Source organism: Dipodomys merriami, unplaced genomic scaffold (genome assembly GCF_024711535.1).
Source record: "Dipodomys merriami isolate MVZ:Mamm:240054 unplaced genomic scaffold, mDipMer1.0.p SCAF_19, whole genome shotgun sequence".
Taxonomy (NCBI): Eukaryota; Metazoa; Chordata; class Mammalia; order Rodentia; family Heteromyidae; genus Dipodomys; species Dipodomys merriami.
In genome coordinates this window covers 12,894,347-13,171,968 of record NW_027203270.1, presented here as the reverse complement: position 1 = coordinate 13,171,968, position 277,622 = coordinate 12,894,347, and the positions used below count along the sequence as shown (strand labels likewise).

The 277,622-nt window shown below is 46.2% G+C and overlaps 13 protein-coding genes, 4 non-coding genes and 1 pseudogene across 37 annotated transcripts in view; 10 read left to right on the top strand and 8 right to left on the bottom strand.

Moving 5' to 3' along the window:
• Positions 1-46,605, top strand: part of Phf12 (PHD finger protein 12) — a 49,897-nt gene extending 3,292 nt beyond the window's left edge. The window contains exons 2-15 of one of the 2 annotated variants that reach the window (XM_070027332.1): positions 21,892-22,044; positions 22,148-22,220; positions 24,760-25,153; positions 26,869-26,989; positions 31,705-31,837; positions 34,772-34,936; positions 37,909-38,067; positions 38,843-39,638; positions 40,993-41,118; positions 41,863-42,006; positions 43,022-43,120; positions 43,644-43,726; positions 44,868-45,006; positions 45,347-46,605. In XM_070027332.1, the coding sequence (XP_069883433.1) occupies positions 22,170-22,220; positions 24,760-25,153; positions 26,869-26,989; positions 31,705-31,837; positions 34,772-34,936; positions 37,909-38,067; positions 38,843-39,638; positions 40,993-41,118; positions 41,863-42,006; positions 43,022-43,120; positions 43,644-43,726; positions 44,868-45,006; positions 45,347-45,681 (2,745 nt within the window). In that variant the 5' untranslated portion in view covers positions 21,892-22,044; positions 22,148-22,169 and the 3' untranslated portion in view covers positions 45,682-46,605. The remainder of the gene's footprint in view (positions 1-21,891; positions 22,045-22,147; positions 22,221-24,759; positions 25,154-26,868; positions 26,990-31,704; positions 31,838-34,771; positions 34,937-37,908; positions 38,068-38,842; positions 39,639-40,992; positions 41,119-41,862; positions 42,007-43,021; positions 43,121-43,643; positions 43,727-44,867; positions 45,007-45,346) is intronic. The other variant, XM_070027331.1, reaches the window with a different exon arrangement.
• Positions 46,606-48,680: 2,075 nt separating this feature from the next.
• Positions 48,681-53,278, top strand: Dhrs13 (dehydrogenase/reductase 13). Its single transcript, XM_070026761.1, has 5 exons — positions 48,681-48,858; positions 48,941-49,059; positions 50,698-50,821; positions 50,997-51,308; positions 52,196-53,278. Exons 1-5 carry the CDS (start codon positions 48,732-48,734, stop codon positions 52,636-52,638), a joined length of 1,125 nt encoding a protein of 374 aa, XP_069882862.1. The 5' UTR covers positions 48,681-48,731; the 3' UTR covers positions 52,639-53,278.
• Positions 53,279-53,384: 106 nt separating this feature from the next.
• On the top strand, positions 53,385-77,826 carry Flot2 (flotillin 2). Of its 4 annotated transcripts, none has more exons than XM_070027339.1 (11): positions 53,385-53,538; positions 67,399-67,480; positions 72,662-72,752; positions 73,694-73,817; positions 74,380-74,498; positions 74,602-74,715; positions 74,802-74,921; positions 75,004-75,218; positions 75,605-75,788; positions 76,300-76,449; positions 76,563-77,826. In XM_070027339.1, exons 1-11 carry the CDS (start codon positions 53,490-53,492, stop codon positions 76,599-76,601), a joined length of 1,287 nt encoding a protein of 428 aa, XP_069883440.1. In that variant the 5' UTR covers positions 53,385-53,489; the 3' UTR covers positions 76,602-77,826. The 4 variants fall into 4 exon arrangements, with proteins under 4 accessions (XP_069883440.1, XP_069883441.1, XP_069883442.1 ...); XM_070027340.1 differs by lacking the exon at positions 72,662-72,752 and adding an exon at positions 71,092-71,182; XM_070027341.1 differs by lacking the exon at positions 53,385-53,538 and adding an exon at positions 71,092-71,182.
• Positions 77,827-95,001: 17,175 nt separating this feature from the next.
• Positions 95,002-103,600, bottom strand: Eral1 (Era like 12S mitochondrial rRNA chaperone 1). Its single transcript, XM_070027330.1, has 10 exons — positions 103,309-103,600; positions 100,092-100,219; positions 99,894-99,971; positions 98,562-98,608; positions 98,150-98,211; positions 97,876-97,988; positions 97,540-97,788; positions 96,569-96,718; positions 96,376-96,456; positions 95,002-96,273 (listed from the first exon to the last, which is right to left on the bottom strand). Exons 1-10 carry the CDS (start codon positions 103,586-103,588, stop codon positions 96,151-96,153), a joined length of 1,311 nt encoding a protein of 436 aa, XP_069883431.1. The 5' UTR covers positions 103,589-103,600; the 3' UTR covers positions 95,002-96,150.
• Positions 103,601-112,412: 8,812 nt separating this feature from the next.
• On the top strand, positions 112,413-176,384 carry Fam222b (family with sequence similarity 222 member B). 3 transcript variants are annotated; one of them, XM_070027328.1, is made up of 4 exons: positions 112,422-112,496; positions 112,981-113,132; positions 163,033-163,148; positions 172,496-176,384. In XM_070027328.1, the coding sequence occupies exons 3-4, from the start codon at positions 163,067-163,069 to the stop codon at positions 174,100-174,102; spliced, it is 1,689 nt and encodes a 562-aa protein (XP_069883429.1). In that variant the 5' UTR covers positions 112,422-112,496; positions 112,981-113,132; positions 163,033-163,066; the 3' UTR covers positions 174,103-176,384. The 3 variants fall into 3 exon arrangements, with proteins under 3 accessions (XP_069883428.1, XP_069883429.1, XP_069883430.1); XM_070027327.1 differs by lacking the exon at positions 112,981-113,132 and having other exon boundaries at positions 112,413-112,496; XM_070027329.1 differs by lacking the exons at positions 112,422-112,496; positions 112,981-113,132 and adding an exon at positions 142,491-142,665.
• LOC138831226 (U6 spliceosomal RNA) lies at positions 131,657-131,763 on the top strand. Its single transcript, XR_011373173.1, has one exon. It is a non-coding gene; the product is annotated as a U6 spliceosomal RNA (small nuclear RNA).
• LOC138830382 (large ribosomal subunit protein eL37 pseudogene) lies at positions 157,372-158,271 on the top strand (annotated as a pseudogene).
• A 2,829-nt stretch (positions 176,385-179,213) lies between the features above and the next one.
• Traf4 (TNF receptor associated factor 4) lies at positions 179,214-185,090 on the bottom strand. The gene is made up of 7 exons (XM_070027323.1): positions 184,834-185,090; positions 182,025-182,076; positions 181,331-181,435; positions 181,091-181,252; positions 180,843-181,004; positions 180,609-180,764; positions 179,214-180,340 (listed from the first exon to the last, which is right to left on the bottom strand). Exons 1-7 carry the CDS (start codon positions 184,974-184,976, stop codon positions 179,708-179,710), a joined length of 1,413 nt encoding a protein of 470 aa, XP_069883424.1. The 5' UTR covers positions 184,977-185,090; the 3' UTR covers positions 179,214-179,707.
• A 569-nt stretch (positions 185,091-185,659) lies between these two features.
• Nek8 (NIMA related kinase 8) lies at positions 185,660-195,208 on the bottom strand. 3 transcript variants are annotated; one of them, XM_070027324.1, is made up of 15 exons: positions 195,108-195,208; positions 193,689-193,894; positions 193,230-193,462; positions 192,863-192,994; positions 192,231-192,439; positions 192,037-192,116; positions 191,771-191,952; positions 191,522-191,672; positions 191,063-191,139; positions 190,435-190,552; positions 187,989-188,139; positions 187,646-187,809; positions 187,382-187,543; positions 187,011-187,169; positions 185,660-186,650 (listed from the first exon to the last, which is right to left on the bottom strand). In XM_070027324.1, the coding sequence occupies exons 1-15, from the start codon at positions 195,152-195,154 to the stop codon at positions 186,622-186,624; spliced, it is 2,100 nt and encodes a 699-aa protein (XP_069883425.1). In that variant the 5' UTR covers positions 195,155-195,208; the 3' UTR covers positions 185,660-186,621. The 3 variants fall into 3 exon arrangements, with proteins under 3 accessions (XP_069883425.1, XP_069883426.1, XP_069883427.1); XM_070027325.1 differs by having other exon boundaries at positions 195,128-195,174; XM_070027326.1 differs by lacking the exon at positions 195,108-195,208 and having other exon boundaries at positions 193,280-193,462; positions 193,689-193,778.
• Positions 195,209-197,767: 2,559 nt separating this feature from the next.
• Positions 197,768-202,031, top strand: Tlcd1 (TLC domain containing 1). 2 transcript variants are annotated; one of them, XM_070027320.1, is made up of 4 exons: positions 197,768-198,106; positions 198,428-198,510; positions 198,614-198,696; positions 198,977-202,031. In XM_070027320.1, the coding sequence occupies exons 1-4, from the start codon at positions 197,913-197,915 to the stop codon at positions 199,358-199,360; spliced, it is 744 nt and encodes a 247-aa protein (XP_069883421.1). In that variant the 5' UTR covers positions 197,768-197,912; the 3' UTR covers positions 199,361-202,031. The 2 variants fall into 2 exon arrangements, with proteins under 2 accessions (XP_069883421.1, XP_069883420.1); XM_070027319.1 differs by having other exon boundaries at positions 198,599-198,696.
• Positions 199,965-203,018, bottom strand: Rpl23a (ribosomal protein L23a). The gene is made up of 5 exons (XM_070027321.1): positions 202,934-203,018; positions 202,133-202,316; positions 200,775-200,951; positions 200,354-200,423; positions 199,965-200,027 (listed from the first exon to the last, which is right to left on the bottom strand). The coding sequence occupies exons 1-5, from the start codon at positions 202,956-202,958 to the stop codon at positions 200,013-200,015; spliced, it is 471 nt and encodes a 156-aa protein (XP_069883422.1). The 5' UTR covers positions 202,959-203,018; the 3' UTR covers positions 199,965-200,012.
• LOC138831251 (small nucleolar RNA SNORD42) lies at positions 200,511-200,575 on the bottom strand. The gene has a single exon (XR_011373193.1). It is a non-coding gene; the product is annotated as a small nucleolar RNA SNORD42 (small nucleolar RNA).
• On the bottom strand, positions 201,034-201,106 carry LOC138831181 (small nucleolar RNA Z17). Its single transcript, XR_011373132.1, has one exon. It is a non-coding gene; the product is annotated as a small nucleolar RNA Z17 (small nucleolar RNA).
• Positions 202,411-202,478, bottom strand: LOC138831250 (small nucleolar RNA SNORD42). The gene has a single exon (XR_011373192.1). It is a non-coding gene; the product is annotated as a small nucleolar RNA SNORD42 (small nucleolar RNA).
• A 4,427-nt stretch (positions 203,019-207,445) lies between the features above and the next one.
• On the top strand, positions 207,446-215,154 carry Rab34 (RAB34, member RAS oncogene family). Of its 3 annotated transcripts, none has more exons than XM_070027317.1 (10): positions 207,446-207,586; positions 207,827-207,918; positions 212,700-212,765; positions 212,860-212,961; positions 213,057-213,121; positions 213,359-213,410; positions 214,216-214,297; positions 214,370-214,460; positions 214,550-214,657; positions 214,740-215,154. In XM_070027317.1, exons 1-10 carry the CDS (start codon positions 207,533-207,535, stop codon positions 214,805-214,807), a joined length of 780 nt encoding a protein of 259 aa, XP_069883418.1. In that variant the 5' UTR covers positions 207,446-207,532; the 3' UTR covers positions 214,808-215,154. The 3 variants fall into 3 exon arrangements, with proteins under 3 accessions (XP_069883418.1, XP_069883417.1, XP_069883419.1); XM_070027316.1 differs by having other exon boundaries at positions 212,697-212,765; XM_070027318.1 differs by lacking the exon at positions 214,550-214,657 and having other exon boundaries at positions 212,697-212,765.
• A 1,484-nt stretch (positions 215,155-216,638) lies between these two features.
• Proca1 (protein interacting with cyclin A1) lies at positions 216,639-226,675 on the top strand. 9 transcript variants are annotated; one of them, XM_070027310.1, is made up of 6 exons: positions 216,639-216,776; positions 223,003-223,089; positions 223,814-223,915; positions 225,271-225,403; positions 225,665-225,826; positions 225,938-226,675. In XM_070027310.1, the coding sequence occupies exons 1-6, from the start codon at positions 216,725-216,727 to the stop codon at positions 226,629-226,631; spliced, it is 1,230 nt and encodes a 409-aa protein (XP_069883411.1). In that variant the 5' UTR covers positions 216,639-216,724; the 3' UTR covers positions 226,632-226,675. The 9 variants fall into 9 exon arrangements, with proteins under 9 accessions (XP_069883411.1, XP_069883412.1, XP_069883410.1 ...); XM_070027311.1 differs by having other exon boundaries at positions 216,656-216,757; XM_070027309.1 differs by lacking the exon at positions 216,639-216,776 and adding an exon at positions 216,921-217,397.
• Positions 226,676-228,541: 1,866 nt separating this feature from the next.
• Positions 228,542-266,778, bottom strand: Supt6h (SPT6 homolog, histone chaperone and transcription elongation factor). Its single transcript, XM_070027303.1, has 37 exons — positions 266,568-266,778; positions 258,317-258,458; positions 257,408-257,563; positions 257,236-257,312; positions 256,683-256,875; positions 256,387-256,471; positions 255,558-255,831; positions 255,019-255,120; positions 253,934-254,050; positions 253,332-253,421; positions 253,011-253,153; positions 252,398-252,546; positions 252,144-252,242; positions 251,394-251,523; positions 251,158-251,308; positions 250,834-250,988; positions 250,453-250,648; positions 249,344-249,483; positions 249,107-249,224; positions 247,725-247,801; positions 247,350-247,485; positions 246,919-247,056; positions 246,674-246,841; positions 245,063-245,190; positions 243,598-243,805; positions 240,078-240,225; positions 238,837-238,979; positions 237,238-237,378; positions 235,868-236,063; positions 234,782-235,020; positions 233,401-233,514; positions 233,114-233,238; positions 231,011-231,123; positions 230,690-230,767; positions 230,439-230,605; positions 229,559-229,746; positions 228,542-229,306 (listed from the first exon to the last, which is right to left on the bottom strand). The coding sequence occupies exons 2-37, from the start codon at positions 258,423-258,425 to the stop codon at positions 229,120-229,122; spliced, it is 5,178 nt and encodes a 1,725-aa protein (XP_069883404.1). The 5' UTR covers positions 258,426-258,458; positions 266,568-266,778; the 3' UTR covers positions 228,542-229,119.
• A 139-nt stretch (positions 266,779-266,917) lies between these two features.
• Sdf2 (stromal cell derived factor 2) lies at positions 266,918-276,177 on the top strand. 2 transcript variants are annotated; one of them, XM_070027305.1, is made up of 4 exons: positions 266,918-267,171; positions 273,114-273,310; positions 275,511-275,541; positions 275,650-276,177. In XM_070027305.1, exons 1-4 carry the CDS (start codon positions 267,021-267,023, stop codon positions 275,796-275,798), a joined length of 528 nt encoding a protein of 175 aa, XP_069883406.1. In that variant the 5' UTR covers positions 266,918-267,020; the 3' UTR covers positions 275,799-276,177. The 2 variants fall into 2 exon arrangements, with proteins under 2 accessions (XP_069883406.1, XP_069883405.1); XM_070027304.1 differs by having other exon boundaries at positions 275,511-276,177.
• Positions 276,178-277,622: the final 1,445 nt, after the last annotated feature.

Sequence of the window (277,622 nt, the reverse complement as noted above, 5' to 3'; positions counted from 1 at the left end):
TGTGGCTTGAACTCAGGGCCTGGGCAGCATCCCTAAGCTTTTGTGCTCAAGACTGACACTACCACTTTAGCCACAGCAACACTTATGGCTTTTTTGATGGTATTGGAGATAAGAGTCTAAGGGAATTTATTTCCTGGGCTGGCTTTGATTCAGGAACCTCATATCTCAGTTTCTTGAGTATCTAGGTATAGGCAAGAGCCACCAGCCTTGGATGTCTAGGTTAATGTTTTATCCGTAGGATGACGTGCGTGTTAACCAAATGGTGACTCTTTTGTTGAGAGCATCTCATAAGCTCTATATTACCATTTTTGAATCTCATTTGTTTAATAATCCTGAAATTGTTTATTTGAAATCTGAGTATATGCTCTAGTTTGCCTGAGATTGGGCTTAAAAGCCTTTGTGTGTGTGTGTGTGTGTGTGTGTGTGTGTGTGCCAGTACTGGGGCTTGAATCAGGACCTGGGCACTGTCCCTGAGCTCTTTTTGCTCAAAACTAACACTACCACTAAGCCACAGCACCACTTCCTATTTTCTGGTGATTAATTGGAGATTAACTATGGACTTTCCTGCCTGGGCTACTTTGAACTTCAATCCTCAGATCTCAGCTTCCTGAGTACGTAGGATTACAGGTATGAGCCACCAGCACTCAACAGAGCTACAGTCTTGAGTAGAAAAAGCCAAATGATTGCTTCAGGGTCCTGAGTTCAAGCCCCAGTTACTGGCACCAAAAAAAAAAAAAAAAAAAAAAAAGGAAAGAGTCTGAAACTAAAACCTAACCTCTTAATCTTTTAATTAGATGAGTCTAAGTCTTGTAAGATTAAAAACAATTTCTGCTTTAGCTGGAAGGAGAAGAAAGGACTTTTTAGCTTTTGGTAAGACTCCGGCCCAAAATATATTTCATTGAATACTTTTTTTCTTTGTTTCTTTTTGAAACCATGAATGGGAACTGGTAATCAGATATTTGAGAAATAGTAGTGAATGAGGTAGGGTTTGTTTCATGTCTTCAGTTTTCCCTTTGAAGAGGCCAGTACTGAATGTACCATTGACAATCTGAGTAATATCTAAATCACAAAATATTTTAGGTTTTGGTGAAAAGGTTGTGAAGCTTGAACTCGGAGCCTGGACACTGTCCCTGAACACTTCTGCTCAAAGCTACTACTTTACCACTTTGAACCACAACACTACTTCCGGTTTTCTGGTGGTCAATTAGAGATAAGAGTCTGGAAGACTTTCCTGCCTAGACTGCCTTTGAACTGTGATCCTCAGGTCTCAGCCTCATGAGTAGCTAAGATTACAGGTATGAGCCACCAGCAACCAGCTGAGGAAGACTTTTAAATAAGAATTCACCAAGATGAGTTTCATTTAGTAAGGTTTATCACACATTCCTGCCTCTAACCTGTACTTTCCAGTGAAAATGAAGTACTTGCTGGACTCCAGTGGCTCACATCTAAAATCCTAGCTTCTCAGAAGGCTGAGATTAAAAAAGCACTGTTTGAAGCAAGCTGTCCAGTTAACCAGCAAAAAGCTGGAAGTGAGCTGTGTCTCAAGTGGTAGAGTGCCAGCTTTAAGCAAAATAGTTAAGGGATAGTGCCCAGGCCCTAAATTCAAGCTCCAGTACCAGTTACATCCCTCTCTTTCCTCTCCCCCACCCCCCAAGAAAGAGAGAGAGAAACTGGGCCTCCAGCGGCTTATGCCTGTTATCCTAGCTACTTAAGAGGTTGAGATCTGAGGATCACAGTTCAAAGCCAGACCAGGCAAAAAAGTCAATGAGACTTTTTTTTTTCTTTTTTTTGTCAGTTGGCTGGAACTTGGGGCCTGGGCACTGTACCAGAGCATTTTTGCTCAATGCTAGCTCTCTACCACTTTGAGCCACAGCTCCACTTCCTATTTTCTGGTGGTTAATTGAAAATAAGAATCTCACAGACTTTTTTGCCCAAGCTGGCTTTGAACTGTGATCCTCAGATCTCAGCTTCCTGAGTAGGTAGGATTACAGACGTGAGCTACTAGTGCCTAGCAGTCTATGAGATTCTTAATCTCCAGTTAATCACAGAAAAAGCTGGAAGTGGTGCTGTGGATCAGGTGGTAGAGTGTCAGCCTTGAGCAAAAGGAGCTCAGAGACAGTGCCCAGGCCCAGAGTTCCAGCCCCAGGACTGGCAGAGAGAGAGCATGAATATGAAGTACTTGGTTAACCAAACTAACCAGTGTTGTGAAATCAAGCTATTAATATCAGAGGCAATTTTGATTCCTCTGTACGTTTTTTATTAACTTTTTCTATGACTATTTACTTGTACCATATGGGAGTGAGAGTAAGGCTGTGTTTTCTCTTGCTTCCCTTTTGAACTGATTATTAGTTCAAAGCCAGCCTGGGCAGGAAAGTCTATGAGAATCTTGTCTCAAATTAACTACCAGAAAACGGGAAGTAGAGATGTGGTTCAGAGTGGTAGAGCACTCAGGTCCTGAGTTCAAGCCCCACAGTGAACAAAAAAAAGTGAATTATTTAGATGAGTATAAGGATGATAATATCACTTACATAGAGAATAAACTAGAGTAAAGTTGTAATTTTGCAAATCCTGTAGGTCATTATTGCAGTGTTGCTGTATTTCTCCATTTAAAGTTACATGAGACAAGGCCTTTCTCTAGCTTACCAGTCTGTCTCACAATGAACTGAATCTAGTAAAATGTTCCTAGGCAAACTTTACCTCCCAGGCTTAGTGACATAGCCATAAACCACAAGGGATTTTTCTAAAATAAACTACTGGAGGAAATGACTGGTCAAATAAGCTGTTTTAATTGTCCTGTGTATTCTCCTGGGCTGGTACACTGTTAGGAGAAGCATTCTTCTTCCCAATTAAATGAAGAACCCTATATCTTGGTTTTTTGTAACAATCAAAGCTTTTAGCTGGGTACCAGTGGCTCATGCCTGAAATCCTTAGTTAATCAGGAGGCTGAGATCGGAGAATCGTAGTTCAAAGCCAGCCCAGGCTGAAAAGTCAACATGAGACTCTTATCTCCAATCAACCACCAGAAAACCAAAAGTGGTGCTGTGGCTCAAAGTGGTAGAGTACTAGCCTTCAGCAAAAAAGCTCAGGGACAGTACCCAGGCCCTGAGTTCAAGCCCTATAACTGACTCCCCCCCCCCCAAAAAAAAAAAAAAAAGCTTGTAAGTGTTCCCTGGTTATCCTAACCTTTGTCCTAAATAAATAATTATAAGTCGAGCCTTTTCTAATTTTCCTGAATCTTTGTAGACTCACTGATGGATTATTGTCACTGATAGAGTTAATACCATAGAGTACCAGTAATGAGACTGACTGAAACCTGACTTTTTTTTTTATGGTTTTTACATGGCATTTTGCTCCAGACAGACAGGAACCATAATGGTCTGATTGAGAAGTGCATCTACCTCAGCAGACCTCAGCATGGTCCCTTCCTGTCAGACAGATTTCTGTAGCATTTGCCTCCGCATGTTATATTTGGAATTGTTGGCTGGCTTTCCTCTCTCTGGTGTTGGCAGCAAGATCCAAAATGAGGTTTTCGAAGAATGAGAGTAAAAAGGTCTCTGTGCACAGGCAAAACTAAGCTCAGCTTAGTGTTTTGCATATTTAATTTTCAGTGAGTCATAACAAAGGTTTCACATATAGAATAGATTCTAGAAAAGGTTTTCTGAAAATCTTTGCTGTTTGAACTTGTTTTTTTGAGACAGTCTTGCTATAGGCCAGGCTGGCCTGGAACTTACATGGAATTATTGGTCTGTGTCAGCAGGACTGGCTAGGTGACAGATTGTAACTTAAGACAAATTTTTGGTGGTATCATTGTAGGAATTTTTTCATTTGAGATGTGTCCTGAAATCCATTAGCATACTCAATAAAAGGTAGGATGCAGTTACAATCTCTTCAGTTCCCTGCTGCTGAAAACTGTCTAAGTACAAATGGGCTTCACTAATATATGAGGATAGCTTTTGTCCTTTACTTGTAAGTTGTGAATTTTTTTTAACTGTATTTTTTTTGTCTTTTTCTTTTTTGGTACTGGGGATGGAACCCAGGACGTTGCACTTGCTAGGCAAGCGCTTTGCCACTGAGCTACATCCCAGCCCGTGAATTTTTTTTGGGGGGGGGGGTTCGGTCGTGGGGCCTGAACTCTGGGCCTGGGCACTGTCGCTCAGCTCAAGGCTAGCGCTCTACCACTTGAGCCACAGTGCCACTTCGGCTTTTTTCTTTTTGCTTATGTGGTGCTGAGGAATCGAACCCAGGGCCTCATGCATGCAAGGCAAGCACTCTACCACTGAGCCACCTTCCCAGCACCCAGCCCGAGAATTTTTTTACAGACATAAAAGCTGTACTTAAGATTGCCTTCATTTGAATTTGGAGATGAATTTTTATTAGTCTATTGTAAATTCTTGGTCAAGTATGCCTTCAGTTGTGATTTATTTTTTTTAAACCACGTCAGAGGAATGTCCAAGAAATCACAAAAAGCTGGAGCTATGGCTGAAGTGATTGAGTGCCAGTCTTGAGTATAAAATCTCAGGGACGGTGCCCAGGCTCAGAGTTCAAGCTCTAGGATGGCGAGGGGTAGGGGTAGAAGGAATATACTCAAGGACAGTGCCCAGGCCCTATGACCAACACACACAAGCAAATCTCCAGGATGCCCACTTAGCACTCACCAGCCCAATAGAAAATTTGTGTATAGACATTTCTCACATTTAGAGGCCTGTGATTTTAAAAGGAAGATTTTAATTGCCTTGATTTGGTTGGTAACAGCTTGGGGTAAAACTAACTCCAGATCAGTTAGTGTGTTGTCTTTGAACCCAGTTAACAAGATCAAAACATTTTCTGCATACTCCAACATGCTTACCTTTATATAAACCTAGATAGTTAATAGGGAACCAGTGCAAAGAATATTTGCCTCAAGCTGGGCACAGGTGGCTCACGCATGTAATCCTAGCTACGCCAAGAGACTGAGATCTGAGGATCACCATTCAAAGCTAGCCAAGGCAGGAAAGTCCATGAAACTATCTCCAATTAACCACCAGAAAATGGGAAGTGGTGCTGTGTTTCTAGTAGTAGAGCACAAGCCTTGAGCTGAAGAGCTGAGGGTTAGCGCCCAGGCCCAGAGTTCAAGCCCCATGATTGACCAAAAAAAGGAATATTTGCCTGATGGTTTTATATAGATCCCTAAAAGTCTGCTCAATGCCCTTGAGGATTTTTGCTACCTAAAAATGAAGATATCCTTCTTAACCAAAATGAGTACATCTTTTCTCCTACAAGTGACAGAGTAGTAGAAAACAGATGAAACTGAATGTAATTGTTTTTTTTTGTTGTTGTTGTTGTTGTTGCTTGCTGGTCCTGGGGCTTAAACCCTGGGCCCGAGTGCTGTCCCTGAACTTCTTTTGCTAGAGGCATGTGCTCTACCAGTTGAGCCACAGCACCACTTCCAGCTTTTGAGTAGTTTATTGGAGATAAGAGTATCACAGACTTTCCTGCCTAGGCTGGCTTCAAACTATAATCCCCAGATCTCAGTCTCTTGGAGCATAAACCACCAGCACACAGCATAATATGGTTTTTTGTTGTTGTTACTCTTCTTCCTAATTTTTTTTGTCATTTTAAAGGTGATATATGGCAGGGTTTTTTTTTTTACTTATTTATTTTTTGGCCGGTCGTGGGGCTTGAACTCTGGGCTTGGGCACTGTCCCTGCACTCTTCAGCTCAAGGCCAGCCCTCTACCACTTGAGCTACAGTGCCACTTCCGGTTTTCTAGTGGTTTATTGGACTTTCCTGCCTGGGCTGGCTTTGAACCGAGATCCTCAGATCTTAGCCTCCAGAATAACTAGGATTACAGGTGTGAGCCACCGTACCCATCTCAGCAGGGTTATCTTTACATAAGTCATTTACATACATACATTTCCTTTTACATAGTGTTATATGTTCCCTCATTCTCTTTCATTCATCCCTCCTATCTCCATTCATGAGTTGCATAGTTCACTTTCATCAATGTCCAGTGCATACCACTGTTGCACTTTTTCACCCTTTTTCCTCTGATTCTGTACCTTCCCCATAATGTGGATTTTTGATTGTTGGTAAGAGTGTAGAAATCCATCACGGAACCTTCTTGTCCTATACCTAGCCTATGCACAATTCCTTGAGTGTGGTTAAATGGACTACCTGGTAGAAAATTGTTCGGGTTTCTGGTGACTTTTACTAGGTCAATGAAGCACAAGCTCCATTCTTGTTTTAAGATACTAGAGTTTTAAATCACCAACAGGAAAAAAAAATGTCTGATTCTCCCCCCCCCCCCCCCCACACACACACCTTTGCCAAATCCGAGGCCCCAGGGAGTACAACGTGGCCAGCTGCATCGCCATTCAACAAGTAACACTTATGAAAGCACCTCTGCATAATACTAGCCTCCCAAGAGACACAGGACAGGAGTACAGCTGTCCCCCTGCCAGTTTCCTGAAAGAGGAGGACATTGTATTCAGTACAAGTCCTAGACCAAATTTCAGAAAGGCACTTTGGTATTACGGATTTGATACCATGCCCAGGACGCATGCACAGGTCACTAGCTGACTACTTTTCCCATGACTGGAGAGCATTTAAGAAGAATGAGAAGATGACTCCTTTTTCTCCGTCATTTCCAAATATCTGAATCCTCATTGTTTAAACCTAAATCTAGGTCTCAACAAGTGAGAACAAAGATGAGGTTTTAGCACATTGGTATGATAGGAAAAATTTAGGATTAGAATAGATACTGATGAAAGAAGTCATTGATTTTTTTTTTTTTCCGGTCGGTCGTGGGGCTTGAACTCTGGGCCTGAGCGCTGTCCCTGCACTCTTCAGCTCAAGGTGAACACTCTACCGCTTAAGCCACAGCACCACCTCCGATTTTCGAGTGGTTTATTGGAGATAAAAGTCTCACGGACTTTCCTGCCCAGGCTGGCTTTGAACTGCGATCCTCAGATCTCAGCCTCCTGAGTAGTTAGGATTACAGGCATGAGTCACCAGCGCCCGGCTGATTTTTTTATTTTTGACCCATCACCTAGGAGGAACTTGACTATTATATAGAGCAGTTACTGAAATTGAAGTAAGCAAATCTCTTGAAGATGGATAATACTTGCTAAGCCAGGTGCTGTAGAATTACTCATATAATCCTAACAGCTCAGAGGCTGAGATCTGAGGATCTCAACCAGACTGGGTAGGAAAGTCCATGAGACTGGGATCTCCAATTACCCACTAGAAAAACCAGAAGTGGAGCTGTGGCTCAAAGTGCTAGAATGCTAATCTTGAGCAAAAGAGCTCAGAACAGCCCAGGCCCTGAGATCAAGCCCTATGACTAGCCAAAAAAAATGTTGATTTGTTCATTCAGAGCTTCTATTCCCTACCTTTTGCTGTAGCAATACTGAATAAATGTTCACCAAACTACTTGAAAGCTAGAGACTGTTCTTTTTCCTTCTTTCACTTCTATTTTTTTTATTTATTTTTTTTTTTATTTTATTTTTTTTTTTTATTTTTGTCAGTCGTGGGGCTTGAACTCTGGGCCTGGGCGCTGTCCCTCAGCTCTTCAGGTCAAGGCGAGTGCTCTACCACTTGAGCTACAGCGCCACTTCCGGTTTTCTGGTGGTTTTATTGGAGATAGGAGTCTCACGGTCTCTCCTGCCCGGGCTGGCTTTGAACTGCGATCCTCAGATCTCAGCCTCCTGAGTAGCTAGGATTACAGGCGTGAGCCACCAGCGCCCGGCTCCTTCTTTCACTTCTATATGATACCTATTACGATACTTATTATGATATTACAACTAAAAGACATGAAAAGGAATGGCAATGATATCTTTATTAATAAAAACATAAGATGACCATTCCTTTCTCTAGAATTATAGTTGCTTTCCTCTATGTTTGTAATTTTGGTGCTTTTAGTCATTTTGTGTAGAATATCTACCAGAAAATGTTTGCTAGTTTTGATAACAAAAAGACACATAGAATAAGGGATAGAGAAACTCCATAATCTAGCATGATTCTTTCCTGCTTATCTGTGCTCTGCATAAGGCTCTTTTTGAAATAAGCTTCTGTGATTAGAGGAGGCCTTTCCTTGGTTTGATTTTTAACCACAGCCCAAAGATATCAGTTCACCTCCAGGCCAGGCAGGGGAACCTCTCAGAATTACTAGCAAGATTGAGTTCCAAGTGAACCCTGTTTTTACTCACTTGTGACCTGCAGAAGGATATTGAATATTATTTTCTCTCTTGAAGCAAATGTAGTGTACAGAAGAACTTGGGAGTTTAGTTTTCATCTCTGCATTATAAAATCAGGCAACACACTTCACTATTTAGTTGGCTAAGTGTGAACTCCAGGCCTAAGCTCTATCCCTGAACATTTTTGCTAGAGGCTCTCATTTTACCACTTGAACCACAACTGTGTGTGTGTTTAATTGGAGATATGGAGATGAGAGTCTCATGGACTTTCCTGCCTGAGCTAGCTTCAAACCATGATTGTCAGGTCTCAACTTCCTGAGTAGCTAGGATTATAGGCCTGCTAAATTAGGTTCCTTAATTCCTAAATTCACTGAGTCGTCAGCTAAAATTCTGCTAATTTTTTGTTTTAACCAAGTTTTGGAAACATCAGAGGGAACCTTTATGGTGAATTTTTTCCATAGAAAGTCATTAGTTATTGTTTGGGGTGTATCCTGAAGATTATACTCCATGAATCTCTCTAAATAAAGGTGTGAAAAGGACCTCCTTTGTGGTCCTCGTGGTTTTGCCTGGCATAATCACTCTTAACTTGGCAAACTATTATACTCAAAGGAAACATCTAATTCTGTGATACTTGACATCTTTGCAGGCTTTGGTTTGTTGGTATTGAAGCAAACTGTAGCTTCAGAACATTGTTTAAATGTGGGAAGCAACTCATGCTCAAAGCTTATATGCTTGCTGCATTTTTATTTATTTATGTATGTATGTATATATTTATTTATTGCCAGTAATGGGACTTGAACTTGGGGCCTTGGGCACTGTCCCTGAGCTTTTTTTTTTTTTTTTTGGGTCTGGTCGTGGGGCCTTGAACTCTGGGCCTGCACACTGTCCCTCAGCTCTTCAGCTTAAGGTAGCGCTCTACCACTTGAGCCACAGTGCCACTTCTGGCTTTTTTCTTTTTGCTTATGTGGTGCTGAGGAATCGAACCCAGGGCCTCAGGCATGCAAGGCAAGCGCTCTACCACTGAGCCACCTTCCCAGCCCCATCCCTGAGCTTTTTTTGAGCCATAGCACCACTTCTAGATTTTTCTGTTTATGTGGTACTGAGGACTTGTACCCAGGGCTTCATGCATGCTAGGCAAGCACTCTACCACTGAGCCACATTCCCAGCCCCCATGCTTGCTGCATTTCTTAAAGGACCTTCCTAGAGGCAGACATCTAGGTGATCATTCTTTGGTTTAGGACCATCTGAGAGAAAAGTGGGCCAAAGGGAAAAAAATCATCGTGGCTCTCTATCTCTGAGAAGTATGTTCAACTCCTAAATAGGTCACTTGGGGTATAACTGGAAGGCTTTGGAAACACAAGTCAGCACTTAGCCGTGGCATCAAACCACGACAGCACGGTTTGACAGCATGCCCAGGAGATTACTTCAGTCCCAAAGGGTAGAGAGTTTTGAGGTTTATGAGAATTGGGGGATGGGAAAGGGATAAGAGAAGGATGGAATAAGTTCTGTGATGTTGCCCAAATAATATTGTCCCTTTTTTTGCTCTTATGACCTAAGAGAACACACACACATCTATGGTCTAGATGAAGTTGGGTTTTGTTTTGTTTCTTGTTTTGTCAGTTGTGGGACTTGAACTCAGAGCCTGAGCACTGTCCCTAGTTCTTTTGCTCAAGGCTAACTCTACCACTTTGAGCCATAGCTCCACTTCTCATTTTCTGGTGGCTAATTGGAGATATGGGTCTCACAGACTTTTTCTGCCTGGGCTGCCTTTGAACCATGATCCTCAGATCTCAGCCTTCTGAGTAGTTAGGATTATAGGTATGAGCCAGCAGCACCCCACCTGAAGTTGGGTTTTATTTTATTTTATTTTTTTTTGTCGGTCGTGGGGCTTGAACTCTGGGCCTGGGCGTTGTCCCTCAGCTCTTCAGCTCAAGGTGAGCGCTCTACCACTTGAGCTACAGCGCCACTTCCGGTTTTCTGGTTGTTTATTGGAGATAGGAGTCTCACGGTCTCTCCTGCCCGGGCTGGCTTTGAACCGTGATCCTCAGATCTCAGCCTCCTGAGTAGCTAGGATTACAGGCGTGAGCCACCAGCTCCCGGCTTTGAAGTTGGGTTTTAAATAAAGACATAATTAGTCTTAGTTTTCCAAGCCTTAATAGGATTTTAGGTACAGTACTGTAAACTGTCCTAGATTCCTAAAGTGTGTCTTCAAAAAGAATGTGGCCTGCCTATTTCCTTTTTCTTGGTAGTTCACTAAAATTTGGCAAAAGAACAGTACTTCTGAGGCTCTTCTGTAATACACAGTTGTAATTGTTGGTTCTTCTTCCCAATGGAATGTTCTCCAGTACTATTAGTAAATGACTATTGGGGCCAGAATGTGGACCTTGTTTCAAACTAGCTAATCTCCAGCATCTATCACAGGTGAATTAATGAAGCCCCCTTTCAAAATGTTTACAGCCAATCTATCTTTCATTATAAAGAAGCCAGGATTGTAAAAATAGCAATGCAGGCCAATAATAGGTAGCTAAGGCAGATACCTGCTACAACTTGTGCACTACCCTCCCTCTTCCTCCCTTCTTCCCCTGTAGTAACTTTTGAGGCTCTTCTCCAGGTGTCCTTTACTGGGAGTATGCCACAAGCCAGCTCTGCATAGAAGGCCATAAAACTTGGGGCATAGTCAGCTAGTTTGAAAGGATTGTATGCCTGTGGAAGTGACGCAACTAGCTAAGTTTCTCAATGGGGCATTTGTAGTAGCCTGGCACTTCATTGGTTTCCTTGTTAACACTGTCACTAAGGCTTTGCATGGAAAAAAAAAAAAAAGCAGCAGTCCTTGTACTTTCTTTTTTTCTTAGTCCTTGTACTTTTTAATGTACTTTATGGCATTAGTTGTGTTTGAGTGAGTGGCTGGGATGATAGAGAATAAAGGATAAAGGATTAAGATTCAGATACCCATGAACTTTCTGCTTCCATCTTTTAATATCTTTCAATTATGGCCATCTTCTTTACCTTGGAAACAAGGGATAATACTTTAAGATAAAAGCTGATGCCCACACAGGTGTCTAGAGGAAGCTTACTGTTTCTGACATTCAAATTACACTAAATTCCATTCCCTCGACATATACTGTTAAGTTTGGATATATAGTTTTTCAGTTTAATTATTTAAAAAAAAATAGCACACACCTGTAATCCTAGTATTCTGGAGACATAGGCAGGAAGATGATAAATTCAAAGTCAGCATGGACTGTGTAGTGAAAGTATCCCAAAAAAACCTTATGGTTAAATCTTAACTAGCACCTTTTAGCTTTCCTAAGACATAGATGATTTCAACTTACAAAGCTTTATTTATTTGTTTGTTTGTTTGTTTATTATGTATGCATATAACCAGGACTTGAACTTGCAGCTTCATACTCTTTTCTGCTCTATCACTTGAGCCATACCACCACTACCAGCTTTTTCTGGTAATAGGAGATGGAATCTTGCAGATTTGTCTGGCCAGGCTGGCTTCAAACTATAATATAATCCCCAGTCTCAGCCTCCTGAGTATCTAGGATTATAGGCTAGAGCTACCCATTCTTTATTTTTAAAGGACTCAGCGGTCCCTTTATAGGTCACAATGGCTGCCTGAAGGCTGATGCATAATTGTAGTCCTGATCACTTTCCTCCCCATCTTAGCTAGTGCCAGTAATATTTTCTGGGCTGGCTGAAGGCAGCAGGGCCAATCTGAAAGAGAGTAGACCTGCTGTAAGCATACATTGTCTCTGCAATGCCACTAAAATTGCTTGATTTTAATTTGTAGTGACCTCAGATGGAGGGATGAGAGAAGCATGAACTGTGAAATTAAAAATCATAATTGCTCAGTGCTACTATTTGCTTGATGAACACCTCTTTCCCCCATCAAAAGTGAGTGGAAGACATAGATAATGGTGGAAGCAGTTAAATCTTTCTAGTCTGATACTTTATTTTCACAGAAACTTCTATTAATGACTTGAGAACTTGATTTTTAGAATTCTACCAGTTCATGCAATGGACCTTTTAGAAAATAAGAATCTCTCGATATATGGTGTAAATCTAATGTTTGCATTGTGTTCCTGGTTTTTTGTTTTTGTGTGTGTGTGTGTTTTTTCCCCCTCCAGTCTTGGAGCTTGAACTCAGGGTCTGGGCACTTCCCTGAGTTTCTTCACTCCAGGCTAGCACTCTACCACTTAGAGCTCTACTTCCAGCTTTTTGTTGATTAATTGGAGATAAATCTCAGACTTTTCTGCTCTGGATGGCTTTGAATTGCCATCCTCAGATCTCAGCCTCCTGAGTAGCTAGGATTATAAGCATGAGCCACCAGCACCTGGCTTTGTTAATTATTTGTATCAAATGAAATGTTTTATGCTAAGGAAAATCTATTTAGTATCAATATCAAGAATTTCCATTCAGAAAAGTTTACCCAATTATTTATATTAAAGATTAAAATTAAAAGGATAAAAAATATTGCTCAGGTATCCTTTCAAACTGAAATGCTTTTTAATTGGCCTTCAGCAGGCTCTGGGTGAGTTCCTTGTTCATGTTGCCCAATGATATCCGATGACATTCCAGATGAAAAAAATATATATTATGGGAGACATTGGTCTGTTTTGTTGTTCTGAAGAGTTCCATGAAATAAGTTACAGGAGGTATTAAAGTCAAAGAATCTTTTGGCTGAATTTTAGGTTTTGCTTTTCTTTGATGCTCTTTTCCTAAAAATTAGAGAGCTACAATTAAATGTCTCTTAGGTCTTGAGACATTTTATAGATATAGTCATATAGTCTTACTACTTCCTATTTTGTTTACATAAGTAAAACATACTTTAAAAAATCAGATTAGTCGGCTGGGCGCTGGTGGCTCACGCCTGTAATCCTAGCTACTCAGGAGGCTGAGATCTAAGGATTGCGGTTCAAAGCCAGCCCAGGCAGGAGAGACCGTGAGACTCCTATCTCCAACAAACCACCAGAAAACCGGAAGTGGTGCTGTAGCTCAAGTGGTAGAGCGCTCGCCTTAAGCTGAAGAGCTGAGGGACAGCGCCCAGGCCCAGAGTTCAAGCCCCACGACTGACCAAAAAAAAAAAATCAGATTAGTAACTTACAGATGTTAAGTGCCAAAAATTTGTGGGGACCAGTACATGGTTTACCAATTTTTTTATTATGTTGATACTGATAAAAGAAAAATGCCAGTTATTTTATATGTGGTTTTGTAATAAATAAATGTATTTTAACCAAAGGGAAGTTTTAAAGCATTTTATATGCTTTTTCTCCAGCCTAGTATAGCAATTAGTTATTAAACAGCATGGAGGTATGACCTAAATATGACTTGCTCTGTTTTGTTTCATCAACAATGTCCCATCTATAAATGTCCCATGTATGCTTTCCATTGGTACGTTATACAATTTTATATGATTATCACATTGTCCTGTTGTCAGATTTTACATTGAATAAAATTAATTTATCATTAAAAAAAGAAATATTTTGTCAGTCCAGGGAAAGAAAATGGAGTATGTAATAATAATAATAGTAATAATAGGTCTAGAGCTCAAATGCTATTTTTTAATCTATATGTTGTAAAGCAAAAAATAGATCTCTGGACTAAAAGACCGGGCAATCTTTGTGTTTCACAATTCCCTCTACCATTCTCTTCTCCCTTTGTTCTCCCTCCCCTCCCACTTCCCCCAGTTCCATATTGAAAAACTGCTTGCACTGGATGGATAATTAACGGTGCTTTAAAACACCAGGTCCCATTGGCAGCCACTAAATCTGAAGTAAATGTTAATGTTGTTCAGCGAGAGGGATGAATAAGGTTAGATTCAGATCAGCCTTACTGGTTAAAGGACTTAAAATAGATGCACTTAATTAGAGAGCCTAGAACCATGATAACTATCATCGTCTTGCAGTGGTGAGATGTAGCCTCATTAGTGAATGAACGAAGCATTCTAAATTAAAATGGGATTCCTTCTGAGTTGGGATCATCTGACTTAAGGGCTTCGAATCTTTGACAGAGAAATCTGTCAGTGAGTCATTACAGTGACCAGTACAGTAAGTGTTTGTAGTTTTCTCCATGTGACTTCAAAAATAGTCTTAACCAGACACCCATCTAGAGATGGGCCATTTGCTTTTTTTTATGGGACTCTAGCTTTGTTAGAGTGATGATGCAGAGCTTGGATTTAGGAAGTTTCCGTTTTAGAAAGTTAATGTCCTTGGCCAGCATTCTAATTGGTTTATGTATAAATATATTTTGTTTGTATGCCCTCTCCAGATTTACAGAAAGCAACACCAAATTCTGAGAAACATATCCTTCAATTGTACATACAATCTCTGAAGATCTAGAGCTTCATTATTATGGACTATTTTATACCTAACAGTGTTATTAAGATTAGGTAGTGGTTAAAATAAACAGTGAATTGGAAAGCAATGAACAGTCCCTTTCTGGCCAAGAATTGCCAGTCAAAGCTTTTTAACAAATGGTCTGGAAGGAAAATTAACCACAACAGAGCTCTATTTTCAAAAGTCACTCTCTTTTCTGCCTGCGGAGAGAATGCCTGTCTCTGCACTGCAAACTGTTATTTCAAAGCCAGAAAATAATGTAAAGGTCTTTGTCTTAGCTGGACATCAGTAGCTCGTGACTATAATAATAGATACTCAGGATACTGAGAATATCAGTTCAAAGCCAGTTTGGGCAGATACATCCTTGCTTGAGACTATCTCTAACCAGCAAAAATTGAAGTTCTTGTAATAGAGTGCCATCGGTGCAAAACAGTTGTTTTGTTGGCTAAAGAGCTACCAGAGCTGGGTCCTGGTATCTCACAACCGTAATCCTATCTAATCAGGAGACTGAGGTTTTAGGATTGAGGTTCGAAACCAACCCAGACAGGAAAGTCTATGAGACTCTTACCTCCAACTAATCACCAAAAAAGCTGGAAGTGAAGCTATGGCTCAAGTGGTAGAGCACTAGCCTTAAGTAAAAAAAGCTCAGGAACAGTGCCCAGGCCTTGAGTTCAAGCCCAGGACTGGTACAAAAAGAAAAGAGCTACTAGATTTCTAAGGCAAACAGCTCTTATACAGTGGAAAACTATTCCAGGCTTCCCTTCATAGGGTGGGGACAGTGCTCCAAAGATAGTTAAAAGTTGAAACACTATTGTGCTGTGAATGGTGTGCTGTAAATGGATTTAAACATCCACTGCAGGAAAATGCTTCCACTCCTAGAACTTTCCCTTTTTCAGGTCATCATCAGAACGCAGAAATAAGGCCACTTTTGAAAGTTCATCCTGAACCCTTTGAGTTCCTTAACTTAGGTGCTAAAAGCTGAATAACCATTTGCTGAATAGCTCTTTAACAGAAAGAGTAGGGGAAAGGTTATGTCACCTTAGATACCAAATGACTTATGTGAGACTGTATATATCGGTTTGTAGTTAATTGTAGTGGTCTCACTGTTGATTTTGTTTTCCACTTTATCTCTTTATCACTTGATCCCTGAAAGCAAAGACCACATCTGAGATCCCAACACCTAAGATCATATTATCTAGCCTAAAATAAGTGTCCAAAAAAATGTCTGAGTGGATGAATGATTCTACCTGAGACTATATTCTTGAAGGTTAGATGATCACTTGTTTGTTTTGTATTTATCCTTCAGTGTGGTACCTAGGACATTACTTAATAAGCAGTGGGAATCCAATAAATGTTGACTGATCTAGAAGGAAATATTTGAGGAAGGCACACTGTTGATAGACCTCTGTGTTCCCTTAAAAGTAAGAGGACTACTAAAGGTTCTTTATACAGTTTGGTTTCAGATTTGAGTTTCAGTTCTCCTACTTACTGGCTCAACGTGGCTTTGGATGAGTCAGTTTCCTCACCTCAGTGATGGAAGTAAGAATTAATTATCTCACAGTGTAGTAAGTGAAGATCAAACAAGAGCATCTGTTAAAACACTGAACTGTAAGACACTACATATAAAATGAAGTTATCACTGTTATTTCTAGGTGTTGGTGATTGATGTCTTTAACAGGCAGCACTGGCTTGTTAAAGAGTTTTTGCAGGGTTTTCACTGCTGAGTAGTTAGAACTCTGAGAGAATAAGCTCAGCATTTCCTGACTTTTAACTTTTAAGTGATTTATTCTGTCTTCATTGCTATATGGAGATGAGAGGGAGCTGAGGCAGGAATGTGGCCTAGTGGTAGCGTGCTTGCCTAGCATGCATGAAGCCCTGGGTTCAATTCCTCCGTACCACGTAAACAGAAAAATGCAGAAGTAGCACTGTGGCTCAAGTGGTAGGGTGCTAACCCTGAGCCCAGAGAAGCTCAGTGACAGAGCCCAGGCCCTCAGTTCAAGCCCTAGGACAAGCAAAAAATAAAATAAAAATACTTTGCATATGTACGTGTTGGCCATTTAGCTGATGGGAGTGCTAGTCTTCAAAGGAGCTTTGTGCTTCTTCTTCTTTTTTCTGTTCTGTTTTCTTGTTTTCCTATACTATGAGTTTAAGGGGCTTTGAGATGGATAGCTGAGGTGAGGAATTCCTCAGAGTAAGTGCATAAGTACCCCAAGGCTGCCAAATCTTCCCTCTTGGAATCCTTTTCCTGTCAGCAGTATTTCAGACAGAGAGCAAATAGTTTCTTTGGGAATCATGAGACTCTTACTTCCATATAACTACCCAAAAAAGCCAGAAGTGGAGCTGTGGCTCAAATAGTAGAATGCTAGCCTTCAGCAAAAATCTCAGAGACAATAAAAGAAAAAAGAAAAAGGGGGGCTGGGAAGTTGGCTCAGTGGTAGAGTGCTTTCCTCGTATGCATGAGGCCCTGGGTCCAATTCGTTAGCACCACATAAACAGAAAAAAGCCAGAAGTGGCGCTGTGGCTCAAGTGGTAGGGTGCTAGCCTTGAGCTGAAGAGCTCAGGGACAGTGCCCAGGCTCAGAGTTCAGGCCCCACGACCAATAAAAAAAGAGAGAGAGAAGAAAAGAAAAAGGAATTGGATAGAGCTGACAGAAAACATGATGGGTGGGGGCTGGGAAGGTGGCTCAGTGGTAGAGTGCTTGCCTTGAAATGTATGAGGCCCTCAGTTTGATTCCTCAGCACCCATAAGCAGAAAAGGCCGGAAGTTAGGCTGAGGCTCAAGTGGTAGAGCACTAGCCTACAGCTGAAGAAGTGAGAAACAACACCCAAGCCCAGAGTTCAGGCCCCACGATCAACCAAAAAAAAAAAATTATGATGGGTGGAGTTGGGGAGCTTTTTGATGAGTGGTGCCTATGTTCTAGCCATGATCAATTTCTAGAAAATGTTGTCCTTCCGTATCCATTATTAACATAGTACTGCCTTCTTTCATGTATCACCTCAAAATTGTTGATTCAGGATGCTTGTTGAGCATTTTAATACAAGTTTTAAGCATTTTAACTGTTAGAAAAAGAGAAACAAGACTTTGTTTTTACTTAGATGCCTTTTCATTAATTTATGACCTTAAGGTTTTTTTATTGTGAAAATACTGTACAGAGGGGTTACAATTACATGAGCAAGGTAATGAGTACATTTCTTATCATTATTGCCTCCTCCTTTGTTTCCCCTTACCATCCCTGCCTTCTCATCCCCTCCCCCCAGTTTATGACTTTTTTGTTTGTCTGTTTTGGTTGGTAGTGGGGCTTGAACTCTGGGCCTGGGCACTGTCCTTAGCTCTTCAGCTCAAGGTGAGCACTCTACCACTTGAGCCACAGTGCCACTTCTGGTTTTCTCATGGTTAATTGGAGATAAGAGTCTCACAGACTTTCCTGCTTGGGCTGGCTTTGAACCATGATCCTCAGATCTCAGCCCTCCTGAGTAACTAAGATTACAGACATGAGCCACTGGGACCTGGCAATTTATGACTTTTAAACATAACCACTAAAATAAGTTTTTGTCCAATTGTATAGTTTTATGGGATTATACTCACTTCCTAGAAGCTTACACTTTTGTTAGTTCAATGATTTAAAGTTTTGTCGAATACCTACTACATGAATAGGTATTATGCAGAGTGAGATACCAAAGATAAATGAAGCATAGAGAAGAGGATTCAGGTGCAGTAAGAGTTTGGGGGGGGGGGGTTGGTGCTGGGAAAGTGGTTCAGTTGTAGAGTGCTTGCCTTGCATGCATGAGGCCCTGGGTTTGATTCCTTAGCACCACATAAGCAGAAAAAAAACAGAAGTGACACTGTGGCTCAAGTGGTAGCGTGCTAGCCTTGAGCTGAAGAGCTTGAGGGACAGTGCCCAGGCCCAGAGTTCAGGCCCCACAACCGACTAAAAAAAAGTTTGAGCAGCACAGAAGTGCTATGAGTAACAATAGCACTGTCATAGAAAGCCTGGAGAGAATCCTGATATGAGACAACTCAAGAGAGATAAGGAGTTTTCCAAGTGAAAGAGTTGGAGAAGACATGCATGATTGTAGAGTGTGGCACTGGAATGAGTGGAGACACAGAGGTGAGAGATGGTATCATCAGTGATAGGAGTCAGCAGATTGATGGAGCAAAGAGACAGGGTCCTGATTACAAGGCTGAAATATGAAGGAGCTTGAAATTTATCTTATAATGGATGGGGGGAAATGCCATTGAAGGATTTTTAAGCAGGAGAGTAATATGATTAGATGGAATTGGGGGGTTGAAACAGTCTTATATAGTACAAGATGGCCTGAAACTTTCTATCTCCTACCTTAGGCTACTGTACCTTGTTCCAGATTGTATTTTGTTTTGTTGGCAGTACTGGGGTTTGAGCTCAGGGTTTAATGCTTGCTAAGTAGGAACTCTACCACTTAAGTCTTGTTTTAACCCTTTTTGCTTTAGTTATTTTCTAGGTAGGATCTCACCTGTTCTCCCCCTCCCCCCAACCCCAATGGCTAGGGTGGCAGGTAAACACTATTATGCACAGCTTTTGTTGTTGTTGAAATGGGATCTTAACTGAGACCTTCCCATCTCCTCCTCCTGTATGTTAGATAAATCATTCTGCCAACAGTAATAGTGATAAAGGAAGAATAAAGAGTGATATAGTGATTGTTCACTTCTTGGTGAAAGATCTAAGCCCATATTGCCTTGCTTTCATATAATGTAGGCTATCCTGGTACAGTGCCAATGGGCAGATGAAAAGAAATGATGAAAAACAGAATCAGAAGTGACAGGGTTAATTTTAATATGACAGCTGCTGAAGCATAGCAGTCTTTAGGCCTTTGAAAATAAGATGCATGCATTTTATCAGTTAGTATGCAACCTGTTATAGAAATTCATTGGAGAAAACCAGGGAAGATTTTACAAGTAACACTCACCTGTGGTCCTCTAGGACTTGGAGACCTGTCCCAACAGACCACTGTATCTCCAGTTTCCTGTTTCCTGGTGAGCATCCTCTTGAGATTCCACTAAGGAAACAGAGGAAGGGAAGCAATGAACTGTGAAGATTTGGTGAGCATTTGACATTTATGCTCAGGGGTCTAGGGAAGCATGGCAGAGCAAGAAAAAGGAACATTTGTCAGACCAAGTATAGTTTTAGGTAAATAGTAAAATAGCATATCATTAAATCCTAAGACTTAAAGGCTAGTCCTATTTTAAAATGTGTGTGTGTATATACACACATGAATTCCTGCACTTTTCCTCTTCTTACTGTTTGAAGTACTGACCTCCCCCTTCAAGAACTTAAGCATAAATACAACCTTACATTATTACATTATTTGTACATTCTGTACATTATTTGTTTTCAGACTTTGATGCCCAACAGAATCATTTTAAGGGCTTGCTTATTAAGCAAAAATTGTTAAGCCTAAGTTCTAGAGTTTCTGGGTCAGTTGATCTGGCATGGCCTCAGAATTTGCATTTCTATTAAATTCTCAGGTGCTTCTACTACAGCTAAACTGAGGACATTTTGAAAACAAAGTGCCTGTTGTATAGGCAATGTAATTATAACCCTCTGAGGATTTAATAAAATAATAAAGTCTCATATAGCTCTTGATATAATTTTAATGTAAATCAATGGCCTAGAGGATCTGTAAGGCCCAGCCCTACACACCTCTGGTTTTGATTCATTCTTTGCTTCCTCAGTAACTACTGTGTACACAACTTATGTATTACAAAGATACAAAGAGGGAAGCAATGCAATAGTGTCTTCTAATAAAAAAGATGACTGTCATGCAAGGCAAAATATAAGTGCCAAAGGAAAACTAAACCAAATTCAACAACTGGCACAAGAGAAACTGATCATCTTTTGCTACATAACAAGTTACCCCAAAACTCAGTGTCTTGAAACAAGATAGTAGTTATTATCTGTCACAATTCTCAGGGTTAACTGGGCTCACCTGAGTAATTTTTTGTTCCACATGTTGGCTAGGACTACAGTTATTTGGAGGCTGGACTAAGCTGGGTATGTCCAAGATGACTGACTCACTCATCACAGTAAGTGGGGCAACTGCTTGGCTTGACAGTTCAGCAGCTGAAGCTGATGATTGGAGCCCCTCAAGTCTCCTCCATATGGCATCTTACAGCATCACAACAGGGCCCTGAGATGGAACATTCCAATCATATAAAGTATAATCTACGAAGTGGTGCTATGGCTCAAGTGGTAGAGCGCTCGCCTTGAGCTGAAGAGCTCAGGGACAGCGCCCAGGCCCAGAGTTCAAGCACCATGACTGACAAAAAAAAAAAAAAAAGTATCATCTACTGTTCTCTTAAGGCTTGGGCTTGGAAGTTGCAACATACCACATCTGCTGCATTCTTTTGGTCACAGCAAGTTAAAAGATGAGCCCAATTCAAGAGGAGAATGGACTACCTGTGAATAGGGAATGGAACAGACTTTGCAAACATTAAATATACCACAAGCTGAATGGAGCAAACCTCCCTAGCTTTTCTAGAGGAAGGGTATTCCAAAGAAAGAATTAACAAGTCTTTGATTTAACTAGGGAGAAGGCACCTGAAGGAGGCCTAGGAACATGGATGAGGCTTTGTGATAGGACTTCCAACAGTATGGAAGACCTCTTGGTGATTTTATTGGCATGGTACAGAAGAATGTGAGCATGACTGTTCAGCCTCCAAACTTGTGGGATTATATTGTTGTTTTGCGGGTGGTTATTGTTGTTTTGTTGTTGTTGTTGCCTGTTCTGGGGCTTGAACTCAGGATCTGGGCACTGTCCCTGAGTCTTTGGCTCAAGGTTAGCAGTCTACTACTTGAGCCACAGCCAGCTTTTTTTAAATAACCAGTCCTGTGGCTTGAACCTTGGGTATAAGCTCTGTCCCTGAACTTCTTTTGCTCAGGCTAATTCTCTACCACTTGGTCACAGCGCCACTTCCTGCTTTTTCTGAGTAGTTTATTGGAGATTAGAGTCTCATAGACTTTCTTGTCCAGGCTAGTTTCAAACTGCGATCCTCGGATCTCAGCCTCCTGAGTATGAGGCTAGGATTACAGGAGTGAGCCACCAGAGCCTGCCTTTTTTTTTTTTTTTTTTTTTTAAGTAGTTAAGATAGGAGCCTCATAGACTTTACTGCCCTGGCTAGCTTTGAACTGCAATCCTCAGATCTCAATCTCCTGATAAGCTAGGATTACAGGCATGAGTCACCAACACCAGTTCCAAACTAATTCCTTATGCCTTTTCCTATAAGCCCAGTTATAGATTTGGCTTCCCTTGCTGAACTGTGAGATGAATGCTCATTCCTTAGGGGATTATAAATGTTGCTTTTTTAAAAAGTGATTGTTTTATTATCTTCTTCTTTTTTAGGTAGAGTCTTGCTTTGTAACCCAGTCTGGCTTCAAACTCCTGCCTCAGCCTCCCAAGTACTGGGATTACCCACTGCTACCACGCCCTGAGTAGGCATTTTGAAGGATGACAGAACTCTAGCAGTGCTTCAATAGTTTCTAGCAACTAAAATAGGTTAGGGACATGCAGCTTATGCCAGACTTACCTAAACCCCAAACTTTTTCCTGTTGCCTCCAAGGGTTAGTTACTTAGTCTTGCCCTTGTCTTTTCCCCACAGTAACCCTCCACTGAGTGAAGAGATGTTGCCTCCTGGGGAGTGGATGTGTCACCGGTGCACTGTTCGCCGAAAGGTAATAATGCTGCTTTCAGCAGGCTTTGCTCGGGATGCTAGATCTTGAGTGCTGATATTCTAGAGCTAAGATGGCCTGGCCCTGAGGCATTTTATCCCTTCTTGTCTTTTCCAGCCCTGGAATCACCCTACTCTCCCAATGGTGACTGTTTGGAATCCAGTAGGGCCTAAAAATCCAAACATGGGCTACTGAAGAGGGCAGAAGAGGTGTGTTCATTTACCGAGCCATGTTTAGTCACTAGTGACAGGAATAGTCTGATCTTATTGACCTTGTAGTGGCCTGACTGTGGCAGCATTATCCATGGCTCGAAAGAATGATTTTTTTTTTTCTCACCCAAAAGCAAATAAGTCACTGGTCTCCAGAGGTTTGACCAGTTGTATTAGTGGATAGGATTTTTAATCCATTTGTACCCCAGCTGGCTAATCTCTTTAGCTCCTTTTCCCATAGCTTTGATAAATTCAGTACTGGCTGAATTATAAACATGGTTCATTATTTTCTACTCTGAAAATTTTTATGGGAAACCAGAACTAAATTCTCTTATCAAAAAAGGAAGTAAGTATGTTTCCACCCAGATTATATTTCCCCCAACTTTCAAATTATAGGCTAAGGAATCAAATTTGTCCATGAATTGTAAAACTATACCTTGCTCTACACACACACACACACACACACACACACACACACACACACGCACGCACGCACACGCACACATTAAACACCAGGCAACTTTATTTTGACATCATTGCTGTTTTCCTGGCCCTTGAACATGATGTCACAATGAATGATGACTTCCTTGATTGCAGAAACAGGATGAGGAGATGACTCAGAGATTGTGGTTTAGTGTGTATAACAGAGGCCTTTAAAAAGAAGGTAAACAATTTGGCAGACATTTTTCTGATATGGGTACTCATTAAAAAGCAACCCAGAGTCAAGTCAGCCACCTAACCACAGCTGTAGTTCAGTTTCTTCTAATGTCCATTAACTGGACTAATCTCTTATCCTGTGCACTAAGTTGCTTTCCTAGGCATCCCCAGTTTGATTAGAGTAGGACCAGACCTGTCATCCAAGAGTTCTTTCAGAAACTTGTCATATAAAGAAGGTAGGCCTAGGGACTAGGAAGGTGGCTCAGTGGTAGAGAGCTTGCCTTGCATGCAAGGCCCTGGGTTCGATTCCTCAGCACCACATAAGCAGAAAAAGCCAGAAGTGGCACTGTGGCTCAAGTGGTAGTGCGCTCGCCTTGAGCTGAAGAGCTGAGGGACTGCAGAGTTCAGGCTCCACAACCAACAAAAAAACAAAAAGGAAGGTGAGCCTAAAAGGATGATGAGCCCCTGAAGGAGGAGAGTTGAAAAAAGGAATTAACGTTATATTAGTATTGGGTCTCTATTTTAGCAAAGAAGAAACCAAGACTGAGAATGAGGAATAACTTTCTCAAAGATTCCAAGGAATTGAAGCAAATTCTATCTCATTCTCAAGCTCTGTTCTTTCTTCATTGGTTTTATAGAAACAGAACTACATGCTAAGAATTACAGTATACATTTTAAAACACAGGGTGATTCTGAAATGTTATTCTGACCTGCTTTCACATGGATCTCTTTGCCATATCTGCCTTTTCCATCTCTACCATACCACTCTTCTTTGGCCTCTTGTAATTTATTCAAAATGATACGCCCTCTGGGCCTCATCTACCTCTTATGATTAGGTCCTATGTATAATTTCTAGTGGAAGCTAGGTCTTAACACAGCTAAAAGCCATCCTTTCATATGTCAGACATGCTTTATCTCTACCATATATCTATCGGAGGAAGATTTTACTGGTCTCACTGTGTAGATAGAGAAATTTCTGTACCTTCAGCCTGAGTCACCCAAGGTCAAAGAAAATATTGGCAGAAGTGGGACAAAATCCCACATCTCCAACTGGGACCAGTGTTAAACTTCCCATAATCCCTCTATTTGAATTTGTGGAGTAAAATCTGTTTCCCACTTTTTAAGAAATGTTCCTTTCAGAGTTCTTAAGTAAAATGAAAACACTAGAAACCACAATTCTTAGACACTATGCTTGAAATACAATTGCCTTCCACAGTAACACTCAACCTCCCTGAAAAAAAGGAGGTCTACTGGCCTATTTCACCTTTCATCTTTGCTTGTAAACTTTTTTATTTTGAGCAAAAGTCAGGATGCTTCAAGACAATCTCACTTTGTTATTTTCACTGTTTGTTCTGTGTTCCTTTCTTAGCCTTTTGCCTGTACCATGTATCATGTCATATGATAAGTTAGAGTTAATGATGTAGAATTTGTATAACTGTTTCTAACTTTACGTGTTTTTGGTAATTCCCTACTGTAATAGTTTTCCCAGCTTTAATTAGTCTTACAGGTGTATCAACATTAATAGACCAGTGTCTCAGTTCCTAGGTAGATGATTCTGGGATACGGAAGAGATTTTTGTGATTTTGGTTAGTGATCTATCTAGCAGGACATTGTACACCCATCTCTTTCTGTTTTGTGGTACTTTTCATGATGGGCCCACCTATTCATTTGCACAGAAACGAGAGCAGAAAAAGGAGCTGGGTCATGTTAATGGACTGGTGGACAAATCTGGCAAACGGACTACATCCCCCAGCAGTGACACTGACTTGTTGGACAGATCAGCTAGCAAAACTGAACTCAAGGCCATTGCCCATGCCCGGATCCTGGAAAGGAGAGCCAGCCGGCCTGGCACCCCCACATCCAATGCCAGCACCGAGACCCCCACTTCTGAGCAGAACGACGTTGATGAGGACATCATTGACGTGGATGAGGAGCCAGTAGCAGCAGAGCCGGACTATGTGCAGCCTCAGCTGAGGCGGCCTTTTGAGCTGCTGATTGCTGCCGCCATGGAGCGGAACCCCACACAATTTCAGTTGCCCAATGAACTGACTTGTACCACTGCACTACCAGGTTAGCTACACCATCATCATATCTCCTCTCCCATCCCAGCCTCCCTAGGGGATTATTTTCTAGCAAAAGAGCAGTGTTGCCTGCAGAATAACTTGACTGTATAGCCATTGTCTTACCTCCCCATTTCTGGTTTTGACTGTAGAGGTCTTTGAAGGTTTTAACTATTGTAATAGGCACTCAATTTTACTCCATTTTCTGAATCTTGACTGCTCCCCTGCCCCTTCCCAATATTATCTCCTTTTTTAAAAATAGACATTACATCCACAGGGTTCAAAAACTTAAAATACAAGCTAGATGTAGTAATGCATGCCTGTTATCCAACTATTGAAGTACAAGGATTGAAAAGTTCAAGGCCAGTGTGGGCTACACAGCAAGCCCGTCTCATTTTTAAATTAATACTGTTAGCTGAATACATAGGAATATAGCTCAGTTGTAGAGTATTTACATGGCATGTGATTCACAAGGCCATGGGATTCCTTTCACTGGAGAAAAAAAGTAAAATACAAAGGCTTACAGCAAAAATTTTCTCTTTTATTCCCATGTCTCCCTTTCATACCTTTCGCAGATAACCATTGGTTGGTTCTTAAAATGGATCCTAGAGTTTTCTGTGCATGTATAAGCAAATACAGAAATATGCTTGTATTGTCCCTTAAATAACATACTAGATATACTGTTCTATACTTTTTTTTTAAAACTTAACAATATATTCTAGAGATCTTAAGATATTATTATAGAATTTCCTCAGTTTTGTTTTGTTTGGGTTCTATAGTAGTCCATTGTACAGGTGTGCCATCATTAATCTGGCCAGTTTCCTTTTCCTTTTAATTGACATTGAAGTTGTTCCTGGTTTTTTGTTATTGATGTAGTGCTTCAGCAAATAACTCTGTAAATACACCATTGTATATATTTGTAGATGTGTGGGAATATATGTAAGATTAATTCCTAATAGAATTTCTGAGTTAGAGTTCTTATTGGTAGATAATTATCAAATTGTCCTTTCTAAAGAAAAAAGAGTCATGGCTTCTATTTGGTACATAAAGGTTCTTGAGCTTAGTTTTTCTTCCAAGAAAACAAAGTTGGAGCTGGGCACTAGTGGCTAATGCCTGAAATGCTGGCTACACAGAAGGCTGAGAGCTGAGGACTGTGGTTTGAAGCCGGCATGGGCAGTAATGTCATTAATAATACTAGATAGAGTGTGGTAGAGTATCAGTTGTGAGCAAAAAAAGGTGAATGAGAGTTCAAGCTCTGGCACCAGAACAGGAAAAGGAAAGAAAATTGGAAGATACAGTTAAAAGATGCAGTTGAAATCAAGGCTTTTCTGATTTTTATTAAAATGTGGTAAAAAGACTTTTCCTCAGCTACTTCCACAGAATAATTCTTGACCCTTGGACTTGAGCATTTATATTTATTAGATTTCCAGGATTTAACCTAGGTTTCTAATCACTTCATGGTTGTGAAACAGTGTTTCTGCTACAAAACAGGTGATTTATGCTCATAGTTATCACTTATGTCAAACGTCTCCTTTTTTTCTCCCCCTCTTTCCTATTCTTTTTTTCTCACTTGCTATCAGCCCTGCAGGCCTCAGAAAGGATCCATCTCTGGGCCATGGCACATGTTTTTGCTAAGATCTGTTCCTTTCACTTATGTTATTTCCATATTCCAGGCAAGAAACTCTGAAGCCAGGGACAGTTCAGCACCACCAATCTCTTTTCTAGGTTCTAGCAAGAGAAGAAGAAAGGAGGAAACCACAGGGAAAAATGTTAAGAAGACACAGCATGAGTTAGATCACAATGGTCTGGTTCCCTTACCGGTCAAAGTCTGCTTCACATGTAACAGGTATTTTCTTCTCTACAAAGGGACTCTTCTATATTCAGCAAATGATACATTTTCTCTCTTTGGTTACCAGTTCCAAACCATATGTATTAAATGTGTACAATGCATATTCTGATAGTATGACTACAAAGAGACTAATTAATGGGTCCAAAACTTTTGTGTTAACAATTCCTTGAAGAATCACAGTGAGCAAAAAAAGCTGAGTAAGAGTTCAAGTCCTGTTGACTATGTTGATAGACTGGAATAAGAAGAATTGGACTTAAACAGAAGCATGAGGCCTTAAAGCTAGAAGAATTCTAGTCAGTAGTAACATAAGTCCTGAAAAAGGCAAAGTGTTTTTTGATAACTAAAGATGTTCTACAAGTAGTACAATTGCCTATGATAGCTAGTATAGATTGGACTGAGTAACTTCCAAAAACCCCCGGACTACCCTAATTTTATATTCCCTGAGACATTGATTTCCTTCAAATAGGACAGGGATCAGCTGCTTCAATTACAAAAGCTGGACTTGTTGCCTTGAGTTTATTAGGACTGTCTTATGGTCACAGCTGGATAGCAGGGGTAAATGGCTTTTTTTGGAGGGGGGGGTGCAGTCAGTCAGGGGGCTTGAACTCTGGGCCTGGGTGCTGTCCTTCAGCTCTTCAGCTCAAGGCTAGCGCTCTACCACTTGAGCCACAGCGCCACTTCCAGCTTTTTCTGTGGTGCTGAGAAATCGAACCCAGGGCCTCATGCAAACGAGGCAAGCACTCTACCACTCAGCCACCTTTCCAGCCTGTTAAATGTCTATTTAAAAAATAATAGCTGGGCCGGGCGCTGGTGGCTCACGCCTGTAATCCTAGCTGCTCAGGAGGCTGAGATCTGAGGATCGCGGTTCAAAGCCAGCCCGGGCAGGAGAAACCATGAGACTCCTATCTCCAATAAACCACCAGAAAACTGGAAGTGGCGCTGTAGCTCAAGTGGTAGAGCGCTCGCCTTGAGCTGAAGAGCTGAGGGACAGCGCCCAGGCCCAGAGTTCAAGCCCCACGACCGACAAAAAATAATAATAATAATAATAATAGCTGGGTGCCACTGGCTCACGCCTGTAATCCTAGCTACTCAAGGAGGCTGAGATCTTAGGATCACAGTTCAAAGCCAGCCTAGGCAGGAAAGCTCGTAAGACTCTTTATCTCCAATTAACCACCAGAAAACCAGAAGTGGCGCTGTGGCTCAAGTGATAGAGCACTTGCCTTGAGCTGAAGAGCTGAGGGACAGCGCCCAGGCCCAGAGTTCAAGCTCCACAACCAATGGGGGAAAAAAAGATAATAATTAAGCATTTCTACTGGGTGCAGGTGACTCACACCTGTAAGCTTTGGCTACTCAGTACGCTGAGATCTGAGAATCAAAGTTCAGAGCCATCCCAGGAAGGAAAATCCATGAGATCGTTAGCCCCAATTAACCACCAAAAAAGCCAGAAGTAGAACTGTGGGTCAAGTGGTAGGTAGAGTGCTAACCTTGAGTAAAAGAAGTTCAAGGATAGTGCCCAGGCCCTAAATTCAAGCCCCAGAAACAGCACAATTTTTTAAAAATGTATTCCAAAGCCAGATGCCGATGACTTACACTTATAATCCTAACTGTTCAAGAGGCTAAGATCTGGAGGGTCGTGTACTTTAAAGCCATCCCTAGCAGAAAATCTATGAGATACCATTTCCAAAATAAAAAGCAAAAAATAGAACTAGGAGGTATGGTTCAAGGGGTAGTACCCCAGCCAAGCAAACAAGCTGAGCAACTATGAGACCCTGAATCAAACTCTGGTACAAAAAAAGAAGTTCCACCAGGAACCAGTGGCTCATTCCTGAAATTCCTGTAATTCTAACTCCAGCTACTCAGGAGGCACACAGAGGGAAGATTGTAGAATGAGGCCAACCCAGGTAAAAAGTTAGTAAGACTATCATCTCAACCAATTGCTAGGCATATGCCTGTTGTCACAGCCATATGCAAGTCTGAGATTGAAAGGATCTTGGTCTTGAGGCCAGCCTAGGGGAACCGCCCCCTACACACATATCTTAGCTATGGTGGGAAGTATAAATAAGATTGCCATGCAGACCATCCAGGGCAAAAAGTGAGACCTTGTCTCAAAGATAACCAGAGCTAGCTGGGTGCCGGTGGCTCACGCCTGTAATCCTACCCAGGAGGCTGAGATCTGAGGATCACGGTTCAAAGCCAGCCTGGGCAAGGAAGTCCCTGAGACTTTTATCTCCAATAAACCACCAGAAAACCGGAAGTGGCATTGTGGCTCAAGTGGTAGAGCACTAGCCTTGAGCTGAAGAGCTGAGGGACAGTGCCCAGGCCCAGAGTTCAAGCCCCATGACCGACAAAAAAAAAGATACCAAGAGCTAAAAGGACTGGAGGAGTGGCTCAAGTGGCACATGACCTGCCTAACAAGTATGAAACCCTGAGTTCAAACCCCAGTACCACCAAAAAAAAAAGTTCCACAGCAAAAAACTTTTAGGAAACTAGAGAGTAGTGCATTAAAACTCAGTCATAAGCCACCATCAGTGGCTCAAGCCTATTGTCCTAGCCACTCAAGAGGCTGCGATTTGAACTCCAACTCCAGCCTAGGCAGAAAAATTCCCAAGACTATTATCTCCAGTTAACCAACACAAAGTCAGAAGTAAGGGTAGAATGCCCTCCTTGAGTGAAAAAACTTAAGCAAGAGGGTGAGGGCCTGAGTTCAAGCTTTAGTACTGGCATCCAGAATTTTAAAAAAGTCAAGACAAACTGTGGTTCTAGTGCATCTGAGGAACCTTAAGAATATTGTGTTTATGGGGCTGGGAAGGTGGCTCAGTGGTAGAGCGCTTGCCTTGCATGCATGAGGCCCTGGGTTCGATTCCTCAGCACCGCATAAGCAAAAAGAAAAAAAGCCGGAAGTGGTGCCGTAGCTCAAGTGGTAGAGTGCTAGCCTTGAGCTGAAGAGCTGAGGGACAGCGCCCAGGCCCAGACTAAAGGCCTCACAACCGGACCCAAAAAAAAAAAAAAGAATATTGTGTTTACAAATTATATTTAGAGCCAAGCACCAGAGGCTCACATCTGTAATCTAAGATACGCTGAGGATCCAACCTAGGCAGGAAAGTCTTTTAGACTCTGATCTCCAATTAATCACCAAAAGGCTGGATAGCTCCAGTGGTAGAGCGCTAGTCTTGACTAAAAAGGCTCAGAGAGGGGCTGGAAATGTGGCTTAGTGGTAGAGTACTTTCTAGCATGCAGGAATCCCTGGGATTCCTCAGAACCATATAAACAGAAAAGACCAAAAGTTGTACTGTGGCTCAAATGGTAGAGTGCTAGACTTGAGCATTAAAAAGAAGCTCAGGCACAGTGCCCAGGCCTTGAGTTCAAGCCCCAGGACTGAAGGCTCAGAGACAGCACACAGGTACTGAGTTCAAGCACCAAGACCAATACACACACACACACAATTGACATTTTGCTTAAGCCCCTTCCTTACATGAATACATAGCACAATCATTTTCTACATACCTCACCAGTTTTTAGTTCTGCCAACCAGTCGTGAAAGGTTTCAAAAAGGTTGCTAGTGGTTTTTTAATGAGGTAGGTGTTTTCTAGAAAGATCAGAGCAGAGTTGGCCGTCCGCCAGTAAGTATTATACATTGATCACTCTTGTTCTGACAGCCACTTTAAGCATACTCTAAATGAATGGTCACATCCCCACAAGACACATTCCTCTTAAAAGTGAAAGTAATGGAGAGCTTAATGATAGCCTTCTAATTTATCTGTCTTACTGATCAGGAATGTAACTAAACCATTGTGGGAAGGGTATGTGGAAGAATATTGTTAAGATTAAGCAGGAATTACTATTCTTCAGTGCAACCCTCTTGCTATATCTTGCCACAAAAATTACACACACACATACCCAGGGTTATATATTTATATGTAGTGGGGAGAGAGCTAAATAAGTGGTAGACTTGTTTAGCAAGCACAGGACTTAAGTTCAAACACCAGCACCACACACACAAAAATTAAGGTTAGGAATATGGCTTAGTGGTAGAGTGCTTGCTTAGCATGCATGAAGCCCTGGGTTCAAATACTCAGTACTGCATAAACAGAAAAAGCCAGAAATGGTGCTGTGACTCAAGTGATAAGTGCTAGGCTAGAGCAGTCTCAACATCAGAGCCCAGGCCTTGAGCTCATGCCCCAGATCTGGCTAAAATAAATAAATAAATAAATTTTAAAAATACAGTTTGTTGGGGCTGGGAAGGTGGCTCAGTGGTAGAGCGCTTGCCTTGCATGCATAAGGCCCTGGGTTCGATTCCTCAGCATCATATAAGCAAAAAGAAAAAAGCCGGAAGTGGCGCTGTGGCTCAAGTGGTAGAACGCTAGCCTTGAGCTGAAGAGCTGAGGGACAGCGCCCAGGCCCAGAGTTCTGGCCCCACAACCGGACCCAAAAAAAAAAAAAAAAATACAGTTTGTTGCCAGGCACTGGTGGCTCATGCCTGTAATCCTAGCTACTCAGGAGGCTGAGATCTAAGGGTCACAGTTCAAAACTGCCTAATGTCTGTGAGACTCTTATCTCCAGTTAACCACCAGAGAACCGAAAGTGGATCTATAGCTCAAAAGGGTAGAATACTATCCTTGAGCAAAAAAATCTCAGGGATAACACTCAGGCCGAGATCAAGCTCTATGACCAACAAAAAAGTACATAAATATATTTGTTTTATTTTTACACAGGAGTTGCCGAGTGGCCCCTCTCATCCAGTGTGACTATTGCCCGCTCCTGTTTCATATGGACTGCCTCGAGCCACCACTCACTGCCATGCCCCTGGGCAGATGGATGTGTCCAAATCACATTGAACATGTGGTGGTAAGCATAGCAGCATCCTATCAGTCCTTTACAGGCACAGCTGAGGTGTAGATGGACTGATTACAACATTGAAAGCATATGATGGTCTGCTTTATGCCATAGTTCACTCTGATCTCACAGATGCTGGTTTCATGCAGACCATTCTACTCAGTTCTGTTTTGACATGCCTCAGCTATGCATTTTGCCTTTTCCTACAGTATCTTGTTTTGTTTGCACATGCAGATTTAACCCACTAGTGCTTAGTTGTTTGAATTAAACAATTGATGTTACAGCCCTAAAGGGAATCAATCCAATTTTAAGGAAATAAATGGTTGGCTAGCTGGAATACACATGTCCTAAACAGCCAGTAAGTTAGGTTCTTCGCATCTATCTATCCTTTTTTCTTTTTTTTTTTAATCAGTTGTAGGGCTTGAACTCTGGGCCTGGGCGTTGTCCTTCAGCTCTTCAGCTCAAGGCTAGCGCTCTACCTCTTGAGCAGCAGTGCCACTTCTGGTTTTCTGCTGGTTTATTGGAGATAAGAGTCTCACAGATTTGCTGCCTCGGCTGGCTTTGAACTGTGATCCTCAGATCTCAGCCTCCTGAGTAGCTAGGATTACAGGCGTGAGCCACCGATGCCCCACTTACTTATCTATCCTTTTTTTTTTTTTTTTTTAATCTTGTCAGTACTGGAAATTGAATCAGAGCCTTAGAGTTTCTATGCAAGCACTCTACTCCTTAAGCCACATCCCTATCTCTTCTATTGTTTTTTAGTTCTGGAGATACAGTGTTATGAACTTGGCCCACCTGACCTTAAAATCAAGATCCTCCTGCTTTTGCCTCCCACTTAGCTGGATTACAGACATGTACCACAACACCTGACCTTTCCTTTCTCTGACTTTAATTCTTTATAGCTACCTATAATAGGTATTGAATAAGTAAGTTGTTGAATGAATGAATGAACAAAGAAACTAATATGGCCCAAGCCATATTAGGGAGAGCACAAGACCTTAAGTTCAAACTGCAGTACCAACACACACACACACACACACACACATCCAAAAAAAAAAAAAGAGGGCTGGGAAGGTGGCTCAGTGGTAGAGTGCTTGCCTCGCATACATGAGGCCCTGGGTTTGACTCCTTAGTACCACATAAACAGAAAAAGCCAGAAGTGGCGCTGTGGCTCAAGTAGTAGAGTGCTACCCTTTAGCTGATGAGCGCAAGGAGAATGCCCAGGCCCAGAATTAGCCCCATGAAGGAAAGGAAGGAAGGAAAGAAAGAAAGAAAGAAGGAAAGAGAGAAAGAAAGAGAGAAAGAAAAAAGGAAAGAAAGAGAGAGAGAAAGATAATGGGCCTGTGGCTCAAAGTAGTAGAGCACTAACCTTGAGCAAAAAGGCTCAAGGACAGCACTCAGGTCCTGAGTTCAAGCCCCACAACCAGCCATCCCATCCCTCCCACCCCCACCCCTCAAAAAAATGAGGCTTTTCCCTGTGCTGGTATCTCATGCCTGTAATCCTAGCTACTCAAGGAGGCTGAGATCTGAGGGTCTCAGTTCAAAGCCAACCCATATAGGAAAGTCTGTCTCTTTTCTCCAATTAACCACCAGAAAACCAGCAGTGGTGCTGTGGTTCAAAGTGGTAGAGTACTAGCCTTGAGTTTTTTGAAAAAGCACAGGAATAACACCCAGGTCCTGAGTTCAGGCCCCACGACCAACCAAAAAAAAAATGTAAGTAAAACTAATAAACTGCCTGAGTAGACCCTTTATTTTGAACCAAAGTGTGGGAGACCAGATAATCAAGAGCATAGTGGCAAAGTTATTTTGTTTTGTGTTGTTTTTGTCTATTTGCTTTCTGTAAGCCACTATTCTAAGTGGCCATCAAAGTTCTCCTTCCATGTAAGAAGATGTTAGTTCCTATAATGCCTTAGTACCCTGGAGGCAGGAATCAGGCAGGACACACAGGATTCTAACCCAACTAGACACAGCTCCTATGTAGAACAGTTTACTGCCTGTGAGAAAGTCCTTTTCTGGGAAGGGAGTCGGGTCTCTGGAGGACCTCGGTCTGTATCTCTAAAATATGTAGTACTCTGTCATCTGACAGAGTACTCTAAGCTGAAGTAGAAGAGAATTAGGCAGAATTCTGAATGGCACTTAGCAAATTCCATATTTGATACCTTCTTTATGCCTCACTGAGGGACATGAGTATACCAGGCAGGCACTGGGCCTGTGATCCTCATTATTCAGGAGCCTGAAATCTGAAAATCCTGGTTTGAAGCCAGCCTGGGCAGAAAAATCTCTGAGACTCTTAACTCTAATATACTAATTCTTCTCCACTGGACTAGGTGGGGCTAAGGGGAGAGTACCATCTGTGTTGCTTTGTCCCTTGCTAGAAATGTTGATATTCTGGGCTGGGAAGGTGGCTCAGTGGTAGAGCGCTTGCCTTGCATGCATGAGGGCCTGGGTTCAATTCCTCAGCACCACATAAGCAAAAAGAAAAAAGCCGGAAGTGGCACTGTGGCTCAAGTGGTAGAGTACTAGCCTTGAGCTGAAGAGCTGAGGGACAGCACCCAGGCCTATAGTTCAGGCCCCACAACCAGACCCCCCCAAAAAAAAAGAAATGTTGATATTCTGTCTCACTGAAGAAATCCCCTTACATAGTTGAGAACTTCTAGTTTTTTTGTTTTGTTTTGTTGCCAGTCCTGGGGCTTGAACTCAGGATCTGGGATCTGTCCCTGAGCCTCTCTATACTCAAGGCTAGCACTTCTACCACTTGAACCACAGTGCCACTTCTCGTTTTTTCCATTTATGTGGTACTGAGGATTTGAACCCAGGGTAGGCAAGCACTCTACCACTAAGCCACATTCCAAGCCCCATTTTGGGCTTTTTTTTTTTTTTAACCTTGAGCATGGAGTTAGCCAAAGGGGGCACCTAACTACATGATGGTTTCTGCTTTGTACCTAGCTGAACCAGAAGAATATGACTTTGAGCAATCGGTGCCAGGTGTTTGATCGTTTCCAGGACACAATTTCACAGCATGTTGTCAAAGTGGACTTCCTGAAACGAATCCACAAGAAGCATCCTCCTAACCGTCGTGTGCTCCAGTCGGTCAAAAGAAGAAGCTTGAAGGTAAGTAAGTCATAACCCAGTACTGGCAAGATGGCAAGCTCTGGTTGCCTTCGTGGAATAGACAGAAAGTCATTGTCCCAGTTTTACATACAGTAAGCTGAAGCCCCAGAAATTTGTTTTTGGTGTCTCAGGAAGTAATGAGTATGATCATGTTTGAAAATAGTGGTTTAGGGGCTGGGAAGGTGGCTCAGTGGTAGAGCGCTTGCCTTGCATGCATCAGGCCCTGGGTTCTATTCCTCAGCACCACATAAGCAAAAAGCCAGAAGTGGCACTGTGGCTCAAGTGGTAGAGCACTAGCCTTGAACTGAAGAGCTGAGGGACAGCGCCTAGGCCCAGAGTTCAGGCCCCACAACCGGACCCAAAAAAAAAAGAAGAAAGAAAGAAAATAGTGGTTTGGAATATGAGGAAAAAGTCCTGGTAGGATGCCATTCATCCTGTCTGTCTCCTGATGGCCCCTCTCTGAGTGTCATCTTGTAAGATGAAGGTACAAGTGATTAAGCAAATCAAACCAAAATAAGGAGCTGTTCCCAGCTTGAGGAACTTTAAGAGAAAAATATCTGAACAGAGACTTCAATCTGTATTTCCAGGCTAGTGTTCATTTATCACCAAGGCTTTAAATTGTAGTATTATAACAGTATCTAACATTTCTTTGTACTTGATAGTTGCTGACAGTGTCCACAAAGGTTGAAAGATTTTCTTGGTTGAAAAGCATGTGGTGTTTTTCATAAAGTATTCAATCACTTCTTGTACTTAATCTGGAGGTCCTAACACTATGTTCATAAATAAACTTGATCTCTTTGGAAAGAAACACAGCAAGCTATATGTGCCTATGGAAACCAGCAGTTCTCAAACATGGCCACTTGGTGGCAACCACACTTTAAACTCAATCACTGTTCTCCTCACCTCCAGTGGGTGTCAGCTAGCAAGATGCTAACTGCTGGAAATTTTTTTTTTTTTTTTTAAATTTTGGTCCAGTCGTGGGCCTGAACTCTGGGCCTGGACGCTGTCCCTCAGCTCTTCAGCTCAAGGCTAGCACTCTACTGCTTGAGCCACAGCGCCACTTCCGACTTTTTTCTTTTTGCTTATGTGGTACTGAGGAATCGAACCCAGGGCCTCAAGCATGCAAGGCAAGCACTCTACCACTGAGCCACCTTCCCAGCCCCATCTGTTGGAAATTGTATAACAAACTCTTAACTGGACAAATATTTATGCTTCAGTCGAAACACAGTTTTCTAAAATTAAATTAAGATGTTTTCCATTAGAAGGAAATAGTAGAAGTGATATCTGTCATACCTCAATTTCATGGATCTAAAAGTAATCTGAACTAATTTACCATGCAATTTGGAAGAGAGCCTAACTGATGAAATTAAGAGGTCAGGAGGTTTGAATGAATCCTATCATTGTATTGTTCTCCCTGCCCTTTAGAAATATACCCTTATTTGTTGAAGAGAAAATCAAGGTCATTGAATTGCCTGAAAGACATTTTGTTCTTGGACAGTTTAAGAGTGCAGTGAGTGAGGACTGTAGTACCTTAGGACAATATCTTCATCTTTGATTTTAGGAATGTAGGTAAAATCCGCTTGATATTGGCATTTGGAGTTTCTTCCCTGCCTACTTTTTCACTCTTACCCAGGATACAGCCTTCAACTAGCTACTGCTCCATCTCCTGTTCCTATTGCTGAGTGTCTCAGAAAGTCCATGGTACCTTCCAGGTGATAACGTCAAACCATGTTTCTTCCGTTTCTCCTCATATCCAAGTGAATATCCTGCCCAACCTATAGAAACCTCAGTCTTAACCTGACCAAAACCAAAAATCTTCTGCTGTTCTAAATCTACTCTACTCACATATTTCTTATTTCAGTTAGTGATAGTGGTCCCTACCCAGACCCTCTAGCCAAAATTCTGAAGCCATTTTCAAGTTCCTCTTTCCTTCTCCATAAGGACTTGGTCACAAATCTGTTGGTTTGTCAGGTACTTTCCAGTGTCTTTCTTACTATGTCTTTCATATCTCATGTTGCTCCCCTATCCTTATGTCCCTTTCATCTACTTAGAAGTTCCTTCTCAAATTCCAATTTGCTGTTCAAAATCTCCCTAATCTCAGCCAGACACCAGTGGTTCATGCCTATAATCCTAGCTACCCAGGAGGCTGAAATTTGAGGATCGCAGCTCAAAGCCAGCCCAGGCAGGAAAGTTCATGAGGCTTTTATCTCCAATAAACCACTAGAAAACTGGAGGTGGCATTGTGGCTCAATAGGTAGAGCACTAGCCTTGAGCTGAAGAGCTGAGGGACAGCATCTCCCTAATCTCAAGTACCTATCCATAAACTGGAATAAGCAGTGTTCCTATAGAACATGTGGTATGGTATGTGTGTGTATGCATGCATGCGTGCATATGTACATACATGGTAGATATGTGATAGTACCTTAAACATTCCTCTAGGATGCATTGCATTTTTTCATTCTTCTATGGCATGAGTCATTGAGACTTCTGTCTTTGTGCAACAAAGATGTCTAATTGTTTCATGAGTCATAAATGAATATATGACAAAAACTAACATTGGTCATTTTTATATTCATCAGGACTCATGCCAAGCATTTCCATTATGAATGTGACCTCATTTAACTTCTTCCTGTTCACTCATCTCACATACTTGACACCGGGTAATAAGAACCTAGAATACCACACAAACATTGTCTACTATCAGTCTTACAGGATTAAGACAAAGCAGAAGTAAGCATACAGTGATTTCTGGGTTCTGCAGGCCTTGGACATTGATGAAGAAATATGAGGACCATGCCTACTGTTTGTATTACTGTGCCTTTTCAGACTAGTGTGCTGTATCAAAGGGGTTACAGAACAATTGCAACACACTAAGCTTCTTTGTCTTCAGTGGCCCCAACAGCAGCATACCAAGAAAGAATCATCTGGGCATATTGGTACCATCTGTCTTTCCTTCCTTCTATTTTGAACAGGTTCCTGATGCTATAAAATCTCAGTATCGGTTTCCACCTCCTCTCATTGCACCCGCGGCCATTCGGGATGGGGAGCTGATCTGCAATGGGATCCCTGAGGAATCACAGACACACCTTTTGAACTCTGAGCACTTAGCCACCCAAGCAGAGCAGCAAGAGGTGAGTGGAGGCAAAGCTGGGATTCTGAACCCAAACTTCCTGCCATCTCACCAGAGCTTTTATTGGAAGCAGCCTCTGTGTCTGTTACTCCCATCTCCACCCCACTCTCACCCTAACCCCTCAAGAGTTGAGTATTTCACAGAAAACCTCTGGCTCAGATCCCAAAGACAAGTAAGAGAACAGAACAACAGTCAACCAGGCTGCTCCTCTCCATTGGTCCTCCAGTGCTGCAAGCTGGGCAGATCTATATTGTAGGAAGAGATGAGTAGACCTGGCCAGGTATTGTTGTACACACCTATAATCCCACCACTCAGTAGGCTAAGACAGAAGGATTGAGAGTTTAAGGCCACCTGGGCTATATAGTAGACCTTATCCCAAAAGAGAGGAGGGCGGGGAGAGAAACCAGTAAGAGACAGCCATAAATGCATGAGCTGAGTTAGACCCCCTAGAAAGGTTAGGTGATAGTGTTGTACACAAAACAGGTGCTGGGATACCTGCTGAATATTGGTCACAAGGTGAGCCTTATGGCAGAGCCAAAATGGGAATCCCAATCTCTTCTGACCATGGTGTTGCCTGCTGAGTATATCAACAAGTTTTGCTTGGAAAGAGAAATGGAATCCTACCAGGAGTCAAGCCTACCCTTTCTGGTCATTCACGATGGGACCTTGGAAACAGTGCTTGTTTGGCTCTGCTGTAGCCATGGCCGCAGTGGCAGGATGGACCAGCGCCTCCCAGGCCTCTCACCCTCCTCTCCTCTCCTCTCCTTCCATTGCAGTGGCTCTGTAGTGTTGTTGCGCTCCAGTGCAGCATATTGAAACATTTATCTGCTAAGCAGATGCCTTCGCATTGGGACTCTGAACAGACAGAGAAGGCTGATATTAAGCCTGTTATTATGACTGACAGCTCAATCGCCACCTCCCTGCAAACCGCTGACAAGGCACCTACACCTTCCCACTACCCCTTGTCCTGCCCCTCAGGGATTAACACCCAGAATTCCCTGAGCTGCTCTCCACCCCACCAGCCCTCAGCCCTAGAGGACATAAGTTGCAGTTCTTGTGCGGAAAAATCCAAGAGAGCCCCTTGTGGGACTGCCAACGGGCCAGTGAACATGGAGGTGAAAGCCAATGGCCCACACCTCTACAGCAGCTCCACTGATTCTACGGACCCCCGGCGACTTCCAGGCGCTAACACCCCCCTACCAGGCCTCTCACACCGGCAAGGCTGGCCCCGGCCCCTCACGCCACCGGCTGCTGGGGGGCTTCAGAACCACACCGTCGGCATTATTGTGAAGACAGAGAATGCCACTGGCCCCAGTTCTTGTCCCCAGAGGAGTTTGGTTTCTGTCCCAAGCCTGCCCCCTTCCATTCCCAGCTCTTGTGCCAGCATCGAGAACACCAGCACTTTGCAAAGAAAGACTGTCCAATCACAGATAGGACCTCCGTTGACAGATTCAAGGCCTCTGGGCTCACCCCCAAATGCCACCCGGGTGCTTACTCCCCCCCAAGCAGCAGGAGACAGTATCTTGGCCACAGGAGCCAACCAACGATTCTGCTCACCAGCTCCATCATCAGGTAAGTGCTCCTCAGCCTCAGTGATTTGGAATTATTTTATGTTCTTTCTAGTACATGGAAACTTAAAATTCTAAAATACTTATTTACTGTGAATGCCTCAGATGACTTCAATCTCTGTCTTTCTGTATTTCTATAATAGAAGAAAGGCATGTTAATCTGTCCTCATCTTGCAAATTTGGTTGCTTGGACTCTGAAAGCTTAATTGTTTTAAAAAAAATCTTTAAAAAGATGACCTACCAAGTCAATATCAGGACTAGAACTACAGCCTAGGTTTCCTTACTTCTCACCCTCCAAGCCTAGTTTTCTTTCTGTCTTGTTCTAGAAGAAGGCAGCATACTCTGGAACCATTGGGGTTGGCCTGAAGTTCTGGGTAACAGTCTCAGTGTTTTGTGATCCACATAATAAAGAGACTAAAGCAACACTTGATGCAGCCATTTGAGAAACTTCCATGTTGGGGAAGCAAGAACAGAAAGCCTTTCAGAATAGCTGCAGAGTGCAATATCCAAAGAGATGGTTCTGGCCCAGAAGCTTGCCCTTGGGCCATATGCCAAAGGGCAGTCCCTTAAGTCTCGCCAGTGTGGGCCTGTTCTCTCAGTTGTCCCCAGTTAACACTCAAGACCTTGAGATTGCTCACCCTAGCATCTGAACTGAATCTCACCCTAGCATCTGAACCGGGTTTCAGATGGTACTGGAACCCTCTGTCGTCTCTCCTGTCTGCACTGAAGCCAGCCTCTTAGTTAGGAGGCTTGGTAACCAGGTGACTGATTTCTCTGCATGGGAGCTCCCAGGTTGTGGGACTGTTTTTAGCCTATTTTATAATAGTATGGATAGATTTTGCACATTCTCTCATACTTCAGCAGGCACGAATGGTAGAAGCAAGTATTGTTTCTGTAAGAGTAGAGGAGCAGCTAGGCGCCAGTGGCTCACACCTATAATCCTACTCAGAAGGCTGAGATCTGAGAATCACAGTTCAAAGCTAGACCAGGCAGAAAAGTTTCATGAGACTCTGACTTCCAGTTAACCACTCAAAAACCAGAAATGGTGCTGTGGCTCAGCCTTGGTAGAGCACTAATTAAAGTCCAAGAAATGAAGCTACCTCATCATTTTGCCCAGAGAGTGGGTTACAGTTGTACTCAGTACTCTGGAGACTCCTGCATGCTCAGGTACATTGTTCCATCTGCCCATCCTCACCACACGTTTTTAGCTCTAGGAGTTCCAGAGCCTATGGGTTGAGAATCAAGAAGGGAACATCACCTGGGGTCCGAAATCCAGACCTGTCTCAGCAGTGGGGGATTGGACCGGTAGGTTTCCCTCGGGTGTTACGTAAGTAACAGTCTTCCTGCTCCATCCCCAGATGGCAAGGTCAGCCCCGGCACGTTATCCATAGGAAGCGCTTTAACCGTACCCTCTTTCCCAGCCAACTCTACTGCCATGGTGGACCTCACCAATTCACTTCGAGCATTTATGGATGTCAATGGAGGTGAGTGAGTGAGCAGCTATGGTGAATGTGGTGTCCCTGGGCAGCATTTGGCTCATTTTGAAGGAAGAAAATGGGCACTTAATTTCAGAGAGTTAGGGAGACTAAGGAGTATCTATCTATTTGGGTAGAATAGTGAGATAAGAAAGAGGGTTATGGGCTGGGAAGGTGGCTCAGGGTAGAGTGCTTGCCTTGCATGCATGAGGCCCTGGGTTCTATTCCTCAGCACCACATAAGCAGAAAAAGCCAGAAGTGGTGCTGTGGCTCAAGTGGTAGAGCGCTAGTCTTGAGCTGAAGAGCTGAGGAACAGCTCCCAAGTCCAGAGTTCAGGCCCCAGGACCAATAAAAGAGAGAGAGAGAGAGTTATCTCCTGCTTCTGTACATTGGCATAAATACATAATCAAAGGTGAAGGGTGAACCAGTAAGAAAGATAGAATCACTTTAGGCAGGTCATCTGGACTTGCTTCCAGAGAGAAGACCTCCTCTGTGGGGAAATCTAAAGTCAAGGATGACAGGAAAGGTCTTGATTGCTATTTAGAGGATGAGTAGAAAATGAAGACTTTGTTAGACATCTAAACCCTCCCCTATAGACAGGCAAGTTTCCTAAAACTAGTTTTCCCTCCTACAGGAGGCCCTCTGCACAGGTTTCACTGGGGCTCTCTGTTAGTGCAGATGACAAAACTAGCTGCCTAGCTCCATATTTTATTTTCATCTCAGCTTTTTAATCTTTTTCTCTTTGGTTAATAGAAATTGAGATAAATATGCTGGATGAGAAGCTGATCAAGTTTCTGGCCTTGCAGAGAATACATCAGCTTTTCCCTTCCCGGGTCCAAGCTTCACTGGGCAGTGTTGGGACGCATCCAACAGCTTCCGGAGGCCACCACACAGAAGGTTCGCATGCATATACGTGCCACCCCACCATCAGATCTTTCATCTGGTGTGTGTGAATGACCACCTTGCCTTCATGGAGAATCTCGGTAGCTTAGATCTTGTATGTCTTTGATAGGCTTAATTTTAAAAAAAAAAAAAAAAAAAAAAAGCACCATGTTTTTTTTCTCATCAGGAATGAGATGACAACATCAGCTTGCTATCAGACTCAAAGCAGTCTACTGTAACTCTTTGATACATGTCCACTGTGAGACACAGCAAAGCAGCCACCAGTGCTTTGGGATGTGTGGTGTGCTTTCTAAATATTTGTTTCTAATTGATCTAGAAGGGTTTCCCAAGAGAGAACTCTTGAAGTTCAAAATGAGAAATACGATAATAGTGGGGAAGATTTGTTTCTTCTTGTATTCTATTTGGTTTTCTCTGAGTAGTAACCCTTAAGAGCCTTGTTGCTTCAGAGTGTGGTAACCAGACCAGCAATAGCATCTCCTGAAAATTCCCCACACACAACTGAGTCAGAATTTGCTTCCTCTCCCCCCACCCCCGCCTACACACACAATACACAAACGCCTTTTGGGGGGCTGGGGATTGAACCCAGGGCTTTGTTTCTATTAGGTCTACCACTGAGCTATATACCCATCTCAGAATCTGCATTTTAACAAAATACATAGGTGATTCGTATGTACATTAAAGTTTGAGAAACACTGGTCTATGCCTTCTATTTTTCAATGTTTTCCCTTTAGAGTCACCTGGAATGTCCCTGGTAAGCTAATCTAGCAACCCAGGTACTTAAAGTACTAGTGCCCTTGAATTCTGTGACCATGTCCAAATAAAAGTTGGAAATGTGGTTGGGAGAGAAGGCCTCTCCCCAGAGCAGCTCAGTGTCAGTTGTTAGTTTGCAAACATGAGTCATCCATTAAGATTTTGTCCAGTCCAGGAGCCAAACGTCCAGGATTTGTTGATTTGTGATTGGGTCACAGGTTCTGAGTTTCTGAATGATCCTATTGTGTTTGTCTTGTAGTGCAAAGGAAGGAGGTACAGGCCCGAGCTGTGTTCTACCCCCTCTTAGGGTTGGGAGGAGCTGTGAACATGTGCTATCGAACCCTCTACATCGGGACAGGTGAGCCAGCCAGGAAACCAGGAGAAGCACTAGGCTTAAGAAGAGTGAGGCAAGCTCTTTCCAGAGTTGATTGGTTTAACCTAGAAAATATGCAATACAAAGGAGACTTAAGAAACAGGACAGTTCAGTGGAGTGGATCATTTGCTCTGTGTCATGAGACATAAATAACGGTCCATCTGGTTGCTGCTGGGAAGGCATCTGAAACAGAATAGAAAGACCCAGGCCTGTCACTGAAAAGGGACGTATTCATACATGCCCAACACTCACCTTCTGTACTCAGAAGTTGCCCATCCCCTTTAGTAACTCATGCTTCCCTCCAGGTAGCAACCACATGTTCTAAAGCAGATAAGCTACAAGGACAGCTGTTAGCAAGGGGGTTATTCAAAGATACATTCAAGGACCCTGAGCTACCTGCCCCTTGAGGTCTCTCTTAGCACCTATCCAGAAGCTAACTCCCTCACCTCCCCCACACATCCACCTTACAATCTGTTCTGCGTTCCTTTCCTCTCCTGCCACTCTGCAGGAGCTGACATGGATGTGTGCCTTACAAACTATGGTCACTGTAACTACGTGTCCGGGAAGCACGCCTGCATATTCTACGATGAGGTGAGGGATGGGGATGGGGAGGGAAGGAGCTTTCCCAACCTGAGACCTCTTCTTGGTACTAGAGCTGGGGTGATCTTTTCTTCCCTGTCTCAGTATGAAGGTTCCATGGCTACCTGTATCCAGAAGAAAGGCTTTTGGGGGGAGCTGTGGGGGTAGCTGAGGTTTAAACTCAAAGCTTCACACTTTGACTGAGCCATACCTGGAGCTCTTTTTTGATAGAGTCTTTAAGATAGAGTCTAGCTTTTTGGGGGGCGGGGGGGGGTCAGTTGTGTTCCTGGGCACAGTCCCTCAGCTCTTCAACTCAAGGCTAGTGCTGTACCACTTGAGCCACAGTGCCACTACCAGGCTTTTCTGCTTATGTGGTGCTGAGGAATCAAACTCAGGACCTCATGCATGCAAGGCAAGCACTCTACTACTGAGCCACCTTCCCAGCCCCTAGAGTCTAGCTTTTTGTCCAGGAATGTGCCTGGACACTGATCTGCCTGTTTTAAGTTTCCTACTGTAGCTGAGATGACAGGTGTATACCACCCCACCTATCATCTGTTTCACTTTGAGTCTCAGACTTTGCTATCAGATGGCCTGGAACCTCAATCCTCTTGATCTCAGCCTACCATGTTAACGTATGTAGATCCAGCTATTGGTTGAGGAAGGGTCACTCAAACTTTTTTTTTTTTTTTTAACCAAGCTGGTCTGAAACAACAGTCCTGATTTTGGCCTCCCACATAGCCTAGGTTTACAATATGAGCAACTGCATCTGGCTAGGGCTAGCTTTTCTGTTAAGACTGGTCAGAGAGACAGCAGTGGGAACCTACCCTAAAACCAGAGGAGTGGCCAGTATGGAAGGAAGCCAAATTATGTGGCTATATCCCTGTGAGTTTTGTCATTGTCATGTGCTAGTGAAGGTACCAGTGCTAAGGAGGCAGGGGAAAGGATGGGGGAGAGCAGAGGCTCTGGGCCACTAGAAAAGTAGGTTGTCACAAGAAGGGAATTCTTGAGCCCCATTCTGAAAGAGTGAGGCTGTGATTGAGGAAGAATATGAGAACTCCCTGGGACATAAGGAGCTGCCTTCTTGTGTCCTTTCTCCTTAACCCCAGGCCTCACACAGCAGACCACACATCTTATCTCCCCTCCTCCTCCTCAGAATACCAAACATTATGAGCTGTTAAACTACAGTGAGCATGGGACAACGGTGGACAATGTGCTGTATTCATGTGACTTCTCTGAGAAGACCCCGCCAACCCCCCCAAGCAGTATTGTTGCCAAAGTGCAGAGTGTCATCAGTAAGTTGGAGCAGAGTCCTGTGGCCACAAAGCTAAGACCACAGTCACAGTAGTGGTGCCATGCTGCCGATAACCTGTGCTCTCTTGCCTTCCCAGTCCCATTGGTCAAGTTCTCATTGCTGGTGGGCCCAGGGAAAGTCACTGAGAAGCAATGCTGAATATCCACGTGTATATCAGACTTATTTGCAGACTTCAGAATCCACCAGCCCTTTCTGAGCATCCCTCACCCCCTGGTTATGAGGCAGTTGGAATGGGGAGAGGTGGGGCCCACTTCTGGCAAACAACCTAGATAGGTCAACACTCGTTGTTCCTTTCCTATGACCATCCCCCTTTTTCCCAGGGCGTCGCCGGCACCAGAAACAAGATGAAGAGCCAAGTGAGGAGGCAGCCGTGATGAGTTCCCAGGCCCAGGGACCCCAGCGGAGACCCTGCAATTGCAAAGCCAGCAGCTCAAGCTTGATTGGGGGCAGTGGGGCCGGCTGGGAGGGAACAGCCTTACTGCACCATGGCAGCTACATCAAGCTGGGATGCCTGCAGTTTGTCTTCAGCATCACTGAGTTTGCGACCAAACAGCCCAAAGGCGATGCCAGTCTGCTGCAGGATGGGGTCTTGGCTGAGAAGCTATCTCTCAAGCCCCACCAGGGCCCTGTACTGCGCTCCAACTCCGTTCCCTAAGGCTAGTAGCTAGCAGCCACTGGCCTAGACACCCATCCAAGACTCCTGCAATGCAAAAATGTACACAAACCAAGCCCGGGTGTTTTCTATATCAGAAACCCTTCAACTACAATCTTTGCATGAAATGAAGAAAACCTTTTGACTTTTTTAAAACTCCTTTTTCTTTTCTCAAGTTTTAGGGGGCATTTGCACATATATTTGTACTCAACATTTCATGGGAAAGCGGCAGACCGAGCTGAGGAACAGTGTGGGCAGGGAGGGGAAGGCCCTGGTGTGGATACTTCCTCCAACACAAACCCTTCCCCCCACCACCCCCCTCCCCCTCGCCCGCCCACCCACCCACCCACCGTTGTAAAATAATCAGAAACTTGTTCTATTTTGTGGCAGTGACAATAGTTTTATATTAAAAGAAAAAATACAGTTTTCATACAGCAAAATCTATACAATATCATTGTTTTATTTAATATAAAGATCGCTACCCACCCTCCTTCCATGGCTCCCACCCTCCAAGTTATTTTCCCTTTCTGCAGCGGTTGCACTAAGGTAGCTACTGTGTATTATGGACAAATGAGATGAATTCTTTTTCTGGCTGTCCATCTATTTTATTTCAAATAAGGAAAAGTGTATTTGGATTTTGTGTAAATACATCTAGTGATGACCTTTTTTCAATGTTTTTAAAAACTGTGTACAGTACTACATGTGGTAGAGCGTTTTCTCAAATTGTCTATTGTAGCAAAAACGTTTTTGTCGTAAACCTGTTTTGTCTCTTTTTGTTCTCTTGCCACTTCTCTTCCTCCCACCCCTGGTTCCCTTTTCTCTTCCCTCACCCCCACAACTAGTACCAATGTACATAGTAATTGTAATGTTTTAGACTTTACAGAAACTTTCCTGTATTCTGTATATAAAAAACAAAAATACTCCAAATTATGTTTTCTGCCTGTCTGTCCTACCTGTCATCACCCTTGGAGGGGAACTACCCTGAGATCTGGATTTAAGGGGTGGCAGGAGGGGAACTCTTTGAACAGGTCTCTCAGTCACAAAGCAAAGCTGGGAGTGAGAAGAGATGTTAGATGAGTGAGCCTAAGCTGGGTAGAAAACAATGGAAGGGTGAATGCTGTTTTTCTGGAGAGCCCTAATATAGTAGGATCCAGGCAGAGAGTCTGGACCAATTCTAGATAGTGTGATTTGCAGTCCTAGCTAATCCACTGCTGTTTCATTCAGAAAACAAGTACTGCATTACCTCAGTTCTAAAGTTCTGGGTCCCCCTCATGAAGCCAAACTCCTTTTCCTCCTCCATACTTGAGTGAAAGGCATTCCTGGTTAGTTCTTTGTGAGGACAGTTTTCTTGCTAGAATCAGCACTATTGGAGTAAACAAACCCAGTTTGTGTATTAGGATTTTGCCTTGGGTTAGAAAATAATGCTGCATCCACAACCTTCTCCCACAGCACTATACATAATTGCACATCCACAGTGTGGTTAAGTAGGTAATGACCCCAGGACTCTACGATCTACCCGGGTTCCCATCTACCTATCTAGTTTTATCTCCACTATTGCTCCCTGCCAGTACCTGATGGGTTTCTCAACTCCTTAAAGGCAGAAGCTTTGGATTCTCAGTATAAACAAGGGCAAGTACTGCTGGGCAATTTTTTTTTTTGGTCGATCATGGGGATTGAACTCTGGGCTTGGGCACTGTCCCTCCGCTCTTCAGCTCAAGGCAAGCGCTCTACCGCTTGAGCCACAACACCACTTCCAGTTTTCTAGTGGCTTATTGGAGATAAGGGTCTCACGGATTTTCCTGACCGGGCTGGCTTTGAGCTGCGATCCTCAGATCTCAGCCTCCTGAGTAGCTAGGATTACAGGCATGAGCCACCGGTGCCTGTCTACTTCTGGCTTTTTCTGTTTATGTGGTGCTGAGGAATAGAATCCAGGGCCTCATGCATTGCAAGGCAAGCACTCTACCACTGAGCCATCTTCCCAACCCATTGCTGGGCAAATTTAAGTGCCAAAACAGGTGCTAAATCCCTGCAAAGTTCCTTAGCCAGGAGTGCCCTTACCCATGATTCTGTAACTGTCCTTACCCCACTCAAAACCATAGTAACTTCCATTGAGTAATGGAGCATCTTATTTCTACCACCCATTCCATGGGCAGTAACAGGTTTTTATTATCTTCACACTTCCCTCAGAAAGGGAGTGAGGCGGAGCACTGCTATAACTCAACAGACAGGAGAGTCAACTTGGACTGCATATATAATGAGTTTCGAGCCAGCCAGACTGGGCTACTTCAGAAAAACCCTGTCTCAAAATAAAAATTTAAGGATGGGGGGTAGGGGGGTCCTGAGATTGGGAGATAGAGAGGGCAGATTTAACTACTTATTCCACTTTTGAATACTGCCACCTCTCTAGTAAGTATGACCAGAACAGAAAAGCTACAAGTTGAGGGCTGGATGATGTCAGAATGAGAAATTGAAGGATTGGTTCGTTGAGGGAAAGACGTTTAAGAGGACTGAACTCTTAAACACAAGCCCATTCATGTACTCTCCTGAAAGGGGAGAGCCTTTACATTCTCACACCTAGAGTAAACAGATTATTCATTCAGGCACACGCGTTGGTGGAGACTACAGATGCCTGCACAGCTTGGCGGGACTCTGCCCAAAAAGGCACTGACACCTACGTGGTTCTTACCCAAAAGCAGGCTCACACCCTGAAGGGTGATCCGAAGGCCCCGCAGGCACCAACATACCTGTTAGTGACAGATGGACGAACACCCGAGGCAGGCATTTGGGAACACGCCTAGAGGGCGCACCCAGGGCCCTAATGCACACATGCCACCTGAAGCTGTCCGCACGCACAGGCATACGGCCAGACGCACGCCTAGGGGGCGCTCGCAGGGCCCACGCAAGCGCGCGCACGCGCGCACGCCCCCCTCCGCCTGGCCTCCCTTCCGCCCCCGTCCCCGCCCCCGCGAGGCCCTGTCGCGCGCGGCGCCCTTCCAGGCCTGAGCTGGGCGGGGCGGCGAGACCCGGGGCGGGAAACCCGCTGGGCAGCCGGCATGGAGGCGCTGCTGCTGGGCACGGGACTGCTGCTGGGAGCCTACGTGCTCATCTATTACAACCTGGTGAAGGCCCCGCCGTGCGGTGGCCTCGGTAGCCTGCGGGGCCGCACGGCCGTGGTCACGGGTGAGTGCAAGCGTGGGCAGGCGGCGGCCGGGCGGCGGGGCGGCGGGCCGCGTCCCGGCGCGCTCACCCGTCTCACCTGCAGGTGCCAACAGCGGCATCGGGAAGATGACGGCCCTGGAACTGGCGCGCCGCGGAGCGCGCGTGGTGCTGGCTTGCCGCAGCCGGGAGCGCGGGGAGGCGGCCGCCTTCGACCTCCGCCAGGTGAGGGAATGCGGGCACGGGTGGGACCACCAGTCAAGGACACATCGGGACACGGGGACCAGCCAAGCCGCGCGGGAACGCCAGTTCCAGAGAGAGCCGCGCGGTTCGTTAAGCTCCCGGAAGAGAGTGCACTGAGTGCTCTGGTCACACAGGGAAGGCGCTCCAGGGATCCTGAAGGAAGGCATTGCTAGTCCGAGATGTGTAAGGATCAGCCGGAGTTAAGTTAATGAAGAGCAACAAGGGAAGAGAGCAGCAGAGAGAACAGCATGTGCGAAGGCCAGGAGGATAGTCTAATTTGACACGCAGGGAGAGATTTAATGAGACTGAAATACAAGTTAGGAAGATGAGCGCCAGACTGAAGGTTCTGGAGGTCCTTATAGAGCCCAACGACGAGTTTGAACAGTAGAGCTCAGGGAAGGGTCCTTAACAGGACATGAATTGTCAGAATAGACTGGGGTCAGGCAGAGGGCAAGAGGAAACCAATCAAAAGTCTGTTATACTAGGTCATGGTGGCCCACATCTGTTCTCCCAGCACTAGGGAGGCTGAAGCAGGAGGATTGTTGAGTTCAAAACCTGCTTGGGCCATATAGTGAGTTGGAGGCATTGTCTTTGTTTTTGTTGGTTTGGTTTGTTTTTTTGTCTGTCATGGGGCTTGAACTCTGGGCTTGGGCGCTGTCCCTCAGCTCTTCAGCTCAAGACTAGCACTCTACCACTTGAGCCACAGCACCACTTCCGGCCTTTTCTGTTTATGTGGTGCTGAGAAATCAAACCCAGGGCCTCATGCATACAAGGCAAGCACTCTATCACTGAGCTACCTTCCCAGGCCCGGCATTGTCTTTAAAAAAAAAAAGTCTGAGCCAGGCACTGGTAACTAATACTAGCTATTCAGGAGACTGAGATCTGAGGATTATGGTTCAAAGCCAGCCTGAGCACCAATTAACTACCAGAAAACCAGAAATGGAGCTGTTGCTCAAAGTGGTAAAGCACTAACCTTGCACAAAAAGAGCTCAGGAACAGCACCCAAGCCCAGAGTTCAAGTCCCATGACTGACAAAAAAAAAGTCTGTTATAGATTTTAGGGTAATAGGAAGTGTGGCTCAAGTGGTAGAGTGTCAGCTGAGTAAGATTTTAGGGTAATAACACACACTCAGTACAGAATGCAAACTGATCATGGTATTTTACATTTAATACAGCAACAGTTAAAGATACATATTGCTATATTATTCTCCTTTTGTCCACTGCCAGTCCTGGGGCTTGAACTCAGGGCCTAGGCACTGTCCCTGAGCTTCTTTTGCTCAAGGCTAGCACTCTACCACTTCAGCCACAGCACTACTTCTAGCTTTTTCTGTATATGTGGTACTGAGGGATCAAACCCAGGGCTTCTTACATGGTAGGCAAGCACTCTACCGCTGAGCTACATTCCCATCCTATTATTCTCCTCTTATACAGTGAGATAACTGAGGTCCAGAGTGATTAAGGATTTTGCCCAAGGTCACATGATAATAAAAGACAATCTGTACAGTTATTCATTACATCCTAATGCATGGTGCAAAACTTAGTAATGACAGCAGAAGGTTCCAAGGGAGAGGGAATAGGAGGAAGGTTCTTGGTGACAATCCCAGCCCTTGCTGATCCACAGGAGAGTGGAAACAATGAGGTCATCTTCATGGCCTTGGACTTGGCCAGTCTGACCTCGGTGCGGGCCTTTGCCACTGCCTTCCTGAGCTCTGAGCCACGGCTGGACATCCTCATCCACAATGCCGGTGAGGGGTAAAAGGCCTTGCAGGGTGGGTGGTGGGTGGCCAGGGGCAGTCACCACCTCCAGCTGGGACCTGCTAGGGATCAGTAGACATTTGGGAAGGATACCCCCTAATGCTGTCTCACAAAGGGGGATGCTGGGGTCTGGGGGCTCCTTCTCACACCTAGCCTCTGCTCCAGGAATCAGTTCCTGTGGCCGGACCCGTGAAACCTTTAACCTGCTACTTCGTGTAAACCACATCGGTCCCTTCCTGCTGACACACCTGCTGCTACCCCACCTGAAGATGTGTGCCCCCAGCCGAGTGGTGGTGGTGTCCTCAGCTGCCCACAGACGTGGACACTTGGACTTCACACGCCTGGATCAACCGGTAGTAGGCTGGCAGCAGGAGCTGAGGGCATATGCTGACAGTAAGCTAGCCAATGTACTGTTTGCCAGAGAGCTTGCCACCCAGCTTGAGGGAACTGGTGTGACCTGCTATGCTGCCCATCCAGGTGAGGTGTGGCTCTGGAGCTGTCCTGATCCTCTTCTTTTTTTTTTTTTTTGGTTGTGGGGCTTGAACTCTGGGATTGGGGACTGTCCCTGAGCTCTTCAGCTCAAAGCAAGCACTCAACCACTTGAGCCACAGTGCCACTTCCAGTTTTCTGATGGTTAATTGGAGATAAGAGTCTCAGACTCTCCTGCCTGGGCTGGCTTTGAACCAGGATCCTCCTGTCTCAGCCTCTTGAGTAGCTAGGATTACAAGTGTGAGCCACTAGTGCTCAGCTCTTGTGATATTTGAGGGTCCATCTTAAGCATTTTAGCTTTTACTTGAGTGAGATAATTGATGAGTAGAATCATTCTTGCCTTTAAAGGGCAAAAGATTTATACAATATCATTAGAAACCAGAGTTTTCATACTTGCCTTTAGAGAATAGACTACCCCAGGAGAATGAGATCTACTTTGCCTATATTACTGTACTATGCTTTAGAATATCATTACCTAAGGCCATTAGCAATTATAGTAATAATAATAACCCAACTAATTTTTATTAAGCTTTTATTACAACTCCAGATCCCTAATGCCCAAAACAGTAGCTTGTACACAGAGGTACTTAATATACACTGCTAAGAAAGGAATGAGGCTCCAGCTAAAAGAAAAGATGGAGAGAGATTTAAGAGGCTGGAGAGACAGTGTGACCAAAATCTGAGAGAATAACTAATTTCGGGGGAAGAGAGGAGGCTTTTATTGTGAAGTGAGTGAAGTCACCTGTGGGGGCAGAGTTCTTGGTAGATATTGCCCTAGCTTCCCTGGAGCTAGATTCTGTCCAGTTCTAGCTCTATTCCTGCTGCTTATATCCGGTGCCTTCACCCATCTTCCTCCCCATCTTTTCTGCCCACAGGGCCTGTGAATTCAGAGCTGTTCCTGCGTCATGTTCCTGGATGGTTGCGCCCCCTTTTGCGCCCACTGGCTTGGCTAGTGCTCCGGACACCCAGAGGGGGTGCCCAGACACCCCTGTACTGTGCTCTTCAGGATGGCATTGAGCCCTTCAGTGGCAGATACTTTGCCAATTGCCATGTGGAGGAGGTGTCTCCAGCTGCCCGAGATGACCGGGCAGCCCACCGGCTATGGGAGGCCAGCAAGAGGCTGGCAGGCCTTGGGCCTGGGGAGGATGATGACCCCAATGAAGAGCCCCAGACTGAGGATTCAGCGGCCCCATCTTCTCTGAGCACCACCCACCCTGAGGAGCTTACAGTTTCTGAACTTTTCCCTGGTGCTCAGAGTTTACCAGACTTGTCTAAGTTGACACGCCGAATTCAGGTTAAAGCTGAGCCTGAGCCCTAAAGCTCCTAACTCCCAGGCTTAGATGCTTTCTGTAGCACTTTATGACCCCTAAAAACCTTAGCTGTGTGCTAGGCCATGCCCCTGGTACCCAGGGGTTGCCATTTTTACCTCTGTGATTACTTTGTGAGGTCTCTTGGTATGTCTCAGGCAGCTCTTTTACTGGTGAGAGAAATAATGGGTAACAACTCCTTCTTAAGAGAGACAGTAACCTCAAAAGTTAGGGTAAAGGGTAACACACCAGACACTGTACTGCTCAGGAATTTGAATTTCAGATTTCCAGGCCACACCTGGGTTGACTGTGATGAAAGCTCTGGAGCAGGGCCAGGGAGTTTGATTCAAAGCAGTGCCAACAATGAGCATCGCTGACCTGAGCCCTCTGCAACCATCCAGCCAGGTAGTTATATTACCCCCATTCCTCAGCGCTGGAGGGAAGGACTCACTCAGCCCCCGGGGTTCAGCTGGTAAGAAGAGCAGAGGACTGAGATTTGAGCCTAGGGGGGGTCTGATGCTAGGGCCCGCCCAAAGTGGGTGCTGGGAAGTAAGGCGGCTCAGGGCTGTTTCCGAGGATGCTGGGGCTCGGGGTGCCTTCCAGGGTGTTGGAGGGCTGGGACCCCCAGCAATAAAGCGCGTTGACTGCCAAGGCTCTGCCTCTCTACTTGCCAGCCCCGCCTTCCGCCGCCGCACTTCCGGCGGGGCTGCGACCACGGAGGGGCGCGCGCGGGCTAGCGGGCGGCCGCTGGGGGTGGCGGGATAGACTGGGCGCGGCTGGCGCTGCGGTCGGACCCGCCGCGGCTGCTGTTGCTGCTGCTGCCCAGTCCGTGCGGCCCGAGGGCCTGCGTCCCGCCAGCGACATGGGCAATTGCCACACGGTGGGCCCCAACGAGGCGCTGGTGGTTTCAGGTGAGGAGATCGGGGGAGGGGGTCCAGGGGGCGCGCGCTGGGCCGCACACCCCTTGGAGAAGAGAATCCCCCCCCAGGCGCACCGTACTCCGGAGCTCCCCCTCCCCACTGCGGCCTCGCGTGTTGGTTCCTTGCTTTCCCCGCCTCCTCCCTAGGCAGGGCCTCCTCCGTCCGCTCCACGGTGGGCTTGCGGGTGACCTGGGGGAGAAGGGGTGGGCCGCGTAGCTCTGGAGGGCAGGTGCGGGTATGGGGAGCGTCCGGGAGCCCCTGCCCAAATCCTCCAGGGCCTTTTTCCAGCCCTATGAGACCCGTTAATTCCAAGCGGGCTGGGGCTTGCTGGGGTTTACTGGCAATCCCCGCCCTGGAGATTGCGGGTGCGGCCTCTACAGGTTGGGAAACCCCAACCCCGGATTGCAAAAGGCCGCTAGTTCTAGAATTTCTATCAAGGTGAGGCTTGGAAAGTGCTTTAAGGTTGCAGCTGTTGGCATTGGATATGTGCAATGTTTTAGCAGGTAGCTGAAGCCATTTAAACCACCAGGTTGCTCTGGCTGGGCTGAGGGCCTGTTGCATGACAGCTTAGCTTGCAGCAGTCGGCTGCAGTAGGGCTGGCTAGCTAGCTACCAAGGAGAGGGGAGGACTTCAGCTAGGGCTTATAGCTGCCCACACTTGGATTGTGTGAAAAATCCATTGGGAATTTTCACCTTCTCGCTACCCCCACAAACATGAGTTTACGCTTAGTTTGTTTGGATCTCTAAATCAGTATCATCACTAAACTAGACCTAACCGGGACTCTGCTTCTGTAGAGACAGATAGCTCCACCTCCTTGAAAACCAAAGATTGCCTTGAAGTCAGGAGGGAGAGCCCAGAGGCCAACTTCCTTCTTGCTAACACTTGGGCTTAGCTTCCAGTGATCACCTATGGAACTGACATTTTTGTTGTGAGGCTTGAACCCAGGGCCTGGGAGCTGTCCCTGGGCTCTTTGGCTCAAGGCTAGTGCTCTCCACTTCCAGTTTTCAGGGGATAAATTAGAGATGAGTCTTCTCCTATACTTTCCTCCCCAAGCTGGCTTTGAACCATGATCTTCAGATCCCAACCTCTTTTTTTTTTGGCAGGGGGGGGGTGGGGGGGGTGGGGGGTGGGGTGTCCGGTCATGGGGCCTGAACTCTGGACTTGGGCGCTGTCCCTCAGCTCTTCAGCTCAAGGCTAGCGCTCTACCACTTGAGCCACAACACCACTTCTGGCTTTTTTCTTTTTACTTATGTGGTGCTGAGGAATCGAACCCAGGGCTTCATGCATGCAAGGGAAACCCTCTACCACTGAGCCACCTTCCCAGCCCAATATCCCAACCTCTTGAATAGCTAGGATTATAGGTGTGAGGCACGAGGGCCTCACACAGCTTTAGAGAAGATATTTATTTGTTTGTTTGTTTGTTTATTTAGTTCACCAGTACTGGGACTTGAACTCAGGGCATGGGCACAGTCCCTCAGCTTCTTTTGCTTAAGGCTAACACTTGAGCCACAGCACCACTTCCAGCTTTTTCTGTTTATGTAGTACTGAGGAATTGAACCCAGGGCCTCATGCATGTGAGGCAAGCACTCTACCACTAAACCACATTGCCTGCTCATAAAGAAGACCCCCCCTTTTTTTAAATAAGTTTTCTTTTATTGTGAAAATACCGTACAGAGGTCATAGAGACTTTTAAAAGCCAGAATCTACATTAAATTTTGTTTTCCTATTACTTCTATTTTTTCCTAGTTTTGTTTGGTTTTGGGGACATATCAATGTTGGTCCTGGGGCTTGAACTCAGGACCTAGGTGCTGTCTGTGAGCTTTTTGTTCAAAGCTACAACTCTACCACTTGATAGCTCCACTTCCAGTTTTTTGGTGGTTAATTTAAGATAAGAATCTCATGAGGCTGGGAATGTGGCTTAGTGGTAGAGTGCTTGCTTAGCATGAATAAAGTCCTGGGTTGGATTCCTCAATACCACATAAACAGAAAAGGCCAGAAGTGGTGCTGTGGCTCAAGTGGTAGAGTGCTAGCCTTAAGCAAAAGAAGCTTAGGGACAGTGCCCAGGCCCTGAGTTCAAGCAGCAGGACTGGCCAAAAAAAAAAAATCTCATGAACTTTTCCTGCCCTGCCTGGCTTTGACCTCAGTCCTCAGATCTTAGCCTCCTAAATAGCTAGGATTACAAGTGTGAGCTCAGCATGTTTTTGTTATTGTTGTTCTTTTTTTCCTATGTGAGTCCTGGGGCTTGAACTGGGGGCTTAGGAGCTATCCCAAAGAGTTTTTTTGTTTGTTTGTTTTGATTTTTTTTGTTTTGTTTTGCTTTGCCTAAGGTTAACACTACCACTTCAGCCACAGCTCCACTTCCAGCTCTTTGGTGATTAATCAGAGATAAAAACTCAGGGACTTTACTTGCCTAGGCTGGCTTCAAACCAAGATCCTCAGATCTCAGCCTTCTGAGTAGCTAGGGTTACAGGTGTGAACTACCAGTGCCTGGCTTTGGTTTTGTTTTTTGAAACAAGACCTCTTTGTGTACTATGTATCCTACGCTAGCTTCAAACCCTCAATCTTCTTGCTTCAACCTCCTGAGTGCTGGGATTATAGATATCCACCCACCCATGCTTTGGTTTGTTTTTCTTACGTTTTTGTTTGTTTGTTTGTTTGTTTTTTGTCAGTCTAGGCCCTTGAACCCAGGGACTGGGCACTATCATTGAGTTTTTCTGCCCAAGGCTAGAGCTCTAACTACTACAGCTTCACTTCTGGTTTTCTGGTGGTTAATTGGAGAACAGAGTGTCATGGACTTTCCTGTGTGGGCCGGCTTCAAACCATAATCCTCAGAATTCAGCCTCCTGAGTAGCTAGGATTACAAGCAAGAGCCACTAGCAATGGCTCTTAAGAGTTTCCTTCAGGAAGTTCTGACTCTGGGCTGAGGAGACAAAAGCTCTAATTATGTCCACATCCCAAAGTGGAGACTACAGAGTAAGGAGTCCCTGAGACAGGCTTCTCTATATTTTACACTTACTAGGAACCTGGTGCGCAGATCAGAGCTAATATAGTGCGGGCTTGAAAGCTCTTTGGGGGGCAAGAAAAGAAAGCTATGCCAAGAATTAAGGTGCTAGAATAAAGCAAGGGCAAGAGAAGACAAAGATGATGCCTGGCATAATTGTACCTTGGGAACTGAGACAGTCAAGCTGAGGTGCAGCTCCCTTTTGTAGATGGACTCCCAGGAGAGCTGAGCTGAACAGAGCAGAGCAGCTGCTGCAGCACTGCCCGTCTGCCTCTTAGCTCAAGGCATATCACAGCCCAGTCCCAGTAGTAGTTGATACATTCTGTGGTTCTTTCCATTTTTTTTCTTTATGTCTTACCTCCCTCCTTCATTCTGTAACATAAAACTGTTTTCTGTCTTTTTTTTTTTTCCCCACTGTATTTGGACTTGAACTTAGGGCCTTATACTCACAACTGGCACTCTGTGGCTCTCGCCTGTAATTCTTCTAGCTACTCAGGAGACTGACATCTGAGGATCATGGTTCAACGTCAGCCTGGACCAAGACTCATTATCTCTGATTAACTACCAAAGAACTGGAAATGGAGCTGTGTATGAAATAGTAAAGTTCTAGCCTTGAGCAAAAATGTCTGAGGGAAAGCTCCCTGGCCCTGGGCTAGCACAGGGACAAAAAGGGGGAGAGGTAGATCCTGGGGAGGAGGTAGATCCTGGGGAGGAGGTAGATCCTGGGGAGGAAAGAGAATAAAAAGAAAATTTCTTTCCATTTGAAAGAGGGGGAACAGATTTTATTCTCACTAACCATAACTGAAATGGAGTATTTCTTATGATTATGAATGTCAGCCACAAACCAGGATAGCAGCAGCAGATATTTTCCTACATTCTTCTCTGCTTTGAAATGAAGCTAGTATTCAATCTACGACTAGATCTTATTTAATATATTAGTAAGGAGGAAAAAAGCATATATTCCTATGTCATACATTTGGTTCTTTTAGCATTTTGTTAGCTTTCAATATAATTTTCTTATTAATTGTCTGCATTTATGAACATTTGAAGAAGAGGTACTGGGGTTTTAACTGGAGACTTTGTACTTCCTAGGTAAGTGCTCTACCCTTTTTGTTAGGTTTTTAAAAAGAGGTAGCCGAGCCGGGCGCTGGTGGCTCACGCCTGTAATCCTAGCTACTCAGGAGGCTGAGATCTGAGGATCGAGGTTCAAAGCCAGACCGGGCAGGAAAGACCGTGAGACTCCTATCTCCAATAAACCACCAGAAAACCGGAAGTGGCGCTGTAGCTCAAGTGGTAGAGCGCTCGCCTTGAGCTGAAGAGCTGAGGGACAGCGCCCAGGCCCAGAGTTCAAGCCCCACGACCGACAAAAAAAAAAAAAAAAGAGGTAGCTGAGTAAGAACAGCACCATGCACGTGGTATTCAGGTAAGGGGTAGGTTTATTCATCGTACTGGCTGGCACCAGGCTATGTTGGCCCTCCACACGGCTGGGAAAGAGCTGGGAAAGAGAGCGAGCTGAGAAAGAGAAGAGAGAGCTGGGAAAGAGAGAGAAAAGAGCTAGGAAAGAGGGCGTCTGGACCTGGGCTAGGCCTTATCTAGGGTATGGGCGGAGAAGGTGTGGCCACATCAAATTCAGATGTGACCTCTTCCAGGTGTGCCAGTTGCCTAGGTAATGCAGGTACTGTATGGAGACTTCTTGCCATCCAGGAGCGGAACTTACATTTTTATAGTTTGAGAAGGGGACACTTGGCACTGCTGGACTTGTAGAAGGATTCATGGGTCAAAAAAGGTCAAAACAATAGCCAGCACCGGTGGCTCACGCCTGTAATCCTAACTACTCAGGAGGCTGAGATATGAGGATCGCGGTTCAAAACCAGCCCAGGCAGGAAAGTCCATGAGACTCTTATCTCCAATAAACCACTAGAAAACTGGAAGTGTTGCTGTGGCTCAAGCAGTAGAATGCTCGCCTTGAGCTGAAGAGCGCAAGGACAGTGCCCAAGCCCAGAGTTCAACCCCCACGACCAACAACAACAACAAAAAAAGGGGGGGGGTCAAAACAGGGCTGGGAACGTGGCTTAGTGGTAGAGTGCTTGCCTAGCATGCATGAAGCCCCAGGTTCGATTCCTCAGTACCACATAAACAGAAAAAGCCAGAAGTGGCGCTGTGGCTCAAGTGGTAAAGTGCTAGCCTTGAGCAAAAGAAGCCCAGGGTCAGTGCCTAGGCCCTGAGCTCAAACCCCAGGACTGGCAAAAAAAAAAAAAAAAGGTCAAAACATTCCTGAATGTATTGTGCAGTAGGAAGAAAGTGGAGGAGAGCAGGAAGGAAAGGGACTGCTAGCTGGGCACTAGTAGCTCATACCTGTCATCCTAGCTACTCAGGAGGCTGAGATCCAAGGATCACAGTTCAAAGCCAGCCCATGCAGGAAATTCTGTGAGACTCTTATCTCCAGTTAACTACCAGAAAACTGGAAGTGGCACTATAGCTTAAAGTGGTAGAGCACTAGCCATGAGCAAAAGAGCTTAAGGACAGCACCCAGGCCATGAGTTCAAGATTCATGACCAACAACAACAACAAAAAAAAGACTGCTAAGAGGACAGTGAGGGGTGGAACAGAGGATAACAGAGGAGTATTTTATGGTTTTCAGCTTGATTGAGACAAGGCAAGGGAAAGCAAGTTGGCTTAAAAATAGATAAAAATTAGAAGAGCCAGGCGTTTACTCACACCTGTAATCCTAGCTACTCAAGAGGCTGAGCTCTGAGGATCATGGTCCAATGCCAGCTTGGGCAAGAAAGTCTGTGAGACTTTTATCTCCAATTAATCACCAAAAACTGGAAGTGGTGCTGTGGCTCAAGTGGTAGAGTGCTAGCCTTGAGCTGAAGAGCTCAGGGACAGCACCCAGGCCCTTAGTCCAAGCCCCATGACCAAAACCAAAACAAAACAAAAAAATTAGAAGAAACTTGTAGATCTCAAAATGAGTGAGAGCTAGTGAGGTCAAGTAAGAGGCACCTAACTGTTCCCTTGGCTTGTTTGTTTTTGCCAGTCCTGGGGCTTGAACTTAGGGCCTGGGCACTATCCCTGAGCTTCTTTTGCTCAAGGCTAGCACTCTCCCACTTGAGCCACAGCGCCACTTCCAGCTTTTTCTGCTTATGTGATGCTGAGGAATCAAACCCAGGGCTTCACACATGCTAGGCAAGCACTCTACCACTAAGCCACATCCCCAGCCCTTAACTGTTATCTTGGAACTGTTATCTTGGGAAGGCCAGACGTGGTGGCCCTACAGGATTGTGAGTTCTAGGCCAGTCTGCCACACAGTGAAACTCTATTTCAAAATAATGAACACACACACACACACACACACACACACACACACACACACACACACACACACACACACACACACACACACACACACACACACACACACACACACACACACACACACACACACACACACACACTCTGGAATGGCACTTAGGCTCAGGGTAACCAAGTGGAGGGAGGGAGGAGAGGGGAAGGGTGGGGGCAGCCTACTTCCTCTTGTTGTTGCCTCTGGAAACCTGGCATGTTTCCCTTAGCTAAGGTCCAGTTTGAGGCGGTCTACTCCTAAGGTCAAAAAACTAAGTGAAAGATAAAGGGTAGACAGCTACCCTCTCCCCCATCTACCACTTCCTCCCATAATGCAATTGAGAAGTCCCCTGGAGCTGGCCAGAAGCAAATGTTCCCCTATTCCCACCAGGCCATAAGATGCCAAACAAGCTGATTTTGGGCCCTCTTCCAGTTTTACTTGATCCCAAAGATGGTTTGGGTTTCAGAGCAACTGCCTGTCCTCAGAGGCCTCCCCTGCAAAACTTTATAGGACAGAGAAACCAGCAAAAAAGCAGGACTGTGGACAGGACAGGTATTTCCACCCCAGAGAAATGAAATGTAGACCTAATACCTTGTGTGTGTGTGTACTCATGTGTACACATTTGTATACTGGGACTTGAACTGGTTCTGGTTTTTTACTCAAAGCTGATATTTTAGCACTTGAGCCGCACTTCCACTTCTGGCCTTTATTATTATGTGTGTATGTGTGCACACACACATGCCCATGCCAGTCCTAGAGCTTCAACTCAGGGCCTGGGCACTGTCCCTAAGCTATTATTCCGAAATGATAGAACAACTTTCCTTAACTATAGGAATTATAACAAAGCCAGGTGCTGGTGGCTCACGCCTGTAATCCTAGCTACTCAGGAGGCTGAGATCTGAGGATCATGGCTTAAAGCCAGCCCAGGCAGAAAAGACCGTGAGACTCTTGTCTCCAATAAACCACCAGAAAACCGGAAGTGGTGCTGTAGCTCAAGTGGTAGAGCACTTGCCTTGAGCCAAAGAGCTGAGAGACAGCGCCCAAGCCCAGAGTTCAAGCCCCATGACTGACCAAAAAAAAAAAAAAAAAAAGAATTATAACAAGCGGGTGCCTGTGGCTCATACCTGTAATCCTAGCTACTCAGGAGGCTGAGATCTGAGGATGATGGTTCAAAGCCAGCCTGGGCAGGAAAGTTTGTGATACTCTTATCTCCAGTTAACCACCAGAGAACTGGAAGTGGCACTGTGGCTCAAGTGGTAGAGCACTTGCTTTTAGCTGAGGAGCTCAGGGCCAGCACCCATGTCCAGAGTTCAATCCTCATGACCAACAACAACAACAAAAAAAAGTGATTCTCAAATTTCAGCCTCCTGGGTAGCTAGGCTTGAGCCATCAGTGCCTAGCTATTATTACTTTTTTTTTTTTTTTTTTTTTTGGGTCCAGTTGTGGGACCTGAACTCTGGGCCTGGGTGCTGTCCCTCAGCTCTTCAGCTCAAGGCTAGCGCTCTACCACTTGAGCCACAGTGTCACTTCTGGCTTTTTTCTTTTTGCTTATGTGGTGCTGAGGAATCGAACCCAGGGCCTCATGCATGCAAGGCAAGCGCTCTACCACTGAGCCACCTTCCCAGCCCCTATTATTACTTTTTATTTATTTATTTATTTATTTATTTATTTTTTTTTTTTTTTTGGGTCCGGTCGTGGGGCCTGAACTCTGGGCTTGGGCGCTGTCCCTCAGCTCTTCAGCTCAAGGCTAGCATTCTACCACTTGAGCCACAGCGCCACTTCCGGCTTTTTTCTTATATGGTGCTGAGGAATCGAACCCAGGGCCTCAGGCATGCAAGGCAAGCACTCTACCACTGAGCCAACTTCCCAGCCCATTATTACTTTTTAAACTAGTTGTACAAAGGGGGTTTCAAAGCCGGGCGCTGGTGGCTCACGCCTGTAATCCTAGCTACTCAGGAGGCTGAGATCTGAGGATCGCTGTTCAAAGCCAGCCCGGGCAGGAGAGACCGTGAGACTCCTATCTCCAATAAACCACCAGAAAACCGAAAGTGGCGCTGTAGCTCAAGTGGTAGAGCACTCGCCTTGAGCTGAAGAGCTGAGGGACAGCGCCCAGGCCCAGAGTTCAAGCCCCACGGCCGACAAAAAAAAAAAAAAAAAAAAAAAAAAAAAAAAAAAAGGGGGTTTCAATTCAACATGTTAATTTATGAGTACAGTGAATTTTAATCAATGTAACCCCTCCCATCATTTATCCCCTACTTAAAGCTATTTGCCGGCTAATTAGAGATAAGAGTCTCAGATCTTGTCTGCTCTGAGTGGCTCTGAACCTCAAGTCTCAGACTTAAGCTTCCTGGGTAGTAATAATTATAGGCTTAGGCTACCAGTGTCCAGTTCTAAGATCTCTTACTGTGGAGGTATTCTTTTCTTTTCTCTTCTTCCCTCCCCCCTTCTCTCCTTCCCTCCCTCTCTCCTTCCTTCCCTCTCTTCTTTCTTTTTTTTTTTGGGGGGGGGGTCCAGTCGTGGGGCCTGAACTCTGGGCCTGGGTGCTGTCCCTCAGCTCTTCAGCTCAAGGCTAGTGTTTTACCACTTAAGTCACAGCGCCACTTCCGGCTTTTTTATTTTTTGCTTATGTGGTGCTGAGGAATCGAACCCAGGGCCTCATGCATGCAAGGCAAGCGCTCTACCACTGAGCCACCTTCCCAGCCCCCTCCCTCTGTTCTTTCTTTCTCTCCTTCCTTTTCTTTTTCTTTTCCTCTCTCCTTCCCTCCCTCCCTGCCCCCTCTGTCTTTCTTTCCTTCCTTCCTTCCTTTCATTCCTTTCTTTCTTCCTTTCTTTCTTTCTTTCTTTCTTTCTTTCTTTTTTTCTTTCTCTTTCTTTCTCTCTCTCTTTCTTTCTCTTTCTTTCTCTCTCTCTTTCTTTCTTTCTCTCTCTCTTTCTCTCTCTTTCTTTCTTTCTCTCTTTCTTTCTTTCTTTCTTTCTTTCTTTCTTTCTTTCTTTCTTTCTTTCTTTCTTTCTTTCTTTCTTTCTTTCTTTCTTTCTTTCTTTCTTTCTTTTTTTCTCCTGAGGCTTGATCTCAGGGCTTGGGTGCTGTTCCTGAGTGTTATGCTCAAAGCTAGCACTCTACCACTCTAGCACTCTACCACTTGAGCCATAGCACTACTTCCAGTTTTCTGGTGGTTAATTGGAGATGAGTCTTTTGGAAGGGGCTGGGAAGGTGGCTCAGTGGTAGAGCGCTTGCCCTGCATGCCTGAGGCCCTGGGTTTGATTCCTCAGCACCACATAACCAAAAAGAAAAAAGTCGGAAGTGGCGCTGTGGCTCAAGTGGTAGAGCGCTAGCCTTGAGCTGAAGAGCTGAGGGACAGCGCCCAGACCCAGAGTTCAGGCCCCACGACCAGACCCCCCCCCAAAAAAAAAAAAAAAGAGTCTTTTGGAAGCTGGGCCGGTGGCTCATGCCTATAATCCTAGCTACTAAGGAGGCTGAGATCTGAGGGTCACGGTTCAAAGCCAGCCTGGGCAGGAAAGTCCGTGAAACTCTTTATCTCCAATAAATCACCAGAAAACTGGAAGTGGCGCTGTAGCTCTAGTGGTAGCAAGCTAGCCTTGATCTGAAGAGCTGAGGGACAGCGCCCAGGCTCAGAGTTCAAGCCCCATGACTGACCAAAAAAAAAAAAAAAGTCTCATGGACTTTGCTGATCAGGCTGGCTTTGAACCATGATCCTCAGATTTCAATCCTCCTGAGTAGCTAGGATTACAGGTGTGAGCCACCATCGCCGGCTTAATTCCAGCTTTTTAGCAGTTAATTAAGAATCTCACAGATTTTCCTGCCCAGTCTGGCTTGGAAGCATGATCTTTGACTTCTCAGATCTCAGCCTTCTGAGTAGCTAGGATTAATGGTATGAACCACTGGCTCCCCACCTTGGAGATGTTCTTTAATTCCTGAAGTTCTGGTTTGGCTCAAGTTGATTAGTTTATCTGAAATGCTTGAGAACAGAAATTTTTGTTTTTTTGCCAGTCCTGGGGCTTGAACTCAGGGCCTGGGCACTGTCCCTGAGCTTCTTTTGCTCAAAGCTAACACTACCACTTGAGCCACAGCACCACTTCTGGCTTTTTCTGTTTATGTGGTACTGAGGAATCGAACCCAGAGCTTCATGCATGCTAGCCAAGCACTCTATAAGTCACATTCCCAGCCTGGGTTTTTGTTTTTTGTGGAGTTTTTTGTTTTGTTTTTTATTTATTTATTTATTTATTTTCCTGTCCTGGTGCTTGAACTTAGACCTGACACTGTCCCTGAGCTTCTTTTGCTCAAGGCTAACACTCTACCACTTGAACCACAGCACCACTTCTGGCTTTTTTTGTTTATGTGGTACTGAGGAAGCAAACCCAGGGCTTTATGTATGCTAGACAAGCACTCTACCACTAAGCCACATTCCAGCCCCTCAAAAAGTTTTTATTTTATGGCAGTGGCTCACTCTTGTACTCCTAACTACTCAGGAGTCTGAGATCTGAGGACCATGGTTTGAGGCTATGAGACTCTTATCTCCAATAACCCACTAAAAAGCTGGAAGTAGCCGGGCGCTAATGGCTCACACCTGTAATCCTAACTACTGGGGAGGCTAAGATCTGAGGATTGGGGTTCAAAGCCAGCCTGGGCAGTAAAGCCCATGAGACTTTTACCTCCAATAAAATACCTAGAAGTGGCACTGTGACTCAAGTGGTAGAGCACTAGCCTTGAGCAGAAGAGTGACAGCGTCTATGCCCTGAGTAGTTCAAACCCTAGGACCGGCACCAAAAAAATATAAGTTTTTATTTTTAAGCTGAATGTGGTGGTACATACCTGTAATTCCAGCACTTGGTAGGCTGAGGGAGGAGGATCATGAATTCAAGACCTGCCTTGCTGCCGGGCGCTGGTGGCTCAGGCCTGTAATCCTAGCTACTCAGGAGGCTGAGATCTGAGGATCGCAGTTCAAAGCCAGCCCGGGCAGGAAAGACCGTGAGACTCCTATCTCCAATAAAACCACCAGAAAACCGGAAGTGGCACTGTAGCTCAAGTGGTAGAGTGCTCGCCTTGAGCTGAAGAGCTGAGGGACAGTGCCCAGGCCCAGAGTTCAAGCCCCACGACCGACAAAAAAAAAAAAAAAAAAAAAAAAAACACCTGCTTTACTATATGGCTATATATCCTGCCTGGTGGAATTTTTATTTTTCATGTGGGAGCATTTCAGGTTTGGGGTTTTCATGTTAGAGATATTCAACATTTACTAAAGCAGAGAGCGTGTCTCATATAGAATATTTACTTGCCTGCCAGTTGCAAGACACTTGGCTCACTGCCCAGTAATACAGAATAAAATAAAATGTAGTTGCACTTTGTACATGTGGCTGTCCCATAAGCAATTTCAGATACCAACTATCCAACCGTATAAGCCCTCCTGTATCCCTCTTCTCCCACGCGTGACCAATAGGGGTTGGCACTAGTGGCTCATGTCTGTAATTATAGCTGAAATCTGCCAGGCACCAGTGGCTTACACCTGTAATCCTAGCTACTCAGGAGGCTGAGATATGAGGATCTCGGTTCAAAGCCAGCCCCGGCAAGAAAGTCTGAGAAACTTTTTTTTTTTTTGGTCCAGTCATGGGGCCTGAACTCTGGACCTGGGCGCTGTCCCTCAGCTCTTCAGCTCAAGGCTAGCGCTCTACCACTTGAGCCACAGTGCCACTTCCAGCTTTTTTCTTTTTGCTTATGTGGTGCTGAGGAATCGAACCCAGGGCCTCATGCATGCAAGGCAAGCACTCTGAGTCACCTTCCCAGCCCCCCGAGAAACTCTTATCTCCAATAAATCACCAGAAAACCAGAAGTGACGCTGTGGCTCAAATGGTAGAGCGCTAGCCTTGAGCTGAAGAGCTGAGGGACAGTGCCCAGGCCTACAGTCCAAGCCCCACAACCGACAAAAAAAAAGCTGAAATCTGAGGATTGAGGTTCAAAAGAGGTCCATGCAGACAAATCTGGGAGACTCTTACCTTTAATTAACCAGCAAAAAGCCAGTATGTGGCTCAAGTTGTAGAGCAACAGCCATGAGTGAAAAGTCAAGCCAGACTATTAGGCCTTGAGTTCAATCCCCAATACTGGCACCAAAATAAAATAAATTCATATATTGATATAAGCCACATTTGGAGGACTCAGTCACCACCATGGCTAGTAGCTACCATACTCCACAACACAGATATAGAACATTTCCACCCCTTCAGAAATTTTCTTTAGGTAACATTCCTCCTGATGTTATCTACTAGTGTCAGCCACCTGTCAAAATGCCTGGGTTTCTGCAAGAAGCATCTACCTAGTCTCCCTGACCTCAGTCTCCTCTTCCTTGTACAAAGATGTTATTCTAACCTTACCACCTCCCAGCTTAAATCCCCTGTGGCTCCCCATCACTCACTTACTCATACACGGCTCTTCAGCCTGATAGAAGACACCATGATCTGCCTTCTTCCTGCCTGGTCACCTGCCATGGGTCCTTAAAGACACTCATCCTGTTACAGAAAGCTACCTAAGCCAAGCACTGGTGGCTCAGACTTGTAATCCTAGCCACTGCAAAGCCAGCCTGGGCAGGAAAGTCCATGAGATTCTTATCTCCAATAAACTACTCAGAAAAAGTCAGAAGTAGCACTGTGGCCCAAGTGGTAGAGTGCTAGCCTCGAGCACAAAGAGGCTCAGGGACAGTGCCCAGGCTATGAGTTTGAGACCCAGGAATGGCAAATAAAACAAACAAACAAACGTACCTAGACCTGTCCTGAAGCTTTCATGAAAACCCAAGGTATTTTTCCCTAAAATTCTGTTTGCTCTGATTTATCTGTTTCCTGTACATATGTGTGTCCTCCAAGTGCCTCTTTTAATTTTTACTAAAACTTCATGGAAATTCAGTGATTTTGGCATTAACAGAGGAGTTTACTACAAGAATTTCAGGAATTTATTTTCCTCACTTCTGGTAGACGACGTGCTGAGCAGTCTACAAACCTGGATTTGGGCTTGGCCAAATTAGCTGATTAGTTGATGCACAATTTCCAGGAACAACTTCTTTTTGAGGCCTTTTCCCTTTCTCTTCATTTCTCCAATTAGTACCACAAGTGCTCTTTGGTTTTGAGGCCTTTCTTCCGCAGTGGCTCCTACAAAGGAAGCAAAGTCAGTTTGAATGCTGTAGAAATAGAGGGCCAGCCTCACTGAAATGTCTGCAGGCAGACAGTTTTCCACCCCTGTGTACTGATGTGTCCTCTAAAAATACTTCCATTCCAAAGTGTTTAGTGGATATCCTTTTATGCAAACTATGTGCCTACCAAACTAGATTCTAAGTACCTTAAGGGTAGAGAGAACTTATCTCTATGTGTAATTTTAGCACCTGGCACCCAACAATTGCCATTGTCAAGTCCAAATACGTTAAGAAGCCAAAGTTACTATTAGAGGGGATCAGGGGTAGACCAAATCCAGAAACTGAACTGATCAACAGTGGTTTGCTTTGTTCCCCAGGTGGCTGTTGTGGCTCTGACTATAAACAGTATGTGTTCGGCGGCTGGGCCTGGGCCTGGTGGTGCATCTCTGACACTCAGAGGTAAGGGATCCCCTTTTACCCCCACAGGCCAGCTACAGCATCTGTCATTCCACTTTCCATCTGGTAGGGGGAGATTTCTAAGGAACAGGTGAAATGAGCTGCAAGAGGCACACATCAGGAAGACCTGTCCGTGGGCCCCTTTTTATTGTGTGTTATTTTACCACTGGAGGTGGAATTCAGGGCCATACCATCCCAACCCTGGAAAGCAGAAGCAGGAGGATTGTGAGTTTGAGGGCAGCCTATGCTACATAGCAAGAGCCTGCCTCAGCAAAACAAAGAAAGCTCTTCAAGAAGCCTTCATTATATACCATTTGGAGGGGGAGTACAGAAGAAAGAAAGGGCAAAAAGAGCCCATATTTTCACCTTAACCTGTGTAGGATTGGGACAATTCAGACAAGGACTAATGGCAGAGGATGAATGTATAGTCAGAAATGCTTTGTGACTGCAGTGGGTTAGATACAAGGGTAGGAGCATAAGGGATTGATGCTGGGCCAGGCAAAACAAGTATGGACCTCCTACATCAGTTTGAAAAAGAATTACTAAAGAAAGGGAGATTCTGGCTCCTCAGAGTGTCCTTCATCCAGCTTTCCTGGTGCCCTCAGAGCTCAAGGCCAGGGTAGACATGGCCTCTTTCACTGTCTTATTGCCCTCCACAGGAGATGGGGCATGCCAGCCACCTTTTCCATTATCACCCTTTTCTTGAGTATGGAAAGTGGGGCCAGGCACCTGGTAGCTCACGCCTGTAATCCTAGCTACTCAGAAGGCTGAGATCTGAGGATCATGGTTTGAAGTCAGTGGGGCCGACAAGTCCTTATCTCCAGTTAATCACAGAAAAAGCTGGAAGTGGCACTGTTGCTCAGGTGATAGAGTACTAGCCTTGAACAAAAAGGAGTTTAGAGACAGTGCCCAAGCTCAGAGTTCAAGCACTAGGATGGGGGCAGGGGGGTGGGGTGGAGAGGGTGGAGGAGAGAAGAAAAGAAAATGGGGGAGAACAAATCCTTCCAGACCAGGACCCAGGCAACCAGAACTATAGAACTTTGAAGATGTGGGCATGTTGAAGGGGGCTGGCCATTTCAAAGGGGAAGCACTAAAGATTCCACCAGAAATCCCCACCCCACCCCCATCCATCCATCCGAAAAGAAGCCCCATGTCTGCACTCAAGTGTTGGTATAACCTCTGGGAGTCTGAGGGCACCATAATGGTTAAGGGATGGGAAGCTTGTCACGACTTTTTAACACCACTCATCTCTCCATAACCCTCTCCACTCTGTCATCTCTCCCCTTACTTTACCATGCCTGACCTGAGGGATTCTGGGGAGCTCTTCTGATCCAAGGCCAAAAGTATCAGTCATCAGTAGTTGTCCCAACTTCTACTCCAGAGTCCTAGGCACATGACACACCCATTTGCTCCAGGAGACATTGCCACCCCATATATGCAGTCCCCACACAGCAGAATACTTTATTATATTGTCTTAGTTCCACAGGGAGAGGTTTCCTTGTTACATCTCCACACGCTTGCACTGTACTCCAATCAGGCTCCCCCTTCACTACTTCTATCACTGTCCCTTCCCCCTCCCTACCAAAAAATCCACAACAGATTTCATTTTCCATCTTCATAGTTGCAAGTAATAGTATTCAATAGTATTCAGCCACGTTCATCCTCCCTACTAGCCCTACCCTCTTTTGCCAGTTTCTACCCACTGATAATCTATTTCTCCCGCCCCTCCTCACCCCGCCGCCCACCATCTCCTTACTGATTAACAGCTTTCATTGAGTTTCTCCATACGGCTTTTATATACTCTTGCAATGTAATACAGTTATTCACCATACACAGCAGAATATTTTTTTTCAAACACCTTGACTTTATAGCCAGGCCCAAAAGTTTGACTTGCCCAGAGACCTGTCCTGTGTGGACGCCCACTACTAAGGCAACACCACTGCAGCCCTTTTCCAGGTCTCCCACTCCTGGCTCTAGGGAGCAGATCCTAGCACAGGAGGTCCAAACCTCCCTGACCCTATTAGAAGAGGGAGCTGGGGGCCTGGTCTCTCACCCTAAGAATGAGGTAGACTTCAAGCTAAAGGTCCTCCTACTAGCCTGACTTGCTAGGCAGTCTGAGCCTACAGCCATTCCCCTCTTGTTTACTTTTTGGCTGGTAGTCCTACCCCAGCCCATAGCTTACTTGGTGAATAGCTCCATAGGCTGAGGTCTTTATTTCCTTAGGCTAGCAGGAGCCTGTCAGGTCAGACTAGAGACTGTTAACTTAGTTTCCACACTTAGCCTCCCTTTGGAGGAACTTTCCACAGCCATCCTGTATGTCACCTACTTGTAGTGTCAACCATTCTTCCCCCAGGCTCAGTGAAGTCCCTCCTGCTACATCCTGTCCTGTACTATCCTGAGACCCGGATGTGGGCAGCTCCCTCTCCCTTCCACCTCTGGTATCTGAACTGCAGCCTCCCTCCCTCTCTTGTTCCCTCCCCTGTTCCTTCCCCTGTTCCTTTCTTTCCTCCAGCTTTTTCCAGAATAGAGAGCTTCGTAGGCTCCTAGCTGAGTAAGGTCAAGAGTCCTCTCAGGGGCTAGGAATGTAGCTCAGTGGTAGAGCTCTTACCTAGCAAGACCCTGGATTCAATACCCAGCACTGAAAGAAAAAAAAAATCTCAGGCCCAAGGGTACTAGTGTTAGGAGCTTGAATGAAGGCAGCCTTTGCATGTCTGCATGACGAGCACCCCAGCAAGAAGCCCATTTAAGGGTTAAGATGGGGACTCCATGTTGCCTACTGCTTCTAATCTCTACCCCGCCCACCTGCTTCTGTCCTTCAGCCTCTGTCTTCCCTTCCTTCTTTGGGTTTAAGGAACCCTTCCACACTATCCACAGCCTGCTGTGCCTGGACCACCACTCTAAACATGCACACTCACGGCTGGGGTGGGCCAAGTAGCTTAGAGGCACCTAGTTTTCCTTGCCAGTAACCATGCTCATGCCCCAGTTTGGAAATACCAAAGCAAAACACTCCATTATCTCTTATTGGTCCCTGTGAATATTCTGGCAGGAGCATATTTTCTTCCCCAGCTTTCATTAGCCATATTACAAACATCCAGAATTTTCTTTGGGCTTTTCTGGACATAAATTGCCTTCTTAGTGATGTGTATCCTTTTGAGTTCATGCCCCAAGCAAGAGTCAGTATTTGCTGTGGCTCATTAATTCCAAGAATGGCCACCTCCTTCCAGTTTCTAGAAACACAGGTTTTCCTGTGTTAGGAGGGTAGGGCTAAGTCTACATTTCCTAGATTGTGGCAGGAATCTCCTGAGCAATGAGGTGGTGAGCAACTTGGCTGCCCTAAGCACAGACCTTCCACTTCTCAGCTTGTGGCCCCTATATAGTCCTATATAGAAGAGACCCAAAGTCTCAGGCCAGCAAGGGGGTGCCTGTTGCAGCTCTCCTACAGCCTTAGGCTAAGCTGGCGGGGATGGGAGCTGAAGTGTTGAGTAAGATCTACCTCCACCTTGCCCCCATTTACCAAGCATCAGTGCTTATCTAGTAACTACTATGTGTGTTTGCTGTGTCCCCTCCTACCCTTCCTGTCCCTACCTCTCCCTTACTCCCTGGCTGCTCCTCAGACTGTCTCTGGAGGTTATGACCATCCTGTGTCGCTGTGAGAATATTGAGACGTCGGAGGGGGTCCCGCTATTCGTAACAGGGGTTGCACAGGTAATAACCCACCTGTTTCCTCCTCTGTGTCTAACCTTCTCTCTTCCTGCCCTGCGGGGCCTGGCAGGCAGAAGCTGAATGGCCTTTCTTCCTGAGATGTACCTCCCTCCCCTCTGTTCCCATCTCTGCTGCTCTAGATGCCAGGGTAGCTGGACCCCAGTAGATCCCCAGGCCCCTAACCCTTGCCCATGGGCTGCAATGGGAAAAGAACAAGGGATACTGGAAGCTAAGTCCAAGTCAGCCAGTGGGTGTCCTTGGATACCAGGCCTCATTACCATGCAGCCATAGCTGGTAAGATCTGCTTTGGCTAGATTGTTAAGCAACTCCCAAGTGCTTCGTAATGTGCAGGCTCTCGTCTTCATTGAGTTTTTTGCCAGCTCTCTATTGAACATTTGCTTGGTTTTAGGCACTGGGAATGCAGCAATGAATACCCAAAAACCCATGCCTCCTCAGAGCCTGTAGCTGTTGGGTCCACAGGCTGGAAAGGAACCTAAACTGTGTCTTGCACTTCCCCTTCTTTGGCATCGAGTTGCTCTTTAACCTTCTATGTCAAAATCCAGCACCACTACCCCCTTCCTCACACATCCTGCCAGCTCTAGTTGGGAAGGTCCCCATCCTTATCTCATCAGCCCTTGTAGTATGGTGGGAAGTCAGGTTCAGTGCAGAGATCTGAGAAGAGACTTAGAACACCTTATATGGCATAGGTAGGGCCCAGGCCTTCCTCAATATCCTTTAGAAGCAGATCTCAGGCTTCCAAGCCTACTACTATCCTTGAAACATTTCCCAAGTCCAGGTCCCTTTTAAGTTAGAGAATGTGGCCCTTAGGGAGTCGGATTACCTGGGCACACAGCTCTTTTTAGGATTAAGTGTACAACTAGCCTACATTCCCCATGTGGCATGCCTGAGTCCAATAGCAGAAGCCAGGCTTCAAGTCATACTCTGTGGCCAGGTAAAGGGATCAGACAGTGAGTGATTGATTATTTGGCAAGGTGCAGGAGCAGGATCACTTCCATCTTTGCCCAGCAGTGGGCAGACTGGCAGCATACCCACTTTTACAGATTCAGCTTTTGAGCAACCCTGTCAGACATTCTGGGGGCTGAGTTAGACCCAAGGAATAACTAACATCCCCCCACCCCCTATGGCCTCCATAGTACCACTTGGAGTACCAGTACTGGTTCCACCTGACCATCAATCCCACCACAGCAACTTCTTTCCCACTTCCTATTCCTCACAATTTAAGCAGGTAACCTGAGCAGAGAACATGTATCACACATGTAGCCCCACTTATTCTACTTCCCCAGAGCTTCCTGCACCCACTCTTGCCTCTCATCTACCTCACACACTGCCAGCTACACATCCCTGGAGACTCCTTACAGGACCCTGGGCCTGTTCCACCTGGAGCAGTGAGGTACTAGACTCTTCCCATCCCCCAGGCCCTGGGCCCCCAGACCCATGCCCCTGTTTTGCATTTCTTGGCAGGATTTCCTTAGAGATTATGACGTTGCAGCCCCGCTGCGAGGACGTAGAGACGGCCGAGGGGGTAGCTTTAACTGTGACGGGTGTCGCCCAGGTATAGTAACTCAGAAGCCCCACGCATGTCCATTGAGGTGTTTCATCCCTATGCTGGTGTTTGGGGGGGAGGAGGAGAGGATAGCAGCCAGGGGCAATCTTTATCTAGGGCCCCTGCCATCCCCCCAACAAGAGGGTCATCATCACTGGAACATACCGTTGGCCCCTTTGGCCACTCAAGGACTAACAGCTACTCCTTCTCTCTTCAGCAGCCCTTGCAGGACAGAACCAGTGCTGAGGGCTCCTGTCTCACTAACCCATCCCCATTCTTTGCAGGTACTGGACATGCCAGGCCCCAGAGTTCAGGCCTCCCCTCTTCCCTGGGCAGGGGATGGGATGGATGACCCAGAGGGAAAGGCCCTGTGAGGCAGAGGAGCTCTGAGCTCTGAGAGTCCAGCTCAGAGCCTGGGAAGGGATATTGTGTCCTAATCTACCCTCAACTTCACAGGGCAGTGAGATTCAACCACATTATAGGCCTTTGGTGAGCAAGTAGCCCAATACTTCAAGAAGCAGTTGCACCATCATATACACCCTTGGACCTTTCTCCTGCCCTGTCTAGGCTCTTTCCAAATCCATCTGTCTGTCTGTGTCCCTATTGCTCATTCTCCTTTTCATCCTCTCTGCCCCTCCGCCTGAGAGTCTCCCACATGTGGATAGGCTGAAGAGGAGGATTGGCTAGTAAGGGATCAGGGCTTGAGGGGTGGGAACACAAATCCCAAATGCATGGAGAGAGACTGGGCTAGGGACTCGGGTCACCAGTGAAGACAGATACTGCAGTATTCCCACTAGGGGCATGAGTCACTCCAGCCCCTTTTATTGCCCCAAGGCCTCCAGGTTTGCCAAAAGAGGAAAGGGCCTTAGCCACCAGCCTCAGCACCTCTGGGTCTGGGGCCTCCATCAACCTTCTCCAGCCTCACTCAGGCACTTCTGTGATCCTGGCAGGTGAAGATCATGACAGAGAAGGAGCTCTTGGCCGTGGCTTGCGAGCAGTTTTTGGGCAAGAATGTTCAGGATATCAAGAATGTCGTCCTTCAGACACTTGAGGGACATCTGCGCTCCATCCTTGGTGAGACCCTGCCCAGCTTCACATGGTCCCCAGGTTGACTGGATACTCATGCAGGCTGGCTGGACAAGGGGGCTGTCCTACTGAGTAGATGGACTGAGGACTTGGCACTTAAGAGACTCTAGATTTAATTTCTAGGGGGAAAAGTCTCCAGGGGGGCTAGGAAGGTGGCTCAGTGGTAGAGTGCTTGCCTTGCATGCATGAGGTCCTGGGTTCAATTCCTCAGCACCACATAAAGCAGAAAAAACTGCAAATGGTGCTGTGGCTCAAGTGGGTAGAGCACTTGCCTTGAGCTGAAGAGCTGAGGGACAACGCCCAGGCCCAGAGTTCAGGCCCCATGACCGACAAAAAAAAAAAAGTCTCCAGGTAACTTCAGTACTTCTGTGAAGGAAATGGACAGTGTGGAAGAGGGATGCTAATGGAACAGTCTGCTTAGACCCCTCAGCCAGCCTGGACTGCAGAAGGAGAAATCCCAGGAAAACCTAGCTCACCCTGTGTGTACATAGACTTCTATTCAAATACTGCCTCCCTTTCCCAAATTGATCCATGATTTCTCCACCCCCAGGGACCCTAACTGTGGAACAGATTTATCAGGACCGAGACCAGTTTGCCAAGCTGGTGAGGGAAGTGGCAGCTCCTGATGTTGGCCGCATGGGCATTGAGATCCTCAGTTTCACCATCAAGGTGATGTGTGATAGGAATGTTAGATTCACAGCATGAGGGCAGGTAGGAGGGCACCTTTCTGCCCATGGTTGCCCCTGAGGTGACTTCCTTCTTCCCACCCCAGGATGTGTATGACAAAGTGGATTATCTAAGCTCCCTGGGCAAAACACAGACTGCTGTGGTGCAGAGAGATGCAGACATTGGTGTGGCTGAAGCCGAACGGGATGCAGGCATCCGGGTACATGGAGTTGTCTTTGGGAGCTTGGGAGCCATGGGATCACAGTCCATCAGATGATCCTTAACACCTGTCCCTCCTACCCCCAGGAAGCTGAGTGCAAGAAGGAGATGTTGGATGTGAAGTTCATGGCAGACACCAAGATCGCTGACTCCAAGCGAGCCTTTGAGCTACAAAAATCAGCCTTCAGTGAGGAGGTCAACATCAAGGTGAGAAACCAGGGCACCCCCAGCAGAGAGCTCAGGGCTTAGGACTTGGCCAGCCTCTAACAAACTGACTCTTCTGCCACAGACCGCTGAGGCCCAGTTAGCCTATGAGTTGCAAGGAGCTCGGGAACAGCAGAAGATCCGGCAGGAAGAAATTGAGATTGAAGTTGTGCAGCGCAAGAAGCAGATAGCTGTGGAAGCACAGGAGATCCTGCGCACCGACAAGGAACTCATTGCCACAGTGCGCCGCCCTGCCGAGGCTGAAGCTCACCGCATCCAGCAGATCGCTGAGGGTGAAAAGTAAGGCTTTTTGTCAGGCTTAATCAGGGGACTTAGCACCTAACTTTCCTCTCCACAGCTTAGACGCTGCTTTCCCCTGGCTCTGCCCCTTACTGCAAAGCAATATAAGCCCACTTTCCCTACATTGGAATCTTGTCAAGAAGACTAAGTAAAGGAGACTGGAGTTCCTAAGTTAGTACTGGCATAGAGGGCTATTTCTGGTTAGTCTCCTCTCCTACTTGGAGCAGTAGAGCTGGTAGTCTCTCCCTGGCCATAGCCAGGCCAGGGCCCCCCATTTAAATGTTTCTCACCCCTGACAGCCACCAGAACAGATGGCTGAAGAGTTTGTTGGCATCCGGATAAGGCTTGTCCCCTCCAACTGATCTATCTGGCCTGGGCTCCTTCAGGGTGAAGCAAGTCCTCTTGGCACAAGCAGAGGCTGAGAAGATTCGAAAAATCGGGGAGGCAGAAGCAGCAGTCATTGAGGCAATGGGAAAGGCAGAGGCTGAGCGGATGAAGCTCAAGGCTGAGGCCTACCAGAAATATGGGGACGCAGCCAAGATGGCCTTGGTACTAGAGGCCTTACCACAGGTAAGGCTATACTCCAGGCTGATGCCCAAAGTTTAGTTTTGTTTTTTTTTGTTTTTCCAGTCCTGGGGCTTGAACTCAGGGCCTGGGCACTGTCCCTGAGCTTCTTTTGCTCAAGGGACAGCACTCTACCACTTGAACCATAGCACTACTTCTGGCTTTTTCTGTGTATGTGGTACTGAGGAATCAAACCCAGGGCTTCATGCATCTTAGGCAAGTACCCTACCACTACATCACATTCCCAGCCCTAGGTCTTCTCTTTTGAGGAGACTGGCAGAGCAAATTCTAGAACTTCTCTGGGCCTACTCAGTAACAGGCAGCTGGAAGGATTACATGAGGAAAGTACTCGGTAATGGGGCAGGGACCCTTCAACAAAATCAACCTTTGGCCCAGAGATTTTTTTTTCTACCATACTATCCAGGCTGCTTTGGATTTGGGTGACTTGGAGAAGGGAGAGAGAGGCACTGGGCAGAAGGAGTCAAGACATTAACCACACTCTTCCCTCTCCACCTAGATTGCTGCCAAAGTTGCCGCACCGCTGACCAAAGTTGATGAGATTGTGGTCCTCAGTGGGGACAACAGCAAAGTGACATCAGAAGTGAACCGGCTGCTGGCAGAGCTGCCCGCCTCTGTGCATGCCCTCACTGGTGTAGACCTCTCAAAGGTGTGTACCTACCTGGCTGGGGTGGGGATGCGTGGACAGCCCATTGGACTGACCCAATCAGTGGGGTCCATGGCCCCACAGCCAAGCCCTCATGGCATCTCCCATCCTTACAGATACCCCTGATCAAGAATGCCACCGGTGCACAGGTGTGAGGCTTCTGCACACCCAGGCCCTTCAGCAGCTGCCCATCCTTTTCTCCAGCACCTGTTTTAATACCACAGGGACAACAGCAACGTTACTGACTCTGGTGCCTTATTTTATAGGGACCAGAAGTGCTGCGTGTTCAGGCCATCTCTGTCTGCCTTCCCTTCTCTCCTGTCTGTCTGTCTCCCCTCTTCTCCTCCAGACACTCTCACTTTCACTGCCACCTTCATCTACTTCATGCCTTCTACTCTCATGTCCCTACGTGTCTCTTCCTCTCAGTGTTTCTCCTCCTTCTCCCCTACACATATTACATAGTTTAAGCTAAAGATAAAACCACTGTCTGTCTGTGGGGAGTGGCTCTACAGCTCCTCAGAATCCTGGTGCCTTGAAGTTTTCCATGTATCCATGTATTTATTCTCCCTACAGCCCTGCCTGGCCAGAGCTCAGCATGGGTGCAGGGGTTCTGGGTAGAAGGCCCTTCTTTTGGCCTGGTCTTCCCTAACCTCCCTCCTGTCCCTGGAGGCCTGAGTAGCCATGGCCTGCAGGGCCTTGGGTCATTGCCCTTTATTTCATCCCTCCCAAAGCCTAGACTTCTTACCCTGTCCTTCTCTCCCTTACCATTGAGGCACAGAAGCAAGGCTTCCTGTCTATAGCAGCTCCCTCCGTTTACTACTGCCTTAGGAGGCCTTGCCTGTGCTCAGGGAAGTCCCTTCATTGGCATTGCCCTGCAAGGTGGGTAGGATCTTTCTCCTAACTATCCTAAGCCTTTCTGAGGTCAGGGTCTAGCCCTGTTGGGGACAGGAAAGTGTGTAGACCCTCTTCCTGCTAAGTACTGTGCTATCTTGGGCATGAGACTCTTCCAGTTGGCAGGACTGTGCCAACCCTGTATAGAATCAAGTGCCGTAGAATGGCTAAACCCCATTTTCCTTGTGCCATCTTTCTTCCTGGCCAGAGTTATGGGGTTCGAGCCATGGGAAGCAGTTCAAGCTTCTTTCTCCAGTACCAATAGGGGCACCAGAGCCCAGAGCCCAAATATCCTAGCAGGGGTACTATGGAGATCCCATAGTCTCAGTTCCCACCCCTGGCCCTGCCCCAGCCTGTGTAGCTGTTCTGCATGTGGATGCTGCATGTCTGGTCTGGGGCTTGGATGTTGCACTGCCCCACTGCCTGTCCCCTCTAGGAAAATAAAGATCTCTTATGCCTAGCCCCTGAGTTGTGTATTCTCTGAGGGGAGAATCTGGGAACCAAGTAGGTCCTCCACCCATTCGCCACTGTCAGCATCAAGGGGCTGCTCTTAACTGTTCTTCCTTACACTAGCCACTGGGGGGCACCAGCATACTGACCTTGCCCTAGGAACAGCAAGCCTTGACCTTGGCACTGAGGCCAGACTTGAAACCTGGCAGAGGACTACTGGCCTGTTTTTTATTTTTTGGTTGGTCATGGGGCTTGAACTCTGGGCTTGGGCACTGTCCCTGCACTCTTCAGCTCAAGGTGAGCACTCTACCTCTTGAGCCACAGAGCCACTTCTTGTTTTCTAGTGGCTTATTGGAAATCAGAGTCTCACGAACTTTTCTGCCCATGCTGGCTTTGAACCATGAGCCTCAGATTTCAGCCTCCTGAGTAGGATTACAGGCGTGAGCCACTGGCACCCGGTTGTCTGTATGGTATTTTTACAATAAAAAATATTAAAAATTAAAATTAAAAAAAAAAAAGAAATGGATGGGCTGGGAAGGTGACTCCGTAGTAGAGCGCTTGCCTTGCATGCACGAGGCCCTGGGTTCTATTCCTCAACACCACATAAGCAAAAAAAGAAAAAAGTGGGAAGTGGCGCTATTTCTCAAGTGGCAGAGCGCCATTGGATCAAAAAAAAAAAAAAGAAAGAAAGAAATGGAGCCTACCTCTTTGACATAAGAACATGAATTTTGAAGTCAAGACACTTGGATTTCATTGCTTAGCTATTACTTGTATTATCTTGGGTAACTTCCTCTTCCTGAGCCTCAATATTCTTATACATCTTATGAATGTATGTATCTATATAGCTATTTTTGCTGTGCTGGGGATCAAATCCAAGGCCTTGCTATACTAGACAAGTGCTCTGCCACCAAACTACATCCACAGTCTTTGGATTTTGTTTTGGGGTGGTATTGGGATTTGAACTCGGGCTCACTTTTGGTAACTAAGCACTCCTGCTAAGCCATGCTTCTGCCCCTAGTCCTTTGTTTTCTTGTTTTTTTTGGGGGGGGGGAGGGGTCCAGTCATGGGGCCTGAACTCTGGGCCTGGGCGCTGCCTCAGCTCTTCAGCTCAAGGCTAGTGCTCTACCACTTGAGCCACAGTGCCACTTCTGGCTTTTTTCTTTTTGCTTATGTGGTGCTGAGGAATCGAACCCAGGGTCTCATGCATGCAAGGCAAGTGCTCTACCACTGAGCCACCTTCCCAGCCCCTGGTCCTTTGTTTTCTTTTCTTTTTTTTTTGGTCTGGTCGTGGGGCCTGAACTCTGGGCCTGGGCACTGTCCCTCAGCTCTTCAGCTCAAGGCTAGCACTCTACCACTTGAGCCACAGCACCACTTCCGGCTTTTTCTGCTTATGTGGTGCTGGGGAATTGAACCCAGGGCCTCAGGCATGCAAGGCAAGCACTCTACCACTGAGCCACCTTCCCAGCCCTGGTCCTTTGTTTTCTGAGATGGAGTTTTACAGTCCTATTGGGATCACAGACATGTACTACCATGCCCAGCTGTGTGTGTGTGTGTGTGTTTGCACACACAGACACATACACAAGTGTGAACAGGCACTTTATCACTGGAGCTACATCTCCACCCTCTATTTTACAAATGCACCAGTTATTTTAGAGGCTAAGAAAACTTAAGTAAACAAGTTAGATGCTAACTTTTAGAGCTTACATTCAGGTAGAAACAATGTAAAAAAATTAAATATATAATATGTTAAATAATTGTAGGTTGCAAGGAAGAAAGTAAAATAAGGAAAGGAAGAGGAATTTGGGGAGGATGCTAGGACTTTTAAGTGTTCCAAAAGAATGTGGCTGAGAAGGTAACAGAGGAAAACCAAAGAATGAGCCATGCAAACTCCGGAATAATGAGCTTTCCATCCAACCCATGGCTCAATCAAAGAGTAAGGTCAGTCTGGAAATATGGCTTTGTCGTAGAGTGCTTGCCTAGCTTATGTGAGGCCCTGGGTTTGATTCCTCAGCACCACATAAGCAGAAAAAGCTGGAAGTGGCACTGTGGCTCAAATGGTAGAGAGCTAGCCTTGAGCTGAAGAGCTGAGGGACAGCCCATGACACACACACACACACACACACACACACACACACACACACACACACACACACACACACACACACACACACACACACACACACACACACACACACACACACACACACACACACACACACACACACACACACACACACTGGTGGCTCAAGCCTGTAATCCTAGCTACTCAGGAGGCTGAGATCTGGGCCTGGGTGCTGTCCCTGCACTCTTCAGCTCAAGGTGAGCACTCTACCTCTTGAGCCACAGCACCACTTCTGGATTTCTAGTGGCTTATTGGAGATCAGAGTCTCACGGAGTTTTCTGCCCGTGCTGGCTTTGAACCATGATCCTCAGATCTCAGCCTCCAGAGTAACTAGGATTACAGGTGTGAGCTCTGTGAGACTCTTATCTGCAATTAACTAGCAAATAGCTGAAAGTGGAGGTAGGGCTTAAGTGGTAGAGCATGATCCTAGAGTGAAAAAGCTAAGTAAGACCTCAAAGTCCTGAGTTCAAGCCCACTCCCAGCATGCATGCATATACACACACACATAGGTTATGCTGGAGGAAATGAGCAAAGTATACAAAGGATCTCTCCATCTCTCCAATCTTGCTATGTAGCCCATGATGACCTAGAATATTCTATATTGTCTCAGTGTTCCTAGTGCTAGGATTATAGACATGAGCAACCACCCCCTGCTTTAGGAGTCACTTTATATTATTTCTTGCAATTATTATGTGTAAGAATTATATGATATTTATCATTATTACAATGATTTCTTTATTCTATAGCATATAAACCTACAATTATTTAAAAATATGGGAATGTCACTTACTGGTAGACTGATTGCTTAGCATGCTTGAGGCCCTTAGTTTGATCTACAGCACTCTAAAAATAGATAAATAAAAATTAACTAATTAGAAAAAAATTGACCCAAGCCAGGCCCCAATGGCTCATGCCTGTCATCCTAACTATTTAGGAGGCTGAAATCTAAGGATCGCAGTTCAAAACCATCCCTGGTAGGAAAGTCTGTGAGAGTGAGACTCTTAATTCCAATTAACAACCAGAAGTGGCTCAAATGGTACAGCGCTAGCCTTGACCAAAAAAAAAAAAAAAAAAAAAAAAAAAAGCCGGCTCCAGTGGCTTATACCTGTAATCCTAGCTACTCAGGAGGCTGAGATCTGAGGATCACAGTTCAATACCAGCCTGGGCAGGAAAGTCCATGAGACTCTTATCTCCAATTAACCACCAGAAAACCAGAAGTGGCTCTGTGGCTTAAATGGTAGCATGCTCACCTTGAGCTAAAGAGCTGAGGGACAGTACCCAAGTCCAGAGTTTAAGCCACAACCAAAAAAAAAAACGCCCAGGTACAGTGCCCAGGCCCTGAGTTCAAGCCCCAGGACCAGCGACACACACCCCCAAAAAAAAGTTTGAATGAAGACACACATAGACTCCTTAAGAGGAAGGCAAAGGCATGCTTTAGCATACTGGAAAGAAATACCTGCAATATAGATGTCTGGGGTGAAACTAGCATTGATAATTTATTTTGCCAAAAAGCTAAAAAAGCAACCCTGGAGAAAAAAATAGATAAATGATAGTTTAGGCATTACACAGAGTGTTCAATAGATACATAAAAATGTGTGCTGCAGATTGCACTTACCAAACAGAGTGACAACAATATCTCCTATCCCATATGTTCCTCTCACAGTATGACTTTGATATCTGTCTAATTAGAGGTAGAGCCTACGCCTTCTTCCTTTGAAACTGGGTGGACATTTGTGACTATTCAGATCGATAATGCATAGCAAAAGTGATACTCTTGGACTTTCAAGGCTAGATCATAAAAGCAGTCTGGGTTTCTGCTTTATTTATTTGTGAGACTCTTATCTCCAATTAACCACCAAAAAGCTGGAAATGGAGTTCAAGAAGTAGAGTGCTAGTCTTGAGCACAAAAACTCAGGGACTGTGCCCAGGCCTTGAGTTCATGCCCCAGGACTGGCACAAAGAAAAAAGAAAAGAGGGGGAGGGGAGATGGGAAGGGGAAACAAAGGAGGAAGCAAGAAAAAGGAAAAGAGGGGCTGGGAAAGAGGCTCAGTGGTAGAGTGCTTGCCTCCCATGCATGAGGCCCTGGGTTCGATTCCTCAGCACCTAATAAGTAGAAAAAGCTGGAAGTGGTGCTGACGCTCAAGTGGTAGAGCACTAGCCTTCAGCTGAAGAGCTGAGGAACAGCACCCAGGCCCAGAGTTCAGGCCCCACGAAGAAATTAAAAAAAAAAAGAAAAGAAAAAGGAAAAGAAAGCAAGAACGGGAGGGAAATAGGGAAGGAAGAAAAGAAAGAAGAAAGGAAGAAAGGAGAATAAAAAATAAAGACGGGAAAGGAAGAAGGGGAGAGAGGGAAAGAAAAGACCCCCTAAGCCAGGACTGCCCAGCCAAAGTCCTAAAGTCCACATCACTGAAACTGTAAGAGAAAAGAACTGTTCATAGTTTAAGGATTGTGATTAAAGCTCAGTGTTAGAGTGCTTGCCTACCATGTGCAAGTCCTAAGTTCATGCTCAGGGGAGTGGTGCTAGAAAAGTGGTAATATCAAGTATAAGTGAAGGTATGAAGCTACTGGAACATATATATGTTGCTGGTAGAAGTGTACCGGGCAGGTGCTGGTGGCTCATACCTATAATCCTAGCTACTCAGGAGGCTGAGGTCTTGTTTGAAGCCAAGTAAGAAAGTCCCTTAGGGGTTGGGAAGGTGGCTCAATGATACAGTCCTTGCCTTGCATTCATGAGGCCCTAGGTTCGATTTCTCAGCACCACATAAGCAGAAAAAACCAGAAGTGGTGCTGTGGCTCAAGTGGTAGAGGGCTAGCCTTGAGCTGAAGAACTCAGGGATAGCACCCAGACCCAGAGTTCAGGCCCCAGGACTGGCCAAAAAAAAAAGAAAAGAAAATCCATGAGACACTTATCTCCAATTAAAGAACTCTAATTTTAAAAATTAAGAGGGCTGGGAAGGTGACTCAGTGGTAGAGTGCTTGCCTTGCATGAGGCTCTGGATTCAATTCCTCAGCACCACATAAGCAGACAAAGTCGGAAGTGGTGCTGTGGCTCAAGTGGTAGAGTGCTAGCCTTGGGCTGAAGAGCTGAAGGACAGGCTCAGGCCCAGACTTCAGGCCCCACAACCACCAACAACAAAAAACTACCTTGTTCATATAACTGTAATCCCTCTGTACAGCATTTTTACAATAAAAAATGTACAAAAGAAAAGTAGAAGTGGAACTGTGGCTCAAAGTGGTAGAGCAAAAAGGTCAGGAACAGTGCTCAGGCCCTAAGCTCAGGTGCCATGACGCAACAACAAAAAAGTGTACCTATAAGGTGTGGCTCAGGCTGGGAAGGTGGCTCAATGGTAGAGCGTTTGCCTTGCATGCCTGAGGCCCTGGGTTCGATTCCTCAGCACCACATATGCAAAAAGAGAAAAGCTGGAAGTGGCGCTGTGACTCAGAGTGGTAGAGTGCTAGCCTTGAGCTGAAGAGCTGAGGGACATGGCTCACTGGTAGAACACTAGCATGGATGAGACACCCTTAATTTGATACCTAGTAGATGAAGAAAAAAGGAGAAAGAAATGTATGTCTACACACCTGCTATGGAAAACCAATGGAACTGACAGAATCTATTCTTTGTTGTTGTTGTTGGTCGTGGGGCCTGAACTCTAGGCTTGGGTGCTGTTCCTCAACTCTTCAGCTCAAGGCTAGTGCTCTACCACTTGCGCCACGGCACCACTTCCACTTTTTCTGCTATGTGGTGCTGAGGAATTGAACTCAGGGCCTTGTACATGCAAGGCAGGCACTCTACCACTGAGCCACCTTTCGAGCCCCTTGACAGAATCTATTCTTTTTTTTTTTTTTGTCGGTCGTGGGGCTTGAACTCTGGGCCTGGGCGCTGTCCCTCAGCTCTTCAGCTCAAGGCGAGTGCTCTACTACTTGAGCTACAGCGCCACTTCCAGTTTTCTGGTGGTTTATTGGAGATAGGAGTCTCACAGTCTCTCCTGCCCAGGCTGGCTTTGAACCGTGATCCTCAGATCTCAGCCTCCTGAGTAGCTAGGATTACAGGCGTGAGCCACAAGCGCCCGGCTGACAGAATCTATTCTTGATGGACATAAGTATATCCCTTGACCAAACCATTTCATGCCTAACAGAAATACACACATACATAGGCACAATAACATTCATAGAAGCAGTAATTAAAAATTCCAACTAAGGCCGGGCGCTGGTGGCTCACGCCTGTAATCCTAGCTACTCAGGAGGCTGAGATCTGAGGATCGCGGTTCAAAGCCAGCCCAGGCAGGAGAGACCGTGAGACTCCTATCTCCAATAAACCACCAGAAAACCGGAAGTGGCACTGTAGCTCAAGTGGTAGAGCGCTCGCCTTGAGCTGAAGAGCTGAGGGACAGCGCCCAGGCCCAGAGTTCAAGCCCCACGACTGACAAAAAAAAAAAAAAAAAAAATTCCAACTAAGGTGTTGGGAATGTGGCTTAGTAGTAGAGTGCTTGCCTTGCATGCATGAAGCTTTGGGTGGGTTCAATTCCTCAGTACCAGATAAGCAGAAAAAGCCATAAGTGGCACTGTGGCTTAAGTGGTAGAGTGCTACCTTTAAGCAAAAGAAGCTCAGTGCCCAGACCCTGAGTTCAAGTCCCAGGACTGGCAAAAAAAATCTAGCTGGGTGCCAACACCTGTAATCCTAGCTACTCAGGAGGCTGAGATCTGAGGATCAAGGTTTAAAGCTAGCCCGGGCAGGAAAATCTGAGATATGAGTGCGGGGGGGAGGGGTCGTGGGGCTTGAACTCTGGGCTTGGGCGTTTTCCCTGCGCTCTTCAGCTCATGGCAAGTGCTTAAGCAACAGCGCCACTTCCAGTTTCTATTGGTTTATTGGAGTCTCACGGACTTTCCTGCCCGGGCTGGCTTTGAACTGCAATCCTCAGATCTCAGCCTCCTGAGTAGCTAGGATTATAGGCATGAGCCACTTGTGCCCAGCTTTCTGTGAGACTCTTATCTCCAATTAACCACCAGAAAACTGGAAGTGGTGTTATGGCTCAAGTGATGGAGAACTCACCTTGAGCTAAAGAGATCAGGGACAGTGCCCAGGCACAGACTTCAAGCCCCATGACCAACAAAAAACAGAACAAAACAAAAATACCAACTAAGCTTGGCACCAGTGGCTCACATTTATCACCCTAGCTATGCTACTCAGGAGGCTGAGAGCTGAGGATCATAGTTCAAAGTTGGCCTGGGAAGGAAAATCTGTGAGACTCTCATCTCCAAAAAACTATCAAAAAGCCAGAAGTGGAGCTGTGGCTCAAGTGGTAAAGCACTAGTCTTGAGCAAAACGAAGCTCAGAGACAGTACCCAGGCCTGAGTTCAAGCCCCAAATGGGCAAACACACACACAAATAAATCCAACTATGGCACTGGTGGCTCATATCTATAATCTCAGGCTAAGATCTGAGGATCTTGGTTCAAAGCCCGTCAGGGCAGACAAATCCATGGGAGTCTTAGAGCAGAGCATCAGTTGTGAGTAAAGAATGCTGAGGGAGAATATAGGACCCTAAGTTCAAACCCTAATACCAACACAAATAAATACACTCCTAGCTGAACATGGTGATCCATGTCTATAATTCTAGAATTTCAGAGGCTAAGGCAGGGCTGAGAAGTTGGCTCAATGGTAGTGTGCTTGCCTTGCGTTCATGAGTCCCTGGGTTTGATTCCTCAGCACCACATAAGCAGAAAAAGCCGGAAGTGGCACTGTGGCTTAAGTGGTAGAGCGCTAGCCTTGAGCTGAAGAGCTGAGGGATAGTGCCCAGGCCCAGAGTTCAGGTCCTATAACCGACAAAAAAAAAAAAAAAAGGCTAAGGCAAGAGGATCTTGGCTACATAGTGAGCCCCGTTTCAAATCTTAAATTGTGGGGGGGGGGGGAGGGAGGGGCAGAGGATGGGAAGGGATGGGAAGGGGAAACAAAGGAGGAGGCAACAATGCTTGATAAGAAATGTACTCATTATCTTGCCCATGTAATTGTAACCTCTCTGTACAGTATTTTCACAATAAAAAAAAATCTTAAGTTGTTTGCAAGATTTTTGGCCTCTTTGGAAGAATGGAGTTGTTATTCACTGAAATGAGAAAATCATTTGAATGAGCAGATTTGAAATACAACAGGACTTGTTTGGGACAGGTTACATCTGAGGTACATAATAGAGAAATTGGCAAGAAGACTCACTCTGCAAGTTACTTTAGGAGAGTGGTTTAAGCTGGAGAGCCAGGGTAAGGAGATATCAGAGTGTGGATACTATTTTAAAAGCCTTAAAGTTGGGCTGGGAATGTGTTCAGGCCCCACAATAGAAAAAGACAAAAAAGGTCAAATGTGGCTTAGTGGTAGAGTGTTTGCCTAGCATGCATGAAGCCCTGGGTCTGATTCCTCAGTACCTCATAAACAGAAAAAGCCAGAAGTGGAGCTACATAGCTCCAAGGACAGCACTCAAGCCCTGAGTTCAAGCCCCAGGACTGGCCAAAAAGAAAAAAGAGAAAAAAAGGCCAGCCTTGCTGACAGAGTTTTGAAGGATGCTGAAGAGGAAAATCTGGCAATGATTTTGGGGTTGTACTTAGGGGAGAAGCATTAGCATCTGCACTGAAACCAACAAATTCCCAGAATGAGGACAGCAAAGCCTCTGACTCCAGTATCCCTCAGAGGCTTGCCCAGTCCACCCTCTCCATCCAGGAATGTCTATGATACTCATCTCCAATTAATCACAAAGAGCTGGAAATGGAGCTGTAGGTCAAGTGGTAGAGTACCCACCTTGAGCAAAAAAAGGTTAAGGGAGAGCATCCAGGTCCTAAGATCAAGCCCCAGAACCTCATCAGGCACACACAGACACACACACACCACAAAAATTATGCAGACAGCCGGGCGCTGGTGGCTCACGCCTGTAATCCTAGCTACTCAGGAGGCTGAGATCTGAGGATCGCGGTTCAAAGCCAGCCCGGGCAGGAGAGACTGTGAGACTCCTATCTCCAATAAACCACCAGAAATCCGGAAGTGGCGCTGTAGCTCAAGTGGTAGAGCGCTCGTCTTGAGCTGAAGAGCTGAGGGACAGTGCCCAGGCCCAGAGTTCAAGCCCCACGACCGACAAAAAAAAAAAAAAAAATTATGCAGACAGATCCTGGAGGACATAAGTGATGTTTACTACTTCCTGGTCCTTCTGACTCAACCTTTGTAGTGTGCACAGGCCCTCCCTCACTGCTTTTCCCAGGCCCTAGGCCTGAGAGCTCAGCACAGAGAGAGTTAAGGCTTAGGAAACTCCATCTCTACAGTGGGTGGGAACTGTCATCAGGAGCCTGATAATCTGGGCTGCCTATCTCCTCCACAGCAGCTGTGAGGCAGACAGGTTGTCCTGGCAGGGTGGGAGGTGAGGGCCTGGCTGATGGCGGGAAGGATTGGTAGGAAGGACTGGCAGCAAGGGAGGGACACCCAGGCTTCCTGGGGATCCTTTCACATCCAATAGCTATCTTCAGGGTTATGAGTGGAAACTAGAGAGGTCATGGATCAAGACTAGACAATGGAGTCCACACTGACCCAGAACACTGGAACTATTCTCACTCATATTTGTCTCAGTAGTATGTAAGGGGCATACTATCACAAGCATCTTCACAGGTGTGAGAGTGAGCATACACGCTGTGACAGTGAGCACACAAGCCATGGCCACGCTCCCTTGGGAGGAGACCAGTGGGATAAAGCCTGCTGTAAAGCCAGAAGAGGAGCCTGGCACTTGAGCTCCTGCTGTCTGTGAACCAGGTTCTATATTAGAAATTAGCACCTGTCGGGTTAAATTTCCAATTTGAGCCCTATTTTTCTGATGACGAAGCCGCAGCTTCAAAAATCAGGGTCAAAGGCTAAGGCTACTCAGCTGGTAGCAGTGAATCCCAGACTTTGAACTCAAAGCTGTTATTTTTCCCCTCTGGCTCTCAGTCCATCATGAGCAAATGGTCTAGAAAACAAGCAAGAACTTCCAAGTGCAACCCCTACACTGTGAAGGCAGAAGCTCTAGTTCAAGCTCATGACAGCCTATGGTCTCAGGACAAGGGAAGGGCCATGAGGTGGGTGGATTCACAAACTGCAGAAGGTGGGAGAAAAGTAAAGTTGTTTTTACTGGGTCTTAGCTGGACAGCAAGGAGGCGTACGAAGAGGCTTGAGGAAACCAGTGGCTCACTACATAGGAAGCTAAGGAATGTAAAAAATTGTTGTTCAAGGCCAATCCATGCAGAAAAGTTCCAAAGACCCCCTTCTCAATCCATAGCTGAGTGTGATGACAGTCTCTGAACAGTTCCCAGGATGAGGCTCACAAAGGATGCTGGATATGGAAATGAATCAGACCAGTTACCCACTTAACAGACTAGTTAGGAACAAACAGGGATTAAATGAATTTTCCACAGGTGATAATGAAGAAGACAGTAAGGGAAGGTATCAAGTGTCAGAAGTTTCACAGACTAGTCAAGATGAACCTGGGCTGGAATAAGCAGGTAACCATCAGCAGTCATCTCTGATAGCCCCCTAAGTCCAAACACCTTTCATTACCCATCATTTATCACTTGGAGAGTTTATTAGGACACTTTTTATAGGTTTGCCGTTGTGTTGGGAACTGAATCCAGGGCCTCCTTCAACTAAGCACGTGCTCTACTCCTGAGCTACACCTCCGCCCTTCACCTTTCTTTTTCTTCCACACCTGCTGACTCCTAGATCCACACCAATGTCTTGCTTTGGATCCCCTGCATCTAAAACACAACAAAAGAGCAAGCATTTCCCAGAACTTCTCAAAGTCCTTGGTTTCAGTTGAGTTCTGCAGCTGTGCTGTGAAACCATTAAATGAGTCTCAAATAACCATATTATTGGGCTTTTTTTAACCTCTGCATAAAACTGCTAACTTCATGAAATGTAATAAGTAATTTTATTGTCAGCATCTGTTGTTTTTTGTGTATGATTGGGCTGAACTCAAGGCTTGGGTGCTGTCCTTGAACTTTTTTTTTGCTCAAGGTTAGTACTCTACCACTTTAGCCACAGCTCTACTTTTTTTTTTTTTTTTTTGCTTTGTTTTGTCCTTGCATATCAGACTTTTTTTTTTGGTTGGTCCTGGGGCTTGAATTCTGGGCTTAGGTGCTGTCCCTGCACTCTTTAACTCAAGGCGAGTGCTCTACTGCTTGAGCCACAACGCAGCTTCTGGTTTTCTAGTGGTTTATTGGAGTCTCATGAACTTTCCTGCCCAGGCTGGCTTTGAATCATGATCCTCAGATCTCAGCCTCCTGAGAAGCTAGAATTACAGGTGTGAGCCACTGGCACCCAGCTCATACTATTTTTAACTTTATTATTCATCACATGGTTTTTGTTTGTATGTTTACTTTGTATGTTTTCTTTGCTAGGGACTGAACCCAAGGCTTTGAACATACTAAGTACACATGCCCTACTATTAAGCTACCCTCAGCCACATGGTTTAGGGTCTCTGAAGAAAGCATGAATAAGAGTAAAGAGTTTCAAACTGTTATGGCAGGAATCAGAGTCAGACTTCAGGAGGAAAAAGGTCTAGTTTCCTACTTGAGGAAAGTTACAGTACTCTAGTCTGAAGAAAAAGCTGTTAGACTTTGAAGCCAAGCCCAAGGACCCAAATGGTGTCACCCACCATAACATTGGTCAAAGTTTTCCATATAATTTGCACAAAGGGGATGGGACTGTCATTATAAGTCCTTTGGGGTGTTAGGAAAGCAAAAGAATAGAACAGAAGCCATCCAAGAATTGGCGGGAAAGTGGTTTCAGGTTCTGCTCTGACCTCTGCAGCCTCCTGATAAGCAGAAGCGTGCTGGGTCACCACCCTGATAGCATAATGTCCCCACATATCAGGGCCTCCAGCCTTCTCCACCCAGAGAGAGACTTCTCCAGCTCACACCCTACTCATAGCAGTCCCCACCCCCCCACCCTTACCCCTCTGGCCAAGAAGCTATCCCCACAGGACCTCTGACTGGCCAAGATCTCTTTATCCTCTATCTCGAAGACCCCTGGGTTCTGCCCATCTCAAAAGTCTAGGCAGTGTAATGAGTGGCATGAAGTTTGAGGACCCTGCCTCAGAGTATAGAGGTGGCCTGGGGAAGGGCTACAGCACAGGAAAGGGGGTCAGGTCAGGAGGAGGCAGAAGCAGATGTAATAATTCCTCCCCTGGCTAGAGCAACTGGGTGATGACGCTTTCTCACCCATGTGCTTCTCACTTGATTCTTACAACATGGTGAGATATGTATCACCATCCAAGCTCAGAAAAGTGTAACTTGCCCCCAGTTAGAGTTAGTGAGATGGAAGAAAAGAGGGAAGGAAACTGGCATCATTTTACAAGAACTGGGCTTTAGGAGTTTGAGATGATTGCTCATAAAATCCTCATGATCATCATATAAGACAGGTATTAATAGCTCCCATGTCACATTTGAGGAAGCTGAGGCTGAGTGAACTTGGCCCAAAGCCACAAAACTGGATGCAGTGAGCTGAGACTGTCACTCAAGACCTGTCGCTGATATATCTGGGCTATTTCCATAGAAGCAGGTGTGTGTGTGTGTGTGTGTGTGTGTGTGTGTGTGTGTGTGTGTGTGTGTGTGTGTGTGTGTGTGTGTGTGTGTGTGTGTGTGTGTGTGTGTGTGTGTGTGTGTGTGTGTGTGTGCTAGTAGTGAGACTTGAACTCAGGGTCTGGGCACTCTACCACATGAACCACAGCTCTCATTTCTGACTGTTTTGGTGGTTAATTGGAGAGACGGGCTAGGAAGGAGGCTCAGTGGTAGAGTGCTTGTCTTGCATGCATGAGGCCCTGGGTTCAATTCCTCAGCACCACATAAGCAGAAAAAGCTGGAAGTGGTGCTGTGGCTCAAGTGGTAGAGCACTAGCCTTGAGCTGAAGAGTTGAAGGACAGTGCCCAGGCCCAGAGTTCAGGCCCCACGACCGGGAAAAAAAAAAAAGAAGAAGAGTCCATAGACTATCCTGCTCAGACTGAGGTGATTCTCAGATCTCAACTCCTGAGTAGCTAGGATTACAGATGTGACTCATCAGCTTCTGACTCCAAGCTACTCTAGTATTCAATAGAAACCTGGTTTAGGGGCTGCAAGGCAAGCATTCTACCACTGAGCCACCTTCCCACCCCAAAATGTCCTAATTCTCATAATTCAGTATTCTCACTCTTCCAGAGAGGATCCAAGAGAGGAAGTAGCTTCCCTAGGAGAGCCACAGCTTTGTCTCTCCCTTCTGTCCTTATATTATGCTCAGGTTGAGGTCAGTCAAGATGAATTTTTTTTTTTTTGGTCCGGTCATGGGGCCTGAACTCTGGGCCTGGGCACTGTCCCTCAGCTCTTCAGCTGAAGGCTAGCGCTCTACCACTTGAGCCACAGCGCCACTTCTGGCTTTTTTGTTTTTGCTTATGTGGTGCTGAGGAATCGAACCCAGGGCCTCAGGCATGCAAGGCAAGCGCTTTAACCACTGAGCCACCTTCCCAGCCCCAGTCAAGATGAATATTAAGGGTTGGGAAGGTGGCTCAGCGGTAGAGTGCTTGCCTTGCATGCATGAGGCCCTAGGTTTGATTCCTCAGCACCACAGAAGCAGGAAAAGCTAAAAGTGGCACTATGGCTCAAGTAGTAGAGCGCTTGCCTTGAGCTGAAGAGCTGAGGGAGAGTGCCTAGGCCCAGAATTCAGGCCCCACGACCTACAAAGAAAAAAAAAAAAAAAAAGATGAATATTGACTCTATTAGTTAAGTATCTGCTTACAGACACTTTGGTGAATAAATCAGGCTCTCTTGATCATTGGCATAATGTAAAGGATCACACAAATAGCTCAGCACTTGCTTTGTACAAGGCTCTGGTTTTTTGTTTTTTGGTCCTGGGGCCTGAACTCTGGGCTTGGGCGCTGTCCCTCAGCTCTTCAGCTCAAGGCGAGCACTCTACCACTTGAGCCACAGCGCCACTTCTGGTTTTCTAGTGGTTTTTATTGGAGATAAGAGTCTCACGGACTTTCCTGCCCCGGCTGGCTTTGAACCGCAATCCTCAGATCTCAGCCTCCTGAGTAGCTAGTATTACAGGCGCGAGCCACCAGCGCCTGGCTAAGGCTCTGGGTTTTGATGCCCAGGAACACACACACTCACAATTACATACATAAATAGATGAATCTATAACAGGGTTATTTTTTTGTAGTTTTTGGTCGTGGGGCTTGAACTCTGGGCCTGGGCGCTGTCCCTGCGCTCTTCAGCTCAAGGCGAGCGCTCTACAGCTTGAGCCACAGTGCCATTTCTGGTTTTCTAGTGGTTTATTGGAGATAAAAGTCTCACAGACTTTCCTGCCCAGACTGGCTTTGAACCTCGATCCTCAGATCTCTGCTTCCCGAGTAGCTAGGATTACAGGCATGAGCCACCGGCGCCTGGCTCTATAACAGGTAGAAAAAGTCTCCTGTAGAAAAGGAAAGAGGAGTTAAGTAGAAAAGGAAGGAGGGAGGCTTATGCTAAGCACAGAGTAGAAACACGTACCACAATGCCATGGCAGAAGGAAACAAATTACCTCTAAAGAATCAAGAGGTTGGAAGTGGCGCTATGGCTCAAGTGGTAGAGTGTTTACCTTGAGCTGAAGAGCTGAAGGACAGCACCCAGGCCCAGAGTTCAAGCCCCATGATCCACCAAAAAAAAAAAAAGAAAGAAAGAAAGAATGAAAAGGTTTGGTCTTCTTCCCACTCCCCATCCTGGTCTAGTTTGCCTCTGCTGAAAAGAGGCACAGACCAGATTGTTTAGGATAAGCAAAAGGGAAAGGGCATCCCCCAGAATGAAGGCCTAGAGGAGACTGCTTTGAGTAGCTTCTACCCCAGGAGGTTCCCTTTCTCCAAAGACAGAACCAAACAGTGTCAGCCTATAGTGTCAGGTTCTCATGTTAAGTGCTCTGAGCTCAGAACAGGTCCCTAGCCACTCTGTGTGTGTTTGTGTGTGTGTGTGTTTGTGTGTGTGTGTTTGTTTGGGTTTTTTTTAACTGTATTTTTTTTGTCTTTTTCTTTTTTGGTACTGGGGATCGAACCCAGGACGTTGCACTTGCTAGGCAAGTGCTTTGCCACTGAGCTACATCCCAGCCCTTGTGTGTGTGTGTTTGTGTGTGTGTGTGTCCATGTGTCTTAGTCACTCTTAGGTTGGCTCCAAGAGCTTAGGACTCATCTGCTTTTAAATCTCCCAGCTCAGCAAGCTTCTAATGGGCAGAGTTTCTACCTGCCCAGGTCTGGCTCTTTGGGCTGAGCATAAAGGTTGGCAGGTCTTAGTAAAGAAAATTTAAGTTGAGGGGTCCTGTGAGCTTTCTTCTACAAAGATCCACTGCTGTGACCCTCCCTATCCTACAGAGATTCACCAAACATTCCTCATTAGCACCAAAACCAAACCAAATCTTGCTAGGTATTGGTGGCTCATGCCTAATCTTAGATAATCCTAGCTACTCGGGAGGCTGAGATCTGAGGATCACAGTTTAAAGCCAGTCTAGACAGGAAAGTCCATGACTGATACTCTTATTTCCAATTAACCATAAAAAAGCTGGGAGTGGAGCTGTGGTTTAAGTGGCACAGTGCTTGCACATACACACACACATACACATACACACACACACACAAATCAAGGGATTAGGCTTAGTAAAATTCTCTCATTTAAAAGAATGGAGGCAGGTTGGAAATATAGCTCAGTGAGTTTGCCTGGCATACACCAGAGCCTGAAACTGGGTCACAGTAGCACATAAGCAAACCTGTAATTCACATGTGTAATTCCTGGCTATTCAAGAGGCTGGGTGGTCAGGCTGGACAGAAGAGTCTAAGAAATTTAATCTCCAAAGTAACCAGCAAAAAGTGGGCTGGAGGCATGGCTCAAGTGATAGAGCATACTAGCTATGAGTAAAAATGCTGAAGAAATATGAGGCTCTGAGTTCAAACATCGGCACCAATACCAAAACACAAAAACCAACAGGAATAGGCTGGGAATGTGGCTTAGTATTACAGTGCTTGCCTAGCATGAACAGAGCCCTGAGTTCAATTCCTCAGCACCACATAAACAGAAAAAACCGCAAGTGGTACAGTGGCTCAAGTGGTAGAGTGCTAGCCTGGAGCAAAAGAAGCTCAGGAACAGTGCCTAGGCCCTGAGTTCAAGCCCCAGGAAAAACAAAAACAAAAACAAAAAAACACAACAGCTAGAGGAGCCAGTGACCCTAGTTCCACGAAGTCCAGCAGGGGAAGGGTTAAGAGGGAGGGCCTTCTAGAAGCAGAGCCAAAGTGCCCCACCCAGGGGAGGAACCAGTGGGTTAAAAGGCAAGCAGCTTGAGTGAAGAGAAAGAGACAAGACTGGACTTCCCCCTTACACCCAAGGGCTTCCCCAGTCTATAGCTCCATCTCCAGGTATGTGCTCCTCTCTGAGTTGTGCTTGTTGGTCTGCTCAGAGGAAACATTCTGTTTCAGTTTGCTAGCTCTGGCTTGCTTAGCTTTGCAGAGGCTTTATTAGGCCAATGCCGTTCTAAGCCACTTGTGCTGAACATGACCATAGAATCAAACAGATGCTGGCCTGGGAGGGAGCTGAGCAGCAGGGAGGGGGAAAGCTATGTTTCTAGCCTGGCCGTGTCCTGTTCTCAGCCTCTGAGTTTTCTTAACCACAGTGTTCAAAGCTTGCTTCCTCGTGGTCAGCTATCACCTACAGGACTCTGGCTGGGATATCATCATATACTGTAAGTTTGTGATGAGACACTACAGTATAGATGATGTACTAGTCTGGGTACCCCTGCTCTGAAGCCTGAAGAGGGCAGGGGAAATGCTGCAAGCCCATGGGGCTCATCACACAGACTGTCACAGCCTGCCGACTGCTAGAGCACTTGGGAATGGCGAGGAAACCGTTACCATTACTGAGTTTAGTAATGGTAACGGTTCTGTTGCTGCTTCCAAAAAACGTGCCAGGAAGAGCTCAGGACCCTGGAGCAGACCTCTGGGAAGGGGGGGAACTTCAGTTTAACTTGGGGATAGGGATAAGGGAACAGATACATTTTTGTTTTCCTGTTCTAAAGAAATAAAGATGAGAACCAAAATAGATGTCTTGTGATTTTATTAGCACACAACACTGGGCAGATAGATGGGGTTGGAGAGATCAAGGACCTGGGAGAACAGGGCAGCAGCACTATTTTACTCAAGAAACATGGATTGGGCTGGGATTGTGGTTTAGTGGTAAAGTGCTTGTCTAGCATGCATGAAGTCCTGGGCTCGATTCCTCAATACCATATAAACTGAAAAGCCAGAAGTGGTGCTGTGGCTCAAGTGGTAGAATGCTAGCCTTCAGCAAAAAGAAGCTCAGGAACAGTGCCCAGGCCATGAGTTCAAGCCCTAGGACTGGCAAAAAAAACAAAACATGAGTTTTAGGCTGGGTGCCCATGACCCATGCCTGTAATTCTAGCTACTTAGGAAGCTAAACTCTAAGGATCAAGGTTGAAAGCCAGCCCGGGCAGACAAATCTAAAGAGATTCATCTCCAATTAACCAGCAAAAAGCTAGAAGTGAGGTGAGGCTCAAGTGGTAGAACAACAATCTTGAGAAAAACATATTAAGTGAGAGTGTGAGGCCCAGAGTTCAAGCCCCAGTTCTGGCACACATATGCCAAGGTGAAGGAACTATGGAGAGAAGAGAAAGATCTCTTCTTTACTAACAATTAGCTTCTCATGGCTGGAAAGGTGGCTCAGTGGTAGAGTACTTGCTTTGCATGCCAGAGGCCCTGGGTTCGATTCCTCAGCACCACATAAGCAAAAAGAAAAAAGCCGGAAGTGGCGCTGTGGCTCAAGTGGTAGAGCGCTAGCCTTGAGCTGAAGAGCTGAGGGACAGCGCCCAGGCCCAGAGTTCAGGCCCCACGACCGGACCCCAAAAAAAACAAAACAAAACAAAACAAAAAAACAATTAGCTTCTCAGGGCAAGACTCTGGGCCCAATGTGACCTGCGGAATGGAGGTGCTGCTTCCACTGTAGGCCCAAAGTCTGAGACCTATGTAACTTGGGCCCTGGCAGAGAAATTACACAGGAACTGAACTCAGGCAGGTTCTTTCCTCCAAAGGAGACATTGCTGGGACTGTGCAGACTCAGCAAAGCCAGGTCAAACGGTGGCTAGTCAGTGTCCATATTCCTCACCAGGCTCTGCAGGAAGTTATAGTCTGTGACTCCTGCCAGCAGCTTGAGCTGGGATGCCCCGAGAGGGGCAACAGAAGGTATTCACTTGAGGAGTTTCACAGAGAGGCAGAGGTGAACGTCACAGAGGAAGATGTCCATGAGGTCCCGGCTCACTTCCTGTGCAATTTGGGAGATCAGTTGGCCCTTTTTACCTATCAGGATCCTCTGAAATGAGTAAAAGAGTGGGATATTGACCTCAGGGTTTCTAAGCAAAGGAAAAACACCTTAGCCTAGCCTTTGTCTCTCTTCCAAGCCTGCTTCACTTACCATATGAGATTCTTTGGGTACCAGAAGGTTCTGTTGGATCAACAGCTCCCCATTCGGTCCTTCCTCCCATAACACTGTCTTCTGTACAGGAAGACATCATAGCTAGTCAGATAGGCTCATCACTGTGGTTCTTGTATTGTTCTGGGTGTGGGCCTTGGGTAGAAGCCCCAGATCTCTTGTTCTCTGCCCATACCTGCTGCACACCATAGGGCACCTCCTCTGGTAGGCGCTCTAGAAGCTTCTCTCGAACTTTGTTGACACAGATCTCTTCGGGTGTCTGGCTAGTGAGGACTTCACTATGGAACTCCCAGGGCCCTGGTTGGGCCTGTGCCAAGAGATATTGCTGTGGGAAGGAATAGGTGAATATTCTCAGCCCTAATCAGGGCTTCTCCAGAAATCTGAGTCATATCATTTTTTTTTTTTTTTTGGTCAGTCATGGGGCCTGAACTCTGGGCCTGGGTGCTGTCCCTCAGCTCTTCAGCTCAAGACGAGCACTCTACCACTTGAGTCACAGCGCCACTTGCGGTTTTCTGGTAGTTAATTAGAGGTAAGAGTCTCATGGAGGGGTCTGGGAAGGTGGCTCAGTGGTAGAGTGCTTGCCTTGCATGCATGAGGCCCTGGGTTCGATTCCTCAGTACCACATAAGCAGAAAAAAAAAAGCCGGAAGTGGCGTTGTGGCTCAAGTGGTAGAGTGCTAGCCTTGAGCTGAAGAGCTGAGGGACAGTGCCCAGGCCCAGAGTTAAGGCCCCACGACCGGACCCAAAAAAACAAACAAACAAACAAACAGTCTCATGGAAGGCTGGGAAGGTGGCTCAGTGGTAGAGCGCTTGCCTTGCATACATGAGGTCCTGGGTTCGATTCCTCAGCACCACATAAGCCAAAAGAAAAAAGCCAGAAGTGGCGCTGTGGCTCAAGTGGTAGAGCACTAGCCTTGAGCTGAAGAGCTGAGGGACAGCGCCCAGGCCCAGAGTTCAGGCCCCACAACTGGACCCAAAAAAAAAAAAAAGAGTCTCATGGTCTTTCCTGCCTTGGCTGGCTTTGAACTGTGATCCTCAGTTCTCAGCCTCCTGAGTAGCAAGGATTACAGGTATGAGCCACCAGCACTGGGCCTGAGTCATATTTTAACATGGCAGAAACCAAGTACTATAGCCAAGGTTAACGGACCTTTAGTGTGTTCACATCCACCTGGCTTAGGGCTGACAACATGAAGATCTCCTGAAAATGGGGCCAGCCAATCTTCTGTGTCTTTTCCACAAACTGTGTGTTTGAGTCCTTAGCTGCTGGGCTGGGGCAATGGGTGCCAGGATATGAGCGGAAGGCCTGCCTCATATTGAGCTTCTTGCCATTGACTACACCTTCTGTGAGGGCTGTTGTGAGCTCCAGGAGAACTGACTTCTGCTTCAGGCAATCTACCTGGGCATGGGATGAGAAAAGTTTGTGGTTAGCGAGTTGGAGGCCTCTCAAGGAAGCACACTGCTCCCTCAGGTAGTCAGTGCTTACCTTGTTCAAGACAAGGACACTTGGAACCTGGGAGAACTGGGTCAAACACTGGAGCACCTGGGGGCTGAGTCGATTCCGAGTCCACTTATCTGAGACATCCACAAGAACTACAACTGGAAGATGGCAGGGCAGGTAGAAGGACAAGGATATAACCACTATTTCCTTTGACCGACAAAAACTTCCATAATATGGGTGTGGGCCAAACCTCAACCCCCAAACTACCAGGAATGAAAGGCCCCATAAACTGGGCTTAAGATTCCATCTTGAGCCTAACCAAGATCAGCAGATTCCATGCTCTTCCATGGATCTTCCAACAAAGAGCTCTCCAGATGGTGCCTATGGGATAGACAGATGCTAGTCAAGATGTTATGACTGATACTTCTCCCTCTCCCCCAAGACCTGGGGCTTGAACTCAAGGCCTAGGCACTACCCCCGAGCTTCTTTTGCTCAAGGCTAGCACTCTACCACTTGAGCCATAGTGCCACTTCTGGCTTTTTCTGTTTATGTGGTACTGAGAAATTGAACCCAGGGCTTCATGCATGCTAGGCAAGCAATCTACCACTAAGCTACATTCCCAGCCCTGGGCAGTGGGGTATGGTAAGAGGTTTGGTCATGATGGAATCTCCCCACTCTCTCTTTAATTACCCTCCTGCCCTGCCCCCCCCACCTGTTTCCTTAGCAACTACCTCTTCTGTTTAACAGGACTGATGATGCCAGGTGTGTCAAGCAGAATCTTAAAAAAAGAAAGAAAGATACTTAGATAAAAACATTATGACCAGTAGCTCAAGCCTGTAATCCTAGCTACTCAGGAGGCTGAGATCTGAGGTTCGTGGTTCAAAGCCAGCCTGGGCAGGAAAGTCCCTGTGAGACTCTTAGCTCCAATTAATCATTCAAAAACTGGAAGTGGCACTGTGGCTCAAGTGGTAGAGCACTAGCCTTGAGCAGGGCCCAGGACCTGAGTTCAAGCCCCACCACAACTGACAAAAAAAAAAATAGGGAGGAGAGACAGTCACCTTTTTTTTCTTTTTTCTTTTTTTTTTATTTTTTTTAAATTTTATTGTAAAGATACTATACAGAGGGTTACAGTTACATGAGTGAGGTAATGAGTACACTTCCTCTTGAACATTGTTACCCCCTCCATTGTTTTCCCCCTACCATCCCCTCCCTCTCTTCCCCGAGGTTCTTTTTTTTTTTTTTTTTGATTGTGATTAAGTGATTACATAATTTCCGGAAATTCACAGTATTGTGGAATAATGATGCTCATTTAAAGTCACAAGTTTCTTTTTTCTTTTTGTGGTGCTTTACCAGTGAGCTTTGCCTTGGAGAGGTCATCTTTTTTTTTTTTTGCCAGTCATGTGGCCTGAACTCTGGGCCTGGATCCTATCCCTCAGCTCTTCAGCTCAAGGCTAGCGCTCTACCACTTAAGCTACAGCATCACTTCCGACTTTTTCTGCTTATGTGGTGCTGAGGACTCAAACCCAGGGCCTCATGCATGCAAGGTAAGCACTCTACCACTGAGCCGCCTTCCCAGCCCGAGAGGTCATCTTTAATGGCAGCAGTCTGCCCTCCCCTCGTAGCTAAGCTGCTCCTGACTTTATATTTTTTTATTCATCAGCATTGTGTCAATTCTAGATGGGATCCCAGAGAAAGATGATGACTATGGCACTGGTGGCTGGGTATTGGTAGCTCACACCTGTAATCTTAACTACTTAGGATGGACAGCATCCAGGACCTGAGTTTAAGCCCAAGTATTGGCAAACAGACATACATATGTATACACACAGGCACAAACACATACACAAATTAAAAAACAAAAACAAAAACAAAAAGGAATATAGTAAGGGAAACAGTAAAGAGGAAATGATACTTCAGATTAGATGGCAAAGAGAGGAAAGTAGAGACAGAACTGCTGGTAAGTGAATGTTAGTTAGCGTTGTTTTCTGTAAGCCTAATGGCAAAGAAGACTTGTTTAGCTCCACCTTCTGTCCTGTTTTCAGAGTTCCCTTTTAGATACCTACCACCTGGGCCTCTTTCTCTGTGATGACCCCCAGAGCTTGGCAGCGAGTGGTGTGAACTTTCCTGGACACAGGGAATACCTGCCAGGAACAAAGGTGTACCAGTGAGATTCCAGATCCCTCCAGAACCATCCAGGAAGGCAAAGCAAGAAGTGAGAGATAAAAAGGACATGGGTTGGAGGAGGTAAAGATGCTCCATACTTTTCTGCCCAGCAGCTGGTTGGAGAGCGTTGACTTCCCTGCATTTGGGGCTCCCAGGAGGACCACTCGTAGAACCCGAGAATTCTCAGGCATGTCGGGGGAATGAATCAAGAGTTGATCCTGCTCATCTGTGTTTGGATGGGGAGAGGAGAGAGACATAGTAGAATTTGAACTCCCTGACAGATGTTCTACCTTACCCTCCCAACAAGAAAATAAGGATACAAAATTAGAATATCAAGCTATGTGCTGGTGGCTCAACATGCCTATAATCCTAGCTACTCAAAAGGCTGAAGATCATGGTTCAAAGCAAGCAAGCCTGACAGAAAAGTCTTCAAGATTCTACCTTCAACTAACCAGCAAAATGCTGACCAGAGGCTTGGTAGTATGCTAGCCCAGCAAACAAAAGGAGTTCAAGCCAATATACCAACAGATGCACTAATACACAAAAGCTTAGTGTACTGTGAAGAATTTTATACCCAACTTTAATGACTCGGTTTGGCCTGTAGTTTATTTTTATCAACTTGGCTACCTTTAAGCTCCTTAGTTTTTCATATGTAGAACTGACATTAATGGAATCTATTTTAACCTTTTTCAATTGGTAACTCAATAAAAAACAATCATGTAGGCCAGGCACAGTTGGTACACACCTGTAATCCAGAACTTGGAAGACTGAGGTAGGAAGAACAATGAATTTGAGACTAACATCAAATGGTAATTCCTCTGAACATCAATTTTATAATAATAATAAATTAGAAATATAATAAAAATCAAGAGTTTTTATTTGGTTTAAAAAAAATGGTTTGGGAAGGTGGCTCAGTGGTTGAGTGCTTGCCTTGCACATGAGGCCCTGAATTCAGTTCCTCAGCACCACATAAACAGAAAAAGGAGGAAGTGGTGCTGTGGTAGAGCACTGGCCTTGTGCTGAAGAGCTGAGGGAGAGTGCCCAGGCCCAGAGTTCAGCCGCCCACGACCGACAAAAAAAAAAAAGCCGAGTGTGAGTGGCTCACACTTGTAATCCTAGCTACTCAGGAGGCTAAGCTCTGAGGATTGCAGTTCAAAGCCACCCATGGCAGGAAAGTCCATGAAACTTTTTTTTTTTTTTTTGTCAGTCATGGGCACTGTCCCTGAGCTCTTCAGCTCAAGGCAAGCGCTCTACCACTTGAGCCACAGTACCACTTCTGGTTTTCTGGTAGCTAACTGAAGAGTCTCACAGACTTTTCTGCCCAGGCTGGCTTTGAACCACCATCCTCAGATCTCAGCCTCCTGAGTTATAGGCATGAACCACTGGTGCCCAGCTCCATGAGACTCTTATCTCCGATTAACCACCAGAAAACTGGATGTGGCCCTGTGGCTCAAAGTGGTAAAGTGGTAGCCTTGAGCAAAAGAAGCTCAGGGACAACACCTGGGTCCTAAGTTCACAGATTTTCCTGCTTTGGGTGGCTTTGAACCTCGATCCTCAGATCTCAACCTCCTGAGTAGCTAGGACTACAGGTATGAGCCACCTAAGCCTGGCTATTTGGTTTTTGTTTTAGTAGTAGTACTCAGGTTTTGAACTTAGAGCCTCATGCTTAACCAATAGCCTCAAGCCCTATTTGTTTGTTTGCTTTTTGCTGGTTATTTTGGAGATGACATTTAGTGAAATTTTCTACCTCAATTTGCCTCAAGCTTGATACCCCATATCTCAGATTCTCAAGTAGCTAGGATTACCAGCTTGCACCACATGATGGACTTTGTGTGTGAGTGTGTGTACCAATACCTGGGCTTGAATTCAGGGCTCCATACACTTGCTTAGCTTTTTTTTTTTTTTTTCTTTATCATTCATGGGTCTTGAACTCTGAGCCTGGACACTGTCCCTCAGCTATTCAGCTCAAGGCTAGCACTCTACCACTTGAGCCACAGCAGCACTTCCGGTTTTCTGGTGGTTAGTTGGAGATAAAAGTCTCACAGACTTTCTCTTTTTTTTTTTTTTTTTTTTGTCGGTCGTGGGGCTTGAACTCTGGGCCTGGGCGCTGTCCCTCAGCTCTTCAGATCAAGGCCAGCGCTCTACTACTTGAGCTACAGCGCCACTTCCGGTTTTCTGGTGGTTTATTGGAGATAGGAGTCCCACGGTCTCTCCTGCCTGGGCTGGCTTTGAACCTCGATCCTCAGATCTCAGCCTCCTGAGTAGCTAGGATTACAGGTGTGAGCCACCAACGCCCGGCTCTCACAGACTTTCTTGCCTGGGCTAGCTTTGAACCTCGATCCTCAGATCTCAACCTCCTGAGTAGCTAGGATTACAGGTGTGAGTCACCGGCGCCTGACTTTGCTTAGCTTTTACAAGTGCTAGTGCTTGGCACTTGAGCCAGAGCTCTACTCCTGGCTTTTTGTGCTAAGTGGAGATGTTAAGTCTCACAGACATTCCAGCTTGAGTTTCAAACAGCAGTCTTCAGATCTCAGCATCCGGAGTACCTAGGTTTACAGGTAGGAGCCACTAGCATCCAGCCTTTTGTTTTGTTTTTGGAGATAGTCTTTCTATTATTGCTGGAGTTGGCTTCTAACTGTTGAGATCCTCCTGCTGCCACCTCTCCAGTGCTAGGATTACAGGAGTGCACCACAAGTGTCTTGATAATTAGACAGGGCTCAACATGTGTTTATTGGTTGGCATTTGTTGGCAGAAGGCCACAATGCAGTTTGCACCTTGCTCTTTAGTGAGCATCTCTGGTTGTGAGCAGATTGGATCCCTTTCTTGCAGAGCTCCCAATTTATTTTCCACCACCAAAAAAAAAAAAAAAATCGGTGAAAAAAAAATATCCCCAAAGACAGTGAGGTTTCCCTGACAAGGAACTTTCCATGCTAAAACCATGCCAGGCATAGGAAAATCAAATCAGATCACTCTTGTAATTCCAGCATTTGGGAGGCCAAGGTAGCATCTCGAGTTCATAGCCAGCCCGGGCTATGTAGTGAGATCCTGGCTCAAAACAAGCAAACAAAAAGCAAAGAAACAAACAAAACCTATACGAGTGTTGGGAAGGTGGCTCAGCGCTAGAGTGCTTGCCTCGCGTGCATGAGGCCCTGGGTTCGATTCTGCAGTACCACATAAACAGAAAAAGGCGCTATGGCTCGAGTAGTAGAGCTCTAGCCTTGAGCTGAAGAGCTGAGGGACAGTGCCCAGGCCCAGAGTTCAAGCCCCACGACCGACAAAAAAAAAAAAAAAAAAAAACTACATGAAGCCTTTTACCTTTAAACATGGACACGGCTGGGACGCGAGGAGTCAGAGAACTGTCAGGCTGAGTGATTCCGAGGAAGCGGTCTAGGGCTGAGCCTTGGCCATAACGGTGAGAGGCAGGAGCCAGGCGGGGACTGGAAAAAGTGCCCACGACACAAGACACGCACCTCCTCTGACAACCTAGAAGGGAGCAGATCGGGGCCACCCATCCCTTCGCGGAATCGGGACCCTGCTTCCAGATCCCTAGGACCCCCCGAAACACCCCAACTCCACACCGGCTGGGGGCAGCCATTACGGCAGCAAAGCCTCTTGGGAGTACAACAGGAACGCACCTGATTGGACAGTGAGGCAGACAAACCACCGAGTACAAGAAAACTAGATCGGTCCAAACGGAACCCATGGAGACTCACGGGATATCGGAGGTGTCCTGGAGATGGATCCGCCAGCGTGATGGGCGGAAGCTAGGGAAGGGAGAGAAACAAGTAGTACTTTGAGTCTATGCGGGCGTCTGTGTTGCGGACTACCATACACATCCTCTTTCCTTCTGCCAATGTTTTGTCAAAAATGCCTCTTTAGGACTTTCCCTCTCAGGCTAAGCAACAGAAATCTTCCTCCTCCTCCTTATTGAGTCTGACTGCGCTCAGGGAAAAACCCGCTTGGGGCCGGGACTGGAGCGGGGAGGGGAGAGTTGAGGGGGAGGTGTGGAGATGGGCCTGGGAAAGGGCGCTGGGCCTTCCTGGAAGATTGTTTTACTCTTCCCATCAAGTGCATTCGGGATAGTAAGACCGTGTGCTATCTTTTTTGTAAGGAAGGATCCTTTGGTCCCTCGTTCCTGAGTTCTTTTCCCCTTTCCTTTTATTTTTCGAGACAGGATCTTGCCACGTAACCTAGTGTGGAACTTGAGATCCTACTGCCTCATCTATCTCTGTACTTTTAACCAGAGGGAAGAAGAGGTAAAGCCATAACTGTCTATATATAAATTTTTATCTCTATCTCCCCAGGATAGCAAAACAATAAGAAGATGGTAATAAAACAGGACAAGTCTGGGGGGTTGGGGGTTAAATGAGAGATTTCTCTCGTAAAGATGGGACTTTTTGTTGTTTGTTTGCTAATGGCAATGTACTAGTTTACGGGCGAAAACTTGGCACAGGGTTTGAGAGGTGAAGAGAATCACCGGGACAGGATACTGTTGAGAAATTGAGGCGGAGGTGGGGGGGGGGGGAACGGGGGGGGGGTGTCTGTCGAAAAATCATTTAATGTCACAGAATTGACAGAGCCGGAGATGCCAAATAGCATCAGGCTCCAGTTTTCAGGCCTCCTGCACTGTTCGTGTAAGGAACGGCCTTTTTAGAACATGATATTCTAGATGTTCTTTGGGCATATGGAACCCAGAAGAAAATATTACTAAATATGTGAGGTAACAAGTAATTAGAAAAATAATAATCTTCTTTGATGGACAGTTAGGTAAAATGTCATTAAAACTGCAACTAAGCTGGGCACCAGTTCCTCATGCCTGTAATCCCAGCTACTCAGGAGGCTGAGATCTGAAGATCAAGGTTCAAAGCTGCCTGGGCAGGAAAGTCTGTAATACTGTTTATCTCCAATAACTACCAGAAAACAAGAAGTAGTGCTGTGGCTCAAAGTGGTAAAGGGGGGCTGGCTCAGTGGTAGATTGCTTGTCTTGCATACATGAGGCCCTGGGTTCCATTCCTCAGCACCACATAAACAGAAAAAGCCAGAAGTGGCACTGTGGCTCAAGTGGTAGAGCACTAGCCTTGAGCTGAAGAGCTGAGCTGAGGGACAGTGCTCAGGCCCAGAGTTCAGGCCCCACGACCTGCAAAAAAACAAAAACAAAGTGGTAGAGGGCTAGCCTTGAGTGAAAAAGCTCAGGGACAGCACCCAGGCCCTGAATTCTAGCCCCATGAACCAACAAAAAATAAAACAAAACATAAAAAAAAAAAAACCCCTGCAACTAATCTTTTCCCACTCTGTGCTCAGTTGCCCTGTTCTTGAGGTCTCTTTTCTAAACAACATGTTTCTCTTATTTGGGGGGAAATGTCTTGCTCAGAATACAATAGGACAAAAATCTACACCTCTCTGTTCTAAATTCATTTTTATCCCTTTCTGTCTCAACAAAAATTATGGAATCACCATCACCACCTGCTCTGTGGAAAACAAGAAAAGCTTCCGGTTCCTTTGCTCCACTGGAGGCACCAGGCCCTGTGTAGTCATGCATAGATTCTAGCTTTTCTCCTCCATTTTCTATATATTGGGTTCAAGAGATTACACTGTGTCTATGTCAATACAAACAGCATTACCAACATGTATCTGTCTATTTTCTCTTGTTTTTTGTAAAAAAGGGTACAACTCAGAACTCAAATTTTGAGGTTCTAATAGCCCAAACAACATGATGAACTAATGGTAGCAATGTTTCCCAGTTATGGAGACATAAAGACATTGATCTAAATCCATTTATACTCGATCCATAAAGCACATATCAAAAAATACTAAGTGGGGCTGGGAAGGTGGCTCAGTGGTAGAGCGATTGCCTTGCATGCATGAGGCCCTGGGTTCGATTCCTCAGCACCACATAAGCAGAAGAAAAAAAAAGCCGAGAGTGGTGCTGTGGCTCAAGTAGTAGAGCACTAGCCTTGAGCTGAAGAGCTGAGGGACAGTGCCCAGGCACAGAGTTCAGGCCCATGACGGGACCCCCCCAAAAAAAAATACTAAGTAAAGCCAAGTGCTGGTGGCTCACACCTGTAATCCTAGTTGCTCAGGAGGCTGAGATCTGAGTATCACAGTTCAAAGCTAGCCAGGGCAGGCAAGTCCATGTGACTCTTTTCTCCAATAAACCACTAGAAAACTGGAAGTTGCAAGGTGGCTCAAACAGTGAGTGCCCAAGTCCAGAGTTCAAGCTCCATGACTGACAAAAATAAAAATTAAAAAAAAAACTTAAAACAAAATGGGGTTGTAGAAGGGGTTGTGAAGGATGGGTTTGAGATGTTTGGGTAGGTTAAGTGGGCTTTTGACAACATGGCTTCTCCTTTGGCGTGTGTAATTGTGATGTTTAACAGACATCCTTGCAGTTTAAGATGACACTTTTTTTGTTGTTGTTTTTTGTTTTTTGGGTTTCTTTTTGGATCCGGTCGTGGGGCCTGAACTCTGGGCCTGGGTGCTGTCCCTCAACTAATCAGCTCAAGGCTAGCGCTCTACCACTTGAGCCACAGTGCCACTTCCGGCTTTTTTCTTTTTGCTTATGTGGTGCTGAGGAATCGAACCCAGGGCCTCAGGCATGCAAGGCAAGCGCTCTACCACTGAACCACCTTCTCAGTCCTGATATTCAGTTTTAAACATGTAAAGTATACAAGTTGCTTGGTTACAATAAAACTAAATACGTACACAAAGGGTTTGATGCTTTTCTCTCAGAATGGACATACTTGATCTGACCTTCCAGGTTTGACATCACTGTCAAACTGTTCCCCTAACTTAGTTTTTTGTTTTTTGTTTTTTTTCAGTTGTGGGGCTTGAGCTCTGGGCCTGGGTGCTGTCCCTGAACTCTTCAGCTCAAGGCTTGAGCTTTACCACTTTAAGCCACAGAGCCACTTCCAGTTTTCTGATGGTTAATTGGAGATAAGAGTCTCACTGGGACTTTTCTGCCTGGGCTGGCTTTGAACCATGATCCTCAGATCTCAGCCTCCTCAGTAGCTAGGATTACAGGGATGTGCCACCAGCACTTGGCTTTACTTAGTTTTTTTTTGTTTTTGTTTTTTTTTTTTTGTCGGTCATGGGGCTTGAACTCTGAGCCTGGGCGCTGTCCCTCAGCTCTTCAGCTCAAGGCGAGCGCTCTACCACTTGAGCTACAACGCCACTTCCGGTTTTCTGGTGGTTTATTGGAGATAGGAGTCTCACGGTCTCTCCTGCCCGGGCTGGCTTTGAACCGTTATCCTCAGATCTCAGCCTCCTGAGTAGCTAGGATTACAGGCGTGAGCCACCAGCGCCTGGCTTTACTTAGTATTTTTTGATATGTGCTTTGTGGATCCAGTATAAATGGATTTGAATCAATATCTTAATGTCTCCATAGCTGGGAAACATTGCTGCCATTAGTTCATCATGTTGTTTGGGCTATTAGAATCTCAAAATTGAGAGTTCAGAGTTGTACCCTTCATTTTTATTTCATTGGCATTAAAAAAAAACCCAACAGTCTTTTTGTGTGTCGGTAGGATATCACCAGCTTCTACCAGCATACAGACTTGTTGCTCTAAGATCAGGTTGCACAATGCACCTTGCCATGGCTGGTGTGTCATGCACAATTAAGTGCAGCCAAGAAGATGGATTCAGAGTAAGAAGTCTGTGTTGGTAGTTAGGGGGACTTTCTTGTCTCTTAAGTCCCAAGTGTCTAACCTAAAGCTTTCAAGTGTTACTGTGGATCTGTGTGGGACAAAGAACTCTGTCCAGTGCCATCACAGAGAAGCTGCCGAATGTTGTAAAATACAGCTGAAATTATTGAATGCCACTTTTTCAGAGGTGAATTAATGGATAGCCTGGTCAGATTGGAAATTTTCTGATGTGTAAAACCTTATAAATGGTGCTATTCAATCAATATACAAAAGTGTAACCAAAAACTGTCTAGATGGATTAGTATGTAATTTCTTCACAGGTCTCTGGTTAATAAATACATCACTGTATACCAGTGAAGAATCTTGTTCCAATAAAAGAACATAAAGATTTTCTTTTGTAGGTTATAGGGCTTGAACTCAGGGCTTGGGCAAAGTCCCTGAGCTCTTTTGCTCAATACTAGCATTCTACCACTTTGAGCCACAGTGCCATGCTCAGTTTTTGTGTGGTTAATTGGAGACAAGTCTCCCAGACTTTCGGGCTGGGAAGGTGGCTCAGTGGTAGAGTGCTTGCCTTGCATGCATGAGACCCTGGGTTCGATTTCTCAGCACCACATAAACAGAAAAATCTGGAAGTGGCACTGTGGCTCAAGTGGTAGAGCACTAGCTTTGAGCTTTGAGCTGAAGAGCTGAGGGACAGTGCCAGGTCCAGAGTTCAGGCCCCACGACCAGCAAAAAAAAAAAAAAAAAAAAGTCTCCCAGAATTTCCTGCCCAGGCTGGCTTTGAACTGTGATCCTCAAATCTTAGCCTCCTGAATACCTAGATTACAGGCATGAGCTACTGGTGCCCAGTCTGTGAAACTCTTATCTCCAATTAATCGCCAAAAAACTAGAAGTGGTGCCTAGGCCTTACAACTGCCAAAAAAAAGAAAGAAAGGAAAGGAAAACAATTATATGGTTGGAAATTGTAGTAGGGTGCTTCTCTGAATGACTATAACTCTCTCTCTCTCTCTCTCTCTCTCTCTCTCTCTCTCTCTCTCTCTCTCTCTCTCTCTCTGAATAAAGTGAGTGAATGCTTAGGAGAAATCTACTAAGCAGATAAATCTTTTCTTCCTAAGAAATTCAATTAGGGGGCCAGTGGCTCCTTCTTGTAATCCTAGTTATTCAGGATGCTGAGATCCAGAGGATCACTGTTTCAAGCCAGTTAGGGCAGAAAAGTCCAGGAAATTCCATCTCCATTTAATTAGCAAACACCTGGAAATAGACTGGAAATGTGGCTTAGAGGTAGAGTGATTCCCTAGCATGCATGAAGCCCTGGGTTCAATTCATCAGTACCACATACACAGAAAAATCTGGAAGTGGCACTGTGGTTCAAGTGGTAGAGGGCTAGCCATGAGCAAAAGAAGCTCATGGATAGTGTCAGGCCCTAAGTTCAAGCCCCAGGACTGTAAACAAACAAACAAAAAAACCCAAAACCTGGAATAGCTGGGTACTAGTGGCTCATGCCTGTAATCCTAGCTACTCAGGAAACTGAGATCTGAGGATCTCAGTTTGAAGCCAGCTGGGGTATGAGACTCCTCTCGAATTAACTACTCAAAAACTGGAAATGGCCACTGTGGCTCAAAGTTGTAGAGCACTAGCTTTGAGCAAAAGAGCTCAGGGACAGCACCCAGGCCCTGAGTTTAAGCCCCATAACCAACATAGAAAACAAACAAACCTGGAAATAGAGATGTGGCTCAAGTGGCAGAGTACCAGCCATAAGCAAGGAAGCAGAGGGAAGTTACAAAGCATGGCTCTGAGTTTAAGCCCTAGTACCAGCCCAAAAAAAGGAAGGAAGGAAGGAAGGAAGGAAGGAAATGAATTAATTCAGTTAGAAAAATGGCTTAGTAGGGCTAGGAATCTGGCTTAGTAGTAGAATGCTTGCCTAGCATGCATGAAACCTGAGGTTCAATTCCTTAGTACCACATAAACAGAAAAAGCTGTAAGTGGTACTGTGGCTCAAGTGGTAGAGTGTTAGCCTTGATCAAAATGAAACTCAGGGACAGTGCCCATGCTCTGAGTTCAAGCCTCAGGACTGGAAAAAAAAAAAAAAGCCGGGCGCCAGTGGCTCATGCCTATAATCCTAGCTATGCAGGAGGCTGAGATTTGAGGATCATGGTTCAAAGCCAGGCAGGAAAGTCCATGGACTTTTTTTTTTTTTTTGGGGTCCAGTCGTGCGGCCTGAACTCTGGGCCTGGGTGCTGTCCTTCAGCTCTTCAGCTCAAGACTAGTGCGCTACCACTTGAGCCATAGCGCCACTTCCGGCTTTTTTCTTTTTGCTTATGTGGTGCTGAGGAATCGAACCGAGGGCATCAGGCATGCAAGGCAAGCGCTCTACCACTGAGCCACCTTCCCAGCCCTTCCATGGGCTCTTATCTCCAATTAACCACCAGAAAACTGGAAGTGGCGCTGTGGCTCAGATGGTAGAGTGCTAGCCTTGAGCTGAAGAGCTGAGGGACAGCACCCAGGCCCAGAGCTCAAGCCCCACAAAAGAGGCTTAGGAGACACAGTATGGTTTTTTGTTTTGTTTTGTTTTGCTTTTGCCAGTCCTGGGGCTTGAACTCAGGACTTGGGTACTGTCCCTGAGCTTCTTTTGTTCAAAGCTAACCCTCTACCACTTGAGCCACAGTGCCATTTCTGGCTTGTTCTGTTTAGGTGGTACTGATGAATCAAACCCATGGTTTCATTCATACTAGGCAAGCTCTCTATCACTAAGCCATATTCCCAGTCTTTAGTATGGTTTAAATATAGGAATATAGGAAGATATACTATCATTATACATAGATCCCAGCAAGCCTTCCCAAGAGGCCACATGTGGCAGTAAAGTAGTAGAGAGAAAATTGGTGGTATAGACAAAAAAGGAAGGCACAATTCCCAGAAACTTCAAGGACAGCTCAAGTCTTTTTAGTCATCTATTCATCAGAGTGTAGTGTTAATATTAATTCTGTTTCTTGGCTCTGTATTTCTCCTCCAGTGCCAAATGTTCTTTCTTTCCAAAGGGTAATACTTCTGTAATCAATGCCAACTCTTTGAAGCTAGGAGCTAGCCTCTAGGATAAATCCTGGACCCCACTCATAAGACATCCTACTTACTGCCCACCACCTTGTTTTTTAGCTGTTAACTTTTTTTGTGTGTGTTGGTCCTGGGGCTTGAGGCTGAGCATTGTCCCTATGCTTCTGTGCTCAAAGCTAGCACTCTATCACTTGTATCATGGCTTTTTTTTTTTTTTTGTCCTGGAACTTGAACTCAGGGCCTGGGTGCTGTCTCTGAGCACTTTTTGCTCAAGATTAGAGCTCTACCACTTTTAGCCACAGCACCAGTTCTGGTTTTCTGGTGGTTAATTGGAGATAAGAGTCTTGCTGGCTTTAAACCAGTGATCCTCTGATTAGTCTTTTTTGTTATTGTTGTTGCCAGTCCTAGGGCTTGAACTCAGCCTGGGAACTTTCCCTGAGTTTCTTTGCTTAAGGCTAGCATTCTACCACTTGAGTCACAATGCTACTTTCAGCTTTTTCTGTTTATGTGGTACCAGGGCTTTATGCATATGAGGCAAGCACTCTACCCCTAAGCCACATTCCCAGCCAAGGGTCTGTTTTTTGCCAGTTTGTGCAAGATTTCACAGTAAGCCGGGTGCAGGTGGTTCAAGCCTGTAATCCTAGCTACTCAGTAGGAGGCTGAGGGTTCAAAGCTAACCCAGGCAGGAAAGTTTGTGAGACTCCGTTCTTGAACCATGAGGAAACCAGAAATGGTGTTGTGGCTCAAGTGGTAGAGCACTCACGTTGTACTGAAGAGCTGAGAGACAGTGCCCAGGCCTGGAGTTCAAGCCCCACAACCGACAAAAGAAAAGAAAAAAAGATTCCACAGTGACGAGTGAAAGGTAAGGGACTCTTCACCTGCAGATTCTTGTCTGGGATGCCTAGAACATGTCCAGTGAATAGCTTACACTTTGTAAGTGGGCTGAACTTAACGGTAAGCCAGTGTATCTACCACTCTGATAAATCTCCAGGGCTTCTGGCCATCTGTACTGTGAAATTGCAAAGTGGCCTCTTCCATAACCACCCCGAACATCTTCTAGATGTGATTTTTTTTGGGGGGGGGGGAAGGGGGGGGCTTGAACTCAGGGCCTTGGGCGCTGTTCCTGAGATTTGTTGCTCAAAGCTAGAGCTCTATCACTTGAGATATGGCTCCCCTTACGGCTTTTTTTAATGGTTAATTGGAGATAAGAATCTCACGGACTTTCTTGCCTGGACTAGCTTTGAATGGCGATCCTCAGGTCTCCTGAGTAGCTAGGATTACAAACATGAGCCACCGGCGCCCAGATTCGATTGTCTTCTTGAAAGGATGCCAAATCTATCCTCAGTGCTCAACTCAAAGAGCACCTGAGTTCAGTCAGGCCTTTAAATGTTAAATAAAACCCAGAATCTTGCAAATGCCATCAAATCTATGTCACTCCCATCCCCACCCCGCCCCCTTTAGGGAAACCGCAGGCCAAGAGTTTATTAATCTAAGCAAGCTTACTCTGGAGGCTTCAAAGCCTAGCACTGCCGCTAACCTAAGCCTAAAACCTCACGGCCCGCTGGCGGCCATAACCACCTGAGACCCAGAGGTGCAGGCCATCAGGCACTGAGGAAGACGCCCCCGGCGCGGGCTGCGCAGGCGCAGCTGCCCGTGAGGGCCCCGTCCCTCCAGGCTGCGCATGCGCAGGAGCAGCTCCGGGAGAGTCCCGACGGCGGCGGCGGCGGTGACTGAGGGGCTGGGGCGTGGAGCAGCGGCGGCGGCGGCGGCGGGCGGTACCGGAGCAGCCATGAGGGCCGGGCCCAGTCACCGACAGTGAGTGGTAGTAGGAGGGGAACGGACACACCGAAGGGTCTGGCGGAAGGATATCTTCGGCTGGTCGGGTGGACTCTGCCGGTGGGGACGGAGGTCGTTGGGGGAGGGACAGTTTGAGGTGATGGGAGAATTTGGGGCATGGGCAAAGGGGTCGTCGGTCCCAGGACTGGACGGCTCGTCGGAGGGAAGGGGTGGTATGCTATGGAGTGAAGAAAGAGCCCTCGGCCAGGCCAGCTGTCCTGTGCTGCCCCGTTTGTCAGCATCCCTTCCCCCAGGAGCTTTTGGTCGCCTCTCCCTTTCCGCTTCTTTCAGAGAATGGTCGCGGGGGGAGGGGGGTGGAGGATGAAAGCCCTGCTGGAGCTGAAGAAGCCAACCCTGAACCAGGCTGGGGTGGGCCAGTCATGGGCCCAGCTGAGGGAGAGGATGTGAGTCGGGAGCTCCCTGTTTAAAGCAGGGAAAGAACTAGAGGCTTGGATTGGGACAGGTTTGAAGCCAGGTCCATCACCGAGGAAGCTGAGAGATAACCTTGGACAGGGCCCACTTAACCTTTCTGATCCTCTGGAAGATGTCGAGCTTCAGACCCGCTGTTGCAAGCATCATGTATGTGATTGAAGGTGTTTATGAAAATTGTAAATTGTAAGTACTTAATGCACATACTAACAGTTCACCAGTACTAACGGGTTTTATATCTTACCATTATTAACGGGATGACTGAGTTTTCTGTCAAGGTGAAACGTAGTGTTTGTAACACCTCAATAGACCAGTATATGCTTTCTATATAGAAACATATGATGATATGCAGAAGTATTACCTTCTGTCTGTGATGTGATAAATTAGCTGTCAGACATTTGTAGGAAATCGGTAGGAAAATACCATACTCTGGTATTTTTACAAATGATGTGTAGCTCCTCACCAAAGAGGAATGAAATAGAGAGTGAAGAGCCAATCCATTCCATGCTTCTGAACATAGCTCATTCGGGTTCCCTTGTAAGAGTTTGCAATCATGGGCTTTATTATGAGCTGAGAAAATTGTGAATTGAGAAAAACAGTTTGAGACAAGTTAGGAAGGCTTCCCAGTGGGGGCATATACAACTTTTTATTTGGGGAGGGAGCAGTGCTGGGTATTGAACCCAGTACCTTGCATATGTTAGGCAAGCATATTGTTACTGAGCTATATCCTCAGCTTATTATTTATTTATTTATTATTCATTTTTGTGCCAGTACTGGGGCTTGAACTTGGGTCCTGTCCCTGAGTTTTTTTTTTTTTGTCAAACCTAATGTTTCACCACTTGGGCCACAGCTCCACTTCTGGATTTTGTGGTTAGAGATGAGTCAAACTTTAAACTTTTCCTACCCAGACTGGCTTTGAACCTCAATCCTCAATTCTCAGCTTGAGTAGCTATTACATGTGTGAGCCACCTGTGCCCAGCTTCCCCCCCCCCCCCCCCCATGGGGCTTGAATTCTGGGCCTGGGTGCTTGTCCCTGTGCTCTTCAGCTCAAGGCTAACACTGTACCACTTGAGCCACACCATCACTTCTAGTTTTTCTGGTAGTTAATTGCAGATAAGAGTCTCACAGACTTTTTTGTCTAGGCTGGCTTTGAACTGGGATCCTCAGGTCTCAGCCTCCTGAGTTAGGATTAGAGGAGTGAGCCAGTGGCGCCTGGCTCCAGCTTATTTTTTTTGAAGCTGAGTCTGATCATATAGTCCAGTCTAGCTTTGAACATCCTATTTTAGTCTCTGGAATGCTGAGTTTACAGGTGTAGGTCACTGTCCCAGTTTACTAAGTTTGTTTTTTTTGGGGGGGGATCATGGGGCTTGAACTCTGGGCCTGGGTGCTGTCCCTTAGCTCTTCAGTTTAAGGTGAGCGCTCTACCACTTGAGCTATAGCACCGTTTCCTAAGTTTGGTTTTTTTTTAAGTTTTATTTTTTTCCAGAGCTGAGGACCGAACTCAGGGCCTGTGCTTGCCAGGCAGGTGCTCTTATGCTGAGCTAACGCCCAGCCCCCCAAGTTATTTTCGAAGTGCAAAAATTGTTCCTTTACAAAAAAATGTGGTGGCTGGTGGTTCTAGGGTCTTGTCTTTCTTTTGGAGGTCAGATAAGTATGCAGCAGGGTGTTTTTCTCTTTCTCTTTTTGTGCCGGTACTGGTGCTTAAACTTAGAGCCTGGGCACTGTCTCTGGGCTTTTATGCTCAAGGCTAATAATGCTCTACCATTTGGGCCACAGCTCCAGTTCCAGTTGGTGTTTTTTGTTTTTTGTTTTTAAGTGGTTAACTGGAGGTAAGAGTCTCACAGACTTTCCTGCTGGGGCTGGCTTTGGGCTATGATCCTCAGACTTCAGTCTCCTGAGTAGGTAGGATGATAGACATGAGTCACCGGTTCCCTGCACAACTCTTTTATTATTATTGTTATTATTACTCTGCCTGTCTGTGGACCCTCTTCTGTGGAGTTAAAAAGACAAGCAGTTTTTTAGAGTCTAAGAGGTTGCTTTTTCTTTGAGAGTCAGGAGGAGCACTCCTGAGCCTTTAGGGCAGACAAAGCAAAGGACAGGGTTAAATTACTCACTTCTAGATAGAGAGAAAATGGCCTTCTAGCTACAACTGTGTGTGTGTGTGTGCGCGCGCGCGCGCGTGCGTGTGTGCGTGTGTGTGTGCATGCGTGCACATGTGCGCATGCATGCACGTGCCTGTCCTGGGGCTTGGGCTAACACCAGACCACTTGAGCCACAGATCCACTTTTTTTTTTTTTGTAGTTAATTTGTGATGGGTCTCATGGGATTTACTGCCTCAGCTGGCTTTGAACCTTGATCCTCAGATCTCTTAAGTAGCTAGGATTACAGATGGGAGCAAATTACTTTAAGAGACACAGATGTTTCAACTCTGCTGGCTGTGAGGACGTGTATTTAGTGCTGCTTGAACTCAGGTTATTGCCCTTTGGCTCTGCTTTTTCTCTCATGGCTAGCATGCTGCTACCACTTGAGTCATGCCTCCAGTTTCTGGCTCCAAAGATTAAAAGCTTTAAATGGTGAGGACTTTTGAAAGTTGGCAAGTGATTTGTCTTTGCACCAAATAAAGATGGGGAGTGGCTGTTCAAGATTCTTGAAGATTCACAGATAAGAAGAGTGAATTATTTTATAGGGATGGGGGGAATGAATTTTAGTTGTCTTTAACTTCTCTATCTGGTAAAACATGTTTTACTTCTCTTTGTGGAAATACTCAGTGATGTATAATTTAAATATTTTGTTCAGTGTAGTTCCTTAGCTCTGCCAATAAATTTTTTGTTTGTTTTTTTGTTTATCGGTCATGGGCCTGAACTCTGGGCTTGGGCGCTGTCCCTCAACTCTTCAGCTCAAGGCTAGCACTCTACTACTTGAGCCACAGCACCACTTCCAGCTTTTGCTGCTTATGTGGGGCTGAGGAATCGAACCCAGGGCCTCATTTATCCAACACAAGCACTCTACCACTGAGCCACCTTCCCAGCCCCCCCTTTTTTTTTTTGCCTCCCCTGTTGTGGGGCTTGGGGGCTGTCCCTGAACCTACTTACTAGTCTACTACTTTAAGCCATGGCACCACTTCTTGTTTTCTGGGGGTGAATTGGGAATCAGAGTTTCATGGACTTTCCTGCTTGGGCTGGCTTTGAACTATAGTCCTCAGATCTCAGCCTCCTGAGTAGCTTGAATTATAGGCATGAGCCATTGATGCCCAGCTCAATAAATTCTTTATCTATCGTACTGATTATTCTGTGTTTAGGGAGTAATTTTTAAAAGGGGCTTGTCATTCATTGGTAAAGTACTTGCTTAGCATTTGTGAGGCACTGGGTTCTGTCCCTAGTACCACAGAAAAAAAAAAGCCTTTGTTATTATTGTGGATAGTACAGAATACAAATTCATTATGTTTTTACCACATGGTACATAATAGAGGTAGAAAAGAACTGGCCTAGCCATTTTATTTTGTTTTTAATAACTGGACATTTATTTTTAATGTTGGCAATGCATTTTTCCCTTCTGGAAATTTCCATCAGTTCAGGCGAGTCCATAAATGCCATCCATGTTGTTAATAGAGGTTTGTTCAGCTGTGATGAGAACTTCCTGTCCTTTTCTCCTTCTATTCTCTTTCCTATTTGTGGTTATTTTTATGTAAGTAGGTGATAGTTGCCAGATGAGGACTTCTTTCCCTGGGGAGAGAAAGGGGGTGGCCACTGCCTTGATTGCCTGTTGTGTGAGCAGTCTGTGTAAAGTGGGAAATGAGCTGTGTGGATGTAAGGTTTTCTGTTGAGTCCTTGACATAGCAAGGGCGAAAGTAAAAGGAATAAGGCTTATTAACTCATATTTTAATCTTCATAAAGTGAATCATTTTTATTTAAAAAAAGCATACCATACCTCAGAGGAAACTTAGAAACATTCTATTTAAAAACAAAATTATGGTTTTTATACCTCTCTCCTTTTTATTGAGAACATTTGCCTAAAAACAGAATCTTTTGTTTCTTAAGCTTCTTTTTGATCTTTCAACCCATTTCCTTACTGAAATTTCTTTTGTATTGTTTTCACTACAGCTAACTAATAATGAGGTCTAGTGCTCTACCACTTGAACTACAGCTCCACTCTGGCTTGATGGTGGTTAATTAGCGATAGAGAGTCTACAGGATTTTACTTCTCAGCCAGGCTTTGGACCTTGATCCTCAGATCTCAGCCTCCAGAATAGCTAGGATTATAGGCTCAAGCCATCAGTGTCCAACTGATTGTTTTGTTTTGATTCCTTATCTAAAGCTGACAGCTTTAAAAGGAAAACTGTTTGGGAGGATAGTAAGGGAAAAAGTAGGTGTTGGGATTATTAGTTTAGTGAATATAGTAAGTGTCTGAGGCCCTTGGTTTAACCTTTTCACAAATGAAACCTTTGCATAAATGAAACCTTTGATTCATTTACGGGGAATGAATGAATGAATAGATGGATGGATTTTTTTTTTTTTTTCTGGGTCCAGTCGTGGGGCCTGAACTCTGGGCATGTCCCTCAGCTCTTCAGCTCAAGGCTAGCGCTCTACCACTTGAGCCACAACGCCACTTCCGGCTTTTTTCTTTTTGCTTATGTGGTGCTGAGGAATGGAACCCAGGGCCTCATGCATGCAAGGCAAGCGCTCTACTACTGAGCCACCTTCCCAGCCCCGTAGATGGATGGATTTTATTACTGAAATTATAGTTAATCTTAATGTTTGGAGCACAAAGAATTCAGGAATGGAGCAATGGTTCAGGATAGAGACTTCCTCTAAAACAAGTTTTGCTTCTAGTATTTAGTACAGTAATAATCCTAAATTAATTGCGCATTAATATTTTTGAATGAAAAATGACAACAAATTATGTATCATAGTCATGATTCATAAACAAAGGACTTAATATTCTTTGGCTTTACTGTCTTTGAATTTTTTTTTTTTGTCAGTGGTGGGGCTTGAACTCTGGGCTTTAGCACTGTTTCTGAGCTTTTCAGCTCAAGGCAAGTACTCTCCCACTTGAGCCACAGCGCCACTTCCTGTTTTCTTTTCTTTTTTTTTTGGGTCCGGTTGTGGGGCCTGAACTCTGGGCCTGGCGCTGTCCCTAAGCTCTTCAGCTCAAGGCTAGCACTCTACCACTTGAGCCACAGAGTCACTTCTGGCTTTTTGCTTATGTGGTGCTGAGGAATCGAACCCAAGTCCTCGAGCATGCAAGGCAAGTGCTCTACCACTGAGCCACCTTCCCAGCCCCACTTCCTGTTTTCTGATGGTTTATTGGAGATAAGAGTCTCATGAACTTTCCTGCCCGGGCTGGCTTTGAACCATGATCCTCAGATCTCAGTCCCCTGAGTAGCTAAGCATGCAGGTGTGATCCACCGGCACCCGGCTTTTTGAACATATTTGTATGAAATATCTGTGCCTTGGTTTTCTGATTGATAAAGAATCATAATAGATGAACAACTAAATGGATTTAATATAAGGATTTATTTTATCTTTTATTTTTATTTTTGGATCCGGTCGTGGGGCCTGAACTCTGGACCTGGGCACTGTCCCTTGGCTCTTCAGCTCAAGGCTAGTGCTCTACCACTTGAGCCACAGTGCCACTTCCGGGTTTTTTCTTTTTGCTTATGTGGTGCTGAAGAATCGAACCCAGGGCCTCAGGCATGCAAGGCAAGCGCTCTACCACTGAGCCACCTTCCCGGCCCTAATATAAGGATTTAATGTGTTAATGCTTGTAAAGTGTTTAGAGCAGTATGTAATACTTTTTCACTGCCAAATAAACACTATTACTAGTATTTCTTGAATATACATTCACTTTGTACCCAAATTGTGCTGCTCAAGGATGATAATAATAGCCTCAGACCTGTGGCAGTTCACAACATAGTAGAGCAAACGAAGTATACAAAGTAATTGTAATAGAGGATCTGTCTAGTAACTCCATACCTGTAATCCCAGCACTTGGGAGGCTGAGGCAGGAGGATTACAAGATGACCATAATGAGTACAAGTGAGACCCTGTCTCAAAAAACCAACCAATGCCTGGCACTGGTGGCTCACACCTGTAATCCTAGCTGCTCAGAAGGCTGAGATCTAAGGATTATGGTTCAAAGTCAGCCTGGGCAGAGGAAAGTCCATGAGACTCTTATCTCCAATTAACCACCAGAAAACTGGAAGTGGAGTTGTGGCTCAAGTGGTAGTGTGCTAGCCTTGAGTGAAGAGCTAAGGGACAGCGCCCAGGCCCAGAGTTCAAGCCCCACAACCAACCAAAAAATAAAAAACAAAACACCTAAAACAACAAACAAAGTAATTGGGTTTGTTTAATCAGTTCTGTGGTATAAATGATTTTGTGTGTGTCTGTGTTTGTTTATTTTTGGTGGTGGTGGTGAATTGTAGATAAGAGTCTCACAAACTTTCCAGCCCTGGCTGGTTTTGAACCTTGATTCTCAGATCTCAACTTCTTGAATAGCTAGGATTATAGGTGTGAGCCACAGGCATCCAGCTGTATAAGTGTTTTGGTATTCCTAGATTTATTTATTATGTGCCTGTCCCGGGGATTGAGCTCAGGACCTGGGTGCTGTACATGAACATTTTTGCCTCAGCTCCACTAAAATTCTGGCTTTTTTGGGTACTTAATTGGAGTCTCATGGATTTTCCTGCCTGAGCTGGCTTCAATCCTTGATCCTCATATCCTCATATCTGAGTAGCTATGAGTTTAGGTATGACACCAGTACCTGGCAAGTCCTGGAATATTAAACTCATGGTCTTGTGTTTCCTTGGCAATGTATATGTGCAATGTCCCCAGCCTTATTTAGATTTAGTTATTTTCCAGGTAGAGTCTCTTGTTTTTGTTGGGCTGGCCTCTGATCTCAATCCTCCTATATATAGGTTCCTAAGTATTGTGGGGAATCACTGACACATACCATTATACCCAGCTTATAGATTTAGATAGGGGTCTTGCTATCTTTTTTCCCTGACTAGCTACTCCCTAGTAGTATCAGCCACCTTGCCTGGCTTTTTTTCTTTTTTTTAAATCCCTAAGATTAAACCCCAGGGGTTTGTACACGCTAGGCAAGTTTTTTTTATACCACTGAGCTAAGCCTCCAACTGAAGTCATAATTGTTTTGTATAGCATTAAAAATGGAGAAATGCTGCTTATCAGGCTGGCATGCCATAGTTATAAGATGAGTCCTGTTTTCAGAGATGTTAAAATGTGAAATTGTTGAATTGCAGTAGAATAAGGTGCGATTATTTTCAGTAAAGATATTGTCCATTGAAGTTTCATGACAGACAACATGCCCTTATGGTTGGACAAGAAAGATAGGTCATTCCAATTCAGCAGTAAAGTCGTAAAAGGGAGAGGACATTATTCATACATATATATGGCCCACCTTATCAGGAGAGGAGGAAATTAGCTAAGACTTTGGCAGAGTAACACTGTATAATGCAGGAAGCTTGGAAGGTTTTTAGAAGACATGTGAGTCTTAAACTTTTTTTTTCTTTTTACCTTTTTTCTTTTTAGGGCCTCATGCTTTTGCTTGTCTTTTTTGTTCAAGGCTGGTACTCTACCACTTGGGCCACATCTCTGCTTCCAGCTTTTTTTTTTTTTTTTTTTGGTTAGTCATGGGGCTAGGCACTGTCCCTTAGTTCTTCAGCTCAAGGCTAGCGCTCTACCACTTGAGCCACAGAGCCCACTTCCAGCTTTTTCTGTTTATGTGGTGCTGAGGAATCAAACCTAGGGCCTTATGCATGTGAGGCAAGCACCCTACCACTGAGCCACCTTCCCCGCCCATGCTTCCAGCTGGTTTATTGGAGATAGGAATTGCAAGGTTGGGCTGGAAGTGTGGCTTAGCGGTAGAGTGCTTGCCTAGCATGCATTAAGCCCTGGGTTTGATTCCTTAGTACTACATAAACAAAAAATAAATAAAAATTAAAAATAAAGAATTGCAGGGCTGGCTTTGAACCATGATCCTCAGATCTCAGTCTTCTGACTAGCTAGGATTAAAAATGTGAGCCACCAGTGCTGGCTGTACTTGATTTTGATCTCTTAAGACGAAGCAACTTTAAAAGGGTGATTCTAATGCTGGGTACTATATAATCCTAGCTACTCAGGAAACAGATCTGAAGACTGAGGTTCAAAGCCAGTCTGGGCAGAAGAGTAGACTCTTTATTTCCAGTTAACTACTCAAAAACCAGAAGTAGCACTGTGGCTCAAAGTGGTAGAGTGCTATCCTTGAGCAAAAGAGCTCAGGGACAGTCCCTGGGCCCTGAGTTTAAGCCCTATGTCTGACAAAAAAAGGTGATTCTAAACTAAGTATTATGATTCATACCTATAATCCCAGCATTTGGTAGGCTGAGGTAGGAGGTTTTAGTGTGAGGCTAGTCTGGACTATATAGCAGACTGTCTCAGCAAAAAAGCAGGGGGAGAGGCTGGGAAGGTGGCTCAGTGGTAGAGCGCTTGCCTTGCATGCTGAGGCCCTGGGTTCAATTCACCATCACCACATAAGCAGAAAAAGCCGGAAGTGGCGCTGTGGCTCAAGTAGTAAAGCGCTAGCCTTGAGCTGAAAAGCTGAGGGGTAGTTCCCAGGCTCAGAGTTCAGGCCTCACGACCGACAAAAAAAAAAAAAAAGCAGAGGGATAGCTTCTTTTTTTTTTTTTGGTCTGTCGTGGGGCTTGAACTCTGGGCCTGGGCACTGTCCCTCAGCTCTTCAGCTCAAGGTGAGCACTCTACCACTTGAGCTACAGCGCCACTTCCGGTTTTCTGGTGGTTTATTGGAGATAGGAGTCTCACGGTCTCTCCTGCCTGGGCTGGCTTTGAACCGCGATCCTCAGATCTCAGCCTCCTGAGTAGCTAGTATTACAGGCGTGAGCCACCAGCACCCGGCTGAGGGATAGCTTCTTAACACACACACACACACACACACACACACACACACACACACGGAAGCTTGTACACACACACACACACACACACACGGAAGCTTGTACACACACACACACACACACACACACACACACACACACACACACACACACACACACACACACACACACACACACACACACACACACACACACACACACACACACACACACACACACACACACACACACACACACACACACACGGAAGCTTGTTGTCCAAGCTATAAGGAAGCACAATGCTGAGTGTGGTATTAACCTGTCATCTCTAGTGATACAGATCAGCATAAGTAGGAGGATCATAGCCCAGGCATAAGGCTAGAGCATCACAACCCACCCATAAAGAAGCTAGAGGCATGGTTCATCAAGTGGTAGAATGTCTGCCTAGCAAAAATGAGCTCTAAAGTTCAATCCTTAGCACCACCCCCAAAAAACAAACAAATAAAAACACCTGTAAGCTCATCTACTTGGGAGGTTGATTTCTTTGGAGGATCATGAGTCCAGTCTAGCTTAGGCAAAAAGTTGAGATCCTATCTGAAAAATGACTGAAGCTAGGTGCTTGTGGCTCATACCTGTAATCCTAGCTACTCAGAGTAGGAGGCAAAGACCTGAGATTTTGGTTTGAAGCCAGCCAAGGCAGGTAAGTTTGTGAGACTGTCTCCAATTAACTACCAAAAAAAGCTAGAAATGGAGCTGTGGCTCAAAGCTAGCTTTGAGCAAAAAAAGTTCAGTGCCCCAGGCCCTGAGTTCAGGTCCCAGGACTGGCAAATACACACAAAAGCTGGACACAGGTTGCTCATGCCTGTAATCCTAGCTACTCAGGAGGCTGAGATCTGAGATTACGGTTCATTTTTATTTTTTATTTTATTTTATTTATTTATTTATTTTTATTTTTATTTTTTTGGTCCGGTCGTAGGGCCTGAACTCTGGGCCTGGGCGCTGTCCCTCAATTCTTCAGCTCAAGCCTAGTGCTCTACCACTTGAGCCACAGTCCCACTTCCAGCTTTTTTCATTTTGCTTATGTGGTGCTGAGGAATGGAACCCAGGGCCTCAGGCATGCAAGGCAAGCGCTCTACCACTGAGCCACCCTCCCAGCCCCTGAGATTACGGTTCAAAGCCAGCCTGGGCAGAGGAAAGTCAATGAGACTCTTATCTCCAAAAAAACCTCCACCAAAACTGGAAGTGGAGCAGTGGCTCAAGTGGTAGAGTGCTAGTGTTGAGCTGAAGAGCTGAGGGACAGCATTCAGGCCCAGAGTTTAAGCCCCATAACCAAAAACAAAACAAAACCAAAACCCAAAACCAACAAAACTAAAACAAAAAGGAGGATTGGGAAAGCATGGCCTAAGTGGTAGATTGCCTGCCCAGCAAGTGTGAAGCCCTGAATTTGAACTTCAGTAATCAAAGAAAAAAATCTATAAAATATATGGATAAGTGAGAATAAATGTGAGAAGCAAAATGGCCAAGCAAAGGGCTGAAGCTTTACAGCTGACCAGAGAAGAGATGTGTGAAGTCATTGCACTCTTGGTGAGAGGTGAATGCTTTCTTATATCTATTTTTGTCTTTTCACTGCCTCTAAAGATCTGATTATACGGAAGTGGCGCTGTAGCACAAGTGGTAGAGCGCTCGCCTTGAGCTGAAGAGCTAAGGGACAACGCCCAGGCCCAGAGTTCAAGCCTCACGACCGACAAAAAAAAAAAAAAAAGATCTGATTATAAGCCAGTCAGAGTTCTGTGATTTAGGGTAAGAAGGAATATAGTTTAACAGGAAAAGTATTGTTTTAAAATTAAAGATAAGGCCAAGTGCCGGTGGCTCACACCTGTAATCCTAGCTACTCAGGAGGCTGAGATCTGAGGATCACAGTTTGAAGCCAGCCTGGGCAGGAAACTCTGTGAGACTCTTATCTTCAACAAACTACTCAAAAAAGCCAGAAGTGGCACTGTGGCTCAAGTGGTACAGTGCTCCTCTTAAGCAAAATAAGCTCAGGGACAGTGCCCAGACCCAGAGTTCAAGCCCTCAGGACTGGCCAAAAACAAAAACATTTAAGCCTGTGCTTGATAATTTATGCTTGTATTCCCAGCTACTTGGGAAATAAAGATTGAGATTTGAGGCCAGTCAAGGTAAAAAGGCAAGACCTTGCTTTAGCAAACTAATCAAAACTAGTCAGGCATGTTGGCACACACATGTGAGCCTAGCTGCTTAGGAGGTTATAGAGCATAGGTAGGAGGATTGTGGTTTAATATTGGCACTGGGCAAAAGCATGAGATTCTATCTGAAAAATGAAAAAAATTTAATATAAGGAAGGAAATTGGTAATCAGATTTGATAGCTCTGTTTTAAAATGCTAGTCTAATATTTAACTGTTTAATGGGAAAATGTAGTTCCTAGCAAAAAGTGAGTTAGCCAGGTATCAGTGGTTTATGTCCATGAGCTTAGCTACTCAGGAGTTTAAGATCCAGAGGTTATTACTTGGAAGCTAGCCTGACCAGAATAGTCTTCAAGATTTCATCTCCAAAGTAACTGGCAAAAAGCTGGACTGGGCAGGGTACCGGTTTCTCATGTCTGTAATCCTAGCTTTCAGGAGGCTGAGGTCTGAGGATTGCAGTTCAAAGCTAGCTCAGACTGGAAAAGTCCCTAAGACTCTTTTTTTATAATTTTTTTGTGCCAGTCCTGGAGCTTGAACACAGGACCCCAAGTACTATCCTTGAGCTTCTTTTGCTCAAGGCTAGCACTCTTACTTGAGTTACAGTATTACTTCCAACTTTTTCTGTTTATGTGGTACTGAGGAATTGAACCGAGGGCTTCATGCATGCTAGGCAAGCACTCTACCACTGAGCCATATTCCCAGCCTGTCTTGTGAGATTCTTACCTCCAGTTAATCACAGAAAAACCCAGAAGTGGCACGTGGCTCAAGTGGGTAGAGTACTAGCTTTGAGCAAAAGAAGCTAGGAATAGTGCTCAGGCTGAGTTCAAGTGCCGGACCAGCAAAAAATTAAAAAAAAAATTGATAGAGTAAGGTTTTTTGGATATAGGGTAATGATGTGAATCGATTTGTGATTATAGTTGCTATTTATAGGGGTGTCAAGACCATTTGATGGCTCTTGGACAGGTGTGGTGATGGTAGAAGAGCTGTAAAAAGGTAAACCGATTATTTTTTTCTTTTTTATCCGTTTTAGTGCTTGAACTCAGGGCCTGGGTGTTGTCCCTCAGATTTTCAAGGCTAGTGCTCTACCACTTGAGCCACAGCTCTGCTTCTGTCTTTTTTTTTTGGGGGGGGTGGTTAGTTGGAGATAAGAGTCTCACAGACTTTCCTGCCCAGGATGGCTTCTTTTTTTTTTTTTTTTTTTTGTCGTGTGGCTTGAACTCTGGGCTTGGGCCCCGTCCTTGTGCTCTTCAAAGAGCTCAAGACGAGCGCTCTACCTCCAGGATGGCTTTTAATTGTGATCCCCAGATCTCAACTACTGAGTAGTTAGGATTACAGGAGTTAGCTTCAGGAGCCCAGCGTAGATGTATTTTGAGAATGAAGTCCATAAAGCCTACTTTGGACATGGTCATAGCTAGGGTATGAGATGAAGACAAATTATGGATAGTTTCTAAATTACTGACTGGAAATAATAGATAAGTAAATGGTCTTCCTCTTTATTGTGATGGGTCAGACTGGCAGAATATATTTGTCAATGGTTTGGTTTTAGTCAAACCACGTTTAAGATGCTTGAAATAGAGATGTAATACAGAGAGTTGGATAGAAAAATTTTGCATTTCCTAGAAGTCTGGGCTAGAATTAAAGAATTGGAAGTCATGAACATGTAAATAGAATGTGAAATTATAGAATTAAGATATCACTCAAGGATGGTGTGTGACTGGGACAGAGATTTGAATAAGACAGGTAGGTGGGAAACAGGAAAATTAATTATACAAGTGAAGAAATGTTTTAGATGCTGGGTATAATGGCCTGTACCTGTAAACTCAGCACTAAGGAGGTGGAGGCAAATGGATCTGGAGTTTGAGACCAACTAGTAGTGAAATTCTGTCTCAGGATTAGGAAAAAAAGTGTCTCAGGAAAGAGTGGGCAGGTATAATAAATACTATTGAAAGTGAGATTAAAACAGAAAAATGCCCTGTGGGATTTGGTAGCCTAGGGACTACCAAAAAACCCCAATTCATCCGAATAATGAAATGGAAGTTTGTAGGAAGCGAGTTGGGAAGCTAAAATAAGCCTGGGATAATTTATGAGTATGTTTGTGTGTGAGTGTGTGTGTGTGGGGGGAAGGTCCTAGGGCTTGAACTTGGCCTGAGATTTTTTTGCTCAAGGCTGGTGTTCTACCACTTGAGCCACAGCTCTATTTCTGGTTTTTTGGTGGTTAATTGGAAATAAGAGTCTCATGGACTTCCCTGCCCAGGATGGCTTTGAACCTCAATCCTTAGGTCTTCACCTCCTGAGTAGCTAGAATTATAGGAGAGAGTCGCTGGGGCCTGGCTGAGCAATTATTTTCTTTTATTGGTCATGGGGCTTGAACTCAGGGCCTAAGCCCTGTCCCTGAGCTCTTTTGCTCAAGGCTAGCCACTTTCAGTTTTCTGGTGGTTAATTGGAGATGAGTCTCATGGACTTTCCTTCCTGGGCTGGCTCCTCGATCCTTAGACCTCAGCCTCCTGAGTAGCTAGGATTACAGGTGAGGGACACCAGTGCCTGGCTTGTGGAAGCCTTTTGTTTGTTTTTTTGTTTTTTTCCTTTGGCAGGGTGTAGCATATGCAAGGGAAGTGCTATTCTCCCCAAGCTATATCCCCAATCCTTGTTTGTTCTTTTTGTTGTTGTTGTTTGTTTTTTCAGTCATGGGGCCTGAACTCTGGGCCTGGGTGCTGTCCCTCAGCTCTTCAGCTCAAGGCGAGTGCTCTACTGCTTGAGCCACAGCACCACTTCTGGCTTTTTTTTTTTTTTGCTTATGTGGTGCTGAGGAATCGAACCCAGGGCCTCATGCATGCAAGGCAAGTGCTCTACCACTGAGCCACCTTCCCAGCCCCTTGTTAGTTAGTTTGTTTGTTTTTGGTCAGTCGTGGGGCTTGAACTCTGGGCTTGGGTGCTGTCCCTGTGCTCTTCAGCTCAAGGCGAACACTCTACAGCTTGAGTCACCTTGCCATTTCTGGTTTTCTAGTGGTTTATTGGAGATAAGAGTCGCACAGAGTTTCTTGCCTGGGCTGGCTTTGAACCTCGATTCTCAGATCTCAGCCCCTTGAGTAGCTAGGATTATAGGTGTGAACCACCCGTACCCGGCTTAGAGCGTGTTTGATATTTGAAAAAAGCCTTTGCTGTGTTACTTAGGTCAGCCTACAACTCCTGGACTCAAAACAATCCTGTTTCAGCTTCTGGAGTAGATGGAATTATAGATGTGTGTCACTGTACTTGCTTGCTCACCTGGAAGTCAATTTCTTTGAAATTTTCTATGTCATTGTTACTGTCCTTATTTGTATTCTATTTAGTTATATATATATTATATATATATTATATATATATATATATTTTTTTTTTTTTTTTGGTTGGTCTTGGGGCTTGAACCCTGGGCCTGGGCATGGTCCCTCAGCTCTCCAACTCAAGGCGAGCGCTCTACCACTTGAGCTACAGCGCCACTTCCGGTTTTCTGGTGGTTTATTGGAGATAGGAGTCTCACGGTCTCTCCTGCCCGGGCTGGCTTTGAACCACGATCCTCAGATCTCAGCCTCCTGAGTAGCTAGGATTACAGGCGTGAGCCACCAGCACCCAGCTTTAGTTATATATTTTTGTTGAAGTTGATTTGTTAATTATTATTATTATTATTATTTGGGGTCCGTTCATGGGGCCTGAACTCTGGGCCTGGATGCTGTCCCTCAGCTCAAGGCTAGCGGTCTTCCACTTGAGCCACAGCGCCACTTTCCGGCTTTTTTGCTTATGTGGTGCTGAGGAATAGAACCCAGGGCCTCATGCATGCAAGGCAAGCGCTCTACCACTGAGTCACCTTCCCAGCCTTGTTAATATTTTTGTACTATTGTTTTAGGTGGGTTGATGATCACTTAAAATCCAGTTTCAGCCAAGTGCTGGTGGCTTATTTCTGTAATCCTAGCAACTCAGGAGGCTCAGATATGAGGATCATGCTTGGAAGCTAGCCCAGGCAGGAAAGTTTGTGAGACTCTTCAATAAACTGTCAAAAAGCCAGATGTGGAACTGTGGCTCTAGTGGTAGAGCACTAGCCTTGAGCATAAAAGGTTAGGGACAGTACCCAGACTCTGAGTTCAAGCCTCAGGATCGGCACAAAAAAACCCCAAAATATCTCCTGTTTTCACTAGTGTTATGGGCAATACAGACAGTGGATGAGTGGTTAAGAGTTAAAGGTTAGTCCTTGGTCTTGGAAAAGCAGACGACCTTGACTTTGGTCATAGGATGTATCAGTTTTCTCAACTGTCAAAATGAGGATAACAGGACCAGTTTAGCTCAGGTGGGTGGTTGTGAGGCATGACTACTAATGAAAATAATTGTAAAACACTTTTGCAAGTTAAAGTGTGATATAAATGCTAAATAATAGTTCTTTATTGGGATGTTGTGAAAATTAGCAACATGATGTCTGTTAGAGGCTTAAGTTCCTTTTGAGAAAGGTGATATATTTTTATAAATACTATTTGAGAAAAAAATAGTTTAGAATTTGGGAAAAGATACTGTTACCCTAATTTCTGGAATATAGTAATCATGGATATCATGGAACCATAATGAGGCAACTTCTTATTAAAGACATTTCCCCATAGATTTTATTATAGAAGATAGCTCTTTCAAGAGTTTTATTCTCTTTCCTTTTTTTTTTTTTTTTTTTTGTGTGTGTGTGTGTGTGTGTGTGTGTGTGTGTGTGTGTCGGTTGTGGAGCTTGAACTCTGGGCTTGGATGCTATCCCTCAGCTCTTCAGCTCAAGGCGAGCGCTCTACCATTTAAGCCACAGCACCACTTCCGGTTTTCTAGCAGTTTATTGGAGATAAAGAGTCTCACAGACTTTCCTGCCCGAGCTGGCTGGCTTTGAACTGCAATCCTCAGATCTCAGTCTCCTGAGTAGCTAGGATTACAGACGTGAGCCACGGGCGCCTTGGCTTCCTTTTTTTTTTTTTTTTTTTTTTTTTAACCATTACTAGGGCTTGAACTCAAGGCCTTTCACTTTTGCTTAGGATTTTTTTCTGCTTAAAACTAGTGTAATATCACTTGAGCTACATCTCCACTTCCAGCTTTTTCTTGGAATTGGAGATAAGAGTCTTTCAGATTTGTCTGCTGTGGCTGGCATTGAACTTTGATCCTCAGATCTCAGCCTCCTGAATAGCTAGGAATAAAGGTATGAGTCACTAGCACCTGGCTCTTCTTGGCTTTTTGGGCCAAGTAAGATACAGATAACACCTTGTAAAAGTTCTAGTGCTAAATTTACAGAGACGGGGCTGGGAACGTGGCTCAGTGGTAGAGTACTTGCCTTGTATGCATGAGGCTCTAGGTTCGATTCCTCAGCACCACATAAGCAGAAAAAGCCGGAAGTGGAGTTGTGGCTCAAGTGGTAGAGTGCTAGCTTTGAGCTGAAGAGTTGAGGGACAATGCCCAGATCCAGAGTTCAGGCCCCATGACCGGTAAAAAAAAAACCCCACCAAAAAACAATTTACAGAGACTAGTAAAGGTGGTTTGTTGTCAATATTTAAAGCATCACAACCAATCACTAGAACACTTACACAAACATATTGAACATCTTTTTTTTTTTTTGGTCGGTCTTGGGGCTTGAACTCTGGGCCTGGGTGCTGTCCCTCAGCTCTTCAGCTCAAGGCTAGTGCTCTACCACTTGAGCTCCAGCGCCACTTCCGGTTTTCTGGTGGTTTATTGGAGATAGGAGTCTCACGGTCTCTCCGGGCTGGCTTTGAACCGTGATCCTCAGATCTCAGCCTCCTGAGTAGCTAGGATTACATGTGTGAGCCACCAGCGCCCGGCTATTGAAAATCATTTTAATTCATTGTAGGCAACACCATAAAGATACTTTAATGCAAGTTTGGTGATAATTTCAATTAAGGATTTGAGGAAGGATATAGTACCATTTAAGTGAAACTGTTTTTATTCCATATCTGAGATAATAAATTAAATATAGATTGTCGTTACCTATAATGAACTTGGAAAATACTTGAAATTTTAATCTGTGGAACTAAGTTTTTCTTAGCCTTTATAGTGGCATTAACAATAGAAGAAAATCAGGATGTAGTCTAAAATCAATGAGGGGAAATTGAAATGGTTAAGTGATAGATTGCTCAGCACTTTATCCTGTTCATTTGATATCTGTGTATTGTTTTCAGTACAGGGACTTGTGTGTTGCCAATTTTAGAATAAAGTGACTTCAAGAAACTAGTTTACATAGGTTGAAACTGAATCTTTTTCTTTGGAATTAGAGTTCTCCTTACTCCGTATCTCTGTGTCAAGGAGAAATAGAAGGTTAAGGTTTCTTTCCTGATTAATGGGAAGATTGTGTTAGCTTTTGCAGCACACAGACATGATGACTAAAAATGGGGTACTTGAATGGCCTGATTGCATAGCAAAGACAGTTGAGTAAGCTTACTTTCTTGTAGATGTTTTAGTTTTGAGGTTATAGTAAAACTTAGCTTTGGTCATCTTCCTTACTACAGTTCAAGAATTGACTTGTTCATATGTAAAGGTTCATCTATATTCTTTATTTTGGTGCCAGTACTGGGGCTTGAACTCAGGGCTTACCATTTTCACTTAGCTTTTTCATTCAAGGCTGATGCTCTGCTACTTGAGTCACAGCTCTACTTCCAGCTGTTTTGGTGGTTAATTGGAGATAGAAGTCTCTTAGACTTTCCTACTTGGGCTAGCTTTGAACTGTGGTCCTTAGATCTCATCTTCTTGAGTAGCTAGAGTTGCAGATGTGAGTCCCTGGTACCCAGCTCACTTCTAGCTTTTTGGTGGTTAATTGAAGCTAAGAATTGTACAAACTTTACTCCCCAGGCTGATTTTGAACTGTGATTCTTGTATTTCAGCTTTCTTCTCCTTCTTCCTTCCTCCTCCCTCCTCCCTCCTCTCTCTTTCCTTCCTCCTCTCTCCTTCCTCCTCCCTCTTCCCTCCCCTCCCTCTCTTCATCCTCCTCCTCCTGTTGTGGAGCTTGTACTCAGGGCCTGGGTGCTGTCTCTGAGCTTTTTCTTTCTTTTTTTTTTTTTGGGTACAGTCGTGGGGCTGGAACTCTGGGCCTGGGCGCTGTCCCTCAGCTCTTCAGCTCAAGGCTAGCACTCTACCACTTGAGTCACAGTGCCACTTCCGGCTTTTTTCTTATGTGGTGCTGAGGAATCGAGCATGCAAGGCAAGTGCTCTACCACTGAGCCACCTTCCCAGCCCCATCTCTGAGCTTTTTCACTCAAGGCTAGTGCACTACCATTTTGAGCCACAGTTCTACTTCGAGTTTACTGGTAGATAATTGGAGATAAAGATTGTCATGTACTTTCCTGCTTGCGCTGATTTCAAACACCGATCCTCAGATCTCAGCCTCTTAAGTAGCTAGGATTACAAGTGTGAGCCAGTAGCACCTGGTGATTTCAGTCTTCTGAGTAGTTAGGACTACATGCATCAGCAGTAATTTTTTTTTTTTTAAATTGGTCATGGGGCTTGAACTCTGGGCCTGGGTGCTATATCCAGAGCTCTTCAGTTCAAGGCAGGCATGCTACTACTTGAGCCACAGCACCACTTCCGGTTTTCTGTGGTTAATTGGAGATAAGAGTTCATGGATGTGTTGGCTTCGTCAGTACATATACTAAAATTGGAACGATACAGAGAAGATTAGAATGGCCCCTGTGCAAGGATGACATGCAAATTCATGAAGCGTTTTTTTTTTTTTTTTTTTTTTTTTTTAAAAGAGGGGCTGGGAAGGTGGCTCAGTGGTAGAGCACTTGCCTTGCATGCCTGAGGCCCTGGGTTCGATTCCTCAGCACCACATAAGCAAAAAGAAAAAAAGCTGGAAGTGGCGCTGTGGCTCAAGTGGTAGAGCGCTAGCCTTGAGCTGAAGAGCTGAGGGACAGCGCCCAGGCCCAGAGTTCAAGTCCCACGATTGACCAAACCAAACCAAACAAAACAAAAAATAAAAAAAGAAGTGTGCAGGCAGCCTATTGCATCAAATGCTAACATGGTGTTTAGTTAAATTAATTGCTTGCTTTGGTTATTTGAGCAATGGTAAGCTTCTTTTGTCTCCTTCCAAAGATACATAGAAAAGCTCCTTCTGTCCAAAGTAAAGTGTTGGCTCGGTGTTGGTTATAATTTGCTCTTTCTGGCTGGCATAGCCTCCTTTTTGTTTTCTGTCTTCTGACAGATTATAAGATTGTGGGAAAACAGCGTCCAGGGCTTTTTCAGGAACAGTGCCATTTTATCTACAGGAGAAGCCATTGGTTTTGGCATTAGATAGAGGAAAATTGGCTCTATTTAAAGATGCCAAATCATGCTTGATTCACAAGTTGCTGTCTCATTTTTGTCTATGTATGTGAAACTTTTTGAGGATACTGGCTTTTTACTCTTTCTACCATGAACTACCCAATCAATATGAAAAATTAGCAATTTTTCCTTTCTCTCTAACTCTGTCCCTCAGCACACACAACCCAAACATTCTAAACCACAGCCAAAGATGGAGCAGGCATTTTAAAGATAAGGGAGAACTGGGCACCAGTGGCTTATGCTTGTAATCCTAGCTACTCAGGAGGCTGAGATCTGAAGATTGTGGCTCAAAACAAGACTTTTATCTTTAGTTAACCACCAAAACACGAAGTTGAGCTGTAGCCTTGAACAGAAAAAGCTAAAAACAGCATCAGGCTGTTTCAAACACTTGTACACACACTTATAAAAGTTAGGGACAGGGCTGGGCACTGGTGTCTCATGCCTGTGATCCTGGCTTCTCAGGATGCTGAGATTTGAGGATCAAGATTGAAAGCCAGCCTGGGCAACAAAGTCCCCATAAGACTTTTTTTTTTGTTGGTCGTGGCGCTTGAACTCTGGGCCTGTGTGCTGTCCCTCAGCTTTTCAGCTCAAAGCTAGCACTCTACCTCTTGAGCCACAGAGGCACTTCCAGTTTTCTGGTAGTTTATTGGAGATAAGAGTCTCACAGACTTTCCTGTCCGAGCTGACTTTGAACTGCAATCCTCAGATCTCAGCCTTCTGAGTAGCTAGTATTACAAGTGTGAGCCACTGGCTCCCGGCTCCCATGAGATTCTTTTTTTTTTTTTCTTCTTTTTTTTTTTTTATTGTGAAAATACTGTACAGAGGGGTTACAATTACATGGGCAAGATAATGAGTACATTTCTTATCAAGCATTGTAGCCTCCTCCTTTTTTTTTAATTTAATTTTGTGAACATACTGTACAGAGGGGTTACAATTACATGGGCAGGATAATGCGTACATTTCTTTTTTTTTTTTTTTTTTTTTTTTTTTGTCGGTCGTGGGGCTTGAACTCTGGGCCTGGGCGCTGTCCCTCAGCTCTTCAGCTCAAGGAGAGTGCTCTACCACTTGAGCTACAGCGCCACTTCCGGTTTTCTGGTGGTTTATTGGAGATAGGAGTCTCACGGTCTCTCCTGCCCGGGCTGGCTTTGAACCGCGATCCTCAGATCTCAGCCTCCTGAGTAGCTAGGATTACAGGCGTGAGCCACCAGCACCCAGCTTTTTTTTTTTTTTTTTTTTTTTTGTCGGTCATGGGGCTTGAACTCTGGGCTTGGGCGCTGTCCCTCAGCTCTTCAGCTCAAGGCGAGCGCTCTACCACTTGAGCTACAGCGCCACTTCCAATGCGTACATTTCTTACCAAGCATTGCAGCCTCCTCCTTTGTTTCCCCTTCCCATCCCTTCCCATCCTCCCCCCACCCCTCCACCCAATACTGCCCCCCCCCACCAAAGTTGTAAAGTTCATTTTCGGCATAACGACTTGTACATCTCATTGCTGCAATGGGTCCACCTGTATCCCTATTTAAACGATTTTTTTTTCCCTTCCCCTCCACAGATTATACCAACATCAAATACAGTGAAAGCAGGGGTTATACCGTGGGGGAGGGACATACAAAGCAACAAAGAAATCATCTTATAAATGTGTTAGAAACAATCGCATGAAAGAAAAAAAAAACATTTGAATACATATCTTAGGGTTCATTTCCCTAACATCAACTTATCTTACCTTTTCTGCTTGACTCAGACAGATACTAGTTATTGCAAATAAGGTAAACCATGGGACCTATGTTTCTTTGGGCCTGGCTTACTTCACTTAATATAATTTTTTCCACGTCTTTCCATTTCCTAACAAATGGGACAATGTCATTCTTTCTGATGGAGACATAGAATTCCATTGTGTGCCGGGCGCTGGTGGCTCACGCCTGTAATCCTAGCTACTCAGGAGGCTGAGATCTGAGGATCTCGGTTCAAAGCCAGCCCGGGCAGGAGAGACCGTGAGACTCCTATCTCCAATAAACCACCAGAAAACCGGAAGTGGCGCTGTAGCTCAAGTGGTAGAGCGCTCGCCTTGAGCTGAAGAGCTGAGGGACAGCGCCCAGGCCCAGAGTTCAAGCCCCACGACCGACAAAAAAAAAGAATTGTGTGGAAGTGGCGCTGTAGCTCAAGTGGTAGAGCGCTCGCCTTGAGCCGAAGAGCTGAGGGACAGCGCCCAGGCCCAGAGTTCAAGCCTCACGACCGACAAAAAAAAAAAAAAAAAAAAAAACTGCTTTCAAAAAGAATTGTGTGTGTGTGTGTGTGTGTGTGTGTGTGTGTGTGTGTGTACACGTATATATATGTATATGTGTATGTATATATATATATATATATATATATATATATATATATATATATATATATACCACATTTTCTTGATCCATTCATCTACTGAGGGACCCATGAGATTCTTATCTCCAATTAACCACCAGAAAACTAGAAGTGGCGCTGTGGCTCAAGAGGTAGATCACTAGCCTTGAGCTGAAGAGCTGAGGGACAGTGCCCAAGCCCAGAGTTCAAGCCCCATGACTGACCAAAAAAAAAAAAAAAAAAAGTCTTATGGACTTTACTGCCCAGGCTGACTTTGACCATGATCCTCAGATCTCAGCCTTCTGAGTAGCTAGAATTATTGCATGAGTTGGTGGACTCCTGGATACTTGTCTGTTTTTCTAATAGATTGCTTCATGCCCATAATAATAGATTGCTTCATGCCCATAATCTTTCAAATGCTGCTAAACCTGTAATCTCCATCCTCTTGCCTCTATCTCCTGGGTGCTGGAATTACAGGAATACAATGACCTTTTATTATCATTTTTTTCTGGAGACTACATCTTAACCTGTTGTCCAAGCTGATCTTGAACTTGTTTACTCAATCAGTTCTCCCACTTTTTTAGCTATTATGAATATTAGTACTGGTGATTGACTCAAGGCCTTGTACACACTAGGCAAGCATTCTTCCACTTGAGCTACATTTCTAGCCCTTGGCTAGTGTGTGTGTGTGTGTGTAAGTGTGTAAGTGTGAGAGAGTCCAAATAATTTTATTGTACTAGTACACAATGTGCAAGGATAGGATTAATTGTGACATTTCCACACATATATATACAATGTATTCTAATCAGTTTTACTCCTCTTATCATTAGGACCTCTTCTCCCTTCCTAAAACAATTTCAACAGGTTTCCTTGTTTGTTTTTATACCTGCAAAAAATCTACTTGAACCATATGCATCCTCATTTACCCTCCCTTGTTATTGGCTAATGTTTTTTAAAATGCACCTTAAAGACAAATGTATATCTCATTTATTTCTTTTTGTCTATGGGGGCTAATAGAGTTTCTGGCATATAGGAACACACTTAAATGTTGGGTAAAGGGAGTAAGTGAATGAACAAAATGATTCCCAAAGAAACCATGAATTGATTTTATACTCCATTGTTTAAAGAGAAAATGCAGCCACTTAAATAAGAACACAGGCAAAATCAACAATTAAAGAACATTTTGTAGCCAGTATAAGAGTTCATATCTGTAGTCCCAGCACTCGGTGGGCTGAGGCAGAAAGGTAATTTTTAGTCTAGTCTAGGTTACTGGTGATACTGGGAAACTCAGAATCTTGTGCCCTTACTCTGCTTTCTGGCCCACAGCAGGTACTCTCCCATATGAGCCATACCTCCAGCCTTGGCTTTTGTTTTTTTGAGACAGGGTTTTGCTCTCCATCCTTGGTTGGCCTCAAATTTATAATCCTCAGCCCCTACCTCCTGAGCAGGGATTATAGGCCTGTATTTGTGTATGTGTCTTGGTGCTTGAACTCAGGTTCTGGGCGCTGTCCCTCAGCTCTTCAGTACAAGGCTAGTTAATTGGAGATAAGAGTCTCCTGTAGCTGGGAGCCAGGGGCTCACGCCTGTAATCCTAGCTACTCAGGAGGCTGAGATCTGAGGATCATGGTTCAAAGCCAGCCCGGACAGGAAAGTCCGTGATGCTCTTATCTCCAATAAACCACTAGAAAACCGGAAGTGGCGCTCTGGCTCAAGTAATAGAGCACTTGCCTTGAGCTGAAGAGAACAGGAACAGCGTTCAGGACCAGAGTTCAAGCCCCACGACTGACCAAAAAAAAAAAAAAGTCTCCTGGACTTTCCTGCCCAGGCTGGCTTTGAACCATGAACCTCAGATTTCAGTCTCCTGAGTATATAGGATTACATGTGAGCCACCAGGACCAGCTTGTGCAATTTTGATTGCAGTAAAGTAAGAATCAAAGTCAGTATTTTTTTGTTTGTTCATTCTTTGCTTGTTATAAATACCTTCAAATATACTCAAGAAACAACAAGGTACCAATTGATTTGGCTAGCCAGATGTTACCTAAACTAATTGTCAGGTCAGCTGGTAGATGTGTTCCGTCTCTAAAAAATGTTTATTTTTTAAATTTTTTTTAATGTTTATGTTTTAATATCTTTTGCTGATTATAAAAGAAAGATGTTAAACATAGAAAGCTTAAGAACAATGAAAATTTTGTAATTCACTTAACTATTAAAATAATAAAATTTATGTATTTTATTTCTTTAAATATAGAATAAAAGAAATTTAATAAAAAACTTATCCTTCACTCCTTCATACTTCTTTTTTTTTGGGGTCCAGTCAGGGGGCCTGAACTCTGGGCCTGGGCGCTGTCCCTCAGCTCTTCAGCTCAAGGCTAGTGTTCTACCCTTGAGCCACAGCACCACTTCCGGCTTTTTTCTTTTTGCTTATGTGGTGCTGAGGAATCAAACTCAGGGTTTCATGCATGCAAGGCAAGCACTCTACCACTGAGCCACCTTCCCAGCCCCTCCTTCATACTTCTTTTATCTTTCTGTCCATGGTAACCACTTTGGATAAATTAGTGTGTATATATATTCAGGCATTTTCTTGAATCTGTACTCATATAATATTCTATATACTTACAAAATAGGGCTGTAGATACAGCTTAGTGGTAGAATGCTTGTGCAGAGGCCTTTGGATTGATCCCAAGGACCTTAAGAAAAACAAAAGACAAGCTTGAAGTGGAAGTGTACAAAGCCAGGCTAGGCAACACAAGGTAGGAATATACACATTACATATACACACTACACACACACTCACATATACTACATGTACTACATTCTATCTCTGTCTCTCTCCAGAACCTGGAGCTTGAACTCTGCCTGGGAGATGCTTGCTGAGTTCTTTTACTCAAGGCTAGCACTCTACCACTTGAGCCATAGCTCCACTTCTGCCTTTTTGGTGGTTAACTGGAGATAAGTCTCAAGAGACTTTCGTGCCTGGATTGGCTTTGAACCATGATTCTCAGATCTCAGTCTTATGTGTAGTTAGGATTACAATGCCCAGTGGGAATATTATTTTATAATACAATCTGCCAGTATCTAAAATAATTAAAATTTTCATATCTTTCTTCTTATATGGGACCTAACAAAAGCTAACTAATGAAACACCAATGAAATTCTGTTTAAACAAGATAGTGCCAGGTGCTGGTGGCTCATATCTGTAATCCTTCTTACTCAAGAGGCTGAGCATTAAGATCACTGTTCAGAGACAGTCCAGGCAGGAAAGTCTATGAGACTCTTTAACTAACCACCAAAAAAGCTAGAAGTAGAACTGTAGCTCAAGTGGTAAGCAACAGCTTTGAGTGAAAATGCTGGAAGTAGAATTGTAGCTCAAGTGGTAGAGCAACAGCTTTGAGTGAATATGCTAATAAGCAAGAGTACAAGACCTTGAGTTCAAGCTCTAGTTCTCAAGACCATCCCCCCCCCCAAAAAAAAATCTTAATTCTAGTTAGAATTGAGCTGGTCTTAAAACTGGCTGTCATATACTTTTTTTCTATCTTTCAGGAAGATTAAAGCTATTATACATTAAATACTTTGAGCTCCACATAAGGTGCTACTAAAATTGAAATCTTTATTTTTTTCTTTGAATTAGGATTTTGTTATGTTATATACCCAGGCTGGCCTCCAACTCCCTATCCTCCTACCTTAGACTTCAGAGTGCTGGGTTTATATACCTGAGCTACCACCCCAGCCAGAGTTTTGTTTTATTCTTATTTAATTTTTTTTCAAGGGGGGTGTTGATGGGGGTACCCATGTTAAAAACTCTGTTCTAGGGCTGGGAAGGTGGCTCAGTGGTAGAGTGCTTGCCTTGCATGCATGAGGCCCTGGGTTCGATTCCTCAGCACCACATAAGCAGAAAAAGCTGGAAGTGGTGCTTTGGCTCAAGTGGTAGGGCGCTAGCCTTGAGCTGAAGAGCTGAGGGACAGTGCCCAGGCCCAGAGTTCAGGCCCCATGACCGACAAAAAAAAACAAAAAAAAAACCCAAACAACTCTGTTCTACTGGAAAGCACATTCTCATCCTGTGGTGGTGGTGGTGTGTTTGTGTGTTTCTGGTGATTCAGTTCAACATCTCACAACCACCCTACCACTGGAGTGATATCTGCAGTCTTATTTTAAATTACAGTAGTATGTGGGAAAGGTTTTACCTTATAATGTAGATATTTAACTTTGTAATTGCAAGAAGTTGGTGAACAAAAGTGACAACCTACATAACAACTTGACTTCCTGGACTACTGCTTTCTGGTCTCCTCTGTCATCTCTTCTTTCTCCTCTTCCTTTCCTTTCCTTCCTGAGGCTCTTGTAATATTAAGTTTGAGGCTCTACCACTGAGATGTATACCTTCAACTCACCCCCCTTTTTTTGGTGCAGGTTATAAGGCTTTAACTAAGCACCTGGGTACTTAATTAATTTTGTTAGTAGTGGGGCCTGAACTCTGGGCCTGAGAGCTGTCCCTCAGCTCTTCAGCTTAAGGCTAGCGCTCTACCACTTGAGCCATAGCACCACTTCTGGCTTTTTCTGCTTATGTGGTGCTGAGGAATTGAACCCAGGGCCTCAGGCATGCAAGGCAAGCGCTCTACCCCTGAGCCACCTTCCCAGCTCCTGAGGTTTTTTTATTTGGCTCAAAGGTAGTGCTCTCTCACATAAGCCTCAGCTTCATTTAGGCACATGCACGCGCATGTGTGTGTGTGTGTTAGTTGAAGATAAGAGTCTCATAGATTTTCCTGCCCCCCAGGCTGGCATTAAACTTCAATCCTCAGATCTTAGCCTCCTGAGTAGCTAAGATTGCAGGCCTGAGCCACCTCTCTAGCACCCTACTCCTTTTTTTTTTTTTCTTTTCCCAATTGGTGCCAGTTCTGGGGCTTGAACTCAGGGCCAGGGTGAAATTCATGAGCTTTTGTGCTCATGGCTAGAGCCCTACCACTTGAGCCACATTGCCACTTCTGGCTTTTAGGTGGCTAATTGTAGATAAGAGTCTCATAGACTTTCCTGCTCAGGCAGGCTTTGATTAGATCTCAGCCTCCTGAGTAGCTAGGATTATAGGCATGAGCCACTGCTCCCCCCCTTCCTCCTCCTCTTCCCCTTCCTCTTCCTCCTCCTCCCCCTCCTCCTCCTCCTCCTCCTCCTCCTCCTCCTTCTCCTCTTCCTCCTCTTCCTCTTCCTCCTTCTAGAGGTGATATACAGCAGTGTTACATTTACATACACCAGGTAATAAGTACATTCCCATTCAGTATCATCTGTTCCCTCATTTTCTCCCATTCCCTCTCTTCCATCTCCACCCACTAGTTGCATATTTTACTTTCATCAGTGTCCATTGTGTTCCACTGTGCTCCCCTTTTTAAAGAAAGTTTTAGCAAGGATTTATTTTATTGTAACAGTTAAAGTAGAGGAATAGTTTAAAAAAAAAAAAGAGGCAAACATTTCCTAATGTCCATGCAGAAAATTGGTTAGAATGCTCTTTTACTGATGGGCTGGGAAGGTGGCTCAGTGGTAGAGCGCTGGCCTTGCATGCCTGAGGCCCTGGGTTCGATTCAAGGCACTAGCCTTGAGCTGAAGAGCTGAGGGACATTGCCCAGGCCCAGAGTTCAGGCCCCCACGACTGACCAAAAAAAAAAAAAAGAAGAAGAAGAAGAAAGAAAAGAAAAAAAGAAAAGAAAACACAAAGAAGCTGGGCACCAGTGGCTCATGCCTGTAATTATATCTACTCAGGAGGCTGAGATCTGAGAATTGCAGTTTGATGTTGCCAGGCAGGAAAGTCTGTGAGACTCATCTTTAGTTAACCACCAGAAAGCTGGAAAGTGGCAATGTGGCTCAAAGTGGTAGAGTACTAGCTTTGAGCAGAAAAACCTCAGGGACAGCACCCAGGCCCTGACTGAGTTTAAGCCCTGTGACTGATCAAAGAAGAAAAATGAAAAAGAAACAAAAGAAGAAGAAAGACTCTCAAGTCCTTGCTTTTAAAAAATGAATTCCAGGGCTGGGAAGGTGGCTCAGTGGTAGAGCGCTTGCCTTGCATTCATGAGGCCCTGGGTTCGATTCCTCAGCACCACATAAGCAAAAAGAGAAAAGCCAGAAGTGGCGCTGTGGCTCAAGTGGTAGAGCGCTAGCCTTGAGCTGAAGAGCTGAGGGACAGCGCCCGGGCCCAGAGTTCAGGCCCCACGACCGGACCCAAAAAAAAAAAAAAAAAAGAATTCCATATACTGCTCCACCCAAGAAAACATACTTCGTTATATCCTATTTCAGCAACATTATGACCCTAGCACTAATTTAGTGATTGAAGTTGGGATGCTCACTTCCAGTAATGTTCTCACTTGGCAGTTGCCGGGAGGTTTTGCTAACACTAGGCATATGGTCTGTACAAAGCTTAAGTGTTTGCATCCAAATTATACAGAAAGGGAGAAGATATCTTAGATCTGACATAGGTTGGGGCCAGCTCTGTGGGTGGGTGTAGTTTTTTGTTGTTGTTGTTGTTGTGTTTTGCTTATCTTGGAGCTTGAACTCAGGGCCTGGGTACTGTCCTTGAGCCTCTCTGCTCCAGGCTAGCATTTTACCACTTGAGCCACAGCACCAGTTCCTACTTTTTCTGTATATGTGGTCCTGAGGAGTCAAACCCAGGGCTTGATGCATGCTAGCCAAGCACTAAGCCACATTTCCAGTCCCTGGGTGTGTTGTTTCATGTTTGGTTTTTTGTTGTTGTTTACACATGGTTTAATGTCTTTCTTTCTTTCTTTTCTTTCTTTCCTTTCTTTCTTTCCTTTCTTTCTTTCTTTCTTTCTTTCTTTCTTTCTTTCTTTCTTTCTTTCTCTTTCTTTCTTTCTTTCTTTCCTTCTTTCTTTCTTTCTGTCTGTCTGTCTGTCTGTCTGTCTGTCTGTCTGTCTGTCTGTCTGTCTTTCTTTCTGTCTTTCTTTCTTTTTGGGTCCGGTCGTGGGGCCTGAACTGTGGGCCTGGGCGCTGTCCCTCAGCTCTTCAGCTCAAGGCTAGTGCTCTACCACTTGAGCCACAGCGCCACTTCCGGCTTTTTTCTTTTTTGCTTATGTGGTGCTGAGGAATCGAACCCAGGGCCTCATGCATGCAAGGTAAGCGCTCTACCACTGAGCCACCTTCCTAGCCCCTTAATGTATTTCTTACCCTCCTCTGTTGATACATACTTTGCCAGTAGCCTACTCCCCCTTTGCCTCATTCCTTAATTTCCCTGTCACAGGAAGAAAAAGTTTCTGACAGGGAATATTGAAGTATGCAATTGATTTAATATATAAACCTAAATCTTCCCACTGTTTTGAGAGAATGTAATTCATTAATCTGGGGAGGGAGAGGCTTAGAGGGTATCCTTTAAAAAAAAACAAAACACTGACAAGTCCCTGGCATTCCTGGATGTACTGCCTGAGGGGTTCATTTTTAGTACACAGTCAGCATGGGTAACAGGATAAATGGCTCCTCATGATGTTGCCCAGTTGTGGGATGCTAGGCTCCAAGGTTTGAGGTAGGGAGCTGGAGAGTTGGGGGCAGCACTAACAAAGAGGAGCCGCACCGGGGCAGGGGCGTCGGGTAGCTGGCCTATCCCAGGCGGCTGACCTCCCAGTGGCTCTTCCCAGTTGGCTGCCCGGCAAGTCGCTCTGCTGGTTCCCTGGTTGAGGATTGGCTGTGTAGTGGGAGGAGACTTGCAAAGAAGGATGGAGTTGAGGGGGCGGGGTTGGCTTCCGGCGGCCGGGAGCGAGTGGCAGCCGCCTGGGGGAGGGGGTGTCGGCGCACCGCGGAGTGCTGCGCTCAGTGAGCCTGGCACCCGGAGTAGCCGCTTCCCCCTCCCCCTACCGAGGCCGCTGGAAGCCCCTTCTCATCCTTCCTTCCTGGGCTGGGGCGAACTGGGCTGAGCGGTCCCAGGCGGGCGGGGTGGAGTCCCGGAGCCCTGCCGAGCACCGCGGAGCGAATCTCACCTTTCCTGGGCGCCAGGTGTGTGTGCGCGCGCGCGTGCGTGTGCGTGTGCTTTTTCTGACGCGACCCCGACTTTAGTCGACTTAACCTTGTAAGAAAAGGAGAAATGGATCTGGAAGTAAGAGCTCCACATTCTATCCGTTTATCTTGATTTTCCAGTTTCCCTCTTCATTTCACCCCTTTAGCTGTGTGAGGAGATTCAGTACTCTTACCACCTCTATCGATATGTCGTCAGCCGCGTTGTAAAATGCACAGAGAAGAAAAGAGGAGCCCTTTTTTATATGGCATCTGATGTTGTAAACTGAAAGAAAAAAAAGGACAAGCTAAAAGTGTTTGGAGGAGCTGTACAACATCTGTGTCCTTTAAGAATATCTTCCTCTTTTTCCTCGGAGTCTGCCTTAATTAGTAACAGCGATCCGAAAAGAGTAGGAGCTTGTGAGAAGAGGGAGCAGCTTAGGTCAATGTTGGTTAAACGAAATCCTTATAGTTGTTAGCACTTGACTCTGCTAAAGTCTCTTTTCCCAAATACATTGTCACTGGCTTTGTGTAGTAGCCCAGCCCTGTTGGAGAAACCTTCTCCTGAGGGCAAACTTACCTTGGTGTTACTGAAACTTGAAAATCTTGTCAATTTCTTCATTGGTGTATTTCCTATATTCATAACCTCCAGAATTCTGCCATCAAAAGCCTTTAAAAATCCAGGTGCATGGGCTGGGAATCTGGCTTAATGGTACAGTGCTTACCTATCATGCGTGAAGCTCTGGGTTTGACTCCTCCATACCACATACACAGAAAAAGCAAGCCGTGGGTTCGATTCCTCAGTACCACATAAATAGAAAAGGCTAGAAGTGGCACTGTGGCTCAAGTTGTAGAGTGCTAGCTTTGAGCAAAAAGAAGCTCAAGGACAGCACCCAGGCCCTGAGTTCAAGCTCCAGGACTGGCAAAAAAAGAAAAAAAAGAAAAGTGCAGGTGGCTCACACCTATCATTGTAGCTATTGAAGAGGCAGCCTGGGGTAAAAAGTCCCCTGAGACTTTTTTTAAAAAGCCTTAAAATCCAGATGCATTTTAATTCACTTTTTTTTTCTTTTTTCTTTTTGTCAGTAATGGGGCTTGAACTCTGGGCTTGGGCGCTGTCCCTGCGCTCTTCAGCTCAAGGCAAGTGCTCTACCACTTGAGCTACAGTGCCACTTCTGGTTTTCTAGTGGTTTTTATTGGAGATAGGAGTCTCATGGACTTTCCTGCCCGGGCTGGCTTTGAACCGCAATCCTCAGATCTTAGCCTCCTGAGTAGCTAAGATTACAGGCATGAGCCACTGGTGCCTGGTTTAGCTCACTTTTTAAAGGTTCTTCTCCCCAAAGTTTATGAATTTGAATGATTGTAACATTATAATTTAAAATTTATTTACCTCTTTTGTCTTCCTTTGCTTCTGTTACTTATCCCTTTTTTTCCTGAAAGATACGTATCTTATCTCTAGCATAAATTAGATACCTCTTTATATAGTTTTTTTTTTTTTTTTTTTTTGCTGGTTGTAGGGACTGGACTCTGGACATGGGCGCTGTCCCTCAGCTCTTCAGCTCAAAGCTAGAGCTCTATTACTTGAGCCACAGCGCCACTTCCAGTTTTCTGTTTATGTAGTGCTGAGGAATCAAACCCAGGGTCTCATGCATGCAAGATAAGCACTCTACCACTGAGCCACCTTCTCATCCCCTATAGTTTCATTTTTTATTTTTATTTTTTGCAATATTGGTAATTGAACCCAAGGCCTTACAGTTGTTAGGCAGACAATATATCCCCCGCTCTTCTTGAGTAGTTTGCTGGTACTGGGGCATGAACTCAGAGCTTCAAGTTCTTGGCTCCCTTTTTCTGCTCATGGCTGGTGTTGTATCACTTGAGCCATACCTCTAGCATTTTCTAGCATTTTGCTGGTTAAATGGAGATAAAAATTCATTGCCTGCACTGGCTTTGAACTTTGTTCTTCAGATCTTAGCCTCTTGAGTAGCTAGGATTACAGGTGGTGGTGACAGGTAGCTTGAGTGTTCTAAGTTGAGTGGAAAGTTATCCTTTGAACGTAGGATGCCCCAAAAATTAAGAATTCATTATGTTAGAAACAGAAGTATATTTCTCTCTCTCTCTTTCTCTCTCTCAAATGTGTGTTAATAGCTAGGATTACAGAGAAGAGCTACTGGTGGCTTATAGAACAGGTCTATCTTAATATTGATTAACAAAGAGCTATATGTGCCAGAAAGGATGAATGTGATTGTTTTGTCAACACTTGGATAATAACTAAAATAATACATAATTTTATTCTTGGAATTCAGGTTTAGTTTTTTATGTGTCTTTTTTTTTTTTTGGTACTGGGAATCAAACCTAGAACCTTGTGGATGCTAGACAAGCATGCTACTGCAGTAGTTACCTACACCTGTAGCTCTGGAGTTCAGCTTTGAAGACAGAATTGACAAACTGAAGCTATCTTACAGTTTTAGCCAAATGAGTTGTTGACAGAATTGACAAACTGAAGCTATCTTACAGTTTTAGCCAAATGAGTTGTTGTTGTTGTTGTTGTTGGTCCTGGGGCCTGGGAGCTGTCCCTCAGCTCTTTAGCTCAAGGCTAGCATTCTACCACTTGAGCCACTGTGCTACTTCCAGTTTTCTGGTGGTTTATTGGAGATAAGAGTCTCATGGACTTTCCTGCCCAGGCTGGCTTTGAACTGCGATTCTCAGATATCATCCTCCTGAGTAGGTAGGATTATAGGCATGAGCCACTGGCACCCGGCTAGTGAGTAATTTTTCACATTGACTTATTGGATCTTTCACAAATCATTTGTAATTTTGAGTGAAATCAAATATTATAAAGAGTAAGATGATAGGAAAGGAAATCAGCTCAGGTGGGAAATACCATGTAGTCATGTGTATGGTATATCTGTGTGTACATATATACATATTTGTTTTAATTAATTTTATTTACTCTTTGATTATGTGGTACCAAGGAATTAAACCTAGGGCCTTATGCGTGTTAGGGAAGCACTCTACCACCAAGCCACATTTCCAGCCTCATATATATATATATATATATTTGTGTGCTATGTGTAAACAAACATACATATATACAAGCAGATACTTATACAAAAATACATAATATAGTACTATGTGATTTTTTTTCTGTTTCTTTTGTATGTTCCTCCCTTTATGGTATAATCCCCTGTTGTCAATGTTATTTTATTTTGGTACCCTGCATCTTATATGTACGTTTATCTAATTTGGGGAGGAGAAGGGGAATAACAAAATGCTGAAACAAGAACACAGGATGACCCATTGCAACAATGATACTCATAAGACACTATGTTGGAAACAAACTTTACAACTTCTTGCAGGGGAGGGGCTGTGAGGGAGGGAAGGGATAGTAGGAGAAAAACAAAGGAGGGGGTAACAATGTTCAACAAGAAATGTAGTCATTAAGCTGGGTACCAATGTAATCCTAGCTACTCAGGAGGCTGAGATCTGAGGATCTCGGTTCAAAGCCAGCCCAGTCAGGGAAGCCCTTGATAAAACCACTAGAAAACCAGAAGTGGAGCTGTGGCTCAAACGGTAGCGCGCTCGTCTTCAGCTGTAGAGCACAGGGACAGCACCCAAGCCCAGAGTTCAAGCCCCATGACCGACAAAAAGAAAGAAAGAAAGAAAGAAATGTAGTCATTACCTTATTTGTGTAACTGAAACCTTCCTGTACAGCATCTTTACAATAAAATAAAAATTAAAATATATAACGTATAAATTTCAAGTTTGCCAGGTTCTGGTGGCTCATGCCTGTAATCCTAGCTACTTAGGAGGCTGAGATCTGAGGATCACAGTTCAAAGCCAGACTGGGCAGAAAAGTCTATGAGAGTTATCTCCAGTTAACCACCAGAAAACTAGAAGCAGAACTGTGGCTCAAATGTAGAGTGCTAGCCTTGAGCTGAGGAGCTCAGGGATAGCACCCAGGCCCAGAGTTCAAGCCCCATGACTGACCAAAAAAAGCAACAAGTAGTCAATATAGAATTATGCAAAAAAGTAAATATACAATAATCCTATATTATATTTAGGAATTTTAATCATTTATCCCTAATGGTTCTATAGAAAATTTTAAATTGTGAGGAAAAGAGTGTTCCTTAGATGTCTTATCTAACAACTTGCTGAGAATATGCTGTTAAAAATCACTGAAGGGCTGGGAAGGTGGGCTCAGTGATAGAGCGTTTGCCTTGCATGCATGAGGCCCTGGGTTCGATTCCTCAGCACCACATAAGCAGAAAAAAAAAAGCCGGAAGTGGTGCTGTGGCTCAAGTGATAGAGTGCTAGCTTTGAACTGAAGAGCTGAGGCCAGGCCCAGAGTTCAGGCCCCACAACCGGACACCTCCCCCCCCACAAAAAAAAAAAAAAAAAAAAAAAGAAATCATTGAAGCTGGGGCTGGGAAGTTGGCTCAGTGGTAGAGTGCTTGCCTTGCATGTATGAGGCCCTGGGTTCAATTCCTTAGCACCACATAAATAAAAAAAACCAGAAGTGGCGCTGTGGCTCAAGTGGTAGAGCGTCGCCTTGAGCTGAAGAGCTGAGGGACAGCGTCCAGGCCCAGAGTTCAAGCCCCACAACCAACCAAAAAAAAAAAAAAAAAAATCACTGAAGCTAGACAGTCACCAGTGGTTCATGCTGGTAATCCTAGCTACATAGGAGGCTAAAATCTGAGGATTTTAGATCAAAGCCAGCCTGGACAGGAAAGTCCATGAGACTCTATTGCCAGTTAACCACACAAAAAAAGCCTGAAGTGGAGCTATGTTAAGTGATAGAGCACTAGCCTTGAACAAAAAAAACTAAGGGAGCGTCTAGTTCCTGAGTTCTAGCCCCAGCACTTCACCCAATTCCCATGTGTGTACGTGTAGGTGTGCATGTGGTGCATACCCACATATGTACAAAATATAATTGCAGCTTTTGTGAGCTAGCTGGTATGTATAATGAAGTGCACTTCACTGTCCAAGATGTAGCAAGCTAGGGGAGGGAAGTGTCAGACACAAACATACAAGACATCATAAAGAAGAATGTAGCACCTAAATTTTTTTCTCCACAAAAGCAAGTTTCCCTCCTACTTGGTATCTTATGTATTTATTTTTTTCCTTTCACTCCCTATGTGTCAACAGTTACTAAAGCTTTATAAAGTTGTTAGACCTTACTATTTTTTTTACCTCTCTATTTTTCTTCTTACTATTTAAAAAAAAATCTTTTCTTGACTGATTTGTATAATCAGTATTTTGTATGGTGCAATGGTTGGGGTTCCCTAAAGAATTTTTCCCAGGAGACAAAAAGCTATGTATAGAACTGTTCATAGGCATATCTACATTGTTCTCCAGATATCATTTAAGTGGCTTGGAAACGCTCAGGTTTTGTCCTCTGCAAGAAAACAATTACATGAAGCCATGACTACTTATAATTTTTTAGGCTGAGTGGACAGTGCTACTGAAGTAAAAGGAACTGATTTAATTTTCTTTAATAATCTGTTTCTATCCATCTTGTTCTGTCACAGCTTAAAAAGTGTTAAGTAAAATGGCCCTGTGTTCTCTCTAAAGGGAGACTCCAGCCTAATCCCTCATTCACACTTGAAGTATAAAATGATCCCCTTGAGAAGGTGAAGGAAAACATTGGACCCTTGGTATTACTTAATTCTCAATAATCAGCTTGAATGTTGTAAGGTTTGGAATTGGCAAAAGCTTTCTCAAGGTAAGAAAATATTAGAAGCAAAAAAGGGAATGCTGCTCTCAAAATGAGATTTATTTAGAGACAATGGATCCATTCATAAAGAGATTTGGCTGATAGTGTTTAGCTTTGTCAGTCAGGTGTCAGAGCAATATTTTGTGTATGCTTAAGTATAAACTTCTCCCACTGGACTTGATACTTAGAAGCATCTTTTGAGAAAATTGTTTGCTGTTGAGTCTGAATTCCGAGGGTAGAGGACTTGGTAGATTCTATAATCTGTTTACTACTTAGAACATGGAATTGATTGTTGGCAAGTTACTGAACTCTTAGTAAAAAATTTGCTAATCAAATTGCGTTCAGTCCTTAATAATGTGCTTTTCTGTATTTGGTGAGAGCCAGAGTTACCTTCTTTGTTTGATGTACATGGATATGTTCAGTGGTTCAAAATAGTCAACCTGACCACCTGTAATCCTATCCTACCTCTTAGGACACTGAGGATTGGGATTTTTAGGCCAGCTTCAGCTACAAAGAGAGATCTAACAAATAAAGAAAGAAAGAAAGAATTAGAATGATGTATAGATTTCACTTCTGTTAAGGTAATTTAGCTTTTAACCTGGGCCAGCATGTTAATAACTTCTCTTCTGGATCAAGTGGTAGGTGAGATTTGATCTCCAGTATTAATATACCACTGTGTTTGATTATCTTTGGTTTTGTAACTAGTGCAGCAATGAGCTAGCACATTTTGGAAACAGGCCAGTGATAACACTGCCCTTGGGCCTGGATGGATGGAAAAATAGGACAGAATAAACAATTGAGAGCATAAATAATGAATCTTCCAACTGAGCCCTAAGAGAGTAAGGGAGATTATCCTCAAAAGCTGTTCAATCTGGCAGTGAAAGGGGAAGAGCCCACAGAATTAATTACCCACAGTGTTTGAAATACTGCATGTATTATGGAATTGTTAGAACCACTCAAAACAAAATTATCTTTCTGATAGAAACTTTTAACCCATTCTGATCCCCAACTAGACTCTAATTGTTTTCTTTTGAGAATGCTAGCTTTTGCTTCTTTCCCCAAACCTTGTTCTATATGTTATGCTTTGAACACTGGAGTCTTTTGTTTGGCCAGATCTTAGATTTTTGCTTAGTGAATGATTTCATTATTTGTAAATTTATGTGGTAGAAGAAAAAAATTGGAGCATTATTTCAAGAGATCCACTGGTATCTTGAATATAGATTATAGTTCAGCGTATAATTAATAGTATCTCAAAAAAGGTTAAGACAAAAGTTTAAGTTCAAGAATCATTATTAAGATAAATACTTTTGCTTTCAGATTAGTGTTTGTCCAGTGGGTTAAATAAATATTCAAGTATACTCTCATTGTTCTTAGCATTACTCTGAGTTAGGGAAAACTAATATCCTGTGAACGTCCATGTGATTTGTTAGTAAGGTCAGAACTAGAGCTTAGGTGGGGAGGATGGGAAGGGATGGGAAGGAGAAACAAAGGAGGAGGCTACAATGCTTGATAAGAAATGTACTCATTTTCTTGTCCATGTAATTGTAACCCCTCTGAACAGTATTTTCACCAAAAAAAAAAAAAAAAAAGAACTAGAGTATAGATCTCTAAATTCTAATTCTTTTCCCCATTTTGTGGGGGTGGGGGGGTGAGAGAAAGATTAGTACAAGATTTGAACTCTTGGTCTTGTACTTGCTAATCAGGCACTGTATTATTTGAGCCACTCAACCAGTTCCATTTTACGGTGATTTTGTTTGTTTGTTTTTGGTCAGTCCTGAGGCTTGAACTCAGAGCCTGGGTACTGTCCCTGAGCTGCTTTTGCTCAAGGCTAGCACTCTACCACTTGAGCCACAGCACCACTTCTGGCTTTTCCTGTTTATGTGGTACTGAGGATTCAAACACAGGGCTTCATGCATGCTTGGCCAGCATTCTACCACTAAGCCACATTCCCATTCCTACAGGAACTTTTTGAACCCCTATTTAAAGTGATTTGAGAGCTGGGGATGTAGCTCAGTGGTAGACCATGTGCTTCACATCCTTAAAGGTCTGGATCCAATCTCCATCACTACAAGAAACAAATAAAAATTTCCCAGCTGGGCACTGGTGGCTCACACTGACAACAAAACCAAAACCAAACAAACCCCCAAAAAACCCAAAAAAAACAAAAAACAAACTTGGAGCTGTGATATCTAAGAGCTCCAAAAGAGACTTGACCCTTATCTGATTGTACTGAGGTCCTATGGGGAATTAAGATATTCCAAGTAAATCAGAAATTTGCTCTTAATACTAGCTTGTGTGTGAGAGAGAAAATGTGTGTGTGTGTGTGTGTGTGTGTGTGTGTGTGTAGGTGTGTTTGTGTGTACTTGCATGTGTGTACATGCATGAGTAATAAGGCTTGAGCTGGGTGCCTAAGCTCTCAAGTGGCTTTTTCCCACTCAAGACTGCTCTGCCACTTGAAGCACACCCTCACATCCAGCTTTTTACTGGTTAATTGTAGATAAGAATCTCACCAGCAGGCTGTTGGTGGCTCTTAGTTATAATCCTAGCTACTCGGGAGGCTTGAGATCTGAGAATTAGCAGTTCAGAGCCAGCCCAGGCAGGAAAGTCTGTGAGACTGTCTCCAACTATACCCTCCTCAAAAAACAAAAACAAAACCAAACCCTGAAGCTGTGGCTCCTAGTGGTAGAGTGCTGGCCTTGAGCAAAAAGCTCAGGGACAGTGCCCAGGTCTTGAGTTCAAGCCCCACAACTGACAAAAAAGAAAAAAAGAAAAGAATCTCGCAGTCTTCTTTACCTAGGCTAACTTTGAACCTCATGATCCTCAGATCTGTAGCTAGGATTACAGATTCTAGGATTACAAAGTTGCTCTTGCTGGGTTGCCTTGTCTTTTTTGGGGGGAGGGGGAAGTGTCAGTCATGGGACTTGAACTCAGGGCCTGGGTGCTGTTCCCTGAACTCTTTAGCACTTGAGCCACAGGTCCACATCTGGCATTTTGGTGGCTAATTTGAGATAAGAGTGGCTTGGGGCCAGGTACCAGTGACTCACACCTGTAATCCTAGCTACTCAGGATTGTGGTTCAAAGCCAGCCCAGGCAGGAAAGTCTGTGAAACTCTTTTATCTCCAGTTAATCATCAGAAAGCCAAAAATGGTGCTGTGGCTCAGGTGGTAGAGTGCTAGCCTTGAATATAAAGAGGCTTAGGGACAGTGCTCAGGCCCTTAGTTCAAGCCTCTGAACTGGCAAAAAAAGAGAAGGAGAAGAGAGGAAGGAGGAAATAGAAGAAGGAGAAGGAGGATGCGGACAAGGAGGAGGAAGAAGAGGAGGAGAAGGGGAAAAAAAGCAAAACATTATTAAACCTTGGGGCTGGGAAGGTGGCTCAGTGGTAGAGTGCTTACCTCTCATGCATGAGGCCCTGGGTTTGATTTCTCAGTACCACATAAACAGAAAATGCTGAAAGTGGTGCTGTGGCTCAAATGTTAAAGTGCTAACCTTGAGCTGAAGAGCTGAGGGACAGTGCCCAGGCCCAGAGTTCAAGCCTCATGACAGACCAAAAATAAATAAATAAATGAAATTAAACCTTCCAAAAAACCTTAAACTTTCCAAAATAGGATTTTTTTTTTTTGGTTGGTCATGGGTCTTGAACTCTGGGCCTGGGCACTGTCTCTGAGCTCTTCAGCTCATGGCCAGCACTCTACCACTTGAGCCACAGTGCCACTTCCAGTTTTCTGGTGGTTTATTGGATATAGGAGTCTCACAGACTTTCCTGCCCAAGCTAGCTTCAAACCACAATCCTCAGAGCTGAGCCTCCTGTGTAGCTAGGATTACAGATGAGCCATCAGCACCCAGACAAAATAGCTTTTTTTTTTTTTTTTTTTGGTCGGTCATGGGGCTTGAACTCCAGGCCTGGGCGCTGTCCCTCAGCTCTTCAGCTCAAGGCGAGCGCTCTACCACTTGAGCTACAGCGCCACTTCCGGTTTTCTGGTGGTTTATTGGAGATAGGAGTCTCATGGTCTCTCCTGCCCGGGCTGGCTTTGAACCGCGATCCTCAGATCTCAGCCTCCTGAGTAGCTAGGATTACAGGCGTGAGCCACCAGCGCCCGGCTCAAAATAGCTTTTATATTTCTAATGCCTCGCTCTTATTTTATTTTTTATTATCTTTAAGTAGGTATACAAAAAGGTTTCAATTCAACAGCAATCTTTGAGTACAGTGCATTGTAACTTTTATGTTGAAAACATACCAAATGGATATCTAGCTGCCTCTTAGGAACAATTCTGATTGCATTCATGTTTAACTGTTTCTTGTCAGAGCCAGACCACCTAAGGAAAACAAAAAAAAATAGAGGTAGCATTTTTTTTTGGGGGGGGGAGGTCCAGTCGTGGGGCCTGAACTCTGGACCTGGGCACTGTCCTCAGCTCTTCAGCTCAAGGCTAGCACTCTACCACTTGAGCCACAGCGCCACTTCCAGCTTTTTTCTTTTTGCGTATGTGGTGCTGAGGAATCGAACCCAGGGCCTCATGCATGCAAGGCCAGCACTCTACCACTGAGCCACCTTCCCAGCCCTAGAGGTAGCATTTTGTACCTGCTTTTCTCTTTTACCCTCTTCAGTAGGATACCAGTCTCCTACTCATTTTGCAGACCAATTTTCACCTTTTGTGATATAGAGTGACTTCCAGAGATCTACAATACCCTTAGAAGTTGTAGATCCCTAGGGTTGTGGACACAATTGAAAAAGGAAGAGTTTGATGTTACATTCCAGGGGAAAGGGCACAGGTCTTGCTTGAGCAGAAGTAGAGATAAATAAGTCAGGCTATAGGAATCTGTCAAATTCAAAGCCCATTCAGAAGTGATTTAATATTTGCTATTGAAACATCAATAATGCTATTTTTCCTGTCTGAAACTTAGGTTACCTAAGATTCTCTTAAAAGACAAATTGTTAACAGAAAGACAAAAGGTGCAAATATAGCAGTGGTGCTCACTAAACACCACATTGAAAATGAACTATACAACCTGTGTGTGTAGGGGTGGGAGGAAAAAACTGGGAGAAAGCAAGGGAAGGGGTGACATTGTCCAAAAAGAAATGTATTCATGGCTGGGAATGTGGCAGAGTGCTTGGCCTGGCATGCATGAAGCCCTGGGTTCAATTCCCCAGTACCACATAAATAGAAAAAGGCAGAAATGGCGCTGTGGCTCAAGTGGTAGAGTGCTAGCCTTTCTTTTTTTTAAATTCATTTTTTGGTCGGTTGTAGGGCTTGAACTCTAGGCCTGGACGCTGTCCTTCAGGTCTTCAGCTCAAGGTGAGTGCTCTACTGTGTGAGCCACAGCACCACTTCCGGTTTTCTTTTGGTTAATTGGAGATAAGAGTCTCATGGACTTTTTTGACCAGGCTGGCTTTGAACCGTGATCCTCAGATCTCAGCCTCCTGAGTAACTAGGATTACAGGCATGAGCCACTGGAGCCTGGCAAGAGTGCTAGCCTTGACCAGAAGAAGCTCAGGACGGTGCCAAGAGCCTGAATTCAAACCCCAGGACTGGCAAAAAAAAAAAAAGAAAGAAAGAAAAAGAAAATGAAAAAAGAAAAGAAAAAATAGAAATATACTTAGATGCTGGACACTGGTGGCTAGCACCTGTAACCCTAGCTATTCAGGATGGTGAGATCTGAGAATAGTGGTTCAAAGCTTGCCAGGCAGGAAGTCTGTGAGACTCATCTCCAGTTAACCACCAGAAAAACAGAAGTGTCACTTGTGGAAAAGCGCTAACCTTGAGCAAAGCTCAGGGACAGTGCCTAGGTTCTAAATTCAAGCCCCATGACCAAAAGAAGAAAGAAAAAAGAAAAAAAGAAATGTACTCATGGCTGGGAAGTTGGCTCAGTGGTAGAGTGCTTGCCTTGCATGCATGAGGCCCAGGGTTCGATTCCTGAGCACCACATAAGCAGAAAAAAGCCGCAAGTGGCGCTGTGGTTCACGTGGTAGAGCGCTCCCCTTGAGCTGGGACAGCGCCCAGGCCCAGAGTTCAGCTCCCACGACCAACTGAAAGAAAGAAAGAAAGAGAGAGAGAGAGAGGGAGGGAGGGAGGGAAGGAAGGAAGGAAAGGAAGGAAGGAAGGAACTTACTACCTGACTTATATAACTATAACCCCTCAGTATATCAGCTTTATAATAACAAATTTTTTTTAATGAGGAGAAAAAAAAGAAATTATGAGTATAATAGTACTTCTAGCCTTGCATTATTTCTTTTTATTTATTTTTTGGTGGCAATCTTGGTGCTTTAACTGAAGTCCTAGTCACTGTCCCTGAGCTTCTTTTGTTCAAGGCTAGCCCTCTTCCACTTGAGCCACAACTCTCCTTGCTTTTTAGTGGCTAGTTGGAGATAAAGAGTCTCACAGACTTTCCTTCCTGGGCTGGTTTTGAACCATAATCTTTAGATCTCAGTCTCCTGGGTAGGATTATAGGCATGAACTACCAGCACCTAGCTTTATTTCTCACTAGTACATGCTAGTGGCAAAGGGTACCTATTAGAGCATGGAGATAAGATTACAATGGGTTACTTAGCATGTCTAGGGGAACGTAACAATTCTCAGCAACCTTCAGCCTTACTGGTCATGGTTATTGTTAAAAATTTATCTTCAAAGTGCTTGTCTTGCATGCTTGAAACCCTGGGTTTGATTCCTTAGCACCACATAAGCAGAAAAAGTCAGAAGTGGCATTGTGGTTCAAATGGTAGAGTGCTAGCCTTGAGCTGAAGAGTTGAGGGATAGTGCCCAGGCCCAGAGTTGAAGCCCCATGACCGACCAAAAAAAAAAAAAAAATCATGTTTATCTGAGGAAACACCAGCTTTTTCTCCTGGCCCAGTACTCTGGGCATTAGTTGGAATTGCTGATTGATTTGCAGTGGGGAAACTGAGAGTAATTTTGTGTTTATCCCCAAATTATCCACAGTTTCATTTGCTATCAGATAGAAGTAGCAGAAAGAATGGGCTGTTTGCCAGTTTCAGCTTTGCCATGATTAGGGCATTAGTTCAATTATGTCCAATTAACTTATATTGCAGATAGTGGTGATAATTACTTCCAAGTCAGTTTTTGGCTGCAGTTACCCAAGGCTGAAGTATGAACTTGATGGATTTTATTAACCACTATGACATATTACACTCACTCCATTGCAGTTATTTCTTTTTCCAGACCTCTTTTAGACATGAGCTCAAAGCATTGTAAAAATCCATCTCACATATTATCTTTCTTTTGAAGAGCTGTGTAGGATCATATTTTAAAAGAATCTATTAGGAACAGCCATAATGACTTTATATTCTGAGATTATACCCTTGAGTTCATTGACTCTTACAAGAGAATAGACTAGGGGCTGGGAAGGTGGCTCAGTGGTAGAGCGCTTGCCTTGCATGCATGAGGCCCTGGATTCGATTCCTCAGGACCACATAAGCAAAAAGAAAAAAGCCGGAAGTGGCGCTGTAGCTCAAGTGGTAGAGCTCTAGCCTTGAGCTGAAGAGCTGAGGGACAGTGCCCAGGTTGAGTTCAGGCCCCACCACTGGACCAAAAAAAAAGAGAGTAGACAATAGAAAAATGGCATTCATAGTACCACCCATTAGTTGCTGTGACATTATACTGATCAGCAAGGTACAATCTGATCTGTTGTGTTTTATTTATTTGTTTTTTTAAAGACAGGGCCCCACTCTATAGTTGAGGCTGGCCTTGAACTTGCTATGTAGTGTAGTCTGGCCTTAAACTTATGATCCTCCTACCTCTGCCTCCTGAGTGCTGTGATTGCAGGTATTACAAGAGCCATGTACCATCTAAGCCTAAGATCTTAGGCTTAGATCTAAGGATTTCAGTTTGAAGCCAGCCTGGTCAGAAAAATACATAAAACTATTACCTCTAATTAACCAACAAAAAGTGGGAAAGTGTAGGTGTGGCTCAAGTGGTAGAGTGCCAGCTTTGAGCAAAAAGCTAACCAAGAATGTAAGGCCCTGAGTTAAAGTCCCAGTGCTACCACAAAACAGGCATGTGCCACCACCAGCACCCAACCGTAATTTAAATTCTCTAAATACAAAAGAAAAATATTAGAGTTGGAGGTGTGGTTCAATTGTAGATACTTGCCTAGCAAGTATGAAGCCTTGAGTTCAAAACCCTTATACTACCAAAAAAACTAGAGAGAAAGGAAAGGAAACTGTTGGCTTGGCTAAGATGCTAAAGATGTATTTACTGAGTTTATAGGGATTTTAGAATGTTCTTTTAATAGAAAACCGCAAATATATTTGAAAATAACCATTTCTTTATAAAGTGATCCTGTGGTAGGCTGTTAGCCTGGAGGAAAAGAGCTCAGGGCCAAAGTTCAAGCCCCTCAACTGACCCCCTCCCCCCCCCCCCCCCCCGCAAAAAAGATCCTTAGTTCCCTTGGCTATTTTCTCTCAGACTTTTACTTCAGTATTATTTAATGGCTACTCTGAGAACTAAATGTACTCTTTCCTTTTTCTTCTTTATTGTTTCTTTTTTCTGATCTGAGGCTGGGACTTGAATTTGGTACCTTACACTTTCACTCACTGACAAATGCTCTACCAACTGAACCATGCCTCCTCCAACCCCCTAAATGTGCTCCTATACAAAAGATTCCTTAAAATACAAAAGGTTGAAGTGGATTACAGATGAGTCTCTCACAAGATCTCCAGGTGACTTGCTGTTGCTTTCATTTCTGAAGTTACTTGCCTTAATCTCCTTTTGGTATTAGTCTCTCTTTCAGAGGGGTTATCTGTTTCCTTGGGTGTCTTTTTTTTTTTTTTTTTTTGGCAGGGGGGTGGGGGGGTCTGGTCTCAGAGCCTGGGCGCTGTCCCTCAGCTCTTCAGCTCAAGGCTAGCGCTCTACCACTTAAGCCATAGCACCACTTCTGGCTTTTTTCTTTTTGCTTACGTGGTCCTGAGGAATCGAACCCAGGGCCTCATGCATGCAAGGCCAGCACTCTACCACTGAGCCACCTTCCCAGGCCCGCTTTGGGTATTTTACTAGACATGGCTACATAAAAATCTGGTTGAGGTAGTTCCCTGGACTGAAATGCCTGAGCACAAGCATAGCAGAAGTGCTTTATCTTCTGACGTCTTTGTTCTCGGCAGCAGAAGTGAGATGACAAAGGGAACATCATTCTTTGGAAAGTGTCTCAATAAGACTCACACGTTGTGCCACTGCTGCAGTTCTAAGGCTTACCGCCTTCAGAAGTTGCAATGTAGCAAATGTGGCTACCCTGCAAAACGCAAGAGGAAGTTTAACTGGAGTGCCAAGGCTAAGAAGAGATGAAATACTACAAGGACGGGTCAGATGAGGCACCAAAAAATTGTCTATTGCAGATTTCAAGCATGGATTCTGTGTACAAACAACACCTAATCCCAAGAGAGCAGCTGTTACAGAATCCAATTCATCTTGAGAATTTCAAAGATTAGCCATACAATAAATGTTCTGGCTTAAAAAAATCTGGTTGAAAATAAGTTGCTAAGGAATATGACAGTGTGTGTGTGTGTGTGTGTGTGTGTGTGTGTGTGTGTGTGTGCTAATCTAGGGCAAAATGTGGAACTCTATCCAAAAAAATAACTAAAAGCACAAAAAGTCTGAGGGTGTGGTTCAAGGGATAAACCATGTGCTTAGCAAGCATCCTGTATGGCTAAAGGATAATGGGAGAAGTAAGGAGAAGGAAAAGAGGCACCATAAAAATACTAGGCAAGAAGTAAATCTAGTGTAACTTCTAGGTCCTAGGAGATGGTGGTTCTAAATATCCCATTTAGTTGAGACCACCAAAGTATTTGTTGCTTCAGTTTCCTGAAAATGTTCCTATTTATAGGAAGGTAGGTTTATCACAGAGTAAAATGGAATTTGCCTTATGGACGTGATACATAGGTATTAGCCAGTGGGTCTTCAAGTTGGGGAAGGTCATTTTTTCTTTCTGAAACTCAGTTTCAACTTTATTCTGGATGTTTAGGATCAACATTATGAATTGCATCATGGTGTTGAGAGATGAAGGTGACTCAGTCTTCTTTTCTCTTGAAAGTCAGTTTTTCTGTTTCATTTGTGACTCTTAAACATGTTATATCAACTATACTCCATATATTTTGCATCTGTATCAGATTAATGTCATGTTAAATTCATTTCCAATAAATACATTGTTGCAGTTTAAAAAGAAAATACTAGGCAAGGAAGTGTCCCTGTGGCTCAAAGTGGTAGAGCCCTAGCCTTGAGTGAAAAAGCTCAGGGACAGTACCCAGGCCCAGAGTTCAAGCCCCACGACTGGCCAAAAAAACAGAAACAAAACCAAAATACTACCTAAAAGCAAATTTCCAGCTCCATTACAGATCTCTTTGTTGTTGTTGGTAGGGGTGGTGGTGGCTGTAGGGCTTAAACTGGGAGCCTGGGCATTATCCCTGAGCTTTTCTGAACCACTTCCAGTTTTCTGGTGATTAATTGGAGATAAGAGTCTCACACAGACTTTCCTCCCTGTGTTTGCTTCAAACCTTGATCCTCAGATCTCAGCCTCCTGAGTAGCTAGGATTACAGGTGGTAAACCACCAGCATCTAGCTTCCATTATAGACCATATGACAGTGTCATTAACCAAAATTTTTCTACTATGCAACACTGGATTTGATACCTCCTCTCCTTTCCTGGATTATGCCCTGAGCTATATATTAGGGTGGTAATTGAGAGGTTATTAAATAAGAGACCAGCATTTATAAGGGAACAGATTGTAAGCACAACCTTGATCGTTTGACTTCATTTTTATTTATTTATTTATTTTGTTGGTCATGGGGCCTGAACTCTGGGCCTGGGCGCTGTCCCTCAGCTCTTCAGCTCAAGGCTCATGCTCAACAACTTGGGCCATAACACCACTTCCAGCTTTTTCTGCTTATGTGGTGTTGAGGAATCCAACCCAGGGCCTAATGCACGCAAGGCAAGCACTCTACTACTGAGCCAACTTCCCAGCCCTTGATTTTATTTCTTGTTGCACTGTGTTAGGCACACTGTGTTCATTCTGTTGTCCCATCCACTAGAGACCTAAAAGATTCAATCTGTGCCAGAACTCCAAAGCAGTTCTATTTTCACTGAGGTATTCATTCTTTTGTTCTTTTCCTGAAAGTACTATCTTAGACACAGCATAAGCAGCCTCTTTTACAAAGTATCTTTTCAGGTACCTGATCCTTAAAGCTGGAACTCTGAGATACTCATCATTTTGAGGTTGTTTCACATACCCAACAAAGCTCTCTAAAGGAAATAAAGAGGTTTTGTGGTCTTTAACATTTGAGCTTTTCCTTCACTCCTTTATTATGATCTAAAGTTCTAATATGGAACCTTGATTTGTAGGTTTTGCATCATTGGGAAGGAAATTCATACATTTTACTATATTCTACTTATTTGAGAAGATTGTTTCTGCTACAAAGGGAGCTTACATTATTGCAGGACTTCTTTGCAACAGCAGGGGTTTGTGTGAACATCACTGGTTAAATTAATCTATACAAAGAGCTGCTGTGGGCTGGGAAGGTGGCTCAGTGGTAGAGCGCTTGCCTTGCATGCCTGAGGCCCTGGGTTCGGTTCCTCAGCACCACATAAGCAAAAAGAAAAAAGCTGAAAGTGGTGCTGTGGCTCAAGTGGTAGAGCGCTAGCCTTGAGCTGAAGAGCTGAGGGACAGCGCCCAGGCCCAGAGTTCAGACCCCACAACCGGACCCCCCCCTAAAAAAAAAGAGCTGCTGTTTTTTGTGTGTGTGGGGGTGTGTGTCAGTGTGTGTGCCAGTCCTGGGGCTTGGACTGGGCACAGTCTGAGTGTTTTTGTTGTTTTTTTTTGGACCGGTTGTGGGGCCTGAACTCTGGGCCTGGGCACTATCTCTCAGCTCTTCAGCTCAAGGCTAGCGCTCTACCACTTGAGCCACAACGCCACTTCTGGCTTTTTTCTTTTTGCTTATGTGGTGCTGAGGAATCGAACCCAGGGCCTCATGCTTGCAAGGCAAGAGCACTACAACTGAGCCACCTTCCCAGCCCCTCTCAGAGTGTTTTTTTGTCATCTTCTCCATCTCCTCACCCCCCTCCTGGCCCCCGCAAGGCTAGTACTCTACAACTTGATCCCACAGCTCCATTTTTGGCTTTCAGGTGGTTAATTAAAGATAAAAGTCTCATGGACTTTCTTGTCCTGACTGGCTTTGAACTGCAATCTTCATATCTCAATGTTTTGTGTAACTAGGATTACTGGTGAGAACTACCAGTGCCCAGCTAAGAGTCCAGGAAGTCTTAATTGTTTAATAGGCAGTGAGAAAGTTGAATTCTTTTAATTCCTTAAAATGTATAAATAGGAGCTGGGAATGTGGCTTAGTAGTGTTTCATGCCTAGTATGCATGAAGTCCTAGGTTCGATCCTCAGTACCACATAAACAGAAAAAGCTACAAATAGTGCTGTAGCTCAAGTGGTAGAGTGCTATCTATCCTTGAGCAAAAGAAGCTTAGCGACCTAGCTACTCAGAGGGGAGATCTGAGGATCATAGTTCAAAGTCAGTCTGGGCAGGAAAGTCTGTGAGACTCTTATCTCCAATAAACCACTAGAAAACTGGAAGTGGTGCTGTGGCTCAAGAGGTACAGCACTCACCTTGAGCTGAAGAACACAGGGACAGTGCCCAAGCCCAAAATTCAAGCCCTACGACCGACGGGGGGGTGGGGGGGGATCTTAGGGCAGGGACAATGCCTAGACCCGAGTTCAAGCCCTAAGACTGGCCAAAATAAATAAATAAATAAATAAAGTACAAATAGGAATATTGTTACTTGTAGCCAAGGTGAGGTGGCAGAGGCCTGTAATTCTAGTATTTGGGAGGGATTAATAGTACCAAGGTCTGCCTGGGCTTACATATGAAGAACCTGTCTCAAAATGGCTGACAGGGGGAGAAGTAACTACACCTTGTAGAATGCTTTGCAACTTCTTCATTTTAAAAGCAAGTTCAGGGGATATGGGCAATGATGAAGGGATGAGTCTGATCAAGGAACTTTGTGTGAATATATGGACATGTCAAATGAGACCCTTGCTAGGTTTTGGTGGCTCAATTCCTATAATCCTAGGTATTTGGGAGAATAAAATCTGAGGATCTAGCTACTCAGGAGGCTGAGATGTGAGGATCACGGTTCAAGGCCAGCCTGGGCAGGAAAGTCCGTGTGACTCTTATCTCCAGTAAAACTAGTAGAAAACCAGAAGTGGCGCTGTGGCTCAAGTGGTAGAGTGCTCATCTTGAGCTGAAGAGTGCAGGGACATTGCCTAAGCCTAGAGTTCAAGCCCCACAACCGACGAAATAAAAATAAAAAAGATCTGAGGATCACAGTTTGAAGCCAGCAAGGACAGACAAATCCAAGAAAATCTTAAGGTCCAATTAACTAGCAGAAAAGCTGGAAGTAGAGATATAGTGATAGAGCACTAGGACTGAGTGAGAAAACTAAGGCAGACCTTGAGGCTGAAGTCTTAGCACTGGTGTGCACACACATACAAATTTAATGAGCCAGGTTTGGGTATATATGCCTGTAACCCCAAGATTTAACTATAAGGTTAAGGCCAGCCTGAACTACAAAACAAGAAGCTGAGGGGAGGAATGCATTCAGATTTCTTGATCACAAGTCAGTACACCATTATAATTCATGTACTAAATGCCTCTAGAAATGTCTGCCTTCCCTAGCCTCCAACCAGGATTTTAAATGGACTGAGCTAGGTCCTACAAAGGCCAGTGTTTGTTTTGTTTTGTTTTTGCTTTCTGTCGGTCCTGTTGCTTGAACTCAGAGCCTGGGCACTGTCTTTGGGCCTCTCTGTGCTCAAAATGCTCTACCATTTGAGCCACAGCGCCACTTCCAGCTTTTGCTGTTTATGTGGTACTGAGGAATATTTGAGGAATCAGACCTAGGGCTTCATGTATGCTAGGCAAGCATTCTACCATTAAGCCACGTTTCCAGCCCCTAGGGCAGTATACTTTTAAGTATGTTCAAGCTTCACAAATACACCTGTATTTTTCAATAATTTGTATGAATATTCATTTGCCAATTTTTATTTCTCCTACCCATACAACTATGCTGACTGGAATATCATTTTAGCTATATTAATGGTTGTTGAAAAGTCTTGTTATGCCAGGCGCCGGTGGCTCACGCTTGTAATTCTAGCTACTCAGGAGGCTGAGATCTGAGGATCACGGTTCAAAGCCAGCCCAGGCAGGAAAGTCTGTGAGACTCTTACCTCCAATAAAAACTACTAGAAAACCAGAAATGGCATTGTAGCTCAAGCAATAGCGCGCTCGCCTTGACCTGAAGAACTGAGGGACAGCGCCCAGGCCCAGAGTTCAAGTCCCATGACTGACCAAAAAAAAAAAAAAAAAGAAAGAAAAAGAAAAAAGAAAAGTCTTCTTATATATATTCCAGGTTGCTCTAAAACTTGCTATGTAGCCCAGTCTGACCTTGAATTCACAATCCTCCTGTTTTAGCTTCCCAAGTGCTGGGATTATAGATACATACTACCATACAAGATGTACATATATTGTCAAACCGGTGTGCTGCTAATTAAATTGTTTATTTGCTTAAATGTGGACCTATCCTGCTCATACCTAATGTTCCAAATGTCTTTTTTGAATGAGTTGCCTTATTGTATGACCCTGTTTTATTTTTGTTCTTTACAGTGTGAGCCCCATGTTGTGTTGATGCTGGTGTGCCATGCTAGCCTGTCTACCAGGGCCAGGTGACCTGTCCTTTCAGCTTCTTTCTCACACGCAGATGAACACTGGACTTCAGAAATGTAAGTCATTTAGATTCCCAAGGAAGGATGTATGATTCTTTTGTTTGTGCCTACATGTAGGCCATCCCAGAATGCATCTGGGAACATTAATCCTGAATTTTGCTACCTTTGAGGTATATGAAGCATATATAGGGGGACAGCAGGAAAGCAGCTGCAATGGCCCAACCTGTCAGCAATGTGAGGTACTTTTGTGATCAAAATCTCTTTAATACTCCAAATCCTTAATGCATATGATCTTCACTTTAATTGTTGGTAGTAGCTTTCTGTTAAGCAAAAGAACTATAAGACAAGGAACTTTAGAGGACACACACACACACACACACACACACACACACACACACACACACACACACACACACACACACACACACACACACACACACACACACACACACACACACACACACACACACACACACACACACACACACACACACACACACCCATACCACCACCCTTCAAAAGGTGCTGCAACATAGCTGGGTACTAGTGACTCATGCCTGTACACACACACACACACACACCCATACCACCACCCTTCAAAAGGTGCTGCAACATAGCTGGGTACTAGTGACTCATGCCTGTACACACACACACACACACACACACACACACACACACACCCATACCACCACCCTTCAAAAGGTGCTGCAACATAGCTGGGTACTAGTGACTCATGCCTGTACACACACACACACACACACACACACACACACACACACACACACACACACACACACACACACACACACACACACACACACACACACACACACACACACACACACACACACACACACACACACACACACACACACACCCATACCACCACCCTTCAAAAGGTGCTGCAACATAGCTGGGTACTAGTGACTCATGCCTGTAATCCTTGGTTCTAAACTGGCCCACACAGAAAATTTAGCGAGACTTATCTCCAGTTAACCACCAAAAAACTAGAAGTAGAGCAATGGCTTACATGGTAGAGCACCAGCTTTAAGTGAAAGAGCTGAGACAGTGTCCAGACCCTGAGTTGAAGCCCCAGTACCAGCACAAAAAGAAAAGGCACTACAGTTTGAAGAACTGGATGAAGACTCATATTCTAGTTAAACTGTGTCTCTAAAACTATACCATGTTCTACCATGGAAATAATTCCCTTTGGTATTACTGTCTGTCTTTTGAGCCAGTTGACTTCAGTTCACAGAAAGTAAAGGAGCTTTTACCCTCAGAAGAATTGGGAACTACCTCTCTTAGGCTCTCTGGGCATTTACCTGCCAATGGCATTTACCTGCCAATGTATTTCCCACAAGATTGAGCCTTTGAGAACTGTGTAAGATTCCTGTCTTAATTGGCTAGAGTTGGAACATAATATAGTTCACAGTTTCTCAGATTATTGCATTCTATCCTCATACGACATGATATGCAAGGAAAATACCTATTCCTGGCTCATTACTACATATTTTGTATCTTTATGTATAAAATGGCCCAGAATTTGCAAGAGAATATCCTTTCAGAGCAAAGGTGGAATCAATGGAGCAGTGAAATTTTTTTTTAGTCAGACAAAATGCTTCAGCACGTTATTTAAATCCTTCATGACAGGCATTAGCAAACTTTTTTTTTTTGGTTGGTCGTGGGGCCTGAACTCTGGGCCTGGGCGCTGTCCCTCGGCTCTTCAGCTCAAGGCTAGCGCTCTACCACTTGAACCACACCACCACTTCCGGCTTTTTCTGCTTATGTGGTGCTGAGAAATCGAACCCAGGGCCTCATGCATGCAAGGCAAGCACTCTACCACTGAGCCACCTTCCCAGCCCCAGCAAACTTTTTCTGTAAATTCCAGATAGTAGATATTGTTAGCTTTATGTAAGTGCACACTGCCTCTATTGCATCTATTTGACTCTAGGACAAAGAGAGCCAACATGTAAACAAATAAGTGTAATGTTCCAATTAAGTTTCTTACAAAACCACACAGCAAATCAGGAGCTGGTAGCTCATACCTATAATCCTAGCTACTTAGGAGGCTGAGATCTGAGAACTGCCATTCAAAGCCAGTTAGGGCAGTAAAGTCTATGAGACTCCAATTAACCACCAAAAAGCCAGAAGTGGAGCTATGACTCATGTCACTAGCTTTGGGCAGAAATGTTCAAGGACAGCACACCAGGCCCTTGGTTTAAGGCCCAGGACCAACAAAAAAACAATGACAACAAAAATATTCCCACACAGCAGCTGAACTTGGTGCAACTCTTATTCTGTGAGATCATCAACCATTAAAAAAGTGATCTAGCGGGCTGGGAAGCTGGCTCAGTGGTAGAGCGCTTGCCTTGCATGCCTGAGGCCCTGGGTTCAATTCCTCAGCACCACATAAGCAGATAAAGCTGGAAGCGGTGGTGTGGCTCAAGTGGTAGAGTGCTAGAGTTGAGCTGAAGAGCTGAAGGACAGCCCCCAGGCTCAAGGTTCAGGCCCCAGGACTGACCAAAAAAAAAAAAAATTTCTTGAGAGAGCAGAAAACCCATAACCTAGCTTGTCCTGTAATTCGATTTGTCTGATGAATCTAACTCTGAACATTCAAGGCTGAAGTGACCATCTTCTATATCTGGCTTACTGACACAGTAAGCAAATTCTTTCTGCTATGCCATACTTTCTCATCTCAGCCTAACCCGCCTACCTACACTCTCCCACATACACATACATTCAACACATTACATTGTATCTAGCTTTTGCTTCTACAAACAAAATTAGAGAGGAAATATACTTGAAAATATACAATAACACAAGGAGAGAAGCTTGATGTTTTCCATCTATATTCTTTTTTTTTTTTTGGTCGGTCGTGGGGCTTAAACTCTGGGCTTGGGCGCTGTCCCTGTGCTCTTGAGCTCAAGACGAGCGCTCTACCACTTGAGCCACAGTGCCACTTCCAGTTTTCTAGTGGGGGGGGGGGAGAGGGGGGTATTGGAGATAAGAGCCTCACAAACTTTCCTGCCTGGGCTGGCTTTGAACCATGATCCTCAGATCTCAGCCTCCTGAGTAGCTAGGATTACAGGCGTGAGCCACCGGCTTACTTCTATATTCTTTAACATACTCTGACATCTTCCTCCAGAGGTGTGATATAAAAAGGAAAAGACTTCTAACAAGCATGGTGGCCCACACCAGCAATCCCAACACTCAGGAAGCTTAGGCTGTAGGAACATAATTACAGGCCAGCCTAAGCTACATAGCAAGTCCACAAATCATCTTGGCTTTGGGTAGGCTCTATGACTAGACATAAACAGGTTGGGTTAGGTGGATACACTGCTAGAGCTTTTTGGGAGCAGTACTTGGATTAGGAATCAGGGTCTTGTCCTTGTTAGATACTTTACCACTTGAGCTGCATCTCAGACCTTCTAGAACTTTTCTACATTGCACACAAGCCATGATGTCACTTATTTTTGAGAACCTCCAGCCGTTTTGGAACTATGTACTTAGAAATTTGTTGTTTTTCTGGCCCATCTTCTCCCAATACCCCAGACATTTTTTCTTCCTTAACTTTGAACCTTTACTTATTTCCATGGCTTAGCCTCAGATATGTAGTAATGACATCAGATATTCACCATATAAATGGCTGAAATTTTTAAGGTTTCTTAGTCCTCATCATCTTTTCTTTTTGGCAGTAACAGTGGTTTGAACTCAGCCTCATACTTGATATGCAAGTGCTCTATTGCTTGAGCCATGTCCCTAGTGTCACACCGACTTTTAGATGACCACTTTGACTCTTTCAAGTGGCCTTGAAGGAGTGTCCTGGACAAATGCTGAAATGATTGTTTACTACTTCTTTAGATACCTGTCTGCCCCCTAGTGGTGGAAGGGTATGGAAATGTTGAATTGACCCTATGATTGGATAAAATCGTAGTAATAGCTAACAAGCCGGGCGCTGGTGGCTCACGCCTATAATCCTAGCTACTCAGGAGGCTGAGATCTGAGGATCGCGGTTCAAAGCCAGCCCGGGCAGGAAAGACCGTGAGACTCCTATCTCCAATAAACCACCAGAAAACCGGAAGTGGCGCTGTAGCTTAAGTGGTAGAGCGCTAGCCTTGAGCTGAAGAGCTGAGGGACAGCGCCCAGGCCCAGAGTTCAAGCCCCACGACCGAAAAAAAAAAAATACGTAGTAATAGCTAACGATGGAGTACATGCCATGTATCAGGCACTGTGTTGAATGTTATATTTATCTGCATACATTAGCTATACAAAGGGATTTCTCTTGTAACATTTTTACACATGCATATACTGTATCCCAATCAACCTCACCCCATCTACCACTTTCCTCCCTACCTCCTGAAAACAATTTCAGCAGTTTCATTCTATTTTCATACGGGCAAAAAAAGTACTACCATATTCATCTTTTACACCCTTCTTTTTTTTTTTTTTTTTTTTTGTCGGTCATGGGGCTTTTACACCCTTCTTATTAGCTCCCCTCTCTCCTGCTGGTACCCACTACCTTCCATATGTTCGTGTTTGTTTTGTCTTTTTGAGTTTTGATCTTACTACATTGGCCAGGCTGTTCTCAAACTTCTAGGCTAAGTCGATCCTCTGTGCTTCAGCTTCTGGAGTAACTAGGACTGCTAGCAAGTGTCATTGTATGAATGAGGCATAGAGGGTTTGTCTCTTAACTGTGTCACATGATTGTTCAGCACTAACTGAGCTGGAACTCACATTTAGATCAAACTCTATATTTATAATACATTGGATATGCTACCCATGTATTCTGACTTTCAAAATAAAAGGAAAAGCAGGCAAGTCTGGGGAAGATAAGATTCTGGAATTTTTTTTCATTCATCCACAGACAAACAATAGTGCTTCCTGCTACCTCTAACTCTCATTTGACTTGAGTCATATTTAAGTTACATTTACCTTAAGGCCAAGAGCTTACAGTTGGGTTTTTTTTAAATCTGATTTCTTTGTCTCATATATTGTAGACTTAGCCAATACAGCTATTCTTAAATGTCTATCAGAGTCATGGTCTGTGTTCACGAAGTATTTTCCTGTTCCTTGAATGTCTTGATCTTGGTAGTAAGAGAGCAGATACTGTTTCTGCTGATGAATGAGGAATGACCCAGACTCACTAGGCAGATGATAAAGCTCTACTCTAGATCTATTTTCCCTAGCCATACACTCCATACACTCCGTATTCTCTATGCTGCCTTACCTCTGTGGACACTGTGTACCAATATTTAAGTAGATGGGTTTATTTTTTTGTGTGCTTTTGATAAAGTATATTTAGTAGTAAAAACATGAAAAGTCATAAATAAACCAGGTTCCTATAAGCTGGCGCCTATAATCCTAGCTACTCAGGTGGCTGAGATTTGAGGATTTGTTAGAAGCCAGCCCAGGCAGGCAAGTCTATGCAACTTTTTTTTTTTTGGGGGGGGGGGGGAAGGGTTGGTCACAGGCCTGAACTCTGGGCTTGGGTGCTGTCACTCAGCTCTTCAGCTCAAGGATAGTGCTCTACCACTTAAGCCACAGTGCCACTTCTGGCTTTTGCTGCTTATGTGGTACTGAGGAATCGAATCCAGGGCCTCATGTATTCAAGGCAAGCACTCTACCATTGAGCCACCTTCCCAGCCTTCTGTTAGACTCTTATTTCCAATAAGCAAAAAGGCTAAGGGACATTACCCAGGCCCTTATGCCTCTGCTAGGGGAAAAAAAAAAATTGAGAGTCAGTACGGCCTTGGAACAAAGAAACTTTTATATTCAACAAGCCACTGACTGTACCACAGTCTCCTGCTTGGATTTCAAGCAGAGAAGACTGCTAACATGGACATGGGCTATAGAACCCAGATAGCAAACATACATTTCCTCTCTGAAGATGTAAAACTCACCAACTCAGTTTGACAACTCAGTTGTCCCATTGATTGTTCAGTTGGCAGAACTGAATTAATAGCACTTATCAAGTATCTGCTCTGGATAAAGCCCTATGTTAGCCTGTGATTCTGACCACACACTTAAGTATAATGGCTGACAAGGGAACTTCTATTGGAATACTGAGTTGAGATTTAGGAATTAGCTTTCAAAAATCTCAAACCTGTTGGTGTTGTTCTAGGTCTTTTGTTGTTTTCTGTTTTGTTTTTGTTTTGTCCCTGGGATTTATTTTTGGGGGGAGGTCAATTGTGGGTCTTAAACTCTGGGCCTGGGTGCTGGCCCTGAGCTTCAGATCAAGGCTAGCACTCTACCACTTGAGCCATAGCACCACTTCCATTTTCTTGTGGCTAATTGGAGATAAGACTCTCATGGATCTTCCTGCTCCTGACCAGGCTTGCTTTGAACCACCATCCTCACATCTCAGCCTCCTGTGTAGCTAAAATTACAGGCATGAGCCACTGGTGCCTGGCTATCCACAGTTCCACTTCAGGCATTTTGGTGGTTAATTGGAGTCTTTTTTTGGGGGGGGGGGGTGGGGGAGTCCTGTAGTGGGGCCTGAACTCTGGGCCTGGGCTCTGTCCTCAGCTCTTCAGCTCAAGGCTAGCGCTCTACCACTTGAGCTACAGCGCCACTTCCAGCTTTTTTCTTTTTGCTTATGTGGTGCTGAGGAATCGAACCCAGGGCCTCATGCATGCAAGGCAAGCATTCTACCACTGAGCCACCTTCCCAGCCCGGTTAATTGGAGTCTTAAGGATTTTTCTGCCCAGCTGGCTTCATAATCCTCAGATTTCAGCTTCCTGAGTAACTTGGGTTACAGGCGAGAGTCCACCAGCACCTTGGGGTTTTTTTGTTTGTTTTTTTGTCAGTCGTGGGGCTTGAACTCTGGGCTTGGGCACTATCCATGTGCTCTTCAACTCAAGGCAAGCGCTCTACCGTTTGAGCCACAGTGTCACTTCCGGTTCTCTAATGGTTAATTGGAGATAAGAGTTTCACGGACTTTTCTGCCTGGGCTGGAATTGAACTGTGATCCTCAGACCTCAGCCTTCTTAGTAACTAGGATTACAGGTGTGAGCCACCAGCGCCCGGCTTTTGTTTTTAATCTTTCTCTGAAGAATGTAAGAAAGGCCAGAAAATCGGTTTACCTTGTGATAGCTAAAGCCCATTAAGTATCACTGTTATATAAGAAATGGTAAAATTTGGGCTGGGAAGTTGGCTCAGTGGTAGAGTGCTTGCCTTACATACATGAGGCCCTGGGTTTGATTCCTTAGCACCACATCAGCAGAAAAAGCCGAAGTAGCGTTGTGGTTCAAGTGGTAGAGCACTAGCCTTGAGCTAAAGAGCTAAGGGACAGCACCCAGGCCCTGAGTTCAAGCCCCATAACTGGCCAAAAAAAAAAAAAGAAATGGTAAAATTCAAGCTGCACTTTGATTCGGATCAGACAGTTCTACATAGTAATAGGAGATTTCTGGTCTTCTACGTTTCCCTTCTTTATGCCCTCAGCTCTCACCATCATATTCTTTTTTTTTTTTTTTCCCGGTTGTGGGGCTTAAACTCTGGGCCTGGGCGCTGGCCCTGAGCTCTTCAGCTCAAGGCAAACACTCTTCCACTTGAGCCACAATGCTACTTTTAGTTTTTAGGTGGTTAATTGGAGATAAGAATCTCACAGATGTTCCTGCCTGGGCTGGCTTTGAACTGCAGTTCTCAGATCTCAGCCTCCTGAGTGGCTACGATTATAGGCTCAAGCTATCAGTGCCTGGCTCATATTCATCTTTTTAAGACCTTCCTGAATCACATTTCACAGACATTTTATTTATGTATAAACATCTATTCTGTAATCAGCAAATAAAGCAGGTCCTTGTTGGAATATTTACTAAGAATAGTCATTGTGCTAATATATAGAAGCACTGGCTTTTTCCTTTATATATGTTTCCTTTTTGCTCAGGTCTGCCTTTTTTAGCATGGGACCAAATCTCTCTGCCCTTCCTGGACTTGAGCTTTTCTTTCCTGCTTCAGAGAGCAGCAGCAGTTTCTAAGCAGTTGCTGCCAGCTAGCCAGTAATGTCACCAAATACAGGCAGCTGTGCCCTGTTGCCTTCCAGCACACTCACTAAGTTGATTCTCAGTGATGTGACTTTGAATGGGGTCTCCTTTGGGCTGTAGCCAGCTGAGACTACCAGCTGGGCATTCAGCAAATTAGTCCTTGGTCTATCTATCTATCCTGGCTGTGTTTTGCAAGGGAGGAAGTCAGCTAGCTGAGTCCAGGCTTTCAGCCAAGCCACTTGTGCTATGGGCAGTCTGTATATTTACTCATTCAGCAAGCATTTATTAAACACCTTTTGTGTATATGCAGGATAGACCCCTCCTCTAAGAGAGCTAGAACTAAGAAGTGACCCCTTACAAGAGCCCTACCTCCTTAAAGAACTCTTGTTCTGGGAATCTTTTCCTTTTTGACTGGAAGCCCGACATCCGCTGGAGCCCCCTGATGGGAGGCACCGGGAGATGAGAACAAAGAGACTGTTAACATTAATGAGGCCCATGGAATGGGCATTTCCGCAGTCTCCAAAGGAAGGCAGGTTTTTGAAAATGACAGCTGACATGGACCAAATACAGATTATTTTTGGCTCCTAGACCTTAAAGATGTTCTGACTCCTTCTCAATTCTCTCCCTTCTGTCCTGTTATTTATTATCACCCTCCCTCCACACAGGCAAATAAATAAAAAGCCTTTTGATCTCCATCCTGTCAGGCACTGAGTAAACTGTAAACAAAAGTAAATTGGGGAGGGGGAGAGATGTTGGCAGCTTCTTCCTCCTCTCCTGAGAAAGAAATGTCCTATTCACTGTGCCAGCTGGGCATGTCCACTCATGGTCATGCACTGCAGCTGCCAAGACACAAGAAATGCTGGTGCCTCCCTGGCCACTGGAGACGGAAGAGTAGTGACTCTGGGGACCTTCTTTACTAGAGGGTCCAGGGAAAGGATTGAGTAGCCGCCAAGGGCTTTGACATGCAGCTCTGTTTAGAACTTTCCACTTCCACCCCAGCTTGGGCTAGTTAGGAACTTACCAGTTCCATATAGCAAAAGAAACTCTTGGTTACCTTTGAGAAATGGCCAGGATACAGATACAGGACTTGGAAAGTTGCTTTGCCATTTTGATCCTTAGTAACCTCATTTATAAGAATGGGGCTCATGATAATCCTTGCACTAGTGAAGAGAGCCTGGCCCACTATACATACTTAGTGGTTGTCAGCACTGCATGTGATTATGGGGTCTGAGGCTGGATCAAGAATAAAGGCTATAGATGACTGGCCAGTCCCCTACCACCACTCCCCAGGCCCTCAACAGAGGACTCTAGTAGGCCTGGTTGGCTTGGCACTGATGAGCTCCCTCTCTACTCTCCTTCCTCCCTCTCTCTCTCCCTCCCTCTCTCTTTCTCTCTCTCTCTCTCTCTCTCTCTTTCTCTCTCTAGGGGACACTACACAGAAAATGAGAACTGCTCACTATCCTACCCCAGCCGAATTGGACGCGTATGCTAAGAAGGTCGCAAACAACCCACTGACTATAAAAATCTTCCCCAACAGTGTGAAGGTTCCCCAGAGGAAACACGTTCGTCGTACTGTGAACGGCCTCGACACATCAGCCCAGCGCTACAGCCCCTACCCGACTCAGGCTGCCACCAAGGCAGGCCTGCTTGCTATTGTCAAAGTGCCAGCCAAAAGTATACTCAAGGACTTTGACGGCACCCGAGCCCGGTTACTCCCTGAGGCCATCATGAACCCACCAGTGGCACCCTATGCTACTGTGGCACCCAGCACTTTAGCCCACCCCCAGGCCCAGGCTCTGGCCCGCCAGCAGGCCCTGCAGCATGCACAGACCCTGGCCCATGCCCCTCCCCAGACGCTGCAGCACCCTCAGGGTATCCCGCCACCACAGGCACTGTCTCACCCTCAGAGCCTCCAGCAGCCTCAGGGCCTGGGCCACCCTCAGCCCATGGCTCAAACCCAGGGCTTAGTCCACCCACAGGCCCTGGCTCACCAAGGTCTCCAGCACCCCTCCAACCCATTGCTTCATGGAGGCCGGAAGATGCCAGACTCAGATGCTCCCCCGAATGTGACCGTGTCTACCTCAACTATTCCCCTTTCAATGGCGGCCACCCTGCAGCACAGCCAGCCCCCGGACCTGAGCAGCATTGTGCACCAGATCAACCAGTTTTGCCAGACGAGGGCAGGCATCAGCACTACCTCAGTGTGTGAGGGCCAGATCGCCAACCCCAGCCCTATTAGTCGCAGTCTGCTCATCAATGCAAGTACCCGGGTGTCGACCCACAGCATCCCCACACCAATGCCTTCATGTGTGGTCAATCCCATGGAGCACACCCATGCAGCCACAGCCGCGTTGCCTGCCACAGGTCCTGTCAACCTTCCTGCGGGCATCTCTCGAGCCCCCACTGGCTACCCTAGCGATCTCAAGCCAGTCACCTGGAACCAGCATCAGCTGGCCCACCTACAACATATGTGCACCGAGGCTGGTGGAACACCAGCCCCTGGCCTGACAGGCAAGCATGCAGCAGGACGTGAGTTGGCAGGGACTGGCTTTGTGGGCAAGGCCCCTACCTACCCACAGGAACTCTGCCTGGCACAGTCCTTCCATCTGAAGCCAACCCTGGAGAAGCCAACCCCATCTCCACCAGTCAATGGCCTGGCAGCCCCACTGGCCTATCCCAATGGTCACTACTTCCAACCCCTGTGGAACAACATTCTTCCCACTCCCAATAGCGACAGCTCGGGGTCTCAGGACCTCGCCATGCCATTTCATGGTGGGCAGCCCACAGGTGCACCCCTCGACTGTGCAGCAGCTCCTGGGGCTCATTACCGAGCAGGGACTGGGGGTGGTCCATTGGCAAGCCAGAACAGCTTGATGCAAACGGTGGATTACCTGAGTGGGGATTTCCAACAGGCCTGCTTTCGAGAACAGAGCCTGGCTATGCTGAGCAAGGCCCACCGAGCCCCTTCCACCCGTGCTCCTGATCCCACAGATAGTCGAAGTCTTCATATTCAGCACCCAGGGTATAGATAGGGAGCCATGGTACCCTCCTCAGGCTACACTTCATACATCACCCTCCAAGGTTTAGTCTTACTTTTAAGTAACTGGGTAGTTTAAAAGTTTTGCTTCTCCAATGTGATCATTCTTAGATGACTAAAGAAGGGCATTTGGCAGGGAGTAGAAGGGATCCTCTTCTTCTTATCCCCTCAAGAAAATTTTTTATGTTAGAACCTAACCCTAACCCCAGGCTTTTCTCTCCACTGCCTGCCTATTAGGCTTTCCACCTTGGCTATGTTTTTCCAGCCCTCTCTTATCTTTCCCTGAACCTTTGCCTGTTTCTCTTAGGACTGTGTGACTAAGGCCCCTAAAGCAGGCCTCTTCCTGTCTCTCTCTATGGGACTAAGAACTACCAGACTTTCAAAGTGCTCTGGAAGCTAATTCCTTATTCACCCAAAGACAAATCAAAACTCACCCAATGTTCATCTCCCAGCTCTTTTCCATTTTTCAAGGCTTTGTTTTACATTTATTCTGCTTCCTGGGCAGAACTTACCCTTGCCACATACTCCACCTCAAGGCATCTTGCAGGTATTTGGCCATACCCTTGAGACATGGAGAAAAACTGCCTTTGTATTGGCCGCTTGGTTCCCAAGTTCCCTTCTAGACCTAGAGAAATGTAGTGGCCATCTGGCATAACCAGGATCCCCTACTCATGGTTGCCTCTCCCTGCTTAACTGCTGTCCTCAACCCTACCTCCTGCCCCCTCAAAAAAAAAGAAAAAAGAAAAAAAAAAAAGAAAAAGGCAAAAGAGACAAAAAAAAATCACACACACACACACACAAAAACCCACGAAACCTTACCTTACTGAAGGAATCAGATAGGTAAGGGATGATCACATTGGAGTTTGGAACTAAAAACACCAAAAAAAAAAAAAAAAAAAAAGGAGGGGGAAAAGTTAAAATGCATTTGGTTCTCTCTACACTGGCTAAGAATATTGCTGTACACTGTAAGTTTTAAATGTCATGTTTCTGTATGAACGTAGTGTGGGTTTGAGTAGCATTGTGTATGAGTGGCCCCACAGGTACATTCACCCTTAGTCACCTCCTTTTGCAGCCCCTAAATTAATGAAGAAAGGAGAAAAAAACACAAAGCCTTAAGCTCTTTGAATTCTTCCTCTACCAAATGAGCATGATTCTGACCACTGGAGAGGAGTCTACATTGGAAATAGCCTCTCTTTCCCTTTCACTCACTTTTAAAACCATCCTCCACCCACTCCATGCCCAACGCGTCTCATTCCCAAGTGACAGTTGGCTAGAAATCCACTTTTGTGTAACTTTAAACTTAGATTATGTTTTGTTGTAAAATTTTTGCACCTGTATTCTGTTAAAGATACCTAGTAGGGCTCAGTTTGCTTTTCCCCTCATTCCCTTCCCCCTTAAACCAAATAAGCCCTTAAACCTTTCCTCTTGTCTCTGGGGAATGTGAGTTGATATTTTTTAAGATTCTGGGTTCTGTTTACTATCCACTGTTCCTTAGCCAGAAATTCTCTAGTGATCTGAAGCAATGTGACTGAAGACCAGTTTTTAAATTGTGTGGGCAAGTTGCCTTATATTTAAAAAAGAAAAAAAAAAGCCTGATTGTGTTATGCCAAATGATAGCAACATGAAGTCCTAATTTATTGTTCCTGATTGTTTTCCTGCCGTCTGTGAACACTGGTACCTCCCTGTCCCTGAGCCCTTGCAACTTTTGGTGTGCTGTCTCCTCCCAAGGTGTTGGTTATCCTCTTACCTGACCTTTCCAGCTCCCACATAACTATGTTCCCTACTTCTTGCTTGATCTCTATAATCAAATATTCTTACTGTAATTTTCCCAGTGCCGAAAGGGGAGCTGCCACTGTAGGAAACTGGACAAGACACCAACTTAGGGGCTTTCAAACAACCTCAAAAACACCTCTTCCTATGTAGGGGTGCAAGTCTCTGAAGCTCTCACTCCCACCTCTAGTCTGCATGGATAATGTACTGTGATTTCCCCACCCTTCAATTAACTGCCCTCTCCTTCAGTGTGAGATGTTTCCTAGTTAAACCTGAGCCCCTCTGCCAGCCAACCCCCAACCAGCAATAAGGGTCCAAACTTGGACCTCCTGTCCACTTACTCCCTGCCTCCATCCCATGCTACTCCTAGGGAATTCCTTGGATTCTCCACTCTATCCACATACTGTAGCATTCATTCTCCATCTCTCACCTCACCTGTGGTGGTTTATGGGTGTGATGGGGTTTTTAAGATTATTATAAACCAGTAAAAAGAAAAAACTCACCTTTGATCTTGTCCTATTCGTGTAATGTGATGAGTGTTTGAGGTGATTTTTTCTGTCTCACTAGAATGGGAATGACTCATTTGGAGGGGGAGGGGTTGGTGAGGGTCCTGTAGTAAAAATCCTCAGACTATGCTGTGCCACTGACTATAGAGCATGCACATGGGTATTTCAGCAAACCCAGAGTGGGGCCCAGCTGATGGCCTCTGCCCAGGCCCCAGGCTGGGCCACTAGGGGCTTAGTGTGGAATTTCATTGGTAAGCATGATTTGCTGCCTCTGAGGGGACCAAAGGGTCCCAGGGGCCATCAGCCACCGTGTCTTAGCAAATAAGCTAACTAAAATGGAAGTTTCCCTTGTACCTCCAACACTGCAATTTCTGAGGGCCCTTAACTGGAGACACATGTTCTGTAATCTGGAAACTGTACCTCCACCTACCCACCTTAGTGATTTGAGTTTTCTCACCTGTTGAATTTTTTGCCTTGGGCTGGGAAGGTGGTTCAGTGGTAGAGTGCTTGCCTTGCATGCCTGAGGCCTTGGGTTCAATTCCTCAGCACCACATAAGCAGAAAAAACCCTGAAGTTGTACTGTGGCTCCAGTGGTAGAATGCTATCCTTGAGCTGAAGAGCCAAACAAAGGATAGGGCCCAGGCTAAGTTCAGGCCCTGTGACCCTCAAAAAAATTTTTTTTTAAAATTTCCTCTTATCTGCAAGGGTAGGAGAAACCCCAAAAGAACTATTTCAGTTACCTTCTTTGCTTTCTGGTAGATTCGTGCTGATATGATGGAGGGAAAGACTATTTTACAAAATGTGGAATTTGCAATAAAATCAACCTTTGGTCGGGCACTGGTGGCTCACGCCTGTAATCCTAGCTACTTAGGATGCTGAGATCTGAAGATTGTGATTCAAAGCAGGAAAGTCTCTAAGATTGTTATCTCCAATAAACCACTTAGAAACCCAGAAGTGGCACTGTGGCTCAAGTGGTAGAGCACTAGACTTGAGCTGAAGAGCTGAGGGACAGCGCCCAGGCCCAGAGTTCAAGCCCCATGACCAACCAAAAAAAAATTAACCTTTGGTAACAGGAGTTGATAGGCAGCGTGCTAAATGGAAGGAACCTTCATGGACTGAAATACACCCTTCTGCCAGGCACTGATAGCTCATGCCTGTGATCCTAGCTACACAGGAAGCTGAGATCTGGGGAGCATAGTTCGAAGCCAGCCTGTGCAGGAAAGTCCGGGAGATTAACCTCCAGTTAATTACCAGAAGACTAGAAGTAGAGCTGTGGCTCAAAGTGATAGATTGCTAGCCTTGAGTGAAGAAGCATAGGCCCTAAGTTCAAGCCCCACAACCCCCCCCCCAAAAAAAAGCCACCCTTCCCTCCTCAGCTTGCCATTCTCTGTGAGCCTATTTCCTTTATTCCTGCCATCCTAAGCTTTCAAATAAGACAGACCTATAATTTTAGCTGCTTAAGAGGCTGACACTTGGAAGATTGAAGTTTGAAGTCAGCCCAAGCAGGTAAGTCTAAGATTCCATGTCCAATTAGTAAAAGAATGGAGGTATACCTGAGAGTACCAGCTGTGAGCTGAAAATCTGATCACATGAATTCCTGAGTTTACACCCTGGTAGCTGGACAAAAGACCTGCAACCCATCCAACATCACAGGAACTAAGTCGACAAGTGAGTCAAACTAGTGATTCCTGGGCTGAGTTAGGTTCATGGGAATATCAGCTCATACTCAGAGCTTAGCCTAGGTTCCACAAATTATTGGCATATTGGCATGAGGGCCAGGTTAAGCTGAGTGTTAGGCATGGGGAGTTGTAGAATGCTGGTCATGAACAAAACATCTGCCAGGCTGAGGACTGACACAAAAGGCAAATCCCAGAGCTGAGGCTGTAACAGTACAACCATATACACAGCAAATGCAAGGCCCTAGATTGGATACCTTGGGAGGGGGGGAGGAGGTACGGAATAGAGGCCCTACCCAAAACCAGGTGAGGGAACACTGATAAGTCAACTCACTTCTGTTCAGTTAACTGACAAAATGTGAGTAATCATAGGCACCCATTTAAGCTTGCGGAAGGCAAATGAGATAAGGATGAGGGTAAAAAAACAAAGTGTCTTATATACCCTAAAGCCAAAGGCCCTTTTTACTAAGTTTAGTGCCTGGGTAGACTGAGTTTTGGATTAGATTAACATCCATTTGAGCTTATGTCTGTAACATCTCACTTCACTTAAATAGGGCCTTATGATGGCAGAAGCGACTCTGCTTGTATTAAAGGAAATACTGCAATAAATGTGCTTAGCAGGGGCTGGGAATGTGGTTTAGTGGTAGAGGGCTTGCCTAGCAAGCATGAAGCCTAGGTTTGATTCCTCAGTACCACATAAACATAAAAAGCCAGAAGTGGCACTTTGGCTAAAGAGTGCTAGACGTAAGCAAAAGAAGCTCAGAAACAATGCCCAGGCTTTAAGTTCAAGTTCCCGGACTGGCAAATAATAAGTGCTTAGCACTGTTTACCACAAGAAGGCATCTGACGAAGAATGACCTATCTAGAGCAGAACACTATCCTTTGAAGGATGGACAAGAGGGACTCCAATCTTCTAGACAGGCAGGGTCTGCACCTGTTCCATCAAAGCACCAGAGGGCAGCAGCCAGCAACTTCCACACAAAGCCTGCTGCAGTTTCGCTGAAGGCCACTAGAGTGTAACACTAGGGCAGCTGGATCTTGGTACTATAGTAGATCAGATCTTGGTGCAGAGTTCTTCAAAAGCTCCTTAGCCTTCACTTGGGTCCAGCCTCCCAGGTCCCAGACCAATCCAGAGGAGATAGGCTGGCACAATGTTAATAAATACAACTCAGGGTTTATTAAAAATCAGAGCTCCCCTGCTGTGACCTCCTAGCACTAAAGAAATAAATAACCAGAAGGGCCACAGCTGGAGAAAGGGGAAAAAAAATTAATCTCAAGGCAGATTCTTTTAACTACCCTCCATTTCCCAACTCCCCCCTATGGCTCTTGGGACATAGCACCTGAGCAGGTGCCTCAGTCCAGGTAGAATGTGGCTGGCACCAAGGCATGTCTGCCCTGCCCAGGAGGGGAGACAGGCCCTGGGGATCACTTGTTTCCAGCCCTTGATAATCCCGAGACCTGCTCCCTCCAGGGATCAGGGATGAAGCACCGATTGGAGGCACCTGAGGGTGGTGGTAGGGGAAGAACAGGGTAACAGAACCTAGGCAGAAGTAGCAGAAAGGGGGGCCAGCCCCCTCTCCAGTTTCGGCCAGTGCCTGACTGAGGTCATGTCCATCCCTTATACCCCTTGAGCTCCCCAGCTCTGCACTCAGCTGAGGATCTTCCGGGGCAGTTCAACAGAGGCACGGATGAAGACAGCATCATCTCGCACATAGTTTCGCTTTCGGATGTCTTGATGGGAGATGAACTTGGGGTATCCAAAACCCAGAGAACTCTCATCCAGGGAGCCTCTCCAAGTGCCAGGTTTTTGGAAATTCTTCCAGTTTGGGTCAGGGTGGAAGGTTTCAGTGACATGCTGTGGCTTGGCCAGCCCAGGGTCGCTCTGATCCAGCAGGGAGAAAGTGACACGTCGGGCAAAGGGCCACTCAAGGAGATTGTCAAAGGCACCTGGCAGTACACGAATGTACAGCGAGAGATGTGTGCCCTCGCCACTGCCGTTGCCATTGAGGAATGCAGACACCTGCAGCTTGTAACCATACTTATGTGTGTAGAAAGCTGGGCTGAAGCACTCAAGGTTGGGCTTGGCCTTGGCCTCCTGTAGTCGCCGCCCATAGCTGCCAATCTTCCAGATGAGCACACCATCACTGCCTACTGACAGCTCCTCCAGCTCTCTGCGAAGGTCCTGCAGCTCCTGCCGCTGCCGGCTTACCAGAGCACACATCATAGCCAGATGAGGCTTCACACTCTCCTCCACGTGTCGTGCCATTGCCAGCTTAGGGCACTGTTGGTAAAGCCCCAGGCCATGGGGGGAATGGAGAAGTTACCAAAAGGGGAAGGTCCAGGGGAGAGAAGATGGAGAGGAAGAGTAGACATCTAACTCTGCATGAGGAAGACAGGGTGCTAGAAACAAGTGGAAACTAACTGACCAGCAGGGGAAAAATGAGGGTTCCAGAGCAGAGCCCACCAAGGCCTCACTGTGCCAGGAAAGCTAGCCTGTCCAGGACTTGAAGGGCTAAAGAGGAGCTGACAGGAAGGAGGAGGACTCTTACCCTGTGTTTACAGCCAGAATCTTTGAATGGGCAGAGTACCAAGGCGGTGCTGCAGCTGTCTTTCAAATGGCCTGCCAGGTCCTCCCGAGCCACGGTGCCCACACCACACTGGTTGGGGCAGGACACAGGCAGCCGTGGGCACTGGTACTGGTGACTCTGGGACCAGAAAAACAGTCAATAGCCTGCCTCCTTGTTACCACCACCCCACAACCCACAGCTTAGGAAGGGCCTCACCTGAATGGTGTCAAAGACAAACTCCTTGCTGCAGTAGGCACAAGGCTGGGTGCGCTTGGGGCACTCAGAGGTGGCATGCTGGGCCAGCAGACGCCGCATCATGCGGGCGCCACACTTGTTCTCACAGTACACGCTCTCTTGGGGGCACATGCCCTCATGGCTCTGGAAATGTCAGAGAGGCTGAATTAAGGGATACCTGGGCCACCAAGTGCCCCGCTCCCTTCCACTCTCAGCTGGGCCCCACTGACCTCATAAGCCTCCCCACTGAAGTCACAGCCACAGAACTCGCATTTGAGGCGCCGCTTGGGGCAGTCGTGCTGCAAGTGTGCAGGCAGATCGCGGCGGCTCAGCTTGGAAGGGCAGCGATTGGGGCAGGGAACTACATTGAAACTGCAAGTATTCAGGTGGCCCTGGTGGGAAGGGAAGGGCTGCAGTCAGTGCCTGCTGAGGGAGTAGTAGTCCCAGCCCTCCCCCCATCAGAGTCTCACCTGTAGATGACGGAGTGGCCCACTCCAGCGGCAGCCCTCTTCACTGTGGATGCAGCGGATAGACAGACCTAGCACCTGGACCTCCAGCTCTGGGTCTGGGTAGATCTGGAAGCAGGGACAAGGAACCAGCCAAGGTCAGAGCTTGCTTCAGTCCCCAACTCCCACCCCTCCCCACCTCTATTTAATCTGGCTCAATTCTAGAGCCCTTAATAGCCTCTCTTGAGCTAAGGCCTCTCTCTTTTATACTGTTTGCCACTCTGTGCCCAAGGCACTTCCCTGCTGTTGGATCTCAGGGTCTCCAACATGCCTGCACAGAACCATGCTCCCTCCAGAGAGATAGTACTCCGTCCAGGCTGTGTCCCCCTCTGCCCTGTTTCCTATCCCCGGGTGGAGGGCTCCTGGCCCTCAGCCACAAGTCTAACTTGCCCTGTGGCAAGGGGAAGGAGCACTTCTTAAGGACACAGAGCAGCTCTGTGCACCCCCACAGGCTGGGCATTGTGCCTGCCCTGCAGGGCAAACATAGCCTCCGTTTGCAAACTGGGCTGGTGGGAGAACAGGCCTTTGTGGGGGCACGCGATCTTGAGGCTCGGGGTTGACATTGGCCCTGAGCCCGCTGGCTGCTAACAGCAACAGCCCCCATCAAGGGCAACAGCTTTGTACCCTGTGCCTGGGTTATTTGGCAGTGTGGACTCACCTTGGCATAGTCCAGAGGAAGCTGGTCCTCGGGGCATTTGAAGACTCCTTCACTAAAATGGGGAGAGGGCAGGGTCAAAGCTCTCCTTATGGAAAGGGAGAACATAGCCCCACCCTCTCAACCAGGACAGCTTCCCTCCCTCCCTCCCTCACCAGACCGGTTCCCAACCAGCCACAGCACAGACAAAGGGGGCAAGCAGAGGCCAGAGGGGAGCCAATTCTCTAGGACTCCTTCCCTGTTCTGGGAATGGTAGTTCTGGGACCAGTGGAGGCGGAGCCAGCTGCCAGGATAGCACTTGGCCAACAGGTGGCAGCTGGCACCCCCTCCCCCAGGATAGCAGCTGGACTTAAAACAGGCTGCCCAGCTACCCCTTCCCCCCAGAGTGGTTTTCATTGGCTAGGCTGAAAGCTGATGGGAGGGTGAGCTGAGATGGGTTGGGATTTAAGTGCCAGGGCTGCTCAATCTCCACAACACTGCCAGCCTAAGAACCAGGGCAAAGGTTAGCCCGAGGCTACCTCACACCAACCATCCTCCCTCCTCAGGCAAGAGGCCTGACACTCATTCACAATCCTACCAGGTCCAGGTCCTCACCACTTGTCTCTGAGAAGGGTTAATCTTCTCACTCAGAAGTCAAAGAAAGGAAGGAAGCTGGTCTATGACTCTACAGCTCAGTGAGGCTTTACTGTCACAGTCTCACAGACACAGACACACACAGACACACACACACACACAGAGCCTGGCTGATCACTGTTCCTCTGGCTTCAGGAGCTTAGGAACCCCACCCCCTGCCAGCTGCTCCCTAGTCCTCTCCAGTCCCCACCTGGTTGTTAGCACCCAAGGAGCCCAGTGCTGGGCTTCCTCCTGCCAGCATGTCCTTGCTGACCCTGCCAGGACCAGTCATGCATGCCTGGTGTGGCCCAGGCAGGGCAAAGGCTCATTGAGCAGGACCTAAGGCCCCCCCCCACCCCCCCAGGCATGACATTCCTGGTAGGTTGGAATCAGATAGGTGGTAGGCAAGGTGGAAGCAGAGGCCACATGGCAGCCCTGCTCTGAAGGCACTTTTAGAGCCAGGACAATTTATGTCCCAGGTTCAGAAAAAAAGAGTTTCTAGTATCCCCTCCTCCTGACCCCACTATCACTGGCCATGCCACCAATGCCAAAACCAGTACATGCCCAGGCACTGAAGGTGTGCTTGTACCAACAGTGCAACCAGACTTCCTGGCCCGACCTGAGTAATAGCCCTGGCAGGAGTGGGGAAAGAGGAGTGGGCCAAGGGGGGGGGGGGTCCACTTGGCTGCTTCAGGAATGTGCTGACCTAGTCGTTCTGGAGACAGGGAGGGGACTAAGGCAAGTCCCTAGGCTTCAGGCAGAAGCCTACCCTGCAGTTTGGGGCCCATCCAGGACAAAGGTTTAAGCCAGGACTATGGTCTACCTAGCTTGTAGGATAGAGGTGATGGTGAGGGACAGAGGCCTAGCCAACCTCTTCTCTCCAGAGGCCTCAGCAACGGAGCTCAGGCACTGGGGGGAGGGGGAGAGGTAGAGGCTGTTCTTGGCTGAGCAGTGGAGGCCCAGGCCCAGGGGAGAAGACAGGATGGGGGGAGGGGGCTGTAGGAGAGGAAGAGGGGATTTCCGGGAGGAGGAGGGGCAGAAGCTTTAGCTAGGGGACTGCGAAGGGAGCCAGGCCTGACAGTCCCCTCCCCCGCTCCTTCCCTGCGGCGGGTAAGGGTGGGTCAGCTGGAGGGGGGCTGGCTCAGCTGGCCTCATCTGGAGACCAGAAAGCGAAGGAGGGAGGACAATGGGCCCGTGTGTGTGTAGCAGAGTTAAGTGTGTACACGGCAGGGAGGAGGGAACGGCAGAGAGGGAGGAGGGGGCTCACAGTGGCTAGTGCGGGAGCATCTGCGAGGGCAGGAGCCGGGGGGCTGCGGGGAACCGAAAACAAAGGACCTGCTGAGATTTCCACCAGCTAGGGGCTGCCACCGCCGAGGGGGCGCACGGGTGCGGGGCCCCTCGGTCACCCCAGACGCGCGGCTGACCCTAGCGTCCCCGGCGCGCTGGGGCGCCGCCTCCTCGGGACGGGCTCCCCACCGCTCCCCTCGTCTCGCCCCAGCAGTTCCCAGAGTGGACTGGAGACCCAAAGGAAACGTAATGGATGCCCCCGGGGGGGGGGGCAGAGGGGCAGCAGCTCTAACCCGCGTGCGTGACCCTCCCACCAGCCGCCCCGGGAGAGCGGAGGGACCCCCGAGGGATGCCTATTTCGGGGGAGGGGTGGAGGCCACGATCCTCCTCCCGGGACGGTGTGACCGCGTGCGGCCCGGGCTTGAATCCCGCCTAAGCCTTCTCCTGGGTGGCCTTGGGCAAGTCTCAGCCTTCCTCTGAATCTCTGAAATGGGAGAACAATAGCCACGGTACTGAGGCCAGCCAGAAGAGGTTAGACGAGGGAAAACACAGCCCCACCGCTCCGGCGGGGGCGGCCTCCTCCCCGCGCGATCCAAAGTTCACGGCCGGCGCGGCCCGGTCCTCGGGGAGGGGGCAGGGCGTCTCTCCTGGCCCAGCCCCGCCGGGACGTCCAGAGTTCTCCCCACCTGGGCTGGGCAGGTGGGACCCGCGGAGCCGCCGGGGGGGAGGGAGGGGGAACAAACGCTGGGGAGGGGGGTGTCCTCCCTCGGGGCCTGACGTCATCGCCACCCCATGACGTCAAGGCAGGCGCCCCTGGGGTCACCTGGCCGGGGCTCAGACAAAGGCCGGAGCCCCCGCCCCTCGCCGGGCGGCCCCCCCCCCCCGGCCCGGGCCCCCCCCCCCCCCGTCGCACCTGAGGAACTCCTGCAGGCAGGTGTCGCAGAAGCGGTGGCCGCAGGTGGAGACCTGCACGGGCTCGCGCATGGGCTTCCCGCACAGCGGGCACAGCAGCCGCCGCTTGGGCTTCTCCAGGAACTTGTAGTCGAAGCCAGGCATGGCGGGCTCAGCCGCGGGCACGGGCGAGCGGGGCCGGGGCACGCGGCGGCCCCACAGCCCGCGCCTCGCTCGGGCCCGCGCTCCCCGGCTCCGGGCGACGCCGACTAGCCGCGGCCGCCGCGGGGACCGACCCGGGAGCCCGCTCGCCGGAAGAGGGGGCGGAGCCGCGCCCGCGCGGTCCTAGCGCCCGCCCGGCCCGGCGCCCCGCCCTCCCCGCCTGGCCCTCCGCTCTGCGGTCAGGGGCGCCTCTGCTTGGCCCCCGGCCGCGAAAATAAGTCCTGTGGGTCCCCCCTGAGAAGCAGAGGGCGGAGGGAGGCCTCTTTTCTCCCTGGAACGGGGCTCGGGGCTCCGGGGAGGGGGGGGGCGTGCCCGGCGTGCCGCACCACGAAAGATTTGCTTCTCTGGAGGCCACAGCTCCGTCTCCTCCGGGGCCTCGCGCCGCCCAGGAACTCGTGGAGTGCTCTGGCTTCCAGGTGCTAGGTAGCTGAAGCCTGGCAACCGGAATCCTAGGGGCCTGGTTGGGACGAGGAGGCCAGGCCGGGCACTGGGCCAGAGGATCCTCGGCCTCAAGTCTCCAGCCGCGCCCACATTCCTCCCTCGCCACGGCCCTGCAACCGCAGTCAGGCCTGGCCCAGTCCTTGGGTGGCTCACGCCCGCGCCACTGAAGAGACGTACTTCAGGCAGGCAGTGATATTTTTATTGATGCTGCTGGCGGTCCTTTGGGAAACGGGTATGGCCTGGCTAGCTATCTTTTTCCCAACCTGGGGGTCTGGGGAAAGGCTTGCAACATTCAGGGGGATCCTCAGTACAACCACTTCCGGGCTTTCCCACTCATTCCCAGTGGAGGCTTTCCAAGGCGGTGCAGATCCCTGCTTCTGGATCTGCTTCTGGATAAAAGGAGGGTGTGGCTTCCTTGGAAGGCCCTGCCCCAGGCCATGCATTGCTTAAGTAGGCCTAATGGCCAGTTCAGACAGGCCCCATCTTGTCCTGCTCTGAAGTCTGGAACTGGACTCCAGGGACTAATTTTCTCTCTTCCTCTCTTTCCCCCTCTTCCTCCACACACTCCCTCCCTCTTACTCCCCTCTTCCCCTTCCCCACTGGTCCTGGGGCTTAAACTCAGGGCCTGGGCACTGTCCCTGAGCTTTTGTGCTCAAGGCTAGCACTTGAGCCAGAGCTCCACTTCCTACTTCTTTGGTGGTTAATTTTTGCTCTGGCTGCCTTAACATGGTGATCCTCAGATCTCAGCCCCCTGAGTAGCTAGCATTACAGGCATGAGTGACCAGCACCTCACTACAGACCTAATTTTCTAACTGGGCTGAGGATGAAGGTGCTTTCATAGCAAGGTTCTGGAAACCATCCTTTCTTTAAAAAGTAGGTTTGGCTGCCCACTCCCACCGGCTTGGAGCATTGGGGACAACAAATAAGGAAAGGAGTGGGGAGAGAAGAGTATTGGGGAAACAGTGGACTATGCCTATGCAGGGCTTTTAATCTGGCAGGCTGAAAGCACAGTAGGGTCCTTCCATCCCACTGATGATGCAATCTGGGGAGCTGGCTGATGGGGACCATCAGGCCTCAGGCACCAGCACTTTCCGGAACACCAAGGGAGAAGCCATGTCATGGTGGTCCAGAGATGTATCCTGGTGCCTCAAGGAGGGGCTGGCTCATCTGTGAAGGCTGGAGAATACCAAAGAGTAGAGTCTGCAGCTTCCCAGAGGGCGGCCTCCAGCAAGCATCAATTACTGCCATTCCCCCTGGGCCCTGGAGTATGGCCCCTTCCTACCTACAAATAGACGTACAACACCAACTAGACCCAAGCAAGGAGAGGACACAGAATGCATGTGAGCACTAAGAAAGAGTGGTGCAGCCCTTCCTCACCCAGGCAGGAAGCTCATGATTTTACCCTGCAGCCTCTGCTTTCACTTATCTGGGGACTGCAGATGCTTTGTGTGATTTGAGTTGTAATCACTGAGGATGGAGTGTGACACAGCGGACAGCCTGGGTAATTCTTGTGTGGATGAAGAAAAGATAACTCACGGCGCACAGCCAGGAGAGTGTTTCCATGGCAACAGGACACAGAAGTCACTGTATAAGGGTGTGTCTCCTCCAGCAGCACTGGCCTAGGGAGTCCAGCATCTTCATCCCTCCTTCCAAGCCGACCTCGGGCTCCTTTGCCCCAGGAATACACTTCTCCCTCTGCCAAAAAGAATTCCAAGAATTCTGGGAGAGACTTTTTTTTTTTTTATGGTAGTGGTGGTGCTAGGTGGATTTGGCCAGATAGGACAGAGCCTAAGCAAGCAGCCATACAACCAAATGGTTAAATTGGTTCCAACAGAAGGCAGTTGAGTCCACCAGCCCTGAGATTACATATGCATGCCTGGGCCTGCTCCCATCAAGCCCACACTCACCTGCCCCAATGGCTACAGTGAAGGCATCCCCACAGGCCACCATCACCATCTTAATGCCCTCCAGGCCTTGGACCTGACAGGGTGCCCGGCTTCCCCGGCGGGCAGTGTTGGTACCCAACTGCCCATGCTGATTGCTGCCAAAAGTGTAGCAGCTGCCTGAGACTGTGGGGAAGGGAAAAGGAGAAAAAGGAAGGTCCTTTAACCAAAGTCCCAAGGAGGCCTGGTAAGCATCACTCGAAACCCTGGTCCCCAGGTTTTACTCACTAGTCACAGCAGCTGAATGAGCAGTGCCTAGGTCGACACTCAGGAGGGGCTCTTGGTCCAGGGGTGCAGAGCCTAGTGATGTGAAGCTTAGGGCCTCCTCCACTTGCTGATGAGAGGCAGGCTCCTCCCCCTTAGAAAGGTGGTCCAGGCCCAGCTTGTTAAACCTAAAGACAAAGCCAACTGACAGTTTATGTAGCTGCCTTGCCCCCACCTATATGGGTAGTGGCTGGTAGACAGATGCTACCCTGAGTTGAACCAAACATCACTCTAAGCCCCCTTCAGTTCTGGTTCTTGGGGAGAGGCACAAGAATGAAGAATGGAACATTTACATCCACCTATTCACCTGTTGCTCCCACATGCCAGGGCTTGGCCAGACACTGTGAGGATCATGGAAGAATCAATGCCACATACAACTCGCTGGGCTTCCTGTCCTGAGGGTAAAGGTACCTGCTGGGGGCAGCTATGGGACTCTGTGGTACCTAGTCCCAGCCTACCTACAAGAAGAAATAAGTTGAGGTTAGTTGGAGCTTTAGGGATATTGATGTCAGAAGGAAGAGGGCTCACTAGGGAAACAGTATGAGTGAAGGCTGTTCTTAGCCTGAAATGACTTTTCGAGGTTCTTCTATTGCTGACAATCCTTTACAAGCCTGTTCATGATCCCTCTATTCAGGAGACTGGGGCAGGAAGATTTTCAGGTTATAGAACAATCAATGGATGACACTTCAAGACCCTGTCTCACACACAAAGAAAAAAGCAGGGGCTGGGAAAGTGGCTCAGTGGTAGAGCGCTTGCCTTGCATTCGTGAGACCCTGGGTTCGATTCCTCAGTACCACATAAGCAAAAAAAAAAAAAAAGCCGGAAGTGGTGCTGTGGCTCAAGTGATAGAGCGCTAGCCTTGAGCTGAAGAGCTGAGGGACAGTGCCCAGGCCCAGAGTTCAGGCCCTACAACCAGACCCAAAAAAAAAGCAAGCCAGGTGCCTGTGGCTCACGCCTATAATCCTAGCTACTCAGGAGGCTGAGATCTGAGAATCTCGGTTCAAAGCCAGCCCAGGCAGGAAAGACCGTGAGACTCCTATCTCCAATAAACCACCAGAAAACCAGAAGTGGCTCTGTGGCTCAAGCGGTAGAGCACTCGCCTTGAGCTAAAGAGCTGAGGGACAGCGCCCAGGCCCAGAGTTCAAGCCCCATGACCGACAAAAAAAAAAAAAAAAAAAAAAGCAAGTAAGCAAGCTCCTGTGTGTGTGTGTGTGTGTGAGTGCGCGCGCGCGTGTGTGTGTGCACACGTGTGTGTGTGCACACGTGTGTGTGTGTGTGTGTGTCTTGGGCACTGTCCCTGAGCATCTTTTGTTCAAGACTAGCTTCTACCATTTAAGCCACAGAGCTACTTCCAGCTTTCTCTGAGTAGTTCATTGAAGAGTCTCATGGGCTTTTTCACCTGGGCTGGTTTCGAACTGTGATCCTCAGATCTCAGCCTCTTGAGCAGCTAGGATTTTCAGGCATGAACCACCAATACCTGGCTCAAGCTCCTGTTCTGATTCTACCTGTCCCTGACAGGTGATACAGCTATCTTTGAATTGTCACCTTTGACTCTTGGATGTAACCCTGATGCTAGTTGTCCTGAGCATGCTGAAAATGGGTCATCTCCACCCCTCTCTTCCAGAAACCATCTATGTCATCTCTAGTTTCAGTGTCCAGTCTAATGCCTAATCCAGAAAGGATCTCAGTAAGTACTGTTGGATGGATAGATATGCTTAGCATATCCAAGGCGCTCGGTCTGATCTCCAACACTGCAAATAATAATAAGGTGGGGGGATGGCTCACACATGTAATCCTAGCTACTCAGGAGGCTGAGATTTGAGGATCAAAGTTCAAAGCTAGCTGGGGCAGGGAAGTCTGTAAGATTTTTTTTTTTTGATTGGTCATGGGACTTGAACCTGTCCTGGGTGCTGTCCCTCAGCTATTCAGCTTAAGACTACTGCTCTACCACTTGAGCCACAGCACCACTTCTGGTTTTCTGGTGGTTTATTGGAGATAAAAGGAGATAAGAGTCTCATTGACATTCCTGCCTGGGATGACTTTGAACCATAATCCTCAGATCTCAGCCTCCTGAGTAGCTGGGATTATAGGCATGAGCTACCAACACCTGGCTGTGAGACTCTTTATCTCCAATTAACCACCAGAAAACTGGAAGTGGTTCTGTGGCTCAAAGTAGTAGAACAGTAACCTTGAGCTGAAGAGCTCAGGGAGAGCACCGAGGCCCAGAGTCCAAGCCCCATGACCCACAATAAATAAATAAAGTAATAAAGTAATAATAACAAATAAATGTTGTTGGAAAAGAAAAAACTCATCAGGTGCCAGTGGCTCACACCTGTACTTCTAGCTACTAAGGAAGCTGAGATTAGCTCAGGGCTAGCACTCTACCACCTAAGCCACAGCACCACTTCCGGTGTTCTGGTATTGGAGGTAAGTGTTTCACGGCCTTTTCCTGCCTGGACTGGCTTTGACCCACGATCATTATGATCATTATATTTCAGCCTCCTGAATAGCTAGGATTTACAGGCGCAAGCTACCGGCACCCGGCTGAGCGCTAGCCTTGAGCTGAAGAGCTGAGGGACAGTGCCCAGGCCCAGAGTTCAAGCCCCACGACCGACAAAAAAAAAAAAAAAAAGAATTTGAGAGGAAAGAGGAAAGGCCCAAGGGGGGTAGAAGTAGGTATGAAGGAGAACCAGGGCTAAGGAAGCTGTGAAAAGGAACTTTGAGGCTACAGCAAAGAAATAGAGGGAGCTTACCACCATCTCCACGGCCCCAGGCAAAGAGTTCTCGATCAGTGGACAGGGCCAGTACATGGGAAGCCCCACAGGCCACTTGCACCATCTCATAGCCCAGCAGGGCCTCCACAATGGTGGGCTAGAGAGAGAGAGAGAGAGGAAAAGAAAGAAAGACCTTCCTGCCCAGAGTGGCTTTGAACCATGATCCTCTGATCTCAGCATCTTGAGTAACTAGGATTACAGCTAGGCTGCAAATTTTCAGAAGATGTTGTCTCTTTAAATGCAGTCCTCCCTCCACCACATTCAGAACAAACTGCCAGGTGGGTAGCCACTAAGAAACATGGTCTTTTTTTTTTTTTCAGTCGTGGGGCTTGAACTCTGGACCTGAGTGCTGTCCCTCAGCTCTTCAGCTCAAGGCCAGCGCTCTACCACATGAGTACAGGGCCACTTCCAAGCATGGTCTTTCTGTACTTGCTCAGATCCTACCCAGAACAGGTGCAGCCTGGGAGCTAGTGGTAACTTGGCTGCTGAGGACTTCCCCGACACCTCCCCCCCACCCCTCCCACCATCACCACCTGGTGTCAGCTTTCACATGTGCGCTCCCTAGCAGTCTCTCACTTCCCCTTTCCAGGGCACAAGTGCCACCCACCTGGCTGACGTCAGTAAGGCTGCCATGGCCCAAACACCCATTGCTGCCACTGCCAAAGGTCATGATGATGCCTCGGTCTGGGAAAGAAAGCAGTTAAGAGGAGTGAAACTAGCTTGATACACACGTGAGTTGGAGGAGCGGGATAAAATTGGGGCTAAGGCTAGAAGGATTGGGGGAGGGGGGCGAGAAAGGTAGGGATCTCTTCCTGTGTGTGGTTTTGGACAAGTGACCACTTCTCTAAGCTTTAGTTTCCCCATCTGTCAAATGGGCCCTTGTGGCATCTGCCCATTGTTACGGGGTAACAGAGACAGGTGTAAGCACATGTTCTCAACTGCTAGTCCATAGAAGCAGTTAATTTGTTAATAGGAGAAAAGAGACAAACATTAGTTGAGCAATTTGCAACGGAAAAAAGTTGCTCTGTGGAGAAGTTCCTACAGGATTCTCCTCTGACAAGCTCACCAGTCAGGCAAGCCGTGAAGAGGTCCCCGCAGGCCACGTGCTTGATGGTCACGCCTGACTGGCCCTCCAAGAAACGTGAGATGAACTGGGGCTGAGGGTGCTCCACCGCCCCAGGCAAGAGGACGCCTTCCCCAGCGCCTAGGGGCGGAGCCTGCGGGAGGGGAGGGGAAGTGGGCGGCGCCTGAGCATCTCCAAACCTCCTGACACCTTCACCCAATCCAGGCCACAGCCAATGCCAAACCTGCTCACCTCCCACAGGATAAGGCGTCCCGAGCGTGTGACCCCGGCCTTCTGTGTGCGCCCGGTGGCCACCTGGACCACCTCAGTGTTGAGCATGGGCAGCCGCAGAGGTGTGCTGAGCCCCCCACCCCACGCATACACTGAAGAGAGTGGTGGCGGGATGGCAGGCCTCAGTGATCCCCGGGGCATGCCTGTGGGTACACAGCCAATTAAACTAATGGAAATGGTCGGGAATAAGCAAGCTTTGGCAGCTGACACACCACCACCCCACTTACCTCTGCAGCGGGCACTGGAAGTCCTGTTCCCTGTACTGCTGGGGGCTATGGGTGGTCCTGGGACCAGGGACTTCTCTGCTCTGAAGGACAGACACAAGAGCCTCAGGACAAGGACACTCCCTAGCAATGTTACACAAGTACAGAGGGAGCCCCCCTCTTCCCCTATCACCCAAGACCCCTCCATCTATGTAGACCTCCGCATGAGAACGCTGCCCACATCCGTGTGAAGGTTAAGGAGGGCCCGGATGCAGAGGGGCTGAGCCATGATGTGGCTGAGTGGTGGACGCTGTGAGGGCTCCAGGCTGAGCAGACTCAGGACAAGCTGGCGCAACTCAGGGCTGTACCGGTCAGAGATGGGGGCAAAGGTGCCACTCATGATCTTCAGCACCAGTGCTGGCAGGTTCTGTGAATCCCCAAAGTTGGAGTATAGGTGGCCAGGGTGTTGGGCTAGGCTCTTAGCCAGAGCAGCACCCTTAGTTCCATCTCCATCTGAGGATCTGATGGGGTAATCAGAGTCTTACTGAAGGAGACTTCAGTGTCTCATCAGAGGACTCTCCCAATGGGAGCAAAGCCAAATCCTACTTTCAGGAATTCCTAGTCTGATAAGGGAGTTCCAGCACTTCCTCCCTAAACTGCTGAGACTACCACAGGTCATCTGAACCAGAAGAGCCACAAGCCCAGACCTGGGGAAATCCACCTGGGGAAATCCAGATACGATTGAGATATGACTGACTGAAGAGAAGAAGCTCAGAAATGGTTGGAACTGAGGGCTGCTGAGCACGGAGCAAGATTTCTCAGTTGTTTCTTTAGAGGAGTTTATACTCACTGCAGCTTCAAAGGCCCTCTTGAGGCTGGCCAGTTCATAGAGGACACAGCCCAGGGCCCAGATGTCACTCTTCTGGTTGTAGGGTTTACCCTCACACAGCTCAGGGGAGATGTAGCATGGAGTACCCACCACCTGCAGGAAGGAAACCTAATTAGAGTCCACTTTAGGCTTTGGCCACACACCCATTTGTGGACAGCTTCCCTTCAAAGCAAGCCAAAAGGCTTTCTCCTACAAGACTATACAGCTAGGGGCCAGGGAGCCAGATTTTCTTTTGTGGGGGGGGGTGCTGGGAGGACGTAAGGGTGTAGAATAGACCTCTGCCCTCAACACTTTTAGCATCCTTAGGGTCCCTTCCATGTCTAGGCACCGTGTAGGCTTTGCTCTTGCTGCTAAGGATCTTGGAGATGCCAAAATCACCAATTTTGACAACCATGCGGTGTTTGTCAAGAAGGATGTTCTGGGTCTTGAGGTCCCGGTGCAGGATGAGGTGGGTGTGCACATGATGCAGGGCAAGCAGGATCTGCACAAAGAAGTGAAGGATAGTCTCTTCCTCCAGCAGAGAGTTGCAGCGCTTTTGGATAAACTCAGCCAGGGTGCCACCTGTAACACAAGAAACTCCTCAAGATCTGGACTCTTCCATATGGGAGACAACTTCTCTCCTTTTATGGAAGAAGATTAGGGTCAGAGAGGACAAGGAACCAGAACGCACTTCTGACCTTCAGCCAAGCCCCATTCCAATGAAGGAAGCTAACTAATCCATTATTTGTTTGGCTATCCTAGAAGTACGAGGTCTATGAAACCAGGTGGGGAAAGGAGGCAGGCCCACCTGGTGCATATTCCATGGCGATCATGAGTGCCTTGTCCTCCAGGAAGTTCTCATAGTATTCAATAACATTGGGGTGGTTGAGCAACTTGAGCACCTGGCACTCGTTTTGGGCTGCTTGCCGCTCTTCTTTGGTCATCTGCTCTACTGGGATCTGCTTGATGATCACCAGCTTCTGGTCAGCCTTTCGCAGGCAGAGGTGCACAATCCTAGAGACATAGAATGGAGCAGGCACTAGCTGAGCCTCCAGCCATATATCAAGTAGAAGAAGTTAAGTGTGGTAGTACATATCTGTAATCCCAGCTCTTGGAAAACTGAGACAGAAAGATTTTGAGTTTGAGGCCAGCCTGAATTACATAAGTTCTAGGATATATAATGAGACGTGGTCTCAAAAAAAAGTTCAATGAATGGAACCCACTCAATATATTATTTCAATTCTGTGGTCAGTGTATATAATAGCAGAAATTATAGGGGCTGGGAAGGTGGCTCAGTGGTAGAGCGCTTGCCTTGCATGCCTGAGGCCCTGGGTTCGATTCCTCAGCACCACATAAGCAAAAAGAAAAAAGCCGGAAGTGGCGCTGTGGCTCAAGTGGTAGAGCACTTAGCCTTGAGCTGAAGAGCTGAAGAACAGCGCCGAGACCCAGAGTTCAGGCCCCACGACCGGACCCAAAAAAAAAAAAGCAGAAATTATATTGTCCATTTTCTGGGGCCCAGTTCTGGGGCTTGAACTCAGGGCCTGGGTGCTGTCCCTTAGCTATTCAGCTCAAGGCCAGCGCTCTACCACTTGAGCCACAGCGCCACTTCGGGTTTTCTGGTGGGTAATTGGAGATAAGAGTCTCATGGACTTGCCTCCCTGGGCTGGCTTTGAACTGTGATCCTTAGATCTCAGCCTCTAGAATAGCTGGGATTCTGGGCGTGAGCCACCGGTGCCCGGCTACTTCTGGCTTTGCTGTTGTTGTTGTTAGTTTACTTGGGATAAGTTTCACAGACTTTCCTGCCCAGGCTAGTTTCCAACCTCAATCCTCAGATCTCAGCCTCCTGAATAGCTAGAATTACAGGTGTAAACCACTAGCACCCAGCTTAACATCTTACTGTACACAGGTCCTGTATGGTGAATGAGGACCACGTCTATTTTTGTCATCTGTATAATCAGCGCCCACAGCCAGACGTCTTGGCTCCATATCAAGAAATATCAAGGACAAGCAACTTCAGAGAACTCCCCACCGCGCTGCGGCTGGCGAGGGGCGTGGCCCCTTTAGGGCGGAATCTCCTCGCTAGGCCCGAACCGGAAGCCGGGGCGGGGCTTCCCAGAATGGCACTCACGCCTTGGGGAGGGGTTAGCCAGGCGGCAAATTTCAGTCAAGAGTTGGAACTTATTTCCCCTCTGCCCTAGCAGTTCCCTTCCCCAGAGCCCCGGCTCACCCGAAGGCGCCTCTCCCTACCACTCGGATCCGCTCGTATTTCTCCATCTCATTTCTCAGAGCTAAGCCTCCGGGGACCCTCCGCGCGGCGCGTGCGCAGACCCGCCCGTTCTGGAGCCCCGCCCCTGTGGCTGTGCAACTTTTTCGGGGCGGAGCCAGCTCAGCTAATTAAGAACTGGCTGGGGCGCGCGCGGTGTTTTCGAACCCATCTGTTGCTCACTTCCCCGACACGAGTTCGCTTTTCCCTCGCGACCATCATCCCCCACGTAGGGTCCACGAATAGGGCGGGACCGGTGTGTGTGTGTGTTTGTTTGCTCGCACCCGCCTTTTTCTCACCCCTGCGGCGCACAACCTGGCCCTGGGCCAAGCGCGATTGGAGGAAGGCCGTGATCCACCGTTATCCCACACCCCAAGGCGGAATGAGGGAAGACTAACCCTGCTCTTCCCACCAAAGACACCAATTCGGACTGGCGTGGGTTTTTATTGGCACGTAAACACGAGAAACAAAACAATCCAAGAGTCCTGCTGGGTCTGTGGGGCTGGAAGCAGGGTGAGTTTCGTGTTTGCCTAAGGAGGGACCGGGAAACCCCGAGCTGTATCCGTTGATTCATCTGAGGAAGACTTCACGCCACCACCACCACCACCATCACCACACCACACCCCCCCCCGGGGCTGACCCGACTGGTGACTAGGCATTTGTCATTGCTCTCACCTCGGAATGCACACCCAAACCGCTGTCCTTGGAGATGGGCTCCTCCAGTAGGTGGAAGCAACCCAGTATCTGGCAGCTTCTGGAAAAGGATTCAATGCTTTTGACCAGAAGTAGAAAGCTAACTAATATCACCCACTAAATTCTTAATAGAAGTGAATTAGTTGATTGATTTGGTGGCCGGGTTTGAACTCAAGGCCTGGGCACTGTCCCTGAGCTTCATTTTGCTCAAGAGCACTCTGCCACTTTGAGCCACAGCGCCAACTTCCGGCTTTTTCTGTTTCTATGTAGCGCTGAGGGTTTCATGCATGCCAGGCAAGCACTCTACCACTAAGCCACATTCCCAGTCCCCCACTTCTGGTTTTATGGTGGTTAATTGAAGATAGTCTCACTGAAATTCTTGTTCAGTCTGGCTTTGAACCGTGATCCTCAGATCTCAGTTTACTAAGTAGCTAGGGCCAGTGTACATGGTAAGTGAATTTAAATTTAATCCCAACTCTAGTTGAGCCCCTCCTGCTCTGCGGGAGCTCTGTAAAACCTCAGCATTGGGCTGGGAAGGTGGCTCAAGTGGTAGAGTGCTAACCTTGAGCTAAAGAGCTGAGGGACAGCACCCAGGTCCAGAGTTCAGGCCCCACAACTACCAAAATAAATAAATTAATTAACTAATTAAAATCTCAGCATTGAAGAAGTAAATGGTCATTCGCTAAAGGCTAGCGTCCCTGTTTTTGAATGAGGGAGTAATTGGAGGAAAAGGATGTTTATCTTCTGCTTGTGATCCCCCCGCCTCGGAAGAACACTTTCCTTCTTGGAAGGAACACTTGGAATGGATCAACGGTACTAGCACAGACCAGTGTTGGCTGGTGGACAGGTTGTCTCGTGAGCTAAGAGGGGGGAGGGCACTCACCTAGGACATCGTGCTGTCACCTAGTAATGGACTGGCCCTAGAATGACCCAGCAAGGATTAATGTGTAACCTTGGAGCCTTCATGGAACACAGAGCAAACATCCAGACGACCTGGTCCTTGGGTCTCTGAGCTTCGAATTTTCAGGTTCCTCCTCCATACATCTCCCTTCCCCCTTCTTCCACGCTTTACGCACACTTCACTTCACCAGCTTCCAACTAGGATCAGCCTTATTTCCCCGCCCCCGAAGCAACCACTTTGCTCTTTTGAAGGCGGGAGAAGACCCAAGGCCACGGTGGGGACAGGCTGACACCTAGTGGCCAGAAGCCGCAACTGCTCCAGGCTACTGTCCTGGAGAGAGAGAGAGGTGGGTCACCCCAGCTGTCTGGGCAAATCTGGTCTTCCCCACTCCAGCCTCGGGAGCCAGGAGCCCTGGGACTATCCGAGGGAGGACTGTGACAGCCGCCTGGCCCCGGGAGCCCCAGAGTGGCTGAGAAGACAGGTGATGGGTGACTCAACAGTTCCTAAGTAGTGGCTCTGGGCACTGGAGAGGCAGGTAAACATCGCCTGTTACTGGCCAGTGGAGCTGGGCGGAGCCATTCTCTCAAGGCGGGGCTTCGGACCCCTCTCCAAGATCAGGATTTAGGTGACTTGGGTCTTGGACGATCTCACTCAGCTGTGCCCAGAAAGGAATTGAGAGCGCATTCTCCGATCTATGCTGGGAAACTGCTGGCCCTGGGAGAAAAGTGGGGATGAGGCTAATGAGTCCGTGCGAGCGAGGGCGGCTGGGGACACTTCGGCAGTCGGGAGGAGCCAGACTGGGGCGCCTTGGCGGCGACGCCCCCAGGACAACCACTTCCCGCCCGAAGTCGACGAGATCCGGGCGGGGCCGGGGCGCTGGCGGGGCGGGGGAGGAGGGAGAATGGGTCTCGCGCCGTCCGCGCAGCAGAGGCGCCCGAGGGGCGGAGGCAGGCGGCGGGGCGGGGCGGGGGCGCGGGCGGCGGGGGGCGGGGGCAGAGGCCCCGCCAGGAGGGCGGGGAGGGGCGATGGGGCCTAGAGGCTCAGCGAAAACTCCGTGGGGCTTTCGGCCGGCGAGAGAGGCTGTCGGGGCGCACTGGCCAGACGGAGTCCTGTTTCCACAACTGCCCGGAGAGACGGCCTAGAAGGCGGACAGACCGACGGCAGGGAGGGCCAGTATGACCCCCGTCCTGCATCCCGCCTTGCCCCTGCTCCTGGTCGCCACGCTGACCTTCCGAGCGCTCCGGCGAGCCCTCAGTCGCCTGCCCCTGCCGGCGCACGTGCGCACCGACCCCCTGCGCACCTGGCGCTGGCACAACCTCCTCGTCTCCTTCACCCACTCCATTGTGTCAGGGATCTGGGCACTGCTGTGGTGAGTGAGCAACTGGGAAATGAGGTGGCCAAGGGAGCCGGCGGCGGGGTGCTGGGACTGGCTTCCCTGTTATTATTCCCATCACTCACAGCGAGCCGGGGCCGTGGGATCTCACCTGATTCCCTGGCTGGGAAAACTACCCAACCAGCTACGATCCTGGGAAACCCGAGACACCTGGGTTTCGGCCAAGCTCCTCCTTACTCTCCAGTTAGCCAATGATGGGAGCCCAGACTACCCTGGGACCGGCCAGAGTATTGGGGGAGTTCAGGGTCCTTGGGGATGCTGAAACAGAGAGAACCTCCCTTTTCCCCTCCCTTGCAGTTTATGGCAGACTCCCGAGATGCTAGTGGAGATGGAGACAGCGTGGTCACTTTCTGGTTATTTGCTCGTTTGCTTCTCCGCAGGTAGGTCTTGCCCTGGAAGCTTGAGGTAGAGGGGAAGGAGGTGGGCAGCATTCGCGATGACAAATAACACCATACAGCTAAAAGAAAGCTTTGTGTCTGTTAGGATACTTCATCCATGACACAGTGGACATCGTGATTAGTAGCCAGACTCGGGCCTCTTGGGAATACCTTGTTCACCATGTCATGGTAAGTGATGTGATCCAGGACTGGATTCTATCTATTTTCCTGAACCCAGGAGGCAAAAGGCTGTCTTAATGTCTGCTGTGTTCTCCCTTTCTCAGAGGCTACTAATACCTAGGCTCACCTACTGAGCAAACAAACTGGGAAAGCTATTCAGAGCTAGAACCTTTGGGCAAAGATCAAAGTCTATGGAATGAAAAAAACCCAAAACACAAATATTACATCTATTTCCCCAGCCCTCAATTGGTGGTCTGATATATCTCCACCTTGACACCTTGTCTTATAGGCTATAGGTGCCTTCTTCTCTGGCATCTTTTGGAGAAGCTTTGTTGGTGCAGGTGTCCTGACACTACTGGTGGAAGTCAGCAATATCTTCCTCACCTTCCGAATGATGATGAAGATCAACAATGCCCAAGAGCTTCTCCTTTACAGGATCAACAAGTACGTCAACTTGGTCATGTACTTTCTATTTCGCCTGGCACCTCAGGTCTACCTCACCAAATTCTTCCTGCAATATGCAGGCCAGAGGAACCTGGGCGGCTTTCTGCTGAGCATCTTGCTCATGTTGGATGTGATGATCCTCATCTACTTTTCCCGCCTCCTACGCTCTGACTTCTGCCCTGAGCCGGTCCCCAGCCGGCAACACAAAGACAAGTTTTTGACTGAGTGAGAGGTGCAAGGCCTGGGACATGGGGCAAAGGACAAAAATCACAGCCAAGAACTGGAACAGACTCACATAAACCGGGACTCTGCCTCAAGTGTGGGCGTCTTCTGGGGCCACCTTGAGCCTGCACCCACACTATTGAAACACTAATGAAAGCACTCCTCTGAAGTCTTTTTGTTTGGCAAGGGATGAGGGAAGCAGTCAGACCGGTTGGACATGGTAGATGGGGGTGATGACCCAAAAACCAGGCAACCTACACTGCCATGTCATGCCAATGACAGTTCTAACCCCTCTGCTGCATCAAACTGCCTTTTCACATGTAGCCCCTTCAAGGGGTAGAGTGGTCTCTTACAAAGCCTGTTCTCTTATCTCTGATGGGATAGGAAGTATGTCCAAGTTGTTCTAGGACAATTAATAAATACCTCTGGGGCCTGAGTAGAGGTCTTGGCAAAGGGGTGGGGATGTGGGTTTGAAGGTAAAGCAGTTTACTACCAAGATCTATGCCATGGGTTTGATTCCCAGCTCCAAAACTCTTTAAGCTCTATTTTCCTAGTGACAGTTTAGCCTACCCCAGGCCCAACCAGAAACCAACAAAGACAAGACACACATAATTGGTGGGAAAAAAATGTATATTTATAATTTGCCAGCTTGATTCAGTTTAGATGATTCCAATCTGAAAAGAAAAAGGGGGGGGGAACTGTGTTATTAGAGCTCCTTTTCAAGATTATGCTTAAGTGTCATGGTCAAGAGGGAAAATGACAGTTGGGTAATTAGCAAGTCAGGCTTGGTGACTAACAAATGCATCATCAGTGTTCAGAAGTAGGTAGGCACTAAGAGTTTGTTGCAGCCAGACACTTGAGGCTCATGCCTGAAGGATCAAGGTCAGAAGCCAGCTCAGGTGGAAAAGCCTAGAAGTTTAGAGCCAGTTGTATGAAAGCACAAAGCCCCTAAGAGTTCAAGCCCTGGTACCAGCCAAAGAAAGGTCTGTTGGAAGCTTACTTTGTTGGCAACATCTAAAGCATCGTAATCAGGAGCCAGTCGAACATATGCCTTCTTCTCTCCATCAGGTCTAGATGGAAACAGAAAGCTTAGTGACTACAGTCTCTACATCTCGGTCTCCACACTCTCTTCCTCCTCCCGCCCCTGCCAATCCTGAGCGCATCAGTGGTTCCTTTGTTCATATCATTCCTTTCTGAATAGTGAATTTTCCATCATTTGCGCAGAATAGGCGAGAGAAGTATTTTACTGGAAATTTTACAATGTACCTTAGCCCCTATCAATTAGAGGTAGGGATCCAGAAAATGAGCACCAATCCTATACCAGAGGGACACTTTCCCAAAACTGACACCACATACAGGGGAGAATGTATAAAACTGTACAGAAGCACTAATTTTCAGACCCCTGACTGTGGCCCACTTACCTGATCAGGGTATTGACCTTGGCTACATCAATGTCATAGAGCTTCTTCACAGCCTGTTTGATCTGATGCTTGTTGGCCTTAACATCCACAATGAACACAAGTGTGTTGTTGTCTTCTATTTTCTTCATGGCTGACTCAGTGGTCAGGGGGAACTTGATGATAGCATAGTGGTCAAGCCTGAAAGGAAAAGCAAAATGGAGGCAGGGACCCAGGTTGGATGGGCATTCTCTTTTGAATCCAGCTGAAGGGCTGGAGAATAGGTGCATCAGACAATAAGAATGCAAATCATTTTTGTCAGACTTTGGTCGCTTAACAGTGTCATCATCTGCACCCTGAGTTCCAGAGTTCTGAAGGCCCAGCCTGGAGGCAGACCCTTATGCATTTTCTTTGACCTGAAGGGGTTTACTTAAGAACCACCTTTGACTTCAAACACTTTCACTCATTTCTACTTCATTGGTTACTAAAAGATGGCTCATGCCTGTAATACTAGCTACTCAAGAGATACTGAGGACTCAGTTGTACTAAAGGGCCTGCACTATTAAGCACTCTACCACTTGAACCATGACTTCCAGCCCTGACCCTCAGTTGTTAAGCTCAAGGCAAGCACTCTACCACTTGAGCTACAGTACCACTTCTGATTTTTTTTTCTGTTTATGTGGTGCTGAGTAATCGAACCCAGGGTTTGGTGCTTTTGAGGCACTACTAAGCATTTTACCACTGAGCCACCTTCCCAGCCCTGAAAGAACACCTTTTTACTTACAACTCTGCAGTGGCTTAAGCACAAATAGAATATAGCTTCTCAAGATACTTTCCTGTTCAGAGTTAAGACTAAATTCTAGGTTCAAACAGATGGAGTGTCGAATAAAATTTTTTTTTCCCTTTGGGGTCCGGTTGTGGGGCCTGAACTCTGGGCCTGGGCGCTGTCCCTCAGCTCTTCAGCTCAAGGCTAGCGCTCTACCACTTGAGCCACAGCGCCACTTACAACTTTTTTCTTTTTGTTTATATGGTGCTGAGGAATCAAACCCAGGGCCTCTTGTATGTAAGACAAGCGTTCTACCACTCAGCCACTTTCCCAGCCCCAGAGTGTTGAAAACCTGACAAGTGTACCTCCTAGACATTGTTAACAGGCCAACACCACTGCCCAAATACAATGACTGAATCCTCACCATCAAATCTGCCTATGTGCTTTCCCTCAAGGCTGTCCTCTCCAGCAATAAGTGTTATGAAGAAAGAAATAAAAATTTAACTCCAAAATAAGCATGTGTTTAACCTCTTTTATACTCAATAAATTGGACTTTGGAATATTGACATGTTAAGTGGTAATTAACACACAAGCATGGGGCAACACTAGCACTTACTTGTTTCTCCTCGGAGCACTCTTCCGAGGGTATTTGGGCTGTCTTCGGAGCCGTAGCGTCTTGGGCCGCCGGAAGGTGGGTGAAGTGCGGATCTTCTTCTTTTTGTGGCTGTGGACACCTTTCAGCACTGCCTTCTTGGCCTTCAAAGCCTTTTCCTTGGCTTCGGCTTTAGGAGGGGCAGGAGCTGAGAGAAGGAAAGAAAATCAAGTAGGGGGCTTAAACCAGAAATCTTGTTACTTCCGGCCTGGAGATCTGCCTCAAAGCGCCCACGTCCACATGTGCATCAGAGGTTCCTTTGAAAACATCATAAATCTCAGAAAATCAAGATATTTCCCATCATATGCACTATGTTGGAGCGAAGGTAATCCACTTGTTAGAACTTCAGTTGAATGGCGAAGAAACGAAACTAGCACGTGATATTTGCTAGGAAGGTTTGACTATACCCATCGCCTAACCACCCAGAGGGACGCATGGCCCCATATAACATGAAAAAGAGGGAGAAAACGAGTAATGCTGGGAAATACTAATTCCTTTTAGGTCTGGACACAAGCTATGACGTTGTACAGCTCCCCCCAAGCCAGTTATTTGGCCTTCTCTGGCGAAAACGTGGCCGGATTGCCTGGAACCCACTTCACAGGACCCAGCCCATGCGGCTGGGCCTCCAGCGCCCACATAACGCCGCAGTGTGGCATAACCGCCGGATGCCGTTCCGGGACACATCCCCGCGAACTTAGCCCAACCATGTCCTCCCAGTAAGTTGTCTGCGAGCATTCCAAGGAAACCCGTGGACCTAACACACACCTCCCTTCTTCGCTTTCGGCGCCATCTTGGTGAAAAGGGTTTCCAGCGTCGATTTCCTAGGGCTTATAGAATCAAGTCTCACTGAGCATCGCGATACTTTTTAGTTAGAGTTGATTGGATAACTTGTAACGTGGCGCTCTCTGGGAATTGTAGTTTTTGCTTTAGCCAGAGTAAGCATGCATTACCCCTCCCAACCTTCCCTTCGTTAGAGTCTGAGGCTTCTTGGGAGTTGTAGTTTCTTGTCCCTCCCGTAAGCGTTTACCCACATGGGTAGGTGTACTGGTTTTTTTTTTATGGAGTCTGATCTTGGGTGCTTCCCATCTTAAGCAACTTCCAATCTCAGGTTTACAACACTAGGAGACTGTAATACTGCAAAGTGAAAGAATACAGTTAGACTGACTAGGTAAGAAGCAAAGTTCTGTAATGTTAGACCAGGATTTATCTCCTTCAAACAACATAAATGGAAAACAGGTTCAGAAAAGTTGTGGTTTAGCAATTACCACCGCGATATGATAGCAGAACAAATTGAGGGGAGGGGAAGGGTGGACACTTGAGGAGAGTTTCTGAGAATGTGCAAGGGGGCACACCTGTCCTCCTTTTTTTTGTTGTTGTCGGTCATGGGGCTTGAACTCTGCCTGAGTGTTGTCCCTCAGCTCTTCAGCTCAAGGCAAGCGCTCTACCACTTGAGTCACAGTGCCACTTCTGGTTTTCTGGTGATTAACTGGAGATAAGTCTCGTGGCTCATGCCTGTAATCTCAGATACTTAGGAGGCTGAGATTTGAGGATCACGATTCAAAGCCAACCCTGGCAGGAAAGTTCAAGACCCATGACCGAGACACACACACACACACACACACACACAAGACCCATGACCGACACACACACACACACACACACACACACACATGGACTTTTCTGCTCGCCCTGGCCTTGAACTATGATTCTCAGATTTCAGACTCCTGAGTAGCTAGTATTACAGGCGTGAGCCACTGGCTCCTGGCACATCTGTCCTCCTTTACAATAGTGTCAAGTTTTCCTGACAATCTGTGTGTGTGCGTACATGTACATGTGAATACAGATGTGGGGAAGGGGAGTTTCGATAATGGGGATTGAACTCAGGAAACTTTGTTTTCCTAGTCTTTTCACTCAAAGCTGGTTCTTTTTTTTTTTTGGGGGGGGGGGTCCGGTCGTGGGGCCTGAACTCTGGGCTTGGGCGCTGTCCCTCAGCTCTTCAGCTCAAGGCAAGCGCTCTACCACTTGAGCACAGTGCCACTTCCAGCTTTTTTTTTCCTGCTTATGTGGTGCTGAGGAATCGAACCCAGGGCCTCATGCATGCAAGGCCAGCGCTCTACCACTGAGCCACCTTCCCAGTCCCAAAGCTGGTTCTTTACCACTAGAGCCACTCCACTCCTCCAGGTTTTTTTTCCTTTTTTTTTTGCCAGGCCTGAGCTTGAACTCAGAGGTTCTGGGCACTGTCCTTGAGCCTCTCTATGCTCAAAGCTAGCAGTCTACCACTGAGCCATAGCACCACTCCCAGCTTTTTCTGTTTATGTGGTACTGAGGAATCCAACCCAGCGTTTCATGCATGCTAGGCAAGCACTCTACCACTAAGCTACATTCCCAGCTCCCCACTCCTCCAGGTTTTTTCTGGCTAATTGGAGATAAGAATCTCATGGAAACAAGTTGTCAAGTCAGAAACGAACTTTACAACTTTGGTGGGGGGGGTGGAGGTTTGGGTGGGAGGGCGGAGGGGGGGAGGCTGGGAAGGGTAAACAAAGGAGGAGGTTACAATGCTTGATAAGAAATGTACTCATTATCTTGCCCATGTAATTGTAACCCCTCTGTACAGTATTTTCACAATTAAAAAAAAAATCTCATGGAAGAGGGTGCCAGTGGCTCACACCTATAATCCTGGCTACTCAGGAGGCTGAGATCTGAGGATCGAGGTTCAAAGCCAGCCCTGGCAGGAAAGTCCTTGAGGCTCTTTTTTTTTTTAGTTGGTTGTGGGGCCTGAACTCTGGGCCTGAGCAGTGTGCCTAAGCTCTTAAGCTAGCTCTCTACCATTTGAGCCACAGTGCCCATCCACCTTTTTTTTTTTTTCCTGTTTATCAAACCCAGGGCCTCATGCATGCAAGGAGGAAGCACTCTACCACTGAGCCACCTTCCCAGCCCCAATAAAAGCCTTTTTTTTTTTTTTTTGTCGGCCATGGGGCTTGAACTCTGGGCCTGGGCGCTGTCCCTCAGCTCTTCAGCTCAAGGCGAGTGCTCTACCACTTGAGCTATAGCACCACTTCCGGTTTTCTGGTGGTTTATTGGAGATAGGAGTCTCACGGTCTCTCCTGCCCGGGCTGGCTTTGAACCGCGATCCTCAGATCTCAGCCTCCTAAGTAGCTAGGATTACAGGCGTGAGCCACCAGCGCCTGGCTTTTTTTTTTTTTTTTTTTTTTTTTGGTCTGTTGTGGGGCTTGAACTCTGGGTTTGGGCACTGTCCCTCAGCTCTTCAGCTCAAGGCAAGCGCTCTACCACTTGAGCCACAGCACCACTTTTTTTTTTTGCCAGTTCTGGGGCTTGAACTCAGGGCCTGGGCATTGTCCCTCAGCTGCTTTCTTGCTCAAGGCTAGTGCCTTGAGCCACAGTGCCACTTCCAGCTTTTTATGTTTATGTGGTGCTGAGGTACATGAGAGCCTCATGCATGCGAGGCAAACACTCTACCACTGAGCCACCTTCCCAGCCCCATGAGTGGTCTTTTGACAATATTCTATCTCCCTCTCCTTCTCCCTCTCTTGCCAGTCCTGGAGCTTGAACTCAGAGCCTTCACTCTATCCCTGAGCCTCTCTGTGCTCAAGGCTAGCACTCTACCACTAGATCCACAGCGCCCCTTCCGGCTTTTTCTGAGTAGAGAATTGGAGATAAGTAAGACTTTCCTGCCCAGGCTGGCTTTGAACTGCATCCTCAGATCTCAACCGACTGAGTAGCTAGGATTACAGGCTTGAGCCACGGGCACCTGGTTGACAATATTCTTGAAGTAATTCATTCAGTGTTTCATACATCCAGTGTACAGATTTCTCCATCGCATCCTAATTCTTCCTGTAATTTCACTCTCATACCCCTTCCCCAAAATAATCTTTTCCATTCCTTGTCCCAATCATCTTTGTTTCTTCAAATTCAGCATGTGACAAAGCAAGATTTCATAATCCTCAACTTTGTGTCTCTGAAGGTCTGCTCATCTAACCTATAACCCTCAGGCCTGTTTCCCCCTCCCCTCCTGCAGTCAAAGACAGTTCTAGTCTTCTATCCTGAAGAACTTTGCAAAAAGGAAGTTTGTTCTGTTTTGTTTTGCTTTTTGGAGCGGGAGGTATTCTAATGTGGACAGAAAGATGCACGCCCATATCAGACAAGAATCCTTGTGCCTCAGATTGGTGACTAACCTCAAGAGCGGAGTTTTTCGATCCATCTAGGCCTCTATCCTCCCGCCTTTGAGGAAGGAAGAAGAGGCATCGGACTGTGGATATCTCTGAACAACCTCGTTCTGTTTTGGCCTTTATGCTTCCTCCCACCTTCCAGGGCATAAAGACGAGCAGGGGCAGACTCTTATGAGTCACGCTCCGAGCCTGGAATCGTGGAGGGAAGCGCCGCCTCTCCTTGGGCCCCCTGTCTCCCCCTTTCCCCTTCCCGCTGGTTCCTGGCCACACCAGATGCTGCGCAGCCATCACCGATTCCCCATCACCAATAATTCAAGTTGGGTAAGTGTCTCCAGGGAGATGCAACCCCGAGGGCTAATGGAGAGGGGGGGGCGGTGGTGGTCCAAATATGGACAGGTTCCAGCCTGGGTGGGGCGGTCCTGGTGCGGGGTGAAGTGTGTGGCTCTGGAGCCCGATCCCAGGCAGCAGCGGGGAGAAGAAGAGAGGAGAGAAGGAGGGGGGAGGCCAAGGCGGCCGGGAGGGCGGCTTGGAGGCCTGGAGCGGCCCAGGAGAGGGGCAGGGGGCGGCCCTTCTTCAGGAATTTCCGGGGATCATGTTACAGCAGGCGCAGAGCAGAGCCAGCGCCGAGTGGGACGCGGGGCCGTGCGTCCTGACCGGGCCCCTCGCCCCCTCCTCTGGCGGCCCGCCGGCCGGGCTGCGCCGCCCCTGCCCACACTGACCCCGTGCGGCGGGGCCGCTCCGCGCCCCCCGGCTCGCTCTGTTATGGTAGGGCCGCCCCAGCCCCGAGTTGTCGTCGGGTCTCCGCGGCCCCGGGTTATCTTAGGAGCTGTCCGGCCCCGCGTTATTGTGGGGTCAGCCCAGGCCCGGGCTCCCCCGGACACCACTCCTCGTCCCCAATTGGTGGCCGAGGGGTCTCCCCGCCCCCGAGTGATCTTCGGGACGCCCCGGGCCCGGGTGATTGTGGGTTCGCCCCGGCCTCTAGTGATTGTCTCCTCTCGGTGGCCCGCAGTGGTGGCGGCGCCTCCGAGGCCGCGGGCTCCCGTAGGCTCCCCGTGGCCCCGAGTTATAGTCGGGACTCCCCGACCGAGGGTGATCGTCGGGTCTCCGCGGGCCCGGGCTGCCCAGGCGGATCAGGCCTCGGCGACTTCTCCCGACGCCCCGCAAGGCCTCGGGCAAGATGAACATCCTGGCGCCCGTGCGGAGGGACCGCGTCCTGGCAGAGCTGCCCCAGGTAGGCGCCCTGGGCCACGTCGGATCTCTGGCTGGCTCCTCCCCGCGGGGAGGAGGCGGCACTGGACCTAGAAAGAATGGGACAGATGCAGCCCTGCCACCCAGCAGGGTGGGTCCCTCATGAGTGATCCGCCCTTCCCCACCCCCCCACCTGACCCCATCCTACCCTAACTCAGGGCTGCTGGGCTGCGGGACAAGATCCTGGGAGTGGGTGAACCCCATTCTCTTTCGCCCCTCTTAGTGCCTGAGGAAGGAGGCCGCTTTGCACGTGCGCAAAGACTTTCATCCCCGCGTCACTTGCGCCTGCCAGGAGCACCGGACCGGCACCGTGGGGTGAGTTAAGGTCACCCATAACAAAAAAAAAAAAGGAGGCCTCAGGCATCCACTCATTGCACTCAGGATGGCCTAGTCACTGTTCCACAGCTTTTGTCCTCAAGACTAGCGCTCTACCACTTTGGGCTGCGCTTCCAATTTTCTGGTGGTTAATTGGAGTCTTTCGGCCTTTCCTGCTTAGGCTGACTTTGAACTGTCTTCTCAGATCCCAGCCTCTGGAGTAGGGAGGATTACAGGCATGGGCCACCAGCACCCCGCAGCTCCACTCTTCTTGAGGCTACATGATTACATTCTCTTTTTAATACCACCCCCGTGTCCTCCTCTCTCCTCTCAGCAAGATTCTTTGTGGGTCCTCTGGATGGTAGCTGGATTTCAGACAGTGCCCAGCCCCGTGGTCATGTATCTACCATTGAGCCCTTGGGCAAAGGGCCTTTCAGCACTTAGTGGGATGATTCTCACCCGTTTGATTTTTTTTTTTTTTTTTTTTTGGGTCTGGTCCTGGGGCCTGAACTCTGGGCCTGGGCGCTGTCCCTCAGCTCTTCAGCTCAAGGCTAGCATTCTACCACTTGAGCCACAGCGCCACTTCCAGCTTTTTCCTTTTTGCTTATGTGGTGCTGAGGAATGGAACCCAGGGCCTCAGGCATGCAAGGCAAGCGCTCTACCACTGAGCCACCTTCCCAGCCCTCTCACCCGTTTGAAAAGGAAATACTCGCCCGCCGGTGTGCATCTGTAATCCTAGCTACTCAGGAGGCTGAGATCTGAGGATCTCAAAAACTAGCCCAGTCAGGAAAGTCCGTGAGACTCTTTTTTTTTTTTTTTTTTTGGGAGGGGGGTCCGGTCCTGGGGCCTGAACTCTGGGCCTGGGTGCTGTCCCTCAGCTCTTCAGCTCACTGCTAGTGCTCTATCACTTGAGCCACAGCACCACTTCCGGCTTTTTTCTTTTTGTGGTGCTGAGGAATTGAACCCAGGGCCTCATGCATGCAAGGCAAGCGCTCTACCACTGGAGCCACCTTCCCAGCCCATCCGTGAGACTCTTATCGCCAATAAACCACTCGAAAACCGGCAGTGCAGCTGTGGCTCAAGTGCTAGAGCCATCACCTTGAGCTGAAGAGCACAGGGACAGTGCCCAAGCCTAGAGTTCAAGCCCCACGACCGACCCCCCCCCCAAAAAAAAATACTCATGCCAGGTGCCGGTGGCTCACGCCTATAATCCTAGCTACTCAAGAGGATCACAGTTCAAAGCCAGCTTGGGGAGGAAACTCGCTGAGACTCTTATCTCCAATAAACCACCAGAAAAACCAGAAGTCATGCTGTGGTTCAAGTGATAGAGCACTTGCCTTGAGCTGAAGAGCTCAGGGACAGTGCCCAGAGCAAGAGTTCAAGACCCACAGCCACCACCACCACCAACAACAAAAGGAAATACTCTTGTAATCCTGGATACTCAGGAGGCTGAGATCTGAGGAACATGGTTTGAGCCCAGGTTGGGCAGAAAAATCCCTCTACCACCTAAGCCACAGCTCTACAGCTCTATTTGTTTTCTGTTGGTTAAGTAGAGATAAGAGTCTCAAGAACTTTCCAGCCCAGACTAGTTTCTAACCTTGATCCTCATATTTTAGCCTCCTGAGTAGCTGGGATTACAGGTATGAGCCACTAGTGCCCGGCAACACGCACATTTTTTGTTAGAGAATATTAGTTTCTGTAATCAAATCCATATAGATGCTGGGCACTGGTGGCATTCACCTGTAGTTCTAGCTACGCAGGAGGCTGAAATCTGAGAATCAAGGTTGAAAGTCAACCCAGGCAGGAAAGTTTGTGAGACTCCAATTAACCACCAGAAAGCCAGACTTGGAGTTGTGGCTCAAGTGATAGAGTGTTAGCCTTGAGCAAAAAGCAAAGGAGCTGGGCCCTGGTGGCTCACATCTGTAATCTCAGGTACTCAGGAGGCTGAGATCTGAGGATTATAGTTGGAAGCCAGCCAGAGCAGAAAAGTCCTTGGGAAACTCTTTTTTTTTTTTTTTTTTTTTTTTGGGGGGGTCTGGTCGTGGGGCCTGAACTCTGGGCCTGGGTGCTGTCCCTCAGCTCTTCAGCCCAAGGCTAGCACTCTACCACTTGAGCCACAGCGCCACTTCCGGCTTTTTTCTTATGTGGTGCTAAGGAATTGAACCCAGGGCCTTGAGCATGCAAGGCAAGTGCTCTACCACTGAGCCACCTTCCCAGCCCCCTTGGGAACTCTTATCTCCAATTAACCACTTAAAATCCGGTAGAATGCTAGCCTGGAGCACAAAGAAGCTCAGGGACAGTGTCCAGGCACTGAGTTCAAGCCTCACAATTGACCAAAACAAAAAGCAAAGAAACTGAGTTTAAGCCTCAGAACCTGTGCATGCACATGCACACACACAAACACAGTATATGATTTTAACTATTTAATAGTCTCACTCATGTGCAGATGTAAAATAACATTTCTAGTTTTTTTTTTTTGGTCCAGTCGTGGGGCCTGAACTCTGGGCCTGGGCACTGTCCCTCAGCTCTTCAGCTCAAGGCTAGTGCTCTACCACTTGAGCCACAGCGCCACTTCCGGCTTTTTTCTTTTTGCTTATGTGGTGCTGAGGAATCGAACCCAGGGCCTCAGGCATGCAAGGCAAGCGCTTTTCCACTGACCCACCTTCCCAGCCCCGTAAAATAACATTTCTAGACCATATGACTGTTAATTTCTACACACTGCCAACTCAACAGAGTGAAGATACTTTTCCCCCTCCAGAGTTTACAGCATAGCTGTTTCTAAAAATTCAAATTATACATATATTTATTATACATAAGTGGCAACAACAGTTTTTTCCAATTCCAGTTTGTTACTGTCCTTTAGTGTGTGTTCCTGTACTGGGGCTTGAACTCCAGAGTTTGGAGCTCTCTTTTAGCTTGTTTACTCAGGGTAAGTATTCTGCCATTTAAGCCACACATTTGCTTTTTTTTTTTTGTCCGTCATGGGACCTAACCTCTGGGCCTGGGTGCTGTCCCTCAGCTTTTCAACTCAAGGCTAGCACTCTACCACTTGAGCCACAGTGCCACTTTCTCCTTTTTCTGCTTATGTGGTGCTGACGAACTGAACCTAGGGCCTCATGCATGCAAGGCAGGAACCCTACCACTGAGCCACCTCACATTTGCTTTCTGGTGGTTAATTGTAGATAAGAGTCTCATGGACTTCAGGTTGCCTTAGAACCATTGTCCTCAGATTTCAGCCTCCTAAGTAGCTAGGATTACAAACATGAACCACCAGTGCCTAGTTCTAGGATGCATCTTTAATGATAGTGTTTTCATTAAATAAAAGATAATAATAGCTAGGAACTGGTAGCTCATGTCTGTAATCCTAACTACTCAGGAGGCTGAAATTTGATGATTGTGGTTTGGAGTCAGCCTGAACAATAAAATACATGATACTCTCGTCTCCATTTAACCACCAAAATGCCAGAAGTAGAGCTGTGGTTCAAGTAGTTTAGCACCACCCTTGACTGAAAAAATAAAGTGAGACACAAGACCCTGAGTTTAAGGCCCAGTGGCAACACACATACACACACATGCACACAAAGATGCAATCTAATTGCAGAGATGTTAGAAAGACAAGTGCAAGAGTAAGTGTTGAAACTGAGGCTCAGAGAAGCTAAGTGACTTGTTAAAGTCACCACAGCTGGGTACCAATGGCTCATGTCTGTAAATCCTATCTACTCAGTAGAAAAAAGCCAGAAGTGGCGCTGTGGCACAAGTGGTAGAGTGCTAGCCTTGAGGTGAAGAGCTGAGGGACAGCACCCAGGCTCTGAGTTCAAGCCCCATGACCTCCCCTCCCCAAAAAAATCCAGGAGATTCTGTCTTCAATTAACCAGCAAAAAAAAAAAAAAATGTTGGGCTGGAGTACCAGCTGTGAGTGAACCCAGGGAGAGACAGTATGAGACCCTGAGTTCAGACTCCAGTAGTAGTACAAAATATGTCAGGGCTCAGTGATAGAGCACTTGTTTAGCATGTGGTTCCAGGAACTTGCATGAGTTCCATCCCTATCCCTGGAGGTGGGGAAGCAAAAATCACATAGTAAGTGTGAAAGCTAGGTTTCAAGTTTATGTCCCTCTGATTTTTTTTTTTTTTTTTTTTTTTTTTTTTTTTTTGCTAGTCCTGGAGCTTGAACTCAGCCTGGTTACTGTCCCTGAGCTTCTTTTGCTCAAGACTAGCACTCTACCACTTAAGCCACAGCGCCACTTCTGGCCTTTTCTGTTTATGTGGTACTGAGGAATTGAACCCAGGGCTTCATACATGCTGGGCAAGCAGTCTCCCACTAAGCCACCTTCCCAGCCCATGTCTCTCTGATTCTGAATACTGCTCCCCAGCACATCTGCCCAGGCAGCTGCTTGAGCGGCCTAGTGTCTATGGTAACCACAGCCTAGGTACAGCTGCCTTACTGGAGCCAATTGGAACATTAGAACTCCATCGGGTGGGCTGGGCGTCGGTGGCTCACACCTGTAATCCTAGCTACTCAGGAGGCTGAGATCTGAGGATCATGGTTCAAAGCCAGCCCAGGCAGGAAAATCTAGGAGACTCTAATCTCCAATAAACCACCAGAAAACCAGAAGTGGCAGTGTGGCTCAAGTGGTAGAGCACTAGCCTTGAGCTAAAGAGCTGAGGGACAGCACCCAGGCCCAGTGTTCAAGCCCCATGACCAGAAAAAACGAACAAACAGACAAAACAAACAAAAAACTCCATGGGGTGTTCACTCTCATGTCAACTCCTATGTCCAGCAGATTTAAGATCTCCAAAGTCATTGTGGTGGGAGACCTGTCGGTGGGAAAGACTTGTCTCATTAATAGGTAAGAAGGGTATCACCAGAGCTTGGCTGGGTTGGGTAGGATGGAACCAGGCCTAATCCTGGGATATAGGCTAGACTACCTGATACCTCCTCAGGTTCTGCAAAGACACCTTTGATAAGAATTACAAGGCCACCATCGGAGTGGACTTTGAGATGGAAAGATTTGAGGTGCTGGGCATCCCCTTCAGTCTCCAACTGTGAGTGTTTTCTCTGCCCCTTCCAGCTTGTCTTTCTCTAGCACCCATCATCCATCCCCATCCCCTGCATAACTAGGCCCTGGTCTCCTTTTCAGGTGGGACACTGCTGGACAGGAGAGGTTCAAATGCATTGCATCAACCTACTACCGTGGAGCTCAAGGTAAGGGCTGAGCCTAGAGGGGCAGATGGTCCAGGAATACTACTAATATAGAACTGGAGGTGGCTAGAGGTGTGGCTCAAGTGGTAGAGTGCCTGCCTAGCCAACACAAGGACTGGAGTTCAAAAACCAAAACCACAACAATAACAAAGATCATATAATATAGAGCTAGAGGGACTGGGGAAATAAGTCCAATGGCATCTTTCCATTAACCTGGGGCTATTTCTGCTACTCTTTCAGCCATCATCATAGTCTTCAACCTGAATGACGTGGCATCCTTGGAACACACCAAGTATGTGACAGTGCAATATCATGATGAAAGGATCCAGGAAGGGAGGGTTTGGAAAAGAAGGGTAGTTAGTAGCCAGGCATTGGTGGCTCACACCTGTAATCCTAGCTGCTCAGGAGGCTGAGATCTGAGGATCGTGCTTTGAAGCCAGCCCGGGCAGGAAAGGCAGTTTGACTCTTTTTTCCAATAAACTACTTGGGAAAATGCCACTACTAGCACTGTGGCTCAAGTGGTAGAGCGCTAGCCTTGAGCAAAATAAGCTCAGGGACAGTGCTCAGACCCTGAGTTCAAGCCCCATGACTAGCTTCCCTCCTTCACAGGAAAAAAAAAAAAAAAAAGAGCGGGGGGAGGTAGTTAGGGAAGTGCAAGAACACATCTACCTGGGGCTGGAGGTGTAGCTCAGTGATAGAGGAGTTGTCTAGAATGCACAAGCCCCTGGTTCAATCTTGCCTTTGCAAAAACCAAACCAAAACAAAAAAGGATGCATCTAATACCAAAGTGGTAATTGGGCTTAAGAGTTAGCAGGAGGGGGGCTGGGACGGTGGCTCAGTGGTAGAGCGCTTGCCTTGCATGCCTGAGGCCCTGGGTTCAACTCCTCAGCACCACCATAAGCAAAAAGAAAAAATGCCGGAAGTGACGCTGTGGCTCAAGTGGTAGAGCGCTAGCCTTGAGCTGAAGAGTTGAGGGATAGCGCCCAGGCCCAGAGTTCAGCCCCCATGACTGGACCCAAAAAAAAAACAAAAAAAAGAGTTAGCAGGAGGGGCCTGCCTGGTTCATTCCTTTCTTCCTTCTGTCTTGTCTGTTGCAGGCAGTGGCTTTCTGATGCCCTCAAGGAGAATGACCCTTCCAGTGTGCTTCTCTTCCTTGTGGGTTCCAAGAAGGACTTGAGTGTGAGTGTGCCAATGGGAGGACCTCCTGACTTGGGGAGGCAACCACCCCATCTGACTCTGACCTTCCCACAGACTCCTGCTCAGTATGCACTAATGGAGAAAGATGCTCTGAAGGTGGCCCAAGAGATTAAGGCTGAGTACTGGGCAGTCTCATCTCTCACTGGTGAGTTGGGAACCTTACCCCTCCTCTCCCTCCTACACTTCTAGCTGTGCTCAGTGCCTGAGCACCCACCCATCTGCTCCTCATGTCAGGAGAGAATGTCCGGGAATTCTTCTTCCGTGTGGCAGCACTGACCTTTGAGGCCAATGTGCTGGCTGAGCTGGAGAAAACAGGGGCCCGACGCATTGGGGATGTTGTCCGTGAGTACCCAGCTAGTTGAGGGTGGCAGAGAACAAGGGCCATCCCCAACCCTTACTTCACATGTTTCCCATATTTCTTCAGGCATCAACAGTGATGACAGCAACCTCTACCTAACTGCCAGCAAGAAAAAGGCTACATGTTGTCCCTGAGGAGACCATCCAGAGACTGCCCATCCCTGGGGCACTTTGCCATCTGAAAGCTCCAGCGCTCAACTCATAAACATTTGCACTGACTTGTTTTAGACCAAAGAGCTGCCCCTTGGTGGGAATACCTCCAGAAGGGTACTGGGACCATTCCTGCCCCCAGGCACCATGCCAAAAACTGGATGACCCTCTTACTCCTATAGGGGTTCTCCAGGGTGCCCAGGAGTGAGAGGGAGGGGAAGGGCAGTATTTCTGCTGCTTTTGCTCAGCCTGCCCAGGCCCTTTATGTATCAGAGTGCTAATGATTCAGCCATATTCTGTGCCTTATGCATTAAAATCTCTTTTTATTAGCATTTTATTATTTCATTTTTATTTATATATATTTTTTTTTTTTTGGGTCTGGTCATGGGGGCTGAACTCTGGGCCTAGGCGCTGTCCCTCAGCTCTTCAGCTCAAGGCTAGCACTCTACCACTTGAGCCACAGCACTACTTCTGGCTTTTTTCTTTTTGCTTATGTGGTGCTGAGGAATCGAACCCAGGGCCTCATGCATGCAAGGCAAGCGCTCTACCACTGAGCCACCTTCCCAGCCCTTCATTTTTATTTTTATGATTAGCACATTATTATTAGTATTTTGCAGGAAGGAGTCCTTTGTTGGGGCTGGATGATATAAAATGGGGAGTACTGTGTAGCCATTTTGGAACTGGAGTCTGAATGGATTCTGGCCTTCCCTGGCCCCTAGGTAGGGTTCAGGCAGACTGGAAACTCAGAAGTCAAGGGTTTTGGGTTTTTTTGGTGTGTGTGTGGGCGGGGGAGGCGGCTGACTAGACCCGTTTTGAGTCCTTTTCTTTTTTGTCAGTTGTGGGTCTTGGACTTTGGGCCTGGGCACTGTCCCTGACCTCTTCAGCTCAAGGCTAGCACTCTACCACTTGGGCCACAGCACCACTTCCGGTTTTCTGGTGGTTAATTGGAGATAAGTCTCACGGGCTTTCCTGCCTGGGCTGGCTTTGAACTGTGATCCTCAGCCTCCTGAGTACCTAGGATTACACCGATGCCCGGCATGGGTCCCTTTTTAATGGTTCCTTTGTCACAGCTCCCCCACCTGTGATGCCTTCTACTTGGTGCTTATACCCACATTTCTACCTTTTTGTTTTGTTTTGGTTACCTTTTCCTGTCTTTCCCTTTCAAACTAGTTCTGTATGATTGTTAGTATAGCATGAGTGAAGCTCTGTTTTCAACTCAGAAGAATTGATAGGCAAGTTTGGGGCAAAGAAAATGGATATGGGTTAGGCATCAAGCAGGACAGCTTGACCCCTGGGAAAACAAGGTTTAAATATGATCATTTTCTGTCTTCAGGTCTTTGGGACATAAATAGAGTGGCTTTGAAAGTTGATTGGAGGAAAAACAAGAGAGGTGTGGTGTGTGGAATGTCTGTGAGTCAGCTCTCTTTCACACTGTCCTGTGATTTCCATCCATGTCCCCACCTCACGCCTCATTCTTGCTTTGCACAATGTGTGGATTACACCACAATACTGGTGTGTTTTCTGCGTGGGGTGTGGGGAGTTCCATGTTCCATGTGTGTGAGGGACCCCGTGTACATGATTGCATTGGGTCATTGTGTGTACTATACATGGCAATAGTGTATGCTGTGTGTGTTTCTGGGTTGAAGTTACTCTGGAGTGCAGCCTGCCCTGCTCTCCGGATGGGAACGGAGCTTGGATATTGGGTTGTATAGGACGAGTTGTCCCACGGGAGCTGAGAGAACGCTGAGGGTCGCGTCGGTTGGCCCTGGGGATCGGCCGTCACAGGGCGGCTGGGAGCCAGCACATCCGAGGGTTCGGCCACCAGCACTCGCGGAGAGGCCTGTGGGTAGAGGGAGGGAGAGCTGGTCCTCCAACCAGAGCCTGATCCACCCGGGAGGAACCATGATGCAGAGGGCGCGATGCGGCTGCGTGGAGGCAACTACTAGCGAGTCAGGCAGGGGCTGGTTACCCGGCGGCGGCGGCCGGGATCGAAAGGGCTGGGCGCCGGCAGGAGGGCGCCGCCGAGTGAGGCTCGGACAGTGGAGGGGCGGGGCTACGACCTGGGGGCGGGGCCAGCGCTGGGACTGGGCAATGGATCAAAGGCACAGGGGCGGGGCAAAAATCTGCAGGTTGAACACTGAGCTGGGTCGGAAAACAAGCTAGAGATGGGACCGAGGAGGGCTGTGCCTCCAAGGAAAAGGCCTCGGATAAAGGGAGGACTCGCGTTAAAGGTGTGACAGAGAGTGTGCCTGGGAGGAACTCCAGGCCCCGGATGAAGAACGCGGCTGACGCTTAGACCCGGGCCTAGAAGACCGCGGAGACTAGGGCGGGCCGGGGGGAGGCGGGCGGGGAAATTAGGCAAACATGAGGCGCAGTTAGGGGCTGGGCTGGGGCGAAGCTGAGACTGGAGTTTATAATTGGGCCGAGGGCTCTATCAGGCTGAGGTTTAAGGTTGGACTCTACAAAGTAGAGTCCCGTGAAAGAACTTTGGTAAGAACAATGTGGGTCAGGACGACGGTAACGATTAAAAGATGGATGGAGAGGAAGTCTGACGTTTGGGATGACAGCGAGAGCGGTAAGGTGGGGCGGGGCAGAAGGCTGGGGGCGTGGCTGGGGGCTGGCTTGAGGGCCTGCGGGCACTGTTGAACCGGAGACCCGGACCTTATGAGGGAGGCAGGGCTGTGGGCCAGGCTGGGGATATAGGTTCGCGTGGAGGCCTGGAGTTTCGGAGAATCTGTAGGGACAATAGGCTAGAGCCAGAGTTGCAACTCCTGGCTGCAGGACTGGAAAAGGCAGCACTGACTGCATCGCAGCCTCTGGCCTAAGTCTCTGCCCTTGAGATGCTGGGCTTAGCTGGAGCCTGTGGTCCATTGCCCACCCCAGACGGCGGGGATGGAATGGCTAGTTCCATGGCCTTCCCGATGGTGGGAAGGAGTCTGAAGATTCCAAGGGAGACATCACAATCGCCTCCAGGTGGGGGCGGGGCCATGAGGCATTTCCAAGGAGACAAGGGTGTACTGTTTCTTCCTATCTCCCTTTCCCCTTTCTTTTTCCCCTCCCTTCCTTCTCCCCTCTCCCCCTTCCTTCTTTCTACTCCTCTGGTGCTGATTTACCTGGGCCTCAAAGGCAAACGTCTCAGCCCACAGAACCGGAAAGATTCTCTACAAATGAGGACCACCTGTGAGTTTTTTGAGTTAGGCCTCCGTCCTTAGACTAATGGCCTATCAAGGAAGAGACCACGAGCTTCTCTTTTTCCTTCAACCTACTACCCTTCATTGTCCCTAATGAAGTGTCTCCTCTGCCCAGCCAATCACTGCTGCAGGAGCATTGCAGGAGCATTAGTAGAAGCTCTCTGTTCTGTGTCAGACTGAAGAGCAGATTGCTTTTATCCCTTTCCCTTTGCCCCTTTTTCCCTTCTCCCCTATACAAACAGCTGATGGTTGTCAGGACTGGTTGGGATGTTAGTCAGTGGAAGATGAATAGCCTCTGATCCTGCAGAGATGCCTCTTGCATGATGACTGCAGAACATCCAGGCCAGGAGGACTCAGAGCAGAGTTTAAATCGTTACACACAAGAAGGCCTCCGAGGCATGACCGCAGGGTCCATGTGGCATAAGAAAGGCTGTAGAGTCTCGATTAAGTAAAATCAAAGGGTAAGAAATTACCAGCATTGGAGCTCAAAGGCAAGTGTTGGAGAGAGGTAACATCTGGAAGGACAGATTTTGGATAGGGAACTGAGATTTGGCTATGGAGCGTATGACATAGTGTCACTCAGGACATAGTGTCGCTCAGATGTGTGTTTCCTCAGCCAATAGTAAATAGGTCTGAAGGACACATACTAGAGAGTCAGAAAGGCCTCTGCTATGTAGTAGTGTATGTGGTGCTAGCGTTTGAACTCAGGGCCTCACTCTTGCCTATCTTTGAACTAATTGTGTCCTCATCAATAAAAATTAGAATCAGGGGACTGGGAAGGTAGCTCAGCGGTAGAGTGCATGCCTTGCAAGCATGAGGCCCTGGGTTCGATTCCTCAGCACCACATAAACAGAAAAAAGCCGGAAGTGGCGCTGTGGCTTCAGTGGTAGAGCGCTAGCCTTGAGCTGAAGAGCTGAGGGATAGTGCCCAGGCCCAGAGTTCAGGCACCATGACTGGCAAAAAAAAAAAAAACAAAAAAACAAAAAATTAGAATCAGAGGCATACACACATTTTTTTTGGGGGGGGGTCTGGTCGTGGGGACTGAACTCTGGGCCTGGGTGCTGCCCCTCAGCTCTTCAGCTCAAGACTAGCACTCTACCACTTGAACCACAGCGCCACTTCCGGCTTTTTTCTTTTTGCTTATGTGGTGCTGAGGAATCGAACCCAGGGCCTCAAGCATGCAAAGCAAGCACTCTACTACTGAGCCACCTTCCCAGCCCCACACACTTTTTTTTATACTGAATTTGTATATCTTTATATGTATACCTTTTTTTTTTTTTTTTTTGGCTAGTAGCAAGTTGTAAACTCAGGTCTTTACTGCTTAGTTTGCTTGCTTTGTTGGAGCTCTATAACTTGAGCCATGCTTCCAACCTGTCTTGTTGCTGGATTTATTTATAAATTATAAATAAACCTCTCAGGAGGCTAAGACAGGAGAATGGAGAATTTGAGCCCAGGATTGGGGCCAAAGGAGTCATGGTTCAAATATTGTAGCACTTTTGAGGTCTGAATTAATTCCCTTGTATTAGAGGTAGAGTGGTGAGAGAGAGAAAAAAAAGTCAGAGCCAGGTAGAGGGATATAAGCTTGTAATTCCAGGATTCTGAGGTTTGAGGCAGGAGGATTGTGAGTTACAGGCCAACATGGGGGACACAGTGAATTATGTGTATGTGCTGGGGGAAAAAATCTGTCATGGAAGCCCATGTAACAGAGGAGATGAGAAGAAAAGGCCAGTAGGGTTGACTCCTGTGAAATTAAAGGTGGCTTTGACCTAGGTTATGATAAAAAGCCAGATGACTGCTATGTTACAAGTGACATGACTAGAAGAAAGGAGTTTGTTTTTTTTTTGTTGGTTGTGGGGCTTGAACTCTGGTCCTGGGCACTGTCCCTGAGCTCTTCATCTCCACAGTGCCACTTCCGGGTTTTTAGTGGTTTATTGGAGATAAGAGTCTCATGGAGGGCTGGGAAGTTGGCTCAGTGGTAGAGCGCTTGCCTTGTGTGCCTGAGGCCCTGGGTTCGATTCCTCGGCACCACATAAGCAAAAAGAAAAAAGCCGGAAGTGGCGCTGTGGCTTAAGTGGTAGAGCGCTAGCCTTGAGCTGAAGAGCTGAGGGATAGCACCCAGGCCCAGAGTTCAGGCCACGACCGGACCCCCCCCCCAAAAAAAAAAAAAAAAAAGAGTCTCATGGACTTTCCTGCATGGGCTGGCTTTAAATGGTGATCCTCAGAACTCAGCTTCCTGAGTAGCTAGGCCTGTAGGCCTGAGCCACTGGTGCCCGGCTTAGAAGTAGAGTCTTAGAAATCACTGAATGCAGGGCCTGGACCTTTTTCATTGGCATCTAGTGGAGCTGTTCAGGGAAAAAAGTAGTAAAAACAGGGCTGGGAAGGTGGCTCAGTAGTAGAGCGCTTGCCTTGCATGCCTGAGGCCCTGGGTTCAATTCCTCAGCACCACATAAGCAAAAAAAAAAGAAAAAAGCTGGAAGTGGTGCTGTGGCTCAAGTAGTAGAGTGCTAGCCTTGAGCTGAAGAGCTAAGGGACAGCTCCCAGGCCCAGAGTTCAGACCCCACAACCAGACCCCCCCCCAAAAAAAAAAAGTAGTAAAAACAGAGGTGACATCTGGTCTAGGACCTAGAGAGGGAGGAAAAGACTGCCTTCCCCAGGCTGGAAGATTTGATGCATGTAAATGCAGCAACAAAGTGATTGTGAAATTACCAGAACCAGACATTGGTGGCTCATGCCTGCAATTCTAGCTACTCAGGAGGTGGTGATCTGAGGGTTGTGGTTCAAAGCCAGCCCAGGCAGGAAAGTCCATGAGAAAATATTTTTTGTGTGCTGGTCCTGGGGCTTGAACTTTAGAGCCTGGGTGCTGTCCCTGAGCTGCTTTTGCTCAAGGCTTAATGCTATGCCACTTTAAGCCACAGTGCCACTTCTGGCTTTTTCCCTTTTTTTTTTTTTTTCCTGTTAGTCTTGGGGCTTGAACTCAGAGCCTGGGTGCTGTCCCTGAGCTCTCTTTGCTCAAGTCTAGTTCTGTGCCACTTTGAGCCACAGCACCACTTCCAGATTTCTGGTGGTTAATTGGAGGTAAGGGGAAGTGGCGCTGTGGCTCAAGTGGTAGCTAGTCTTGAGCTGAAGAGCTGAGGGACAGCGCCCAGGTCGAGTTCAAGCTTCATGACAAAATAAATAAATAAATAGGAGATCAGAATCTCATAGACTTTCCTGTCCAGCCTGGCTTCAAACCATGATCCTCAGATCCTCCTGAGTAGCTAGGATTATAGGCAGCAGCCATCAGCACCTAGCTCTGAGATGCCTATCTCCAATTAACCAGCAAAAAGCTAGAAGTGGTGCTGAGGCTCAAATAACAGAAACACACACACACACACACACACACACACACACACACACACACACACAATCTGCAGAGAGGGACAGTAGCAAGATGCTCCAGAAAATGCTTGGAATAATTCATTTATTAAATGAATTTTGAATATCCTGCTGTGGAAAACAGGAAGAGCTGACCTGGGATCTATAGGATGACTAAGTGCCAATGAAGACCTGCTAAGGACCTTAAATGTCCCTTGTGGGTGTGAATATGTGTGCCCGTGTCAGGCTTGGAATTTGAACTTAGGGCCTGGGCACTGTCTCTGGTACTGCTCTACCACTTAAGCCACCTCACTTCTGGACTTTCCTGCTCAGACTGGCTTTGAATTGCTGTCCTGAGATCTCAGCCTTCTGAGCAGCTAGGATTATAGGCATGACCACTGGGGAGGGAGCGGGGGTACAGGGGGAAGCCTGACAAGCTTCCCTCCCTCCCTCCCCTCCTTTCCTTCCTTCCTTTCTTTTTTAAATTTTTTTTGTCAGTCGTGGGGCCTGAAATCTGGGCCTGGGCACTGTCCCTCAGCTCTTCAGCTCATAGCTAGTGCCACTTCTGGCTTTTTCTTTTCTTTTTTTTTCTTGTTGGTCATGGAGGCCTGAACTCTGGGCCTGGGCGCTATCCCTCAACTCAAGACTAGTACTCTACCACTTGAGCCACAGCGCCACTTCTGGCTTTTTCTGTTTATGTGGTGCTGACGAATTGAACCCAGGGCCTCATGCATGTGAGACAAGCACTCTACCACTGAGGCACCTTCCCAGTCCCTTTCTTTCTTTTTCTTTTTCTCTTTCCCTCTTTCTCATTCTTTTCTCCTCTCTCTTTCTCTCGTTGGTCATGGGGCTTGAACTCTGGGCCTAGGCACTGTCCCTGAGCTCTTCTGCTCAAGGCAAGTGCTCTACCACTTGAGCCACAGGGCCACTTCATTTTCTGGTGGTTAGTTGGAGATAAGTCTCACAGACTTTCCTGCCTGGGCTGGCTTGAACCGTGATACTCAGATCTCAGCCTCCTGTGTAGCTAGGATTACAGGTGTGAGCGGCGGGTGCTTGGCAAGCTTCCTTTTCTTACACAAATCCTGTCTAATATTTCCAAGTAAAAAGTTAGTGTGGTGTATGGTAGAATGCTTGATTAGCATGTACAAGGCCCTAGGTTCTATCCCTAGTGCCACAAAAAGGGGAAAGTCTACCCAGGGCCCCCTCTGAACGCTACACTGTTGGGATAAGTTCTGTTTTACCTAGATTCTGGCTTACTCCTAAATCATCACCCCAGTTCCAAAGATATTCCTTCCAAGAAATCCATAATCTTTGTCTGCCCTATCTTGTAGGTGGTTTCTCTTCTTTGCTTTCTTCTTCTCTGTGCATTACAGTACTGTCATGAAGCTTCCCAACATCTTCCTCTTCTCTCTCCTGCCAGGCTGACTTTGAACTGTGATCCTCATATCTCAGCCTTCTGAGTAGCTAGGATTACAGGCAGGAGCTCTTGGCCCCCAGCAGTGGGACAACTTTTTTAAATCTATGCATTTCCAGTATATAGCTGGGCCCTGATACCCAGAGCTTCTCAGGAAATATTTTGTGACTGAATGGCATGGGGATGGGACTGCTGTAGCTGTTGCTACTCTGTATCCTCAGATATAAGCAGTTTACCCAGCTGGGAGAGCGGACCTCTGCTGGCTGGTGTGGATTCCACCACAGACTTCTCTTCCTTCTCTTCTGAAGGTGGGTCCAAGGGAACCTATGGCCCCAAGGGGCCTTGCTTTGTCAGCTTCCCTTGGGAAAGCTGACACCTCGGTAGAGGGAAGGAAACCTTTGGTGCTGAAGGGGAGGATGAGAGGGATTATCTAGCTGCCCATCCCCATCTTGTCCTCTATAAATAGCAGTATTGAGTATTCCCAACAGCCCTGTAGAATATCTACTTTCATCCCATTTTGTGGATAAGGGAAGAGAAGCTCAGACTAGTAATTTGATCTGTCAGAAAATGACAAAAGCAAAATTTGAATTCAGGTCTGACTCCAATTCTGGGCCTATGTTATTCGGCTGCTCTTTGTTCCAAATTGGCAGTAGGGAAACACGAAAAACCTCCCTTGTTTTCCACTGGGATTGACAGAGGGCACAGGAGAAATAGGAGGTCACCAAGTGGGTCAGAGATATTGTGGGGAGGGGAGAGGCATGAAGGGAAAGCCTCAGACCCCACACTGCTGTTTCATCTCTCAGGCACTTTATGGCCATTTGGATGGCCTGGGTTAAATACTTGTTAGTAGCCAGCATGAGATCTCCGGAGTTCCATCCCTCATAAGAGCTTGATAGAGGAAGGATCAATTGCCATGGGCTTTTAGGTTAGGTTGCCATAGTAGCCCACCCTGCAGGGCTGTATCATTGTTTCCTCCTGCTGTGGAGATCAGGCCAGGGAGAGCTGGCAGTTCTCTTGTCCTCTGCCTGGTAGTTGAGACCTCAGGCTCTTGGCCTGTGAGAGGCACATGGAGTCACCCAGTGGACGCAATGGCTGAGGGATTGCCAGTGGTGGTCTGGAGTCCTAAGCAGAGAGGTGAGATGTGGGGCAGCCCTGGAAAGTTCCCAGAGATAAGCAAAAATGAGAGCCTTTTTTCACCTCCTGTTACTCCTCCCCCATACACACTTGCAGTTTCTCCTTGTGCCTTGGGAAAAAAGACGTGGTATGTGTTGCCTAATGGGGTGGAAGGACACAGAATGGGGTGGGTTGAGAACTCTGTGTTTCTAGGATGAAGGGAGAGAAGCAGAGTTGGATGAGTAAAGATTGGGGAAGAATGGAGCAGTGAGAAAATGCATCAGGAGGGGCTGGGCACTGGTGGCTCACGGCTGTAATCCTAGCTACTCAGGAGGCTGAGATCTGAGGATCGAGGTTCAAAAGCCAGCCCCGGCAGGAAAGACCATGAGACTCCTATCTCCAATAAACCACCAGAAAACCAGAAGTGGCTCTGTGGCTCAAGCGGTAGAGCGCTTGAGCTGAAGAGCTGAGGGACAGCGCCCAAGTCCAGAGTTCAAGCCCCACAACCAACCAAAAAAAAAAAAAAAGCATCAGGAGGAAAGAAGGGTTTTGGAGAAGGGAGACAGACATAAGCAGGGCACATGTCACAAGGAGCAGGCAAGGAGGGTGCTGCACAGTGATCAGGCCCAGGACTCAGGTTTCCACACCACTAACAGCCTTGGGGCTGGAGTGGCTCAGAGGCTGGTAAGTCGGATGGAGGCTCCTGGGCCTGGGCAGATCAGATGCTAGACATGAGGTTGAAGCTATGGGTTCTGGTTGCTGCTGGAGTTTGTCTCCCAGGTAAGAGTGCCTTACCTTGGGGCTGGGAAGGTGGCTCAGTGGTAGAGCCACTGAGGCCCTGGGTTCGATTCCCCAGCACCACATAAGCAAAAAGAAAAAAGCCGGAAGTGGGGCTGTGGCTCAAGGAGCGCTAGCCTTGAGCTGAAGAGCTGAGGGACAGTGCCCAGGCCCAGAGTTCAGGCCCCATGACTGGACCCCCCCCCAAAAAAAAGAGTGCCTTACCTTGCATGGCATCTTGTGGAGGGGGAAGTAAAACTCTGAGCAATTTGTGAAGGCAGCAGTTAGGGGAGGACTCAGGATGGTGGGCTCCCACAAAAGGGAGGGAAAGGAAGTGGAGGGGGTCCCAGAATAGCCAGGGACATTTGAAAAGACCTTCTGCATACCAGATATAGTACCATTTTTCATGGAGTCTACAGATGCAGGCAGCTTCATGCAGTTGCTAGGAGACAGGGCAGTGATTAAAAGGTGACAACTAGGCTGAGTTTCCACTACTGACACAATAGGTTGGAGTAAGGGGCATGGGTGGTGGCAAGTGAGGCTTTTAGATTGTCGTATGCTGTGCTGCCTGTGAGTGACCCAGGTCCCTCCACCTTTAGGTGAATACAAGGAAACGAACAGATGCTGCTGGAAACATAAGCAATGTACTGGGCATATCATCCATCCCTTCGTGAACTATGGCCACCACAACCTGCACCTCCACGCTGTCAACCACTGCAACTGTGATCCTAGGTGAGGGCTCCCTCTCCTTGGGGGACCCATGGTAGAGTCAGGTCCAAACTTTCTTGGAGGTTTCCCTCTCCAGCTTCAGCCTAACCCTGCTAGCTCAGACCTAGCTTGTAAACAGTGCTCTGCTCCAAGAACAATGGGGAGGTCTTTTGGCAGCCTGGGGCCAACTCTAGTAGCAGCCCACTGTCCCTCTGGCTTCTTCCCTCTGGGCCCCTGGGAGTCACAGAGGTGTGGAAGCCAGGCTGATAGTTGGGTGTGTGGCAGGCTGAAAGACTGCACAGAGAAGACAAATAGCAGCTCCTCGGAATACATGGGTCCAACCTGCTCCAGAGACAGGGGCCCAACCTGCTATAACGTCTTCCAGACCCCTTGCTTTGAGCTCATCCCAGATGAGGATTGTGTGGAACGACGGCTCTGGTATAGCTGGTGAGTACTTGCCGGATGGGAGGGGGCTATAGGGAAAACTGGATGGGAGGGGGCTATAGGGAAAACTGCCACTATTTTGTGTCAACATTCTCTTCTGCGCCCTTCTCCCAGGTGCAAAAGTTACAGGCCTGTCTCCGTGGCAGTAATCCATCATCCCATCCACCATGAGTGTAGGGCAGATGAAGAAGAGCAGGAGGAAGAAGAGGAGGAAGAGGAGGAGGAGGAGGAGGAGGAAGAAGAGGAGGAGGAGGAAGAGGAGGAAGCAAGCCAGCCTCCCATCCCAATTCAGGTGGGACCCAGTGCACTGACCACTGACCAAGAAACCTGTACAGCAAATGGGTCCCCTGACTCAGCAGCCCCCATTACTATCTGGCGCTCCGAAAGCCCCACAGGGAAAGGCCAGGGCAGCAAGGTAATCAAGAAGGTAAAGAAAAAGGAAAAAGAGAAAGAGGAGGAGGAGACAACTTTGGACGAGAAAACAAAATTAAAGAAAAAAGTCAAGAAGGGCAAGTTAACTAAGAAGAAAAGTCCAGTGAAATCAGAGTCTTCACCTCCAGATTTGAGTCCAAGGGAGTTAACTAGAATGTCAGGAGAGTCCAGCCAAGAAAGCCGGGAAGAGCAGGAGAGTGAGGAGAGTTACCGGGGACAGGAAGAACCCTCCAGCGAGGACATTGCAGAGTCATCACCCAAGAAGCGAGAGAAGAACAACACTGCCCAGGCCAAGAAAACTGGGACAAAGACCTCACCAGTCAGGAAAGTGTCCAAGAGGAAATCTCCCCCAGTGTCCAACCCCAATCTCAGTTGAGGCCAGTGCAACCAGAGTGAAGAATAAATGTCATCAAGCCTGTAGCTCCTTGCTCCTGCTGTTCTTTCCTTCCAACAGGGTGGCTACTTGTAGGAGGTGGCATGCTCCCTGGGCATATCAGAGTTGAGCTGAGGAGCTGAGGTCTGCAGGTCCTTTTGTTGGTTGTGGGGCTTAAACTCTGGATCTGGGTGCTGTCCCTCATCTCTTAAGCTCAAGGCTACTGCTCTATCACTTGAGCCACAGCGCCATTTCTGGTTTTCTGGTGGTTTATTGGAGATGAGTCTCATGGACTTTCCTGCCCAGACTGGCTTTGAACATTTTTTTGTTTTTTTTTGTCGGTCGTGGGGTCTGAACTCAGCCTGGGCACTGTCGCTCAGCTCTTCAGCTTAAGACTAGCACTCTACCACGTGAGCCCCAGCGCCACTTCTGGGTTTTTCTGCTTATGTGGTGCTGAGGAATCGAACCCAGGGCCTCATGCATGCAAGACAAGCACTCTACCACTGAGACACCTTCCCAGTCCCTGGCTTTGAACTTTTCTATCCTCAGATCTCAGTCTCTTCAGTAGCTAAGATTACAGGTGTGAGCCACCAGTGCCCGGCTCTGCAGAGCTTCTTAAAGGGCAATCTAGTTTTCACAGAAGTCCATTGGAAGTTAGGTGGGAGGGAAGGAGGGAGAGGGCACAGTGCTGTTTCTTGGTAATATCCTATAACAATCTACCCTAGGGTGGAAGAGTACATTTGGCATGGGTGAGCTTCTTACCCCTGGAGTTTGTTAGATGAAATCCAGTGCAGGGGCTGGGAATGTGGCTTACTGGGATAGAGTGCTTGCCTAGAGCCTAGCATGTATGAAGCCCTGGGTTCAATTCCTCAGAACCTGGCTCTGTGGCACAAGTGGTAGAGTGCTAGCCTTGAGTAAAAGAAGTTCAGGGACAGTGTCCAGGTCCTGAGTTCAAGCACCAGTACTGGCAAAAATAAATAAAAGAAATCCATTTCTGGGATAGGCAACACTATGCAGTAATAGTCCCAATAAATGGAACCTTTTTACCCACTGCCACTGTGCCTGGCCTTTGCCTCTACAGGTGGCCCTGGGCCAAGGGGCCTTATGGCTCAAGGGACATGACCTTCGTGTCCCTGGTGTGGGAAGCTGGTGTAGTCCAGGACCATTGAAGCACTTTTGTGCTGAAAGGTGCAAAACTGAGTTCCCAGCAGGCCAGCCTCTTCCCAAGTCAGAAGTACTGAAAGAAGAAAATGTAGAGGGAGCTTATCAAGTTTGACAGCCTTTTCTAACTACAAATCTGTGGAGCTCTAAGTAGACAGGGGGGGTTATTCTCCCAGCAATGAATCACAAAACTGAGATGAAGCCCTGATGAAGAAGCAGAGACATCAACTTGGAACAAAATAGGCTCTGGGGTTAGGGAAGGGACCAGAAACAAGGGCTGCTGGGCCCAAGCCAGGAAGGGAGGCAGGTTAACAGCCTTCTCTGATCTCAGCTTGTTTCTGTGTGTGTGTGCATGTGTGTGTATGAGACAGAGCCAATTATTGGGGCAGAAACCCATGTCACTAAGAGATCAGGGACCAAGGCCCAGCTGGGAAAGGGGAAGGAGTGCAAGGTCAGAAACCTGGAAACCTAGAAATACTTCCTACAGGGAAAGAAGATGATGGGGCTGCAGGAGCTGTTTATGAGGTGCCAGGCCCTGACTCAGCATTTCATACTGCCTTCATAGGTAGAGGCAGGGGTCATCATCGCCACAGTAAGACATAAGCTGGCATGGGGTCATAAGGCTCAAAAGAAGGGGATAGGGATGTAATCCTGGGCAGTCTGAATCCTTGCCTCTCTGACAGATTGGGAGAGGAGGTCGGAAGCCTTTGGAGCAAACTGCTTTGAAGCCACTCTTGCAGGTGGAGAGACCGTTTTGAGTGCTCTGTAGAAACACTGTTTATTCAAATGACAGGCAGGAAGCATGGCAGCAGCAGGTGGGTAAGGATGGCCAGTCAGGGGCTGGTAGATCAGCACTGCTCCCTCATGTCCCCCACAATCCTTTGACAGTCACCAAGATGTTGGTATCAGGACCAGAAATACTTTCCCTCCTGCCCCAAATTGAATAAATAGCATCCCTTTCCCCCCCCCCCCCAAGGTCTGGGGGACATATGAGTTGAGCTTGATGCCCCATGATAGCCAGTCAGGTGAGGGCAGAAGCTCAAAATGGCTTATCGGGAGTAGAATACACATGGCTCCATGCTTGTTCTTATCTTCCTCTTTCTCCCTGCCACATTTCCCTCCCAGCCTGGTCCCAAAACAGGTGGTCAGTAGAGAATTGCTGTTGATATACACTGAACTCAAGTTCACAAGGCTATCCATCTAGGCTGACCACCAAAGAGAACATCACTTCAAGCCAATTTATGGACAAAAAAGGAGGGACAGGGAGTGAGGCAGTGGATGCCCAGGCCTCTCAGCCTCAGAGGTGACCAGAGTCCAAGGAGCAGGGCCCCTACCGATCCATCTCATCCAGGAGTGGGGTCGCATCGCCAGCAATGGACATGGGGGTGCTTTCGATCATGGGGCTGGGGGAGGGTCGAGGTGTCAGCCGCTGCTTCTGTTTCCGCCGTTCTGCCTCCTTTTCCTGAAGCCATTGCTCTGCCATTTTCCCCCAATCGATGGCTGCATGGCTGTTGGACCTGGGAGGGAGAAGGGCCTTTGAGATCAGTACTCTTTTGGGCTCACTAAGAGGAAAGCCCATCTATCACTTACAGGTTAAATACCTGTCTTTCTGGTGACTCCAGTGAGAAAGGAAGCTTATACTTACACAGCTCTTCCGTGTTCTCAATACCAGTACCCTTGAGAAACCATGTGGGCCTTGACTCTCAAGAGGACATGGCTTCACGACATCTACTAACAACCTGCCTGTACCACCCACCACCTTTACTTACTTTGGCTGCTGCTGCCGTTGCCGGGAGCTCGATGAAGGCTGGGGCTGAGCCTGGGTGGACTGGGGGGTAGTGCTGGCCTGGAGCTGGTGGTATTGAGGTGTGGTGATGGGCTGGCTTGGGGTTGTGTAGGAGTAGCTGGGAGTCATTAGTGGTGTGGCCACTGGCTGCTGGGCTGGCGTTGGGAACACCTGGAGAAAGGATCAGAGAAGTGGGGATGGATTCTAGGCTTATTTGGCTCTGCTGAATTTCTGGCAAGCTTTAAAGGTGGATTCAGTACAGGGCTTTCCATGTCCTCCACAATCCTGAGCAGTGTGAGATTCTAAGCAGCTGAGGGAGGCCAGCAGTCTGGTAGCAGCAACACAAAGCAGCCCACCAATCCTAAACAGCTCTGGGTTTCTAGTGGCTTGAGAATTCCTAAGATCCCAAAGGAGACTGGAAGAACAGGCCTCTTTTTTTTTTTTTTTTTTTTTTGTCGGTCATGGGGCTTGAACTCTGGGCTTGGGCACTGTCCTTCAGCTCTTCAGCTCAAGGCAAGCGCTCTACCACTTGAGCTACAGCGCCACTTCCGGTTTTCTGGTGGTTTATTGGAGATAGGAGTCTCACGGTTTTTCCTGCCCGGGCTGGCTTTGAACCGCGATCCTCAGATCTCAGCCTCCTGAGCAGCTAGGATTACAGGCGTGAGCCACCAGCGCCCGGCTCAGGCCTCTTTTTTTTTATTCCCAGTTAAATGGGCTGGGAAAATTATCGGTTAAGTGATGGCTCCTAAGGCCAGGGCAGCCCTGTGCATGTACACAGCCAGAGGTATGTATAGGATATGTGTCTGTGAGTATATAAAGATGCCTGTCCCTCTCCTACCCCACACTCCTCCCAAGCCACATACATGATAAGCACTGCTGCCTCCTCCACTGCCACCATAACCGTACTGGCTGGAGGCCCACTGGGCTGGGGTAGCATTAGGGTTCTGTCCCTGGCCTGTCACAGCAGCAATGGCACTGAACATCTGCGATGTCATATTCTGGGGCAAGGCATTCACAGCTCGTGTCAGATCTGTAAATACACAGAAACAAAATGAGCGTGTAAGAGGTGAAAGTCCCTTTCCCTCTTCCCTGGCCCCAGGCCTGAGCACCTCACCTGCAAGGTTGATATTGGCCGGAGTAGCATTGATAGAGGCAGGGGTCCGTGTCCTACTGCTGCTACTAGGAGTGATGCCTGTAGGAAATGGATATAATTAGTTATGTGACTTAAGAAACCTATTTCTGTCTTCCTAATTCAGGGGCTACGGGAGGGACTGAGGTGGGTGGAAGGAGGAGGGGAAGTTGCATAGACCCAGTAGAAACAGAACTGCTCTGCTGCAATGATAGCCTCCTCTCTCCCCCAGAAGACCAGCAATCACTTGGTCAGGCTGCACCTGCCCCTCCCACCACAACCCAGAAGTCAGAGAAAAGAACTCGCCTGGTACAGGGTCCTGGTAGTGATCTTTAAACCACCTGAAGAGCCCATTCACAGTTGGGAAGATCTGGCCCCGGTACCTGAATCCTTCAGGAGTTACTGTTACATATTCTATCCTGAAATTTTAGAAGGAAATATACATCAGATACCCTTGGACTCAGTTGTGAGAGACCAACCGAAACATGTTCACCCTGTGCAATAGCCACACTGGGTGCTAAGGAAGAGAAGAGGTGACAGGGCCTATGTGAAGGGCAGCTGTACAGCCAAGACCAAGACCAAGATGTCAGTAGCCTCGGTTTGCTGTGTACTGGCTGCCAAAGGAAGGCTTGCTGGAGGCTGTACCACCACACAGGCTTCAGTGAAGGCAGCCCCCAGCTTGCTGAACTGTTCCTCATAGATGTTTCCAAGCCCTACACAACCCTGGCTTCCACCCTCTTGAAGAATACTGGTGAATCTGGAAAGGCTTCACAGAAAGAATGACAGGGCAGGGAATGTGGCTTAGTGGTAGAGTGCTTGCCTAACATGCAAGAAGCCCGCAGTTTGATTCCTCAGTGTCACATAAACAGAAAAAGCTGCAAATGGCACAGTGGCTCAAGTGGTAGAGTCCTAGCCTTGAGCAAAAGAAGCTTAGAGACAGTGCTCTGAGTTCAGTCCCAAGACTGGTTAAAAAAAAAAAAAAAAAAAGAGCATTCCACAGGTATGCCCAAGAAAGGGTAGGGCCTAGAGTAGAAGGCTTTTATTATATGGCTCCTAAGCCTGCTAAAAAATCTAAGCAGTGCATTGCACTCTGGTTTCTCTTAAGATCATATAAATCTTTCGCCTTTTACTAAGCAGTGCATTGCATGTGGACCGATGTAAGTAAGCAGAAATACGCACATGCTTTGGCCTAGGGCTATGGGAATGATAGGCCAGGGCCAAGGCAGAGAAGGCTGGAATGACTAGGGTGTACAAAAGACAGAAGGAAGCAAGCCTAAGAAACTTGAGATTCTACTGTTTCAGGATGAACTAGAGGAATGCAGATAAAGGAATACTTCAGAAAGGGCAGCCTGACAGTCACATGCACACAAGAGAATGGGAGACACAGAAATTCCCCTTACAGGGCCCACGCCCTAGTACACTGTGGTATCAGTGAGCCAAGTGCGGGAGTCTCAAGGAGGGCCAAGCAGGTAGCAGAAAGGAGAGATCAGTGTGCTACTCCAGTCTTACCAATCAGCAAGGAATGCCTCTGAGAAAGGGAGGTGAGGGCTGGGAAGATGGCTCAGTGGCAGTGCGTGCCTCACATGCATGAGGGCCTGGGTTCAATTCCTCAGCACCACATAAGCAGAAAAAGCCAGAAGTGGCGCTGTGGCTCAAGTGGTAGATCACTAGCCTTGAGCTGAAGAGCTGAGGGACAGAGCCCAGGCCCAGAGTTCAGTCCTCATGAGAGAGAGAAAAAAAAAAAGGGAGGTGCAGGGAAGAGAATTCTTATTTTTCTGCCAATCCTGGGTGTTGTCCCTGAGCCTTTTGCTCAAGGGTAGCCCTCTATCAATTGAGCCACAGCTGCACTTTTGGCTTTTTGTTGCTTAACTGCAGATAAGGATATCAAGAACTTTCCTGTTTGGGCAGGCTTCAAACCTTGATCCTTAGATCTCAACCTTTATAATAGCTAGGTAATAAAGTAAGAGGCATGAGCTACTGAGGTCCTCTAGAACTCTTTTTCATGCTAATTCCCCCACCCCTCCCTTTTTTTTTTTTTTGCCAGTCCTAAGGTTTGAACTCAGGGCCTGGGCACTGTCCCTGAGCTCCTTTTGCTCAAGGCTAGTACTCCACTTGAGCCACAGTGCTACTTCTGGCCTTTTCTGTTTATATGGTACTGAGGAATTGAGCCCAGGGCTTCTTGAATGCTAGGTGATCACTCACCAAGAAGTCAAATTCCCAGCCCCGCTAATCCACCTTTCTTAGGTAAATTTTCACCTCTTGCTCTAAATCATCACCCCCTTTCCCCCCTCCAACCTCAGTTCTGAACAAGTAAGAGAGGAAAGGCAGACAGGCTGAAGCAGAGCAGGATGTTCCCTTCCAGCTTTCCTGTGGGCCCAGCAGGAGCCGCTTCTCAGCACCAGTGCTCACCTGGGTTTACCCCGGGGCTGGTATCCCAGAAGGAACTTTCCAGGCAGTTCCTTGCAGGCACAGATGAAATAAGGGATGAAGGTGGGCTTCTCCTTCTTAGTTTTGATGAGCAGTTCCTCTAATTTCTGGGGGTAGAATGAGGGGGAAGAGGTTGGGATAGCAATGTGCTTGGTAGGATACACAGTATCTGGCACATACACATGTATACTTGTTTCACCACCTGAGCGTTCCTAACATCGAAGGGAAAGTATCCAGCTTTAGGAGCCTGGAAGGTAAGCCTGGCTTACCTTGCGGTCCCCACCACTGCAGTCTTGATAATACTTGTGATTCAGGAGGTCTCGAGCAAAGGATGCCATGGGCTGAACATAGCGGGCAACAATTTCATCTAAGTCTTCAAATTCCTGTGGAAAGAAGGTGAAGGCCTCATATGTCATATCCATAGCTAAAACTCCTGGTCCTTCATCAAGTGTTCCCCGTGAGAAACTCTGGCAGGGTTGGGGCTGGGGGTTAAGATTTCCCAACCCTGTGAAGCCTCACTCCATCGCAAGATTCCCTCAATTTATCCAATGGACTGGAGTTGTACCCAGGCACCCAGGCAAACTAGTTTATGAGGCACAGCCTCAAGTCCTAACTGTGGTTCTCCCCTGGTACTTGGGAACAGGAGGGAACTTCACCAGATTTCACTGAGCACAGTCAAAATACTTGCTATGTGTGTTCACACACCCATTTCAGCTTCTTCACTGGTACTCTATAATCTACTTCAAAATTTAATGTACAGGAAGCAACATATACAAAACTGATGACTTATCCTAAGAACCACCTTCTGTTTTTATTTTTATTTTTTGCCTGTCCTAGGGTTTGAACTCAGCCTGGGTGCTGTCCTTGAGCTCCTTTTCCTCAAGAAAAGCACTCTACCATTTGAGCCACAGTGCCACTTCCAGCTTTTTCTGTGATTAATTGGAATCTCATGGACTTTCTTACCCGGGCTGACTTTGAACCATGATCTTCAGATCTTAGCCTCCTGAGTAGCTAGTATTATAGGCATGAGCCAGGGGTGCCAGGCTCACCTTTTTTGTGGGTGTTGCTGTTGGTTGTAGGGGATGAACTCAGGGCCTGAGCACTGTCCCTGAGCTCTTTTGCTTAAGGCTAGGGCACTACTGCTTTGAGCCACAGCTCCACTTCTGGTTTTCCAGTGGTTAACTGGAGTTAAATTTCTAAGGGACTTTCCTGCTCTGGCTGGCTTTGAACCATGATCTCAGATCTCAGCCTCCCAAGTAGTTAGGATTAAAGGAGTGTGCCATCAGTGGCCAGCCCCACCTCCTGTTTTACTACTTAACACTGCACAATTAAAATGAATATGAGGGCTGGGATATGTGGCTTAGTGGTAGAGTGCTTGCCTAGCATGCATGAAGCCCTGGGTTCAACTCCTCAGTATCACATAAACAGGAAAAGATGGAAGTGGCACTGTGGCTTAAGTGGTAGAGTCCTAGCCTTGAGCAAAAGAAGCTCAGGGACAGTATCTAGGCCCTGAGTTCAAGCCCCAGGACCAGCAAAACACGCACACACGCACACGCGCACATCTGAGATACTAATATCAAATGAAAACAATCTCCCATGGCTTTTGGAACCAGGAGTGGGGCTGGGTAGGTGATCAGGCATGGCTCTTACCTCACTGTTGATCCACAGAGTGGCTCCCAGGCTGAAGGCATTTTCCTTGCCTTCTTCTCGCACATCCACATGCTGGTAGATGCCGTCACTGACTTTCCATGTTACCGTCAGGTGGTTCTCACCCTTGCTGCTTGGTCGGATAATGACATCCCCCTGGTCCATAGTCTCCATCATTTTTTCTGCTTGTTTGAAATTGATGTTATGGAAGGATGGATGTGCAATCACTCGTTTAATGTATGCTGAGGGCAAGAGAAGACAGGATTAGGTGATAGGCTAGTAGCCAACAGCAACAGGACAGACCAGGGTTTAGTTTCTGACCCACTATGGGTTTCTGAGGCTCTTTCATGCTGTCTGGGTCTGATGTGAATGAACTGTTAGCAAGGGGTCCCTAGCATGCCTAGGACAATAAGGCGTTATTTATTTATTTATTTTATTTATGGTCGTGGGGCTTGAACTCTAGGCCTAGGCGCTGTTCCTTAGCTCTTCAGCTCAAGGCCAGTGCTCTACCACTTGAGCCACAATGCCACTTTTGGCCTTTTCTGTTTATGTGGTGCCGAGGAATTGAACCCAGAGCCTCATGCATGTGAGGCAAGCACTCTACCACTGAGCCACCTTCCTAGCCCCCAATAAAGCTTTAATAGTCACAATGCCTTACTAACAAAATGTGACTGAAGAGATCCTGAGTTTTAGTTCTACCCATTCGTCATTTCTTTCTTTTTTTAAACATAAGCAAATCTTTTTAATTTCTATTTATTTATTTATTTATTTATTTGATTGTGGGGCCTGAACTCTGGGCCTGGGTGCTGTCCTCAGCTCTTCAGCTCAAGGCTAGCACTCTAGCACTTGAGCCACAGTGCCATTTCTGGCTTTTTCTGCTCATGCGAGGCAGGCACTCTCCCACTGAGCCACCTTCCCAGCCCCCCCATCCATCATTTCTTTTCATTAACACCTTTGGGCCTCAGCACCTTGAAGCCGAGTATCTATTCTAACTAGGAAACTGATATACATGTACTCTTTGACCTGAGTCCTACAGCGTGAAAGCTTCCAAGATCTTCAGGCTTATAGGAGTGGTGGTGGTATACTCACTAGTCCGCTGCTGCTTCCGCTTCATGTCCTCTTCCTGCTTGTGGTCTGCTGCTTCCGCATCAAAGTCATAGTAGGTGTCCTTGGGCAGTTTCCACTCATTGTTCCTGTCCATGAGGTCTGAGGTGCGGCAGGTCAGGTCTGCACTGAACTTCTCAATATCAATCTTCATGATACGGCAGTGAACAGTCATTCCCACCTAGATCCACAGAACATGTGAGCTGGAAGGGACAAAGATGATCTAGCCCAATGCCCTATTTTACATAGGAGAACACCAAAATCAAGGCAGACAAGTAAGGCTTGCTTAAATCTAGCCAGCTGGTAAATAGCAGAATATGAATTTGGAGGTAAGTCTGGTGTGCAGAAGAATATAGGCCATGCCTTTACCCTATACCTTTCAACTCTGGGTTGGGAAACCAACTTGAGCCTGTGGAACTTCCTTCCTCATCAACTGACACTCTTCCCTTCTCCCATAAAGTTACCTGCTTACTGCTTCCATGGATGATCAAAATCTAACTTCCATCTTTGGAGGGAAAACAAAGTAACAGCTCTTTTATGTACTTTATTGGACTTGAGCCCTTCTAAATATTTGCTATAAAGCCAGTTACTCTGCATGGTGGTTCTCCTGTTGAGAATTTCCCCATTAGGGATTTCTTTCCCAAGCCTTCTAAGTCCACAGTCCTCCCATGTTTATAACATTTAGAACTAAAAAACTGGCAGATCTGGTCCTAGCATGCCATTGACTGGGTGATCCTGAAAAGGCACTTTCTCTGAAAAAAGAAGATATTCCGGTCCCATCATATTGTGGGATTAGAGACAACATACATCAATGCCAAGTGCCAGTGTCCAATGGGTGTATAGTAAATGGCTGTCATGGCTGGAGAATACTAGGATAGAGTTAGAAATTTACTGCCAAGCTCTAGGAAGAAACGATTTGAAAGTTTCTTCTGTGTCTCTCAGGTCTGCTGTGGAAACCAGAGGTGCCTTGTTCATAGGGCTGCACCACACATCCTGTTAAATCTCTTAAAGCAGTACTGCTTGGCATGGGAGAACAGGCAGAGCCTTTCTTTTTGCACCATGTGATACTGGGTCTTGCTTCCTGCTCTTTGCTGAAACCTCAGCTTCCCACACAGGAAGCGAGCCCTCTCTCAAAGGGCTGGCAGCTGCTTTACAAAGGCAGTAGACAAAAGCTGCTACTCATTCAGATGCTTTTCTCAGTTTCTTCCAGCTACTCATAATCCTACCACCAAGCTCTCTCCACCAGCAGCCACTGGGAACACAGCCTAATGTCTGGTAGAGATAGCATGAAGTTAGAGAACTGACTTGGGGTGGTTGGAAACTCCCCTACATCCTTAGGCAAGTCATTTATGTACCTTCACTCGTTCCTCTGGTCGCTTTACAACTTTGTCACTGAGGAATTTAGTAGGGATGAAGCCAGTAACACCATTGTCCAGCCGTGTTTTGACACCAATAGCTTGGCCAGGGCATGAACCACTATCAAAGTGGTTCCAGACCTGAAAAAAGACATGAGGAAAGGAGGTTGATCATTAAGGTCCCAAAGATCACAAGTTCAGAAAGAACTGAAATTTTACCATTGATACTTGGCACTAGTCTGAAAAACTGACTCAGCCACCTCCAAGGGAGAACTTGACCACCCACAGTGTTCCTTGACTCATAGCTGATGCTTGGAACCAGATTACTCTTTTATGCTTAATTAATGCATATCTCTCTAGTTCCAACTGAGGCCCTTTTTGTTTTGTCTTGCCTTAGTGAGTATAAGAAGTATCTAGGGATGGGAATGTGGCTTAGTGGTAGAGTGCTTGCATGCATAAAGCCCTGTTTTTTTTTGTTTTTATTTTTGTCTGTCGTGGGCTTGACCTCTAGGCCTGGGTGCTGTCCCTCAGCTCTTCAGCTCAAGGGTAGCCCTCTACCACTTGAGCCACAGTGCCACTTCTGATGTGGTGCTAAGGAATTGAACCCAGGGCCTCATGCATGAGAGGCAAGCACTCTACCGCTGAGCCAGCCCTCAAAGCCCTGGGTTTGATTCCTCAGTACCACATAAACAGAAAAAACCAGAAGTGGCATTGTGGCTCAAGTGATAGGGTGCTGGCCTTGAGCAAAAAAAAAAAATTTTTAAGCTCAGGGATAGTGCCCAAGCCCTGAGTTCAAGCCCCAGGACTGGGGATGGGGGAGTGAGAGAGGAGGGAAGAGGTATCTATGTAAGTCTTCTCAGGATGACTTACTATAGTGGGATGAAATATCCCTTGGCTATCTCAGATCTTGGACAAATCATATCAGATGTTTTTATTGGTTAAGGCTGAGAAACTCTTTTACATCTGCCTAATAAGGTGGCTTCAATGGCTTCTGACCATCAGAAAGGCAGATGCTGTCTGGAAGAATACAGAAAAAAAATAACAGAATTGAAGGAAGCCTGCACATACCTTCTAATAAGTATATACTGGGATACAGCCCATCCTCTAGGTAAAAAAAAAAAAAAATGGCCGGGCGCTGGTGGCTCACGCCTGTAATCCTAGCTACTCAGGAGGCTGAGATCTGAGGATCGCGGTTCAAAGCCAGCCCAGGCAGGAGAGACTGTGAGACTCCTATCTCCAATAAACCATCAGAAAACCGGAAGTGGCGCTGTAGCTCAAGTGGTAGAGCGCTCGCCTTGAGCTGAAGAGCTGAAGGACAGCGCCCAGGCCCAGAGTTCAAGCCCCACGACCGACAAAAAAAAAAAAAAAAAAAAAAGTGTATTCTCATTTTGTTTCTGGAGTGATACACAGAGAATAGGATGAAAGTTTAGGGTTAGGATGACTCTACCAGAATGAATGGCAATGTATAGGTAAATTCTCAGTGGCATAGGGAAGGACTTCCTTAAACCAGCATGTAATCTATCCTTCTTTTTCTGTGTACTTGCTTCTTTTTAGATCACCAAAGAAATTCACTAAAGATGATGACACTGCAGCACCTACCTCACTTAGTTCAGGAAAATTGTCCTGTTGGCAGAAGGGGCATTGCCACAGCCCTGTCTCATCGTTGCGGATGGCTTGGTCATAGCTCTCACCCTGTGGGCGCCTGTGAGCAATGCCAGTGACATTGCAGATGATGAGCTTTCCTACAGGAAAGGAGAGGATGAACAGAGCAGAGAATGGAGAGGTGACCCATTCTTACCAACCCAGTAATGACAGAACTTCTTCTTCTTCTTGTTTTTGTTGGTCGTGGGGCCTGAACTCTGGGCTTGGGTGCTGTCCCTCAGCTCTTCAGCTCAAGGCTAGCACTCTACCACTTGAGCCACAGCGCCATTTCCGCTTTTTTTTCCTGCTTATGTGGTGCTGAGGAATCGAACCCAGGGCCTCATGCATGCAAGGCAAGCACTCTACCACTGAGCCACCTTCCCAGCCCCATGACCGAACTTCTTAATCCCCATTGCTTTTCTTCCTATCTTTGAGAAAGGAGACTTTTTCCTGATTGGATGCTAGGGGACCATGAGGCCCAGAAGAGTCACTTAATGAAGATCCCAATGTAGGCTAGAAGTACAACTTGAATCCAATTCTGACTTCCATATTATGACCTACATTTTCTTGTGTGTGTGGTGGTCTTGGGCCTTGAACTCAGGGCCTAACTAAAGTCCCTTAGCTTCTTTTGCTCAAGGCTAGCACTCTACCACTTGAGCCACAGCTCCACTTCCAGCTCTCTGGGTGGTTAACTGGAAATAGTCATGAAGTTTCTTGTTTGGGCTGGCATTGAACTTCGGTCTTCAAATCTCAGGCTCCTGAGTAGACAGGCTTATAAGCATGTGTCACCAGCACAAGGTCTTTTTCTTTTTTTTTTTGTTGTGGGGCTTGAACTCTGGGCTTGGGTGTTGTCCTTGCGCTCTTCAGCTCAAGGTGAGTGCTCTACTGCTTGAGCCTCAGAGCCACTTCCTGTTTTCTAGTGGTCTATTGGAGATAAGAGTCTCACGGACTTTCTTGCCTGGGCTGCTTAGAACCTCGATGCTCAGATCTCAGCCTCCCGAGTAGCTAGGATGACAGGCCTGAACCACCGGCGCCTGGCTCTTTCTTTTTTTTTTTTTAGATGAGACTCTCTTGTGTTTCTTTTCCTACAATACAAACTTGCCCCATTCTATTGAAATTATTGCCAAGTTTGAGAGCAAAAGCTCCCTGTTCCCCCAAACACATATTCCTTTAACTAAAAATATGACTTCAGAACTTACCAATATAGAAAGTCTCTGGTGTTTCTTTGGTTAACATATTGAAGATTTCTTCTGTATTAGGAGAGCGGTAGGTTGTCCGGAGATCCTTATACCGACAACTCAGCTCTGCTCGGATGTCATAAAGAGTGATGTGTTTATCACCATAGCCCTGGGGGAAGAAGGTCATCAGAAAAAGCCTTCAAACTATTCTCTAACCTGCTCTTTGCTGAAACCTCATGGAAGGTTTCAATAAAAGAAGTAGGACAATTGGCTCCTATCTGGGCCTCTCCTCTTTTTTTCCCCCCTGGATGTGGGGCATGAACTCTGGACCTGGGTGCTGCTGTTCCTGAGCTCTTCAGCTCAAGGCTAGCACTCTACCACTTGAGCCACCGTGCCACTTCTGGCTTTCTCTGTTTATGTGGTACTGAGGAATTGAACCCAGGGCTTAATGCATGCTAGACAAGCATTCTACCATTCAGCTACATTCCCAGCCCTGGGCCTCTCTTCTTTTCCTTCAATATTTATTACCGGTAGCTGGGGGCATGGCTCAAGAGATAAAGCACCTACTTAGCAATCCTAAGGCTTTAAGTTTAAATCTCAATATGAAAAAGAAGGGGGAATAAAACTCAACAATTTTTACTAAAGGAAAATTTCCTCTACTTTAAAAAATTTTCTAAGCTGGGCGCTGGTGGCTCACGCCTGTAATCCTAGCTACTCAGGAGGCTGAGATCTGAGGATCGTGGTTCAAAGCCAGCCCGGGCAGGAGAGACCGTGAGACTCCTATCTCCAATAAACCACCAGAAAACCGGAAGTGGCGCTGTAGCTCAAGTGGTAGAGCGCTCGCCTTGAGCTGAAGAGCTGAGGGACAGCGCCCAGGCCTAGAGTTCAAGCCCCACGACCAAAAAAAAAAAAAAAAAAAAAAAAAAGAAAAAAGAAAAAATTTCCTTTCTGGTATTAGGGTTTGAACTCAGAGCCTGTGTTTGTTTGCTAGGCAAGTACTCTACCATTTGAATCTGCCCTATTTATTTTTTCAGGTAGGGTCACATGATTTTTGCTTGAGGCCAGCCGAAGATTCTCCTACTTATTTTCTGTTTAGCTGGGATGCCAAGTACGTATGCTACCAGGCCTGGTTTACTGGTTCAAACAGGATCTTATTTCACCATGTCCAACTTTTTTTAAAGATGGTATTGGAGTCTGAACTCAGGGATTTGAGTTTGTTATGTAGGCACCTGATACTCTTTTTTAATTTATTTTTTTGCCAGTTGTGGGACTTGAACTCAGGGAACTGTCTCTGAGCTTCTTTTGCTCAAGGCTAAAACTCTAAAACTTGAGCCATAGTGCCATTTCTGGCTTTTTCTGTTTATATGGTACTGAGGAATCTAACCCAGGGCTTCATGCATGCTTAGTAAGCACTCTACCAATAAGCCACATACCCAGCCCCAGCACTTTACTCTTTGACCCATACCTCTAGTCTTTTTTTTTTTGGTCGGTCATGGAGCTTGAACTCTGGGCCTGGGTGCTGTCCTTCAGCTCTTCAGCTCAAGGCAAGTGCTCTACCACTTGAGCTACAGTGCCACTTCCGGTTTTCTGGTGGTTTATTGGAGATAGGAGTCTCATGGTCTCTCCTGCCCGGGCTGGCTTTGAACCACGATCCTCAGATCTCAGCCTCCTGAGTAGCTAGGATTACAGGCGTGAGCCACCAGCGCCCGGCCCAAACCTCTAGTCTTTTTTCTCCTAGTTTTATTTCATTTATTCATTTTTGTGCTGGTACTGGGGAGGCTCTTAACCTCAAGATTTAGGCACTGCACCTTAGCTTTTTTGCTCAAGGATAACATTTTACCATTTGACTAGAGATAAGAGTCTTACAAAAATTTTGCCTGGTAGCTAGAATTACAGGCCTGAGTTACTTTTTTTTTTTGTTCAGTCACGTGGCTTGAACTCTGGGCCTGGGTGCGTCCCTGAGCTCTTCAGCTCAAAGTGAACACTCTACCACTAGAGCCACAGCACCACTTCCATTTTTCTGGTGGTTAACTGGAGATAAGAATGTCATGAGGGCTGGGAAGGTGGCTCAGTGGTAGAGTGCTTGCCTTACATGCATGAGGCTCTGGGTTCAATTCCTCAGTAGCACATAAGCAGAAAAAAGCCGGAAGTGGCATGGTGGCTCAAGAAGTAGAGCGCTAGCCTTGAGCTGAAGAACTGAGGGACAGCACCTAGGCTCAGAGTTCAGGCTCCACAACTGACCAAAAATAAATAAATAAAAAGAATCTCATGAATTTTTCTGCCTTGGCTGGCTTTGAACCTCGATCCTTAGATCTTAGTTTTCTGAGTAGCTAGGATTACACATGTGAGCCACCAGCGTTCAGCTGACAGTTATTTTTGATTGTTCTTTCTTGGATTTTAAAACTTGTTACCTGGGCTCTGCCAGAGTTTCAGTCACAGCTCCATTTCTAGCTTTATAATTAAAGATGAGAGGCTACAGAGTTTCCTGTCCAGCTGTTTTTGAATTGCAACCCTCAGATCTCAACATCCTGGGTAGCGAGTATTATAGGTACAAGCCACTGATGCATGGCTTTTTTTTTTTTTTTTTTTTGGTCAGTCATGGGGCTTGAACGCTGGGCCTGGGTGCTATCCCTCAGCTCTTCAGCTCAAGGCGAGCACTCTACCATTTGAATCACAGCGCCACTTCCATTTTTTGAGTGGTTTATTGGAGATAAGAGTCTCCTGGACTTTCCTGCCCAGGCTAGCTTTGAACCTTGATCCTCAGATCTCAGCCTCCTGAGTAGCTAGGATTATAGGCGTGAGCAACCAGCCCCTGGCCAGGCATGGCTTTTTTTTTTTTTGTTGGTTGTGGGACTTGAACTTAGGACCTGGGCTCTGTACCTGAGCCTCTTTGTGCTCAAGGCGAGCACTCTTACCACTTGGGCCACAGTGCCACTTCTAGTTTTTGAGAGGTTAATTGGAGATAAGAGTCTCACTGGAACTTTTCTGCCCTGGCTGGTTTTGAATTGTGATCCTCAGATCTCAGACTCCTGAGTAGGTAGGATTACAGGCGTGAGCCATTGGCACCTGGCATGGCTTCCCCCCACACTTAAAAAAAAAAAAAAAAAAAGATGATGCATCACTGCATTACCCAGGTTGCCCTTGTGATCTTCCTGCTGAGTAGCAAGGAGGCACTTGTAACTAACTGTTTTTGCCTCACAAAAGGTTGTTTTTGAAGCTAGCAATGCTTCATGAAAACATAAACAAATGCAAACCTTTGCTGTCAGAAAGGAAGAAAGAGGGTTCAGAAGGAAACTTTAGTACTGACATAGGTCCCATCTCTCACAATTACAGTCAAAACATTTGAGGCTTTTCTGGCTCCTTAATAAGAAGACAAACAGTCCCTGGAGAAAGCCAGCAACATACAGACAGGGAAGAGGCAGGCTCAAGCCTGTAATCTAATAGTATCAGGGTTTCTCTGGATACTTGCTCAAGACAAACTCTCTTACCTAGGCCATTAGGACTGGTTCTTTACTACCAGACCTTCCACACTGTCACTTACCTGCCTCTCTAGTTCTTCGGCAAAGGCATCAAGATCTAAATCCTTGAGTCGTTCTGGGTTTTCCAAGATTTCTTCAAGGGCTCCTGCAGGATTAGCATCCTCAGCAGATTCATCATATTCCAGGGCATCTACTGCCATCTTCCTGGCCCATTCATAGGTCTCAGGGTGGACACGGGAACCATCAAGGACCTCAATGTATGAATCAGTGCTGAAGAAAAGGAAAAAAGGGGCAGGATATAGAACAAGAAGTCTCTAGTAACAACCCAAATTTCACCAATGGGGAACTGGTTAAATAAACCAGGGTACCTCCATATGATGGATACTGTACAGTCATTAAAAAGAATGAGGTAGATAGATCTGTGTGCTGACATGGGAAGATGGCCATGATGTACTGATATGTGGAAAATGCACTGCAAAACACTATGAATCATATGATCCCATTTTTTTTTTTGGTAGCAAATGGGTAGTTAGTAAATGCATAGCAAAATTAAAATTTAGAAAAAACTAGTATACATAAAAATTGTTATGGTAGTTATCTCTGGGGAGTGGGGTTATGGGGGACTTCCACTTTCTGCATAATATTTCTTTATGTTGAATTTTATATAATGAACTAATATGAATCTTATAAGAAGATAAAACAAGAAGGGGGAAAAAGACCTGAGAATTTGCTGACAGCTGTTTTCCCCCATAAAGCCTTCCCAGGCTAGTCTTGCCCGTGCACTCACATGGACCTATGTTATTCGTGGAGTGTTACAGCAAAGCTGAGTGGAAAATGAAGTTTTAGAACTTGAAGCCTATTCCCCACTGACTTCCATTACTGAATTGAGGAGCTATGTGCCCGTGGAAAAGATCCTCCAAAGACTGAGTTGATAACTTCTGGAGAGGAAGAGGTCAATAGTGAAGTCCAAAGTCCAAGTGAATAGAACTTTCTCTCAAAAACATCATCTTAAAACATAACAATCACTCTCCCCCTTCTGTACCTCTTCACACCCACACTATTTTCCACTCCCCACATTCTTCCCACCCTTATCTGGATGCAACAAACCACAGTAACAAAATCTTGTGTTTTGTCCTAGGCCCTGAATTCACAAACTAAATTCGTTCTTTTATTTCTCTCAGATGAACTAAGCCTCACATAATTGAACCGATCTTTTCCATAGGTCAGCGGCTCTTGAACTGAATAAAGACTCCTTACCTTTTCTTTAAAGCATTTCCTAATTTAGAGGTTGGATATGTAGCTCAGAGGATGAGCACTTGCCTAGCAAGTGAAAGACCCTAGGTTTGATCCTTACCATAAAACAAACCAAAAAGAAAAACAACAAAAAACAAAATAAAAACAAACCAATCCAAAACAAAAAATGTTCTAATTTAAATGGCTTGGGGCTCTTTGATAACACTAATCTCTTGAAACTGCAAATCAAAGCCCACAGGAATTCTCCTGGTTCATCTAGGCAGAGGGCATCACCTGTCCCCCAGGGAGGCTGTGTCAATCTTGAGGAAGCCAGCACAATTCATGAAGACTTTGGGACCCATGTGGCACATGGTGACCAGCTGTGTTCGGCTCTCAAGTCGAGTGTTGTTTTGCTTCAGGATCTAGAGGAGAGGGCTGGAGTGAGCCATGGTAAGCGGTTAAGCAGGCCTCATCTCCCTAGCCTGCTTCCCTGATGGCCCTTGCTGACCCTCCATTTTAGAATCTATTTTTACTCAGCTATTTAAATGAGCATTACCATAATATTATCTCACTAAAATGTTATTAATAAATTACACTATGTCATTACAGACTATATGCAACTAAAGAACTGCTTAAGAGTCATACAAATATACGCTATAGGAAAAAACTTACATTATGAAAATATACCAATTTTTTAAGTAGTTTCCACTGATTAAAATTCTTTTTCTTCCCAATGGAAAAAACTCCAGTCAGCTGGGTGGTAGCGAGTAGTTGATCCCTATCTGTAATCTTAGCTACTTAGGAGGCTGAGACCTAAGACTGAGTGAGGTTTGAAGCTAACTGGTCGCTGTCCCTCAGCTCTTCAGCTCAAGGCTAGTGCTCTACCTCTTGAGCCACAGCGCCACTTCCAACTTTTTCCATTTATGTGGTGCTGAGGAATCGAACCCAGGGCCTCACGCATGTGAGGCAAGCACTCCACCACAAAGCCACCTTCTTAGCCCTCTATGAGACTCCTATCTCCAGTTAACCATCAATATGCTGCGTGGAGGTGTGGCTCAAGTGGTAAATGGCTAGCTTTGAGTAAAAAAGCCACGTGAGAGTGGGTGACCCTGAATTGAAGTTCCAGTACACACACGTAAACATATACATACACGTACACACACATACACAAACTCTTTTACTCCCACCCTCCCAACGTTCCACAGTCCTGAGATTTGTGTCCAATCCAATATTTCTGGCTTTGTGTGTGTGTGTACATATAATGTATACATTATATTGACAAAGCTTTTTATGCTCACAGAGCTCTACCATTTGAGCTATACCTCCACTTCTGGCTTTTTGGTGGTTAATTGGAGATACGAGTCTCACATACTATTCTGCCTGGACTGGCTTCAAACTGTGATCACATATCAGCTGCTGTGAAGCTAGGATTACAGGTGTGAGCTACTCTCCTGTTTTATTTTTATTTTTTGGTTGGTCATGGGGCCTGAACTCTGGGTTTGGGCGCTGTGCCTCAGCTCTTCAGCTCAAGGCTATCGTTCTACTGCTTGAGCCACAGTGCCACTTCTGGCCTTTTCTGCTTATGTGGTACTGAGGAATTGAACCCAGGGCCTCATGCATGCGAGGCAAGCACTGTACCACTAAGCCCCCTTCCCAGCCCCTACTTTTTTTTTTTTGGGTCCAGTTGTGGGGCCTGAACTCTGGGCCTGGGCGCTGTCCCTCAGCTCTTCAGCTCAAGGCTAGTGCTCTACCACTTGAGCCACAGTGCCACTTCTGGCTTTTTTCTTTCTGTTTATGTGGTGCTGAGGAATCGAACCCAGGGCCTCATACATGCAAGGCAAGCGCTCTACCACTGAGCCACCTTCCCAGCCCTACTTTTTTATTTTCTGATTCAAACCACCCTACCTTCAGCAGGTGAGTTCCCTTCCGAGGCCCCAGGCCACAGACATATTGGATCAAAGCCTGGCTGTAAGGATGGGCAATGGCACGGTTGACATCAACTCCAACCTCATTGACCCGGTTGATAAATTCACAGTATAAGGCGTTGAGGAGTTCCTCTTTGACAACATGTTCCTATCAACACACAGTAGGTAGGAATAAAATTACTGTGCCTTTCCACCCACATAGCCTACTTGTCAAATCCTACTCACCTGCAAGGGGTGAAACTTGAGACATAGGATGTCTTCATCAGAGCTGCACACCTGGGCAAACTCTATCAAAGGGTCTTGGATGCGCCGGGCCAGGGAGACAGCCTGTCTCAGTACTGGTGGGTAATCCCGGAACTCTGCCTACAGTGAAATGAGGGTTACAGGGCCTTAAGGTTCCCTCAGTGACACTGTCAAAAGGAAATCTAAAACATTTTGACTTGACACAACCTTTCTCTTCTCCTATTGGACCCATTTTCCTAAAACTGCTTTAATCTCTGGAGTTCCCAATCTGAATTGTAACTTAACAAGGAAAAACCTCTATATGATCAGTGAACAGATGGTGTCCTAAGACTGTTAACTTTATTTTCCTATGAAGTCTTTCTGGATTTTCAGCACTGACCAGAGTAGACTCTAGGGCAGAGTTCCAGTATTACCTCTGACTTCTTGCTGTTCATATAAAGAATGGCCAATTCATTATCGACCAGCTCCACTCCAATAGAAGAGAGTTGTTGGCCTTGGTCCAGCTCATGCACAATGCGCTTCACGTCCTCAATCAACATCTGGGCATCCCTAGAGGAATAAGGAGTATTGCTCTTTAATGTATTTTCTAAGGTATAGATGGATAGTCACTGAGGTAGGGTAGGGATGAAAGAACTTAATGATAAAGAAGACCATTTTCAGAAATGGCCTGGGTTATCAAAACTATGTAGATACATGCCCACTATGTTATGGGCATATGCTAGATCAACAAGGGATGAGTAACTTTTGAGTAACAGTAACTTTTTAAGCCAGATGCCTTGTGCCTCTACCTGTTCTCTCCTGCAACTGTCACAACATGAGGCTTCTTATTCAGAAGAAATTTCTTTAGAGTTTCAATATCTTGAGCCTGGATTGAAAGAAAATCAGAGTTGAGTGCATCTGTGCATGGGCAAATTTCCAGTAGTTCTCTCTTAAGTAGCATGATATCTTTTTTTTTTTTTTTTTTGCCGGTCATGGGGCCTGAACTCTGGGTCTGGGCACTGTCCCTCAGCTCTTCAGCTCAAGGCTAGCGCTCTACCACTGGAGCCACAGCGCCACTTCCGGCTTTTTCTGTTTATGTGGTGCTGAGAAATCGAACCCAGGGCCTCATGATTGCAAGGCATGCACTCTACCACTGAGCTACCTTCCCAGCCCAGTAGCATGATATCTTATAAGACTGCAGAAGAGCAAAAGCTGGAAGGGTCTAAGAGATTGTGTGGTCCATGGTATCATCAAGAGATATTTCTAACTTTCTCCTGACAGATAATTGACTTAGGTAAAACCTACTTCTGCTTAATCATCTAATTAGAATTCATCTTGTACTACTCTTGGTCAGATCTAAAGATTAGTCAGTTAGGAAATCAAGACTTGCTGTAAAACAAGAATTACTAGATTCTGGCTGGGTGCTGGTGGCTCATGTCTGTAATCCTAGCTACACAGGAAGTTCAGATCTGAGGATCGTGATTCAACCAGCCCTGGGAAGGAAAGTCAGTGAGATTCTTATCTCCAATTAACCACCAGAAAACTGGAAGTGGCACTGTGGCTCAAGTGGTAGAATGCTTGCCTTGATTTTTTTTTTTTTTTGAGTCTCAGATGCCAAGATCCAGTGGTACTTGTGACCTTATTTTGGGGGTAGAGGATGGGGGTCAAGATTCAGGGATTTGATGGGGCTGGGAAGGTGGCTCAGTGGTAGAGTGCTTGCCTTGCATGCCTGAGGCCCTGGGTTCGATTCCTCAGCACCACATAAGCAAAAAGAAAAAAGCCAGAAGTGGCGCTGTGGCTCAAGTGGTAGAGCGCTAGCCTTGAGCTGAAGAGCTGAGGGACAACGCCCAGGCCCAGAGTTCAAGCCCCATGACAGGACCCAAAAAAAAAGGAGGTGCTCAAAGGCTGAAGTAGGGAAAAGGTTGCTTAACACCCTAGTGGCTTTCAGCTCCTGGAACAGTCTGACCCAGATGCCATCAAGAATAGAGGAAGCCATGGCAGCTCCAGAAGCACACAAGAACCAGCAGCTGGCTGCAAGCCCAAAGTCAACTCTCACCACATAACTCCAGTGCCATCTACTGCCCATAGATGAGAGAACGACTCCAGATTGCTTAGATCTTAATATTTATCCCACTGAATTACAACATTTACTCTAGATGCACACTTGCTAACCCCTACTCCAGAGACTTGCCTTCTTTTCTCGCTCTTCCTCTCTCCATGCAGTTCGCCGTTTGGTAAAATGGGGCAGCCGGAGGAAGTCTGTCACTTCTCCTTCACCATTGACCAGGGCACAGAATACAGGGTGATCTCTGCCAGCCAGCCAGACAAACAAAAGAAGTGCAATAGTCAGCAGTATAAGAATGAGAGAAGGATGAAATGAGGAAGAAAGGTAAGAGGCAGTACTGGACAGACAGGTATGGGCCATTACCTGGCAGAGGAGAAAGCAATGCCTAGGACTCGAATGCCCTTCCCTTGGTTCTCATCCATAAAGTCATCATCTTCCTCTACTTGCTGATCTGGTCGGTAGGGTGCTACCCTCAGCCAGTTGTAGAGCTTTCGGCTACAGGCCTATGGAGAAGATACACTAATATTATGATCACTGGTCAATAAATGTATGAAGGTATTTATGTGTGCATAGGCTCCTAGTCCCTGGCAGGCTTACACTACTGAAAGGCATACTTTGTTTTTTTGGGGGGGCCAGTACTAGGGCTTGGAACTCAGGGGTTCATGCTCTTCCTTAGCTTTTTGCTTAAGGGTGATGCTCTATTCCCTTGAGCCACCCCTCAACTTTGGGCATTTTGCTGGTTTTGCTGGTTAACTGGAGTTAAGAGTATCATGGTCTTTTCTGCCTGAACTGGCTTTGAACTATGATCCTCAGACCTTACCCTCCTGGGTAGCTAGGATTACAGGCCCGAGTCACCAACACTTGGCTCATACTGTCCTAAAAACAGGACAGTACACAGAAGATAGAAACATAAGTAAGTAGTGCTTGCATAAATTCAAGAAGAGGGTGTAGGGGCAGGGTGGGGGGAGTGTAGTCATGGAGATGGGAGGGCAGGGATTGTAGGGGAAAAACAAAGGAGGAGGCAACAATGCTTGACAAGAAATGTACTCATTACCTTGCTCATGTAATCGTAACCCATCTCTATGGTATTTTCACAATAAAAAAACTTACTAAAAAAAAAAAAAAAGGGGGGTGTACCCCTGTGGTACAGCACTTGTTAGGCCTTGGGCTATACCCCTAATACCACTATCAAATAAACATATAAAGACAGATATATGAAAGAGAATCTGTCCTTACTTTTTTTTTTTTTTTTTTTTTGGGGGGGGGGGTCCGGCCGTGGGGCCTGAATTCTGGGTCTGGGCGCTGTCCCTCAGCTCTTCACCTCAAGGCTAGTGCTCTACCATGGAGCCACAACACCACTTCTGGCTTCTTTTTTTTTCTGCTTATGTGGTGCTGAGGAATTGAACCCAGGGCCTCATGCATGCAAGGCAAGTGCTCTACCACTGAGCCACCTTCCCAGCCCCTGTCCTTACTTTTATAACGTATTCCTTGGCCTCAGCCAGCAGCTTGTTCTTGAGTTCTTTGGCCATTTGCACATAAAGGAACTGCTGTAATGCTCGCTCAATGGCCATTGTGCGTTGCCGGTTCCACTCTTGTACCTGGTGACTGAACTCATCTCGGTAGTAAAATTGTTTGATCTCTTCAAAATATGTCTGGTCATTGCCATAGCTGAGAAGAGATACAGAACTGTGGTGTCAGGGATGGAGAAAAAGCAACACCCAGATTTCCATGAAAACCATGAGACAGCCAGGGTTAGTGGCTTGCTCAACTCTAAAATGGTAGTTCACATTCCTAAGATAGTTTCCCTCCATCAACCTTCCCCAAAGATCTTTTAGAAGCCTAGCTCTGCTTACCCTTCAACTCCCTTCATATCTATGCTGATGTCAATGGTGAGTAGTCCTTCATCTTCAGCCAGGCCTATCTTCAGGAACTGGTCATCTCTCAGTTCTTTAACAGGCTTATTCTTTAAGTATTTAAAGGAATAGGCATAGTGGGCCTCATCCACATCCTGTACACATCAAGAGGGAATCATCAGTCTATGGTAGGCAGGGCGTGGCTCTGGGGGAAAAGGCTAACTTTGGGCTCCAGGTACATAGCTCAACTAGTAGAAGGTACAAGACTCAGTTCAATCTAACAGCAAGGCCATATCCTGCATCAAAGTCCTTTACCCAGCTCACCTTTCTACCTTTCTTGGTAGGAGTTATATTTAGCTTGGCTCTCTCCTGGAAGGTCTGCCTCAGCACCTGTCGAACAAGGGGTTCCCGGGCGATCTGTAATGCTACCATGTAGCGGGCACCTTCTAGCACAGCTTCTGGAGTGGGGAACTGGCTGTGAGGAAAACAGCAGAGCTGTAGGATGATGGTGTCTTGGACCTCAGGCCCCTTCTCCTGCCAGACACCTGCTGCATGCCTACCTGCAAACATAATCCTTGGCCAGCTCTAAGGGTTCAGCAGGGAATTGCTCTGTCTCATGCCGCTGATAGCTGTCCCGGAGGTTCTCCCCAAACTGCTCAGGAGTAAGCCCAAACTTTTTGGCCAAGCCATCTAAGGAAAATTGAGTGAAAAGTAAGGTAGAGGATGAGTTCTTAGTCTAGAGTAGCAGCTTTGGACTTAAAATGGACATGAAAGCTGGGAGCTGGGCACTGGTGGCTCATTCCTGTAATCCTAGCTACTCAGGAGGCTGAGATCTGAGGATTGCGGTTCAAAGCCAGCCTGGGCAGAAAAGTGCATGAGACTCTTATCTCCAATAAACCACTCAGAAAACTGGAAGTGGTGCTGTGGCTCAAGTGGCAGAGCGCTAGCCTTGAGCTGAAGAGTTGAGGGACAGCGCCCAGGCCCAGAGTTCAAGCCCTACAACTGACCAAAAAAAAGAAAGGACATGAAAGCAGCATTAAGGCCATCAGACAACAATGAAAAAATGGAGTAGCAGTATCTGAGAGGTTCTAATTACTTCAGAAACTTAGGGCTGCACCATGGTAAAGGAGGGGTGGGTATGGGCTTGATACTGTTTCTAGGAAGTCATAAAGTAGATTAGGTTAATTAAGTATTGGAAGAAAGACTGATGCAGATATTCTTTCCTCTATTTCCTACCAGTTTTTCTCCTGGGTACCTCCTCTTGCATAAGGCTAGAATGCCCAAGTCCCAAGAAACTGGCTGTTACTTACCTAGCCCCGCACTCTGGCAGATGGTATACATGTCTCGACGGGAGGCTTGCTTGAGCTCTGGCCCCCTCTGTTCCTCATCTTCTGCTTCCTCACCTTCCCCTGTAAAGAAAATTAGAAGGAAGTTAGGCTTTAGTTTCTAATTTCACATGAGGATTGAAGAGACATGCCAAGAAGCCCCTAAGGGTACTCAGCCAAAGGTACTTTTGGAGATACTCTGGCTGATAAGTATCGTGGTTTTCTTTCTCAGCACTCACCTTCTTCATCTCCCTCCTCCCTTACACGCTTCAGCTTCTTGCGGCTAGCCTTTGCAGCATTTTGCATCTTGGGGATGTCCCGACCATAGTACAGCAGGAAATGGTTGTAGACATCTTTCAGCTCATCCATTGACTGTACATCTTTGAGCCTGAAAGAAAGGGATACGATCTCAGTCATCACTGTGGATGGGGTATGCCACAGTTTTGCTACCAAGAGTCTAATTCTTAGGAAGCAAGATGCCAACTAACACATGCACCAGCATTCTGCAATCATATAGATGTAACAATTTGGATACCAGTGGCTCACTGTAATCCTAGCTGCTCCAGAAGCTGAGATTTGAGGAGTATGGTTTGAAGCCAGCCTGGGCAGGAAAGTTTGTGAACTTTTATGTCCAATTAACCACAAATAAGCCAGAGTGAAGCTGTGGCTTTTATCAACAGCTAATATGAAGAACTAAAATGAATGTGTTATAAAAATTACTTCTCATGTGCAAACAAGTTGGGATTTCTTAGGGATGGACCCTATGCTGTGAATCCTGTAAGGAAACACTACTCCTGGGACACCTGCCTTAGTCTGAGGGCTCCCTGTAATGAAAAGCCCTGCAAGCCCTACCTCTCCATGTCTGTCGTGTCCAGGGCCCGGATGCCATCAGCCAAAGGTTTGTCAGGATCAGCAGATATTTGTTCATACTGATAAGCCTGCATCTTCTCAAATAACCGTGTTAGGTTCTCTTTGCGGATCCTCAGCTGAGTCCACTAGGATGAGAGTAAGGAGTGGCGGTTAGCCTGCAGTTGCAAGGCTGGGTGCTTTGTTCTCTTATCAAGAGACCTGTTGTGGGGAGCTTGGTAGGCCTGAGTGGGAATAGTTTTATAGTATTCTTGTAGTAACGGTACCCAACCTGGTCTGCACATGAGGGCCATGTATCTACATTACCTTTTCATCCCACTGCCATACCCTCCATAGGTCATTGATGTGTAATTCAGGTTCCACATACTCTTTTCGGTAGAAGGCAATAAAAGGCACCTAGGGTAGCAAGGAAACTGAAGTCATATAGAAGAAAGATCTGCAAGGATAGCTACAGAAAATTCAACAGTTGCAAGCATAACTTCCACACAGGCAACCCAGAGCAATGCTTTCTTCAACAGGGGAAGACAATATTATAGCTAAGTAGCCCTGTTCTCTTAATGATTAGTGTCTTAGTTGGTCCTAATATTTCCTGAGTTAAAGACCCACTTCTAAGAGTTGGGAATGGGTTTGACCTACTTAGGTACCTCCCTTTCTTTTATCCTTTAATTGAAATTCTTTTTTTGGTTGATCGTGGGCCTTGAACTCTGGGCCTGGGCACTATCCCTCAGCTCTTCAGCTCAAGGCTAGCACTCTACCACTTGAGCTAGTGTCACTTCTGGCTTTTTCTGTTTATGTGGTGCTGAGGAATTGAACCCAGGGCCTCATACATGCGAGGCAAGCACTCTACCACTGAGCCACGTTCCCAGCTCTTTAATTGAAATTCTAACCACTAGAGCTTGAGGTGCTACCTCAAAATGCTGATTTCGCATGAAGCCTAGGGCCTCCTTGATCTTCTGAATGGTGCTAGGCCCTTTACGACTGAAACTGCTGCTTGGTTGTCCCCGGTCTAGGTAATCACAGCTTTCCTACAGTAGGAAAAAACAAACAACGCAACCCAGTAAGACACTGTTACTTACTTTTGCTTTGTCTTACCACAAAAATCAGTTAAATAATACAGAATACCTTGTCTGAAAAAAAATCTAAAATGTATAAACATGTAGATACATGGGGCAGAGAAGGGGAGAAGTGACTTCACAGTTTAATCAAATGGCTTCTGATTCATGTCAAAAGCTAAGGATTGCAGCCAGGCACCAGTGGCTGTTGCCTATAATCCTAGATTTTTTTTTTTTGGTTGGCAGTGGGGCCTGAACTCTGGGCCTGGGCACTGTCCCTCAGCACTTCAGCTCAAGGTTGCGCCATAGCGCCACTTTTGGCTTTTTCTGCTTATGTAGTGCTGAGGAATCAAACCTAGGGCCTCATGCATACAAGGCAAGCGCTCTACCACTAAACCACCTTCCCAGCCCCAATCCTAGCTATTAAGGAGGTAGAAATCAGAAGAATTTCAGTTCTAGACCAGTCAAGACAAAAAAGTTCATTAGACCTCACCTTAACAGAAAAAGCTAGGCATGGTGGTGCATGCCTATTAATTGTAGCTAAGGTAGGAAGTATAAAAAGGATAATCATAGTCCTGCAGCCAAGACAAAAATCAAGACCTTATCTCAAAATAGCCAGAACAAAAAGAGCTATAGGCAGAGTACCTATGCAGCAATGTGAAGCCCTGAGCTTATATCCCAGTACCAGCCAAGTGCTGGTGGCTCATGTCTGCATTTCTGGAAAATTGTAGTTCAAAGCCTGCCTGGGTAGAAAAGTTCACTGTACTCCATCTCCAAAATAACTAGCACAAAAACAGGGCTGAAAGTATAGCTCAGGTGAAAGAATGACAACAAGTATGAGACATGAGTTCTAGTACTGTCACAAAAAAACAAAATAAAACAAAACCCAATACCACACCAAAAATAAATCCACAAAAACCTCTAAGATCTCATTTGAGTACCTGTAAAGAAATGGTTGGTGTGGCAAAGGCATTTCTGTAGATCCAGTCAGCTTCTTCTTCTAGTTCATCATCTTCAGCCCCCTTGACTGGGATGGAACGGAGCTGCAATGGAAAACAAGGTGAGACTGGCTGTATCTAGGGAAGACGCTCATTTATACCCAACTATTGAGAGGGGTTTGGGCGAACAAGAGGGGTTTGGGTGGGAATAAATTGTTGTCAAGTATGAGATTCAAACAGTGAAACCTCTTGAAATAATATTAGAAATCCAGGAGGCAGGTCAGGAAGCGATGAGGGTGAGTACATTGTATACATGAGTGAAAATGTCACAATGAAATTCCTTCTTGTATATAGCTGATATAAGCTAAAAAAGAAAAGAATATCATTTCAAGAACTATAAGCAGGGTTCTAATCTACCTTCCTTCCTCTAAGACCTGGACATGGGTTGCTCAACATTGTTTAGTGTCAAATGGCTGTAAGATTGTTTCTTGATTACAAAGTGATAGCAGATCCCCAGAAGGCAGAAGATTGTAGTTTCTTACCTGGAACCTTTCAGGAAGGTCAGTGGCTCTGATTTCATTGTCCTGATCTGTGAGATGGCTGCTTTCCAGCTCACTGGGCTCATACATCTCAAAGATGCTCCTGCGGCTTACACGCTTCTTAGTGGTTTTCTTTGGGCGCACTCGGATTTCACCCTCAGTCTCATCATCCTCATATTCATACTCTTCTTCCAGTTCTTCATCATATTCATTGTATTTCTCAAATTCATCATAGTCAAAGTCCACACCAAAGATCTCCTGGGCTTCTTGCAAGGCTCTGTGAGAACAAGAGGCTCAGGATCAGATGAGGGAAGAACATAAAATATGTCCCAGTGACTAAGAAGATGAAGAAAGGAGAACCATATTCACTGTTGAGTAGTGAAGATGGAGGATACTACTAGGCAAAATATTCTTTATCAGTATTCCTACCAATGACAAGAATAGAACAGCAATAAGGCAGATAGGCCCATACCCTACTCAGTGAATCTACTTTCTGCTAAGACATTACAGCATTCCCTTATAGTAAAAGCTTTCAAACTTTTAAACTCTGATCCAGGCACAAAATTAAATTTAGAAGGCCAATCCAGAAATGAATAAAAATGAGAGTTGCAGGTGGAAGAGGGATGCTGGAGCCCTGCTTATATGGGACTCCATTCTAATTTCTTAGAGAGCTCTGAGGGCTTGCAGGAGTGGGTGGAAGTCACGGGTAGTGACTTTAAGGCACAGAAGCAAAAAAGCCAAGAGCCATGTCTCATTGGTAGAAGCCTTTGTCCTCCTACCTAAGTGATCCCAATAAAGCCTTTATCAGCACCATGTATCAGACCCCACTCACGCATCTGTGTATCCAGGAAGTTTTTTCCGCCACTTAGGTTTCTTCAGAGGCTGCCCATCATCATCCACGATGAAGTCGTCAATATCTAGGTAGGAAGGGACAGGTGAATGTTTAGTCAGGGACTGAGCCTGGGCTGAATAGCTTTAGTTCCTTCCAGTAAGAAGGGCAGGGTGATTTCTAAAAGGGAATTCCCTTGTGTCAAATGCTAGTGACTGTGGAATGGTTTACCATACTGTTCCTACAAAGATACCAGAAAATACCCCCAAATCATCTAAACACTGCCCAGTGCTACATACCTGATTCTTCATCATCTTCCTCCTCTTCCTCTGGAGGAGCCATGGGGGCCTCCACAGCCTCCTGTCCTTCTTCCCCTTCCCCATCCTGGAAGATTTCCTCTGCAATAGCCTCTTTTTCATGTTCCTCCTTGCCATACTCCTCTTCATCATCATCTTCATCATCTGACATCTTTTTGACACGTCGGTACTTTTGCTGGTGGTGAGAAAGCTTGCTTTGTCAGGATCTGAGGAGTTTGCCCAAAGGATATCCACTCTCCCAATCTCATTTCCATCTTCCTACACAATTATACTTGCCATAGGTGATAGGAAAGAACATGCTGAATGATGCTCTTTCAGACCCAAGGACCACCTTGCAAAATGATAAGCCTTTATCCAATAGGCACCCAGATATGGGACACAAACCCAGGCTCCACAATACTCTAATATTGAACAGCTTTCTCTTTCTTAGGTTCCCCAAAATGTTGAGGATGTGCCTCTTCTCCCAAGAAGACAGTTTCGAAGAGGTTTTTCTTTGTCCCCAGGGACAAGGATAAAACAGTACAAAAATACTCACTCCTCGTTTAAGTTTGACACCCAAATTCTCCTCGATGAGGTCAAAATCATCATCCTCCAGGCGGTCATCAAAAGAGGCTAAAGAAAACAAAGTGTTACCCATAGCAGCTGGGAGATCCCTTCCCCACTGCAACTTCCACCTGTCTCATCTGCCCTGAAAATATACTACTCACTGCGTTTTCTCTTCTTGTGGCCAACATCATCTTCTGAATCTCCAGAATCACTGCCCTCCTCCTCCCCTTCATCTTCATCATCATCATCATTGATAAATCCTTTCAGATTGCCTTGCTCATCTTGATCATCTAGGTTCTCTTCCTCTTCCTCCTCATCTGGAATCATGCAGGTTTCAAGACATGGAGATCAGGGATTAGGCAGGGAATGCAGCAGAGCCACCTGCTTAACTGCAATTGTCTATCTGCCAAACTTAACGAACCAAGTGCCATGTTCACTCTTCTGCTTCATGTAAAGGCATAAAACATGGTTATCAACTTGAAGCACCAGCAACTACAAAGGATAGTTCCTTTCCCATGTTCACCATCTGTCTTTAGGAAAGACAATCTTCCTAATTATTTTGCCTCCTTTATAGCTTTATATCTACCAATAAGCTATTTCCCTCAGTTTATAATCTTAGCAGCTACATTCTTTCCTTAAACTTCTGATAAAACATTTCCCTTGTCTCCTTTAAAATTATCTCACAGTTCTACTCTAATGATCCCAAAGGGTGGGCTTGACCAGAGATATAAGTAACTGGGTGCATAAACACAGCAAGGGCTAAAATCAGGAAATATTATGCACAGATTCACTTACTGGGTTATTGTTTGTTCCCACCCATTGAATATAAACACCCACTAATATATGCAGTAGTGAGTCTTTGTTTTGTCTTCCTAGTTCTAGGCACAGTCCTTGGTATACAGCAGATAGCATAGATGCTCTAAGCATTTTCTAAGAATGACTGAATGTTCTCAAGCTGGTACCTCATGTGTGAGAACTTCTGTGCTCAGCCTGAGCCTTTCATCAGCAAGAATCCAACTATCCAAAGCTTAGCAATAGTGGGGAGAAGCTTGAGACTGGGGCCTCCTCACCATCATCTTCCTCTTCCACAAACTTCTTGGTGACTCTGGGCACCACTTCTCCTTCATCATTGTATTCTTCTTCTGATTCCTCAGCTTCACTTTCCACAAAATCAGACATTGCTGTAGCTCCTTACAGCCTACCTGAAGAAGACTAGGGAAGGGGAAGGGATGAGGAAAAGATTAGGCATGTGATTTTTATTTTGTTTTGTTTTGTTTTGTTTTGCCAGTCGTGGAGCTTGAACTCTGGGCTTGGGCACTGTCCCTGCATTCTTCAGCTCAAGGCCGAGCACTCTACCACTTGAGCCACAGCGCCACTTCCAGTTTTCTAGCGGTTTATTGGAGATAAAGAGTCTCATGGACTTTCCTGCCCGGGCTGGCTTTGAACGGAGATCCTCAGATCTCAGCCTTCTGAGTGGCTAGGATTACAGGCATGAGCCACCAGCGCCCGGCTATGGAGGACTCTTACATCTTCACAGAAAATGTTTTTTAGCTATCTGCTCCAATTCTGTCCACTCAAATCATTTCCAATTGAGTAAGATCCAGATGGCTGGATCTAAGAGTATAGCTCAGTGATATAACATCTGCACAAGGTCTTGGCTTGATCCTTTGTCAACCAGGAAACAAACAAAATCAACCTTTCTCCATCTTTTCTATTTCTCATTCCTCACAGGTGCAATCCTCTTACATGTACTTAAAAAAATTATGTCTAGGACTTGTATATGTGAATGGGTGGATGAGAAAACTAATAGGTCCCTTAGCTTTTTGTGCTCAAGGCTGATACTTTACCATTTCAGCCATACCTCTGCTTTTGGTGGTTAACTGGAGATAAGAGTGTCATACATTTTCCTGTCCAGATATGAGCCTCCTTAATATCTAGAATTACAGGTGTGAGCCACTGGGGCCTGGATCATAGTTTATTTTAAGCTATCAGTGTTTGTTTTTTTTTTTTTTGCCAGTCCTGGAGCTTGAACTCATGACCTGGGCACCGTCCCTGAGCTTGGCACTTTACCATTTGAACCACAGGGCCCCTTCTGCCTTTTTATGTTTATATAGTACTGAGGAATTGAACCTAGGGCTTCATGCATGCTAGGCAAGCACTCTTATCACTAAGCCACATTCCAAGCCCATGAATTCAGTTTTGTTTTTTTTTTGGGGGGGTCTGGTCATGGGGCCTGAACTCTGGGCCTGGGCGCTGTCCCTCAGCTCTTCAGCTCAAGGCTAGCACTCTACCACTTAAGCCACAGCGCCACTTCCAGCTTTTTTTTTTCTTTTTGCTTATGTGGTGCTGAGGAATCGAACCCAGGGCCTCAGGCATGCAAGGCAAGCACTCTACCACTGAGCCACCTCCCCCCCACCCCCCCGTGAATTCAGGTTTTAAGACCCTATACCTTCAAATCAGATGCCAACTCCTGTTAATTGCTAACCATATGCCTTCAGCCTACTTAACAGACAGACATAAGACTGCCAACCTGATTAAAAAAAAAAAAGTGGCCTTCCTCAGTCCTGGGGGTAATCAGTGTCCTGTGTTGCATTCAGCTTGGAGAGAAAGCTATGTTCTCTCCCCTACTAGCATAGGTCAGTAATAAAGCACAAACAATGCTATAGTTGGGAAATGCTTCCAGTCTAGCTAAATGCCAAGATTTCCAGGTATGCTAGAAGCAATCCCAACCTGCATTTGTAGGACCTAGATGTGCAGAGTGCTGCAACAGCACTGAAAGCTAAAAATGCCAAGCAGCAACTACTCTAGAACAAAGACAAGAATTACCTGTTTGCATAAGGTTATTATTAATATTTATCTGGGACAAGCCTGATACAGTTTGGATTTTGCATTTAACATTTTTACTCTTCAAAAATTCCCCTACATTCAGACTGAACATTAAATTTGTAATTGATATAGTTTTTCTAGTGAGTTGTTAGAGTGGAAAAGTTCCTTCAGACAGAATCACAGCTGCATCTGTGTAAGATGTAGCTCAAAGGAAGAGGCTGGTGGTTACCATGACAGTATCTGGAACAGGAATGGAGCTAGGATCAGACTGCCACAGGGGAGGGCCTTTACAGTTTCTCCCTTTAAACAAGAAGTTATAAGAGCCAATTAAGGGGAGACCAGACTTAAAGAGACCTAGTCTGTTAATTCCTTCTACAATAGAGCTTCAATTAACATTCTTTTTTTTTTTTTTTTTTTTAGGGCCAAGCTCTGTGCTAGGCCTTGAGCATGTAAAAATGAGTAAATAAGCTTCCTACTCTGGAGCTCACAATCTTCCTCAAAAACAAAGAAACAAGGGCTGGGAAGGTAGCTCAGTGGTAGAGTGTTTGCCATGCATGTATGAAGTCCTGGGTTTGATTCCTCAGCACCACATAAGCAGAAAAAGCCAGAAGTAGCACTGTGGCTCAAGTGGTAGAGTACTGGTCTTGAGCTCACCCAGGCCCAGAGTTCAGGCCCCACAACCAATCAAGAAAAAAGAAAGAAACAAACTTAAAATCTTGTAAATAAAATTATGACAAAACATGATTGAGGCTGGGGGTGTAGCTTAGTAGAGTGTCTACTAGGGACTATATCTCCAACAAATAAAAGCAAAATGAAAACAAAAGCACTATAATTAATGTTATATGCTAGGAAGATGAGGGTAATCTGAAGACAGATTGGGGAATACCTCAGAAAAGATGAGTTAAGAGGTAAGAATGTAGTCTGGAAAAAGACACATTGACAAAATCTTGGTTTGAAAGAGTCTGGTCATTTGAGGAATGGCCTTAGCAGTTTGCTATGCAGTTTAAATCACATTTCTCACTCTGTATTTTGTAATCAAGGCCTAGGTTTATTTGAGAGGTAGTAATGAGTGAATAGCCATTCAAAAAAAAAAAAACCCTAAGAGTTTAGCAAGTACAAAACTTCAGTAAATAACATTTCAGTTGACTTAAATTCTCTTAAATTGAGGATATAGAACTGTTATAAAGAAACGTAATCACTCAGCCAACGACAAATGCTGGAGGGGATGCGGAGAAAGAGGAACCCTATTACACTGCTGGTGGGAATGTACACTTATGCAACCACTTTGGAAAGCAGTCTGGAGGGTCCTCAGAAAGCTAAATATTGACCTCCCTTATGACACAGTCATACCACTTCTAGGCATCTATCCTGAACAACAGGAACCAGTATACAAGGACACATGTACCTCCATGTTTATTGCAGCACTGTTCACAATAGCCAGGATATAGAAACAACCCAGATGTCCCACCACAGATGAATGGATCCAAAAATTGTGGTATCTATACACCATGGAATATTATGCAGCCATTAGAAAGGATGGATGGAGCTAGAAGAAATCATGTTGAGCAAGGTAAGCCAAGAGCAAAGAGACAAACAGCACATGGTCTCCCCGATAAGTGGATGTTAAATCCAAAATGTAAGGTGATACAACAAAATTAACAAGACTTAAGAAACAAAGGACTTCCAACTCATCTGGTCGAATCACTACTAAATAACCCCATGCTGCTCATCACATATATGGTATACATGTGCACACCGGAGGGAAACCAGGAGGAGGACACAGAACTAGAGGGAATCAGGGAAAACCATACAACAGCGGGACCCATAGCTGCACTGGACATTGATCAAAATGAATGAAGCAACTCAATGGCAGTGATGGGAAGGAGGGAACAAGTGGGAAAGAGGGAACAGCTGATATTATGCAAAACAAAAGAAATGTACATATCACCCAATGTGGAAGAAATAAGTATTGCAAAGCCCATAGAACTCATAAATGTTATAGACCATGATAGACAACTTGCCCCATGAAAGTCAGAACATGTTTGTGACTTTAACTATCCCACAATACTGTGAAATTTGGGGAATTATGTAACCACTTAATCACAATAAAGAATTTGAAAAAAAAAAAAGAAACGTAATCACACCAAACCAGTATGTTGAAATAGGCCAGGTGTGGTGAGGGATGCCTATAATCCCAGCTACTGCGAGGCATAGGTAGTAAGATCACCATCTAATACAAACCCAGGGAAAAATGTGAAAACTTATTTTAAACAACTAAACCAAGAGGACTGAAAGCAAAATTCATGTGGTAGAGTCCCTGTCTAGCAAAGGCAAAGCCCTCAATTCAAATTCCATACTACCAAAAATAAAATACAGTTCCAGGCATGATGGCACATACCTATAAGGGGAGGCTGAAGGCAAGAGGAAGCCAAGGCAACTTGGAGGTCACCCTGGCCTCAAAAACAACAACAAAACCTCAAATACAAATAAAAGCACAGATGAGGATACTATATGGGATCCCATAATATGGAAACCTAACTTGGTTTTGACCTGAAGAGTGAGGAGGAGCTTGCTCAAGCATGGAATGAAGGTCCTGGAAAGCCACTGGGGTTATTATTAATTTTGTGTGTGTGTGTGTGGGGGAGGCCAATCCTGGGGCTTAAACTCAGGGCCTGGGCACTGCCCCTGAGTTTTTGTGCTCAAGGTTAGTACTCTAGTATTCGAGACACAGCTTCAGTTCTGGCTTTTTTGTTGACTTTCCTGCCTGTTGCTGGCTTCCAATCTCAACTCTCAGATCTCAGCCTCCAGAGTGGTAGATTACAGGTGTGAGCCATCAGCACTTGGCCACGCCTCTGGAATTTTAAGTGGAGAAATGATACTGTCTAACTTGACAGGATCCTGGTAGATGGAAACTGGATGGGATGAGAATTTAAGTAGCATCATAGGGAAAATATTGTGGTAGACCAAGGAAAGGATGATGGTGGCTTAGAATAGGTTGGTAGCAGTGTAGAAAAGACAGGTTTGACATATATTTTGGAGGTAAAAGTTATAGGACTTATTGAAAGGTTGGGAAAGAGGAGTAAGAAAAAGTAATCAGCCGGGCGCTGGTGGCTCACGCCTGTAATCCTAGCTACTCAGGAGGCTGAGATCTGAGGATCGCAGTTCAAAGCCAGCCGGGGCAGGAGAGACAGTGAGACTCCTATCTCCAATAACCACCAGAAAAACCGGAAGTGGCGCTGTAGCTCAAGTGGTAGAGTGCTCGCCTTGAGCTGAAGAGCTGAGGGACAGTGCCCAGGCCCAGTTCAAGCCCCACGGCCGACCAAAAAGAAAAAAAAAAAAAAAAAAAAAGAAAGAAAAAATAATCAAAGACGATTCTTGGAGGTTTGGTTTTAGTAATCATGTGGATGTGAATACCACCTGTGAGATGGGAAACACTAGGTTTGGAATGATGAGAAACCATTAATTTTCTTTTGGTTATGTTAGCTCTGGGTTGCCTAGGACATATCCAAGTGTAGATAATTAAGCTGGTATTCTGATATTATAATTTTGGAGCACAGAGAACAAACTGGACTATAATATTTAAACTCAGGAGTTGCCAGCTTTGAAATGGTAAAGTCCTAAGGGAGGCTTCAGCAACAAACCCTGAGAAAAATCCAACATTTTGATATTGGATAGAGAAGAAAAAGTGTCTAATAAAGTAAACTGAAGGACTCAGGAGGCTGACATAGGAGGATTGCAAGTTTGAAAACAGCTGGGCTCCACAGCAAGACATTGTCTCAAACAAACTGAAAAAGAACAGTCAGACAAATGCAGAAAATGTAAGGGTAAAATGTCAGTGAAGACAAGATAAAATTAAAAAAAAAAAAATCAGTTATGGGGCTTATGTGGTGCTGAGGAATTGAACCCAGGGCCTAATGTATGTGAGGCAGGCACTCTTCCCAGCCCGACAAGAGAGAATTTTAAGAAAGGAAGCCAGGTTCTGGTAGCTTAAGCCCTGTACTCCCAGTTATTCAAGAGGCTGAGATTAAGAGGCTGAGGATTAAGGTTCAAAGCCAGCCCAGGTAGAAAAGTCCATGAGACTTACCTCCAGTCAACCACCAAAAGCCAGAAGTAGAGCGGTGGATCAAGTGGTAGCATACTACCTTGAGCAAAAAAAGCTCAAGGATAGTGCCCAGGCCCTGAGTTCAAGCCCCAGTAAAGGTACACACAAAAAAAGCAGCTGTTAGATTCTTCAGATACTGAGGAAGATGAGAACAACACAGAAGTCACTGATGACCCATAAAAGCAATCTCCATGGACTGAGAAAAAAGTCAAATTAGTATACTTTGAAGCATGAATACAAAGTAAGAAAGTTGAACTGGCACAGGTAGACATCTGGTTATGAAGGGAAATTTTAAAACTTAAGATAATGAAACCAGGTACACACCTGTCATTCCAGCCTCAAACTACCCAACAAAACTCTGTCTCAAAAGAAAAAAAAGCATGATAGGTGGGGTGCTGGTGGTTCACCCTTGTAATCCTAGCTACTCAGGAGGCTGAGATCTGAAGATTGGGGCTCAAAACTAGCCTAGGAAAGAAAATCCATGACACTGGGCTGGGAAGGTAGCTCAGAGTGCTTGCCATGACACTTTTTTTTTTTGGGGGGGGGGGAGATATGCAATCCTGAGGCTTGAATTCAGGGCCTGGGCACTGTCCCTGAGCTTCTTTTGCTCAAGGCTAGCACTCTACCACTTGAGCCACAGTGCCACTTCCAGCTTTTTCTGTTTATGTGGTACTGAGGACTTGAACCCAGGGCTTCATGCATGCTAGGCAAAGACTCTACCATTAAGCCACATTCCCAGCCCCTGTGACACTCTTATCTCCAATTAGCCACTATAAAAACTGGAAGCGGCGCTGTGGCTCAAGTGGTAGAGTGATGGCCTTGAGCAAGAATTCAGGTACAGCATCAGAGCCCAGGCCGAGTTCAAGATCTATGACCGACTGGAGCCACCCCCCCCCCCAAAAAAAAAAAAAACGGATGATATTTGAAGATACATGTGAAGGAGTGAGGGATACCAGAATTGAATTGAAATGTTGAGAGATATTTCTTGGTGATTGACTGTATTGATTCACTATTGATTACAGTGACATTTCTGAGACCAAGAACACAGAAGCAAGGGCAAAGTTACTTGCCTCCAAAGATCAGGTTTCCATCACAATAGGTGAATTTTCTTTTTTGTGAAGGAGGCCTTCAGGAGAAAAGATTGTAAATGCTAATTCCTCATTGTACCACTTTCGGATGTGATTAATGCCACCAGATTAAAGCCTCTTAGAGTATAATACTTAACTAATCTAATCTGAAGCCACACAAGTCAACTCAATAAAATTAACTTGAAGCTGGAAGAGGGTCTTAAATTCACAGCTGATAGGAAAGCAATTATGCTTCCTTATTCTATTCTATTTATTTATTTTTCCAGTCTTGGGGCTTGAACTCAGGGCCTGGGCACTGTCCCTGAGCTTCTGCTCAAGGATAGCACTCTACTTGAGCCACAGCGCCATTTCTGGCTTTTTCTGTTTTCTGTTTATGTGGTACTGAGGAACTGAACCTAGGGCTTCATGCATGTTAGGCAAGGACTCTACCACTAAGCCACACATTCTCAGCTTTAATTTTTCAGCTTCACTGAAGACTAGCAATTTCAAGTCCACATGGCACTAAACGTTTCTTCCAAAGAAATAAACCAAACTAGTTATTGTTTATAATCGGCTTAGATTTAAATCTCTTGACACTTCTGCTATCACAAGGGATTTCCATGTAAGTATTTTCAGAGACCTTCCTTAAACCTCTTCCTAAAGGAAAGTAAGTATCCATTCTAGTGACAATCCAGGCAAACAACTGCTTAAACTAGTTCAAGGGAGAAAAAGGAACAAACTGTAGAGGATAAAGCTTCGACTTGACCCATCCTGAGGTTCACAGTTAGGTTTTTGGAAAAAAAAAAAAAAGGGCTTCAGGTACCTTTACAAGATCTCTGATATTTAAGGTCCAGTCTTCTACAAAAAGTTCACCCAATAATACGAGAAGAACTAAAATTTAGCATGTGCCTCTAGACATACGGCTGAACAGCTGAAACCCCAGTAGGATTCGCATCCCCAGAACAAATTAATTCAATCACCTGATCCCAAGTCACAAGCCCTAGATCCCTTCCATTCCCAATTCTTTCTAGTGGCCCACTTTCCAGAAGATGCGAGAGAAGGCTGGGATCCAAGGAAGCCTGTTGATTCAACCGGCAACTCCAATTCACAGGTCCCGGGTGTTACTGCGTTGAAACTAGCCTTGAGATTCTAAGAAAACTACCCGGCTTCCCTTCCCCCCTCCCCCCTCCGCAGAACAGGAAAGGCCAGGGGCCCCTTCTTCCCGCAGACGGCTCCCCAATACCTCTTCCCTTACGGGACCAGGCCCTAGGAGTCCTGTCCCCACCTGACCCATGGGAGAAAAACACTCTCCAAGGCAAACTTTACCTGCTTGAAGGCCGCCGCTCCCACCGTGCACTGAACCCCCACCGAGGAAAATGGAGTCGTCGAACCGAGACTGGGAAAGGATAGTACGGACCCACCGCACGGCCCCTCCGCCGCCACCGTCGCCGCAGCTGCGTAACGTCCTACGTCACTTCCGGCTCGCTGTCACTGGGAGTGGGTGGACCATTTGCTCTCTTTTCCACCTGACTCTGGCAGGGGGTGGAGTTTGTTCTTCGTCCGTCCCAAAGGTCAGAAAGCTGGCACAAAAGGTGTTTCAGGAAGACAGCTGCCGTCATTCACGGCAACCTGACCGGGGTTGCTCCTCCGGCCGCTCTGCTAAGGGAACCCTACAGATGAAATGAGGACTTCCTTCTCCCCGTGGGTCCGCCCTCCGCTTCCGGTTCCGGGGAGGGCCAAGCTTTCTTGGAATTGTAGGGGCTCAGTGATCCGGTGAGGATGGTTGTCGTGCCGCTACTGTTGTTGGGAGGTTTGTGGAGCGCCGTGGGAGCGTCCAGTCTGGCTGTGGTCACTTGCGGCTCCGTGGTGAAGCTCCTCAACACGCGCCACAACGTCCGACTGCACTCACATGACGTGCGCTATGGGTCAGGTACTTGAGGGACGGGACTGGATTCTGGGTGGGCTGCAGAGGCCCCGGGTAGCCTTGTAGGGGGCGGGGTTTCAGAAAATCCGAGGGGCGTGGCCTTTGAAGGTTAGGGGTGTCCTCGGGAGGTTCTTGAGGTCCAGAGTGGGTGAAGGGGAGAAACTGAGTTCTAAGGCAACTTAAACCTAATATTAGTTTACGTTTGGTGAGCCTACGTGCCAGGCATGTTATCTATGTACTTTCAGTTTTTAAATTCCAAGAGGGTAGATACTATTGTTGCCCGAATTTCACAGATGTGAAAACACTCAAAATTATTTGTGAAAGACAAAGTTCCATCCAAATCTATCCAAGTTCGAAAACTGCCTTCAGATACTCAGACTGTCACTGTTCAGCGTAGGAGACAGACATGTAGAAGAAAGTTACATTAAATGCAGATTTTTTTTTTTTTTTTGGCCAATCTTGGGGCTTGAACTCTGGGCCTGGGCACCTTCCCTGAGCTTCTTTTGCTCAAGATTAGCACTCTATCACTTGAGCCACAGTGCCACTTCCGGCTTTTTCTGTGTATGTGGTATTGAGGAACCGAACCCAGGGCTTCATGCATTCAAGGCAAGCACTCTACCATTAAGCCTTAACTGCTGAATTTTTAAGCTTGGCTGGGATCAAAACGCAGTCCTTATGTATGCTTATGCCAGCACTCCATCCTTGATCTACATCGTCAGCCTTGAATCTTGATATCTTAAATTCCAAGAACTCACTCACATTACACCCTGTCTTCTAGCACTTTTGCATCTTACAGTTGCTGTTTAGCTCTATTTTTTGCCCACTTCTGCCTTTTTTGGCTGTGTTGGAGTTTGAACTTAGGGTTTGTGCTTACCAGCAAAGGGCTATATCAACTTGAACCACTCCTCCAGACTTTTGGCCCCTTTTACTCAAACTTTAACCTCCTTAGAGAGAACTTAAATCTGATAAGTACTGCAGAGGAAAACTGCTTTTTACTGTATAAAATTATAATGCTTAATAGTCAATTTGTGGGCCTGTTCATTCTACATAGACTTAATGAGCTCTTATTTTGTACCTAATTCTAAATATGAGATACAGTAGTAAATCAACCAATTACAAGAAAGACAATAAAAAGGGGCTGGGAAGGTTGCTCAGTGGTAGAGCGCTTGCCTTGCATGCCTGAGGCTCTGGGTTCAATTCCTCAGCACCACATAAGCAAAAAGAAAAAAGCCGGAAGTGGCGCTGTGGCTCAAGTGGTAGAGCGCTAGCCTTGAGCTGAAGAGCTGAGGGACAGCGCCCAGGCCCAGAGTTCAGGCCCCACGACCGGACCCCCCCCCCCCAAAAAAAAAGAAAGACAATAAAAAATAGGCAAAACCAGTTAAACCAGTTGTGGTTGTGCAAGTCTTCAATCTCAGCACTTGGGAGGCTGAGGCAGGAGGATTGTAGACAACCTAGGTTACATAGCAAGGCTCAACAAAGAGAGTAAGTTCAAGGATTGAGAATTTAGCTTAATAGTAAGAACACTTGTCAAACATATGAGGCCCTGTATTCTACTCCCAGTTCTGGAGAAGAAAAAAAAGTTTAGCTAGTGAGGTATGAGTGGTATCTCAGATAATTGTGTAACTAATGATGCTATTTTCTGAGAGAGGTAGTTTTTTCTGATGGACTAGTTCCTGTTCACAATTACCAAAACCTGGCCTATCAGTTAAGACTGAGAAGGATTCAGACATTAATGGGAAGATTTAAAAATCCATTTTAATAATCAATTCTGGGTATTACTTATTTTTGTGTCATTGTGGGGCTTGAACTCAGGGTCTTGGCCCTGTCCCTGAGCTCTTTTGCTCAAGGCTAGTGTTCTACCACTTTGAGTCACAGCACCACTTCTGGTTTTCTAGTGGTTTATTGGAGATAAGAGTTTCCTGGACTTCCCTTCCTTGGGCTGAACCTCGATCCTCAGATCTCAGCCTCCTGAGTAGCTAGGATTACAGGCTTGAGCCACTGGCACCTGGCCTTCTTTCTTTCTTCTTTTTCTTTTTTTTTTTGGCTTGAACTCAGAGCCTGAGCACTGTCCCTGAGCTCTTTTGCTCAAGTCTAACACTCTACCACTTGAGCTACAGCATCACTTCTAGCTTTTTCTGTTTATGTGGTATTGAGGAATCAAACCCAGGGCTCTACCACTTTGAGTCACAGCATCACTTCCAGCTTTTTCTGCCTATGTGTTGCTCAGGAATCGAACCCAGGGCCTCATACATGCAAGGCAAGCACTCTACCACTGAGCCACATTCCCAGCCCTCTTTAGGTTAGTTTATTGTTATTATAAAGGTGATGTACTGAGGGATTACAATTACATGAGTTAGCAAGTGGTAGAGTGCTAGCCTTCAGCTGAAGAGCTGAGGGACAGCGCCCAGGCCCAGAGTTCAGGCCCCATGACTGACCAAAAAAAAAAAAAAAATTACATGAGTTAGGTAATAGAAACATTTTTTTCTTTTCTTTTCTTTTCTTTCTTTTTTTTTTGTCAGTCGTAGGGCTTGAACTCTGGTCCTGGGCCTTGTCCCTCAAGGATAGTGCTCTACCACTGGAGCCACAGTGCCACTTCTGGTTTTCTGGTGGTTTATTGGACATAAGAGTCTCATGGGGGATTGAGAAGGTAGCTCAGTGGTAGAGTGCTTGCCTTGCATGCTTGAGGCCCTGGGTTCGATTCCTCAGCACCACATAAGCAGAAAAAGCTGGAAGTGGAGCTGCTGCTCAATTGGTAGAGTGCTATCCTTGAGCTGAATAGCTGAGGGACAGCACCCAGGCCCACAGTTCAGGCCCCACGACCAACAAAAATGAAAAAAAAAAAGTCTCATGGACTTTCCTGCCCAGGCTGGCTTTGTGGTTTCTTTCTTTTTTTGTCTGTGTGAGGCTTGAACTCTGGGCCTGGGTGCTGTCTCTCAGCTCCTCAGCTGAAGGCTAGGACTCCACCACTTGAGCCACAATGCCACTTCCAGCTTTTTCTGTTTATATGGTGCTGAGGAATTGAACCCAGAGCCTCATACATGTGAGGCAAGCGCTCTACTACTGAGCCACCTTCCCAGCCCCTCCCAGGCTGGCTTTGAACCGCAGTCTTCAGATCTCAGCCTCCTGAGTAGCTAGGATTACAGGCATGAGCCACTGACCCCCTGCTTACATTTCCTATTGCACAATGTCTTCTGTTCCTTCACTCCTTCCCATCTTTACCCATTTACTTTTCTTTTTTCTGTTACCATGTTTGACTCAGGGCCTTGCTTGGCTGGCACTCTACCATTTGATTTATGTGTGTGCGCATCTGTGTAATACTAGGGCTTAAACATACAACTTTTTGCTCTCCCTTGGCTGGCACTCTACCACTTAAGTCACACCCTCACTTCTGGCTTTTTGCTGGTTACTGAACTGGTTTTGACCTCCCTCCTCAGACAACCACCTGAGACCAGCTTTTTGTTGTTGGCTAGCTTCAAACTGCAGTCCTCTGAATTGCAGTTTCCTGAGTAGCTAGGATTACAAACATGAACTTGACCAGGTTTTGTACTTTAGATCTAATGAATTAAAATGGAGGTTGAGAGAGGCCTACTTGAAGGAATCTAGGTTTCAAGTACTCTAAAGGTAGTTCTCATTGGGTAGCCAGATTTAGAAACCAGGTCCAATCTGGGGCTCAGAAGATTCTGAGCTGCATACAGAGAATACAAGTTGCATTGCAAAATCAATTCTGATTTGGAATCTGTAATATAGAGTTAACTACAGCTGGGAAGGTGGCTCAGTGGTAGAGAGCTTGCCTTGCATGCATGAGGCCCTGGGTTCGATTCCTCAGCACCACATAAGCAAAAAGAAAAAAGCCGGAAGTGGGGCTGAGGCTCAAGTGGTAGAGCACTAGCCTTGAGCTGAAGAGCTGAGGGAAAGCGCCCAGGCCCAGAGTTCAGGCCCCACGACTGGACCCAAAAATAAATAAATAAATAGAGTTAACTACAGTATCATTGTACAAGTAGTGGTTGAAAATGTGACAGGATTAAATGAAATTACCAGGATAGACTATAATTCTCCATTGGAAAATTGTAGGAAGTGCTGTGTTAATTTTAATTGCTTGTCAAACTTGTTAAAAAATAGAAATGCTGGGCTGGGAAGTTGGCTCAGTGGTAGAGCGCTCGCCTTGCATGCTTAAGGCCCTGGGTTAGATTCCTCAGCACCACATAAGCAGAAAAAAAAGAAGCCGGAAGTAGCACTGTGGCTCAAGTGGTAGAGTGCTAGCCTTGAGCTGAAGAGCTGAGGGACAGCACCCAGGCCCAGAGTTCAGACCCCACAACAGGACCCAAAAAAAAAAAAAAAAAAATGCTTTTGTCTGGACCCCACAACAAATGCCTAAGAATTACTGTTAGAAATAGATGAGGGCCAGGTATAAAATTCTGGAGAGCCGGGTGCCAGTGGCTCACATGTGTAACCCTAGCTACTCAGGAGGCTGAGATCTGAGGATCATGGTTCAAAGCCAGCCCAGGCAGGAAAGTCCATGAAACTCTTATCTCCAATAAACCACCAGAAAACTGGAAGTAGCGCCGTAGTTCAAGTGATAGAGCGCTCGCCTTGAGCTGAAGAGCTGAGGGACAGCGCTCAGGCCCGGAGTTCAAGCCCCACGATCGATCCAAAAAAAAAAAAAAAAGGAATTCTGGATAACTCCAAGGTATGTGGATCAGTGGGAGGAAGTAGAGTGTTGAATAGTAGTGGAAAAAGTAGGAGATGAAATATAGATTTAGTAAACTAGGAAGACGCTTTAAGTAACCACACTTAGGGAGAGTTAGTTTGCCTCCTTGTTCCTTTTTTTATTATTAAGTAATGAGCTGAGGACTGGGAAGGTGCCTCAGTGGTAGAGTGATCGCCTCTCATTCATGAGGCCCTGGGTTTGATTCCTCAGTACCATATAAGCAGAACAAGCCGTAAGTAATGCTGCAGCTCAAGTGGTAGAGCACTAGCAATTGAGCTGAAGAGCTAAGGGACAGTTGAGGACAGTGCCCAGGCCCAGAGTTCAAGCCCCACGACTGACAGAAAAAAAAAAGGTATGAGCTGAGTAAAAGAAGCAATAGAGAACAACACCTTTATCCAGTTTACTAATAGGAGACATATAGTGTTACATAATAAAAAGGGATCATCCAAAGCTTATGGTCAGGCAGGACCATGGAACTGAACACAAAATTGAGGACAGGGGAGGCATGAAAAACATAATGAAAAAGCAACGTGTTCAGAGGAACTTAGAAAATAAAATTGGAGGAAGAAATATGTCTTTGTTGGATGTGGTGTGGTGGAGTGGTTAAGAATGCTAGTTTTGCTGGGAGTTAGTGGCTCATACCTATAATCCTAGCTACTTAGGAGGTTGAGGTCTGAAGATCATGGTTTGAAGCCAGTCCAGGCAGGCAAGTCCATAAAATTCTTTTTTGTTTTTTGGTCAGTCGTGAGGTTCGAACTCTGGGCCTGGGCGCTGCCCCTCACCTCTTCAGCTTAAGGCTTGCGCTCTACCACTTGAGCCACAGCGCCTCTTCCAGTTTTCTGAGTGGCTTATTGGAGATAAGAGTCTCTTGGCCTTTCCTGCCTTGCCTGGCTTTGAACCGTGATCCTCAGATCTCAGCTTCCTAAATAGCTAGGATTACAAAGGTACTACCAGTGACCAGCAACTCCACATATTCTTATTTGGTACCCTTTGAAGTAAATTGTTGGAATTTTCTCATATGGTACACACTTAAGTATAGTTTATCATATGATAATGGGAAATACACTAAGTGAACACATTTAGTATTTTTCATAAATATTTTGAGTGTTGTAGAAAAAAAAATTACCAAACATAGCATGTCCTCCTCAGCCCTCCGTACTAGTTTTCTGACACAGGATCTTACTGGCCATAGAAAAGAGGAAAAGGTCAGGTTGCATTTCTTTCCCTTTTTTGACTGCAGGTAGTGGACAACAGTCAGTGACAGGTGTAACTTCTGTGGATGACAGTAACAGTTACTGGAGGATACGGGGGAAGACTGCCTCAGTGTGTGAAAGGGGAACTCCCATCAAATGTGGCCAGCCCATTCGGCTCACCCATGTCAACACTGGCCGAAACCTGCATAGTCACCATTTCACTTCACCTCTTTCTGGAAACCAGGTGAGGTGGCATCCAATGGATTATTGCTGCTCTGTATTGCTCAGTTGGTTTGTTGTTTGATCTCTTGGTTTTTAACCCTTTTCCAGGCATAGATCCCTCCCTCCCTCCCTCCCTCCCTCCCTCCCTTCCTTCCTTCCTTCCTTTCTTTTTACGTCCATCATGGGGCTTGAACTCTGGGCCTGAACACTGTCCCTCAGCTCTTCAGCTCAAGGGTAGCATCACTTCTGGTTTTCTGGTAGTTCATTGGAGATGAGTCTCATAGACTTTCCTGTTTGGGCTGGCTTAGAACTGTGATCCTCAGATCTCAGCCTCCTGAGTAGCTAGGATTATAGGCATGAGCCAATGGCGCCTGTCAGATGTTTTCTTTTCTGTAGACATGGAGAAATGACTGTGTCTTATAGAGTGAAGAAGATTGTTTTGGGGAAAAATGGAGACTTTACAACTAGACCAAAGCAAGAAAAGAGGAGGAAAGGAAGAATAGATATATATTAGCATATCATAAAGTGTAATAAATCCTGTAATAAGGACAATGATTTCAAACATAATAAAAGAGTTTATTATTTTCAGTGATTATTATTACAGCCCCGTGTACTGGGGTTTTTTTTTGTTTTGTCGGTTGTGGGGCCTGAACTCTGGGCCTGGGTGCTGTCCCTCAATTCTTCAGTACAAGGCTAGTGCTCTACCACTTTGAGCCATAGCATCACTTCCGGCTTTTTCTGCCTATGTGGTGCTCAGGAATTGAACCCAGGGCCTCATATGTGCAAGGCAAGCACGCTGCCACTGAGCCACCTTCCCAGCCTGTGTGCCAGTTTTTTAAATCTTGTTGTTTCACAAGATATAGACTTGGATCTCAGCCTCCTGAGTAGCTAGGATTACAGGTATGAGCCACCAGCATTTAGTGACCTTGACAGTTTTGAGCAGTGCTAGTCAGTTATATTTCTAGACATATTGTTGATATGCTTGTTTTTTGTTTTGTTTTTGTTTTTGCCAGTCCTAGGGCTTGAACTGAGGGCCTGGGTACTGTCCCTGAGCTTCATTTGCTCATAGATAGCCCTCTACCACTTGAGCCACAGTGCTACTACTGGCTTTTTCTGTTTATGTGGTACTGAGGAATCAAACCCAGAGCTTCATGCATGCCAGGCAAGTACTCTACCACTAAGCCACCTCCCAAGCCCCTTTAGTGTTTTCCTTATGTGGATAATCTAAATAGTTTTGGAGGGGCTGGGAAGGTGGCTCAGTGGTAGAGCGCTTGCCTTGCATGCCTGAGGCCCCGGGTTTGATTCCTCAGCACCACATAAGCAAAAAGAAAAAAGCTGGAAGTGGTGCTGTGGCTCAGGTGGTAGAGCGCTAGCCTTGAGCTGAAGAGCTGAGGGACAGCACCCAGGCCCAGAGAGAGTTTCAAGGACTTTTCTGCCTGGGCTGGCTTTGAACAGCAATCCTCAGATCTCAGCTCCCTGAGTAGCTAGGATTACAGGCGTGAGCCACTGGTACCTGGCCAAAATTTTTTAAAAGGAATATAGTTATGAAAATAAAGTAGGAATATTTAAAATAAAAAATGACCTATGAAATATTTTAATTCTAGCTGGGCAATAGTGGCTCATGCCTATAATCCTAAGGTATTCATGAAGCTGAGATTCTAGGATCATGGTTCTAGGATTATGCCTAGGCAGACAAACCTAAGAGACATTTCTCCAATTAATGAAAAAAAGTTGCAAGTGGAGTGGTCTCTCAATTGTTAGAGTACTCGTCTTGAGCATAAATGCTCAAGGGACAGAACCCAGGCTCTGAGTTCAAGTCTTAGAACTGGTACACACAAAAAATTAATTCTGAGACATAATGACATACACCCACATTCCCAGCTGCTTGGGAGGCTGAGGTAGAATGATTGCTGAAACTCAGAGATTAACAGCCAGCCTGGGCAACCAAGCTAATGGGGGAAAGAAATGAAGCATATAACAAAAAATATAGGGCACATATAGTACCAATTACAAATTCAGTGTTTGGGTTATAATCTATGGCAACTAATTTCATTTTCTCGTACATTTTCTTGTATTGTCTTTTTCCACATCTTGAATTTTTTTTAAACAATACTGGAAAGCCTCTCATTTCTCTCTTTTGGGTAGTCTTATTTTTTTCTGGTTGCTACCTCCTTTCTTCAAGACTTGAGTGTCATAATGCTGCCACTTTCTGTGTCTTTCAGGAAGTGAGTGCTTTCGGTGAAGAGGGTGAAGGTGATTATCTGGATGACTGGACAGTGCTCTGTAATGGGCCCTATTGGGTGAGAGATGGTGAGGTGCGGTTCAAACATTCATCCACTGAGGTACTGCTGTCTGTCACAGGAGAACAGTATGGTCGACCCATTAGTGGACAAAAAGAAGTGCATGGCATGGCCCAGCCAAGCCAGAACAACTACTGGAAGGCCATGGAAGGCATCTTCATGAAGCCCAGTGAGTTGCTGAAGGCGGAAGTTCACCATGCAGAACTATGAGTCTGCATGTTTCAAGCCACTGTCACCACACAGTGTTCACAGACATCTGATGCTGCTTCATCCTGGGATCTCTGTCCTAAGTGTTTTGGGCAGTGGCCAGGTCCCCACTGAGACGAAGGTGCATAGTAGAAAACAAGCTGTTTAGAGGGTACAGCCCTTCACATTTTAATTAGTTGTTTTACCTGTCTTGGGTCAGTCTAAGTAGAGGACCTAGTCAATGGGCAGGTGTTTTTTATTCATACTAATAAGAGAAACTAGGGAAACTTCCCTAGCTGGCTAATTTGTGTTCTTTGGGAACTTGGCATTGTGGATGTTAATGTCTTTATTTTCCCTCATTTTTTTCTTTCTCCAAAATGATTAAAAAAAAAATGTTAGTCACTGTGTTGTCATTTATTAGGTGGGCTATTTAATGATTGTTTTAATCCTAAGACTTTTGAGGTATGGGGAAACTTCAATGTGGGTCATTTTAAGAGGCTTACTGGGCTATAAAGGCTTATTCCTGTAATCCTAGTCACTCAGGAAACTGAAATCTAAAGATCTCAGTTCAAAGCCAGCCTGGGCAGATAAATCCATGAAACTCTTTTTTTTTTTTTTTTTTTTTGGGTCCAGTCATGGGCCTGAACTCTGGGTCTGGGCACTTTCCCCTCAGCTCTTCACCTCAAGGCTAGCGCCCTACCACTTGAGCCACAGCGCCACTTCCGGCTTTTTTTTTCCTGCATATGTGGTGCTGAGGAATCGAACCCAGGGCCTCATGCATGCAAGGCAAGCGCTCTACCACTGAGCCACCTTCCCAGCCCCAAATCCATGAAACTCTTATCTCCAGTTAACCATCAAAAAGCTGGAAGCAGGCCGGGCGCTGGTGGCTCACGCCTGAAATCCTAGCTACTCAGAAGGCTGAGATCTGAGGATCGCGGTTCAAAGCCAGCCCGGGCAGGAGAGACCGTGAGACTCCTATCTCCAATAAACCACCAGAAAACCGGAAGTGGCGCTGTAGCTCAAGTGGTAGAGCGCTCGCCTTGAGCTGAAGAGCTAAGGGACAGCGCCCAGGCCCAGAGTTCAAGCCCACAACCGACAAAAAAAAAAAAAAAAAAAAAAGCTGGAAGCAGAGTTGTCATGACAGATGGCTAGCCTTGAGCAAAAAAAAAAAAAAACAATAAAACTCAGCAACAGCATCCAGGCCCTGAGTTCAGGACTAGCACCAAAAATTAAAAAGAGGTTTACTTGCCATCAAACTTTTATTTATTTTTTGCCAATTCTGAGACTTGAACTTAGGACCTAGATGCTATTCCTAAGCACTTTTTCTCAAGGCTAGTACTCTACCATTTGATTCACATCTCTACTTCTACTTCTCCAGTTAACTTTTTTTGTGGTTAACTGGAGATAAGAGTGTCAGGGATTTTCCAGCCTAGGCTGGCTTTGAACTGTGATCCTTAGATCTCTACCTCCTGACTAGCTAGGATTTTAGGCATGAGCTACCAGCACCTAGCTTGCATTCAAACTTTATCTGTGTAACATTACTTCTTCCCAGATAACTCATCTTCATTAGATTTTTGACTAATTATGGGTAAAGACCTTCAAGAAATACAGCAGATTAGTTGTTAGTGAAATGTTTTACTCTGATTGTTACTGCTGATGAGCAAGGGGGACAAGCAGAGAATAGCCAACAATACTGTTAAAGGCTAGTTACTGGCCGTTTGCTGGAGGCTCATTCCTGAATCCTAGTTCAGAGCCAGCCCACGCAGGAAAGTTTGTGGGACTCTTACCTCTAATAAACCACCAGAAAACGGGAAGTGGCACTGTGGCTCAAGTGGTAGAGCACTAGCC

Bases quoted from the DNA above. Each gene is read 5' to 3' on its own strand.
- Rab34 (XM_070027316.1), top strand. From the start codon at position 207,533: ATGAACATCCTGGCGCCCGTGCGGAGGGACCGCGTCCTGGCAGAGCTG. The intron at 207,587-207,826 runs GTAGGCGCCCTG...CGCCCCTCTTAG, and splicing joins TCCTGGCAGAGCTGCCCCAG to TGCCTGAGGAAGGAGGCCGC. The intron at 213,411-214,215 runs GTATGTGACAGT...TGTCTGTTGCAG, and splicing joins GCATCCTTGGAACACACCAA to GCAGTGGCTTTCTGATGCCC.
- Traf4 (XM_070027323.1), bottom strand. From the start codon at position 184,976: ATGCCTGGCTTCGACTACAAGTTCCTGGAGAAGCCCAAGCGGCGGCTG. The intron at 180,765-180,842 runs GTGAGGCCCTTC...TTCTGGTCCCAG, and splicing joins TTGTCTTTGACACCATTCAG to AGTCACCAGTACCAGTGCCC. The intron at 180,341-180,608 runs GTAAGAGTCCTC...CTTTACCAACAG, and splicing joins ATTCTGGCTGTAAACACAGG to TGCCCTAAGCTGGCAATGGC.
- Dhrs13 (XM_070026761.1), top strand. From the start codon at position 48,732: ATGGAGGCGCTGCTGCTGGGCACGGGACTGCTGCTGGGAGCCTACGTG. The intron at 48,859-48,940 runs GTGAGTGCAAGC...TCTCACCTGCAG, and splicing joins CCGCACGGCCGTGGTCACGG to GTGCCAACAGCGGCATCGGG. The intron at 50,822-50,996 runs GTGAGGGGTAAA...CCTCTGCTCCAG, and splicing joins CATCCTCATCCACAATGCCG to GAATCAGTTCCTGTGGCCGG.
- Tlcd1 (XM_070027319.1), top strand. From the start codon at position 197,913: ATGACCCCCGTCCTGCATCCCGCCTTGCCCCTGCTCCTGGTCGCCACG. The intron at 198,511-198,598 runs GTAGGTCTTGCC...GCTAAAAGAAAG, and splicing joins GCTCGTTTGCTTCTCCGCAG to CTTTGTGTCTGTTAGGATAC. The intron at 198,697-198,976 runs GTAAGTGATGTG...CTTGTCTTATAG, and splicing joins ACCTTGTTCACCATGTCATG to GCTATAGGTGCCTTCTTCTC.
- Rpl23a (XM_070027321.1), bottom strand. From the start codon at position 202,958: ATGGCGCCGAAAGCGAAGAAGGGAG. The intron at 202,317-202,933 runs GTGTGTGTTAGG...TCCTTCTCTCAG, and splicing joins GCCGAAAGCGAAGAAGGGAG to CTCCTGCCCCTCCTAAAGCC. The intron at 200,424-200,774 runs GTAAGTGGGCCA...GTTTCCATCTAG, and splicing joins AAGGTCAATACCCTGATCAG to ACCTGATGGAGAGAAGAAGG.
- Nek8 (XM_070027324.1), bottom strand. From the start codon at position 195,154: ATGGAGAAATACGAGCGGATCCGAGTGGTAGGGAGAGGCGCCTTCGG. The intron at 187,544-187,645 runs GTGAGTAAAACC...CCTTCCCCACAG, and splicing joins TCATTCAGCTGCTGTGACTA to TCTCAGGCAGCTGCTACACT. The intron at 186,651-187,010 runs GTGAGTTATCTT...GGTATTCTCCAG, and splicing joins CACTCTCCTGGCTGTGCGCC to CCTTCACAGATGAGCCAGCC.
- Sdf2 (XM_070027304.1), top strand. From the start codon at position 267,021: ATGGTTGTCGTGCCGCTACTGTTGTTGGGAGGTTTGTGGAGCGCCGTG. The intron at 267,172-273,113 runs GTACTTGAGGGA...TTTTGACTGCAG, and splicing joins TGACGTGCGCTATGGGTCAG to GTAGTGGACAACAGTCAGTG. The intron at 273,311-275,510 runs GTGAGGTGGCAT...TGTGTCTTTCAG, and splicing joins CACCTCTTTCTGGAAACCAG to GAAGTGAGTGCTTTCGGTGA.
- Eral1 (XM_070027330.1), bottom strand. From the start codon at position 103,588: ATGGCTGCCCCCAGCCGGTGTGGAGTTGGGGTGTTTCGGGGGGTCCTA. The intron at 97,989-98,149 runs GTTAGGCTCAAG...GCCATCTTCCAG, and splicing joins CATGGAATCTGCTGATCTTG to TTGTAGTTCTTGTGGATGTC. The intron at 96,457-96,568 runs GTATGGGCAGAG...CTTCCTGTACAG, and splicing joins TGCCCTATGGTGTGCAGCAG to AAGACAGTGTTATGGGAGGA.
- Proca1 (XM_070027309.1), top strand. From the start codon at position 217,322: ATGTGGGTCAGGACGACGGTAACGATTAAAAGATGGATGGAGAGGAAG. The intron at 225,404-225,664 runs GTGAGGGCTCCC...GGTGTGTGGCAG, and splicing joins CACTGCAACTGTGATCCTAG to GCTGAAAGACTGCACAGAGA. The intron at 225,827-225,937 runs GTGAGTACTTGC...CCCTTCTCCCAG, and splicing joins CGACGGCTCTGGTATAGCTG to GTGCAAAAGTTACAGGCCTG.
- Supt6h (XM_070027303.1), bottom strand. From the start codon at position 258,425: ATGTCTGATTTTGTGGAAAGTGAAGCTGAGGAATCAGAAGAAGAATAC. The intron at 254,051-255,018 runs GTACTCAAATGA...TTCCTACTGTAG, and splicing joins CACCAACCATTTCTTTACAG to GAAAGCTGTGATTACCTAGA. The intron at 231,124-233,113 runs GTGAGCACTGGT...CTAAAATTTCAG, and splicing joins CAGCCCCGGGGTAAACCCAG to GATAGAATATGTAACAGTAA.
- Fam222b (XM_070027327.1), top strand. From the start codon at position 163,067: ATGCTAGCCTGTCTACCAGGGCCAGGTGACCTGTCCTTTCAGCTTCTT. The intron at 163,149-172,495 runs GTAAGTCATTTA...TTCTCTCTCTAG, and splicing joins GAACACTGGACTTCAGAAAT to GGGACACTACACAGAAAATG.
- Flot2 (XM_070027339.1), top strand. From the start codon at position 53,490: ATGGGCAATTGCCACACGGTGGGCCCCAACGAGGCGCTGGTGGTTTCA. The intron at 72,753-73,693 runs GTATAGTAACTC...TGATCCTGGCAG, and splicing joins CTGTGACGGGTGTCGCCCAG to GTGAAGATCATGACAGAGAA. The intron at 75,789-76,299 runs GTAAGGCTATAC...CTCTCCACCTAG, and splicing joins TACTAGAGGCCTTACCACAG to ATTGCTGCCAAAGTTGCCGC.